General features: G+C 44.5%; 5 protein-coding genes, 1 long non-coding RNA gene, 3 other non-coding genes and 1 pseudogene across 40 annotated transcripts; 5 read left to right on the forward strand and 5 right to left on the reverse strand.

Moving 5' to 3' along the window:
- Positions 1–18,502: 18,502 nt before the first annotated feature.
- NDRG4 (NDRG family member 4) lies at positions 18,503–60,442 on the forward strand. Of its 8 annotated transcripts, XM_089903181.1 has the most exons (18): positions 18,513–18,601; positions 37,320–37,414; positions 43,245–43,289; positions 47,543–47,590; positions 50,893–50,998; positions 51,251–51,371; positions 51,459–51,521; positions 51,694–51,754; positions 52,902–52,988; positions 53,067–53,123; positions 53,538–53,641; positions 54,509–54,565; positions 54,656–54,707; positions 55,689–55,736; positions 55,920–55,955; positions 56,070–56,121; positions 57,495–57,533; positions 58,343–58,497. In XM_089903181.1, the coding sequence occupies exons 2-18, from the start codon at positions 37,343–37,345 to the stop codon at positions 58,495–58,497; spliced, it is 1,203 nt and encodes a 400-aa protein (XP_089759307.1). In that variant the 5' UTR covers positions 18,513–18,601; positions 37,320–37,342. The 8 variants fall into 8 exon arrangements, 6 of the variants coding, with proteins under 6 accessions (XP_089759307.1, XP_022411611.2, XP_089759306.1 ...); XM_022555903.3 differs by lacking the exon at positions 57,495–57,533; XM_089903180.1 differs by lacking the exons at positions 47,543–47,590; positions 57,495–57,533 and having other exon boundaries at positions 58,343–60,442.
- Positions 60,443–61,047: 605 nt separating this feature from the next.
- Positions 61,048–65,586, forward strand: SETD6 (SET domain containing 6, protein lysine methyltransferase). Of its 8 annotated transcripts, none has more exons than XM_089903170.1 (9): positions 61,048–61,441; positions 61,674–61,763; positions 62,069–62,210; positions 62,338–62,532; positions 62,663–62,783; positions 64,252–64,600; positions 64,742–64,884; positions 65,030–65,281; positions 65,357–65,586. In XM_089903170.1, the coding sequence occupies exons 1-9, from the start codon at positions 61,060–61,062 to the stop codon at positions 65,405–65,407; spliced, it is 1,725 nt and encodes a 574-aa protein (XP_089759296.1). In that variant the 5' UTR covers positions 61,048–61,059; the 3' UTR covers positions 65,408–65,586. The 8 variants fall into 8 exon arrangements, with proteins under 8 accessions (XP_089759296.1, XP_030617583.2, XP_089759295.1 ...); XM_022555896.3 differs by adding an exon at positions 61,845–61,989 and having other exon boundaries at positions 61,352–61,441; positions 64,420–64,600; positions 65,030–65,586; XM_030761723.2 differs by lacking the exon at positions 62,663–62,783 and adding an exon at positions 61,845–61,989 and having other exon boundaries at positions 64,420–64,600; positions 65,030–65,586.
- Positions 65,587–66,060: 474 nt separating this feature from the next.
- CNOT1 (CCR4-NOT transcription complex subunit 1) lies at positions 66,061–166,065 on the reverse strand. 14 transcript variants are annotated; one of them, XM_089903161.1, is made up of 50 exons: positions 165,918–166,063; positions 141,109–141,396; positions 138,848–139,120; positions 124,417–124,524; positions 123,745–123,843; positions 123,320–123,388; positions 123,177–123,231; positions 122,473–122,676; positions 121,379–121,547; positions 120,231–120,357; positions 119,972–120,082; positions 115,990–116,160; positions 115,432–115,559; positions 113,341–113,581; positions 110,351–110,470; positions 109,467–109,589; positions 109,147–109,298; positions 102,126–102,276; positions 100,698–100,899; positions 99,593–99,739; positions 98,296–98,420; positions 97,769–98,055; positions 96,773–96,851; positions 93,726–93,956; positions 93,259–93,399; positions 91,681–91,860; positions 89,818–89,934; positions 89,393–89,503; positions 88,971–89,048; positions 88,620–88,797; positions 87,661–87,791; positions 84,864–85,160; positions 84,008–84,148; positions 83,810–83,914; positions 83,093–83,212; positions 81,201–81,392; positions 80,497–80,639; positions 79,937–80,045; positions 79,668–79,837; positions 78,761–79,013; positions 76,518–76,766; positions 75,382–75,545; positions 75,059–75,176; positions 73,795–73,896; positions 72,453–72,626; positions 71,379–71,528; positions 70,520–70,700; positions 68,844–68,976; positions 67,568–67,702; positions 66,061–67,396 (listed from the first exon to the last, which is right to left on the reverse strand). In XM_089903161.1, the coding sequence occupies exons 3-50, from the start codon at positions 138,947–138,949 to the stop codon at positions 67,318–67,320; spliced, it is 7,152 nt and encodes a 2,383-aa protein (XP_089759287.1). In that variant the 5' UTR covers positions 138,950–139,120; positions 141,109–141,396; positions 165,918–166,063; the 3' UTR covers positions 66,061–67,317. The 14 variants fall into 14 exon arrangements, with proteins under 14 accessions (XP_089759287.1, XP_089759288.1, XP_089759289.1 ...); XM_089903162.1 differs by lacking the exon at positions 141,109–141,396 and adding an exon at positions 151,992–152,132; XM_089903163.1 differs by lacking the exon at positions 141,109–141,396 and adding an exon at positions 159,974–160,022.
- On the reverse strand, positions 90,716–90,854 carry LOC115802828 (small nucleolar RNA SNORA46). Its single transcript, XR_004023377.1, has one exon. It is a non-coding gene; the product is annotated as a small nucleolar RNA SNORA46 (small nucleolar RNA).
- LOC149744678 (cytochrome c oxidase subunit 6C pseudogene) lies at positions 98,465–110,076 on the forward strand (annotated as a pseudogene).
- On the reverse strand, positions 101,702–101,837 carry LOC115802829 (small nucleolar RNA SNORA50). The gene has a single exon (XR_004023378.1). It is a non-coding gene; the product is annotated as a small nucleolar RNA SNORA50 (small nucleolar RNA).
- On the forward strand, positions 165,095–187,245 carry LOC111165387 (uncharacterized). Its single transcript, XR_016391002.1, has 3 exons — positions 165,095–166,876; positions 175,803–175,840; positions 183,340–187,245. It is a non-coding gene; the product is annotated as an uncharacterized LOC111165387 (long non-coding RNA).
- LOC115802834 (U6 spliceosomal RNA) lies at positions 177,026–177,132 on the forward strand. Its single transcript, XR_004023383.1, has one exon. It is a non-coding gene; the product is annotated as a U6 spliceosomal RNA (small nuclear RNA).
- A 13,725-nt stretch (positions 187,246–200,970) lies between the features above and the next one.
- Positions 200,971–216,389, reverse strand: SLC38A7 (solute carrier family 38 member 7). 5 transcript variants are annotated; one of them, XM_022555987.3, is made up of 10 exons: positions 211,971–216,389; positions 209,707–210,128; positions 208,496–209,058; positions 207,507–207,605; positions 206,799–206,856; positions 206,503–206,617; positions 205,013–205,160; positions 204,271–204,470; positions 203,377–203,431; positions 200,971–201,177 (listed from the first exon to the last, which is right to left on the reverse strand). In XM_022555987.3, exons 2-10 carry the CDS (start codon positions 209,974–209,976, stop codon positions 201,075–201,077), a joined length of 1,611 nt encoding a protein of 536 aa, XP_022411695.1. In that variant the 5' UTR covers positions 209,977–210,128; positions 211,971–216,389; the 3' UTR covers positions 200,971–201,074. The 5 variants fall into 5 exon arrangements, with proteins under 5 accessions (XP_022411695.1, XP_022411692.1, XP_089759302.1 ...); XM_022555984.3 differs by having other exon boundaries at positions 211,230–216,389; XM_089903176.1 differs by having other exon boundaries at positions 208,496–208,640; positions 208,860–209,058; positions 209,707–216,389.
- Positions 216,390–216,499: 110 nt separating this feature from the next.
- GOT2 (glutamic-oxaloacetic transaminase 2) lies at positions 216,500–234,732 on the reverse strand. Its single transcript, XM_022555992.2, has 10 exons — positions 234,514–234,732; positions 228,678–228,834; positions 226,423–226,551; positions 224,233–224,292; positions 223,538–223,699; positions 223,061–223,165; positions 221,803–221,953; positions 221,157–221,322; positions 218,329–218,479; positions 216,500–217,740 (listed from the first exon to the last, which is right to left on the reverse strand). Exons 1-10 carry the CDS (start codon positions 234,600–234,602, stop codon positions 217,618–217,620), a joined length of 1,293 nt encoding a protein of 430 aa, XP_022411700.1. The 5' UTR covers positions 234,603–234,732; the 3' UTR covers positions 216,500–217,617.
- Positions 234,733–288,358: the final 53,626 nt, after the last annotated feature.

A 288,358-nucleotide genomic window follows, 5' to 3' on the forward strand; every position in this document is an offset into this window, starting at 1 on the left:
CCTGTATGTCCTGAGCTGCCGGGACACTCAGTACAAAACTGCAGGACACTGCCAATCAGTGGCCTGTGGTCTCAAGGCTGTGCTCTTGGCTGGTCTAGTGAACCATCCTGCCGCCCCTCTGGATTACCTGTGGGGCTGCTCACTTTCTTTAGGTTGAGGTCCTGGGTCTTTCTCCTTGATTCACAGGAGGCCAGCTGGTGCTTGGATCCTAGACTGGGTTGCCCAGGACCCTCCTGTTGAGCTCCCCATCCTGCTACAGGCTTATTAACTATCATAGTTTCAAAGTAGTGACGAACAAAAACAATGTTTCAAGTTATCTGTAACACTTATCGTGATATGAAAATATCTGTGAGGGACTTCCTGGTTGGCGCAGTGGCTAAGAATCCGCCTGCCAATGCAGAGGACACGGGTTCGAGCCTTGGTCCGAGAAGATCCTACGTGCTGCGGAGCAACTAAGCCCGTGTGCCACAATTACAGAGCCTGCACTCCAGAGCCTGCGAGCCACAACTACTGAAGCCCGTGAGCCATAACTACTGAGCCCGCGAGCCAGAACTACTGAAGCCGGCGTGCCTAGAGTCCGTGCTCCACAACAAGAGAAGCCACCACAATGAGAAGCCCGCGCACAGCAATGAAGAGTAGCCCCCGCTCACCGCAACTAGAGAAAGCCCGTGCGCAGCCAAAAATTTAAAAAATAAATAAATTCATAAAAAAATCTGTGATTTCTCGTGCAGCAAAGACACTAATACTGCTGAGATGACTATGGTTTGTTGCCTACAGCTATAATTAAGGGAAATGCTGAGTTGAGTTAGAGGTTTGCTCATTGTTTTAAAATGTAGATTTTATTATCATTCAGATATGGTAAGGCCAACAGATCAAGAGATGATTGCCATTGAAAAGATAATTTGTGACTCCCAGATCCCAAGAGGAGGGGTCACACTGTGCCATGCCACACAGGGCCACACGGGGAAGCACCAGGGAGGGAGAAGGAGCGGGAGGAAAGCGTGGGGAAGAGCCTTTACCGTGGTTTCTATGGGAAAGATGCAGTGATGCAAGGTAAGCAGGCTTAGGATTGGCTAGTTTGAATCATTTCAATGGGCTCTGGGGTGTAGAGGCTATTCTGGTTGGTACCTGCCCTGGGGAGATTGATGCACAATGGTTCAGACCCACTTAGGAAGAGGGAAAAGTGTTATCTGATAGATCTAGTTATACACCTACCCAATGACCCAGAAAGTCCTCTTAGCTCTTTAGCTAGGAGAAATTAAAACATAATGCTCACCAAAAAAAAAAAAAAAAAAATTGCAAAAAAATGTTCATCGCGGCTTTTTTTCATAATAACCAAAAACTAGAAATGGCCCCAATATCCATCAGCAGGAGAATGGATAAACAAACTGTGGTTTATAATGGAATACTACTTGCCAATAAAAAGGAACAACTACTTGGCAATAAAAGGAACAAACAACAATACACAAGATAACATGGATGGAAAAAAAGAGTGGATATATGTATAACTGATTCACTTTGCTGTACACCTGAAGCTAACACAACATTGTAAATCAACTATACTCCAATAAAAATAAAAAAAATAAAGATCATTGTAAGCCTCAAAAAAAAAACCGGTAATATGGATGAATCTCATAAACATGTTAAGCAGGAAAAGCCAAATGAAAAAGAGTATATTCCATTTATATGAAATTCTAAGACAGGCTAAGTAATGCACAGGACAGCCCCCAAGAACAAAGAATTATTTGGACCAAAATGTCAATGATGCTGAAAATGGTGGGAAAAAAATCAGAACAGTGGTTGTCTCTTGGAGGATGGAGGCAAGGATTGCCTGAGGATGGCCATGAAGGAATTTTCTAGGGTAATGGTAAGGTCTCATATTTTGATTGTAGTTTGGGTTACACAGGTGTATTCATTTGTCAAAATTCAGCAAATGTGTACTTAGGATTTTTGCATTTCATTGTATATAAATTTGATTAAAAACAAAAAAATTGAACATTAATGAATGACATGTATGCTGAAGTATTTAGGGGAGTGCAGTGATGCCTGTAATTTGCTTTGAAATACATTAAAAAATAAGGTGGATTGATGGATGGATAGAGGGATGGATAGATGGATAAATATATCTAGGTAATTATTTTTTCTTTTTTAAAATTTTATTCATTAAACTGTAGTTGATTTACAGTATTAGTTTTCAGGTGTATGGCTTTAGATTCTTTTCCATTATAGGTTATTACAAGATATTGACTATAGTTCCATGTGCTATGCAGTTGTCCTTGTTGTTTATCTATTTTATATATAGTGGTGTGTATCTATTACTCCTAATTTATCCCTCCCCCTTCCCCTTTGGTAACCATAAATATGTTTTCTATGTCTGTGACTCTGTTTCTGTTTTGTGAGTGAGTTGACTTGTATTTTTTTAGATCCACATCTAAATGATACCATATTTGTCTTTCTCTGTCTGACTTACTTCACTTTGTATGATATTCTCTAGGACCATCCATGTTGCTGCAAATGGCAATATTTCATTCTTTTTAATGGCTGAGTAGTATTCCATTGTATATATATATATATATATATATATATATATATATATATATATGTATACACACCACATCTTCTTTATCCATTCATCTGTCAGTGGACATTTAGGTTGTTTCTATGTCTTGGAGATTGTGAATAGTGCTGCTTTGAACATTGGTGTGCATGAATCTTTTTGAATTAGAGTTTTCATCTTTTCCAGATATATGCCCAGGAGTGGGATTGCTGGATCATATGGTAACTCTATTTTTAGTTTTTTTGAGGAACCTCCATACTGTTCTCCATAGTGGTGGCACTGATGTACATTTCTACCCGCAGTGTAGGAGGGTCCCCTTTTCTCCACACCCTCTCCAGCATTTATTGTGTGTGGACTTTTTGATGATGGCCATTCTGACCTAGGTAATTATTTACATTAAATTTTATCCATTCATATGGTTAACGTGGCTTCTGTTGCCCACGTGGACCTTCCTGGATACATCCATTGAGCAGCCATTCTAAAAGGCAAATGTGATCATGCCACTTCCCTGTTTAAGACTTTTTAATATCGCCCCATCGCCAGCCAGATAAACTGCTTAGCCCATCATTCAAGGCTCTTCAACATACAACAAACACATACACACTATATACTCTAAATTGTAGTCACAGCCAGCAACTTGCTATTTCATGAACACAATTCTAGCCTTTCTACAACCACTACCCCCAGGAGAGTTTGTACCTCCTCTTCTCTTTGCCTGGAATGTCTTCCTTCTCCTCCTGGAATGTCACCTGCTCCTCCTGGTAAACTTCTGTGTGTCAGTTACCTCCTCTGAGAAGCCTTCCTTGATTTTTCTCAGGGAGAGAAAAGAACTGCCTCTTCTGGGCTTCCCTAGTGTCCTCCCAGAGCACTTATCCAGCTGTGTGAGTGCTGGCACCACTGCCTTCTCCCAGAGCAGTGGCTGCTCAAGGCTGGGGATCCATCCCTGCTCCTTACTGAAGCCTGTGAACGTAGGACACTGCCTGGCACTGGGCAAAACTCAATTCGTGTCTGTTAAGTGAAAACCTATAGAAACAGATCTACCCTTCAGTCGATTTGCAAATTTAAGTCAAATCATGCCCAAGGGTAAAGAAGAGTGGTATCTAAGATTTAACAAACAATAAAGTTAACGTTTTAAAAACTCAGGTTCCATCCCATTTTTAAAAAATTAATTTATTTATTTACTTACTTTTGGCTGCGTTGAGTCTCCATTGCTGCACGTGGGCTTTCTTTAGTTGTGGCGAACGGGGGCTTCCCTTCGTTATGGTGCACAGGCCTCTCATTGTGGTGGCTTCTCTTGTTGTGGAGCATGGGCTCTAGGTGCGTGGGCTTCAACAGTTGTGGCACGTGGGCTCAGTAGTTGTGGCTGGCGGGGGCTTCCCTTCGTTGCAGTGCACAGGCCTCTCATTGTGGTGGCTTCTTTTGTGTGGAGCACGGGCTCTAGGTGTGTGGACTTCAGCAGTTGTGGCACGTGGGCTCAGTAGTTGTGGCTCTTGGGCTCCAGAGCACAGGCTCAGTAGTTGTGGCGCACAGGCCCCGTCGCTCAGTGGCATGTGGGATCCTCCCAGACCAGGGGTTGAACCCGTGTCCCCTGCATTGGCAGGCGGAAACACAAAAATTATTTTACAAACATAATTGTTAGCCTGGGTCTTGTTTTCCCTCTTTGCACAGAGTTCTACTCATTTTCAGAGAGAGGTCTGCTTCTCGGAGCGGCTTTAATAAATTCATTAAAGGTCATTTGACAAGTTTATAAAAGTTCATTTAACAAATTCATAAAAGCCAGACTTGCCTTGACACTTTGCCAGAAGGGTCAGTTTCCTCTTATTGCATGCATATTATTTTTAATTATATTTTATTATTAAAATTATACATGCTTTTGTAAATTGAAAACAATGAAAAGTAAAACAGATAAGAGATGGGTAAAGAAGAAACTAGAAACTCCCTTAAAATCCACTACCCAGAAATAACCATTTTAGCATTTGGTGAACAGAATGCGCCAGTAAGAACCCAAGCTGACTCTTTTAAAAATGATCCAGTACTTTAGATTTTTCATGATTTCAGACTGTCTTTCTGCCTGATTGCTGAGCCTGGGCACACAGACAGTCAAGGCCTTACCTGTGGGAAGCAGACACCCCAGTCACAAAACACAGGTCTCGGCTCTGAGATCCACAGGGCTGGCGTGAGCATGGGTTCAAAGAAAAAATCAACAATGGGAAGATATCTCTGGAGGGTAATGAAATGACAGTCCAGTGAACATGTTTCAAAAGCACTCTCATTTTTGAAAGACAGAACTATTAAATTAGCAAAAAGGAACACATTAGACCCCACAGAGCTGAGCTTCCAAATGTCTTTTTGAAATAATTAGCTCCAGGCATCAGGGATCAAGTATACTCACTGCAAGTGGGAAGTGGCTGTGGGACCTGAAGCTGGAAGGTGGCCCTGGAGAAGGGTGTGTGGAAGAGGGCTTGGGGAGGGGGCTGTGTCAGGAAAACAGGCATTTCTACCAACATGAGGAAGCTCTTGGGAAGAGGCGTGAAGAGCACAGGCTTGGAGATCTGGGCTAGAGTCTTTGTCCACCACTTACCAGCAGTAAGATTGCTAGTGAATTTCCCCAAGCTTTGATCTTCTCATCTATAAAATGGGGATAATCTCAGTTACTAGTTCATAGGATTATGGTGACAAATATATAGAACATTTCAGATGGATTAGCAGTCTGTGGTCAGCAGTTAATGGTTGCAGGTGATTACTGTGTTTGCTCCTAGGATGAATGAGATGGAAGAGGTTCATAGCCAGTTCTGGAGTAGGAGGGGACAAAGCACCACCAGGGTCACCAAAATGACTTGGAACCTTAGAACCAGACTTGCTGATTCACTATAGGCAAGGAATCATACAGCAAGATTAAAGCAGGCAAAGTTAGCCTCAAGAGCCTCTGAAAAAAATAGATTGATCCTGGTGAACTAGTCAGCTATGGCTGCAATAATGCTGTGTAACAAACCACCCACAAATTCAGGGGCTTACCACCACAAGTGTTTGCTTTTCTTGCTCAGGGGTCTGCATGCTGGCTGGGGCAGTTCTGCTCTAGTCCACAGGGCATTGTCAGGCCTGCTCCCTGCATCTCATTCTGTGGCCCAAGGTCTGTACGTGGCAGCTACCCAGTGTGTGTCCTTTTCAATTCAATAGGCAGGAATTCAAGGGCAGGCTCTTCAAGTTGGGCTCCCAAGTCTGGGGAAGACTTTGCTGGGATCCAGCTTTGCTCACTCCCCTGTGCTTCCAGGGAGGGGCATCCACAGAACAAACATCAGTTGTCCTGGGTCCAAGAATAGTTATGGTGATTAATTAAGCTACAGAATTAATTAATTAATTAATCAAGCTACAGATACCAACAATGCTAAACTGGAGGAAGTGGGAGGTGGTGAGGTTTGGGGAAGCCCACTCGTTCCATTCTCAGGGTCCTAGGATGGAGGACAAGGAGACAGGACTCTGAAAGGACTCCTTCCAGGGGCATCTGGAAAAATCCCCAGCCGGTGGATTGATCTCTAATTTCTCACAGTGGGCCACCTGCTTTGGAATCATTGAGGAAGATTATTAAAGACACAGATTCGTTGGTGCCTCTGGTCCCTCCTAACCAGGGTCCCGGAGTCAAGGCTTAGGGGTTGTGTGGGTCACAGGGTCTCCAGATGATTCTGAGAAACTTCAGCTAATCACTCAGGACCTGGGAGTTTTGAGTTTAAAATCGAGGAGGAGAAACAAATGCCTGCCCTCTGGTTTTATGTGCTAACATGTACCGAAAGCCTTAAATTCTGAGGAAAAGGGAAAACGTACAAGAAGTAATTTCCTGGAGTTTTCATTCTCATCTTCCAGAATTCCATGGTGCCAGCCATGATGTTAAGCAACTATTAACTTCAGCTATTGACCATTTTACAGACATGGAAACTGAGATGAAGGTGACCCAGCTGCTGCCTAGACACCAACCAGTCGGGTCTGCAAGACTTTAGCTTCTGCTTCTCCTTCCCCGTCCCCAGGTGCCCTTCCTCCCAAGAGTTTGTGATCCAAACTAGTCCTTCCTTGCCTAGAGGAAGGCAGGATAGGGTGCCTGGTCAAAAGGTGTGTATCAGCGTTCGCTGTCCCTCAGGCCCTGCGCTAGTTGCTTCACAGGAATTCTCGTCTAATCCTCCACTCCGGGAAGTAAACAAGGAGGCAAATAAGGACAGAGAGATTAAGCAACTTGCTCAATGTCTCACAGCTCTAAGGCTGTGGGCTCCAGGAGCCTTGGGGATCCTGCTCCCAGTCTTAGCTCTTTTTTTAAATTTATTAAAAATTAAAAAAAAATTTTTTTGGCTGCGTTGGGTCTTCGTTGCTGCACGTGGGCTTTCTCTAGTTACGGCGAGCAGGGGCTACTCTTCGTTGTGCGTGGCTTCTCTTCTTGCAGAGCACAGGCTTTAGGCTCGGGGGCTTCAGTAGTTGTGGCACGTGGGCTCAGTAGTTGTGGCTCGCAGGCTCAGTAGTTGTGGCACACAGGCTTAGTTGCTCCGCGGCATGTGGGATCTTCCCGGACCAGGGCTCGAACCCGTGTCCCCTGCATTGGCAGGCGGATTCTTAACCACTTCGCCACCAGGGAATCCCCCCAGCCTTAGCTCTTGACCTAAGCACCACTTCCCAGTTGCCATGGTGACTTAGCTTTTGGCTACAAGACCCAGAAGAGGCAACTCAAACGTGTTCAACTGTGAGCTCTTAAATCCATGCCCCTCTCCTGCTCCATATATAACATAAACACATGCCCTCCTCTCATGACACACATGCACACACATGCACATACACACACCATCCTCCCGTGCACACACACACTGGTGACTCGAGCCAGGGCTGTGATAAGGGGATGGTGAGTTTGGACTGTGCAGCTGCCGCTGCTTTTCTCAGGAAGCCGGGAGCTCACTGGATGTGTTGACTGGCTTGGCAAAGAGGAAAGTGCTCACAAGTCAGCAGAGGGGACTGGCTGTGCCACACCCCAGGGGCCTGCCAAGACCCAGAGAGGCTTCGAGGGGGAGGGGAGAGAGGCAGAGCAAGGATGAGGGGGAAAGAGCTGCCCTTGGTCCTCTCCATGGGATGCAGCGAGGTCACAGCTCTAGCAGGCAGCATCTGGGTGCCTACAGGAGGTAAGTAATGGGCCATAAATAATGCATCAGGGTGAGGCAGGAGCTGGTGGAAGAGAGAGACTCTGGATTTGGAGCCAGGAGACCCAGGAAGGAATCCCACCCTTACTTTGAATTGAGGAAGGCTGGGACCTCCGTCTCATGAGCTGTTTCCCAAAATGTAAGCTAGGGGTACTAATCATAATGACTGGCCGCTGTGAGGATAACAAGAGAAAAGAGGATGCAAATGAGTGTGAACAGAAAGGTCTTATCCAAATGTGAGGTGGTCTTATTGCTCTTACAATCATTATTCCATCTAGAGGCAGTAGAGCGCAGTGGGTAAGAACAGAGACCCTGGAGCCCCCCTGCCTTTGTTCAGGCCCAATTACTGGCAGTAACTTTACCTTTCTAGACCTCAGTTTCCTAATCTGTAAAATGGGAATAACGATGGCACCCATCACATGGAATCATTATGAGGGCCGAACCAGTTAAGGATGCTTGGTACAGTGCCCAGCACAGTGAAGAAAGGCACAAGAGCTGGCTATTCTCTCCTCTGGTGGATTGGTATCATCATGGTACTTACACAGTAGGGCTTGTTATGGATGGGATGTTTGTGTCCCCCAAATTCATATATTGAAATCCTAATGCCCCCCCGTCAATGTGATGGTATTTGGAGTTGGGGGCCTTTGAGAGGTGATTAGGTTATGAGGGTGGGGTGTTCATAAGTGGGATTAGTGCCCTTATAAAAGGATCCCAGAGGGCTCGCTCTGCTCCACCTCCTCCTGCCCCATGTGAGGACACAGTGAGAAAACAGCTGTCTGCAACCTGGGAGAGGGTCCTCCCCAGGACCTGACCATGCTGGCACCCTGATCTCAGACTTCCAGCCTCTAGAACTGTTTATAAGCCACCCAGTTATGGTATTTTGTTATAGCAGCCTGAGCCGACTAACAGCTGTTAGGACCTGCCAGCAGAGGTACAGACTCAGTGCATGGTGTCCCTTCTGCTTATGGAAGCAGCAGGCGTTCACCCAAAGATGGCATCCTCAGGCCTGAGGCCATGGACAGTCCAGGATGCTGACTCAACCTGCCCAGCAGCATTGCTCACTCACACCCTGGGGCTCCCTTTCCCTAGAAGGCCCCTCATGTCATTCTCTGTGACTCCACTCAGCCCAGCCTGCCAAGCCAATGGCTAGGATCAAACTCTAACCCATCCTGAGACTTGAGACCTCCCGATTAGGCCTCTGATGTAGTAAATCCAGAATATACAAAAATACTTTTTTCTCGTATGTCTTTCCTGATAGTAAGTGGGGTACATACAGTAATAATCTAATTCAGCTCAACAATCATTTAATAAGTGACCTAAGTGTGATCCTCAGCATCAGGCATTGGGCACCATACTAGTTTTTATTGCTGATGTGAAAAATTACCACATTAGTGGCTTAAAACAATGCAAATAAATTTTCTTACAGATCTGGAGGCCCAGAGTCTGGAATGGGTCTCCCTGGGCTAAAATCAGGATGTTGGCAGGGCTACATTCCTTTTGGAGGTTCTAGAGGAGAATCCATTTCCTTGCTTTTTCCAGCTTCTAGAGACCATCTGCTTTCCCTGGCATATGGCCCTTTCCTCCATCTTCAAAGCTAGCAATGCCACCAAGCCAAGTCCTCATGCTGCCGTCTCTCTGGTTCTCTCCTGCCTCCCTCTCCCACTTTTAAGGATCCATGTGATTACATTGGGCCCACCCAGATAATCCAGGATCATCTCCTTACTTTCAAGTCAGCTGATAAGCAACTTCACTTCATCTGCAACCTTCATTCCCCTCTGCCAAGTAATGTAACATATTCACAGGTTCCAGGGATGAGGACACTGACGTATTTGACCACAAATCATTCACGGTGAGCCAAGTGCTGCATTGGTACTTTGCCATCATTCACTCACTCACTCATTTATTCAACAGATATTGGTGGAGGGCTCCCACCTGCTGAGCTCATCCTAAGTACCAGGCCCAGTGCTGGATGCTGAGGCTTAACAGCCAACAAGACACAATCCCTGCTCTCAGGAAGCTCATAGTCCAGGGCGGAGATGGACCGGCACACAGACAACCACTGTACAGCTGAGCCAGTTACTTCACTTCTCTGAACCTGTTTCTTCATCTGTAAAATCAGAAAAATATAACTATAGCTCTCTCTCCAAATGTTGGGAGATTCAAATGAGATAACGTATGTAGGTAACGCTCTTAGCACTATGCCTGGCATATAGTAAGGGTTTCTTAAATGATAGACTATTTTTCTTGGTATTATTATTGAGAATGTGGTATGATGGAAGCACAGAGGAAGGCAGTCAGGGAATCAGGGAGTCAGGTGAAGTCTAAATTGACACCCCCAGGGATGAGCAGGATTAGCCCAGGGAAGTGTAGGAAGTGGAAGGAAGGGGTCCCTGGGCAGAACGAATGCACGTGCAAAGGCCCTGTGGTGAACAGGCCTCTCGATCCTCATGATACCCCAATAGCCCACCAGGTCTCTTCCTGCTGTGTACATGAGTTGTGCTCCCACTCCCAAAGTCCAGAGGCCAGAAAGACCTCCTGGCTTCTAAACACCCAGCTCCAAGGCAGTACTGCGCCCACTGTACTCATCACGAGGATCCCAACTGCCCCCACACTCTGTACCTGGAACCACAAAATTCGTTGTCCTAACAGCCACTCATCAATGGCCCCCAACTAGGTGCTGGGCCCTGAGCTGAGGGCTCTTCAGTTAGCAACTCACTAACTCCTCACAGCTATATAATTAGACCTGTTGGAGAGAGGAGGAAATTCTGCAAGTGTGTGAAACTTATCCAAGGTCACCCAGGTAGTAGATGGTGAAACCCAAGGCTGTTCTGACTCCCCATCTCAAGGCCCGCTCAGGCCAACAGCCCAGGCCTTTGATGGCTCAGCTCCATGCATGGAGGCTGGACCATGAGGAAACGGGATGAAGTGGGACCTTAGAAGAACATCTGGTCTACCCTAGAGTTTGAACTAGGGGTGCCTGGAGCCTGAGGTAAGGGCCAGGACAGGGGACAGGGCATTTGTTAAAAAGAACAGGCTCGTCTCTTTCCCAGGATAAGCTGCAACAGCAGCAAGGCGCAAGAAAACAAAGGACAAACTGGCTTGGACACTTAAGGAGGGTCCCAGACTGAGCCCTCCCACCCTCAGCAAAGCCTGGTCCTACCCAAGAGCGGGGACACCCAACCCAGAGCTAACGCAGGAGCCAGAGGGAGCTTCTCAGCCTATCTGTTCCTTGACTGGGGACAAAGCTGTGTGGACAAACAAGAAAAGCATATATATCAGAGTCCTGGTATACACTGGTGGCTCCTGGCCCCTTCCCTCATCTTCAAAGCTAACAGTGTAGGGCCACCTGTTTTCTCTTGGGGAGCGCTAACCCCTATCACATCATGATGTCCGGACTACCTTCTTGGAGTTAAACTTCCTTTCTTGTATGAAATCATGGTGATAATAGATGACGGTGTGCGTGTGCTTGTGGCAAAATAAATGATTGGTATCTGTGCAGCAAGGGGTTAGCTCAGCAGGCTTGGATTGCTCGAATCCTGGACTTTCCAAAGAAAGGACTAGTCCTTGGTGCTCCTACTGCCTGACGGGAGTGTTTGTGTGTGTTTGAGGCCTTGGGCCACACTGTATGGGTCTGACCAGATAGTTAACACTCACAGTGTGACCTCTGGGGAAAGCCTGTGTTGGAGGCCCGAGGCCCTGGGCCACACTGCGTCAATTTGACTTCTGGGGGCCTGGAGACTGAGTAGCTTAGGTCAGTTGCGCAGGTGCTGCATGCCTATGTGACCGACTCTCAGTAAAAACCCTGCACTCCAAGGCTCAGGTGAGCGTTCCGCGGTTGGTACTCTGCTCGTGTTATCACACATTAGTGCTGGAAGCATTGACTGTGCCCCTGTGCGACTCCACTGGGAGGGGCACTGGAAGCTTGCGCCTGGTGTCTCCTGGACTCCACTCGTGCACCCTTCCTCTTTACTGATTTGATCTGTGTCCTTTCGCTGCAGTAAATGGTAACCATGAAGGAAATGGCTTTTCTGAGTTTTATGAGTCCTTCTAGTAAATCATCAAGCTTGAGGGTGGTCTTGGGGACCCTCAACACAGCATCCTCTGTCAGTTCCTCAGTTTCTATTGTCTGGAAACTTGGTTGGAACCTCCCAATCCTGTCATTCAACCCAATCCTGTCATTGTGGTGCTGAGGACACTGCGGCCCCCAGAGAGGGAGGCGTGCCCGGGGCAGCCTACCATAGGGTCCACCCTAGGTCTGGGGCATGGCACCCCAACTCTGGGCATGGCTTTAGCTCAGGCCTGGGGTGGGGCTGGGACAATCATCCTGTAGAAAGGGGGCCATTCTCTCCAGAACTGCAGGACAAAGGCTTCTCCAGACACGTGTGTCTGCTTTGGAAGAAGAATGGCTTAGCTCTCCTCCAAAGAGCAAATCTTAGCTTTTCGTCTGCTTTCTGCAAATTCACGTCTACGTAAGAGCTCCCTGGGGCCCAGGGAAAGCTGTGCCTCCTCCCTGACCTCTTGGTCCTCCATTCCCACTGAAAGTGGGGTTGATCAGGTCCCTCAGGCTCACGACTGGGGCCAGCAGCAGAATTAGGATCAAGGAAAGCCTGGAGGGCCACCCAGCACCCGCCAGGAGAGCTGTCTTTCCCTGGAACATTTCCTGTCCTTCAGGGGAAACTGAGACAGGGAACTCTTAGCTCTGGACCTTGTGACAAAGTGTGGACTTAAAAACATTCCTGGGCTTCCCTGGTGGCGCAGTGGTTGAGAGTCCACTTGCCGATGCAGGGGACACGGGTTCGTGCCCCGGTCCGGAAGATTCCACATGCTGTGGAGCGGCTGGGCCCGTGAGCCATGGCCGCTGAGCCTGTGCATCTGGACCCTGTGCTCCGCAACAGGAGAGGCCACAGCAGTGAGAAGCCCGGTACTGCAAAAGAAAAAAAAAAAACAAAAACATTCCTGAATCTGGGGCCAAATAGTTCCCTCCAGGACTGCCTTGGGTGTGTTTGTTTTTTTAGCTTTTTATTTGAAATAATTATAGATTTACAGGAAGTTGCAAAATAATAGAGAGAGGTCCTGTGTACCCTTAACTAAGTTTCCTCCAGCGGTAACACCTTACACATACAAGATCAAAAAAACTCAGGCTTTAAAGTGAAATTAGCACAATTGGGAAGGTGGGGCTGGCAACCACTCCACTCCTTCCCCAAGATTCCCCCAAGAACCTGCATAGGTGCGAAGCCAATCGGGACACCACACACAGGTCTCCTTTCAAGGATGGATGGGCTGGCATTGGCGGAGGTCAGAGACCAAGCACCCAGGCAAAGGGAGGCTGCAGAGTGGCCTTAGGAGGTCATCCAAGAGATGTGGGCAAAGCAGCATCTTGGGGTAAATTGCTAGCAACACTGTTTCCAACAATGCAAAATTGGAAACATCCTAAATGCCCAACACTATGGGCTCGGCTGGGCTCGGCTAAGAGAATAATGAAGCATCCACACAGTACAGTGCAGCTATTATCATCACATTGCGGAAGGATAGTTTTTATCAGGGTAAATGTTCACGATATACTGGCAAGTGAAAAAAGATTGAGTGGCAAAAATATGTGCAGTATGATTCCTTGGGGGGAAACACACACACACACACACACACACACACACACACACACACACACACACACACAAAGTGTTGAAGGACATACCCCTCCCCTCTGTCCCAATGTTAACATGTTAACACTGGTTATCTTTAGGCAATGGAATTATGAGTGATTTTAATTTTTCCTCTGCATTGAGTTTTCTGCATTGAGCATATATGACTATTGGAATTTTAAAAATATATTATCAGACCTACCCCTTGCCTGGACTCAGCACATACTGGGGCTCCATGTGTCTGGTAGAGCTTCCAGGGGAGGTGGAAGGGCATTCTCAAAGGGACCTGGAGGAGGTTCTGCTGTCCTCTTGGATCGGGGAGGACAGATTGGGGTGTCTGGAGTCTCCTGGAGAGCAAAGGGCAGGCACTGAAGGGGGAGGGTCTTAACATGTTATGGGAGAAAGGGGGTGGCAACATAGCCACTGCGTGGTCCAGGGTGGCCCAGGAGCGGGGAGCAGATAATCTGGTGGCTGGTGAAATTCCAGAGGCAGCCTGAGACCAGACACTCACCGCTGCCTACTTGCTCATTCCAGCTTCCTCACCATCTGCTCACGCACACCCAGCCTTCTCCACCTAAATGCACGAGCTCCTGTCAGAGGGCAGGGCTGCAACATGCTCAGCTCTGTGCCTCCCTGAGCTTAGCATGGGGCCTAGCTGACCCACTGTAGGATGGATGGATGGATGGATGGATGCTCTCCCCCAAACACCCTCTCTTCTATCTCCATCTGCTGACCTTCTACCTCTCTGCAGGCTGCGATGCCCCTACCTCCACGAAGCTCTTGCTGACCGCTCCAGGCCCCCCGTGTACTGCACGGTAACCTCAATTGCACATGTTAGCAGAGTCCGCCCAGTACCCAGATTATGGCACTCTGAGGTGGTTTCCTCCATTGGTGCACAAACCTGAAAGGCAAGGTCAGTGCCTGGTCTGCTCTGGTTCTCCAGTGCACTCAGCACAGGGCTTGGCACCAAAGAGGCACTCAACCAAGCCTATAAAAGAAGAGGAAGGATCCTCTTCTCTCCCTGAGGCCATCTTACTCATCATTAGTGAGGGGAGTGTTAGTGGGGACAGGGGGACAGTTCCTGCTCAACCTCCCCCTGCTAACAGAGGGAGCTTCGATGGCCCCAGGCTCCCCTGCACCCCTGACCCCACCTGCTGCTGCTTTTCAGTTGCTCCCAGTCACGGTCACAAGGGGACTGGAGAGGAACGGTGACTCAGCCCAATTCATCACCACAGTGGAAAAACCCAGTCACCTGTCCTCCTGGCAAAGGGACCGGAGCTGCCTCTGCATCTGGAAGGGCAGCAAGCCATACTTTTCTCAAGGTCCTTTTGTCTTTCACCTGCTGAAAAATCAAAGAGTAAAGGATGTAGGAATATTATCACTTGACACTGTAGACTTGCAGTGTGATATGACTCTCAGTGACCCAGGATGGTGTGTTTCCTCCATGCCAGGCTCCGAGTTAAGTGCCCATGTGTGTCATCTCACAGCAGTTTCACAACAAGTCCATTATTATCTGAAGTGGGCACTGGCCACTCTTCTGGCCACCAGCATCTGACATGCCCTTCCTATGAGACAGAGTCCACCTCCTACTAGAGGAACTGAAAATACATTTTTCCCAGCTTCCCTTGAAGCTTTGACAGAGTACCTTTTACAGGCATCTCCAATCAGACATCACATTCCTGACTGTGAATTAGAAACTGGTGACACGAACAAGACGAGACCATACCAAGTCCATTCTGGTGACAGTGTGGCAGTGGCAGCAGCAGCCCCTCTGGCTTCAGAGGCAGCCATGGTCCTGATGCCAGCACCCCGTGTCCCTGCGCAGGGGCGGTGCTGGCTGCAGCATCTGTTCCTGGGGATGGCAGCAGTGGTTTTGACCCCAGACCAATGCTACAGGGTTGGGCCTGGCTCCTGAGGTCCTGAGGGCTGCCCGTCATCCTTTTAACAAAGCCCTGTTTTGCTTAAATCAGACAGTAGGTTTCTATTTCCTGCAGTCACCCAGACTGATTCGGTAGCCTGAGTTTCCGGATGGGGAAATGAAGGCCCAAAGAGATGTTGAGACAGGCTGGGTTTCGTCTCTAGCTGAGGTACAGGCCAGTCTCCTCCCTGGTTTACAAACGGGAAGAGGGAAGTCCAGAGAGGGCCACAACTTTAGCAGCATCTTTCAAGTAATGAGGAGCAAGGCTTGAGGGATGTGACTTGGAGCCCCCCCGTCCCAGCCAACAGCTTGGCCATCTGCCACGCTTGGCTTTCCTCTTTTAAAAACCCTGCCACCCAGCCTGCCCCCAAACACCCTGCCTCCCTCAAAGGGATGAAGAAGAGCCCCGGAGCAGAAGGAACTGAGAGCTTGTGCTTCTGCTCACTCAGCTGGGACTCTTCTGCCCAGCATGACTGACTCCTCCAGAAGGGGTCAGGGCCTCCCTCCCTGCCTATCCCATGAGCACCTTTTCTTTCTTTTTTTTTTAAAATAAATTTATTTATTTTATTTATTTATTTTTGGCTGTGTTGGGTCTTCGTTGCTGCGTGCAGGCTTTCTCTAGTTGTGGCGAGCAGGGGCTACTCTTCGTTGCGGTGCGTGGGCTTGTCATTGCGGTGGCTTCTCTTGTTGTGGGAGCATGGGCTCTAGGCGCGCGGGCTTCAGTAGTTGTGGCACGCGGGCTCTAGAGTGCAGGCTGAGTAGTTGTGGCGCACAGGCTTAGTTGCTCCACAGCATGTGGGATCTTCCCGGGCCAGGGATCAAACCCGTGTCCCTGCATTGGCAGGCGGATTCTTAACCACTGCGTCACCAGGGAAGTCCTAAGCACCTTTTTTTTTTTTTTTTACAATAAATTTATTTATTTATTTATTTATGGCCATGTCGGGTCTTGTTACTGCACGCGGGCTTTCTCTAGTTGCAGTGAGCGGGGGCTACTCTTCGTTGCGGTGCGAGGCCTTCTCATTGTGGTGGCTTCTCTTGTTGCGGAGCACGGGCTGTAGGCACAAGGGCTTCAGTAGTTGTGGCACATGGGCTTAGTTGCTCTGCGGCATGTGGGATATTCCCAGACCAGGGCTCGAACCCGTGTCCCCTGCATTGGCAGGCGGATTCTTAACCACTGCGCCACCAGGGAAGTCCCCTAAGCACCTTTTCTTGATGCAATAGCTCCCTGGTAGGGCAGTATTCTCAGAATCACATTGCTTCATCATCTATTAAAGCTCTATTTTTTAGGGGTTTAAATCCTCAACCTAACCCCACACACACAAATGCCCACGTGGGGTTCATGAATTATCTAAACCAGATGGATTTGTCTGCATTAGTTCAAGTCTATGGCAGACACCATTCCACACACAGATCTGTCTGTGTGCAGATGTGTCACAGTGTCAAAGCTCTTATTAGGCAGCCTTTTACATCCTCCTGGGGCCTGTATTCCAATTCAGAACAGGCTAGGCCTCATGAATTACGTTACTAGAACATCAACAGTTAGTTTTATTCAATAACCAGGCCTGAAATTATTGGAAAGGATAGAATTCAGAAAAGCCTGAAAGAATCTATAATGCAATAATAACAGTTTTATCCTCAGTAATCACAAGGACTATTTATTGAGCACTTCATCCATGTGTCTGGCACTATGCTAGGCATTTTATGCCATCATTTAATTCTTAGGAGCCCTCTGAGGTCAGCATTATCCCAGTTTTACAGAGTATAACATGAAGCCTCAGAGAGAATAAGTCACACAGCCGGGAAATTATAGAACCAGCCTGTACTCTTAAGGACCGGTTCCAGGCTTGTATATGTAGAACCAGTTTCCTGGACGTTTTGGATGTAGAGGTTTACTCTGTCACCACCTCCCCTCATCATCCCTTTACAAAGGAGGAAACTGAGAGGCAAGAATTTCCCCAAGGTGAGCCCCAGAGTTGTAAGGAGGACCCAAGCTTGCTACCTTCTGTGCAGTTTATATACTGCACCCCAAGCAGGAATGTGCACCCCATCTGGGGCCACCAAATCTTACCAGCTTCCTAAACGTTGCAGAGTCGGTTAATTCAAAGTCATAGTAGCTTTCACAGAAGCCTGGAGCCGAGGGAAAGCTGGGACCTCATTACAAACCAGCCCAGTTAAAGGTTCAGTGAAGGGGGAGACGCACTGAAGGACCCTTTGACGTCTCAGCCCGCACCATCCTGGACCTCCCAGATGACCTGGTCCAACACAGCCACTCTGCACCGGAAAGGCCGGAATCGGGAGGGGCAGAGCCCTGCCCAAGGTCAGTGGCAGAGCCTGAATAGAACCGCTGTCTCCAGGAGCCCTCCTCTTGAGCTGTCTTGCCCAAGTAAATTTTTTCAGGTCATCACATTTCCATTCACCCTACAGTAGGACTCCATCCAGGGACTTTGGTGTTCCCTCTTTTGGGGTAACAGGTGAGAGCAACGTCACTGGGACTGACCAGAGTGAGCCTGAGCACAAAAGGGGTGCCCAGTTCCCTTTCCTGCTCGCTCAGATAATGGAGGGTGAATGGGGGAGAGCAGGGACCTCGCCACATTCGGGGGGGGGGGCGGGGCAAGGGCCCAGAACACCTCTGGCTGGAGTCACTCCCGCATGAGTTCCCCAAGGAAACCCTAGGGCTCTGAAAACGGGGGACGACGACCCAAATCCCCCTCAGCGCCTGGCTCTTCCCAACCCCCCCAGGGCTTTTCCCCAGCAGCTCCCACCCGGCGACAGGGACGGGGGAGGGGGTGCTGTCTCCTCCAGGCTCCTGGGGAATCTAAACAAAGACTGGGGCAGAGACCGCTCCCTCCCGCGGGAGCCCGACGCCACGCGGCTACCAGGGGACTGGCGGCGCGGGCGGGGCCTCCCACCGCCCCCGGCGCACTCCGAGCAGCGGGGGACCCTTCCTCCGGGCGCCTGCAGGAGGTGAGGAGCAGGCCGATCGACCCGGGGTCTCCGCTAGGTTCGGATGTCCGGGGGTCTAGCTCGCCAGCCCACTGGGCACTCCAGCTGCAGCGGGAGGCGGAAGCCGAGCGCTTAGAACCGCCTCCCGGGTCCAGACCCCAGGCCCGGCCCAGCACCCGGGCCGAGCTCCCACGCTCCCCGCGCCCTCGTGGGCACGCCCCCCGCGGCGCACCACCCCCGGCCCGGCCCCCGCCCCCAGCAGCGGCGGCTCTGCAGAGGGGTCGGGCGCTGCCTGCACCTGCACCCGCGCGTTGGCTGCAGCAGCGCAGAGGCCCGGCTCCCCGCCTGCGCGTCTGTCTTACTCGCCTCACCCTAGGTGAGTCGGCGGCGCCCCGAGACCCATCTCCCCCCATTCCCCAGGCACTGCGGCCGCGGCCGACCCCCCGCCCCGGCGCAGCCCCCGCGAGCGGGCCGCCTTGTCGCCGGGCCACACTTCGCCTACGAGGGCGGCAACCCCCCCCCCCCCCAGCCCACTCCGCCCCGCCCGGGCTCTTCCTCCTCGCCTTCCCGGCCAGAGGCGCGGATCCCCAGGGCCACGGCCCCGCGGTCGCCCGCGCCTCCCTGATCGCGACATCGGGGGCGGCCGGGCCTCTTTGTTCGGACGGCGGCACAGGGGCCCACTCCCGCCGCCTCCCAGAGTGTCACCTGCACCCACCCCGCGCGCTCTCTCAGCCTCCCGGAGTTCACCCGGACCAGGTGGCGGCGGGCGCCTTTGAGGGGTGCGCGGCCGTGCAATTGGTGGATTTTTTTAAACCTGTTTGGAGGGGGGAGCGCGGTGTGGGGGGCGGCGAGAGCTCTCCCGGCTCCCGGCTGCTCTTCCTGCTTCACTTCTCACTCTCCTGCTGTTTCCCTCCTCGCCTCCCGCGCTCCTCTCCCCTGCTCGGCTGAGCGCGGGGCGCAGACATGAAGGTGCTGGGACACAAGATAGAGCTGCTGACAGGTACCGCCGGCCTCTCCCCGCCGCTGCCCCTCTGCGCGGCCCTCGCTGCCCGCTACTTTCCGAGTTGGAGCGGGGCTTGGTGGCTGTGGCCACGGGTTTGGGGTGACTCGGGTTCGAGCAGGAGGAGGGGGTGCAGATACCAGCCAAGTCCTAGCTTGTGCGCTGCGGGTTTCTGTGCGGAGCCTGGCCCCGGGAGAGGACTTGGGGCGGTGCCCTGCTCGGCTTTGCTCTCTGAGGGGCCCGGCGTTTGGGTGGGTAGAGCGCTTGCCGCAGGGGCGCGCGTTCGAGGACTGGCCGCCTGGAGTCTCCGACTAGTCAAGCTCTAGGCAGGTCCCCAAAAAGGGAAAGAGAGCTTAGAGCCCCTGCCCTTCAATCAGTGTCACTCAGTCACCCCAAGAAAGGAGCTTCCTGGGCTCCCAACAGGACCTCTGCCGTGGGCCTCTGAGTTCCTGCTCCCCGTGAGAATCTGAGCACCTCTCCCTGGGAGGAGAAGTTACTTGCTCGGAGTAGAGGCCAAGTGGCCAGGAAAGTGGGAAGCCAGATTGGGCCCTGGTGACTTGGGGAACTTCAGCCTTGGGGCCCCTGTGAAGAAATGGCCAGACACCCCACTGGAAACCATATCCTGGGTGCTGTGGCTGAAGATAACAGAGGACACAGGGTCTGCCCAGAAGAGTAAGCGGGACAGGGGCCAGGGGTCTGAAGGGTGGAGACGCTCTCCCAGGCATGAAGGGCAAACAGTACAGGTGGCTTCTGTTGTCTCCCCAAGGGAGAGGTGGGGAGAGACTTAGACAGGAGGATGGGGGCTAAGAAAGGGAAACAGTTGAGAAGTGCAGATCCCACCAGATCCTGGGCTGTAGAAGTGCTCGATCAATGTGTACTGGATGGACATGTGGATTCCAGAAATCGTTCCCTGGCGCCTGGGAGGTTTGATCCCTGACTTGGAGGACCTTACCATCTGTGCAAGGGAACAGCACAGGAGCCCTGTTACAAGAAAGGGAAGGGGGCAACAGTGTGAGGACACACTCAGGAAACAGGTTGGAGTCTGGGGGGGGGGCAGGAGGAGAGCAGATAGATTTGAGCACGTGGCAGCGTTTGAACTGGACCCTAAATGACAGAACTTCTGTTAACCGAGTGGGAGGTGGCATTACAGGCTGAAGGATGGACGGACCAGCGTACGCAGAGGCCCTGGGATGTGAGAGAGGCTTGAACGGGGAGTGATGTGACGTGAAGCGGAGGCCGAAGGGCCTGGAGTGTGTGGGATGGGGTGGGCTGGGGGTTGGGTGAAGTTTCGGGCTGTGAGTACGTGTTCAAGTAACAGTGGCCACTCCTTAGCTCACGCCAAGCTCAGAGGGAAGAGAAGGTGGGCGCTGTTCCTGGAGCGCTAGAAACACTGGCCAGGTGCTCAGAAGTGCGAGATCTGAGCCCAGTTAGCCGTGCGGCTGGCACCCCCCCACCCCAATCCCTTGCCAGCTTGCCTTGTAGAGCTCACCTGAGGCAGGCCAGTCCTCCTGACTTCAAAGGGAACCACAGCAGCGGCTGAACTTGTTAATCCCCCCCCCTCCCGGAGGGAAAGTTTGCACCACCCCGTGGGTTTTTAGAGCCCTGCATGCAGGACAGAACTCCTAGATCCTTCCCCTTCTCCTCTTCCAGCCCCTGAAGGGCCTGGAGGAGGAGTGTTCGTGGGAGACATGCGTGAGGGCTGCAACGGGGGTCCAGGCTTTGGGGTTCCAATACAGTGTACCCTCGTCTTCTGGGTTCATGGGTCAGGGCCCCTCCTTCCTCATCAGACAGACGTGCCTGGTTCTCACAGGCTCTCTAGACCCCTGGCCAGTCTGGAACAGGACTCCGTCGGTCACCATCATCAGTCTTGGACTCCCATTGCACCTCTCACCAGGCCCTGGGAGACAGGGCATCCCTGCCAGCCGCGCCACAGTGGTTTTTCTAGCCTTCCCTCTTTCTCCAGCTGCCTCCCATCCTCTTCCTCGTCCCACTGATCTGGGTTCAAATCCCAGCCCCGGTTCTGGCCAGCCGTGTGATTTCAGATAAGCTGCTTAACCTCCCTGACTTCAGTTTTCTTATCTTAGAGATGGAAATGTTGACCCCTCCCTCTGAGAGCTGGCGTGAGGCTCACTGAGATAGTACAGGTGGCACACCCGGATGGGGCCTGGCCCTGGTGGGCACCTCGTGGACTTCATCTCCCCTCAGGTTCCTTGGTCTTGGCTGTCCCTGTGATGGAGGGGTCCAGCTGCGCTGGCCGGTTGGCCACGAGGAAGTTTGGATCCATCTCCACCCACTTTATCCGTGTCACGTGCATCTGTGAGATTTTGACCCATCTGCTCTGTTGGATGATGGGCAGGTCACAAGGTGGTGGCCGGTTTATTGTGGTGGCATACAGCAAGTGCTCAGTAGTTGTTGAGTGAGTCCAGGCTCAGCAGCGTCTCCAGGATGATTTCTTAGAGGTCTCCAACTCCTTGCCCCACACCAGCATTAGGAAATTATTTCACTGAACCTTTTGTTAAACTCACGTTTATTTAGCTGTTTATAGTTCTCACATTCTCCCATTTTATCATCATGATCATTTACCAATGAGGTCAGCCTCTGCCTCACGTCCTGCGGCTGAGAAGAGGTGGAGCTGGGTTTCAAACCTGAGTCCTGAGCCCTGAGCCATCCCATGCATTTCTTTTTTATTTTTTTTAATCTTTCGTGTTCGCCTTCCTGCCTGCCTTCCTTCCTTCTCCACACAGCATGTGGGATTTTAGTTCCCTGACCCACACCCTGTGCACTGAAAGCACGGAGTCTTAACCACTGGACCACCAGGAAAGTCCCCCCATGCGTTTCTAATTGCCTGGCTCCGGGCCAGTCTCATAGCTGCTCTACATTTCACTTTCCTCATCTGTGAAATAGGTTCGTTGTGGTACCTCCCATACAGGTGTGAGACTGTATGCGTGTAAAACGTTGAGAGCAACATCTGGCAGGCAGGCAGCAAATGGCAGGTGTAGGGCTGTTGTCCCCGAGCTGCCTTCTCTGGGTCCTGGAGTCTCCTCCCCTTCCCCCTGTGCTCCAGTCATCAGATTCCCTTCCTCAGGGAAGTTCCAGTTCCTCCTCTGGGTTCTCCACACAATCCAGGCCTCCCTGAGATGTGCCTCTGGGGGACCCTGCTTTGGCCTCAGGTTCCCGTCACCTGGGACAAGGTGAGGCACGACATCTGGTGTTGGGCCCTGCTGGCCGGACATCCACAGCTCTGACACCAGGTGGGCAAAGCCAGGTACCCCTCACTTGGCTGGAAGGATGCCCATGAGTTGTCACACGCAGCCCGAACATGTCTTTTTGTTCCAGAGGGAAGAAGGGGCTGTTCCTTCACAGGTGAGCGATGCTTAGGCGGCCGGCACTTAGAATTCCAGACACCTTTACAGAGTTTTCCGGTGTAGGGAGGGCAGGGATTTGGGAATCAGAGGATGTGAATTTCAGGGTTTCCTCTCCACTTGTCAGCTCCCGAGCAAATTCTTAATTTCTCTCAGCCTCAGTCTCCTTATCAATAAATGGGAATAAAGGCCCTTCCTCATTAGCGTGGTGAGAAGGAGCCCGGAACTCTGTCCTGCCCACACACAAGCTCCCTGTAGAGTCCCCAGAGGGCAGACTCTCGGTGCCTTTTTTTATTTCTTCGTGAGATGGGGAAAAGTGGGACATTCGTCTGTTTGCAAGTAGAAAGGTGATGGTTTTTGTGCATTTATACTCCAATGGTCTGTCTCCAAGATGGTTCAGAGTCAGAGATCTAAAATGGCAGATTGAGGGCTCTGAAATAGTCCCTTGGGAGCCTCAGTATTAGACGTTGGAAATTTTAAAAAATATACTTGATGTGTGATTAGAAAGCAAGCCTTTTGCCAGTTCAGTCTGGAATTTTGGTATCATTTTAATGCATGGAATGTGTATTTAAATAATGTTTGATTGTTGGCAGGTGTGTTGACCATATATTTATATGTGGGGGAAACGGAGGCATTGATTTACCCCAGGAGGCTGAAAATAGGACCCTGCATCCTCATGTCCAGTTCATCCATTTTAGTAAACTTCACTGCTTCGCTGGGGCACTGCGAGAGATAGGTGTGAGGGGACGCGTGGCCTGCAGGAAGAGGGGAGAAGGGAGCAGTTCATTAAGTGGGGTGTGGGGAGACGGGCAAGCTGTTCCACTGGTGCAACTTCTATAAAGGGCAAGTTGGCAATGATGTATCAAAAGCTTAAAAATATGTATGATCTGTGACTCAGCAGTTGAATTTTTAGGAAAAAGTAAAGATGTGTTCAGAGGTGTTTGTTCAAGGATGTTATCCCATAGTTGTTTATAGAAGAGAAGAAAAAACGGGAAACAACCTAAATGCCCAACAGTAGGGGAGGTTAAATAAACAGGAGTGCATTCAAACCAGGGAACCCCAGGCAGCTGTGAATTATGCTACCAAAAGTTATTTACCCACCTGAACAGATGTCTCCTTATATACATGTAATAACGTGATGACAGCTCACAACATGGCATTGTCATGTGCCGGGCACAGTCCTGAGCACTTCCTGTATGTTAACTCATGATCATAACAACCCTGTGAGGTATGTGCCGTTATTTCCTCCTTTTAACAGATGAGGAAACTGAGGCACAGGTTAAGTAACGTGCTTAAGGTCACACAGATGGCAAGTAACTGGCTGAAATTTGCACCAGGTTATCTGACTCCAGAGTCCAAAATATGTTTCAGTTTAAAAAAACAAAAACCTTTTTTTCAGTGTATAGATTATTAGCACTGAAAATGAAAGGAGATAAGCAAAAATGTTAACAGTGTTTTCCTCTGGTTACTGGGATTGTATGTGATTTTTTATTTCTTTTTGCCCTTTTGCTTCTCTGACTTTGCTCAGTGAATGTGTATTGCGTGAAATTCAAGATCTATTTTTAAAAATGAAAAATTAACAAATGTACAGGGGAGAGTGCTAAGCGCTGGGGTTCGGATGAAACCAGAATTCCTACAGGAATTCTGAAGGAGAGCTGAATTCCGGGGTTGTTGGGAGGGTGTGTTCTTGGAAAACTCGAGAGAGGAAGAGTCATTCACCATGGGTATTGAAGTTGGCTTTCCATGTTTATAGGGAAGAGGATACAGACAAAATGAGTAACGCAGATGGGGCTGCAAGGTCGTGGGGTGTGCGTGTGCGTGTGTACAGGCGTGCTAGGCCGAATTATGGCCCCCAAACATACTGAGATCCTAATTCCTAGAACCTGTGAACATTACTTTGTATGACAAAAGAGACTTTGCAGTTGTCATTAAGTTAAGGATCTGGAGATGGGGAGATTATTGTGGATTATCCAGGTGAGCCCTAAATGCAACCACATGTATTCCTGTAATGGGAGCCAGAGGGAGATGCAGCCACAGACCACAGAAGAAGAAGGTAATGTGACGTCTGCAGCAAGACGCTTCGCTTGCTCCCACTGTTGGCCTTGTAGATGGAGGAAGGGGGCACGAGTCAAGGAATGCAAGGAACACAGCTCTAGAAGCTGGAAAAGGTGGGAGAACACATTCTCCCCCAGAACCTCCAGAGGGAGAGTGGTCCTGCCAATCCCTTGATTTCAGCTCAGGGCCACTGATTTTGGACTTCTGACCTCCAGAAGTGTAAGACAATAGACATGTCTTGTTTCAAGCCACCAAGGTTGTGGTGATTTGTTAGAGCAGCACCAGGAAACCAATGCTGGGGTGCATGCAGATCCGACCCGGTGCCTCTGTCACCGTAGAGGCTGGCCCCTTGGCCATAGGCTTGGGGTCTGGAAACCTGCTTCTGATCAGGCCCTGGCTGTTTGACCTTGGGCTGAGCCCACAGAATAGTCCCGAGGATCAGCCGGGGAGATCATCATGACACTGTTTTGTAAGCACGAGAGCAACACCCACCCAAGCATTGGTAGGATGTGAGCTTCTGCTCACCTACCACAAACCTAGTCTCTGTGTCATAACAGAAAAGCTTTCATGGCACGCCCTTCCACCTTCCTTAATCCTCAGGTACTTTAAACTCCAAACCACAGATGAAAGGTGTACTCCAACCAGAATGACCATACGTCTTAAGCCCCGTCACCAATACCTTTGAGGACTGAGATGTTTTTTTCAGTTCACGTGTTGGGGGCAGTGCATGGCAGGCACTGTGTGCCTGGAGATGCTCCAGTCCTGAGCAAGTGAGAATCCTGGCCTGTCCCACCTGAGCATACCCCTGTTCCTCGTCCATCAAGTGAGTGTTCTAGGCCCGCTGCGCCCAAAGCCCTTGCCAGCTCCAAAGTGTTTGCTGTGAACCCAGCACACTGGGACAGGGCAGAGAGAGAGGAAGAGTGGACAGGGGTGGCCTGGAGGTCCCCTGAAATCTGAAGTGGTCATCCAGGAGGACCACAGGCCGCAGGATGTTCTGGGGCTCCTTTTTACCATTGCATCTTTGGATTCACCTGATGGAGGTGCCTGGGTTGGAAAAGGCCTGAACTACCAGAGTGGACCGTGGTGTTGCCATTCAAGTGTGGTAGGGAAGCCCTGCCTCCAAGCCCACAAGCCCTCTGACCCCACGCCCAGGCCTGGCTACCCTGTGTGATTGCCAGACGGGTGGGTGGGTGCTGGGCTTTGCTTGGCCCCTCTGGACCATGCAGGTGAAAAGACCTTAGATGTTGTGTTAGGTCTCTTGGTTGCAAGTGACAGAAACTGAACTTAGACTGACACCAAGAAGGGAGACTGGGGTGTCTATGCAGCACAGTGGACCTACGGCCACTGAAGACCATCAGGCTCTGTTTCTCTCTCTCCCCCACTCCTATCAGTTCCATTCTTTGGGTTGGTTCGGCCCCAAGTCAGTCCCTTCCTCGTGGTGGCAAAATGGCTGCTGACTCACATACCATCCTCCTGATAACCCCAGCAAAGAGCTTCTCAAATATTCCAGCAAAGGCCTTGCCCTGATTGGAACCCACACCCTCCCCTGAACTGTCTCTGAAACCAAATGTAGTGTGTCCACTTGGTTTCCGCACCCTGCTCCTACCTCTCCAGCTGTTCCTGTACACTCTCTACTGCTTTCTCCTCATCTCCTTTCTCTAGGGCTCATCCTGGGACCGCTTCTCTGTCCTCACTCACTCCCTAACTGACCTCATCTAGTATCATGCGTTCAGACATCGTCTGTGTGGTGATGTCTCCAGTCCTAGACTCTCCCCTGAAGTGCAGACTCTTATAACCACCTGACATTTGCAGCCCCACCTGACTCAGGTCTAAGCCAACCGCCTGGGCTTTACCCCCACCTCTTTTTACCAAGGTCTTCCGGACTCATAAATGGCAACTGTCTCCCTCCAGTGGCCCAGGACAAAACCAAATCACCCTTGACTCTTCTCTCTCTCATACCCCACAGCTGATCCATCTGCAGCTCCCCCCTGGAGCTACCCTCAGAACATACCCAGAACCTGAGGACTTCTCACCACCTCCACAATGGCCGTCAGCATCTCTCTCCCAGATTAATACAGTGACTGGTCTCCCTGTTTCCACCCTCACCCCCTAGGTCTGTTCTACACATAGAACATGGAGGGAAATCCTGTCACATCATCCCACTGCTCAAAACCCTCCAAGGCACCTCACTCAGGAAAAGCCAGAGTTTTTCTAACGGCCTTTTAGACGAGACGTGATCTGATGCCTCTGCTCTTCCCTCTTGGTCCTCATTCCTCCTTGTCTCCCCCAACTCACTGTGCTCCAGCCACGCTGGCTTCCTGACATCCACCTGAACACGCCAGGCAAACCCCTGCCTCACAGCCTTAGCGCTTGCTATTCCCTCTGCCCTGATCGCTCTTCCAGGCATCCACAAGGGCCCCTCCCTCACCTCCTCCACGTCTTTGCTCTGGTCACCTTCTCAGTGAGACCTGCTCTCACACCCTGTTTCAGATCGCAGCCCCCAGCCCCATGCTCTTTCCCCTTCTGTGACATTGCTTCCTTGTGCACCTGGCATGTCTGACACACTGTATATTTCCTTAGATTTGTTGATTGTTTGCCTACCCCCTCCCCTGAAAGTTCCACAAAGGTAGGACTTTTTGTCTGTAATGATCAATCTTTTATCTCTGGTGCCTAGAATAGTGCTTGACACATAGTAGCTGCTCAATCAATATCTGGTGAGTGAATGAATGAATGAAGGAAGGAAGGAAGGACTTAGGCCTGGGGCACTTGGCCGCCCCTGGCCGCCCCTGGGGGTGTGGTCATCCCTGTACCGCATGGACTGAGGATGGGGCAGGGGTGCCATTTCCACAACCAGGTGCTGTTATGAGAAGAAATGGCCTGGGGTTGAGCAGGGGCCCCCTTCTGCAGACATCATATGTGAGGCAGGAAGACCCTGGGAGTTGCTTGGAGTGGGCGCTCCTCTGCCAGGTGAGTGTGCCGTTCTTCAAAACACGAGTGCGTGAGGCAATTCAGAGGGAAAGGGGGCTTTCCAGGAGAGAAATACCCAGTAAGAAAGCTGCTCCTTCGGCCTCTCTCTTTCCTGCAGACCACGTTGCAGACCTCCGAGCTGGAGGAGGCTTGTTGCCTCAGCTTACCCCTTTGAATCTGGCACAAAGATCCAGGACAAGCGTATCTTTGTTTCTGGAACATTTGCCAAATTAGCCAAAGATACAGGACTGAACTGAGGCACCTGTGTTAAAGAAACTTGAGAATTTGTGGCCGAAAGTGCCAAACTGTAGCTTTTTAACTTTTGGATGTGGGTCCTAGTTACTCGTGTTGATGCAGTTACTGTGTGCTGGAAGGGGCTGGCGCACTCCCTGAAGCAAGGATGCTGCTCAATGCGGAGAGGAGGCTGTAGGCTCTGGATCAGCCCTAGAATTTCCCTGTGTCCCCTTGGGCAAGCCCCGTCCTGTTGCTTTTCTTTGAGTTCCTTTAGCATGTTAGGCTGGGTCTCCAAGAAAATTGTCCCAAGTTTAGATTAGCTTCAATGACGTGACAGAAAACCCACGATAATAATAGATTTAAACAACAAAACAGAAACAGACTCACAGACATAGAAAACAAACTTATGGTTACCAAAGGGGGAAGTGGGGGGAGGGATAAAATAGGAGTTTGGGATACACAAAGTATAGATACATGCTACTATATATAAAATAGATAAACAAGGACCTACTGTATAGCACAGGGTATTCTACTCAATACTCTGTAGTGACCTATATGGGAAAAGAATCTGAAATATATATATATATATATATATATATATATATATATATATATATAACTGAATCACTTTGCTCAACAACTAAAACTAACACAGTATTATAAATCAACTATACCTCAATTAAAAAATAGATTAAACAAGATAAAAGTGTGTTTCCCTCTTTCATAAGCAGAGTCTAGAGGTAGGCCATCCAGAATTATGACTTCATGATTCTCAGAACCTAGACTTCTATATTGCCACTCTGCCACCTTTAGTATCCAGCCTCAGGGTCCAAAATGGCTGTCAAGCTCCCACTATCACATCTATATTCCAGCCAGCAGGAGGAAGGAAAGGTTGAAGAATGACATGTCTCCTCCCTTTTAAGAGTACTGTCCCAAAATCACATGCTTCCACTTACATCTAACTGGCTGATTGCTGTCACATGGTCATAAATAGGGTTTATTCCCATTGTCTACCTGCTCTTCTAAAATTTGGGAATCTATTATTAAAAAGAGGAGAACAGGTATTGGGGGACAATTAACAGTCTCTGCCCCAGTAGGACTTTTTACTGGCTCCGTACAGAAGCTGCTCACATGGAGTGTGTTGTTGGGATTCCAGTTCTGTCTGCCCTTGCCCTTGGTCTGGGGATTGGAGGCTTATTATGTCTGCTTTTAATACCTGGAACCACGTGTGTACAGAAACAGAGTTCACACATTGCTGCTGTACCTCAACAGAAGAAAGTTTTATAAAAGAGCTATGTTGGGCTTCCCTGGTGGCGCAGTGGTTGAGAGTCCGCCTGCCGATGCAGGGGACACGGGTTCGTGCCCCGGTCTGGGAAGATCCTACGTGCCGCGGAGCGGCTGGGCCCGTGGGCCATGGCCACTGAACCTGCGCGTCCGGAGCCTGTGCTCCGCAACGGGAGGGGCCACAAGAGTGAGAGGCCCACGTACCGCAAAAAAAAAAAAAAAAAAAAGAACTAGGTTATGGCAACTCTAAGATGTACCTTTTTTTTCATAACATCTCTAAAATGCAGTCTCTGTTGGTAAGTTGGGCACCAGGACTACTGTCCTTGCCCTCACATGTACGCCAAAGTTTGCTGCTTGGAGAGAAATCCTGGCATCAGTAGTGGAGCATCTCGGGAAGTGCTGCGCCACGGATGATCCGAATGTCGGAGGAGCTGGGGCTTCATGGAAAAGCACCGCCCGCAACAGCTTCAAGACGGAGCGATTCGGAGGCCCTGGACCCTGAACGTGAAGAAGTTTTAGGAAGGCCCGACACAGTTTATGTCACTTGTATTTTCCTTTTTAAGAATTTACAAGTGTTGTAAGCAACTATACTTCAATTAAAAAAAAAATAATTTACAAGAGTGATAGATGCTTTTAAAAATTTGGGTCTGGGACTTCCCTCGTGGTCCAGTGGCTAAGACTCCGCACTCCCAATGCAGGGGGCCCAGGTTCGATCCCTGGTCAGGAAACTAGATCCCACATGCCTCAACTAAAGACCGCACATGCTGCAACTAAAGACCCTGCATGCCACAGCTAAAAGATCCCACATGCCGCAACTAAAAGATCCTGCACAGAGAGACGAAGATCCCGCGTGCCACAACTAAGACCCAGCACAGCTAAATAAATAAATAAATATTTAAAAAAAGTTTTGGGTCTAAGTCTAAAAGAATAAAATATTAAAAAAATAAAGTCCCCAAAGTTCTGAATGGTAAGAACTCATTATGTGAGTAGCAGTTCTGAAATTACTTTGTGTGTATACTAGGAGTGAACAAATAAAAATACTGGGGATAATGAGAGCCAGGTTTCTCATTGTGGAAGAAAAACAATTACAAATAAAGAAAGGGGGGAAGTTAGAATAAACTGAGAGGTGTTGAATTGGAATTAGAGGTATCAGTATAAATTCCAGACTTTTAATAGATATAGAATGTGTGTGTGTGTGTGTGTGTGTGTGAGTGAGTGATTGAGGCAGAAAAAATGCAAGGTGAGTTTGGAACATCATATAGGGCTAGAAAATTAGAAACGACTCAAAAAAATGATGGGCGCATGGTGAAAGGACCCAAGAGCCAGCTTGAAGGAACTCCCAATGGCCAAATCTGGCACAATCAGAGCCATAAAGTAATAATAGAGATTGATTATAACCCATAGAATAAAATAAGTAATTGAATAAATAAGTAGATGGAGAAGAAAAGACAGCTCTTTTTCTTCGAGGAGAATTCCAGTTAATGTAGAAGAGATGATGGAAATAGAAAATTATCGTTAAGCAAATACCACAGTAATAACTGTAGGCAAGCATCATCCATGGTTGCTAAAATTAGTGGGCGAAAGTATGATGAGAAACAGGATGTGTGCATAGTCTCAGAGTATCTTCCCACAAGATACGTATTAATTACAAAGGGAAAAATAGTAACTTTATACTGGAGAAACGTGGCACACACCACCTGAATCGGGTGATCAAGCTTAACATCCCCAATGATAAAACAGATTGACATCTTGTACCCCATAAAGCGGTACAATGACAAGGGCACATCTCTTCTGCTGTATTCTTACTAAAAATGCATCACCTTGGTCTAGGCATCAGAAAGCAACAGACAAACCCAAACTGAGGGACATTCTACAGATTTAACTAATCAGTATTTTTCAAGTGTCAACATCATAAAAGACAGGCTGCGGCACTGTCCCTGATTGGAGGAGACTGCGTGACGACTCTGTGCAATGTGGCATCCTGGACTGGGAGACTATTGGGAAAACTGGTGAAATTCATCTCAGGTCTGCAGATTACTTCACCATATTGTATCAGTATTTTCTTTCCTGGTTTCTCTAATTGTATTAAGGTTCTGTAGCATGGTGACATTCGGGGAAGCTGAGTGAAAGGTATATGGGAAGTTTCTGTGCTTTGTTTTTTCTTTGATTTTTCTAAATTTGTAATTATTTCAAAATAAAAAGTTAAAAGGTAGGGGACAGTATTATGCCTTAATTAGCAGTGTTTTTTCTCTTCTTTTGGTACGTAAAATGTTAGCGTCAGCTATAATCGATGGCATCTTAGATTTGATAATATCTGCTGTGTAGAATAAAGTCTCCTTTTAGACCCTTCCAAACCCATATCCTTCTCCAGAGGTGAGCATTACTGTTACCCTGATTCATTTGAGGATTTAATTTGCAAATATATGTACCTGTTTGATGCATGTATTTTTTACATAAATGGGGCTTATTTATTTATACTTATTATTCTGTGGCATTCCTTTTTTCCTTAACTGCATATTTTAGAATGCTTTCCCTATCTGTTTGAGTGGAGCTGCCTTAATTTTTAAATAGCTGCATGGTGCTCTGGGGTGTAGATGTGCCATGGTTTATTTAACCATTCTCCTGACATTTGTTTGGGTTGTTTTCAGCTTTTTCCTATTCCAAAGAGTGCTGCAGTGAGCATCCCTGTGCACAGCCTCTTAGTGTTTTTCTTTAGGATAAATATCTAGAGATATAATTGCAAAGTTGATAGATGTTTGCATTTTTACAAACTACCAACTCGCCCTCCAAATGAAGGTGAACCCACTGCAGTCGAGCCAACAGTGTATGAGAGTATGTGCTGTTTCCCCACAAGCTCACCAACGCTGAATGTTATCAGTCGTTTAATACTTTGCAGTCTGGGTGAAGAAGCATTCCTTCACTCCCATCTCATTCAACAAAAACATATCAAGTGTCAGAAAATATTAACAATCGTTTTTGTCATTATTGTTGTTGTTGTAGGGATGTGATAGGGAAAGGTATTTCAGGCAGAAGGAACGGCATGCACAAAGGCACGTGCTTCCTGTGGGTAGAATGGACCTACTGTGCTGTCCCAACCCTCTGAGGTAAGGGTCGGGACAGAGAGAATGATATGAGGGGCCAGCTACCCGGAGGCTCGAAACCCTCTACATAGCACAGTTGGAAGTTGAGTTTCTGATTTCTGGGGTCCCTGAGTTCTGGGGCTTCTTTTCAAACCACAGGGCTGGCGTGGTGTGGGTGGAAGGACCTCAGGTGCTCAGGCTTGAACGTGAGTCGTCTGCCTGCCCTTAGCGACATCGTTCTTAATCTGTGGCGCAGACCCCTCCCCCAGGGCAGAGCTGGCCAAGCCAGGTTGGCTCTGCTCCCTGTTCCATTTGCTTGAGGCTTTTCTTGTAATAACGGGACCTTATAATCAGGACTTTCAGGAGTGCACCATCTACAGGGCATCTTGGACCAAGACCTTGACCATGTCCTGCCAAGAGGCCCCCTCACTCCTGCGGTTAAAAAAAAAAAAAAAAAGCCATTCCACAGCCCTTCCGCTTTTACAGTTTGGTTTCTCCCTGTCCCACAAGGTCTGGTTCGCCTGCATGTGCTAACTTTACCCTGTTGATGTCTGGCCTTCCTTCACCTTCAGCTCTTGCATTTCTTGGTGGGACAGGTCTGGGTGTTTTGGGGTGGGGAGCAATGCTTGGCTGGGCAGCACTGTCCTCACACAACCTTCCACGCCTCTGGCTCCCGGGTACTAAATGCTGTAGGAGCCCCCAGTTGCTGAGACAACCCAAAATCCCCACGTGTATTTCCAAACACCCCCTACTACTGCTGAGCCGTGCTCCCACTCAACAGTTGCTTTATTCCATAGGTTGTGTAACTGCCACTGATCAATTGAATTGAAGCACTTATTGACAAGGCTCAGGAATGATCATAGTAATTGTTTATATTTTTAACCCTAATAAGTGTGAGGGTTCACATGGCCCAGGATAGAATCACATTTAAAGAAGCACAAATCAGCAACCAAAAGTAACTGAATCACAGCATAGGATCACATTTAGTGACGCACAAATCAGCAGCCAAAAGTAATTGAAAAGAAATGCGGTTCCTCATAAAGAATCCACCCACCTTCACGCTGCTCGGGAGCTCCTTTCTGTCACCCAGCCAAAGAGCCCGGGCTTTCTCTCCCTCATCCCTTTCCCGTCCATTTATTGAAACATCAGCGGAGCCTCCCTGCCAGCAGGTATGAACCCTTCCTTAAATAGGAGACAAGAGAAAAAGAAACTGCAGAGTTGTCTTAAGTAGGCAAAGGAAGGTTAGGAGGACCCCAGTCACTTATGTTATTTTTGTCCCATCCAAATGGGTACAGAAATCTTCCATTTAAAAAGCATGTTTCTATCCGTTGTCTCTGTTGTACCTCAAAGCTCTCTGAGGTGGGCAGAGGAAGGCTACTGCTCCCATTTTGCAGGTAAGCAATCCTCTTAGTGATCTGCCCAAAATAAAGCTAGGCAGTGAGTGATACAGAAGAGATTCCAGTGACTCTAGGCCGGACCACCGAGAAGCTGAGGGCTGGAATTCACCCCAGGCCCATTTGGTTCTAACACTCTGTGTTGCCTTTAGAGAATCTGGGATCAAGAGGGAAAAAAGGCAAAGCGAAAAGGTCCCTTGCTGTTGCTTCACAGACCCCTGGGATCTCGCACCCCATTTGCCTTGTGCTCCCTGATTCCTGACAAACCTGACTCAGGCTTCCTTGTGGGCGGTTGATAGGAATCTCACACTCTCTTTTATTTATTATTTTTGATTTTCCTAAACTTTATTTTATAGCAATTGTCATGATTAGAGACATAAATAACACATTTAAAAACCTTCTCAGGGGGCTTCCCTGGTGGCGCAGTGGTTGAGAGTCCGCCTGCCGATGCAGGGGACGCGGGTTCGTGCCCTGGTCCGGGAAGATCCCACATGCCACGGAGCGGCTGGGCCTGTGAGCCATGGCCGCTGAGCCTGTGCGTCCGGAGCCTGTGCTCCGCAACGGGAGAGGGCACAACAGTGAGAGGCCCGTGTACCGCAAAAACGCAACAACAACAAAAAAACCTTCTCAGGGCCAAGGGATGCCAGAATATTTACAAACACATTCACGCTCTTTTTCTGAAAAATTTTTTCTGGCTTTATTGAGATACAGTTGACATATAACATTGTATAAGTTTCAGGCATACAATATACTGATCTGATGGGAATCTCATTTTCTTGTAACATCATCTAGCTGCTTTTTTTAAAATCATAACTTTCTTAGGAAGAAACTCGTCTGCCACCACCCTGTGGGAATGTCCCCTCCGGCCTCTGTTCCCGAGCCCCACATCACCTGCTGGGCCCTGGGCTGTCCCTGTTTTCCACAGGCTGAGACATCCCCAGCTCTCTGGATTATGAGGTTTCTCTCTGCAGCCCCCTTCCCCGCCACCCCCTCATCACAGCCCATCTGTCCCTGCACTGCCCACTCTCAGCCCTTTTAATAGAACCGTCCCTGGGGAGGATGGTCTCCACTGTGGTTTCATAACAGGCCTGGGAGAGGGCGGGGACACCCCAGTGCTGCCAAAGCTTTTAATTGAATTCAGTATTCAGGGGGGTTGGTGGCTAAAAAGGCCCTAATGGGAGAAGAGTTTTCCAAGGTGGCCCTTCTTTCAGCTCCCCACCCGGATGGATGGATGACTGTGCACACGTCAGAAAGGGTGGAAGAGAAAATGGGGGAGAGGGGAGAGGACGCCTTTCTAAAAATACAGCCCGTCTGTGTTGTGTTAGCTGGTTTCCCCAGAAGCCGCTGGGAACCGAGAGCTCCAGCATGGCACTAAGGTGCAGGGACCTGGGTATCTGGGTGGGCAGGGGCCTCCCTGCCTGGCCTCTTCATGCTGGGGACAAGGCTGTCCCAGGGGGGCTGCACAGCTCTGGATTAACCTTCCAGGAGGCCTGAGTGGCCAGCGGCTCCCAGCCCAGCCCCAGCACGTCTCAACCCAGACTAGACTCAGGAGGGGACCCCCATGCGATTACAAGGCACCGTCTATGTTAGCATTCTGGAGGGCTGGTGCTTCCTGCTTCTGACAGGATGGAAGGAAGCCCAGGCAGGGTCTGGAGCTACGACCTGGTCTCAGGACCTCCCTGCCACAGCAATGGGTTCCATCCAAGGCCATGTGCCCTTGGGTCCCAGGAAGCCACTGCGCTGACTCCCCAGTCACTAGGGCTTCCACGGGGAGAAGCCAAAGGAGCAGGGGTGGGCAGGGTGGGGGGGCATCTTCTGACCAACCAGCTAGTGGGACTGTCAGCCTTTCAGGGCAGGAGGGAAAGTCTGAGGGCTTCACTCTTGAGAAAGACTAAAAATAGAATTGGGAAGGAAGGGAAGAGGGGTGGGAGGGAGGATGGGAGAAAGGATAGGAAGTCATCCTTCCATCCTTCCAGGTCAGGCCGCCGTGGTTGGTTTACCTCATCGCACTTCCCATCGGTGAAATCTAATAGTACAGGAAAGTACCTTGGGAGATGTGAAGTGCTTTGCAAGAATAAAGAATTTTAATGATCTACAAACAGTCTTTCTTAAATATTGTTTTTTCCTGATTTCAGACTGTAGACCCTAATTTTCAGTCCTTCACCCAGGGATAATGTCTGTTAACTTTGTGAAAAGCCTCCCAGGCTTTTTTATGGAACTACTCATATTTCTCATAATTTGGATAATACTGTATGTTTTATAACTGCTTTTTAAAAAAATCTATTACAACACAAGCATTTTACCATGTTATTAAATAACCTTTTACAAGTTATTTACCCATAGTTTGTCTAGTGCCCTACTTATGGACATTTCGCTTTTTTAGCTTGTTTTGGGTTTTTTTGATTATAAATGGCACTGTGGTGAACATTCTTACAGATAAATCATTAGGTGCCGTCTCTGGTTTCCTTAGGAAATTTCTCCCAGGGAGAAGATTGCTGAGTCCAAGAGTAAGAACCTTTTAAATGATCTTAATTCATTCTGTAAAACTGCCCTCCAGAAAGATGTACCAATTTATACACTCACAAGCAGTATAAGAAAAGTGCCAGTTTTGGTGCATCTTTGCCAGCACGGCAAATGTTGCCAATTCCATTGGCAAAAAAAAAAAAAAGAAAGAATATCTTTGACTTCTAGTGAGCTTTAACATTTTCCCATGTATTTACTGGCCAGTTGTAATTCTTTTATGAATTTCCAGTTCATATCCTTGCCTAGCGTTTCTCTTGGTGCATTATGATTTGTGCCATCCTGAAATCCAAGTGAGGAATGGCAGTGCCAGGCTAGATAGACAGATTGCGGGGTCCTGGCACCCTCTGTCTGCCTTCCCCCACCACTGGATCCTCCAAGCACACACGTGCACATATGACCCCTTCCTCTCCTGAGGTTCAGAGGCCCGGGGTCTCCCACGAACACGCAGCCATTAGGGTCTGGGCCCCTCTGCCTGGAGGCTGTGGGTTGAGTGGTCACTGTGTCATCCCTCCCTGCTGGTGGTACATCATGACCAGCACCTTCAATGTCACTCTGCCTGCCACACTGCCAGGCCCTCCCTTCTGTCCTCTCAGAGCCATCCTCACCCAGGCCTGTCCTTCTAGGCACTCAGGACAGCCCTCAGCTCTCTTCCTCTGTGTCCTCCCAGAGCCCACTGTCCACTTCTGACCACAGGGCGGTTCCGACCCTGTGTTTGGCTTCCCCACACTTGTCCCTCTGTTTCTTAATAAATGCAGTTTACTTGAACTTATTCAAGGGTCATCCTGTATTGTGTCGCCTTGCTTTTCTTTTCCTCTTTATTTTCTTTCTTCCTTCCCTCCATCCTTCCTCCCTCCCTCCCTTCCTTTCTTCCTCCCCCCCCCTTCCTTCTTTCTTCCGTTTCTTTTGGGGGTGGCAGGGAACATGTTTTAACTTTTAAGACCAAATAATACAATGACCTTCCCTGAGCCAAGCAGGCGAGTCTTGCAGACGGAGCCTTGCTGCCCGGGTGAAGCGCCGCGCTGGGCCTGCGCTTGGGAACCTGGGGTCCGGGGATGGAGGGGTCGGTGTGGTCCCCGGTGCCCCTGCCCCAGCCCGGGCTTGCGCTGTCCCCTCCGCCCGCCGAGAGAGTCCGAGCAGGGCCCAGGCGTGCCTGTCGCAGCAGGGCCCAACCCTCGTCCTCGCCTTCCCTCGCTAGGGCTCCTGCTCCACGACGGGACCATGGCCGGCCTGCAGGAGCTGCGATTCCCCGAGGAGAAGCCACTGCTCCGGGGCCAGGACGCCACTGAGCTGGTGAGTCGCCCCTTCGCGGTCCTGAGGGCGGAGGGCGCCACCTCGTGACCGAGAAGGAAACCGCGCGCCTTCCCTTTAGTCTATTTTTTTTTTAATTTATTTTTTTAAACATCTTTATTGGAGTATAATTGCTTTACAGTGGTGTGTTAGTTTCTGCTTTATAACAAAGTGAATCAGTTATACATATGTTCCCATATCTCTTCCCTCTTGCGTCTCCCTCCCTCACACCCTCCCTATCCCAACCCTCTAGGTGGTCACAAAGCACCGAGCTGATCTCCCTGTGCTATGCGGCTGCTTCCCACTAGCTATCTGTTTTACTCTTGGTAGTGTATATATGTCCACACCACTCTCTCGCTTTGTCACAGCTTACCCTTCCCCCTCCCCATATCCTCAAGTCCATTCTCTACTAGGTCTGTGTCTTTATTCCCGTCTTACCCCTAGGTTTTTCATGATCTTTTTTTTTTTTCTTAGACTCCATATATATGTGTTAGCATACGGTATTTGTTTTTCTCTTTCTGACTTACTTGACTCTGTATGACAGACTCTAGGTCCATCCACCTCATTACAAATAGTCTTGCTGATGGCTAGGAGATGGCCCTCCATCCCGTGAGCCACCCTGAGAAGCCTTGTCCCCGCCTTGGGAGAGTTCCCGGTGGGCTGAACGCCCACGCAGCTAAAACCCAGCCAACCTCACTGTGGCTTTGGCTGTCTTTGAGGCTGGGAGGCTCTGTAGAAGAGTTATTCCCATTTTAGTGATGAGAAAACCAAGGCACAGAAAGGTTAACTCACTTGGCCAGGGTCACACAGCTCTCGGGGAATGAGACCTGTATTCAACCCCTGGTTGTGGGCGGCCGTTGAGCCCCAAGAGGGTCCCCGCTGGGCAGTGCTGCCTCCAGTGGGGTCACGATGCTTCCCCAACTACCTGGGCCTTTCATGTCTGCAGCCTCTCTTTTTTCCTCATAAGCCCCTGAGGTATGAGGGAAAGTATTACCAGCAGTGTTTCCAGGAGCAGTGGCATCAAGGCATCTGAGGTTGTTATTTTATCCCAAAGGGCCCTCGTCTGAACACCAGGCGTTAGATTTCAGAATTAGCTCTACCCACGTTTTCTTTTTTTTTTAAATAGCATTTTTAAAAAACGTTCTTAATTTTATTTATTTGGCTCCGCTGGGTTTTCGTTAATGTGAGCAGGCTTTCTCTAGTTGCGGTGAGCAGGGGCTGCTCTTCATTGCGGTGCTCGGGCTTCTCATTGCGGTGGCCTCTCTTGTTGCGGAGCACGGGCTCTAGGCGCGAGAGCTTCAGTAGTTGTGGCTCGCGGGCTCTAGAGCGCAGGCTCAGTAGTTGCGGCGCACAGGCTTGGTTGCTCCACAGCATGTGGGATCTTCCCGGACCAGGGCTCGAACCTGTGTCCCCTGCGTTGGCAGGCGGATTCTTACGTTTTCTTGTTGTGGTGACACCCAGCACAGCTTCCCTTTCCCTCCTGCAAGGAAAAGCTATGGGTCCATTGCTCATAGAATTCTGGGGCATCACGGCTGTAGGTCCCTGCTGGTTATGCCACTCAGCCCCCCTCACTTTACAAGTGGGGAAGCCAGGAGCCCAGTCCCTGGATCCTCGGCACACCCTTCTTTGCTCTGCCCCAGCCACCCAGATCCTCCCTCCAGAAGGAGATAAGCCCAAGAGCTGCTGAGTTCCACATGTTGGGACAGAGTGGCTGTCCAGGTGCCAGGGGCCCAACCACATGAGGCCGGCAGTCGTGTCCCCAAGAAGGGTACAGTCTTCTTTTTTTTTCTTTTGCCCTGCCACTTGCGGGATCGTAGTTCCGCCCCCCGCCCCCCGCCCCTGACCAGGGATTGAACCCGGGCCCTCAGCAGTGTGAACGCGGAGTCCTAACCACTGGACCACCAGGGAATTCCTAGGGTGCAGTTTTACTTTTAAAACAGAACCTCAAGTTAACTTATGAGACCTGATTACCTGAGGGCAACCCCCAGGAATGGTCGGGGAACAGCTGGTGAGCTGGACACTTCGTAGACTTTTGATTCTAATTCTACTTCCTCCCTGTTCCAAGCCCCCATCATCTCTTGCCCAGGTGCTCCCCGCTGGTACGGGTGTGCATCTGTGGGTGGCACAGAAAGCTGAGGGCACCTTGGCCTCGCATGTTCTCTTCCACTCTTCGCCTTGGCATGGCAGCCCCACCCCCCTTCTTTCTGCTTGAAGGAGCCTCCCCACTGGTCTCCTTGCTCTGTACAACCTTTTAAAATACATCGTGTCATTCCTGGCTTTCTGATGTGTTCCATTCACTTGTTCCAGCCCTTCCTGAGTCCTGCCCTTGGCTCGGTAAGGCACCCTTGTATCCTAATTATAGATTTCCCTTTTTTGCTTAGACTGGCCAGATTTGATTTCTATTACTGGCCACCATCCCTCCTGAGGCCTGTTTTTAACTATTGTTCTTGGCTTCGGTAAGGTACCCCCGTAATTTTATCCTTTTTGCGTAAACTAAAAATTCCACACATCATGTCACTTTTCTGCTTACAGCTGGCCAGTGGCTGCCATAGCACTCAGAGTTGCAGCCACAGTCCTTCCCGGGGCCCAGGGTGTGCTCTGCACCCCCTCCCCCTGCTGGCTCCTATCCTGTCTCGCAGGCTCACTGCTCTTCCTTGAACAGGCTGATCATATTCCTGGCTGTTCCCTCTGCCTGGGACACGCTAGCCGCAGGACTCTCCAGGGCTGGCCCTTCATTTTGTTCAGGCTCTGCTCAGATGCCCCCTCCTCAGGAAGGCCTTCTCCGACCACCGGCTCTAATACTGACACGCGCACACCCTCCGGGCCTGGCGCTTAGTGCTCTCGGGCTCTGCCCCACAGGCTCCTGGAGCAGAGACCCTATCCGTTTGGTTCCCTGATCTCCCCAGTTCCTAGTGCAGTGCCTGGTACACAGTAGGCTCTCAGTGAAGACTCGGGTCATTGTGATGCAGCTCAGAAGAAAGAAGTTTTTTAGAACTCTCTGAAAAGTCCCTCCTCCCCACAAACGGCCCATCTTTCGAGGCATGCGAGCAGAGACCAGCCTTCTTGTGAGGGCGTGGTGGGCCGGATGGTGGCTCTCAGGGACCCCTGCACTCATCACCAGGGCTCAGGGGTAGGGGGCTGCCTGCTGGTACGGGGTGTGCAGCTGTGGGTGGCACCGAGCGTGCAGGGCACCTTGGCCTCACACGTGCTATGCCTGTCTCTTCCACTCCCCACCTTGGCAGGGCCCCTCGCACCCCTTCTCTGCCCAGCCTGGCCCAGCACCTTGCTGCCCCTCCCTCCCTGAGCCCCTTTGACCAGCCCCCGGGCTCTGCCTTCTTCCTGCTGCATTTGGTGTCTCTCACCTCATCCCACCTGGACCAGAGTTGGCTCCCCTGCACGATGGTCTGTGTCTCAGTCCTCCACGGAGGCTGCGAATCCCCAGCTGAGTTTCTCTCCTTTCTCGGGTCAGCACAAGCCCTGTAGACCTGGTCACTGGTCACATCTGCTTTTCCCAAGACGTACTAATGGCCCCATCCTCAACCCCCCAAAATCCTCCTAGGTGCTCCCAGTGTGCCCTTTCCAGATTTCAGTGACAACAGGTGCAGTCCTGTCTTGAAGTTCTGCCTCCCTCTCTGCCTCTCTCTCCCAGGCGGTTACACTCACAGACAGATTCCCCTATCCAGCTGCACGGGACAGAAGTGCCAGTCCTTTTCACTATTTAAATCTTCCTCAACCTTCCAGGTGCAAATTCCCTGAATCCACTGAGGAGCAAATACTTCCACACGGTTACCCACCGTCCCTCCGCCATTTCAGATTCGCTTGCTTCTGAAGTCTTTGCCTGGTGTGTCCAGGGCTCCGTGGAAGAATTGTTGATTCTCCCCATGCCTGCATGCCCACCTGGGTCTCCTTAGGCCACTCCTGGGCCTGCTCCCCTCCTCTCTGCTGGGCCCTCTCTCCCACCGGTTTTCCTTGGAATGTTCATGTGGTTCCTCCCAGGCCTCCAGTGTCTCTGGATTCGCTTGTATTTTGCCTGCTGTTTCTTGGTTTGGGGTCCTGCCCACTTGAAGCTTCCCATCCCCTTGAAAATCTCCTGCATCTCTTTCCCTGGCCCCCCCTCGGGCAAGGTCTTCCAAGGTAAGAGGATTCATTGATAACCAGCCTCAACCCTTTCCCCCAGACCGCTGCCCCCTTCCTTGGAGGGTCCAGGAGTGGCCACCATGCTCTCCTCCCCTCCCCAGGCAGAGCCCCCAGGCCCTGGAGGAACCAGGAGGGGAGGAGAGCCATTGTTGATTTCACCTGAGAGCTGGCTTTCCTTTTTCATGCGAGAGCCTCTAGTGCTGTCTGATTTTTTTCACCACCCCTCCCACTCCAACTGCCAGAATGCAGGTGGGTGAAAACATCAGGTTCGCTGCTTTTCAATGTTTTCCTCCCTGCTCCTGTGACTTGGGTTCGTTTTCCTCCTTGTTGCACCTAGTAGCCCTGCCCTTCGCTTGCTGTCCTCCGATAATATCCTGGTTCTCGTCTGTCTCATTTATCCACATATGTATTCAGTAGCATCTGTAGCACACAGAGTCCAGTGCAGGAGTGCCAAGGGGAGAGTGACTGCTATCTGTGCCCCTTGTTTAATCCTCACAGACACTGAGGCTTGGAAGCTAAGTGATCTGCCTACAGTGAGCAGAGGAGGGCAGAGAGGGTTCTAGACAGACACAGTAGAAGGCAGGGCAGAGGCCCCAGATCTCTGCTCTTCCTGGATATGTGGGATCCCCCCATGAGGTTCCTTCCCCAGACAGAGACCCAGGGCGGGTGTAGAGTGTCTGAGGGCCGCCGGGCTGCATCGGGGAGAGCCTGGCAACGCAGACACATGGGGTTCAGGCCCCCATTCCTCCACTCTCCATTTCTGCCACCTTATAAACAGTGGGTATATGTAAACTGTGCTCCCCTCATTCATGAAGTTAGACTTGTTCATCCAGTTCTGTTTGTGTTTGAGGAGCCTGGTCCATGCCAGGCTTTATGCTGAGAGCTGAGCCAGATGTGGTCCATACCCTCTCGGTGCCTGCAGTCCAGTGGGAGGGATGGGCACCAATCAGAGACTCACACCAGTCACCATAAATGAGCCTAAAAGCAGGGGATTTTGGTGCTTTGAGAGCATGAAGCAGGCAGGTCTGGAAAGGTGGGAGCAGCTACTGCAGAGGCCCAGACAGCGCCTTTGTGCAGGTCAGAAAAGCCCCCTTCTCCCTCAGCTTCTCCATCCCTAAAGTGGGTGTGATAGGCCCGCCTCTGCGCTTGTGCCCTGATGGGCGACCTCTCAAAAGTCATCTGTGGGGACAGCGGGCAAAGTGCTGAACAGCAAGAATTTGGGGTCAGAGATTATTCCATCACTTTCTAGCCATGTGCTTCCATCTCTCTGAGCCTCACCCTTCTCACCTGCAAAGTGGAAATCTTCACGTTTTCAATTAATAGGTAAAAAAAAATTAACAGGTAAAATCAATGTGTGTAGCTGCTCGTAACCTCATCTGTCAGGTACTAAATGGCCTGATGCCCGGCACTTGGGAAGCCCTCTGTCACTTTTGTTAACATTAAGATAGACTGGGGAGGGGAATTCCCTGGCGGTCCAGTGGTTAAGACTCCATGCTTCCACTGCAGGGGGCCGGCTTTGATCCCTCTTCTGGGAACTAAGATCCCACATGTCGCATGGTGTGGCCAAAAAAAAAAAAGATAGCCTGGGGAACAGCAAGCGAGGCTGCTCGAGGCAGAGCCCCTGTGGCCGCCTGCCTTCCCTGCCTGGCCCAGCCTGGGGCCTAACGAGCCACCCCCTCTGTTTGCCTTGCTTTAGGAGAATTCCGACACTTTCCTCTTGGCTGTGGACACAGACTGGAAGGTAGGTCTCTGCTCAGCCTCCCCAGATGGGGACCAGCTGCTGGCTGGCCCCTCCCCCACCCAGCCTGTTTCAGAGGAGGGTCACAGCCCTTCCACGTGCCCCCAGCCTGAAGCCACAGGGACTGGGCACTTGGAAGCCTCCAGGACCACCCCCACTGCTCACAGTGGCTTTGCCTCCCCTCTGTCCCGTGGAGAAATGCCCCCTCTCTCCTTGAACAGGACAGGGAAAGGAGGAGAGGTCTGGGGGAGTGAGGATGCTGTCATCTGAATCAGCACTTTCCTCCTATGAAAGCCAGGTTGATGCTCCGAAATAGCTCCTGTTTCCATGGCAACAGTTGCCCCGGACAACCATGTCCTCTTTAGTTTGATGCCAGATTCCCTGTGAAACTGAAATCGTTCTTTGTTTTTATTTCTCTGCATGATGATTTCTGATTTTGCTCACTTGGCCAACCATTCCTCCCTTGTGAGTCCCATAGTGGCCGTTTATTTCCGGGTCTCAGAAAAGGCATGACAGCAGACACAATGGGAGCCTCACAGGGCTCCAGGGCCCCGCTGGCCATCATAACCTACTGAACAAAGTCAGACTTTTCTGGGACCTTCCTCCTGGCTGGCAGAAGCTAGACCCCAGGCCACCATCCAATTTGGGTCAGTCTCCCAGCCCCGTGACAGCCTCAGCCTTGTGGTCTGGACGCAGGGGTGACGTGGAAGGAGGGATGGCCTGCCGGCTCCTCTCCCAGGCGCACGGAGCTGCAGCCAGGATCTGAGGATCTGGATACGAACTGTGCTTTTGACCCTGGGTCACCCGTCCTTCAAGGACGCAAGCAGAGGCATCAGAGTGGCCCTTGTGCACATGCTCTGGTCTCCTGGGAGCACCAGCTCCAAACACAAAGGCCTCTGGAGCTCGAGAAGACAGGATGAGGCCTGGAGGAGTGGGGAACTAGAGGCCGGGGAGGTGTCCACAAGGTGGCCCAGGCCCAGCCAGAGTTCCCTTTGTCCTCCCTGCTCCAAATGAGGGCTGGAATGTGTGAACAAACAGACCCTCCTCCACAGGAGGGAGCTGCTGAAATAAAATCCAGAGCAATCAGCCCCTGCCCGACATTGAGTGGGACTCACTGGATGCCAACGGTGCTGACTGCCAGCCCCCAAAACACACGCACCCTGGGAGGCAGATTGGAGGGTGAAATAGGTGATGAGAATCCTGGGGTCCTCTGCACCCATCTGCCGGGCCCAGACTAGGGTGGTCACCCCATGTGTGTGGGACCTTGGTTCTCAAGATCCTTTGCTTGGTAAAGTGCAGCATGTGTTAAAAGGTACCTTACTGTCTACTCTGGGTACACCACACAGCGGCTGCTTTTTCTTTTAATTGTTTTTTTAGTAGAGCAGCTGCCAGGATGGCCCTTGCCTGGGCCAAGGCCTGGCAGGGATTTTATCCTGTTCAGTCCCTTGCCTCAGTGGGCCCAGCCAGTGGGGGAGGCAGAAGGACAAACTAGAACTAGGAAGACCTGGGTCCAGGTCCTGGCCCTGCCACCTGACCTCCAGTACAGGTCACTACCTCATTTGTGGAGTGAGGCAGGCAGCTCAGCCCTCCCCGGGTGTTTGTAGGGTCGGGGTTGGTGGCCTTGGGCTGGGCACTCAGACCCTGGGCTGTGACTAGTGGCCACTAGAGCCAGACTGCCTGCGTGTGGTTCCTGGCTCTGTACCCACACTGGCTGTGTGATGTTGGGCAGGTTACAGAACCTCTCTGTGCTTCATTTTCCTTGTTTGTAAAGTGGGTGTTCAGAGGATAAAATAAAGTAACATGTGCAAAGCATTTGGATGGAGTATGGCATGTGGGAGATATGGTACTAAGCATTTACTACTCTTAATGTGACCTCAGGCCCAGGGTGCTGAGCTCCACTGCTTACTAGCTGAGTGGGAGAATTTACTTTTCTGTGCTTCAGCTTCTTCATCCTTTCTCATAGGTTTGTGAGGATTATGTGTTACTCTTGCTCCTTAAGGCTACCTGTGCAAGCAGCTACACTGCTTTTCTACCATTTACAGAGGTGGAGGCTCAGAGTTGTTGACTGACTTGCCTGAGGTCACACAGCAAAGACTAGCAGGGTTTGGCTAGCAGGACCTGAGCCTGCCTTATTCAGCCACAACTGTACAACCTCCAGGGAGGAGGCTAACAGGTTGGAGAGACACACAGATTATCCCATTTCTCCCCTGGGCAGGCCTGGGAGAGGCCTTCATATAGGCCTGCATATAGGCCACTACATGTAGTGATGTATGAGGCTTTTCTTCATCCTAGCAGCTCTGTGAGGAAGGCACAATTCCTATTTGACAGTTGAGACTAAGGCACAGAGGAGTTTAAAAATCTTGTCCAAGGTCACCCAGCTAGTGGGTGGGGAAGCTGGAATTTAAACTCAGGTCTGTGGATTTGAAACCACTGAGCTGAGCAGAATTGGGAGGTCGTGGCTTGGGGTGGGCAGTGTCTGAGATCTCCCAGGTCCAAGGGTGGGAAAGGCTACTCAGAGGTTCAGGTGGGCATAAGGTTGGATGGGGACCATGAAGGGGCAGGGTTTTAGTGGCAGAAAGGGTGGGAGGCCACCCCACCCTGCCCCTCTTCCAGAAGCATATGGGAGGATTTTGTGGGCACGTCTGCAGACAGGGCTGTGCTTTTGCACACCACCTCAATTGCGAGAGCCTCTTCCTGTGCCCAAGTGGCTGCAGGGAACAGGGAACATGGACAGAACAGGAGGGGCTGGGGGATAGCCCATTCCACACCCCAGCTGCCCTGGGAGACCACAGGCCCCCAGCACTCTGCACTAGGCCCGCAGTGCGAGAGGTCAGAGAGGGGCAAGGGAAGTTATTGATGCCCCCCAGGCAGAGGACATGGTCAGGAATAGCATACGTGGCAGGTGCTGACCAGGTCACTAGGCACCCAGAGATGGGGAGGTGACCACCTTCCCCCAGGGCAGCCAGCCAGCATGCAGGGCTGTCGGCACAGGCTGGGACGAGTGGCGTGTTCCCTCACCAAAGAGACAGAATGGGGGCACAGGGGCCCACTCCCCTCCCTCTCTCTGTTGCTCTTGCTTCTCTCAGCCCTTGGGCTCCCTCCTCTGCTCCCCTCCCTGGCCTATTTCCTCTCCTCCTCTGCTCTCCTTTCCCTGCCCCTTCTAATCTCTTTACTCTGCCTGCATGTCTCTGGCCAGCTCCTCCCCCAAATCTTGAGCCACGTGACCTCCAGCACCTGTCCTGCTGCTCAGGACGGCGGGAGGCGGGAGGCGGCTCAAGCATCCTGCTCCCCAGAGACTCGAGAGCCAAGCCCCAGGCTGGGTGGCCCCAGGAAAGAGGGCTGGGTGTGTCTGCGGCAGGTGGGCATGCCCACATGGACAAGCTGCCTCCCGTCCCTCCTCCCGTCTCTAGTGGCCTCCAGCCCCTTTTGCAGGGTGGGGGTGGGGGAGGGCAGAGCTGGTGTGTGCCCACCATCTTCCTGGTCCTGCAATCTGCCCAGGCCCCCTGGCCCCAGAACCCCCATTTCCCCAGCATGAGCAGGCGCTGGGTATACATGTGGGCAAAGTGGGGGCTGCCCAAGGGGAGACCCTGGGGGTGGAGAAGGAGCAGTCCCCTGGAGTAGGGTCATGACCCAGGTTGCCCCAGGCAGCAGTGACTCCCCGTATCCCCTCAAGGTTAAGGGATCCAGGCCTTTCTGACGTGGAGGCTGGGCTTGGGGCGCTCTCGGGCCCTCCCTGCTCCCAGGGTACGGGTCAAGGGCTCTGCTGTCTAGGGCATGCCTGTGTGGTCCACCCTGCCCTGCTTCGGTGTGCTCGTCTTTGAGAGCCTCCTGTGTGCCTGTCACAGGGCACACCTGTACACGTGGCCTCTTGTCTTCCTAGGGCCCGTGTGCGGCTGCTGCTGTGAGCCTCTGTGCTGGGGGTGGGCCGGATGCCGGGGCTGGGGACCATCAAGACTGATGGCCTGCTGGGGGTGGGAGGAGCAGGAGATGGGGTGAGTGAGAACCTTGGAAGCCAATCAGAGCCAAGTTTGTCTCCTGAAAGCCAATCTGGGAGCAGGGGCTCCGGGTGAGCGAGTGGCTGCTCAGAAACCCCGCAGGGAGGAGGGGCCAGCCCAGGGCCCCACCCCCCCGCCACCCCCTGGCTCTACATATAAATGGCCCGGGAGCTGTGCCCTGTCATAGAGCCGCTGGTCTCCTACTTGCGATCCCCCTCCCTCTGGACTCTGGTGACTTAGGCCTTTGTTTGCCCTTCCTAGTCGAGGCGGGTCGCCTCCCTCAGCAAGATGCCGGAGTGCTGGGATGGGGTGAGTGCGGAGTCTGGCGGGGGCGGGGAGGGAGGGGATCCCTCTGCCTCTGTCTGGTGGTGGTTCTGCCTTCAGTCGCGTCACCTTGGGGTCACTGAGCAAGGCCAGCAGGTTCCAGGCACCCTGGTCTGCTGCAGCGGTTGTGGGTAGCTGCTGGTCAGGGTCCACAGGGGAGGGCGGGGAAGGCTGAATCTCTGCACAAACTGGAACGGGCTGTGACTTGTTTGTAAGCCTGTATGGATCGGTGTGTAGGCATGTGTATATCCCACTGACGGTGTGCCCTCCGCCTGGCATGTGCCCACCTGGCTCTGCCTGGCGCCTGTGACCACCTCAGCCTTGTGGAAGCTGTTCCCTGCGTGTCTGTGCCTACAGACACCTCCTGACCCTGCGCGGGTTGTCTTGGTTGTTTGGGGGACTGCAGGGTGCTAGTCAGGCAGAAGTAGGGAAGTCTGGGTTATGGTGTTAACTGGTCCGTCAGGCTGGGGTCCCTGCAGGGAGAAGGGGGTCGCTGCGCCTTATTTTCTGGGTGTAGGAAGGCAATGCTGGAGGGATGAACCTGCAGGGATAGGGGCCCCGGGGGGACCAGGGTGCCTCCTTCTGCCTGGGGGCAGCAGGTGCCCAGGCTCGGTGCTGTTCTAACTCCAGGAGGGAGAGGCAGGGGCACACATACCCCTCTACCCCGTAGCCTGCCCTGCCTGCCCTGCCGGGTCCGGAGGCCATGGGGCCGACCTCTACCCAGGCAACGACGTCAGCGCCTACCCGCCGCTGCAGACCCGGTCCTTGAATTATTGATGCGGTTGATGGGAAGAATCCAAGCAGCCCTGCGCGCGCTCAGAAGCCCCCCCCCCCGCCCCCCCGCAGCGCTCAAGGTCACGGATTAGGGGAGCCGGACAGGCAGAGAGAGAGGACATTAGAGCCCCCTCCCTTGCTGCCGCAGTGCCTCGCGCTGGCGCCCACCTGGAGGCGGGGACGGGCTCTGACGTCACCAAGAGCCAATGAGAGCCCTCGGCCCTGGGGATAGGGGGACTCAAAGCGCGTCTGGCTGCGGCCTTTGGGGCGCCCCTCTTGGGGACCTTTGGCCTCTATCAGGATTACCTGGATCTGAACTCCTGGGTCGAGAGGGTGCAGGGAGGTCGGTGGAGGGTTCAGCCAAGGTCAATGGGCAACCGGGCTGGTGCTCCCGATGGCCTGTCCAGGCCCAGCCCCGCCCAGCCCTGGGGGCCTGAGCCTTAGTGGTGCAAGCACTGCGACTTAGTCCCGCTGCCCCTGGTGGGGCGTGGGGACCTGGGCGGCCACACCGGGACTGGGAGGGGCGGACACTGCCCTCACACACACCCACGGGGCGGTGGAGATCTGGGAGGACCACGCCCTGGGCCCTGACTTGTGCTCTGCTGGCTAGAGCTGACCCCGCTCCGAGAACTATGCCGCAGGAAGCGCACTGCAGCTCTTGTGCTGTGGACGCCCTCTCCTGCCCCCAGCCCACCCTCCATAACACCGTGTGCCCCTCCTGCCCCATCCCACCTTCCTTAGCACTGTGCACTCTTCCTGCCCCAGGCCCTGCCCTCCAGAGCCAACAGAGCATGGGGGGTGGGGATGAGGCAGGGCCCCCCAGCAGGGACACGCACCCTGTGGAGAGGCTGCTGGCTCAGAAGTCTCTTGCATGGAGCTTGATGTCTTCCTCAGAAAAAAGCAGCCTGAGGCTGGCACCTGGCAAGGTCCCCCTCTGCCTTCTCGGAACTCGGCCTTGGGCAAGTCAGTTCTTTCCTAGCCTCAGTTTCCTCCTCCTCTGTGAGGATAAATAAGAAGATACATGAAAAACGTCTGGTCAGTGGTCAGTGAGCAGCAAGTGTTCCTTGTTTTGATAGCCCTGAGGGAGGACAGGCCTGGGCTGTGGGGAGCCTGTGGCGGGCTCGGGCCTGCCTGGAGGACTCCCAGAAGTGTGGCTCCCGGGGTGCAGCCTCGAGCCACAGGGTTGGCACTGCCTTGTCTCTCCCCACTGGAGACAGGCCTCGACAGTGGTCCTCTGAGCCCAGACCCAAGAAGGCCAGTCCCCAAGAAGATGTTCCCTGCCTGAGTCTCCACTTTCCTGTCGGAGGCAAGAACTTAGGTTGTCTCTGAATCTGAGCATCCTAGTGTCCTCCACTTAAAAGATGGGGAAAAGACCTCCTTCTCTCTTGCATAACACCTGGCACACAGTAGGTGCTCAGTCACATCTGACTGTCCTTGACCCTAGCCCCACCTCCAACTCCCTGGGGCCACCCCCCTGTAGTTCCCAGGACTCCCCCTGGTGCCAGCAGGGCTGTTTATTCAGCTTTGACAGACCCCCTTGGAGCCTCCCCATGAGTGGCCGAGAGGGAATAGTTTGCAGAAGGACCAGCCAGCAGGGCGCCTCCCCAGGGCTTAGAGATGCCCACCCACGGCAGCCCCCTTTCTGGGCCCCTTTCCAAGTGCTAAACACTCGGCAGATATCAGCTTGTTTAGTTCTCACAGAGTCCTGATGAGGTGGCTTAGGCAGCGGTGGCTGAGGCACAGAGAAGTGCATGCCCTGCTCAGAGTTACACAGTAGGGGCCGGAGCGGGTCTTGAACCTGCAGCATCCAGCTCTTGCTTCCTGGAGAACTGACGACCCTGAGCAGCGAAAGCAAAGGCGTGAACACAAGAGGACCTCAGAGTGGCCGCTGCAGAAGGCCTTTGGGGAGGGGGTGGGAGTCTAGCCTGAGGGAGGCCTTGGGGATCACGGAGAGGCAGGAGCAAGAGCCTGGAGGTGGAACCAGGGGCAGGTGTCGGGGTGGGAGGCTGGGCTGGCTAGCAAGGGGTCTTTGCCGTGGATTCTAGGTGAGCTGTTGAGGCCAGTCCCCTTCAGGAGCTGCGGCCCTTTTGAAGGCTTCTGAGTCAAGGGGGAACATGGTGGGGGCGGGACTCAGTGGGGATGGCAGAGCTGTCCTGGAGGGGCTGCAATGAGATGGGGAAAATGGGCTTCACTGGACCCTGGAGGCCTGAGTGCAGCAGGGCCTGAGCCTGGGCCTGGGCAGTGGCAGCTCGTCCCACTGGCTGGCTTGCAGAGGAGATCAGAACTTTCACATGCAGACCAGTTCACGCTGCCCCTGTGCTAAACAGCCTTGGGAAGGGGTGCTCCCTCTGGTCTGTCCTCTCTGGGGGTGGTGAGAAGGGGATGCCCCACCCTATGGGGGTGGAAGTCCCGCCAGAGGCCCAGCAGCCCCCAGGCTGCCCCACAGCATCATTTCCCGAAAGAGCCAGGTCTGGGGGCTGCCCGGAGTGTCCAGCGCTGTCTCTCCCCTCCAGGAGCACGACATCGAGACACCTTACGGCCTTCTGCACGTGGTGATCCGGGGCTCCCCCAAGGGGAACCGCCCGGCCATCCTCACCTACCATGACGTGGGTCTCAACCGTAAGTGCGCCTCAGCGTCGTTTGGCCCTCCACTGCCTCGAATCTCCCGGAACAGTGAGCCCCCCCTCCCTCCCCACAGAGCCCCGTAGATCCCCACTCACGCTTAGCTCTGTGCCCCTAGCCATTTGGGTCTCGGTTTCCCCGCTGAACCATGAGGCTGATCACCTCTGCCTCGACCTCCCTTTCAGCATCCATGGGCCTCCCTGCCCGCCTCTCCTGGCTCAGCCACAGCTGAGAGCTTTGTCTTTGCAGACAAGCTGTGCTTCAATACCTTCTTCAACTTTGAGGACATGCAGGAGATCACCAAGCACTTTGTGGTGTGTCACGTGGATGCCCCCGGTCAGCAGGTGGGGGCCTCGCAGTTTCCTCAGGGGTAGGTACCCAGAGCGACCCACCCCCCAGCTTTCCCCAGCCCTGTACCCCCGGCTGCACTGGGCCTGACCTGGTGCTCTGCCTGCAGGTACCAGTTCCCCTCCATGGAGCAGCTAGCCGCCATGCTCCCCAGTGTGGTGCAGCACTTTGGGTGAGTCCTCGCCCAGCCCTGCCCTGCCCTGCCCCTGTGCTGGGGGCCAGGGGGCGCCCACCATCTCCGCAGAGCCAGCAGGCTCCAGCTGAGCGCTGAGGGCTATGGGTGGGTCTGCTGTGGATGGCAATCATGGGAAACCCCTAGAGTGACCAGCCATGCTCTCTATCAGGTTCAAGTACGTGATTGGCATTGGCGTGGGAGCCGGAGCCTACGTGCTGGCCAAGTTTGCAGTGAGTCTTTCCACCCGCCCCTGTAACTGATCCCAGGACTGGTCTCTCCCAGGGGCAACCCCACAGGAACTTTCCTTCCTGTCTTCCTTTCCTCCTCCCCCTACTTCCTCTTCACTTAGGAAAAGTCCTTTTTTCTTTTTTTCCTCCAAGGAAATTAACTTTAAAAAAAAAACAAGGTTACTTTTTCTATACAATTCCTTAAAACACTATGAGCCATAAGTTGCTTCAACCATTATCCAAAACCAAACTTTCTCTTCGCAACAAACTATACAACTAATTACTCCAGCCACTAAATAAGGATTATCCTAATCACTCATTCACTAATTAGGGTAATACTTAAACATGAATCATTTTTTAATCTAAAATTACACTTATGATAAGTTTGCGAGGTTTAAAGAAAGTCAGGTTTCAGAAACATCATGTCGGGTAGGAGCTCACAAGCTTTCCATCTCTAAAAGCAAAAACTTAATTTTTAGGATTCAAAGTATTTCTTTCTTCAAAAAAAAAAAAAAAAAAACAAAAAAACTGACTAAGAATTTTCAACTCCAATTTCCACTGCAGTACTTAACCACTTTGTTAACTGTCAACTATTCCCAGCCGCCCCCAGACAACCTTGATATGACCTCAGTATTGTATATATATCACCATTTTCCCCTAACACAGGCAGACAGTCGAACAGAAAACTCGAATCTCTTTTACAATGTCTAACACAAAACAGGCTTTGGAAAGGTCAGTTTCTTAATATCACTAGGGTTTTTTCTATGAAAGCAAAGAAACAAAATATTTCATTGAAGATGTTTAATCCTTAGTGTTGCAATAGTAGCCTCTTCAAAGGTATATTAAAGGGGCTGAAAAACAGTGAAATAGGCATAGATAGATTCCAAATAAAAGGGTTTTGAAAGGTTCCAGTTGGGGAGGAGGATGGGCAGGGGGGGAGGAGGATGGGCAGGGGCCCCCAGGCAAGTTCCCAGCTGAAGGCACTTGGTTATCAGTGGTACCTTGAAGCCCTTACAGAGCGCGGCCTTCTCTTCAGATCCTAGCAACCGCCTGTGAGACGGGCAGGGCCAGAATTTTACAGTCCGTTTTCCAGGTGGGAAGACTGGGCTCCCTGCCCCGCCCCCCAAGCCCTGTCTCCCTGTCCCGGCAGCTCATCTTCCCCGACCTGGTGGAGGGGCTGGTGCTGATAAACATCGACCCCAACGGCAAAGGCTGGATCGACTGGGCGGCCACTAAGGTGAGCGCGGTCCGCCTGGAAGGGGTGGGGCGGGGCGGGGCGTCGCGGTGCTCACACTGGCTCCGCCTCGGCCCGCAGCTCTCCAGCCTGACCAGCACTTTACCCGACACGGTGCTCTCCCACCTCTTCAGGCAGGTAAGGGGGCGGAGCCGTCCTCACGCAGGAGCCGGAGCGGCGGGTTGGGACTCTCCCGAGGGCCTGGTTCTGCCCCCCCCCTCCTCCCGGCCGGGCAGGAGGAAGAGGGTGGCGGGGTGATGGGGCATCAGACATGCCTCACCCCTACCCCGGGATCAGCCGCGAGACTGCAGCACCCGAGACGGACTGGGGAGACGGATGGGGCGGGGTCCCCTCCCCTCCCAAGGCCGTGGGCTCCCCCCACACACCCTTCCCCTCCCCCCACACACCCTTCCCCCTTCCCCCCTCCCTCCCCACCTCTGGGGCTGGGGCAGGGGCCGCTCTGGCCAGAGATGCCCCCTCTGAGCCAATCCCGGTCTGTGACTCCACACTGCCCTGTCGCGCGTGCGCTCATCCCGCATCCCCGGGGCCCAGGAGGAGTTGGTGAGCAACACAGAGTTGGTGCAGAGCTACCGGCAGCAGATCGGGAATGTGGTGAATCAGGCCAACCTGCAGCTCTTCTGGAACATGTACAACAGGTATGGGCGGCTCGGGTCCCAGCTGGCGGCACCAGGACGGGAGCGCTCACGCAGTTGGGGGACACCCCCCCCTCCCCGGTACAGCTGCCCACGGCTGGCAACACACTCTCCCAGTTTGTAGATGAGTGGACCGATGAGCCTCCGAGAGGGGTGACCTCTTGCCCAGGATCACACCCCGCGAGGGGCAGAGGGGGAGCAGAGCTCTTCCATTCCTCCCCCTCCCTTGGGCGTTGCCAGTGGGAGCAGTGGGGGATGTGGGCGCCACCTGCTGCCCCCACTGTCCTGAGCCTCAGTGCTGACATCCATAAGTTGAGAGAAGGTTGGATTAAGTGCTCCTTGGAGCCCCTTAGGGGTTGCCCTGCAGGGGAGTGGCCGGGGCCCCCCGGTGGCCTGCCCCTCCTTCTCTTTCTCCTACAAATATTTATTGAACGCCTGCTGTGTGCTGGAGAAACACTGGAGAAGGAGGGAAGCCCTGGCCTGCTTGCCTGCCTGTAAGGCATGGGACTCCCAGCACAGGTGGTGGTGCACAGCCCGTGATGAGAGCCAAATGTGAGGGCCCACCTGGCATGACTTGGGGGGGGTCCCAGAAGAAGTCACGTGAGGGGAGCCCTCAGGCCCCTACTTGTGCAGAACAGGCCTCTGTCTCCCCATTTTACCAATGGCATGTGTGAGGCTTTGTCTCACCGTTGAGACACTAGAGCATAAGCCCCAAATCTGGGGCCAGCCCAGCACCTCCAGGGATGTTGGGCCATAATTGCTGTGTGGAGGGACGGGGTTGAAATACAGCAGTGTCAGGCTTGGGGACATTCCCCAAAGCCCCGCCCCGGGATGCAGTCCTGGGATGCCCACCTCCGCCTTTCCCTGCAGCCGCAGAGACCTGGACATTAACCGGCCTGGAACAGTGCCCAACGCCAAGACGCTCCGGTGAGTGCCCTGCCCCCTCCAGCCTGCCAGGCCTTTGTAACCCCCTCTCCGGTGCCTAGGCCAGACAGCCCTTCTCCTCTGTGTCTGCAGCTGCCCTGTGATGCTGGTAGTCGGGGATAACGCACCTGCCGAGGAGGGGGTGGTGAGTGAGGGATTGTGCCCTGGTGCCAGTGGGTGGCAGGGGCAAAGGGGTCACTGGCTCCTGGCCAATGGGGCCAATTCCTGACCCTGCCCCGGGAAGCCTCGGGGGGATGCCGGATGGTGGGCTTCTCATCCCACTTCCCCACCATCTTGCCAGGTACCAGTGCCTGAGACAGCCCCCATCCTTCAAGTGAGGGAGGCCTGGAGACAGGAGGGGCCTGGGGCCAGGACCGGCCACCTGATTGCCCCACCCTACCCCTCCCTGCAGCACGGCAGCCCCTCCACACTCTCCACCCATTTTAGGCCCAGAGACTAAGATCTCTCTTTTCTCTAAAATTGGATTTACTTGTTATGAAATAAGCAATTCATGAGCACAGCAATGGTCCCTCTTTGACCATCACATGCATCCATTATGTTTGGGGATCACGTGTCACCTCTCCTGTTAGAACTCTGAGGGCAGGCAGCCCGGGGTGTTTCATGTCCCCCCAGAGGGTCAGGGGTCCAGCAGTGCCCAGAGAAGCCCCCAGTGTGCACCCAAAGTACGACACCCTCCATGTGCCTGGGGGCTTCGGGGAGCAGGGCTGTGGGCTGCGCCTGCCATCTCGACCCAGGCAGGGTCAGGGCTTCAGAGTCTCCTGCTGACCCTCGGCCCTCCCTCACCTCTGGCGCTCGACTTCTGGGGTGCCTTGCGCTTTCCTAGCCTCCCCCGCCAAGGTGGCCCCGGCTCGCTGTGAGGCCGCTGCCCAGCCCCTGCCCCCAGCCCAGCAGCAGTTGTGAGTGCGGTAGAGGCCCTCAGGGGGCTGCTTCCTGATCCCCAGGGCCTTGGCCTTGCCAAGGTGCCTGTGTCTGCCCCCTGCACTCCCTCCCTCACCTGTAGAGCCTCGCAACTCTGGGGATAGACCCTCCCTTAGCATCTGGGGCAGGGGGACGCCTGATAGCCCTCGGGCGCCTCACTCTGTTGAAGCCTGTTCCTTGTCCCCAGGTTGAGTGCAACTCCAAACTGGATCCAACCACCACGACCTTCCTGAAGGTGAGGCCCTCCTCCCCACCCTGGGCCCAGCCACAGGGAGGGGCCTGCCTGGGGTCCCAGCCAAGGTGGGAGCAGAGCAGGACGGTGTGTCTGGTCAGGGGAGCCTGTCCGGGTGTGCCAGGGACAGGCAGGGTGTGGTGTGAGGGGGCCCCTGCTCAGCTCACCCCCCTCTCTCCCCTGCAGATGGCAGATTCCGGGGGGCTCCCCCAGGTCACACAGGTGAGACTCTTGGCCCTCTCTCCGTCCCTTACCTGGCCAGGGGTTGGGGAAGCCTCCCCTCCCCCTGAATCCCAGGCAGGCAAACAAAGCATGTACCTGTCCCTCGCCCTGCAGCCCGGGAAGCTGACTGAAGCCTTCAAGTACTTCCTGCAAGGCATGGGCTACAGTAAGTATACCTCCACCCACCCTGCCCTAGAGACTGGGGGGCAGGCAGCAAGTTGGGGCTGACGCTGTGCCTGGGGGCCTCTAGGGCATCTCCACCTAGGTTGTAATTTGATTGTCCCAGGCCAGGCCCTGCCCTTGGGGAGGCTTTGGGGCACTGTTCTCCTGACAGGGCTGGGCCTTTTGGGGTGGGGGACTCTTCTCCCAGCTCTGGGGAGCAGGGCCCGGGGCTGAGTCCTGCCGGGGAAGCCTGCCTAGGGGTGAGTCACCCACCCCACCCAGCGCCTGCTGGGCCTACAGCACCTGAGAAGGCCGGATGGTACCAGGGGCATCAGAGGAGTGGACTTGGAGTCTGGGGACTGGGGAAGGCATGTGAGGCCATCTGGGTGTTAGGAGAGCTGAAGGCAGCCAAACTGGGGGTGGCATATCTGAAGACCCCGAGGAAAGAGGGGTGGAACTGGCTCCCTGCCCACTCCCGACTTCCCCTCGTGCGGGGGTGAGACACTGCTCGTGAGCGCCACCAGCGCACATGCCGCCTTGGTGACACACGTGCATCTCCTCAGTTCCTTCCATCTCCCCCTTGCGCCTGGCTCTCCTCCTGGAAGCAAACTTCCTCTGCCCGAATTTTTCTTCGCCCCAGACCTCAGCCTCTGGAGCTTGGGCCTTCTGGGGAGGACAGGCCTGTGGGGGAAGGCTGGGGGGCCAGCCAGGAACAGACCTCCACCCCCCGCCCCCAGGGGACCGGGGCCCCCTGCCAGCCTGTCTATGGAGAAGTAGGGCAGCAAGAGGCCAAGACCCACAGTGAGACCCAGCAGGGGCTCTGAGGCTGGGCGCTGAGCCCAGGAAGTGCCTGGCGGACACTGCTGGGACGGGTGGGTGAGCGGTACTTGTCACGGGGCTGGGACCACGGGGCTGGTCCACTGGGACCCTGGTGGACAAATACCACCAGGCAGCCCAAGAGCTGGGAAGGATTTGGGAGGTCATACGGGCCTCCCGCATTCTGTCCACGGGGAGAGTGAGCCCCAGCAGAATGGAGAGGGTGCTGGCACTAGGTTATAGGCCTTAAAGGCTTTGTGGGCGTGAGCCCCCAGTGCTGCAGCCCAGGCTGGAGAATCGGGGGGTGAGACGAGCACCCCACCCTGCTCTCCCGACTCCTAGGGCCAGACTGACATCAGTCAGTGCTGTGGTTCCTTCTGTGGCCGCTGCTTCGGTGGGTGGGCGGGAGGGGGCTTCCTGAGGCTCTGGCCCTGCCCCCAGCCTGCTCTGTGCCTTCCTCTCCCCTCTGACCCATCTCGACGCCCTCATCTCGCCGGACCTCCTCTTCACCCGTGTTCTGTCTCCCCAACCCTGCCCCTCTGGCTCTGTCTTCTCTCTTAGTTGCATACTTGAAGGACCGAAGGCTGAGTGGAGGAGCAGGTAGCCCCGCACCCCCTCCCCTAATGCATGGACCGCCCCCCAGCTCCCCCCACCCCGCCACCCCAGGAGCCCCAGCTCCTTCCTCTGTGCAGTGCTGCAGCCAGGCCGCATCTTGCCATGGGAACTTCTTGTGTCCTGCTCTTCCGTGGGCTCTGTCCCATTTAGGGCTCCAGATTGGCTGGGTTTTAGATCAGCCTTGCTTCTAGGTTGCCATGGGCCCCGTGGCTTCCAGCACTCTGGCAGTTGGAACCAGAACTTCTCAGAGGTGTCGGCCCTGGGGTCAGGGGCAAGCTATGCCTGGGCTGGACAGATGGCTAGTTGAGGTCAGGAAGGTAGAATTTGCTTCCTGCAAGCCTCGCTTGTAAAGCTCTGAATAAGGGCAGAAACAGGATTTAGGGCAGTCTGGGGCCATCACACCTTGCCCTTCTTTACAGAACTGGTCTCATTCCCCCTGCCCCATCATCCTCTTGAGGGAGGCAGAGTTGGAAATAATGTCCCATCCTTGCTCCAGCTTAAGGACATCCGGTCAGCTGCCAGCCCATTTTGGCCACAGCTCTGGCCAGCTCTTGTGAGGAGGGTCCTGCCGGCCTCCGTGGCCCTCCCGCCCCTTTGGCTCACTCCCTGTCGCTGGCGTTGCATGCCTGGGGCTTGACAGAGCAAGTGTAGAGCCCTGGCTTGGGATGAGCCTCCATGCCTTCGTCGGAAGAACCGGTCTCGCTGGCCGCTTTGCTTGCGTAAATCCTTCTCCCACCTGCCTGCGCCCGGCCCCGCCTGCTGGTCCTCACCCCCGGTGCCCTCTTTGTCTGCAGTGCCCTCGGCCAGCATGACCCGTCTCGCCCGCTCTCGAACCTCGTCCCTCACCAGCGCCAGCTCGGTGGACGGCAGCCGCCCGCAGGCCTGCACCCACTCAGACAGCAGTGAGGGGCTGGGCCAGGTCAACCACACCATGGAGGTGTCCTGTTGAAGCCCTTGGTCCCACGAAGATGCTCACCTGCCCCCCAACCTGCATCGACGTCCCACTGCCATCCTTGCGCAGCTCATTTCCCCTTTATTTTTGCGAGGGCGAAGGGGAGGAAATGGGGTTACTTTTCTTTTGTTTAAAAAGACGAGGGGATCCGTCCTAGATGCTGCAGTGGAACAGTCTCCAGATGGTTTGAGGGGCTCACTCCTCCCCTACCACCCTCCCCTCTCACCTCGTTAACTTGGCTGACTTAGACCCTCTCTTCCAGTTTTCCAAGGCCCAGGCACGGTCAGGGCAGGGCTCCAGGGAAGAAGGAGATTAGCTAAGGGAAGACTGTGAGTCCTTCTCTGGCCAGGATCCAGGATAATATGCTGGATTAAAGAAAGCATGGGTTGACCCCCTCAAGCAGGCAGGTTTGAAGGTGGGATGGGATTTTGAGACGGTAGGTGCTGGGACAGCAGGAACAGTGTCCAGCTCAGGCACTGGCATGAGAACCAGGAGACAGCAGCAGGGAGCACTCAGAGGCAGGAGCCCTGGAGCTCTGCAGGCCCCTTTCCCACCCCCGAGCCCCACCATCAAACACATCTGTTTCTGATTTTAGCACCCGTGACAATCATCTGAACAGTAGCCACAAGGGGGCGCTTCAACCAGACAGCAGTTTTCCTGGTGCTCTGTGGGTGGCCTTGGTGCTGTAGGGCCAGGCAGGTAGGGGCTGAAAGGGGTTTCTCTGCCCAAGGAAGACAGAACACAGAGGACCTTGTGGGCAGGAACCCCACAGACTGTCCCAGCCCACAGTCTGCCGCCTCCTGGCCCTGTCCCGTTTCTGAGCCAAGGCCCTGAGGCAGAAAGTCACCTGGTCCTCTGCCTCTAGGGAGCTGACTAGGGCTGAGGTTAAAGGCTGGGATAGCCTTTGAGTGTTGGGTACACCTCTGAGAACTTCGTGGTGACTGCCTTTGGAAGCCAGCAGGCAGTGGTGGCTCAGAGTTCCTATAGGGTTCCCCCAGAGACCCCCTTTTCACCCCTAGGCTCCACGGAGGACAACTTAATCAGCAGCAGCATGGCCAAGGCCACTGGAAACATTTCTAGGGAGAGTTCTAGTCAAGCTATGCCAATGTTTCACGTAGGCATCACTGAGAGTTCATTTGGAGAAAACTGGCCCAGGCTGGGGCTTGCTGGGTCCTGGGGTGGGAGGTAACGTTTCCTGAAATGAGCAAGGGCCAGGCAGAGGAGAAAGGCTCCCCACACACCCCAGCCCCTTCCAGCCAGCTGAAGCCCAGGGCTGTGCCATATACTTCCTGTTCATCCACCTTACTGGGTAGAATCTCCTGACCTAGGAACCAGAAGCCATTTGTCTCTGAGCCTAAATCAGTTGTCACAAGCCCTCAAATGAGTAAAAAAGAGAAGAGGGGAGAGCAATGAAAAATGCAGGGCTGTGGAGGGTGGGTGGGTGTGTGTGGGGCTGAGGGGACACCTGCATCCACATTTCCTTGGCACACATCACCCCCTTCTGTCATCTTAAGCCATTATAGAGCCCAGTGGAGTGTCTGTTAGTTCTGTTCACTCACGTGCTTCCTTTGAATATAGAATGTGACTGACTGAAAAGCTGGTAGAATTAATCCCTTTTACTGTAGATAGCGCTGTGAATCTTGGATTTTTTTTTCCGTGTTCTTTCAGATGAGATCTATAAATATCTATACATTATATATATATATGTATATTGGGTACTCCGGCGTGTGGCTTTCCATCGGAGGTTGTGTCTTCTTTGGTCAAAGTGAACTGTTAATGGAATTTGTTATTTTCTTCTCTGTACAAAGTGAAGAGCCTACTTTTGTGTATTCTGGTGCCTGATGTCATGAGACTTTGAGATGACAAAATGTAAAACAAAAACCCTTGTCAACGTAGAAAGAGTTAACTGTGCTGAAAAACTAATAAAGAAACTAAGAAGAATTTGAGTATGGTGATGCCATGCCCATCATGAGAAGCCTTGGAAGAGACAGAATGTTTAAGCTGGTGAGGCTGGTGCTTCTCGGGTTTAGGTGGGGTTGACCGTTCAGAGTGAAGACAGGCATTTCCATCTATCTCTGTATTTCCATATCTTGTCACATCATCTTACCAATCCTTACATTAATTCCATAGGGTAGGTACTAATTATCTTAGTTTCACAGTTGAGGAAACTGAATTTGCCTTAATAAGAGGCCAAGCTGGGAGGTGGCCTTGACAGTATTTGACTTCAAAACCCAGACCTGTAACCTCTATATTCGTTGCCTCATTTTCTTAAATTTAACGGCATGCTATTTCCCCATGTTTAACCACCATTTCTGATTCATTTACTCAGCCATTTATCCAATAAATAGATATTGAGTTCCTGCTGTGTGTCGGCAACTAAAGCAGCAAGTAAATAAAAATAAGCCCCTCCATGTGCTACGCAAAAGATGAAAAACTGAGCGGGTCTATTCTATCAATAGTTCTGGGAGCCCTGACCACACAACTCCGAAACACTTGCACAAACTGCTCTAATTGCGCACCCAGCCGGCCTCCAGCCAGGCCTTCCCTTCTCATCCAGAAATGGGATTTTGCACTTCAACCGGACTTCTACCCCCAGGGGTTTCAACTGTCACAGACCAAGACTGGGAAGGGTTGTGCCTGGCTCAGACCAGGCTCAAGGCGGCAAGGGGACACATCTTCCTGCACCCGGCGGCACGTTTTCTTAACCCAAGTGGGGAGACCCGGCCTCAAGAATGTTTTCAGCAGGGCTTGTACGACCAGGTGCAAACCCCCACTCTTCTTCCGCGTGGAAGTCGAAACGAACATCACGTGGTTCCGGGGCGGGAACATAGGCCCCGCCCCTGTGAGTCCTGCCCAGGACGCCGGAAGCGCCTGCGCTGGGCTGCGGAGTCGCGGGGCTGCGCGCCCTTGGACCATGGCGACCCAGGCGAAGCGCCGGCGGGTGAGTTGTGGCGGCAGACGCAGGAGCACCCCTCTCCGCCGCGCCTTGCCGCTTCCCCGTCCGCAGCGCCGTCCCGCACGCGGCTGCGCGGCCTGCCGCGGGTCATTTGCCGCACTCCACATCCCCTCCCCCAACCCCGGCCCTTCCTCCGCGCGCGCGCCGCCGTCTTCTCCGCCCCCAGCGAGCTCTTCCGGGCGGGGCAAGGCAACGCCACTGCGCTTGCTTATCTCAGGTGGCAGGGCTTGCGGGCAGCGAGGACCCGGCCCCGGTGGCCAGCTTCCTGAGCTGGTGCCGGCGGGTAGGACTGGAGCTGAGTCCAAAGGTGAGTGGGGGGCGGGGTGGAGGCGGGCGCGGCGGGGAAGCGGGCGCGGTCTAGCTCTGACCGGCCGCTCTCCCTGCTCAGGTGGCGGTGAGCCGGCAGGGCACGGTGGCCGGCTACGGCATGGTGGCCCGGGAGAGCGTGCAGCCCGGGGAGCTGCTGTTCGCGGTGCCACGGGCCGCACTCCTGTCGCAGCACACCTGCTCAATCAGCGGCCTGCTGGAGCGAGGTGGTTACGCCGGCGGGGGTGGGACGCCGAGGCGGGCCTGCGGGGCCGGCCGGGGCCCTAACCTCTTCGTCTCCCTCAGAGCGAGGCGCGCTGCAGAGCCAGTCGGGATGGGTGCCGCTGCTGCTGGCGCTGCTGCACGAGCTGCAGGCCCCGGCCTCGCCCTGGAGCCCCTACTTTGCGCTGTGGCCCGAGCTGGGCCGCTTGGAGCACCCCATGTTCTGGTGAGAGCCGTAGGAGGGGCAGCACCGTAGGTAGTCTGGCTCGAACCGCCCTACGCTTGGGACACGGGTTCTAAGCGCTAGTCCCGGTAGGTGGTGTGAAGAACCTGGGTTGGGGGTGTCACTGCAGGCCAGAGGAGGAGCGCCGGCGATTGCTGCAGGGCACTGGCGTACCCGAGGCTGTGGAGAAGGATTTGGCCAGCATCCGCAGCGAGTATTATTCCATCGTGCTGCCCTTCATGGAAGCCCACCCCGATCTTTTCAGCCCCACGGTTCGCTCTCTGGAACTCTACCGCCAGCTCGTGGCTCTTGTGATGGCCTACAGGTCAGTGAGCGGAGCCTTAAAAAGGATCCTTTTTTTTAGAACTCTATTGAGGGACTAGAAGGGAAAAAACAGTGAACCCCACTCCTCTCTCACCCTGCACTGGGCTTTAGCAAAGTTCTCTCTGTGGCAGCTTTCAGGAACCACTGGAGGAAGAGGATGATGAAAAGGAGCCAAACTCCCCTTTGATGGTGCCTGCTGCAGACGTACTAAACCACTTAGCCAATCACAATGCCAATCTAGAATACTCTCCAGTGAGTGGATCTGTCCCAGTTCTTGTTCTTATGTGCTTGGATGATTGGGCATGTGATTCAAACCGGTGTGTTATTTATGCTGGCCTGGCAGTTGAGCTAAACACTCCATTCTCCTCATACTAAAAATGTGTAGGTGGAATTATCTCCTCCTCTGTGTACTTTGCGTATTCCACTGAAATCACCTGAACTGAAAACATCTCAAAACCTTACAAGAAAGCTGGGGTTAATCCTCTGATAAACCTTGCACCCTCACTGATTTGGTTCTATAGGTTGGTTGTTCTGTGCAGTGCTAGTGAGCCAAGATTGTTTCTGGGCCCTGTGGACAGCAATCTGGAACAGCCATAGTGTCAATACTTTTCACTAGAGGGGTGTTCATAAGACCGGTTTAAGATGATACCAAGGCTGTGTTTGTATCAATTCTATTTGCTAAGTGGAAAGTTGCAAAAAAAGATCTAAGTTTATGGGATTAAAAATTAGGAAATGGCTGTTTAAAATAAGTTTATTTTTGGCTGTGTTGGGTCTGTTGCTGCATGCAGGCTTTCTCTAGTTGCAGCATGCGGGAGGCTACTGTTCGTTGTGGTGTGTGGGCGTCTCATTGTGGAAGACGGGCTCTAGGCACACGGGCTCAGTAGTTGTGGTGCACGGGCTTAGTTGCTCCGTGGCATGTAGGATCTTCCCGGACCAGGGATCAAACCCGTCTCCCCTGCATTGGCAGGCAGATTCTTAACCACTGTGCCACCAGGGAAGTCCCTGGCTATTACTTTTAAGTGCTTGTGTCCATTTGCTGTTCCTACTTTGATCTTGGTTTTTTGGGTTTTGTTTTTGCCACACTGCACAGAGCCCAGTTCCCCCTGCCCAGGGATTGAACCTGGGCCCCAGCAGTCTTAACCACTGGACTGCAAGGGAAGTGCCTAATTCTTCATTTCTGTAAAGCTAGCAGCTTTTTTGGGGGGCTGTGTCGGGTCTTAGTTGTGTCACGCGGGCTCTTTGTTGCTGTGCACAGGCTTCTCTCTAGTTGTGGTGTGTGGGCTTTGTTGCCCTGTGGCATGTGGGATCTTAGTTCCCTCACCAGGGATTGAACCTGCGTCCCCTGCATTGGAAGGCGGATTCTTAATCACTGGACCACCAGAGAAGTCTCCAAAGCTAGCAACTTTTTTTTTTCTTCTTTTTTGTGGTACGCGGGCCTCTCACTGCTGTGGTCTCTCCCGCCACGGAGCACAGGCTCCATACACGCAGGCTCAGCGGCCATGGCTCACGGGCCCAGCCGCTCCGCGTAACGCGGGATCCTGCCGGACCAGGGCACGGAACCCGTATCCCCTGCATCGGTAGGCGGACTCTCAACCACTGCGCCACCAGGGAAGCCAGCTAGTAACTTTTTAAGTGTTTGTGAGATGACTGAACAAAGATTACGTACTAAAACCATGGGGATGACCTTTGACCTTTAAGTCTCACCACTTTTATTCTACAGTACAGAATCTTAACAAGAACTAAAGGTAGAATGTTGGTAGGTATAGTGTCAGTCCCACCATCACTGAACTATATCTGCTGGAGGGAACTGTACCCTCCTAGGAGGGAAGTAATCTTCAGGAGGCTGGCCTGGGAAGGGCCTGGCCCCAGCTTCTCCCTTCCACCCCAGAATTGTCTTCGGATGGTGGCCACTCAGCCCATTCCTAAAGGCCATGAGATTTTCAACACTTATGGGCAAATGGCTAACTGGCAGTTGATTCACATGTATGGCTTTACTGAACCGTATCCTGACAACACGGATGACACGGCTGACATTCAGATGGTGACGGTTCGTGAAGCAGCGTTACAGGGTGAGTGATTAAACCTTGGACACTGGTGTATGTCTCCATCCCTGCCCCAGGTGCTCTGTAGTAGTTGCTCCCTTTTTGTAGACTAAGGAGAAATGAGCTCTTGGGTATACTGACTTTCACAGCAGTACTTTCTGTCTACAGGAACAAAAGTTGAAGCTGAAAGGCTCCTACTGTATGAACGCTGGGATTTTTTATGCAAACTGGAGATGGTAGGGGAAGAGGGAGCCTTTGTGATTGGGCGGGAAGAAGTGCTGACAGAAGAGGAACTGGCCATGACACTCAAGGTAAATGCTCAAAATAAGTATTTAGATCTAGGTGCGAGGAAAGGTGGCATGGATGGAGAAGACGCTTAAATGCTGTCAGGACAGGTTGGCTTCTCTAAATCAATTTTGGAAATATGCAAGTAAAGGGCCCCATGGTTGCTTCTAGGTACTGTGCATGCCTGCTGAGGAGTTCAGAGAATTTAAAGACCAGGATGGATGGGGAGATGATAAAAGGGAAGAGGACAGCCTGACAATCACAAATATCCCCAAACTCAAAGCATCATGGAGACAGCTTCTTCGGGACAGTGTTTTATTGACCCTGCAAACCTATGCCACAGACTTAAAAACTGAGCAAGATTTACTCAGTAGTAAGGAGGTCTACGCCACACTCAGCTGGAGGGAACAGCAAGCCTTACAGGTTCGTTATGGTCAGAAGATGATCTTACACCAATTGTTGGAACTGACTAACTAGCAGGTTCCCTTTTTCCTGAAGGAATGTCCAAGAGAAGAACTTTCTGCTAAGCTGGTACACGTTGATGCTTGAAAAGAAGGATAATTTGGACCTTTTGTTTTGCATTTCATACTAAATACCAAAAGGAAAAGTAGCAAAACTGTTGTCTAGGATGAATTGCAAGGTAAGAGTGACATGCTGAAGGATTTGGGAACAGTAGATGTGGGAACTGCTGCTTATTGTTATGAACACTAATAAATTTTATTATAGCTGTTTGGTTCTCAGCTTGATCCAAAGTTAGCAGAAATGTGATAGTGATAACATTTTGTTGTAGCCTGGCATTTAATAACATGGACTTTGAAAGTAGACCTGGTTCAAATCCAGGTCTATTTTGAACAAGTCACTTTCCCTTAGTTAACAACTGTTTCCTGTTGGAGGATTTAATAAGCTGTGTCACTGGGACTCTGAGCAATTGTTTAAATTCCTTAAGCAGCCTAGAAGGCACAACTCACCCTTAAGACACCAATGACATTCAAGTCCCCATGTAAGATTTCTATTTAATCTTAATCTTGAACCTTTTTGTCCTCTCTGGCCATAAAACGTGACAGTCCATGAAAGGTAAGGTATATATTAGGTAAGTTTTAAATATATACCTACTCCTTTTCTTTTAAAAATTATATCTAACGTTGTAAAGCAATTATACTCCAATAAAGATGTTAATATTGAAACACCATGAGGGTAAAGGATGTTTTTAAATGGGCATTTTGAAACTGTTTAATCATAGAAACCTGCTCCAATAATTTTTCACTGTTGGAAAGGAAAAGGCAAACAACACTACACAAAAATACTTCCTTGTTTAAAGATGCCAGATTGGTAGTGGGAAAACATACCATTCAGCAAAAGTTAGTGTTCCCCAGTGGCCCCAACGGGAAGGCTGCGTGGTCCACTTTCCTCCTCACCACCAGCACTGGCCGCTACTGAGAAAGGCACAGTGGACTCGTGTGTGTGTCATGACTTTAATGTTCGACTACAGTATGCATACACATACAAGAAGTAGGGAAGCTAAAGCCCAGGAACTAGGAAGGCTACAAAATACAACACATGGACCAATACATTTACAAAACATTCAAAATCCTTACAAAAGGGGCTGTATTGGTCCTTTTGACTTTGTTGTTGTTCAGCTTAGTCTGTATGGCCATTCATTGGGATAATGGGGAAGGGCAATTCATAATATTTGGTTCCTTTCCGCACAGTTTACAAGTTATCAGGAGAGAGATGGGGGAACTTTAGGCCTGGTTTGGCTTCCCTTTATAAAAAGAAGTGTCTCACAGGGCCCAAGGGGATGTGTTCTCCAGCAGAAAAGAGAATGATGCTCTGCCAACAGCCAGCTTTAGATTTGGGGAAGAGGCAAAATAAAAATCCACGGGATCTCAATTGTGAACTCTTCCCATGTTTCCTGGCATACCAAATTCTACACATCCACATTTTTTAACAACTTCGTGATTTTCAAGGTCCCCATCCGTATTTTAAAAAAATAAGTCACATAGTATTTAAACTGGCTTTCCTGCTATTCTTTGGGACACCAGGAATGTCAGATGACATGGAGCTATGCCCACCGCCCCCCCCCCCAAGTGCATGGCATCAGCAGCCTCTTGAATTTATAAGCTGGGAAGTAGGTACCACCAGTTTATCTACTTGCCTTGGACACATTTTGCACAAACCCAAGAAGTTCCAGACAAAGGTTTTCTCTTTCATATATTTACACAAGTTCAAAATGATATTCACAGCATCTTCTAAATGTTGGCCAGGAGTCAAAAAAATGCATTTAAATTTGGAACGTGTCCAAGTAGACAGGAAGCTGACCCAAACAGTAATTGGGGCAGATACCCGAGACCAAAGGGCCGGAAAAGTCAGGAAAAGCTGAAAGGATCTTCAGCCAGTTTATGAACTTGGTACAGTGGGACCTCCAGGCTGACAAATTTACAACAGAGATGTGGTTCCATCTAACTGGCACCTGTCCCTTCCATTACTTGCTGAGCCTGCTTTTGTCCCATGCAGCACTGTGCGACAGACTGGAATAACCTGAAGAATGGAGACAGTTAACAAGTTTGTGAGAAAACTTCAGGCCTAAAACCTTGCGTCTCATTTTGGTTACTATGGCCTTCTTATTCACCCACCCAAGCTGGAGCCACCAAATGATTCTCATTCTTCTGTCTTAAGAATGTAACAATTTAAAAATTACTTTTAACTCACTTTTCAATTTCTGGGGCACAGTGTACAAACTCGTGGTTCCAGAACTTAAACGCTGGATTTTTAATCAGCTCAATGAAGGTAATAAGAAGACCCCAAGGATGTGGCCTATTTACAATCAACCGTTCCAAAAGAACCCTGGAGAAGGGAAGAAAAAGTTAGTCAATGCACAGAGAAACATACAAATTTACGACCACTTCTCCATTTGTCTTTTTTCCTAACACTTTTTCCCTGATTATTACACTACATGCAAAAATTGTTAGCTTTACAAAAGGCAGGTGGATTAAGTCTTTTCTATAGAATGGTTAAATGGATTCTAGAATTACATAACAAACGTGGGTTTGAATCCCTCCTCTTCCCATTACTGAGCCTACAAGACTAAGTTAAGGTAAAAGGATAGATAATAGATTACATGACACAGAAGATAATCGCTTAAAGAATACATACTCAATGAAAGTAAATAGGAAATAAGAATTTTACTACTAGTAGTACATATGTAAATTGGGTGGGATAATTCTTCACATCCCCTGATCTAACCGATTTTACTTCTAAATTTACCCTAAGGATGTAATAAAGCACAAGAACAAAGATTTAAGTTCGAGGAAGTTCACTAAAGCTTTATATAGTCCACAAAATAGGACTTTTACCATCTAAACATCTAATAATAAAACACTAGTTAATTTTTAGTATATAAACCTAAGGAATACTAATGCTCAGAAACTACTATTAGGTGAAGGGGCAAGTTTAACAAGTCTGGTCCAGTTTTTTATGTTTGTGTATATCTCTCTCACTAGGATGTACCCATTTCCTGATCTCCAATGCTGTACATAGTCCAAGCAATCTGCAACAGATTCCTAACTATTGTTAGTAAAACACACGTATGATCCTGTTATTTCTCCTGCTTAAAACCTTCCAACCCAGAGGTAATGACAAGTCTAAGTTCTTTAACATGGCCTTTAAAAGGCCTGGGTGTTTCAGGACTGGTTAAATATGCTGACCCCACCACCTGAGAAAAACTCCTGATCTATCAAAATGCTGTGCCTTTTGTCGAAAACTTTTTGTTTCAGCAGTGATTAATAATTCTCTACTTGTGATTTTTTTTGCATCCATCAGACTAATTATCAGGAGGGTAGAACCATGCCCATTTCGTTCACAACTATTTAACACATTTAAGATGCTCAGTGAACATGGAATACATAGGGAAAAAAACACTCAGAATTCATAATAAAGGGGAAGAGACTCCATTTAGTACCCTCTGAAAAACAGACCTCTCTCTTACCTTGTGATCTGTTCTTGGATAGCTTCAGTGTTGGCCTCTGCAAAAAGGTAGAGCATGGTGCAGCTGAAGTAGTGAGTGTGGCTATTTGGGTACCGCAGCTGATTTGCAATTGCATTCAAGAAGAGATACCGACCTAGATATTAAGAAAACCCAGCTTAGCGACAATTTGCTCTGAAAGGCCAATGTGAGAAGACAAATCACATTCTGACTGGATGGATTTGCATTTCTTGATACAGGTTCTCAAATTATCCTTTGCTTTCAACCAGCGGTGCTCAGGGCCCCAGAGTTCATTTCTGTGGGTTTTATTTCACTATTTTTCACATTAAAAAAATTGTAGTTAAAAAAATTAGTCTATTTAAAAATAAGAGACCTACTGCATATTAATATAACCTGTTAATAAAAAAATTTAAGTATTTCCCCCCAAGAAACTTAGAGAAGAGTGTCACTGTTTCACATTCTGCTGGATTCTCATTTCTGCCCTTATGTTCAATCTGTTCCAGTATGGTTATTTCATGTGGCCTCTGGAAACAGTCACTGTACACTTGTGACAACATGAGTGTGAAGCAAATGTCTTATTATTAAAATAGTTTTAACCCCACAGCCCTTCTTTTTTAAAAAATATTTATTATATATTTTTCGCTGCACTGGGCCTTAGTTGCGGCATGCCAGCTCCTTAGTTGCTGCATGCGTGCGGGATCTAGTTCCCCAGCCCAGGATCAAACCAGAGCCCCCTGCATTGGAAGCGTGGAGTCTTCCCCACTGGACCACCAGGGAAGTCCCTCACGATCCTTCTATAAGGGTCTTGGGGATAATCCACTAAGGGTTCCCAGACTATACTTGGAGAAATGCTAGTTTAAACTATTGGAATAAGTATTAATTGGATTTGGTTGTCTCCCTCTGCTTGATATTACTGAGGTTTGTAAGGCCATCATAGTGAGCTTTAACACTTAAAGGCTATCCACTTTTTTTGTTGGGTTCTGGACGTAATGGTATTCATTTGTGTTAAATCTTGATTTTAAGCTGCCTCAAACCCCCTCCTACAAATAGGCAAGTAGTATATACTCAAAATTAGCCTCTCAAAAATCCATAGTGAAGTTAAAAAAAGTAGGCATCCTCCTAAAGTGTATGCGTGTTAGGCTGAGCAGCACTATATCGTTGGTCACCACCTACTATACAGAACACCAAAATTGGTAGTTCAACCAAGCAAGATGCAAACCTACAATAGGATTATACTGTGAACTTTTTTGCAGAGCAGGTAGGGGAAGTTCTATTCATTAATCTTTACACATTTAATATTTAACATATTGCCTGGCAAAGAGGCATCAGTAAATGTTGGGATAAAAGGCAGGCTAACAAAAAAAGTAACGTGAGCCTATTTTTAAAGAGAGGCTAGTAAAAAGAACATGTTTATTTTCACACTAAAAAAGAAAAATGCTACAATCATACATACTGAAATATTAACTGATGTGGTAAGGATTCTGGATGATTTTTTTCCTTTACGCTTTGCTGTGTCTTCTGCATTGAGCAAATACTATCCAATTCAAGATAAAATAACCAGCCAGACCCATAACCATATTGACAGAACATTCTCTATTGTGGCTTAAAGTATTTTTGGGACCAGACTGTGACAAAAAGTGCACAAAACTTGACTCTGAGAACTAGCTGGCTTCACTCACCTTCAGTGTCCAAGTCCACAGCCAGGTTCTGGAAGATGTCCATGTGAGCAGAGTGGGTGATCGTGCTCATTGAAGGTGTGCTGCCCTTGTTGTGGATGTGTGCAATTGCCTGAGTCCCTACATAGAGCACCAGTGCATTAATGAGCTGGAGGTTGTAGCGATTACCAGGCTCATTGGATACCTAAATGAACAAAACAGAAAGCTCCTGACTTACTGTCACAGAGGACTTAGGCATCGGATTTAGGCACCAATATTTCTAAGAACCCTTTTTATGCCTTTCATAGAAAAGCTGAACTGTTCCCAATATCCTCTGTGACTTAAATTTAGAAATCTGCTTGAATTTGTGAGGTTATTTAACAAATACACACTTGCACAAGGGTAGTTGTGTCAACAGAAATGGGATTTCCCTTGGGAAACCAAAGCTTTGACAGTTACCAGCACAAAAATAAAGTTTATAAAGTCAAAATTTGCACTATCTCACTTATAAGAAAGATTTGGAGAGGGAAAAAACGTGGTTTCTTGGTATGGAAAGACTGGAAAGATAATACAGCCTCAATCAATTTGTATACAGCAAACTGAACCAGAATCCATTTACTTAGAAGAGTCTTGGAGTAGGGGATGATTATCAGCAATCTTTCCTTACAGAAAACCAGTCCATTCCCTGGCTGCCTCTTCCAAGGCTATATAGCTTGTCACTGGTAAAATGTACAATCCAGTTAATCTCATCCAACCATTAAAAATGACAATGTGCTTTAAAACCTTTAAAGCAGGTTGAAAAGACTAACTTACAAGAGACCATGCATAGGACTGTGCGTACAAAGTGAAAGACACAACCAAGAGTTTAAGTCAAACCACTAACCTGTAGGTTGCTCCGCAGATCAGACAGAAAAGTGACAGGTGATCGAGTTTTAAGATAGGAATCCAAATCCTTTTTGAACTGGGGTGGCATCACCCCAGTAAAATTGGTGAGAATCCGGGGTGCAATGTTAATTTCACTCAACATATCCACCTGCCACAAACAAATACAAGAATCATAATCAGAAGCATCTGTAGGCCTTAACAGCAAACTGTATCTATGCTAGAAAGTAGTTGGATTGTTTTTCTAAAGTTATACACTTTACATCTTGATTAAGAAATTTTTATTGAAGTACAGCACAATGTTGTGTTAATTTCTGCTGTACAGCAAAGTGTTATTACTCATTAGAAGAAATAGATTCTTCTAATTAAAGGTACCCATATACAAAATAATAGTAATCTCTCATTCTATACTATTTTCTCATTCTTAAAATAAGGCATGATAGGTACCTTTTGTAGAGAAGTCTAGTTGATACCACTAATTGTGTTTTTCCTGGAATTCGATTTCAAAACAAGAGTACAGAATGAGATTCCTTCCTCACCAAGAGCCCTAGTCTTTGAAAAGATGCCCCAAGCTGAACAAGACATTGTACTTGCTACTTTAAAAAAAAATGCATGTGAAAAGATTTTTAAAAAATACATAAAAATTACAATAGCCATGTCAGGGTGGTATGATTTTTAAAACAGTCCCTTCTCTCCTGATAATTTAAACAAAACACAAGTACACAAATCCAAAACACCTGTGAAATATGACATTACAAGTGTCTATTCTGCAATTCTGTGCCACTGGGGCCACCCAGCAAATGACTGGCCCAAAACCTAGGTTGAGGTTCTGTAAATATAGCTAAATTTAATATCAAAACTGAAAACAGCAACTAGACGAATACTGTGAATCAATATTCAGCAGCAGTATCATACTTTTATCAGGCTTAATAACATGACAGCTTCCCCCAAAGAGCACCCTTACCCAACAACTTGTAGGTGTGTATGCTGGGGACAGCAAATACCCCACTTACTAGAGAAAGGACTAAAATACTAAGATGTAACTTGCTTTTCCTTGAACTGTTTAGAACTTTACCTTCAGATTAGGAGTGAATGGGTCTGGGAGCCTCATGTTTCTTGGAAAGGCACTCAGGATCAGATTTCTTAGCTGGATACAATTAGGTGGGATCACATCACAGAATCCATAATGGTAATCACAAAGGAACTCAGGGAAATCATGCAAAAGAACCAGCAGCACTCTTAAAGTGCCCTATATTTTAAAAACAAGAACAACATTGGTTGTTTCTACATTAAGTAAGAAAATGGGAGTAGCATTTTTACTATTACTAATTTGAAGTAAAAAAGTTTTCTTTTTAAGTGTAAATGTAAAAGCCAGAATTAATGGCTTCTTGGACAGGAGGCAGGCACGTGCAAAACAGAATGCAATTTGAGATGGGCAAAGATTTCTTACCCAAGACACAAAAAGCAACATATAATAAAAGAAGAAAACTGGTAGTTTTGACTATATTAAATTTAAAGCTTCTATCCCTCAAAAGACACATTACTTTTAAAGGAGTGAAAAGGCAAGCCACAAGAGTAGATGTTTGAATATACATCAACAGAGGGCTTACATCCAGAATACATAAAGAATCCCTGTTAAAATAAGAAAAACCCAGATAATCCAATAGGAATATAAGCACAAGGCTGGAAGAAGAACATCACAAAAGGAGGATACCCAAATGGCCACAAAAATCTCATTAAGAACTGAAGGAAATGCAAATTAAATCCACAATGAGATCCTACTGCACAACTGACAAAATGACTAAAACGGAAAACAATTTAAAGTATGGTAAGGATGGGAAGACAATTTAAAGTATGGTAAGGATGGGAAGAAATAGTAATTCTAATGTGCTTCTGGAAGAGTTAACTGGTATACACATATATGAACGTATGAATGCCTTATGATCAAGTACTGGTTATGCAAATATGTTTGATTTTTGTACTTTTCTGAATATATGTTATACTTTAAAAGCTTAATGATAGAGACATCCCTAGTGGTGCAGTGGTTAAGAATCCGCCTGCCAATGCAGGGGACCCGGGTTTGAACCCTGGTCCGGGAAGATCCCACATGCCGCAGATCAACTAAGCCCATGCGCCACAACCATGGAGCCTGCGCTCTACAGCCCACAAGCCACAACTACTGAAGCCCGTGCACCGCAACGAAGAGTAGCCCCTGCTTGACACAACTAGGGAAAGCCCGTGCAGCAATGGAGACCCAACACAGCCAAAATTAAATATATATATATATATATATATATATATATATAGCTTAATGATAAAAACAAACGTTAGACCTCATATTCCCAGCTGAAGTGTTTTTAACTGCTTTAAGTGTTAAGTTTTAATTATTTTAATTTTAGAACTCCAAATTAATTTACCTTGTAGAGGATTTGCATAGGTTTGGTGAGTTCCACATTTCTAAGGAAAGGCGCTAAATATTTGAATAAATCAATCAGTAGCTGTGCATACATAGGCCATCCCTGAAAGAAAGAAATGTATGAGTCATAATTATCCTCAGTCAGCTGTCGTCCTGCCACCAAAAACGTTGCCCAAGCAGCTACACTGTGACTTTATTATCTTTTCATATAGCTAGAGAATATGGACATTAGTACCTCTCTTAAAGACTGACTGGCCCGAGAAAGGAATAAGCAAAATTATGGAGATAATGGGAAATGATATTTGAAACAAACTGGCTCCAGAAACTCCAGGATATATATAGGTCCTTGCGCCTGTAGCAGCATTTTAAATAGGGGGAGGAACTTTCAGACAGAACACAAAACACGTAGCCAACTGAGAAACTTGGGTCTGTTTTCTTAATTTCTTTTAAGTCCTGGATCTCAATCATTTATTTTCCCACTCCCAATTCCTCAACTCCTGGCAAATAACCTCATCCAGTTTACAACATGAATCCTCTATTTTCACCCAAACTTGGCCTCCTCACCATATCCCAATTATAACAATTATGTTCATTTTGAAGTAGTTTTTATTCAATATATTTTCCCTCCTCCTGGAATGCACTTATTTGTCAAACAAAATGAAATCCGTTTAAGGATTATTTCACTTTCTTTTTTACTAAACACACAGTATAGTTACAGTCTCCTGATCTGAAGGGTCAATCAAGGGTACTTCCTGGAGTACTCATTTGCCATTTAATTGCAAGATGGGAGAGAAACTTCTCATGCTGTTTATTCACAGTTAAGACTAAAACCTCTTTACTCAAATTTGATCTGAATTTTTCAGATACAGTAGAGACGAGTGGTCCTCAACCCTGAATGTGAGAGCCTTTAGTATTTAGAGAACCTGTAAAACTGGCAGGTTTCTGAGTTCCATTACTCGGAGTTTTACATAGCTGTCTACAGAGGTGCTCTAAGGTTTCAACTTTTTCTGAAAATCCCTTAAGAGATTGACATAAGGAGACTCACAACAACTTGGATAAGCAGTACCCTAATCATTGAGGAATGGCTTTCAGGCAGAGGCAGTCAAGTACTTGTTAGAGCCTTTCTCCACGACTTGACTCCACATTAAATATAAGAACTCCCAACTAAGCCTGAAAGAAGTACAATGACTACTGAATGACTAAGAGTGCTAATAAGTCCCAGGTAGTTACAGTCGTCATCTGTAGGAGATAAACTGCAGCCACACCTTCTGCTGTGGCGTATGTGCCAGCATTCTTGCAATAAATATCCGATGGGAGATCAGTTCAAGCCAAGCATACACAAAGCCAGGAGCTTTGGTAGGCCTCAAGATGTGGAATGTGTTGCTGAAAGAAGAAAACCTTAGTCAGAAGCACAAGCTTAAATATGGTTAAAAAAAAAAAAAGAATATAATTAAGTAGACAACATGTAAGCTGCATTATGAATCAACATGCCTCAAATCCACAAAGTTCTACTTCTCAAATTTTACTACACTACAACAGCAATCCTTAACAGGAAATCCTTAACAGTATTATATTCAACAATACTCACCAGAAAGCTGTAAGTGTCTGGAAATTAATGGTTTCCAATACATGCTCAGGTGCATTGAGTTCCAAGAGCAGCATGATAAAAATTCGATGGTAGGGAAGCTGCTGAAATTCACTTTGCCGAACATCATGATCCTGCAGGAGAACTCCCACTACTATACCAAGGACCTATAGAGCACACAGATTATAGAGCTTGTAAATCACGAAGATAATTCATTTACCACTGTCTAGCCATGCTTTTTTACTTTGCATCGTTATGCCCCACATGAAAGGAAATATAAAATTACATACTGGTAGCCAAAGGGACCATGCATTGGGGTTTGATTTGCCCTACAGAATTTTGCATGGTTTCTGTGAATCTCCATACCCCTGTATATGGAAGTATGCTAGACATGTATACTTTCCACAGGTTTTTCTAAAGCTCTAGAAATCAGCATGGTACATCATATTTTATCATGTTAACACAACCTAATTTTTCTGGTCTGACATAAAGGTGACAAGAGGCAAATGATTTATACTTCTCTTGGCATTTAGTAGATGGAAGGTCAGGTATGCTATTAGGTTGCAGAAATACTTAAGAACTATCCTGCATTCCACTTGATTTTATCACTGAACAGTGGGGGATGTATGTGAACCCATTTGTAATTATCCGAGACCAAGCTCTAAGTTCATTTTTGCACTATCTTAACATTCAAATTTCCAGCAATTCCACTGCATAAATCAAACAGAAATTCTGCTTTGTTCCTTTTCAGAAAAATCAAGACAACTGCAATGTCACTCATGGTATTTGAGTTACCAATTTTTATCAATGGACATGTCTAGCCATCTCACTCACAGTGATTCTGTACATGGGGGCAAATCTCATACTACCTAAATACTTTCTAGTGTACTCATTACTAAACATTAACATACTGAAAATACGTTATATGTTTTTGTTTTGTTTTAGGGGAGGGATGTCTTTCAGTTAAGGCACCATACTCTTCCTCTAAAATTCGGTGATTATATTTACATATTATCTATGAATTTAATATCTGGACAGAAAAGGGGATATTACAAAATGTTTTGAGGGCCCTGTAGGGTTAAAAGCCACTGATACAGACTTCATGTGTGCAAAGACTAAGGCAAGAAAGGATTTCAGACCTTATTCAGCAGATTAATCTTTGTGACAGTGTTGGTGGCCTCCCCTGAGTGCTTTACTAGCAGTGCAATGAGTCGGACAAAGGCATCCAGGTTGTGATAGCACTTGGCTCGGATCATGGTGGGATTAGCAGCAGGATTGTGCTGCTGCTCTGCCTGAGCACGGTAACTGATTTCAACACACATTTCAGTACACAGACGAAAGAACCTTGTTATGAGGTCATCAGTCTTCAGGATTCCTTGCTGGTGCATCTACCAAGGGAACAAAAACATTACAAGGCACAATGAGATAATACACATGAATAAAATTTTAATTTTCATGTAAGAAGTATTCTTTCATTCAACCCTATTGTCACATTTCTGATTCTTACTTTGTAAAAAAAAAAGGGGGGGGGTCATGAAAATGACTTTTACATTAAGGATCCATGACACATTTCCTTCAGTTTTAAGTTTGATGGGAGTTGAGAGATAATAACATGGCAATTTTTAACAACAGTCCATAGCCAATAATTTCAAAAGTTAATTATGCAAATTAAACCAACTTTTAATAAACCATTAAGTCATATTAAGACTTTCTGGTCAATGTGTATTTCCCCCAAGTAAGAGATTAAGTTACATATTTTAGTTTCTCACATAATTTCTTCTAACTGACTTAACCAATAATAACAAAGTTCGTGAAACTCCAACTAGCTGCACTAGGAAAATCAAATAATAATTTATACAGTAAGTAAGTACCAAAGCAAAATGCTCACAGATCATACCTGGCTATTTTAATGTAAATTAAGATAAAGTAGAAAGGACAAGTTTACTTAAAAGAAAGGATAAAATACAAATTTTATGACATATGATTTGGAAGTGGAGCAGAGAAGTTACTTCGCTAGTATGAAAGAAGAAAAAGAAAGACAGTGTAACAAGCATTAAGGCTGCAGAGGGAGGAGGTCAGTGCTGAAACCAAGCCCAGAATGAAAACTTGACCATTATCTTGCAAACTTTAAAACAATTTAAATGTCCCTTGATAAGCAATAAATAACACAGCTGAATTGACAATAATATACCCTAGGAAAAACAGAAGGCCAGCAAAGGGACTTTTGTACAATGAAATCTGAAAAACTAAGCAGGGGGGAGAAGAAATGAGAATGGACTGCTATGATCAAGAAGGAGCAGAAAAGGAAAAAAGGAATTCTCAAAAGGATTCAAAAGAGAATAGAAAAGTATAATACATTATCTTTTTCAAATGGAGAGAACAAGAGCAAATAAGCCAACAAGAGAGCTGAGACAGGTGCCACATCCATACCCATGAAATATCAATGACCACAAAAACCAATTGATTTGAAATTCCTCTATCCAAATCAGAAATTAAACTGTAAGTATACAGTAACAGCTTTTCAATAGGGTATGTTTTTATAATTCCCTCGATTCTTTTAAGGGAGAAACTTACTTAGTATGATTTACTAAGAAATTAGTCATCTTGAAAAGTAAATCCAATTCCTGACAACTTCTAAAATTCAAATCAGCTCTTCCACATTCAATTGTCATTTATCTGATAATAGATCTAATTTGCATCTTTCTTTGGTGGCACACCTAAGCTTTGGTCTCAGTTTGAAGAAATACAATGGTCGAACTGCAGAAATAAGCTATTTTAGGTAGATAAGGTACTTAATTTAGAAAATAAAATAAAAATCTCCACCATTTAAATACTTAAGGTTTTTTTGTTGTGTTTATTTTACTTTTAAATTTAAAAAAAAAAAATTTTTTTTTTGGGCTGTATCTCAGGGCTTGCAGGATTAGGATTCTTAGTTCCCTCAACCAGGGACTGAACCCAGGCCACTGCAGTGAAAGCACCAAATCCTAACCACTAGACCACCAGGGTACTCATTATTTTACTTTTTAAACATGGGCTATTATAAGAACTGTACAGATTAGCCCATAATCCCATCACTGCTGATTATCAAGCTGGTAAAATTACTATATACATTTGGCAGTTTCATTATTCATTACCTGACCCATTGTACTTTGTAGCTGTGACAACTGAAATCGGACAAAAAGAACTAAAGGGGATGGGAAATGTTGACTTTACTGCTTAGTGACCAATGATGGGAAAATAAATAGTATCAATTTAACAGAGTAATGATAATGATGGTGACATTTTTGGTTTACATGAGTATGGAGGTAACTGACCACAGGTACATAATACTGAGCTTTAATATTGGAGGCATCACACCCTACTTATGTTGAATAAAAAGCACCTTTCTTTCCAAAAGCTCTACCTGTCCAACAAACGCAGAGAAAGCTTTGGTACTGTCACGACCAGCTGCTGCTGAATGGTAGAGATTCACCCATTCCCTCAGAAGATACTCTGCCTTCTCCCTCAGGCCTGGAGGATCATCATACTCTGAGGCTTGAGAGATCCCAGAATGCATCATAAAGTTAGGGCCTCCATGAGCACGATCAATCATTGCTTCATAGTTGGATCGCACTACTTCCATCAGCTGGGGCAATCTAGTACAATAAATCCAGAATGAAAATCAGTCTATTCATGGCTGTGATTTCACAGACATACAGCTGGACAATTTGTTTATTTAAGAGAGACCACAAGGATGATGATAATTTTACCATTCCCATATTTAAACAAAACTATCCTCGGTTTCTTCATATCTGTTTACTCATGAGGACGTAATATGCAAATAACTGACTTAAGTCACTTCTTGACAACAAAACAATGCCCAATGAAATGGAGCTGATGTTCGTGGTCAAAAAATTATTCACTGCATGCCCACTATGTGCCATGCTTTGTGTTATTCATCTTAATTCTCAACAGTTCTTCAAGATACTATTTCCATTTTATACAAGACACAGGCTTAGGGAGGGTAAGTCGACTTGCCTAAAATCAGATTTTAAGCAGCAGAGCCAGGCCTTAAACAGAGGACTCTTGACACCAAATCTAGTGCTGTATGTACTGCTCTACAGCAAGAAGGCTTGGCAGCTAGTTAAGCTTTCATATCTCAAGGGACAATATTAGGCCTCACCAAAGCTTACCATATGTGGTAGGTAAAGCAGTTATATAACAGGTAACGTTACTAAGTCTATACAGTCATTTCTTAAGCTCTTAAAGACTGCTGAATACACAAGAATCCCAAAGCATTTCCTTCTCACCCTTCAGGAGCATTGCCTCTGGAGTGAGCATTAATCCTCATGAGGGTTTCAATGGTGTGGAACAGATCTGCCTCAGTAACATGGGCAACACTCCTTTCATCCACCAGCAGGATTTTTACCAATTGCATAGCAAATGCCACGGCCATGTAGTTTAAACCATTCTCCATTGACTGGCAACACAGAAAGCACAATGTAAGAAAGACAGCACTTACAGCAAACACACTTCCGAACTACCAGAGGTCACTTTTCCTGTTTAATTCCTTCCATACCTGAGCTAGGTGAAGATCATACTGTTGCATATTGACCAAATGATTGCGAATTAGCAACTCCACTGCCTCCACATTATATTTATATTCATCCCGACACTCAATTAGGCACCTAGAAAAGTCAGTATTTCTTTATTCATAAAGTCTTAACCATACTATATATCAGGTAAAATAAAGAGCCCATTTTATTAAATGGTAACTTGTTCCAAATTAAGGATGCCTTGAGAACCAACTAAAAATCAGTTTTCAAGATTCAAAATAACCAGTAAAGAAGTAGAACAGACGACCCAGTGTTAAAACACAAGTTTTGCTCTCGAAGTCTAGAAAACAAAGCATTCCATTTAAAACATTATTTATTTATGAACATCACTTCTATGAAATCACTGAAACCTTTTAAAAATCCATGATCTATCATTTATTCCCCAAAACAAGGTACTGGTTTTCTGTATCCATCATGGGCACCAGACAGAAAAAGAACAAACATTCAACAATTCTCAGTATTTAGGGTCATGTATGTGAGAAAGCAGTTCACTAAATATTACTCTTCTAAGATGGCTACTGACCTTGTGATCTGTTTGTTACACCATGGAGACCCATACGCCCGGCCATCTTGAAGAGCTTTTAAGACCAAGAGGTGGCACTCTCTGTAGCGAAGCAGGAGGTCAGCATCAGCACCACTGGTGGCATCTAGTAAGCCCTCTACAGCCTATGGAAGAAAAAAAGTGTTCAGATCCATGGAAAATACAGTATTCAGCCCAATTATCAAAGTCAATAACCAAACCTTAATGCAAAGTACAACATACCTTCTAAAACCACAAGTTAACAATCTCTCCATTCACTAAAATCCCTTTCACTTGCCTAACACACACACTCTGAGTTCTTTGTAGTCCATGCTTAGTGCTCTTCCCTGTCAAGAAAGGTGACACTGTCCCTACACAGTAATAACCTAATGCTGCCCCATACCCCACCCCTTACCCAAGTACTTGGATCAACTGTCCCTCAAAATCTAAAGGGCTATCTTTTAAAGTTTCTTAAATAATCATAATTCCAGAAAATCTTACCTTTATGGAAAAAAGAAGATTTCACACTTTACTGTTGTAACTATTTACAACACTCTACTCTGGAGAAAATCATCTGCTTATTACAGAACACAACTTGCTTTATATTAATTTTTAAAAATTTAAGCATAACTTAAGTAGATAATGGTGCAGGTCACTAGATATTTACAAACCTAGTTTCTTCCAAAATTAACAGTTTAAGAACTAACCTTCTGGAGCAATCCAAGAGCAGCTATGGCATCCCGAGAGTTTCGAGATAATACTACAACCTCCAAAAGACTTCTAAGAGCCTGAGCTTGGGGGTTCATGGCCAAAGTTGGTGGGATGGCGTGAAGGTGCTGCTCCAGTTCTGTAATGCACTTATCATAAATCTGAGCTACGTCATCCGTTGCCCAAGCTTGCTGTTTTGGAGGAGGAAATAACCAAAAAAGAGAGGGGAGAAAGAAAAAAAAAAGAGAGAGGAAAAAAATTAAATATTTTTCACTGGCACAGGTAGCAATTTAAATGTCTATTGGGGGGCTTCCCTGGTGGTGCAGTGGTTAAGAATCCATCTGCCAACGCAGGGGGAAAGGGTTCGATCCCTGGTCAGGGAAATAAGAACCCTCATGCCATGGGGCAACTAAGCCTGCATGCCACAACTACTGAGCCCGTGAGCCTTAACGAGAGAGCCCGTGTGCTGCAACTACAGAGCCCACGTGCCCTGAAGCATGTGCACCACAACTAGAGAGAGAAAACCCACATGCCACAACGAAGAGCCCGCGCCGCAATTAAAGATCCCGCGTGCCGCAACTAAGACCTGACGCAGCCAGAAATATATATATATATATTTTAAAAAGTCTATTGGTATATTAACTACCCTTATTTTTTTCTCTCTCTCTCTCTTTTTCATCAAAACATGGAGGGGCTCTTCCATTCCCCTTCCTGAACTGTTTGGTCTTGATGCCACTAAGTGGTGCAGTGCAAAGCAAGCACTGGTGGGGGTGTGTTTTGTTTACTTGATAGTGGAAAGCCTTGCAGACACCAGTACAATCAAGTGATGAAAGAGCATGATAAATAACGGGAAAGGCTGAAAGCAGCACCACTTGTAGCATCTAATCTGCAGCCTATGAAAGTATATAATCCAAACCATGGAAAATATAGTATTCAGGCCAACTGTCAAAACCTAATAGGACAGAATAAGAACACAGCATCATTTCTGTGGTATTACTATCAAAGATGTACTACCTGAGTCTATTCCTGAGAACATATTGTACAAACCCAAATCAGGTTATTCTATAAAATCACTGGCCTGTAATCAAAGTGGGAAGGCCATGGGAAGATGAGAAAAGGAGCTGGAGTAGACTGACCTGCGGGAAAAATTTTAAATATAACAACTAAATGAAATGTGTGGTTCTTTTTTTTTTTGCGGGGGGTGGTGGTGGTGGTGGTGGTGGTGCGCCACACAGCTTTCGGGATCTTAGTTCCCTGACCAGGGATCGAACCCAGGCCCCCGCAGATAGCACAGAGTCCTATCCACTGGACCGCCAGGGAATTCCCTGAAATGCGTGATTCTGATTTAGGTCCTTTTACTACAAAAAAAGAATACTGGGACACTTGGTAAAACTTGAATTAGGTCTAAGGATTAGATGATACTAAGGTATCAGTGTTAACTTCCTGATTTCAATCGTTATACAATGGGCACACAGAAGAACGTCTTTGTAGGAAACACAGACCAAAGAATTCAAGAGACTGGGCCATCAAGATCAGCACCTATGTTCAAATGGTTCAAAAGGAAAATGTTTCCCCTTACATTTTCAACTTTTGTGTAAATACCATTTCAAATTTTTAGGAAACGTTTTTACAAAGAACAGGGGAAGCCATGAGGTCACCACGTAAATTCCTTTAGTTAGGCCAAACATGAAAGTTAAATCAACTTCATGGATTTAAAAAAATTCCCGAATGCCATGCTGATGTGATACAAAGAATATGTATACAACTCAACAACCGTGGGTAATTTTCTTCCCTATAACTTAAGCTCCCGGGAACCAGTGATAGATTAACTGACAAAAAACATTCAAATTAAACTGTAAATTACTCAATTTAATCCAAGATGAGTATTTACCTTCATGGGCTGAGCTAAAAATCCTGTGGGCTGACTTAAATCATTTGTAGGCAAGAAGCCAGGCACATTGCGTGCAAACTCTTCATAAACAGCCAGCTGCTTTGGGTCCACACCACCAACCTTGGGAGAAGAAAACTTACTTTAACAGGATCCTCTTCACAATCAAGGGAAACCTTTTTATCAAAGTGGAAATTTTGCATGGGAGTAAGCACAGGGGTTCTGAGAAGGGACACAGGAGTCATTACAACATTTAACAGCATGACTGAATATGCATGCATGTGTGTGCACACAGTTCAGTGTTTCCTATTTCCCTGAGACCTGTTAGAGTCACCCTTATTTATAGATTAAGAGCTTTTCCACTGGGAAATGACTCAAGTAGGACCATGCTGCCAGTGCAATTCTCCAGTGCAGCTGGTAAAAATGATAAAATTTCTCAACATCGTCTTCTCACCAACAACCAACTAGCAATAAAAACTCAAGTATCAGAAGGGAAGACCAAGTTGGGAAACAAAAACTAAAAGGCACTTCAACAATAGGGGGAGGGGACACATCTAAGCTATTTCTATGTCTTCTCCACAGGTAATCTTTAAGTGAAATGAAATGCTTTCTCAGAAACAGCATTTAAACCCCCTATCCTAGTCCTGGTGAGGAGTTAAGCAACAAGAAAAGAAAGAAAACAAAGATGGGGCAGGGAGAGACAGAGCCCCCAATTCTCACTTTCAGCCTGATTTGCTCTGGCATCCGCTCAGCCTGGTATGTTAACACAACAGGATCACAGTACCTGCGCCCTTCTTGCCTAGCATGTTTTCTCAGCTCAAATTCCTGCAAACAAAAAAAGTCACTGAGGTTCTTGTTATGAGGCACTTTCTTAAATGGAAAAACAAAATACTTAAAAGGCAAATGATAAACACTTACAGTTGCTAATCTCTTGTCCATCTCAGGGCCTGCTTTTTCTACTGCAGTCTTCTGAATAAAACAGCAAGCTAATTCACAATTGTCCTGAGCTAACTGAGCAGCTGCCTGATCCATCATTTCCCTTTGTTGTGGGGATGCAGTCTATTGGGAGGGGGAGAGACAGAAAAAAATTTAAAGTTTTCTGTGGGTAGACGAAACAGACAGATGGGATAATAGAAAATGCAGCGCTTAGACAAATTAATTTTAGAAGTTTCAACTCTACGTATGACTCATTAGCTGTGACCATGAAATAGTCTAACAATCTTCATCTACAAGATGAAAATACTACTCAACTGGAACATCTTACCAGGTTTCTGTGAAGATGGTGAACACTATGAAAGCAGTAAAGCAGTAAACAAAGGCATTATTAACCATGACATATGAGACCCCAAATTAATAACTGAGTTACCTGAAGAGTGTGTGTGTGTGTGTGTGTGTGTGTGTCGTGTGTGCACATACAGAGTCACTTTAAGGTGTTTTGTACTGTTCTACTCCAAAGTACTTTAAATTTTTCATGGTAAACAGAATCAAGACTGTTAACTTAGGCAGTTTAAAAATAAAAATCCTTCATTTCTTTAAACCAGTAAATATCTGGAGTATCTACTATCTGCCAAACACTATTAAGGGTATAACAGTGAGCAAAAACAGACATGATGCTTCATCTCACAGAACTTACAGTCTAAAGGGGAGGACATCAAACACATATGGTAACTATTATAATAAGTGGAAATGCTCACTGTTACTAGCGAAGAAAAAGAAACATTTTCAGATAAGCAATAATGAGTTTTATACAACAACAAGAAAATAATCAACTTACACGAAGGGCTGAGGCAAAACTGTTTTTCAGGTTGGTGGATATGCTCATGAGTAAAGGTTCCCTGCAAGTAATCATAGCCATTCCAGCTGTCAAGTTCCTCATCATGTGATGAGCTGCTATTCGCATTCGAGATTCCTCAGAATCCAGGGCAAAATCTTTCCTGACTATTTGCTCACAAGTAGTCATGGCAATCTTAATTGATCGATCCACTACAGGATGGACCAGCTCCTGGACGGCCCGTTCAATTGCTTGGCGCACACACTGCTTCAACTGTGGATGGGCCTGAAACAAGGGAATCTAGGGAGGAAAAAACAAGTCAACAGCTTGTTTAACTAAGACAACCCAATTTCTATCAGTAATCACACCCATGTTTTTGTCATTATTTCAAGGTTAACCATGAACTACCAATTTCTACTTTAAATTAACCAATGAAAAGCTAAGGAAACAACGTGGGCTCCAAAGAAGGCGTAGTAATCAGTATATCTTGTGATAGATACATGATTATAGATAAAATTTAATGGGCAAACTGTTCATTACAAGATGCTTAAAGACACTACCTGCTTAGTCAAAATTTGTGGCTCAAGTACTCCTAAAGAAAGTAACTTCTTGGGACTTCCCTGGTGGTCCAGTGGTTAAAAATCCACCTTCCAATGCAGAGGACGCGAGTTCGATCCCTGTTTGGGGGACTAAGATACCACATGCCATGCCAAGGGGCAGCTAAGCCCATGTGATGCCAACTACTGATCCCATGCGCTCTGGAGCCCGCATGCCACAACTAGAAAGAAGCCTGTGTGTGACAACTAAGACCCGACGCAGCCATAAATAAATGTTTAAAAAAGAAAGAAAAGAAACTTCTTTAGTAGCATGGGGAAATGCGAAAAGAATCAAGTTTACAGAGAAAAGGCTTTAAAAAAAATTCACATATTCAGTTTTAATAGGTTATGCCATATTTTTTTCCCAAAAATGATTATATTATACCCCCCACCAGCAATGCATAACAGTTTCTATTGTACCAACAGCTGGTATGATCATACTTTCAATTTTTGCCTAGTTGGGGGATTTTAAATTTTATATTGTGGTTTTAATTTGCACTTTCCTGACAGCTAATGAGGTTTAGCATTTTCCATATGCTGGATGACTTTTAATATTTCTTCTTCTACAAAATATATCTTTAGTTTTTCTGTTGGGTTCTTTTCTTGGTTTGCAGGTTTATTTATATGCATTAAATACTAATCCTTTGTGGCTATATCTATTTGGACTATCATTTCTCTGTGGCTTGTCTGCTCACTTTCTGCATGGTACTTTTGTCTTTTAAATTAAAAAAACTTTATTGAAGTATAGTTGACTTACAATATTACATTAGTTTCAGGTGTACAGCGTAGTAATCAGTATTTTTACAGATTACATTCCATTAAGTTATTACAAGATAATGGCTATAAGGGAAAAGGCTTTCTACAAAAACTATTATTTTCAAGATAGCAAGCATTTTATAAAAATTTACCATACACTGAAACCTGCTTCATTGAAAGACTGCTTCCAGGTATTCACTGAATTTTTAAGAAACTTAAAAAAATATTCATGATGAACTTATAAAAATATTCAATTATTGGGAGTATTGTAAAAGAGAATCATAATTTCTAGACCTAGTTTTTCCCCAAAAAACCAAGTGCCACATCTACAGAAGCAAAAACAAACAAAAAACAGGTTAAAAATGATCTCTTTAAAACCCTTTCAAAGTCCTTTAAATACAAAACTTCAATGTATTTATGTTACGACTGTTTCAATTTCTAAAAAGCAAAGACCATGAAATCTGATTTTGAACTAAACAACTGTGTTAAGCAGAATAAGAGAGTGAGGATAAACAAGCAATCATCACCCTCAATATACAGAGTAGAATACTACCTTTAAGTATAGGAAAAAGGATTGATGGGAAGTTAAGACCAGACAATCTCACAGAATCAGGCCACAGAAACATAACTGAGCGTACTAAGTCCACTTCCAGACCTTGGCCTGGAGACTTTACACACACACACATGCACACACCAGCTCAGTTCCAGCTATCTTCCAAAAGATATGGCTTAATGCAAGACTAAGGTGACACGATAATAAAGAAGAAAAACCTGGAGATTTCCCTGGTGGCGCAGTGGTTAAGAATCCGCCTGCCAATGCAGGGGACATGGGTTCAAGCCCTGGTCCGGGAAGATCCCACATGCCGCGGAGCAACTAAGCCCGTGCGCCACAACTACTGAGCCTGCCCTCTAGAGCCCGCAAGCCATAACTCCTGAGCCCATGTGCTGCAACTACTGAAGCTTATGCACCTAGAGCCTGTGCTACACAACAAGAGAAGCCACCGCAATGAGAAGCCCGCGCACAGCAGCGAAGAGTAGCCCCCGCTCGCCACAACTAGAGAAAGCCTGTGCACAGCAATGAAGACCCAACACAGCCAAAAATAAATAAATAATGATAAAATAAAATAATAATAAAAAGAACAAAAACCTATGGTATACACTAAGCATCTTCTGACTATATAAGGAATACTTGGAGACTTTGATTATATTGGCAGCTTACTTATCATGGGTTTGGACATGAGGGACCAATATAAGTGATGTCTGGTCATGACTTACTTTCAGAGCAGAAAAAAGATCTCAGCTATACTACACAGCAACTCCTGATCCCTACTCTCTGCCACAAAAGCCTACAACCTAGGAATCCAGAAGGAAGGGGAAGAGGGATGGGAAAGTAACCAGTTTACCTTGTCACAAAGTAGGAATTTAGGAATAGGGTGGTGTTTACTTACTGTTGGGTTTAGAGTAATGTGTGGTGCCAGGCCCGCAAGGGAATAGACATTGATGTCATGGTAACTGTACTGTGGCTGTGGTGGAACCGTGGCTGTACAGGTGGTACTGGTAGCTGGTGTTGTAGAAGTTGCTAAATGTAGAGAGATAAAATAAGAGCTAATAAAAGGAGCACACTTCTTGACTTTACTATAAAATTAGCAGGGCATCATGTGGTCTTTATCTAATTAAACTATCTGAATGGTGGGGAGGGGTGGCACAGGTCACATTCTTCCACCTTGAATTATTATAAGGGAAATTGTTATTTTAATAGATATTTGAACAAAACATGTAAAACTGTATCGGTGCATGGTGGGCACAGAAAGCAATTGAGGGGTCATGCCACATTAGCAGGCCCAAGCCTTGTTCGATTATTCTATATTATAGATGTCAGTTTTCAACCTAGGCTGTTCCCTTGATTTACCTGGGGATTCTTAAACTGAGAGCTGAGAAAAAGAAGAAAAGCTGGTTCATTCTAACCACAACTCCCAATCATTCTACACTCCTACAGCCCCCGCACTTCCAGTCCTCCTGGACCCAGGTCAAATAATCCAGTCCCCTAACAGGTCGAGCTGGTCTGGCCACCCCCAGATTTGAGGAATAACACAGGTCATCATGCCAATGCAATTCTTTCTCGGAGACCTCAAACAATGTAAAAGATAACCTGGCTTAGTTGGGATATGAGAATCAACTGATTAATAATATTAGTTATGAATACCACATGAACCACCCAGATAGATTCTAATACAGTAAGACAATGCCTAAACATAACTAACTTTTCCTTAATAATTTAGAAGGCTCACCAGAAAGTACACAAAGTTTCAGCACCCCATTACACAGAATAATTATAATTTGTTATACGCATGGGAATGTACCATTAAAGAGAACATCTGATAAACAGAGGGCTATTTATCACACTTACTTGTGGTTGTGATTGGAGGGAGCTCTTCTGGCTGCTTGACATCTTTCTTTGGAGCAGAGAGCTGCTCATCTAAGTTCTTTAGGCGATCTTTATCCTTTAGGAGGTTTCCAGGTTTCAGCTCATTGATGTCTAATGCAAGGTTCTTGCAGAGGACCTCAATCTCAAACTTCAAGTTTAACTGCATAATTCCAGTATTCAATTAGAATATTAAAAATGAAAATTTAGCTTCATAATATACAGTATTCTCACCCATTTGTCATAGTGCTTCCCCCCAAATACCCTCTTTTTCCTGTAAATCTTAATAATGTAAAGCCAGAGAGTGTTCTTAGGGATAAGGAGCAACAAATTTACCTTTAAGTCATGTTCCTGATGTAGCTCAGCTAATACATTCATAATTGCCATTGTCCAGGGGTTGGGTGGCCTAAAAACCTAAAGAAAACCGTTATGTTAAATAAGCTTGCCCCCAAATTACTCTTTAATTTGTATTATCTAAAAGTTAAGCACTTACACCTATGTGGCCATAATAAAACCCCTAGCCTTCCCATTTATGATATTGTATTTCAGAAAAACACCAGAACCCAAAACCACCCATTAAAATCAGTCCTATAATACTACTTGGCCTCTCAATTTGGAAACCCGAGTTTCCCTGAGGAAAATTAACTGAACCAGCTCTATGTCCATAAGAGCTAAGGATATAGCCTCTAAACCTTGTGCTAAAACAAACTAACTCTGTTTACAAATTAGCCATCAATAAAATATTAAAATTTACTCACCACACTACGAATGCTAGATTCTAAGACTTTGGCAACAAAGGGGACTACATAAAGCAACTCTTGCTGTCCTTTAACATAAGCCTCTAGCAGCAAAGATTTTACATCCAAGTCCTAGAATAAAAAACGTATTTTTAAAAGCTAGTAATATACTAGAAAATCCCTCACAAACACCCCCAATTATACCTTGCCAAACTCACCCCTGAAATTGGAATAACCTGACCCTCGCCTTATGAAAAGGAAGGGGTAACAATCATACCTTATTGGTTTTTGTTTATCCTGCTAAACAATGTAAGGCCATGAGCATGCAATTAGGGATTCAAAACATGGGCCAAACTTTTACAGCCCCAAATAAAGTCAAGACTTTTAAACAGAATATGCTGTATGAACATTCTCAAGTTTTACATGAGCTTTTAGTTGAAACTCACAGTGTGTAAGATGGGTTTATTTTTAGCTAGTGTGATCATTCCTAGCCAATGTCCCAAATTCTTCAGCAAAGAACGATCAGAGAAATTGGCTGCAGCTTTATCAGAGGTCAGGAGCACCTGAAATAGTGCAGGATTAAGGAAGGTATGACAATGAGCTTATAAAAAAAATTCTCAACTAAATGTTTAAGAATTCCATTATGCTACGTTAAAAACAAGCTGTCAATAGAGAACATGCCCCCAAAGTAGATCTCGTCCATGTATCATTGTGATATTTTGTGTGTTCAGTGACATTTTTACCTTCAAATGCCTTTCCATTTAAAAAAAAAAAAAAAAAAGGTAATACAAATATATTGTATAAAGTAACACAAGGTTAAAAGTATCATGTATGGTCCCACAACTGAAAATTTTAGCTAGGTTTGAAGCAGAGACCCAACTGCAAATCTATCTGGAAGAGTTAAATTCAATTCAAATGAAGACTATAGCTATACTTTTTAAGTCCTTCCCAGACAGCAGGCATACTGAGGAACATAAGATTGCAGTAAATGTTGTGATCTTTAGCATTATCTCTGGAGATAATTAAGATAACTTTCTAGAATACAGTGTAATATTGCTTACACACTTATCACATTTCTAGGATACCTAATCCATTTCTTCAATTCTTTACTTCTTTCTTAAGGGGGACAGAACCAACACATGAGAGTGCCTTGGGTACACACGAAGGGTGTCTTGGGTACACACATATATCCACTTACTATATGATACCTTTTAATTTATGACTTAAAGTTTAAATTTAAACTTTTGTTTAAAAGAAAGGATCTTGAAATTCTGCTCCAGATTATGTGGAAGTTTTTATATATCTCAATCATCCTTGCTATCAAATAACAAAGGCTGAATACAGTTATGTTCCTTAACTCCATACAGCAACAGCAGAATGGCACAAAGTCAGCTGTGCAACAGAAAGGAGACAGGAATTCTTTTGCACTACAGCGTAACCAAGAATAGGGAAAATTCCTATCCATAGGTTTAAATATAGTGCTGGTTCCTAAGCCAATATTCCCAAGTTATTCAGCAAAGAATGTTTTCAGCTACATGCTGGTTCACACTGTTTTCTTGAAAAGTTATTCCTCCTAAGAAAAATACTTGGATTTTATAGAACAAGCATTAGCTCATTAGGAAGAGTCTGAACTTAAAATAAACTTCTGAGGATGCTAAACAACAGCTATTCCACAATAGGTCTAGAGTCTTGAGATATCTGGCACTTAAGACATAAGGGAAAATACTCACTGCAGCACTGTTTCTGTAATAGTGAAAGATATTATCAACCAATATAATGGATTTCTATAACACTATTAAAAACAGAGGGATTAAAGCTAAGAGTATATAATCAAATAATATGCGGAGGGAGAAAAAAGAACTGAAACATCTACTGTCACTTTAAACTTTAAAATTACACAATATGTAGTCCCTCAACCCCATCTTACTTACTCTCCACTTGACCAAAAGAGGATAAATTACTAATCTACAACCTGCTATTAACAGACCTGACACCAGAGCTATTGTTTTCCTAAAAACATGCACAAAGGGTAAAGGTTTCAAAACCATGCATAGAATGATGAAAACAAATTCACGAGTGGTTACTTTCAAAGTAAATAGCGCATAGAATATGTCTGTGAGGCTAAATTCTTCAGGAAAATTTAGTTCTATATTTGAAACAAACCCTAGAGCAACTTTCATAAATACTTTAACATATACACATACAGGGGAAAACAGCAATACCCCTCCCCCTCCCCCTCCAATTACACCTGTACAATCAAGTATTTCCAAACTCAAAACATTAATAAAAAGAAATACAAGAACACTTACTTTGATGTTTCTATAGGTCTCATTCAGAACCATCTTATTAAATTCAGGATTCTTCAGTGTGTCAAGGAAGTTTGAATATAGGCTGTGAAAGTTTGGCTCAATACTGACTCTCTTCATAACCAGGTATTGTGAAACCCAAGGCATAAATTCTTCCTTCACAGTTTCCTTTAGTTCTTCAACCTAGAAAACCATTATGACATGGGAAGTATACAATTAAAAGATGATAAAATAAGTTTTGTGTTTTCTTTCTGTGCACAATACTACAGCACGTGGCTCCTTGCAAAATTAGAACAAGCTAGGGCTTCCCTGGTGGCTCAGTGGTTAAGAATCCGCTTGCCAATGCAGGGGACATGGGTTCTGAGCCCTGGTTGGGAAAGATCCCACATGCCACGGAGCAACTAAGCCCATGCGCCACAACTACTGAGGCCACGTGCCACAACTACTGAAGCCCACGCGCCTAGAGCCCATGCTCCATAACAAGAGAGGCCACTGCATTGAGAAGCTCGCGCACCACACAAGGAAGAATAGCCCCTGCTCGCCACAATTAGAGAAAGCCTGCGCACAGCAACGAAGACCCAACACAGACAAAAATAATTAATAAAAATAAATAAAGTACCATGCTACACCTCTCCCAATTTTAGACAGATGCTATCCAAGTACAGTATGTTCAATTCCATCTAAGTATAGAGTCAATCATCTCTAACTGGGTGATTAGAACTGAAACATCTACTGTCACTTTAAACTTTAAAATTACAAAATATGTAGTCCCTCAACCCCATCTTACTTACTCTCCATTTGACCAAAAGAGGATATACTACTAATCTACAAACCTGCTATTAACAGACCTGACACCAGAACTATTGTTTTCCTAAATTTATATCTCCAGGAATTATCTGTAAAGTTTGAAACTTCTCTTCCAAAAGGGATGCTGAGTGCTTCAAAATTCTCCCCCAATCAATTATGGTGGGATTTTCAAAGGCAGCACTTGCATTATAAATTGCATCTCAAAACCCGCTTGTTCAGGCTAATCTTGTTGACTAAAACGGACTTTTCTAAGTATTGTCTTAGCACATAATCTTGTGCATCATTACTTTTCAGAAGCTCTACCTCACTTATTAGGTGCCTAATGGTTTCTGTGAGGGCATAAATTGTGATTAGAAATACAAATGAAATTTCCATCATCATGAAATCATTTTCAAGTTTACTTCAAAAAGGCTATAACTCACTGCAAAACAATGTTATTTGGGACTTCCCTGGAGGTCCAGTGGTTAAGACGCCGCACTTCCACTGCAGGGGGTGTGGGTTCAATACCTGGTAGGGGAACTAAGATCCCACACGCCACAAGGTGCGGCCAAAATAGAAAAATAAAAAAAATAAAAAATAATACCAGTGCTATTTAATGTCTACAAAATCCACAACCAGTAGTTGTATATCCATGTTACCTTCATTTTCATTCTATTATCTCTACCTTTAAAAGTATTAAAAGGGTGCAGAATGTTATATATAAATCCCCCAACCCATCAAGGAAAAGAATAGAGAGCATTTGTAGTGATATATAAACTATTATTTCAGACTCACCTTTTGTGTCATATTTGACTGGGAGAGGTTGTTGAAGATAAAAGCAATTTTCTCTTGGATATTTTCTGGGGGCTCTACGATTCTCTCTGTTTGATCTGTGGCCACAAGTAATGTATCTATATTTGTAGTATTAATAGAAGGCTAAAGAAATAAAATACATAAAATAAACAAACTGAAATCCTTCCTAGACAAATCCCGGGGCGGGAATGTATACAGATTTCTTTAGTATACAAAATATACATGGTGTGTATGACTGTGTACTGGAAGTGCTGGAAAGACTATGTATTGAACTATTATTAATAGTGACTGTGTGTGGGAAATCGGGGTGGGAAGGCGGAGAGACAAAGGGAGAAATGCTTTTTTTTTAGTAGGCATGTGTTGTTTATAATAAAATTAAAATACATGTTCACTACTGGATATATTACAATATATCAAATCCAACAAAGAAAAAAGACAGACCTACTTACTGGCACATCTTTCTTAAAGCTGACTCCAGTTGGCCTGGTGACTGTAACTGTTTTAGCAACAGTGGTGGTTGTTGAGGTGGTTACCATAGTGCTAACCTGACCAGCAAGGGGAGCTTTCGCTGGAACCTGGGCCTGGGCCTGGGCTTGAGCCAGTGCAATACTTCCAGGGGTTGTGATAGAGCCCTGCATTTTCACAGGAGGATCTCTAGATTGCTGTCCATACTCGATATACTATGGGGGTAGGGAGAGAGAAACACATTAAAAGAGTTCTTAACAGAAACTGAAATTTTTGAATTACACCTCGCTCACTACTGAGAGAATAGAAATTATTTCAGAGCATTCTTTTGGTTCATCTATCTCCCTTACGTCTCACCCCATTCTGGTCCATATTCCTATATCTATAATATATAATTAGATATAATATAATATATATATAATATATATATAATATATAGTGGATATCATGAACTCCTTAAGGAGTAAAGGTAAAATATTAATATGTTTCTAAAGTATTTATCAGAGAACTAGTCTAACAAAACAAGTTCCAAAAGAGTAGCCACAAATGCCTGCATATAAATTTCCTTAAATCCCTTAATACATGTAAAGTTTTAAAATTTATATAGTAAACTGATTTCTTTTTCTTAAATTTTATTTATTTATTTTTGGCTGTGTTGGGTCTTTGTTGCTGCGTGCGGGCTTTCTCTAGTTGCCGCAAGTAGGGGCTACTCTTCCTTGTGGTGTGTGGGCTTCTCGTTGCGGTGGCTTCTCTTGTTGCAGAGCACAGGCTCTAGGCACGTGGGCTTCAGTAGTTGTGGCACGCAGGCTCAGTAGTTGTGGCTTAGTTGCTCTGCGGCATGTGGGATCTTCCTGGACCAGGGCTCGAACCCGTGGCCCCTGCACTGGCAGGCGGATTCTTAACCACTGCACCACCAGGGAAGCCCAAACTAATTTCTTTTCTATTGGATGCTGATGAGAAAACCGTGGCCTAAAAAACACACTGCAATATGAGTCCGCTCTCAATAAAGCTATTACCACAAAACAGTGTATACCACACCACCTAGCCAACTGGAGGTAAGCATTATACTGGATGTTCCAGGACAAGTTTTTCTTTCCATTTCACAGGCCAATAAAAGTCCTTCTCACACACAAATCAGAAGACTGACACGCCCTTTGTGATACTATTTCCCACAGCTTGTACCTATAACAAAACAAACTATTATCTATATATACAATAACTTTATTCAAAAAAGGGGACAGGGCTTCCCTGCTGGCGCAGTGGTTGAGAGTCTGCCTGCCGGTGCAGGGGACACGGGTTCGTGCCCCGGTCCGGGAAGATCCCACATGCTGCGGAGCGGCTGGGCCCGTGAATCATGGCCACTGAGCCTGCGCATCCGGAGCCTGTGCTCCGCAACGGGAGAGGCCACAACAGTGAGAGGCCCGCGTACAGGAAAAAAAAAAAAAGGGGGGGGGCACATTTTCAAGGAAGGACAATCTCTGAAGAAAGTACAGCCCTTTAAATTGACTATAGAAATATAAACAATGACCTCCCTTCTCTTCTCTGGGTATCTTGTTACAGTGGGAACTAGGATCACTGCTTTGTGTGATCACTTTCATACCACCTCCCTTGTTCTCTCTAGTCTTCCAAGGCCCATATTTCCAGCTCTCAATTCCAAAAACACTTGATTGTAGTAAGCCTCTGACCTCCCATCCTAGCTTTTCAAACTCTGCTTTCCTGTCTAGTTTTCAGTGCTATAGTTTTGGCACAGTCCTCCACCCCCTCAAGAGGCATGAATACACTTCTGCCCCCCATGCTATGGTTTCCTACGCTAAACCATCATAATGACCCTACCCTCCTACAAACAAACCCAGTGGGATGAGGTAGAAAGCGCTGGACTAAATTATAATAGAATTAAAAGTAGGTTCAAATTCTGATCTTTCTGATTTCTTAAAAATATGATCTTATAAAGCAGTTTCATCTTTTAATAAAGTCAATAGAGATTAATCAACTTTCTTTGTTCTCTATAAGCTGACTTTGACCAAAGGTAAGGCAAAAGTGTGAATGTTTAGTAATCACCTAAAATCAATCATTAAAGTAATAGTTTACAAATTTCAAGAATAATCACATAATGTGGCTTAAAATATATATTCTCTAGGTCCATTTCCTCAGGGACTGTTCTCCTTTTTAACCTCAAAGGAATCTAAGCAAGTAGTTTAAGAAGGCTGTATTTTGGGCTTCCCTGGTGGCGCAGTGGTTGGGAGTCCCCCTGCCGATGCAGGGGACATGGGTTCGTGCCCCGGTCCAGGAAGATCCCACATGCCACGGAGCGGCTGGGCCGGTGAGCCATGGCCGCTGGGCCCGCGCGTCCGGAGCCTGTGCTCCGCAATGGGAGAGGCCACAACAGTGAGAGGCCCGCGTACCGCAAAAAAAAAAAAAAAAAAAAAAAGAAGGCTGTATTTTTAAGAAACAGCTGGTCTGAAAGTTTTATATGAAACAGCTCTGGGAATTCCCTGGTGGTCCAGTGGTTAGGACTCGGCGCTTTCACTGCCGTGGCCCTGGTTCAATCCATGGTTGGGGAACTAAGATTCTACAAGCCGCGTGAAGCAGCACACCCCCTGCCCAAAACCAAAGAAACAAAAAACCAAACCAAACCACCACCACCACCGAAACAACAAAAAGAAACAGGTCTGATTCATGTTAACATTTAAATCAGAGGGACAACTTTACTTATTTTAATCAGAGTCCCAATCCAAATCCTTTTTAGACTCAGGCAAGGGATTCTTGGTAACAGCGAAAGATGTCTACCTCAATAGCATTATAGGCTAAAAGAGCTAGCAAAAGCCTTTTATTAAATCAAGCAAAACCACTGCTTACAAAAGGTAACCCAAAATCTGTATTTTTTCATGATTAACCTGCAAAACAAGCAACAAATAATATGTATACTTGTATCATGCCAATCATTAAGAAATCTTAATGCCATTGCCGGTAAATTCAAATTCAAATTCAAATAGATAAACCATCCAACTACGTAGGTACTGAAGACACTTACCTCCTGTAAATGATGTGGAAATTGCATAAAGTGACTAATAGAAGCCAAGTGCTGACAATACTGGGGATAGTCCTTCAATCTGCCAGCAAAAACATTCATTCTTTACCATTTCATGTAAGAACAGAGGCAGCACAATTTAAAATTTTTCAAAAGCTAGTCTAGGCCATTTCCCCCCTTTCTCCCTGTGAAATACCTTATTTGAAGAGAATGCCAAAAGGAAAAACAAAGAAGTAAGGGGGTGGATATTTATGAACTTCACCCCTTTTACATCAAAAAACAGTTATTACTGATTGCTTTTTAAAGGTCTTATTCCACTTAATATCAGATTACAATGAGCCACTAAAACTACTGTCTGGAAACGACTCCAAATGCTCATCAACAGGTAAATAGAAAAACAATTTGCTAATGAACCCACAGAATGGAATACTACTCAGCAGTAAAAAGAGACTACTGAAACATGCAGTAACATGGATAAATCCCAAAAGCATCATGCTATGTGCAAGTCAGACTCATACACATTGTGTATGATTCCATTTAAATAATACTCTGGAAAAACTAGACAAATCAGATCAGTGATTGCCAGGGGTTAGATGTGAGGGAAAGTTAACTACAAAGGGGGAATAAGAAAACTTCTTGGGAGTGACGAAAATATTCTGTATCTTGATTGTGGTGTTGGTGGCAGTGGTTATACAACTGTTAGAATTTGTCAAACTTCAAAGAGCTGTTCACCTGAAATACTGACTTTTACGTATATAAAGTATACCTCAATAAACAAACCAAAAAAATTGCTATTTCATTTTATACTTTTCCTATCACATATTTGTCAATTGTAACGAATTTAATTGTCTTCACTTCTTCCTCTTTTACTTCATACAGTCATGAAGATTAGTTAATATACATATAATGATAAGGCATGGCAAGAATTAGTTGAAAAGTAAGCTACTGCTTCTCCTTATATTAAAAAAGAGAAGCTTCACAGGAAACCTATCCACTCACCTATTTTTAAACCTATCTAGTGCAGCAATCCCAAAATAATACATTTTGGATCCAAAAGGCTTGCGTAAGGCTTCAAGAACATATCGTAGGGCCAAACCTAATGCCATGTAAGTGACCAGTCCTTTTTCGATTATACCACCGAACAGGCAGGCTGTTATATGTAACTCTTTATCAGGGTACTGGGGGAAGAACCGATATTCTTCGAACAAGTTCCTTAGCATACAGTTAAATACTTCTCGTTCTCTCTTTATGGTAGAATCTTTAAACCTCTGTAGCATTTCTAATACCTGGAGAAAGCAAGACAAAAATAATATACACATAAAGGAAACAATTATTAAGAGCATTCCTCAAATATTCTTTATTGTTAAGCAGAATATTTAAGAATAAACTGAGCTTGAGACAAATATTAAGGTTTCCAAAGATGCACAAACATATCAAAACACTTTGTGTTGGGATTTCACTTTGAAAAGGGCATTTATTTAAGATTTACCTAAACCATAAAGAATTAGATCGTCCTAGACACTCACCTCATCAACAGACATGGTTGGATGTGGTGGGTGATTATATATTCTCTGGAAATAGCTGTTTGCTTCATCATCTATCTCTTTACTAAAGTGCTGATTTGCCTCTGGCCACACCTGAGACAAGTCCGCTGTTAGAAACAGAAAAGCAACCAGTGGGCATTTAGGCTCTTCCTTCACTCCCCCACATAAAGCAGAGCCAGAGAGGCCAATACAGTTTGAATTTTAAGGAAAAAATAAAGTGAAGTGTTTTAAGTGGTCAAGTTTCAATATTCAAGTGCTCTAGGGACACAGAAGATTCTCACAAAACTGCCTTACAACCATAGTCCTACCCTAGTACTTTCTTCATAAGGATTTATCACACCATGAAAGTTCACTAGGTTCAAATTCATAATGCACTTACCCTCAATACAACCTCACTTGAGGTTAACAAATCTTTACTACTTTATTTAAAAAAAAAAAATCACCTTTTACATTTAAGAATTCTCAATGCATGTGCATAACACTTGATATAAACACAACGCATGCTACAAAACATAACATTCAGACAAGTCTTTCACACTAACATTTTAAAGTCACTGTCACTTGGTATACTTTCAAACCTTGTATGATGAATATTTAGTCCCAATGACAAGGATATTTGTAAGCCAATGATACCTATGTATTTACAAAGAGAACGTCTCTGATTTTGAAATAACCTACTAAAGGAGATTAAAACTTAAAAAATTGGTTTTTGTAGCATCATATATATGGCAATATTTATGTGTACTATAAGGCTATATATATCATAAAGCTATTATATTAAAATAAACATTAAAGTAAATATAGTTATTTACTTTATAAACTGCCAAGCTGAAACAGAAATCTGAAATTCTCCTGGCTGCTCCTGATTTGTTAAAAAAAAAAAAAAAAAAGGAAAGAAAAGAAAAGAAAAAAAAACACTAAAAAATCTTTAGGATGAGCATAAGACTTACTACATACATAGACTTAAACTGATGAAAGTCTTTTCTCTTTACTTCTTACTTTTAGGATAATACCTCAAAGGATGCTACCTCTTATTAACAGTCAACTTGTTCTGGCAATCCAGGATCAAAGGTGGAATGATACCTCAAATTTTTGTTTTAATAATTTAAATGTATGAATTTACTCCCACTGATCTAGGAGGCGTATCAACGGCCCTACTAACAATATATTAAGATAAGTCAATGTCTTTGTCCATGTATCTCTAGGGACAACAAATTGGACATGCAAGTTTTATATGCATCAGTCACACTTCACAATCACAGACAACACTACCACTTACAAGGTTTCATCTTACTCTGCTGGAATGTAGGCTGGTTCAGTCCAGAGGTGCCCAGTTTCCTCTGCACAAAAGGATCGTTATTCACTGCAGGGAGTCCAAGAGCCCCAGTTCCTATACCAGTCAGGCTGCCTGTGCCAAGACCACCTACTAGAAAGAACGAAGGCAGCCAGAAGTTTTATCGTTACTCATATTCTTGACTTTATTCACATCAAAAAATAAGTTTTTAATTAAAAACTTATATTAATTAAAAAATTAGGGTCTTTTGTTAACTCAGTGGTAACTAGGTTACAGAGTTATTACAACATTTCACTCCTTAGGTTTTAGTACTCTAAACTTATACTCTGGCAATAAAAGGTTCAGATAGCTTAGGAGAAACATGTGGTTACTAGAGGGGGAAAAAATGTAACCTTTACTCCAACATTAAGTTAAAAGCCAAAATATGTGGGGCTTCCCTGGTGGCACAGTGGTTGAGAGTCCGCCTGCCGATGCAGGGGACACGGGTTCGTGTCCTGGTCCGGGAGGATCCCACATGCTGCGGAGCGGCTGGGCCCGTGAGCCATGGCCTCTGAGCCTGTGTGTCCGGAGCCTGTGCTCCGCAACGGGAGAGGCCACAACAGTGAGAGGCCCGTGTACCGCAAAAGAAAAAAAAAAAAAAAAAAAAAAAGCCAAAATATGTGGAAAAGTTTTAGGGATTTACTATCATTTCCAAGGTAGGTGCAAAAAGGCAGAACATACACCTGAATCTGGTGTGTGAAATATTCTACCTTTATTATACCAACCTTGAGTAATTCATAAAGCTATGAGTTTTGATCTAAGCCTAAGTTCTTCAGAATGTGGTTAACACACTTTTAATATTTATACTATCATCTGATAATACAATCCTTACTGAATAATTCAACTAACTTTACAAGTACAAATATCCTCATTGCAATTTGACTAAATTAATGTAATGTTTTTCTCTTCCCAACTTTGGATATGAGCGCAATTTTTCACGATTTAGTTCAAGCAGCTTTCCTTTATCATAGTGACTCCAAAACACCTTATATACACTAAGGCACGATGAGGCTTACAAATAATCTGCACCCCTACCCACCAACCCCCTTACCTGGAAGCTGTGATGAAAGTCCTCCAATACCACTGAATGCAGTTGTCTGATTTGGGGTTGAAAGGGGTGGAAATGCTTTTGCTGGTGATTGTGGGGTACTGAATGCAGAACCCAAATTTGGAGGAAAGCCCTGCATACTCTGGGTGTGAGGGGCAGCTGAACCACCTATACTAAGAGATGCCATTCCAGCAAGAGGGTCAATCTAAAGAAAAACATTATAAAAACGTATTAAACATACTTCAAGCAAAGGCAGACAAACGACACAGGTAAAGCAATCTTTAGCAACAGCTCTTCAAATGCTTTATATAAACTGCAAAACCACACACAATCTTGATGATGCTTAAATCCCCAAATCAAGAGTACCAGTCATTTTTCTTATTATATCATAGATGGACTAGGTTTAGAGAGTTAGCCCCTGCCAAAGAACCAGAGCCACAATATGAGGGCTATAAAACTTCAAGAATAACATTTCATACGAATTTCTCTGAAGCTGTACTACTAAACATTTAGTAGTGACATGGGGCAGTCCGTAAAATTTCCCGTAAGCCCCTTTAAAAGAAATCTCTCAATGCAAGTTATTTAACTTTCAACACAATAAAAGCATTAGAAATTAGAAATCTAGTCAAAACAAATATATCTAGTCAAAATTTGAGAATCTTGGGGTTGGAGATCAGCTCTGATTAAAAAAAAACAAAAAACAAAACCAAAAAAAACCCCAAAACAAAAACAGAAACAAAAAACAAGGTATACTATTCACCAAAAGATTTTATAAAATATCTAATAACTGCACTTCTAAGCTTCTTAGTTTGTGGCATTATTTCAGACCTTTGTGACTATAGAAAATAATACACAAAATGCCTTTTATAAAGTGGTCACTGAAGAATCACTAAATGCTCTTTCTTTTCTTAAAATAAACCCCAATCTGCCATTCAATGCAGCTGAAAATAGAAGCGGAATACGTTGCTCCCAGAGAGAAGGGGGTGGTTGGTGTCAGGGAGTAACTTAAATGTACCTTGTTTTTAAAAGAGCAGTTCAGTTGAGAGCTGAAGAGCCCCAGTTATAACAAGTCCTTATGCTCTAGCACTGTTGCTTGGCCCGTGAAGCTACAAACAAGACACATCAGGTTCAAAGGCAGTGCTTATTTCTCAAGTCTAAGTTATTCTTATCTTAAAAAGAAGCCCTAAATAAGTTGTTTTGTATCTTTCCTCTCATAGTCATGTTCTTTCTACTTAATGATTAAAATCTGTTCTCAACCACAATGCCTATTTACGGATCTCCTTTAAGTGGATACTAGACATGCAGTTATCTAAAATATAATAAATTCAGACAAAAATTTCCTTTGAGTAGATTATTAATGATGATGTACAAGTTTATTCTATTCCAAGTCTATGAACAAATGGAGATGTACCAAGTGTAGTGTTCATTTACCTGAACAGGAGAAATGGCATCTAAGCTGCTAGCACTAGGAGGGCGTCCTTTTGGCATAACTCCAGGTGGTGGCTGTCTGGCCTTGTTCATAACATTACTGCAGTTGGCTACCATGGTGAGGATGGTTTCTGATAACTCCTGAGAAACACTCCTTAAGAGAAATGAAAAGTGAAAAACATCACTTATTATTTCCTAGAACACCTAAATAAACAAATCTAGGTTTCTAATAAAGAAAACTTGCTAAAACCTATGGCCAAATTTCCACCATATCCCATGTTTTTGCACCTGTCATTAATCACCAGGATTCTCTGAGCACTGGCTTTCTTTTGAAAATATTTTTTACACCTCTGAAATTAAGCCTTGTGTATAGTGTTGCCTATGTATTTTGAAATACTACTCTTAAGAAACATTCCATATCCTCAACTACTTCATCAAAAATTATGCCCAAATCTGGACATATCAAAGTAAACAGGTAAGCAATTTTTAGACTAGGTTCTCATAGTCAAAAATAAGACTTTTATTTAAGTATAGATAAAAATGCCATACCCATAGTCACTAGCTATATTTGGCAAGCACATACAGAATTGACTGACTTCTAAAATGTCAAATAGGATGCGCGGGTTCGATCCTTCGTCAGAGAACTAAGATCCTGCATGCTGTGCAGCGTGGCCAACAAAAACAGCACTACATCAAAATCTACAATTTTTTTATTTTTGCCAACATGAAAAAAATGAATGGTTCAAATATGGACTAGAGGGAGGGAACAATGTAGGGGCAGGGGATTAAGAGGTACAAACTATTATGTATAAAATAAGCTACAAGGTTATATTGTACAATACAAGAAATACAGCCAGTATTTTATAATAACCATAAATGAAGTATAACCTTTAAAAATTATGAATTAGTACACCTGTGACATATAATATTGTAAACCAAGGATATTCAATAAAAATAAAAAATATGGGCTACAAATGAAAATGAACAATGAGTTATTTTTACATCCACTGAAGCAAGGGAGAAAAATATTACAGACCATGGAAAAGAAAAGAGAGATGTCAACTCCTAACGGTGTGGACCTACTTATTTAAGTTAGTAGTAAGTAGTAAAACCATTAATTTCCAAAAGGTATTTCAAACAGAAGAACATGAGTAGCTGTCTCTAGCCTCTATGTATCTGGGTTAAAAATACCCACCTCCCCTGCAATTAAAACTTCATGTTAAAAAAACTTCATGGAGATAGCCATATTTCAACTTTCAGATTAGCTACAAGACAATGGGGAAATAGACCAACTGCCTCTGGTTATACTAAAAGGAGAACTTGCTATAGAGAAAACTTTTGCACCTAACAAAATTACACATGCATTTCCCTTTAACGTAACAATTACTTCTGGTGGGCCCAAATATACACTGGCAAAAATGATGGATGCAAAATGCTATTCGTTGCAACATTATTTGTGACACAGAGTGGAATAAACAGAATATCTACCAATGGGTACTGATTTACTAAGGCACAAAACATCTATTCAGTGGAGTACAACAGATTAATTACAAGGAATAAGGAAACTATAATTTCATGGCGTGGACTCTGGGATATATGATCAAATGAAAGAAGCATAGTGCAGTAAGTATATAATATACTACCTTTTCTGCCGGAAAGAGGAAAATATATACTTTTCTAACACAGAGATAACCCACAAAAAAACAAAAATGGTCAACTACAGGCGAATAAAAGAACAAGGTGTTAAAGTTCAGTGGGTTTAACAGTGTTAAAGTTAGTGTTAAAGATGTGCCTAAACATGCACACAGAATCACAGGGTAAAGAATAGCTTATTGATTCCAGAGTTTAAGAAAATCTCCAATCTTAGCTGAACACAAGGCTTACCCAAACAGAGATTTCAGGGACCAAAGATGACAAAGAATACAGACATTACTGAATTTGTTCAGAAAAGAGGAATAACAAAACAAAAAACGCTTGTGTGGGGGTAAAATCTGATTTCAAGAATTGCCACATTATTTAAACTTTCCAGTTTTCGACCACAAATTATAAGACACGCGCACACACACACGCACACACACACACACACACACACACACAAAGAAGGCATGGCCCGTACATAGGGAAAAAATGCTATCCAGAGAAACTGTCCCTCAGGAAGAACGGATGTTGGACTTAACCAGACAAAGACTTTAAATCAGCTATTTTAACTATGTTTAAAGAAAAAGAAAGTCAAAAGAACTACAGGGCCATTTCTCCGCCTGTCTGGAAGGACATCGTTGTTGAGCTGTCAAGGAGAAAAACTACCATGGCTTCCAGTTCTTTGACAAAACCTCAGATGCGTGGCCTTCTGGCCAAGCGTCTGTGATTTCATATTGCTGGAGCATTCATTATCTCCTTGGGAATTGCAGCTTTCTGTAAGTTTGCTGTGGCTGAACCAAGAAAGAAGGCCTATGCAGACTTCTACAGAAATTATGATTCCATACAAGATTTTGAGGAGATGAGGAAGGCTGGTATCTTTCAGAGTGTGAAGTGATTTTGGAACATAAAGAATTTCTTTGCGTTGAGTTCCATGGAAGTTTGTCACTTACCTGTGTTCCTGAACTATGAAACTATGAACTATTAATGTCTGGGCTAAGGAATAGCTTCTCTTGATAAATAAATGATTAACAAAAACAACAAAAAAAGAACTACAGGAAGTCTGAAAAAGATGTCTCAAAAAACAGTGTATCAATACAAATTTAAAAAGAAGAAAGTAAAATAACTGAAATGAGAACTTCACTACGGGTTCCCAACAGCAGATTCAAGCACGTAAAAAGCATCCAAGAACTTGAATATAGTCCAATAAAGATTGAAAAACTGAAAGGGAAAAAAATAAACACAGACTGAGACATATGCAACACTACCAAAGGTACCAACAAAACATAATGAGAGGAGATAGAAAGGGGTAGAAAGAGTATTTGTTGATAAAATGGCTGAAAACTTTCCGAATTTGATGAAAATTAATTTACCCATCCAAGAAGCTCAACGAATTCCAAGTAATATAAGCTCAAAGAAATCCATGCCTAGAAACAACATAATCAAGCTGTTGAAAGAAATAAATCTTAGCAGCAGCAAGAGGGGCAACTTATACACAAGGAAGCCTTGAAAAAAATTAATAGCTATGGAAGCCAGAAAGTAGTGGGACGGCATATTCAAAGTGTTGAAGAAAAAGTAATGTCAAGCAGAAATCCTTTATTTGACAAAACTATTCTTCAAATATAAAGGAAAAATTAAGATATTCTCAGATAAACAAAAGCTGAGGTAATTCATCGTTAACAGACCTGCCCTAATAGGAAATAATAGAGTGACTTTCCTGGTGGCACAGTGGTTAAGACTCTGCCGCACTACCAATGCAGGGGATCTGGGTTCGATCCCTGGTCAGGGAACTAGATCCCACATGCATGCTGCAACTAAGAGTTTGCATGCCACAACTAAGGAGACCACGAGCCGCAACTAATACCCAGCACAACCAAATAAACAAATACATAAATACTTTTTAAAAAAGGGGAAAGAAATAATAGAAACCCTTTGGGCTGAAATGAAGACACTATACAGTAACTTGAATCTGTATGAAAAAACAGAGCACCCGTAAAGGGACGTAAGTAAATATAAAACACATTATAACTGTATTTCTCGCTTATATATAACCTTTTTATCTCCTACTTGGCTTAAAGGACAATGATTACATTAAACAATAACATCAAATCTTTTGATGGGCACACAACGTATAAAGATACTATTTGACAATAGCAGCACTTTGTTTTTGTTTTTTTATTCTTTGTGGTACGCGGGCCCCTCATCGCTGCGGCCTCTCCTGCCGTGGAGCACAGGGTCCGGACGGGCAGGCCCAGCGGCCACAGCTCACGGGCCCAGCCGCTCCGCAGCACGTGGGACCCTCCTGGACCGGGGCACAAACCCACGTCCCCTGCATCGGCAAGCGGACTCCCAACCACTGCGCCACCAGGGAAGCCCAATAGCAGAACTTTGAAGGAGGAAAGGAACAGAACTGTTTAGAGGAAATTTTTGTATCTTACTGAAATTCAGTTGGTGTTAATTGGAACTACATTGTTTTGAGTTAAAAATGTTAATTTTAATACCCAAAGGAAAAAAGAAACTCAAAAACATGTCAAAGTTAACAGCAAGGAAATTAAGATGATACACTAGAAAGATCTATTTAATACTAAAGGAGGAGACTTCCCTGGTGGTCCAGTGGTTAAGAATCCACCTGCCAATGCAGGGGACATGGGTTCGAGCCCTGGTCCGGGAAGATAGCACATGCTGCAGAGCAACTAAGCCCCTGTGCCACAACTACTGAGCCTGCACTCTAGAGCCCGCGAGCCACAACTACTGAGCCCACACGCCACAACTACCAAAGCCTGCGTGCCTAGAGCCCATGCTCCACAACAAGAGAAGCCACCGCAATGAGAAGCCCACGCACAACGAAGAGCAGCCCCCTGCTCGCCGCAACTAGAGAAAGCCTGCACGCAGCAACGAAGATCCAATGCAACCAAAAATAAATAAATAAATTAAAGACAAAACAAAACAAAACACTAAAGGAGGCAGTAATGGAGGAATGGAGATGCAAAACAGACATACGACATATAGAAAAACTAAGCAAAAGAGCATGGGTAAATCCTACCTTAGCAGTAATTATGTCAAATGTAAATAAATTAAATACTCCAATTAAAAGGCAGAAACGGTCAAAATGGATTTTTAAAAAATAATCCAATTATATGCTGTCTAAAGGAGGCACTTTAGATTTTTTAAAAACACATATAACTTGAAAGTAAAAAATGAAAAAAGGTATGCCTTGCAAACCTTAACCAAAAGAGAACTACAATGACTATATAAATTTCAGACAAGATCGCCTTTAAGAAAAAAATTAATAGACAAAGATACTTTATAATAATAAAAAGGCCAATCCAACAGAAAGACATACATACTTACAAACAGAGTCCCAAAACATATGAAGGGAGAATTAAAGGGAGAAATAGGTAATTCAAAAATATAGCTGGAGGCTTCTATACCCCACTTTCAGTAATGTGTACAGTCAACAATACTTTATTATAAACTTCAAAGTTGCTGAGAGCCTAGATCTTAATTGTTCTCACCACAAAACATAAATGATAATTATATAACATGACAGAGATGTTAGCATAAAAAAGCCTAACCTTCCAATTAATAAATTTTTTAAAAGCTCAAACTAAACCCAAAATAAGCAGAAGGAAGGAAATAATAAAGTTTAGAGCTGCAATAAACTAAATGGAAGACTTGAATTACTAAAACCAGAAATTGAAAGAGAGGACATTACTACCAACATTACAGAACCAAGAAAGATTATGGGGTATCATATAAAACAATCGTATGCTAACAAATTAGATAAGCTAGATGAAATAGACAAATTCCTAGAAAGACACAAACTACTGAATCTAACTCCAGAAGAAACAGAAAATCTCAACACAGCAATAACAAGTAGAGATACTGAATTAGTAAACAACATCCACCCACAAGAAAAAGCCCAAGACCAGGGGGATTCACTGAATTCTATGGAACATTTAAAGAATTAACACCAAACCTTCTCACAAAAATTAGAAGACTGGACACTTATCAACTCATTATATGAGGCCAATATTATCCTGATACCAAAACCAAAGACAATACAAGAAAACTACAGAACAATATCCCTTAGGAATACAGACACAAAAATGCTCACCAAATACTAGCAAACTGAATTCAGCAGCATATAAAAAGGAAGTGTATACAAAGACCAAGTGAGATTTATCCCAGGAAGGCAAGGTTTTTTAACATCCAAAAAATCAATTAACATAACATACCACACCAACAGAATAAAAAACAAAAACCACATGATCATCTCAATAGATGCAGACAGAAACATTGACAAAATGCTTTAATGAAAAAACACCAAACAGGGACTTCCCTGGCAGTCCAGTGGTTAAGACTCTGAACTTCCACTGCAGGGGACATAGGTTCCATCCCTGGGTCAGGGATCTAGGATCCCGTGTGCCTTGAGGCGCAACCAAAGCCAAACCAAACCAAACTCATCACTCACACACACACCCCCACAAACTAACTAGGAAACCCCCCTCAATGTGAAATATAACTATAAAAAACCCACAGCTAACATCATAGTTAATTCTGAAACACTGGATACTTTTCTCCTAAATCAGGAACAAGATAAGGCTGTCTGCTCTTACCACTTCTATCCAACTTTAGACTGGAGGTTCATGACTTGTACAAAATACCTATCAATAAGCATAACAAAAGAAGTGCAAACATACTGAAAGAAATCAGAGCCCTAAAGAAATGGGTAAATATCTCAGATTCATGAATTGGAAGGCTTAATACTGTTAAAATGGCACTATCCCCCCAAATGATCTAAAGATTCTACATAATCCTTATCAAAATCTCACTGGGCTATGTAATTTATTTGCAGAAATTGACAAGATGACCCTAAAATTCTTATGAAAATTCAAGGGACGCAGAATGACCAAAACAATCATGAAAAAGTAGAGCAAAGTTGGAGAACTCACACTTCCCAATTTTAAAAGTTACTAAAAAGCAACAGTAATCAAGACAGTGTGGTACTGGCATAAGGATAGACAAGATCAATGGAATAGAACTAAGAGCCCCAAAATAAACTCATGTATTATGTGTAACTGATCTTTTAGAAGACAATTCCACAGGGACAGACCAGTCTCTTCAACAAATGGTGTTAGGACAAATGAATATTCACATGCAAAACTATGCATTTGGGACCCTGTTTCACACCACATACAAAAAAATTAACTCAAACAGATCTCATACATATTTTATGTAATATATATAGTACTTTGGACTTAAAAACCACTGGATTACCTTAGATGTTGTCACTTTTAATCATTCAACCCCTTTTCCTCAAATCAACAATTATCCATTCAATCCAATTCCAATATTAAACAGTCATTTTCAAGCATGCTATTCTTACCCTGCACAAGCTTGTAAACAGGCCAACATTGTCGCCAGAGTTTCTGGAGGAAGTTGAGCACTTTTGGGCTGATCTTTCTCTGGTGCAAGTCCACCCAAAATAGAAGGACACCGTCTCTTTAAAAAAGTCATACAAGCCTGGATAAAAGGCTCCTGGAAAAGAGAAAGTCTCTCTGTATTTGAAATTCATCATTAATTGCTTTCAGATAAGACTAAGCACTATGACTAAAATCCAGAATACAATAACATCTTCACTGCCACTTTCTTAAGCTATCTTGACCATCAAAAATTAAAAGCAGTAATAAACAGACAAATCCTTACTCCATGCTCTCGAATTTTATCTGTGAGCCACTTGTCAAGTTTGAGGTATTCACGACGTGAAGCAAGTGCAGCAAGGTCAATAACAAAGGCAAATGGAGTACCATTTAGCAGCATTGACAAGGCCTAAAGAAAAAGGATATTAGAAACTACGAGTCAAGCAACTGAGTGACTTTTCTGTCCTATTTTCTGTTTCCAGTTTTTATTTTCACAAACAAGTCTAAATAAAACATACTGCTAATATTTTCTTAGTCATAATTTTTTAAACAGCTTAGTAGAAATCAATGGTAACACTTGTCCCTACTTAAAATAAGATCACATTTCAAAGACAAACACATGACTTTACCTTCAAAATAAACTTTACCCTGTGTTTTTTCAAATAATTTAACCTAAAGCAAAGCAAAACACAAAAGCGTGAAAAATTATTCTTACCCATTTTTAAAAATCTAAACTCAGGCTTACTCTAACCTAAGTACAACTACAACACCATTACCAGTGATCAAAGACATCAAGAATCACACTATTTATCAAAAGACCCTGTTAATGCTAATGAAATCTGCAAAAGGGTTGAAAGCCAACCAGTTTCTCCAAAAATTGTATCTCACAGATTACATCTGAGGTCAATTATCACTTGCTTTAAAACAGCCTTACAAATATCACAGAAGACCAAACAAAATTCAGTGAAATGTAAATGAAAACATTTTTACATTTCTAAAACCACTCTTCTTCCAATCTCTTTCTACAATACAAGGAAAAATTCTAAATCTCAACCATTCTAGTTAAGAGCTAGTTACATGTGAATTATTCCTAAAGCACCTATGTTACATAAAAATGTTATTTTTTATCATTAATAAATAAAAAACGTTAATCTGTCCCTCCAAGCTCACCTTCAAGTCCTGGGCCACATCAAGTATTCGAGACAATTTGGCCTGGTCATACTGTTCCCCTCGCATGTACCATTCTGCCATCGCATGCATGATAAGTTGGCGGATTGAGGGAGACTGTCCCTAAGAAAAGAAAAAGGAGGGTTAAATAGCAATACTACTGACCATTTTGATAGGCTGTTGCAAATGCTATTGCAAATGCTGATTTTACTTGTATTTATGTAAAACTGAGGTGTATCAGTGCAGACAACAAAGCTCAAGCCTTAAGCATTGATTACAGTGACGTTTATTTTGTGGGAAAGCAGTTTTGTCCATATTTCCCAAATGAGGCCTACCCCAAAACCCTGGGGTCATGTAGTTACATACAACAAATTTATTTGTACTATAAAAGTCTGCCTATACATTTTCAAAGCCGAAGTATGATGAGAATATGAGGATGCATCAAGTTTATATGATCCCTTAAATTAAATCACAAATCACTGGCCTATAAAAACAAAACAGTTTACGGTAATCATCTCTCATGCTGCACAGGGTAGTGTTTTATCAGTATTTCTGGGACTAGAGTTTGTACTTCTAAATCTAGCTATTTTCACAAATGATCATGCTCATTTTTTGTAATTATTCAATTTCTTTTTTTAGCGGAAAACAGCCTGTCTTTGAAGACTGATCTAAAGGTGTGCAGTTGAATGGTAATTTAGAAAATGCTCCTCACAGAAGCAACAGCAAGGCAATTACTATCACTGTCTAAATCACTTTCCAGTAACTGTCTTAGACTGACAGAAAGTCCTAGCAAAACAAGTATCTAACCAGGAGTGGAGATACAAGTCCTTCCACTCTGCCCTTTCCACCTCACAGATGTGGTGAGAAAAGCCTAAGAATGTCTGGGCTACAAACTTTTGGTTAAATGTCTGATAAACATTACTGTCTGTCATGTGATTTGAGTCACTAGAAATGGAGTTGGTCTGACTGAAAGGCATGCAACCAAGGCTAATGTTTTTCATTTATAAAGTCTTATCTGAATTTTTAAAAGCACTTGTTTATAACAAACTACAGCAAGAATATCTTAAAAAGGGAAGGGCACATTGATATAAAGGGGAAGATGACTGCTTTTTCTTAAAGCTTCTACATATATCTTTATTTAAAATGTAGGCTATGGGGGGGGAGGAATCAATGGACAAGAGAGTATTTGTCAAATATATTCTACAAAATTGGCAAGGGGTGGGGGGTGCAGGAGCACAAGGGCTTGAAATCTCAGCAGGAACCAAAATAAAATTTAAATGCTGGATCTGGATAAAACAAAATTATGTCAATTAAACCGTTTTTGTTTTTGTTTTTTGCGGTACGCGGGCCTCTCACCGCTGCGGCCTCTCCCGCTGCGGAGCACAGGCTCCTGACGCGCAGGCTCAGAGGCCATGGCTCACGGGCCCAGCCGCTCCACAGCATGTGGGATCTTCCCGGACCGGGTCACGAACCCGTGTCCCCTGCATCGGCAGGCGGACTCTCAACCACTGAGCCACCAGGGAAGCCCTCAATTAAAACTGTTTTATGATCTTCTTCCATTTACTGTTAAAAAGTGAAATGAGAACCTTCTGGTTCTATGATAAATGATTAAGCTCTTTACTGCTATCGAAAGGATACTGGTACACTAGCAATACAGACCTTTCATAATACTGATTTTTTTTTAATTGTCTTGCCTCCTTGCTCTTTCAAGTTTTATACTTTAATGCCCAGATGATGCTAAAAGATAAAATAAGTTTTATAGAAGTGTGACTATTTCAGTGTCAAAATTCCATGATTAACAATTTCTCTAGGTGAACATCATCAAAAGAATGTCAATTATGCAGAAATAGAATCACAGATGTAGAAAACAAACTTGCAGTTACCAAGGGGGTAAGGGGAGGGTGCACTGGGATGAACTGGGAGATTGGGATTCACATATACACACTACTAGTATAAAACAGATTAACTAATGAGAACCTACTGTACAAAAACTCTACTCAATGCTCTGTGGTGACCTAAATGGGAAGGAAATCTAAAAAAGAGTGGATAGGGCTTCCCTTGTGGCGCAGTGGTTGAGAATCCGCCTGCCAATGCAGGGGACACGGGTTCGAGCCTTGGTCCAGGAAGATCCCACATGCCACGGAGCAACTAAGCCTGTGTGCCACAACTACTGAGCCTGTGCTCTGGAGCCCGTGAGCCACAGCTACTGAGCCCGCGTGCTGCAACTAATGGAGCCCGCACACTCGAGCCCGTGCTCCGCAGGAAGAGAAGCCACAGCAATGAGAAACCAACGCACCGCAACGAAGAGTAGCCGCCTCTCACCACAACTAGAGAAAGCCCACGCGCAGCAACGAAGACCCAATGCAGCCAAAAATTAAAATAAATTAAAAAAAATTAAGAAGTGGATATATGTATACATATAACTGATTGACTCTGCTGCACAACAGAAACTAACACAACATTGTAAAGCAGCTATACTCCAATAAAAATTAATAAAAAAAAGAAATGTCAGGACTTCCCTGGTGGTCCAGTGGTTAGGACTCCATGCTCCCAATGTAGGGGGCCTGGGTTTGATCCCTGGTCAGGGAACTAGACCCCCCAATGCCACAACCAAGACCCTGCATGTCACAACTAAAGATCCCACGTGCCGCAACTTAAACCTGGCACAGCCAAATTAAAAAAAAGAAAGAATGTCCATTATGGGGTGGGGGGAGATAAACTGGAAGATTGGGATTCACATATACACACTACTATATATAAAACAGATAACTAATAAGGACCTAATGTATAGCACAGGAAACTCTACTCAATACTCTGTAATGGCCTATATGGAAAATGAATCTGAAAAAGAGTGGATACATGTATATGTAATAACAGATTCACTTTGCTACACACCTGAAACTAACACAACACTGTAAATCAACTATATCCCACTAAAAATTAAAAAAAAAAGAATGTCAGTTTATTAAGACAAAGAAATGGTCATATCTTACCTGCCCATGCCATGCATAGTGCAAAATTATAGCTGAGTTAGGGTGGTTTCCAAGGAAAATTGGCATCAGAGTGGAGATGAGTTCATGGCGCAAGGTGTGCCAGGAGGTGTTGATTTGTAGTAAGGCCAATACCAGCATGTCTGGACAGTGTTTGATAGGGAAGCTGAAGAGTTGTTTGACTTGCTCATATTGCCCTACCTCTGCGAGCCTCAGCAGAGATTCAATCAAATCCAAGCTCTTCCTAACAAGAATGGAAGTAAGATAGTCTATCAATGAAAATCTAAGCACACAAAATTCATTTTCCAAATAAGTGATACCAGCTATCAAGACAAAACCAAGTTGTCATCTTTTAATATTTGAAAAATATTTAAATTGGTGCTGTTCATCTCAAATATATAATGCTCGTATGCTTTCAAACTAATTTCAAATGCAGTCCAAATTAGAGAATACATGATGAAGGACAGCAGACACGACTGACCATGTACACAACCATGGACCGCCTTACCAAAGAGTTACCATCAAAAACTTTTGTGATTAGAGTGCAAAATAAAAACAAACAGTAGCTTAGAAACAGTCAAAAATCCAACACAAATATAGATATAATTATACACAAGAAAAATTCTACATAAAAATGCAGCCTGACACAACACTGTAAATCAACTATACTTCCATTAAAAAAAAAAAAAAAGCCCAAACACTTACTTCAGTAACACCAAGTTTTTTACTTAGGTGCACAATGCCCCCTATGAATTATTCTTGCCCCAAGAAGCTAAATGTGGTTGACTTCAATCAAGCCTCAAGGTTTTGCTACCCTTAGTCCATGAAAACTATGGGGATAGGGATCAAATTAAACACCATGAGGAAACAGATACCCCATACCACAGGGCAGACTATAGGATAACTGATCCTACTTCTCCATTAAATCGATGGCCAAGAATTATATTTAAGAAAAAAAAAAAAAAACAGGGAGAAGAAAGACTTACAGCATAAAAGAAACTATGTGGACCTTGTTTGGACTCTCAATCATACAAACTGTTAAAAAGCACTCTTGAGACAATTAGGGAAACCTGAATATATAGCTACATTAAGGAATTATTAAATGTATATGACATTTCAATTTCATAAAATGGAAAGAGGCCTTTATCTGTTAAAATGAAGACATACTGCCGTACACATTAGACTTAACAGGAGAAAAAAAAACAACTATCCTGTACATCCAATGTTGGCTAGCACCTGGGGAAAGGACACACTTCAGAAAAAACCACTGCTTCGGTCCATCTTTCAGAACAGGGATCAGCAAACTACATCCACAAGCCAAATCTCACCCACTGCCTATTTCTGTAAATACTGTTTTGTTGGAACAGAGCCACACCCATATTTACATTGTGCTACAATTAAAGAGTTATGTAGTTTCTACAGAGACCATCTGGCCTGTAAAGCCCTTTACACGAAGTTTACCATCCTTTGTTTATAAGATGTGTCCCAGGGGAGTATGGTTGGAAAAAATGGAAGAAACATTATAAAGTAGATGTCTTTGGGGACCAATCCAGTCCATGCCCACTCTGCACAGCTGTGGGTGTATTATAACAGTGATGGAAGTACTTTTACCATCCTTATCTCACATCCCCAGAGAGGGGTTAGTTCCAGAAGAAACCAACTGAACCAGTCAGATTCTCCAGCAGAAATTCTGAATTGAAACTCAGAGAAATAGATAATTCAGCGTAAAGTTTTAGATTTCATCCACTGGTCATTTTGAGCCACTTACAAAAGAAAGCAAGCAAGCAAATCTACAGAGAGAAGAAAGGGATTTAACATTAAGGGAGAAGTAAAAACCTCCTTCTAACATTTGATTGTTACAGAAAATATACAATGGCAGGCATTACAAGAGGAAAGATGTATCTAGTGATAAGGAGACTAAATATAGATTTTCATCCACCAACACCCTACTATATAAAAATTTAGGGTAAGTAGGCTTACTAAAAATACTGTTTCGTTTAAACCTTTTAACTACGTAGTTGGCTCACTATTAATCTTGTAATTCAAAAAAGTATAAGTGACCCTTTCAAGAAAAGCTAGATGAAGAGTGTTTACCATGTGGCAATTTCTCGATTGTCATCCTCTGGTGGTGCTTTCAGAATATCAGTGGCAACAGTATGACATGGGTAGTCGGCAAAACAGAAGATCTCTGGATTTATAAGGGAATGCTGAATGAAGGAGAGCTGGAACAAGAGAAAAAAGTCCTTACTACCATAAATGACTGTGAATGTTATAAAAATGTGCAACATTTTCACTAGGCTAATCTCAATCTTAATCTTAATTCTCATTCATCAGAATGAAATTTCCCTTTAGAATCTTAATTATGCGATCTTTCAAAACCACAGACAAGTCAGACAAATGAAAGGTGAATGGTGAGGTGACCCTGGAGACAAACCTCATTAAGCTATTGGGAAAACAGTTTGATTGCTACACTTCAGCTGAGTCTGACTGGTACTAAACTATAATAATGTTCCTTCAAAATTTATCAGTCTCTGCTTTTCTGAGCAATGCCAAACAAATTCTACATTAAAAGAATATTTTAATCAATGGATAGACGGCACTATCTAAGCCATGATTCTTTGCCTCTTCTATAGCTAAACATCATTCACTTACCTGGCCTTCTGCATGTTTCCAAGGTCTGTATATGAGGTCTACAGGGAACACTTCCATACCCAGACCCCTCTGAATGCCATACACTACATTATGAAGTCCTTTACTGTCACGAATTTGAAATCCAGGATGGTCCAGTTCGTAAGTTACTTCCTTGAAATTCAAACTTGGGTTCTAAAAAAGAAAAGCATTTCAAAGTTTAATGGAAAGGGACTTCCCTGGTGATGCAGTGGTTAAGAACCCGCCTGCCAATGCAGGTGACACAGGTTCGATCTCTGGTCCAGGAAGATCCCACATGCTGTGGAGCAACTAAGCACATACACCACAATTACTGAGCCCACGTGCAGCAACTACTGAAGCCTGCGGCTAGAGCCTGTGCTCCGCAACAAGAGAAGCCACCGCGAACGAGAAGCCCGCGCACCGCAACAAAGAGTAGCCCCCACTCTCTGAAACTAGAGAAAGCCCACGTACAGCAACGAAGAACCAACGCAGCCAAAAAAAAGTTTAATGAACAAAAGTGTTTGATTGCTTTATCCAAAGAGCCATATTAAATCTGAAGTTCAATCAAGATGGTCTAATTATAGACTCAAAATCATCTAAATCTTTCTGGCATTTCAAAGAGACTTGGAAAGGTAAATTCTTAATATTCAAAATAAACTGGCTCTACCAGCAAGCTACAAGTTACCTTTCAGTTCACAACATACTTGTGAATACGTGAGTACATAAAGGGGAAATCTCTTCCCCTACTTTAGTCCAACGAACACTCCCATCCCAATATGGCAAACAGATAACACTTCACTTAGTGCCTCGTCTTTATAGTAAGATTCCACTACCTTGGAACAAAGCTGCAAAGATAAATCAATTATCCCAAATATCAATCTTAATTAACAAGGACTTCCCAGGTGGTGCAGTGGTTAAGAATCCTCCGGCCAATGCAGGGGACATGGGGGTTTGATCCCTGGTCTGGGGATCCCACATGCCGCGGAGCAACTAAGCCCGTGCGCCACAACTACTGAGCCTGTGCTCTAGAGCCCACGAGCCACAACTACTGAGCCCACGTGCCACAACTACTGAAGCCCGCGCCTAGAGCCTGTGCTCCACAAGAGAAGACACCGCAATGAGAAGCCCGTGCACCGCAACGAAGAGTAGCCCCTGCTTGCCGCAACTAGAGAAAGCCCGTGCGCAGCAATGAAGACAATGCAGCCAAAAATAAATAAATAAATTTATTTTTTTAAAAAAATCTTAATTAACTAAAGATCTCCCCTAAAAGCATCCCAACGTATGCATCAGGAAAAGTGGTCTAGATTCTTTATGTCAAAATGACTAAAAATTCCATTCAAAAATGTTTTATGAAAAGGTATTCATAAAAGCAGTATGAGATTCCTTAAAGAAACACAAAGCAAAGGAAACACATTTAGAGAAGATAATTTACCAAACACTCTGCACCAAGCAATAAGAATATTTTGTGCTTGGGACTTCCTGGGCGGTCCAGTGGTTAAGACCCTGTGCTCCCGATGCCGGGGGCACAAGTTCGATCCCTGGTCGGGGAACTAAAACCCCGCATGCTGCACAGCGTGGCCAAAAAGAAAAAGGGGAAAGAAAAAACAGAAGAATATTTTGTGCTTGAAAGAAGAAAAGGCTGTGCACACTTCATAATTAAATCTCCAACCAAAGTGTTATGTCCAGTTTAGTTTTGCTCTAAGGTGACGCCTTTCAATCCATAAAGACTTTAATGCTTGCTTTGTATGGTAAAAAGAATAAACGTCAGTTAGGGTATTCACTCTAAGACAACAATGGCATTCAGAGGTAAAATTTTTTTCTTTCTAAAATTTGTTTCAAGGACTGGCTGTGACAGAATAAAACCATAAATACACTATTAAACGGCATTATCCTAGAGAGAGTTAAGTTTGGTAAATCCACAGGCGTGCCCCTATGGTTTCCTCCTCCCATCCTTGGAAGTAAATCAGAAAAATTATTAACCCAATGTGTATCTGAAATTGTCCTCTGTTCCCTTTCTACAAAAAATTGTACAGAAACTCAAATATACGAGAAAAAGGAAGAAGAAAAGAGATTACTAATTCAACTATTCAAATCCACAGTGAAGGCGTTCAATTTATAGCCTTTGCACTCTCTGAAATCAAAACATAGGTTCAGATAACATGGAAAACTGTCCTTGTCTGCAATTTTTTTAAAAAAGAGTTTTTCAATAGTACAATAAAGTACAAAGATGAAACTGAGGGAAAAGCATGTTTTCATAGTTGCAAGACAACCACAGGTTAAAAACAAATCAGTAGGGCTTCCCTGGTGGCGCAGTGGTTGAGAGTCCACCTGCCGATGCAGGGGACATGGGTTCGTGCCCCGGTCCAGGAAGATCCCACATGCCGCAGAGTGGCTGGGCCCGTGAGCCATGGCCACTGAGCCTGCGCGTCCGGAGCCTGTGTTCCGCCACGGGAGAGGCCACAACAGTGAGAGGCCCACGTACCGCAAAAAAAAAAAAAAAAAAAAAAAAAGAAAAAGAGTCCGCCTGCCAATGCAGGGTACACAGGTTTGAGCCCTGGTCCAGGAAGATCCCACATGCCACAGAGCAACTAAGCCCGTGCGCCACAACTACTGAAGCCCGCACGCCTAGAGTGCGTGCTCCGCAACAAGAGAAGCCACAGCAGCAAGAAGCCTGTGCACCGCAACGAAGAGTAGCCCCTGCTTGCCGCGACTAGAGAAAGCCCGTGCGAAGCAACGAAGACAAAAATACTTTTTTAAAAATTAAAAAAGAAAAAACCCAAACCCATTAGTAACTGGTTATCCTTAAGTGCTAAAACTGTGGTTTTATTTTGCTTTTCTTCCTTTTCACTAAGTTTTCTGCCATAATCACGTGTTATTTTTCCCCTCCTCTATTACTAAAGAGTACGTCTGAACACCATAAACCCATCTACTATTAAGAAAAATAAAAAGAAAACCCACTGATGCTGTTAGTAATAAGGTCACACAGAGAACAGTATGATTCCCTGTTACTCAATTTTACTTATAAGTTACAAATGTAGGAAACTAAAAATGAGAAATAGGATAGACAAATGACCTGACACCTTATCAAGAATGTTATGGAAGTATTTATTTGTAGTCTTTAGTGTTACATTTTGTTCCTTGACATTTTATGAACAAGACTGAACACATTACATCTTGATCTTGACTCCACTGTTCTCTCACTGACTAAATTTCACCACTCCCTTTTAATAACTAGAAGTTTCACTTTTTTATATTTTATTTTAACAGTTCAATATTTTAGGAGAGGTACGTTGTTTATTTGGGGACCAATTATTTAGTTTGTGGATATTTCAGAAGTGGAAGTAGTAAGATAAGTATGGCTTTTTTTATCCCTATAATAATATCCCATAAACAAGGTTGGCAGGGTTTTTGTTGCACTTTCCAGAAAAATGTCAGAGGACTTTCTTTCTCCTCAGTAATTCCTCATACAATCATTACTTTGTAACAAATTCATCCTCCCCAAAAAACCACACACTAACAACCTACCAAGCCACCTCAGCAGTGCTACTCAGAATTGCATAGCAACAATTCATTATGAACAAAGCTACAGTTTGACTGCATACTATTTCCAGTACATAATTATCTCGGACCCTTCATTACTTTTTTTTTTTTTTTTTGCGGTACGCAGGCCTGTCACTGTTGCAGCCTCTCCCGCTGCGGAGCACAGGCTCCGGATGCGCAGGCTCAGTGGCCATGGCTCACGGGCCCAGCCGCTCCGCGGCATGTGGGATCTTCCTGGACCGGGGCACGAACCCGTGTCCCCTGCATCGGCAGGCGGACTCTCAACCACTGCGCCACCAGGGAAGCCCGCTTCATTACTTTTGAAGTCAGAAATTATAAAACACTGCAGTTCTCATTCATCTAGGCACTTTATTCATTAAAATTTTCTTTCTTTGGGCTATATCATACTAACATCATAAATATATAACATTACATGTGTACTCACCAGTTCTTTGAGAACATCAATCAAGACTTCTACATTCCATGTGTGTGCCTGTGCTCCATCACTTTTATCTTTTCCATCACTCCAGATCCCACTGCCAGGAGCAGAGATACTCTGTAGAATTAAAATCTGAATTAAACAAAGCCAACTACTCAATGTGTTCAGCTCTGGTTGGTAGAACAATCATACTGTAATTTAATAAATAAAATAAAGAGGGCAGGACATTAATTCACTTTGTAAAATAGTTTATTTCCACACCTACCTGTAATGGAATTCCGTCTGTTAATCCTGAATGAGTTCGAGCCATCATTCCCAAAACCCTTGCAACCTGGGCAGCTGTGACCTCCCGAACACCAAACTGCATGATTATATTGCGACATTCTTCAATACTGAAACAGAAATTTAACTTCAAAAAATGGTACCCTCGATACCAAGGTTAAGAAACACTCATATAAAATGCACGAGTGAAGTCGCTAGAGTTTTACTAACATAGAGAGTAATAAGCTTCATTTCTTGTTACTTTCACATAGCTAGGAGTGTAAAATCCACCTACTTAAGGAAATAGAAAACGTTTAAAATACCGATGGAAGAAGGAAATATGAGTTAACAGTAGTATCTACAAAGAGACATAAAATTATGTCAATCTTCGGTATAAATCAAGTTATTCTTTAAAATACTGATAACTCAAGGGTTATTCTGATATGTACAAAGCCCTGAAAATGTATTTTAACTTTTTCACTTTGCATCAACAAAAGTTTTATGCCAGGCACATTTATACACACACAAGAAATACACTTTCAAACATAAGTGGAAATGTGGTTTGTATGAGTTTTAAAAACATTAAATGTTACACTTAAAGTCAAAGCAAAGCACATTAATGCCCTTAATAACATATTCTCAGAAAAATACTAACAATCCACTATATCACAGTCCTATGTGCTACCATTAGGGTGAAACAATTTCCTTTTATGCCCCTGGCAGGTGAGGAAAATAAGTGAGAGGCAGAAAAGGGCAGAAAAGGAAGACTGTAGAAATCAAGGTACAGCAAGGAAATTGAGGGTGGGGGCAGGGAAGAGCATATTAGACATGATGGATGCGAAATGATGCAAGTTCCATGAACACTTGCCTCAATGCCCTCCCTCTCAAAAGCTAAAACTGCCTACCATGGCGACTAGGCTAGGAACCTCTGATCCTTAAATTTGAGAAACTAGGGGGGATGGAGAGATGGAAATTTAGCCATGAGAACATTTATAGCTGCCACCAAAACTAATATGTGGAAGATTAAATTTAGAAGCAAAATTCTTGAGAGGCAAAGACAATACATTAAGGAATCTTTAGGAACTTGCTTTAAAGAATTACATTGTGCTTTTCACAAGAGTAATCAGAAGTTTAAAATGTCTGACTACCAACCTTGCACAAAAGCCATAGCCCACTTCTTGCATGAAGTCAGCCAAAGAGCTCTCCATCATGGTTTTAGCTACCCCTCCAGAATCAGGCAGGATTCTGTCCATTAGAATGTCCCGTTTTTCAGGGTATAAAAGTGGTGCAAGCACCACGGGACAGCGTTCCTGGGGAAAATCTGAAGAAGGAAAAAGATAATTATAACTGCTATATTGATTAATAACAAACTATCCTCTTTTACTCTTTAAAAGCCCCTCAAACCTGAGTTTTCACAAGTCCATATTCAAACCAAAGTTATTCAGTTTTTCCAATCCAGCTAGCCTAGCCCAAGTTATGACTTCAACCCCAATTCTAAAATTTGAATGTTCTTATGTCACAAAAAATGGTCATAAGTATATTTTTAATTTTTTTATTAGGATCCCATTATCTATTGCACCCTAAATATTACTTTAAAATTTCACAAAAGGGCTATCAATTCCCATGCAAGGAAGACATCAGAAATAATTGGTACATCAGTCTCTATTTCACTGACAAGTGGAAAACGTCCTATTACTGAGAAAGTTAATGAAGTTTAAATTAAACTATATCAATGTTAAGAAGTAAACAATAATAAGAGTGAAACTGGATAGTGGTTAGTCCACTATGAAAGATTTGTTTTAAACACTATCTCTAAAAAAAGGATCAGAGGAAGGAGGATGGCAACAACAGAACCAGGAGTTATCTCAGCATAACAATGCCAACAGCCAAGAGGTGAAGTGGATATATGATAGTGATCGACATTTTAAACTAAAGAGAGCATGTCACAAATACTGTAGTCTCTGTCTCCCTAAAAGGGAAAAATCTGACCACGTGGAAATATACCAAGTCTGAAATGAGATTGTACTTAGATAACAATATTGCTGGTACGTGCTCTTCATTTTATACCTTGTCTATGAGGCTTTTATCATTTTCATATTTTAAATTATAAAATACTCTCTTCCTTGAAAGATTACGAAGTTAACAGAAAAGTAAATCACTGCCTTCATTTGTATTCTACAATCCTTTTGTAATGTGTGTTCATCCAAAGAAATCATCTTTTGTAGGCTACAGACACTCCTTTTTACCTCTGCGCAGCGTCTTAAGAAAAGCGTCTATCTGTTCCTGTCCAACTCCAAAGGCTCCCTTCTGCCCAAAGAGGAGATGGGAGAGGAGGAGGTGTAGGACTTCTATTGCTATATCCTGGAAGCCACCTTCTTGATTTCCACTGACGTCTGCGTCAATGTAAGAACGCAGAAGATCTGGAAGCTTCTGTTTGATAAACTGGGCAGCTAGAAATGAGATAAATAAAAAACCACAAGTTATTTTTGCACCACAATGGGTAAGAAGTCACATATCATCAAAATACAGATGATCATCATTCTCATTCACCAACTCACCCTTCACCCTCTAATGTTTTTACAGCTCTAGCTGGTAGGCATAAAAATAAAAGACCAATTACCAGGGGCTTGGCGGTGTGGGGCAGGGGCAGGAGGAGGAGAGGGAATGGAGAATTTTTGGATGGGTACAGTTTCAGTTTTGCAAGACAAAGAAGTTCCAGACATCCATTATACAACAATGTGAATATAGTTAACACTACTGAATTATACACTTAAAAATGGTTACGAAGGTAAATTTTATGTTTTTACCATACGTACATATACATACATACATAAAAGAGACCAAAAGAAAATAATCTTACTCTCTAACTATGGAGGCTCAAGACTCAGAAGCCCACGGGTTTTAAAGACTCTAACTTCACTATAGGATCTTTAGGGAAAGGGAAGCTTACCAAAACCTCTGAGATCTGAGCTGGAAGAATTCAAGAGGGCAAGGCCAAAAATTACCTGAAACAAGAAGGGTTAGATTGACCAAAGAGTCAAATAGTTGTTTTATTTCTAATTTTGCCTACATCTCTTTTCTTAAATCACTTACCTCTTGTACTTTGCTTAACTTGAGAACTTTACTCAGCTGGGCAAATAAGTGGGGTGCAGGCTTTAAACTCTGAAACAAACCAAACTTTATTTTAAAATAAGAACATACAATTTTCAAAAAGTTTATAAAAGCATCCGTTTACCCAATTATGGTGCTACATAGGAGTGACAATTCTGTAGTGCTGCTACCAACAGCTGTGGAACTGTGTTCTGACAAGCTTAAGCCTTCACATGATCTGGTTTTATTAAGATTCTAATTATTATCAAACCACCTTGACTTTGTTAGAAAGCTACAAAAACTCCAAAGAAAGTATCTGAAATTTTTATTTACAATATGATATTATGAGGCCAAGGATTAAGGCCTTTTTAGAAAACCTAATAAAAGATCACATTCTTAGGACCACTAAAGATAAAAGGAATACCAACCTTCTGATAGTGCAATGGATTATCAATGGCATAGGACAGCGTGGAGATAAAATTTGGCTTCGTAATCAGTGACGCACACTCCTGAATCAGAAACTGAGTCTTTAAAAATAACAAATGAATTTTCATTAGCACTAACAGTCATCTTCTTGCACAAATAGAAGCAGCATTGCTCAGAACATTAAAGGGTAATCTGATACTGTACACTGTTTCTACATCAGCTCTTTAAAAATCCTATTGAAACTACCAAAGTCTATTAGCAACAGGTGTTAAACCAAAACCTCTGCAGAAGAAAGTCCACTGACAAGATAACTATAAGGAGTAATATCATGACAAACTGTTCCCAGATTGAGAATCAAACCATAGAAACTCAAACTAGGTGAAGAGATCCTCTCTCTGCCTTACTTACTTGTCAAGCTGGACTTCCCCACAGTCCTGCTTCCTTCAGGCAGGTCTGATTCCCAGCTCTCTAAACCTGAACTAAGTAGCTGTAATGGTCTGCAGTCAGGCAGGAGAAGAGAAGGACAAGAAAAGGAAAAGTCCCACTGCCTTTTAGCCATTCAGCTAAGATTATTTTTGGATCCTTTATGTGTTTGCTACACAGCTATGCCCAAAATGCAATTCATGGAACAATTAGAGCTAAGTGAATATATATACTATGTAAGCCCCAAATACCTGATGAAAATCTTTGCCACTGCTTTTACCATCGCCACTGAAATCCACATGCGAAAATAGGCAGCGTAATAAATGCCTGTCTGCCTCAGGACCGTGCCGATTCACAATCTAAAAAGACCAAAAATATGAGTTTGCTAAGAGTGACTTTTCTTTTTTTAAAAAATTTCATCTCTAGGACAACATCCCAAATTACATTAATTGTTCATTTTGGAACAAGAGTTCTAGGAATTATTGAGATGGAGGTGCCAACATTTTATAATTAAATATTTTTTAAGTGTTTCCTACAGGCACTAGCAGGAAAGAGAGAAGAAAAACTACCAGTAATTAGCCCCATGTAACAGTGTGCTCTGACCAACCTCTACACCAAAAACACCAAACAACAGCACAAATGACATGTTTAAGTTGTAAGGCGACAATTTTATAACTGGACTCATGAGAGCATCACTTTCTCTATCCATTGTTGTTTTTAACCCCTAAAAAGTATAACCTGAAATCTAACATAACTGTGACTCTTTGTAATAGCCTATAGGGCAAGGCCCTAAAGGAACTGGTCTGATATCAGTACTGGCCCTGAGCTTCTTGCTGTTCCTCAAATTTACCAATGTTTGTACTTGCTATTCCCTCTAACTAGAAAACTCTAGATATCTACATGCGGTTTGTTCTCTCACTTCCTTTAGGTTTCTGCTCTAAAGCCACCTCATCAGTCAGAGGTTTCCTAACTACCATCCCTAAAATAGCAACACGAACTGCCCCACCATCACCGCTCATCCTGCTTTACTTTTCTCCACAGTACTTACCACCACCCGATAATTTCTGTTTATTGTCTATGTCTCACTCGACTGTAAGTTGCACGAGAAAAGGGAATTTACGTAGTTGTGTTCACTTCACATTTAGGTCAGGAAAAGAGCTTATTTAGCACAATGTATGTGCAGAGTAATCATTTGCTTATTAAATGCCACATTAAAATTTTATAATAGTAAATATTTAACTACCTACTTTGGCCTAAAAATGTGACTGGGCTTCCTTGGTTTAATCTTTAACAACTCTGCCAAAAATTACTCCCATTTTATAGATGAGAAAGTGGACACTTCAAACAGACTCCATGAGCCTAAAATCCAATAGTCTATGAGTTAGGAGTCTGGTATTCATAGTCCAACTCCAAAGTCTATACTCTTTCTATTGTATCATAATTATGTCACAGCCAGCTAAGTTAACTTATTTCAGTTTGTTTTCCCCATCCAGAACATGTGAGAGTTAAGCAAGACCAAGCTTTACACTGCCTCAGACATCTTAAAGTTAACATCTATATAATCATAGATTATTTTTTCCTATCCCCTGGAACACTGAAGACATTATCTTAAAGAGCCAATTCAAATTAATTAAGAAGAATTACCTATGCTCCAACCAACCAGACCTCTCCCTTGAAAGAACAAGAATAACTGGCTTAACAAACATTTGTTGAGTACATGCTAGATACCATTCAAGGTATAGCAAATATAACAGCAGAGGAGACCAATGTGTTCCACAGCTCTCATGAAATACATTTTCACGGAAGAAGAAAAGTACAGGCAAACAATTTCTGATAATATTAACTCATGAAGAAAACAGGGTTATATGATATTGACAGGACGGTGGGGGGGGGGTATACCTCAGAGAGGCCATCCCTAAAGATGTAACATGTAAACTGAGACTTAAAATATTTAGGTGACAACCAAAGATACAATGAAGGAAGAGCATTTGAGACAGAAGGTAAACAATACATAAAGGATTTTAGTAACAGAAAAAAGGCCAGCAGGAGTCAGGGAACCAGATCATGGTTAATTAGCATACTGACTTAACTGGCACTTTTTTTTTTTTTTAAAGAAGATGTTGGGGGTAGGAGTTTATTAATTAATTAACTTATTTTTGCTGTGTGGGGTCTTCATTTCTGTGTGAGGGCTTTCTCTAGTTGTGGCAAGTGGGGGCCACTCTTCATCACGGTGCGCGGGCCTCTCACTATCGCAGCCTCTCTTTTTGCGGAGCACAGGCTCCAGACGCGCAGGCTCAGTAGTTGTGGCTCACGGGCCTAGTTGCTCCGCAGCATGTGGGATCCTCCCAGACCAGGGCTCGAACCCGTGTCCCCTGCATTAGCAGGCAGATTCTCAACCACTGCGCCACCAGGGTAGCCCTTAACTGGTACTCTTACACCAACCTAAAAGATGGAAAGACAGGGCTTCCCTGGTGGCGCAGTGTTTGAGAGTCTGCCTGCCGATACAGGGGACACGGGTCTGTACCCCGGTCCAGGAAGATCCCACACGCCGCAGAGCGGCTGGGCCCCTGAGACTGCGCTCCACGACGGGAGAGGCCACAGCAGTGAGAGGCCCGTGTACCGCAAAAAAAAAAAAAAAAAAAAAAAAAAAAAGACATTCCAAGAGACTGTCAATGGCCACTGAAACCCCAGAAATTTTTGTTTTAATTAGGATCACCGAATTTAATGAATATCCCTTATCCTTAATTTCTGTAACATTTTATAATTTTAAAATTGCTTTTACAACAACTCAATCTTCACAACAACCCTAAGAAGTATATACATATAATACACCATGTTATTACAGACAAGGTTTGTTTTGTTTTCTTTTTTTAATCAAGATTGCAAAGACTAAAGACAAATGTCATATAATTTGCTGGATAAGTAGTAGAATCAGAAAGTGTGTTTTATGGCTGCTAAGTGAATGAAATATTCCTCCTGTGATACCATGCTACCCTTCTCTAGGAGCAACTGTTTTCTTTTAAAACTAAAGTGGTATTTTAAAAACATGATCTTGGGTTGCAAAGATGCTGAAATAAGATTTCATTGATCCCATAAGATTAAGCCTTATACATTTTCCCTTAGGTTCAAACCACTACACCCACTGGGCAGGGGAGACTAGCAAAATCAACAACCTTTTAGTGAAGTTAACTACACCTTACAATTTGATAGCAAAATCTTTGGGTATTAAAAATAAAGTAACTTTATCAAAGGCATTCATTCTACAATACTTTTGTAATAATCTGATTTGTGGCTAGAGTAACATATTCTCATCTAAGAGTCACATATTAAGAGGAACACTAAAAAATAGTGCATCCACGATGGATGGTAGAGATTCAGAAAATCATGCAGAATGGTTGGGGAAATGGGGCACTATTTGGCCTAGAGAGCACACATAAGGGAAGAATAAAGACTTAATTATGTGAAGGGTACTTGAATATTAAATCCTCACAAAAAGAGTCCCAAACAGTTTATTTTAGCTTGTTATAAAGATACTCCTAATAAGGTTGTCCACAAATGGTAATAAGTAAATGAAGTAGTCAACTAACTTCCACAGTAAGAAACATCAAAAATCCCTACCTCTATTAATACTTTAAAAGTCATTCTTTGGGTAGAATACTGATAAAGCAGCAATTATCTGAGGAATTGTAATATCAACCCCAGCTCCTAAAAACAGCTTAGAAAAAAACCCACATTGGGACTTCCCTGGTGGTGCAGTAGTTAACACTCAGCTTCCAGTTCAGGCGGCATGGGTTCAATCCCTGGTTGGGGAACTAAGATCCTGGTGCAGCCAAAAAAACCCCGAATAAACAGAAGAAAACAAACCACATCTATAGAGATTTTCACATAAAAACTAGATTTATATAAAGAAAACTACTAAATCTAACCTAACAGATGACCTCAGAGACCCAAGATTCTATATAATTACAAAGTACCAGATTTTTAAAATTTAAATTGAAGACAGTAACTCACTACATTACAATGATTATAGTAATTGGAATAATTGGATTGTACGTAAACATACATATACTGCACCACACAAATAATGTAGGATCTTCATATTTCTTAAACTTCTTATACATATTCTAACCATTAAAAATAGTCATTCCAGGGCTTCCCTGTTGGCGCAGTGGTTGAGAGGCCGCCTGCCAATGCAGGGGACACGGGTTCGTGCCCCGGTCTGGGAAGATCCCACATGCCGCGGAGCGGCTGGGCCCATGAGCCATGGCTGCTGAGCCTGTGCGTCCGGAGCTCCGCAACGGGAGAGGCCACAACAGTGAGAGGCCCGCGTACAGCAAAAAAAAAAAAAAAAAAAAGGCATTCCAGGTTTTTACTGTATTATCTGTATGAATGCTTTGGGTTACGTTATAAAAAATAGTATACCTATTCAAAACAGTTTAACATACTGAAAAGACCATGAAAAATTTTTGCAGTAAACATAAAGGGTTACTTTTAACAGAAAAGGTACAGAACTGTAAAACTCCTAAGTAAAAGATGGTAGAACTAAGAGCCCTTTTTTCCTATTCTAGCCTCTCATATATTATTTTTCTTCTAGCCCCTCATATGAAAAAAAAAATCCATTTTCAACAAAACATTCACATAAGAAGTGGTCCAGAGAGATATGTCAGATAGCTTATTCTCAGTACCTCAAATGACAGGCTAAATGCAGGTTTCTATTTGGGACTGATAAATCCAGAAATAAAAATGTTTAGGACTGATGAATGTCCCAAAACACACACAGTTATCCTTTGTTCAAGTGATGAATCTGGAGCACAGATGAGCCATGAAAGAAGACTGTCCATTTAGAGACCCAGATCTATATATGGAAATTAGAAAATGGCAAAGGAGACAGAGCTGAGGGAACCAAGCTCAAGATGCTACTTTTAATGTCTGTAAGCAAACCATTGAGTTAAAGGAGAATCCTGGAGAAGCAGAATAACAAAGAAGAGGTAACCATTACCAAACCTGGATACAGAACATGGCAGACTACCCCAACACACTTCCCCACCCTCAAGCATCCCCAAGATGGTTTATATGTGAGTAAATAATGTGTTGATTCAAAGACAAGCAAAAATTCAAAGACTCAGCCTGGAACCTCTTTGAAGAAACTGTAAAACAGATCAAAGAAACAAACAAGACAGGTGAAGAACATACTTTCAAAAGACTTACCCCCCACCCAGAAAAAAAAAATTTTTTTTTAATTTAAAGGAAACAAAAGACTTACACAAACAAACAGAAGAGTTCAGACAAATAGTATTCCATATCCTTGAAGAGATTATAGGAGCTGTTTTTGTTTTTTAAGAGGAAAGTCCTCAAAAAGGTAAAACAAAACACTAGGTTCAAGTACAACATAACAGAAGGAAATGAAAGCAAATTTTTGGCACTTAAGAAACAAAGCAAAACTCTTACAGAAAAGATAACTTAATAATCAATATATAATACCTCAATCCACAAGAAATGAAAAGAAAAACATTCAAAGAAAACAACAAAAATATCCCTGAAATAAACATTTGAGTTGGAAGAATGAAAGGTATACCATAGCACAAGAAAGGCTGATGCAGAATAATCAATACTACAGCATACACTCGAAGTTAATAAACTCTAATGAAAAGGAAATTCAGGGACTTCCCTGGTGGCGCAGTGGTTAAGAATCCGCCTGCCAATGCAGGGGACACAGGTTCGAGCCCTGGTCCAGGAAGATCGCACATGCCACGGAGCAACTAAACCCATGCGCCACAACTACTGAAGCTCGCGCGCCTAGAGCCCGTGCTCCACAACAAGAGAAGCCACCGCAATGAAAAGCCTGTACACCGTAATGAAGAGTAGCCCCCGCTCGCCACAACTAGAGAAAGCCCGTGCGCAGCAACAAAGACCCAACACAGCCAAATAAATAAATTAATTTTTTTTTTAAAAAAGGAAATTCATAGGGATATTGAGGTTAGGAATAGATGCTGGCAGGAAAAGTTAGTCACCTAAAATGCATGAGGGAGGAGAGAGACAAAGGAAGATAGGCAGCTTTTGGCAACTGACGCTGTTGAAAGAATAATGGGGAACAATATTTGCAAAACTAGGGGGAATATATATATCTAGTGATAACTGGACTTCCAATAAAAACAAGAAAGATATTCTCAAGCATGAAAGAACTCAGGTAACGGCACCTCAGTTCCAAATGAAACAAATCTTCTGACAATGATCTATGGTCAAAAAAATGTATGAAAATAAAAGATATTTTCAGGAATATAAAAACTGCAGTAAAAGAACAGGCTGCAAGTACTCAATCCATTTCAATATATAATACATTTTTAATAAGACTAAGCAACTCTTTAAAAAATTTTTTTAAACTGAAGTATAGTTAATTTACAATGTTGTGTTAGTTTCAAGTGTACAGCAAAGTGATTCAGTTACATATATTTATCTTTTTCAGATGCTTTTCTATTATAGGTTATTATAAGATATTGAGTATAGTTCCCTGTGCTATACAGGTCCTTGTTATTTACCTATTTTATATAATAGTAGGGTGTATTTATTAATCCCGAACTCCTAATTTATCTCCCCCTTCCCTCCACTATCCCCTTTGGTAACTGTGAGTTTGTTTTCGATGTCTGTGAGTCTCTTTCTGTTTCGTAAATTAGTTCATTTGTATCATTTTTGTAGATTCCACAAATAAGTGATTTCATATATTTGTCTTTCTCTTACTTAATATATCTCTAAGTCCATCCATGTTCCTGCAAATGTCATTTTTTCATTCTTTCATTCTTTTTTATGGCTAATATTCCACTGTATGTGTGTGTACACACACACACACACACACATCTTCTTTATCCATTCATCTCTCAATGGACATTTAGGTTGCTTCCATGTCTTGGGTATTGTAATAGTGCTGCTATGAACACTGGGCGTGCATGTATCTTTTCTAATTAAGAGTTTTCTGCCAATATATGCCCTGGAGTGGGATTGCAGGATCATATGGTAACTTTATTTTTAGCTTTTTAAGTAACCTCCATAGTGTTCTCCATAGTGGCTGCACCAATTTACATTCCCACCAGCAGTGTAGGAAGGTTCCTTTTTCTCCACACCCTCTCCAGCATTTAGTATTTGTAGACTTATTTTTAATAATGGACATTCTGACTGGTGTGAGGTGATACCTCATTGCATAAACTACTCTTTTAATAAAAGTCATTTTATAGATTTGACTTGGGAAATAAACGTTTTACATGGTATCAAGCAAAATTAGATTACTATTAAAAGTACTTTGTAAATATTGAAAATAATATGAAAACAATGAACCCAAACTCCAGTTGGTGGTATGGCATAACTATTCCAAGAAGAACCATTTTAAATGACTTTAAAACAGTAACTTGATTTTACATCTCTAGTGAGATATACCTTAAAAGCTCCCCCACCAACCCCACCAAAAAATGGTAAACTATTTTCCATAATCACAGTGCTGTTAAGTAGAGTCACAGATAATGTGAGACTCTTGACTGTGGAGTGTGGAATAAAACAAATGACTCTTCATTACTGAAAACGGGAATTTTCTGCACTGGAAGTAAGGAGAGACAGATTTTAGGTAATGAATTGAAATAAAAATCCCTTGGTCCTGAAATTAAACTGGAAGTATTAGTATGAAATCATGGTGTATTTTCTCCTTAGCTTTGTCCACTGAAAGGACTAATAATGGCCAACTGAGTATCAGTAAACAATACAAGTGTTGAAATAACTTTCTAGGCCCAAAATGGAGTGTTCCTGCCCTTGGTGTAACATCAGCAAACCAAAACTTAGGTAACTCTGGAGCCCCCGTAAATGTTTCGCTTGACCAGAAACACAGTATATTCAGTCAGCCAATTCCCAAACACCAAGCCGATTCTGGGTGTTCTAACCGCTATCTAACCCCTAACAAGGTTGACTATGTGGTCCCAGCCAATCATATATTTTCTATTTGTTTTTTCTTTATTCTTTTTTTTTTGGCCGTGCCAGGCAGCATGTGGAATCTTAGTTTCTTGACCAGGGCTCGAACCCGTGCCCCTTGCGTTGGGAGCATGGAGTTTTAACTACTGGACCACCAGCAAAGTCTCTGTTCTTTATTCTTTACCCAATAAAAGGTTCTTGTCTTCTGCCCATTTTGCAGTTCTCTGAAGTAAGACTGTCCATTTCATGAAATGTTAAAGTTTGTTTGTATCACATAAATGGTCTTAATCATTTATTTACACAAGAGACGGTAATCTCTAAATACCATTTCCCAGTAAAATAAAACCAAGACCTCTTAGAGAAATTGCTAATTTTCCAGGTCTGAAGCAAGAAACATACGAGTCTGGAATATTTCAGTTTCCAAGTTTCTGGAATCACAACAAAGACAACGAATAAGAATACGGTCAAAAGGACTCAGAAGCCAACATGAATAAGTTTACACTGGCCAAAGAGGATAATGGATGAATATCAATAATACTTTCAATGAATTCAAACACATCAAATATGTTAAAAATACATGAGTTCCTAATATTAAAAACCTCATTTATTGGTCATATTTGGAGGATGCTAGGAAACAAGTCATTCTGAAAACCGGCAAATAGAGAGAGAGAATCAAGCCCTTCCTATATAAACTGTACTTCGGGCAACCAGATAGTTACAGTTGGTAAGGGCAAGTTTCCCTTTACAGAACTATTTCAACTAATAAAAAACGTCTAACAACTAGAATGTCACCACTTTGCAATCCCTAACAAATCAATGAATCCAGGCAATGAACAAAGCCTGCTAAAAATAACAAAAATAGAGATGACTAGACATTATGAACCTCCTAATAAAAGTATACACCACCACCTGTAAAACTGTCCTAAGGGAGCCGTAATCTGATTAAGCTCCCAAATTTAATTACCAATTTACAGGAAATACAACAGTCAGAAGAACATGTAAAATACCATGCTGGGAATGTAATCAGCAATATTCAGACTGTGGGTAACTACAGGACAACCTGATTTCTTTAACAAAATAACTGCAAGAAAAATAGAGGGAGAGAAAACCCAGATTTTAAAAGAGATTTAGTAAGGGCCAATGCAACAAACAGACTGGGGAGAGGGGTGGGGGGTGGTTGTAACTCAAGTTAACTTTAAAATTTTTTTTATGAAGCAAACTGAGGAAATGTGAATGTTAACTAGATATTTAATGTTTAAGAATTATTTTGCTGGGGGATGGGGTGTGGGGGAGGATTGGGAGTTTGGGATTAGCAGGTGCAAACTATTATACAGAATGGATAAACAGCAACATCCTCCTATATAGTACAGGGAACTATATTCAGTGTCCTGTAATAAACCATAATGGAAAAGAATATGAAAAATATACATATGTATAACTGAATCACTCTGCTGTACACCAGAAACACATTGTAAATCAAATATACTTCAATACAATTCTTTTTTAAAGAATTACTGTGCTTTTCTTAAAAAAAGATGTGATAGGGCTTCCCTGGCGGCGCAGTGGTTGAGAGTCTGCCTGCTAATGCAGGGGACACGGGTTCAAGCCCTGGTCTGGGAGGATCCCACATGCCGCGGAGCGGCTGGGCCTGTGAGCCACGACTGCTGAGCCTGCGCGTCTGGAGCCTGTGCTCCGCAGCAGGAGAGGCCGCGATAGTGAGAGGCCCGCGCACCGTGATGAAGAGTGGACCCCCGCTTGCTGCAACTAGGGAAAGCCCTCGCACAGAAATGAAGACCCAACACAGCCCAAAGTAAATAAATAAATTAAAAAAAAAAAAAGATGTGATAACAGTATTGAGGTTAGGTTTATATAAATAGATGAAATCATAACTGGAATCTGCTTTAAAACAACTGAGGACAGTGGGTTAGATGAAACAAGATTGGTCATGACTTCAAATGAAGGTAGATGATAGATTCATGGGGGCTATGTTATACTACTCGTGTGTGAGTAGCATAAATAAATTTTACTTACTTAATTTTAATATAAATTTTACTTATTTAATAAATTTTAATTTTTAACTTTTATATTTTTATAAATGAAATAAATCTGAAATTTTAATAAAATGTTTTAACATTATATTTAGAGACTATCATTTAAAGAACAGTATAAAATATTTTTATAAGCTACTTTTTAAAATGCAAAGACAAAAAATACTCAGAAGTGTTAAAAAGCTGAGTAGAAAAGCCAGAGTTGATTTTATTTTTTCTATATTTTACTTACATAATTTCTGTAATAATGACAACAAATATTTTTAAAGAAAGGAACAACTATAGGAGTTACTCTCTAAAGCAGGGGTCCCCAAGCCCTGGGCCTCAAACAAGCAGCCGCACAGCGGGAGGTGAGCGGTGGTGAGCAGTGGGCAAGGAGCAAAGCTTCATCTGCACTCCCCATCGCTCGCATTACAAGCCTGAACCATCACCATCTCCCTCCCGCATCCCCGCCCATTTTTTCCAGGAAACCGATCACTGGTGCTAAAAAGGTTGGGGACGCTGCTCTAAAGAACATCATAAAATCCTGACTGAGGGGGCAAATTAAATTTTAAACTTGTTTTTTCATCTATAAAATGGTAATACTAACTAGCTGGTTGTTCATGTTTAGTGAACTCATACATCTAATAAATACAATAAACATTCCTTCTTCCTACTAGTCACTAGGAGAAATAACAAAGGGAACATAATCCTAGCCAACCTATTAGTCTAAGCCCCAAAAAGTATGGCACTAAAATATATTAGGCATCTAAGAAGTGCAATAAGCCTTTACATATCACCAAAGGAAATCAAGACAGAGTCAAGAACTAGAACCCTGCTCCCATCCCAGTTCTAAATTCCTAATCATTCTAAAAGTAAAAGAGAGGGGACTATCTGCAAGGGTAGCACTGAGGACACACTTGTCTAAAGAATATCTGTAACACTGAAAACCTCAGCCATAGGCTGAAACCAAGCATTCTAACATTTACCTTCAAAATTAATTACTTATTCATTTATTCCTTCTTTCATTCCAATTGCATTTGAACACTTACTAAATGTTAGGTTTAAGAGACATAAACTAAAGGATAGTTCCACACCATGAGGTCTTGGGAGTAGGGAAGATGATCAAACCAATTAAAATATAGTATTAAATTGACCAGATCACACAGAGCCTTGCTGGGGTAAATTCAGACAGTGCCACCATATTTCCCACTTCAAGTTAAAGTTGCAGGTGCCCCAGCAATCAGCTCCTTCAGTGTCTGTCTAAGCTGCAATCATACTACCCAAGGGAACAAGCCCTCCCGAGGGAGCCCTCACACAATAACAACAGGGATATGAAGGCCTAGCCATTTGGGCCCCCTATGGGACAACTCTGATACCCATCCCAGAATTCTCCATGGAGTTGATGAAGATTTCCACTGTAGTTCTCCTCCTGTCCAATTCTGTTTCCAACCAGTCCTCCTTCTCCTACAGGTGTTGAAACCTTATAAATAACCTGCATTCCAAAATGTTTCATATCTGCTTCCAAAAGAACAGCAATAGAGGCCCAGCTTAGGAGTATGAGCTTTAAATTGAGTGGGACAGAGACACACAAAAGATTTTAAAGTGGCAAAGAGACTATTAGATATACATTTTATAAAGGCCACTCTGACAAAAAGTGGAAGACGTTTTAGAGTAGGGGCTGTCAGGGCATCAAACTTGGGACTAGATGACCTTCCAATCCAGAGTCTCTAATTTCCTTTTACTTCTTTGTCTTCTGTGAACAATTACAAAGAGATTCAACATAGGAATGTTGTGGGTTCCAATCTCACATCTGCCACTTTCAGGCAGAGTACCAGTGGGCAAAAATATTTAATGTCTTTGAACCTTAGTGTAAAATGGAACAATACTACCCACTACCCATCCTTCATGACTGCGACAACAATGTGAGAACTGACATAAAATCACATTAACAATAATGCCTGGAACACTGTAAATGCTTGAATGGTTGCTATGACGAGAATTGACCGTACACAGAATTACTGAACTGACAGAATGTTTAGCATTCTTCACTCAGCACTGTAAGATCAATCCATGTTGTTCCACAAAATAGTCTCACTGCTTCTTAGTATACCTTGTTGATGGACATTCAGTTGTTTCCAACTTTGGGCTATCACAATATATGTTTTTTTGATCAATGTATATATGCATTTCTGTTCGTTACACACAGAGAAACAGAACTGCTGGGTCATAAGTGATATGTTCAACAACTAAAACAGCTTCTGATATGCTGGTATCAATTTTCTTAATCTGCATGGTTATTAATAGCTATGTTCACTTTATGAAAATTCATCTGCACACTTATGATTTATGAATTGTTCGGTATATACATTTTAATTCAATAAAAAGTTGATTAGGAGTTACTCAGTTTTCCTCAGTCTTTCCCATGTATACATGTTATTTAATCTTTGAAAAAAAAGCTCACACACACACAAAAAGAGTATGTGACACACAGCAGATGTTTAAATAGTAGCTGCATGAAACTGTTAGGTCACATTCAGACCAACAGAGCTTTCAGAATGAGCCTAAGGAATTAATCCAAATAAAGGAAAAGGAGGGTAAGTCTTCACTGGCAAGGTGGTATTGGATTTGGTTCTTGAAAGAACAGAATTCCAAGTAAGGCATTTAGAACTGGACTTACAGTAGGGCCCTGAAACTTTTTACTGAGGAGCTTTGACTTTGTTCGGTAGTAAGAGAACCACTGAAGGTATTAGAACAATGAACTTAAGCACTATAATTTGTCAAAGCAGCATCAAATGTAATAAACTCCATAAGCATACACACCTGCTTTTTCAATGTACCAGAGAAACAGTGCTACATGTAAAGAAAAAAATCAGAAATATATAATTCTAAGAATTGAGCTTTTCCATTAGAGAGCAGAGCAGAAGAGTTGCCCAAGCTTGAGTTTCTAGGAATCTATCCTACAAACATACTGACAGATATATGCATGCAAGAAATAACCTTGTAACAACACTGTCAATAGAAAAAAAAAAAAAAAATTTTTACATAACCTAAATGTGCATCAATAGTGAAGTAAATTCTATATGATTCACCCGTATCATGGTTTACTATGCACCCTTAAAAGAATAAAGCTTTTTGTGTACGGATAAGGAATCATTTCCAGGATAAACTAGTTAACTAAACAAATTAAATAAATCAAGATGCGGAACAGTTTATACTGTATGTCACCATATGAAAAGGGATGGGAAATATTTCCCTATTTTCTATATGCAAATATCTTTGTAAGGACAGTTAAGAAATAGCTAGTATCAGTTGCCTATGGGTAGGAGAAATGGGTAGCTAGAGTAATCAGGTTAATATATTATCTAGTTTTTAAAATTAATTTATTTATTTTTGGCTGCACTGGGTCTTTGTTGCTGCACGCAGGCTTTCTCTAGTTGCGGCGAGCGGGGGCTACTCTTCATTGTAGTGTGCAGGCTTCTCATTGTGGTGGCTTCTCTTGTTGTGGACCATGGGCTCTAGGCTCACAGGCTTCAGCAGCTGTGGCTCGCGGGCTTAGTTGTTCTGCGGCATGTGGGATCTTCCTGGACCAGGGCTCAAACCCATGTCCCCTGCACTGGTCAGGGAAGTCCCACAATATTATCTATTTTAAAAATAAAATTAGGGCTTCTCTGGTGACAGGGGTGTACTTCCCTGGTGGTCCAGTAGGTAAGAATCCACCTTCCAATGCAGGGGACGCGGGTTCAATCCCTGGTCGGGGAACTAAGATCCCACATGCCCTGGGGCAATTAAGCCCACGTGCCACAACTAGAGAGCCCAAGTGCCGCAACTACTGAGCCCATGTGCTCTGGAGCCGCAACTAAGACCTGACGCAGCCAAATAAACAATAAAAAATTTAAAAAAGATTGTGGGGGTACAAACTGAAATTTCTCCAAAGATATACAAATAAACACATGAAAAGATGCTCAGCATCATTAACTCTAAATCAAAACTACAATGAGATACCAGTTTACACCCACTAGAATGGCTAAAAGCAAAGACACACAGTAACAAGTATTAGTGAGGATGAAGAAAAACTAGAGCCTTCATACACTGCTCCTAGAAGTGAAAAGTGATAAAGTGTTCTGGAAAACAGTCTAGCTGTTCTTTAGAAAGTCAGAGTTACCATATGACCCAGCAATTCCATTTTTTGGTATATATCCTCAAACTTTAAAATAAACATCCACCCAAAACTTGTAAATGAATGTTGACAGCCACAATATTCACAACAGCCAAAAAGTGGAACCAAACCTAAATATCTAAATGCATGCTCCAACATGGATCAACCTTGAAAACTTATGCTAGTGAAAGAAGGCAGAAACAAAAGGCCTCATATGGTATGATTCCATTTATATGAAATGTCCAAAAAGGCAAATCCATGGAAGCACAAAGTAGGTTAGTGGTTACCAGGGGCTGGAGGGAAGAAGAAATGGAAAGCAACTGCTAATGGATTCAGGTGTTTCTTTTAGGGGTGATGAAAACATTCTGGAGTTAGATGGTGACAGCTGAACAACCTTGTGAAAGCTCTCTTTTATATATTAAACTGAAATCACTTGAAATAAGGGGCAAATGTTACTTTTCATGCAACATACCCACAAAAATTTCCAATTTTCTTTTCACTGCATACTCATTCCTTTAATGGTGCTTGTTTTCTCACTAGTTTACTTACATGCTGTATTTCCTGCTGGCTGGCTCGGTAGTTTTTCTTGGTTAAATTGTCCACCAGGTAGCTGATTTGAGACAAGGCCAGCGAGAGCGAGTCAAGATTCATTGCTGGTTGGGGCGGAAGCAGGCGGCCGAGCCCGGCGCAAAATCACCATTATTCCCCTTTAGTCACCTCAGAGGCAGGTTAATGCTTTCTTTGTAATTAGCCTATATCGGATGTCTGTACAGTGTCTTCAGTTCTTTACCAGGGGTCTTACTCTGTTCTGAAACATGGCACCTGTTAAAAAAAAAAGATATTTTAATTAATGTTTTATTAGGGTTAAAAAGGGTTAAATAACCATCTTTCCATCTTAATACCTGAAATATCACTAAGGATCTTTTTAAAAAAGTAAGATGTCTCAACCACTATTGATAAAAGATGCCAAGTTTTAAAAATTAGGTAGGGCTGGTATAAAAAAGAAAAATCACACCCACCCACCCACAAAAAAGTTGTCATTTTAGCAAGACGTCCTATAATATTTGAGGCTTCTACTCTATCAATTTCAATGGTAATTTATACTATTCCCTTTAGAAGCCACAGAAAACTGATTAAGTAAAATTAGGGTCTGTGGAAAGAAACACTCATCTGACATTTTCAATCCCTCTTCTCACACTACCTACAACTTACTTATAAGATCCCATTTATTCACCTTACAACTTATGTACTGCTTCAGAATCAGACAATAGTTTGGTCTTTAAGTTTTATCTTAGGATATATGTTTTAGGTATTTGAACGGCTAGCTTAAAAGTAAGTTAGGGGCCTCAGAACCCAAATTCCTTCCTGCACTAGGAAAATTTAGAAAGGGAAGCTCGAAGCAGCAATATAGCTAAAATGACAGGATGCTTATCATTTTAATTCCAACAACCTGGTGAGTCAGAGGAACATTCTGTATCACAACACAAAAAAACAAACAAAAAACACCACAAGTGTTTTTAAGAATTCACCAAGTACCACTGCTGAAACAAAAATCTTTGAATCCAAGGAGCTAAGCTTGTCCACAGCCTCATGATCTGAAATCTGCTCATACTTTCATTACCATCAGAACTCACTATGTAAGGTAAAGAAAATTCATGAAGATTAAAAGCCCCTTGGTAAGGGCATTTAAGCCTTTATCTTTAATAACTTATTAACAATGTATAAAGACTACACGGTCCCTACATTTTTGTTCTGTTTTGTTCATACAAAGCAAAGATTCTACCTATGCTATCCTTTTCCACATCCTCCCTAAAAAAAAAAAAGAGTAAGAGAATCTTGGGAATGTGGCAAGGTATTTTTGTTTATTCTAAAGTAATAACATATGAGAAGTTAAAGATAAATTGTGTTTATATCTATCCATTATATGTAACTAAACTTGCTTGCTATAAATTCTTAGAGCAAGCTGTTCCTTCATATTACGATGACAGCATATTTTCTGTATCAGACAATCAAAAATCCAAGTCTGAGAACACACCATAAAACAGAGGACTTATCAGATTGTTAACAACATTATTAACTGGTACCATCTTTTCTGAAACTCAAAGTGGCAATATTGTAAATAAAGAGTTTCTTACACTAGCCCTGAACCTAAATTCCACAATTAAGACTGTATCCCTCCATGTATATTGCCTCAAGAACTCAAAGGAAACAGGTTTTGACGGAAATACTGTGTATCATAGCAAAAAGAAAGTGCAGCAAAAAGTAACTGCTTAAATAAATTATGGTATATCCAAACAAGGCAGTTGTTAAAAAGAATGAAGCAAAACTGTGCAGGAAAGATACTCATTAAGACAAAAAAAAAGGACACAGATAAGAATTCCCTGGTGGTCCAGTGGTTAGGACTTGGCATTCTCACTGAGTGGCCCCAGGTTCAATCCCTGGCCAGGAAACTAAAGATCCTGCAAGCTGCATGGTGCAGCCAAAAAACTAAACTAAAACAATAAAATAAAATGTTCATTCTTAGTGCCAAATATAATTCAAAGTATTTTTAATTTTTACAAGTTGCGTTCAGCTAAAACTGTATTATTCAAAGTATATTATTCACATGAACAGTAGTTACCTTACACTATATTACACACATAATTATTATTCACAATTACATACAAAAAGGCAATAGATGATAAGAGTTTGCAAGACATAAAGTTTCTCCTTGCTCAGAATCTGTATCACAAATGCTGACACAGAGGGACAACAGAATCACTTTATCATGAAATAGATGTGATCATAGCCTATTTTAATTATTTTTTTACCTATGGTACCGCACAAATCCAGCAAAACAAGTGTTGAACGACCTTCCAAGAAAATGAATTCCTGATACTTTGGCACTTCAACTTTATCTTCTCTTCTGATATGAGCCCCATGACAAGGGTTACAACTTCTCCATGTTAACATCTAAAGGTTGTGAAGGAGGGAATTCCCTGGTGGTCCAGTGGTTAGGACGTGGCGCTTTCGCTGCCAGGACCTGGGTCCAATCCCTGGTTGGGCAGCTAAGATCCCACAAGCCTCGAGGCATGGCCAAAACAAACAAACAAACAAGACTGCAAAGGATAAAAATACTAGTGTAACACAAATTTCAACAAGCCAATCGTCATTACACGAGCAAGTTAATGCATTAAACTAATGACCAATTTTGAACCATCACCTTATGAGATCTATTAGTAGGATGACAACGTAATTTATTAACCAAACTAGGACGCTTCTGAAAATAAAGAGGGTACCATTAACAATTTACACCAAGACAACAGGTATAAACTAGGACACGTGATCACCTTAACCATCCAGAAGCCTTAGACAAGCTGATCCCTCCCTCCAAGATACACTTTTGTTACTTTGTTTCTAAAATGCCATTTCACTGGTCTCTTGTTCTCAGTCTCCTTTACTGGCCCTTCCTTTTTTGACCTCACAGTATTGGAGTCCTTGGACTTCTCTATATTCACTTTCTTGATATACTTCAGTCTTATGGCTTTCAAAACCACCTATAGCAATAACTCCTATTATAAGTTCTATCTCCAACCCAAATTTCTCATGATGTCTAGAAATATATTATTTAATTTCCTAATGACATCTCAAATATTGTACAACATGTTCAAAACTGAACTCCTGGGACTTCCCTGGTGGTCCAGTGGTTAAGGCTCTGCACTTCCAATGCAGGGGGCTCGGGTTCGATCCCTGGTCAGGGAACCAAGATCCCACATGCCGCATGGCACAGCCCCCCCCCAAAAAAAAGAGCTCCTGATCTTCACACCCTGCCCCCCATAATGTTCCACCCCATATGTGTTTACCCCATCTCAGTTGATACCAACTCTGTCCTTCAAGTTACTCAGGCCAAATTCTTAGACTTCCCACTCCCCATAATCAATCTGTCAAAAAATTCTTTTGGCTCTACCTATAAAATATACACAGAATCCAGTCATTTCTCACCATAGCTTTGATAACAAAGCACCATTTCTCACTTGGATTACTATGTTAACTTCCTAACTAGTCTTCCTGCTTCCACCCTTGCTCCCTACAAGTCTATTCTCAACACAACAGCCAAAGAAAAAGACTTTTCAAATATTAAAAACTCAGGGCTTCCCTGGTGATGAAGTGGTTGAGAAACCGCCTGTCAGTGCAGGGGACACAGGTTCGATCCCTGGTCCGGGAAGATCCCGTATGCCGCAGAGCAACTAAGCTTCTGTGCCACAACTACTGAGCCTGCGTGCCACAACTACTGAGCCCACATGCCACAACTACTGAAGCCCGAGCGCCTAGAGCCCATGCTCCGCAACAAGAGAAGCCACCAGAATGAGAAGCCCGCGAACCGCAACGAAGAGTAGGCCCTGCTCGCTGCAACCAGAGAAAAACCCGCGCGCAGCAATGAAGACCCAACGCAGCCAGAAACGATAAATAAATAAAATAAATAAATTTATATATATAAAAAAAAACCTCAGATAGGTCATCCTGTGCTCAAAACCCTCCACTGACTCAGAATGGAAGCCTGAGCCCTTATAATGGCCTATGAACGAACACAACTTGATGGAACCTAGCCACTGGTACTCTTCTGGCCTTCCTCTTCTTCACTCCCCCTTGCTCAATTCCCTTTAGCTACAATGGCCTCCTTGCTGCTTCTCCAGCACACTCTCACCTTAGATGCCTCTGCCTGGAATCCTCTTCTTCCAGATACCCAGATGGCTAACTATCTCACTTCTTCAAGTCTACACAAATGTCACCTTCTCAGTGAGGATCACCCTGACCACAAAATTGCAACCCCCACCCTTTTTTCCACATTACATCACCAAACATGGGTAACATTTATATTTGCCCATCTCCTCATATGTAAATTCCATGAAGGCAGTGATCATAATTGTCTATTGTTCACCAACTTATTACAAGCACTACATAGTAGGAGCTCACTACATATTTGAAGAGCTGTAAACTGAAGCTTAGGATTTTGCAACCTATATTTTGACTCTACCAAAAGGCATGGAAACCCACTGAAATTTTCCTAGTCAGAAATAACACTCACATGAGAGTAAATAACAGATGATTTTTAATTTAATTGCCTCAGTAGCATACACTATCAAGTTAAGACCCTTCTAAGTAACCTTTAGCATCATAATGTGTATATATAAATGGAGTCACAATGTTTTATAGAACATGTTTCTTGAAATATGTTAAATGCAAAGCTATAAAGTGACTATTCAACAGCTTTCCACTAAAATGTTTAGATGTTAAATTCTTTCAAGATCACTAAATTTGAGATTCCAAGATATTCCTTAACTGTAAGGAATTTGTGGCCCAGGAGCATTCTATTTGTATATGCAGTGCCTAGTATTGGTCTCCATAATACACCAGGGACTTAGAGACTTTAAATAATTATTAATTTCCTATCAAGGCAAAGTCTTAAAGAACAGTTCAAAAACAGCTACCACTTCAATAGGCCTCCTTATCTTCATCATTAAAAATGTACACAGGCATAGTCTTCCAAAACCCCAAAGGACTTGTTATCACAGAGCTGGGATTTCAACAGTGGAAACAATAATAGCAACAATCTTGCAACAAAAACACTAAATCCTTCCAAGCAGTAATTCTACTACTGTTATTCCCCCCAGTATTTCTCAATTTAACACTATGAATGAAAGGGCACTGACATTTGACAGCAATATACTATAAGACAGCTGTTACCTGCACAGTGATAACAAAAAATCTCCCAAAGATATGGTTGTATAAAAAGTAAAACAGCAATTCTGGAAGACTGTTTAAATGTGTTCTCAGTATTTTTCCTAATATTTAAAATTTTAGAAACAATCTATATATCCATCAGTGAAGGATTATCTACCTACATGCAATGGAATCCCACCCAACATGTGAAAGACATTTAAAACGCAGTTTTGCTGTAAACATTCACTACACACTGGAAAATGAAAGAAAGCTTATAAAATGGTATGTAGACATCCAACTTACGTAAAATTACTTCACATTTTAACTGAAGAACACTACACAGTATTACAAATTGTTTCCTAAACATTCCATCTAAGGAATACCGAAGCAGTTGTGGTTTATAGCTAATCCTCTAAGTGTTATGTAAAAGAATACCCATGACACTGAGTGAAAAGCTGCAGTACTCTGAACAGCATGATCCCATCCCATAAACACATCCATGTTAACATGTGCAGAAAAAATAAGCTCTAGATTAACAGATTACAGAGAGGATTTCACTTAAAATTCCATTTTTACAGAAGTCCAAGAAATCTATACACTTCATACATGTAACATATGCACAATGTTATTCACTGCAGCAATATTTATCACAGCAAAGGAATGGCCATGAGTTGGTGACTGGTAAATAAACATCTTGGACTATGTACAAAGTAGTCTACTCTTTGTTTAAGCTTTAATTTCTATATATATGCTATTTTGTTTTGTATCTATGCATACATATATGTAGTTGCTTTTTTGCAAAAAATACACAGGAAAGATCAGACATAAACTAATAAAAAGTTACCTATACTGGAGTGGGTGAGAACTGGGTAGATGACATAGAAATCAGAACAAAAATTCAGACTGTATCTTTTATATGGTTTTGACTTTTGAACCATATTTACGTTTGAAATTTAATTAAATAAGATAAAAACTAATATCAAGCACAAAGAATGAACTGGAATATCAAGCTGATAACAAAGAACACAGTGAAAACGAATATTTCAAGTAACTACTGAACACAGTATCTGAACACCCTTGATGTACAGTGGGATATATTTTTAAGGACAGAGAAAATTCAAAGAAATTTGACTCAATAAGCTTACTGTTAGCAACAATATTTCATTGCAATTTTAAGCTACTTTTATATATTACTGGATACAGCAAATAAATTAATAGGAATCCAGATTCAGTGCAGATCAATGTAGTAAAGATGAAACTTTAAAAAACCTGAAATATTTTATTCAAAATAGAAGTATCAACAGGAACTCATTTTTAAAATTTCCTAACTGAGTCTAATAAAACATACTAGATTGTACAATAAAAACTACAAAACTGTTTAAAGAAATCAATAGAAAGATGACAGGAACAGGGGACATTCCCTGGTGGTGCAGTGGTTAAGAATCCGCCTGCCAGTGCAGGGGACACGGGTTCAAGCCCTGGTCCAGGAAGATCCCACATTCCGTGGAGCAACTAAGCCCTTGTGCCACAACTACTGAGCCCATGTGCCACAATTACTGAAGCCCGCACACCTAGAGCCTGTGCTCTGCAACGGGAGAAGCCACCGCAATGAGAAGCCTGCGCACCACAACGAAGAGTAGCCCCCGCTCGCCACAACTAGAGAAAGCCCGTGCGCAGCAACCAAGATCCAATGCAGCCAAAAATAAATAAATAAATAAACTTTTAAAAAAGACAGGAACAAATGGAAGGACATTCCATGTTCATGCATTGAAAGAGTTAATATTGTTAAAATGTCCCGGCTACCCAAAGCCATCTACAGATTCAACACAATCCTTATCAAAATTCCAATGGCATTTTCCATAGGGAAAAAAAAAATTCCTAATTTTTTTTTTTTTTTTGCGGTACGCGGGCCTCTCACTGTTGTGGCCTCTCCGTTGCAGAGCACGCTCAGCGGCCATGGCTCATGGGCCTAGACGCTCCGTGGCATGTGGGATCTTCCCGGACCAGGGCATGAACCCGTGTCCCTTGCATCAGCAGGCAGACTCTCAACCACTGCGCCACCAGGGAAGCCCAAAAAATCCTAAAATTTTTATGAAACCACAAAAGATCCTGAATAGCCAAAGCAATCATAAAAAAGAAAAAAACCAGGGACTTCCCTGGTGGCACAGTGGTTAAGAATCTGCCTGCCAATGCAGGGGACACGGCTTCAAGCCCTGGTCTGGGAAGATTCCACGTGCCGCGGAGCAACTAAGCCCATGCGCCACAACTACTGAGCCTGAGCCTGCGCTCTAGAGCCCGCAAGCCACAACTACTAAGCCCACATGCCTAGAGCCTGTGCTCTGCAACAAGAGAAGCCACAATGAGAAGCCCGCGCGAACCACAACGAAGAGTAGCCCCTGCTCGGTGCAATTAGAGAAAGCACGCATGCAGCAACGAAGATCCAACGTGGCCAAAAATAAATAAAATAAATAAATTTATTTATTAAAAAAAAGAGAACCTACAGAAAGGGAGAGAATATTTGCAAACCATGTATCAGATAAGGGGTTAATATTCAAAGTTCATAAAGAACTCATTCAACTCAATAACACAAAAACAAAACAAATGTGATTTAAAAATGGGCAGAGGAACTAAGTAGACAAAGATGACATCACAATAGCCAACAGGTACATTAAAACTCTAATCCTCAGGGAAATGCAAATCAAAACCACGATATCACCTCACACCTGTAAGAATGGCTATCAATATGAAGACAAGAGGTAAGTGTTGGCGAGGATGTGGAGGAAAGGGAACCCCTACGCACTGTTGGTGGGATTATAAACTGGTTCAGTCACTATGAAGAACAATGTGGAGGTTCCTCAAAAAATTAAAAACTACCATACAATCCAACAATCCCACTTCTGCATATACATCCAAAGATGAAAATAGGTTATCAAAGAGATATCTGTACTCCCATGTTTATTGCAGTATTATTCACAATAGCCAACATATGGAAACAACCTAAGTGTCCATCAATGGATGAACGTATAAAGATGCAGGATATACAGCGGACCCTTGAATGACACAGGTTTGAACTACGTGGGTCCACCTATATGCAGGTTTTGTCAGTAAATATGTACTATGGCACTACACAATCTGTGGTTAGATGTGGAACTGCACATAATGACACCAACTGTAAAGTTATATGTGGGAACTGATGCCCCTAATTCCACATTGTTCAAGAGTCAACTCTGTATACAATGGAATTCTATTCAGCCATGAGGGGGAAAAAACATCCTGCTATATGCTGTAACATGGTTGGGTCCTGAGGACATTATGCTAAGTGAGATGAGTCAGACAAAGACCATGACTTCCCTTCTATTCCACAAAGAAAACCCCCCCACCTAACTTATAGATACAGAGAGGTGATAACTGATTGATGGTTTCCAGAGGTATGCATGTATTAAATTTTTATGTGAAGGTGGTCAAAAGGTACAAGATTCCAGTTATAAAGTAAATAAGTCCTGGGGATGTAATGTACAACATTTGGAATGTACAACTTTTAGAATAAATCTTGAAAGTCAGGAAAAAAGGAAAAAACAGATTTTTTCATAACTCTGTGTGGTGATGTTTAGATTTATTGTGATCGTTTTGAAATATATGCAAATTTCAAATCATTATGTTGTACACCTGAAACTAATATAATATGTTGAGTATCTTAATAGAAAATAAATTAAGGGACTTCCCTGGTGGCGCAGTGGTTAAGAATCCACCTGCCAGCCAATGCAGGGGACACGGGTTCGAGTCCTGGTCCGGGAAGATCCCACATGCCGTGGAGCAACTAAGCCCACACGCCAAAACTACTGAGCCTGTGCTCTAGAGCCTACAAGCCACAACTACTGAGCCCATGCACCGCAACTACTGAAGCCTGCGTGCCTAGAGCCCGTGCTCCACAGCAAGAGAAGCCACCGCAATGAAAAGCCTGCGCGCTGCAATGAAGACCCAGAGCAGCCAAAAATAAATAAATAAAATAAATTTATTTAAAAACTAATTAATTAAAATGTAAAAAAACTGAACTTGGAAAAACCAAGTGGAATGGTGGTTACCGGGGGTGGGGGACTGGGTGTTTAAAGGTACACACTTGCAACTAGTAGATAAATAAGTCCTGGAGATCTAATACATAGTACAGTGATTACACACAACAAAACTGTATTATAAACATTAAATCTGCTAAGATCTTAACTGTCCCCACCACTAGACGAAATGATAATTATACACTGATAGAGGTGTTAGCTAACAGTACAATGGCAATCATATTGCAATATAAATGTATCAAATCAATGTGTTATACACCTTAAATGATACCCCAAAAGCAATGAGCCCATCTAACTTCTGGATCATGGTTTCTAAATACTAAAAAGAACCAAGGTTCCTTGGAGATATGACTAACAAGGAAGATGCAAGGTGAGTTTGGCTCATCCTATGACAAAAATAGGAAACACTTAAAAATTTCGTCAGAGAGAAATGAGCCGATTAAAAGGATTCTTCTAATTTTGGGTCTGAGCACCAAAAGGAACTTATAACCAATGTTTCTATAATCTTCCCTAAATGCAGCATCATTTAGAAATGCTTGAGGGAACAAAACATAGAAATAATCTGGTGATTTTACTATTGCCAATCTGTATACTCTAAATTGTTAATTTATCTCAAACATATATATTTTTGAATCCACACACACTGGTGATCAAGTTTACTTTTTGCAGCCACAAATTTCTTTCTATGAATTCTAAGTTGTTCATATGTGTGCAGATGAAGAAAATTCCAAACAGTTAAGCATCCTGACATAAACAGAAGATTAAATGAAAATGTGTTACCTAAATGTGAAATTTCAGTAAGCCACTATGGATAAAACTTCCTTCCAATAAATCATAGGGTAAAAAAATTGACTACAACTATAATACAGTGAATAAGAATCCCTAAATCCATGATTATACTGAAAAAGGAAGGACAAGATGCACCAGAAAGGTGCTGGCTAACAAATTTAGAAAGTATAAAAGAAAAATAAAGTTACCATTGTGTAATACCCCTGACCAGTATAAAAACTGATTCAGGCAAGAATCACCAACGCCTAAAAATCCTCAGGTGGGACATTTGTGCAGTATTACCCACTAATTACAAAGGGAAAGAAATGTTCCTCTACCATAGAGATATGGCTGTCACTACCTTAAGTAAATGATCAAGTTACTAATGGTGAGACTACCCAACAAATGTGCCTACTGATGTGTTGCAATATGAAGTGTCACTTTGGAGTATTCTTGCCAAAGATGGCTAACATAAACCTAACCACACCTCTACACCTATCAATTCACAGGAAATAAAGGGTTTAAGAAACAAGTTTAACTATACATGAGAACCTAATCAGACAAATCCAAGTGCTGGATTATTCTACCAGACCACTGGCCTACACTCGCGAGCCAGAGAGAACAGAGAGAAAGTCAGGAAGAGAGGAAAAAGTGGGGTCTGTTCTAGATTACAAAACCAAAATGAAAAGGTTTAACGTGAACAGTAATCTGAGCTTGATTCAAAAAAGCTATAAAAGGGTGGTCCAGTGATTAAGACTCCACGCTCCCAATGCAAGGGGCCCAGCCAGGTTCGATCCCTGGTCAGGGAACTAGATCCCACATGCCGCAACTAAGAGACCACGTGCCTCAACTAAGACCTGCCGCAGCCAAATAAATAAATAAATATTTTTTTAAAAAGCTACAAAAGATATTCTTGAGGCATCTGGGGAAGTTTTTAAACTGACTGGATATTATAAAAGTATTTAATATTCTGGGAGGGATAAATTGGGAGATTGGGATTGACAATATACACACTACTATATACAAAAAAGGTCACTAATAAGGACTTACTGTATAGCACAGGGAACTCTACTCAACACTCTGTAATGGCCTATATGGGAAAGGAATAAGTGGATATATGTACATGTATAACTGATTCACTTTGATGTATACCTGAAACTAACACAACATTGTAAATCAACTATACTCTAATAAAATTTTTTTAAGTATTTAATATTCTTAGATGTAGTATGACTATGCCAGAAAGTCTTAACTTGTAGGAGATACATGCTGAAACATCTGGGATCAAATACTTCAGTAAAAATATAGAAATATAGAGAAAATAAACATGGCAAAACGTTAACTGTTTAATCTAGGAAGAAGTTATGGGATTGTTCACTGTATTATTCTTTGCACTTTTCTGTACGTGTGAAATTTTTCTTAACAAAACTGAGGATGGGGGCATGTATTACCTTTATAATTTAAAGCAGGAATTACAAGCACGTGATAGGATTTCCAAAAATTCACTTTGTACTCAAGTGTATTTTAATTTTTACAAGTATATGGTAATTTTTACAAAATGAAAATTTAAGCTAAGTTTAAGCAATTTTTAAAATAATTTAAAGCCATAAGACCAGTAACTACACATAACACAAGGGTAAATGACCTTGAATAAATGATGAACCTCTATGCTTCCCCCTCCCCATTTGTAAAATTAGGCCTCAACTATATCATAGCTTTCCCAAAGGGTTTATCTTTAAGAGGCAGGAGGTGTAGCAGGGATAAGGATCTCCTAAGCCCTCAAGGCAACAACAGGAGGTATCCATTACAAGCACAGTGGATGATGCTCTATCACCTCAACATCAGCTTTAACAGCTAGCTAAAAAGTAAGCAACTGTCAAATCTTTTCAGTGGAGCTGATGGAGAAGTTTACAAACCACATGCTAAAGGAGTATAGCCAGGCAGACGAAATTGGTACTGACTGGTCCAGAGTGATGATATGGTAAAGCTGAGTGGTTGGCTTCTGACAGGAGCAATTAATACCCTTAAATCTCTCGTCTTCTCTGTTTAAGTGGCATCCAAGACAGCTGCAATGCTGCTATGCACACAAACTCTCAAATTAAAGCTTCATCTTTACTTTCACATCATTTTTAATGTTGGGCTCAAAATCATTCACATTTTTCTAAAGGTATTACATTTTGTCAATAAAAAAGGATGAGCCTTGGGCTTCCCTGGTGGCGCAGTAGTTGACAGTCTGCCTGCCGATGCAGGGGACACGGGTTCATGCCCCGGTCCGGGAAGATCCCACATGCCGCAGAGCGGCTGGGCCTGTGAGCCATGACCGCTGAGCGTGCCAGTGCTCTGCAACAGGAGAGGCCCAACAGTGAGAGGCCCGCGTACCGCAAAAAGGCTCGGAAAAAAAAAGCTCGAAAAAATGTTTTAAATGTATCACATATTTATTTATGCAAATGAGGCTTCTCTTTGATGATGACTGTCAACAATTTGGAGATTGTTAAAATGCATGTAGCCTTTTCAAGCATAAAACCGACATAAACCTGATTACAGAAACAAGCTCAAATTCATTAAACTTTGAAAATATTTTTAAATGAAAAAGTTTACTATTATCATCCCTTATTTTATCAGGATTATGCAAAATGTCAAATGCTCCTTTTCCATTTCACTCCAGTGTACCATAAAAATCATCTGCTAGAGGTGGCCCTCCTATTAATTCAAACACTTGAGCCTAACCATATACCACGTACATAACTTTAGATGCTATAGAAAACACAAAAGTAAACACTGATCTCAAGGCGCTTAACAGAATACAGAATTTACTGTAATGCTTGCAACTAAGGCAACTGTATATAAGAACTGGGAGAAGAGAGGTATTTAAAATGCTGATTCCTGGGAATTCCTTGGCTATCCAGTGTTTAGGACTCTGAGCTTTCACTGCCGTGGGCAGGGGTTCAATCCTTGGTCAGGGAACTAAGATCCTGCAAGCTGCGCAGCATGGCCAAAAAAAATAATTAAAAAATTAAAAGTAAATAAAATGCTGATTCCTAAGCATCATCCTACACCAAGAGAGTCAAAATATTTAGGGAAAGACAACAGGACACTGCATTTTAAACTCTGGAGGTGGGCTTCCCTGGTGGCACAGTGGTTGAGAGTCCGCCTACCGATGCAGGTGACACGGGTTCGTGCCTGGGTCCGGGAAGATCCCACATGCCGTGGAGTGGCTGGGCCCGTGAGCCATGGCCGGCCGCTGAGCCTACGCGTGCTGAGCCTCCGCAACGCGAGAGGCCACAACAGTGAGAGGCCTGCCGCAAACAAAACAAAACAAAACAAAAAACTCTGGAGGTGATTCTTATGCATTTTAAAGTTAGAAAACCACTGACTTTACAAATAGCTCTGGGATTAGTTTAAGAAAAGTATAGCTTGAGGCAATCTCTTGCTACTAAGATAAGGAAAGCCCCTCCCACTGATTCCTTTTTCTCCCCTTTATTTCTTTCAGCTGGACCAAAGACAAAGACATGTCTGTAAAGACACTTTGGTTTCCCATAGCAACCTTAATAGTTACCACCTAACTTGCTCTAGGTTTAAGTACCAATAAGTACTTTAAGAAGCCAAATAGACCAGACCAAAGGCTATCAGTTTATTGAACCCCCAACTTCCAGTATTAAAAATACATAGAATTCTGAGGTCTACTAATACCAAAGTCTGACTTTGAAAATTCCCAAGTCTTAAAAGTAGCAGCCTGATTAGAAGAAGCTGAATTGAGCCTTCTTCTCTCATTCATTTTCTCCAATTATGGAAATGTTCCACAACTGCACTGTTCAATGTGGCAGCTACTAACCACATGTGGCTACTTGAAATGTGGCTAGGGTGACTAAATTTTTAATATTTTACTTAATCTTAACTAATCTTAGTATAAAATTAGGGACTTCCCTGGCGGTCCAGTGGTTAAGACTCCACGCTTCCAATGCAGGGGGCTCAGGTTCGATCCTGGTTGGGGAATTAAGATACCACATGCATTGTGGTGTGGCCAAAAAAAAAAAAGGCCACATGTGGGTACTGTTACCATAACGGACAAAGTTGCAAAGTACTAATGGCCCATATAAATCAGGGAAATGTATGTACTCTAGCATCCAGAAGCAACCATTACTAATTTTCCCAGATGTCCCACTTCTTCCTTTGGTTTTAAGAGAGCTCACTATTTTCTACAGAACTTCATGACCAAGTAAGCACTAACTTAAAACAAAATACATACCCTGATATTTAATATTCCTCCAGGAGGCAGGGACTCTAGATTTACACTGCACAGTTCCAAGCCATTCAACCAAAATGTTGGCTCACTTATTAAAATTTCAGTTATAATTACTGTGTACATAATAGGATAACTTATAGGAGCATAATCACAACAAACACTTAAATACTAGAACTGTTCTAAGCATTTTACATACAGTTGACCCTTAAACAGGGGTTTGAAATGAGAGGATCCACTTATTTGTGGATTTTTTTCAATACAGTACTATATCCAAAGTTGTTTGAATCTATGGATAAAAAGAGCCAACTGTAAAGTTACCCATGAATTTTTGACTTCAAAGCTGTTGGTGCTCCACCTCTCATGCTATTCAAGGGTCAACTATATTAGTTTATTTAAACCTGATAACTCGTTGAGGAAGATATCTCAACTTTAAAGTTTAACTTGCAGCTACTAATACAGTTGTGAAGACATGATAATAATAGAGCAATAGATGTATGATTTTTAAAACTTCTATTATAACTTCAAAATCAATATTTTAAAGAGTCTAATTGTTTTGGGGTTCTTTTTTGTGGTTTTTTTGGGCTGTGTTAAGTCTTCGTTGCTGCACGCGGGCTTTCTCTAGTTGCTTCGTTGCGGTGCGCAGGCTTCTCATTGCAGTGGCTTCTCTTGTTGCGGAGCATGGGCTCTAGGCACGTGGGCTTAGTAGTTGTGGCACACTGGCTTAGGCCGGCTTAGCTGCTCCACAGCATGTGGGATCTTCCCAGACCAGAGATCGAACCTGTGTCCTCCTGCATTGGCAGGCAGATTCTTAACCACTGTGCCACCAGGGACGTCCCTAACAGTTTTAATGCCATTTCCTGATATAAGTATCTCCAACCTTACAGAAAGTGATGAATAGTAAGAGCTTTAGGCCCCTAAACCCCCATCTCTGCACTTTGTCTTTTAACTCATTTCTTTTTCATCCAGGAAATGACCAACTCTTTATTTTTTTAAGATTTACTTTATTATTTATTTATTTTTTGGCTGCTTAGGGTCTTAGTTGCGGCACGCGGGATCTTCCGTTGAGGCATGCAGGATCTTTTGTTGCGGCGCGTGGGCTTCTCTTCCGTGGTGTGTGGGTTTTCTCTCTAGTTGTGGCGGGCAGGATCCAAGGTGCATGGGCTCTGTAGTTGTGGTGCGCAGGTTCCAGAGCATGTGGTCCCTGTAGTTTGCAGCACACAGGCTCCCTAGTTGAGGCCTGCGAGCTCAGTGGCCCCGAGGCATGTGGGATCTTAGTTCCCTGACCAGGGATCCAACCCACGTCCCCTGCTTTGCAAGGTGGGTTCTTTACCACTGGACCACCAGGGAAGTCCCAGACCAACTGTTTAAAACGTATCAACTGAGAACTGCCTAGGTATCCATCAAAAGGGCACTGGTTAAGTAAATCATAAAATGGAATATCATTTAACACTAAAAAAAAAAAAAGAAGCTAGAAAGGTTGGAAATATCTATTAGGGTTTTTAAAAACAAGTGACATGTGTATGTATGTCCTTATATGCAGAGTATCTAGAAGGATACAAATGGTAACCATAAATGAAAAGTTAGATGAAAGAAGCTGAAAAGGAAATTGAACTTTTTTCCCCCACTGATAGAAAAGTAATTTTAGGGCTTCCCTGGTGGTGCAGTGGTTAAGAATCTGCCTGCCACTGCAGGGAACATGGGTTCGAGCCCTGGTCCGGGAAGATCTCACATGTCACGGAGCACCTAAGCTCGTGTGCCACAACTACTGAACCTGCGCTCTAGAGCCCGCAATCCGCAACTACTGAGCCCACTCACAACTACTGAAGCCCATGCACCTAGAGCCCGTGCTCCACAACAAGAGAAGCCACCGCAATGAGAAGCCCGCACACCGCAACGAAGAGTAGCCCCCGCTTGCTGCAACTAGAGAAAGCCCGCGCGCAGCAACCAAGACCCAACGCAGCCAAAGAAAAAAAAAGAACAGAGAAAAGAAAACTTAGGTCAATAAAGTTTGTTTGTTTATTTGCATATTCTAAGGTTCTCTATACAGAATCCCAATCTATAGAGGTCTGAACCTCAGTCACTGTGCAGAAGAGTTAATTTAACATAGAAGGCCTGAGGCTGCTATACTTAGGGAGGCTTGCCAGGTTGGCTCTTGGCTGGTGTCAGAATTTGGATTTTGAGAGAACGAATTCCCACTCCCAGAACTAATAAAGAGTGGCTCACTGTGCCTAAACTGTACCCAAAAATGTGGTTTATGTTGAACACCTGCTTTCCCTCTGGGAACCTGGAATTTTGCTATGTGGTAGGCAGAAGGTGCCTACATGACCAACCTAGGCACTGAGTTTCTAATAGGCTTCCCTGCCAGGAGACATTTCATACACATATGCTGTCACAATTGCTGGAGGAATTAAGTAGGTCCTGTGTGACTCCACTGGGAGAGGCACTAGGAGAGGCTCATGCTTGGGAGAATGAGCCTAGTTTTCTCTGGACTCCACCCCATATGCATTTTCCCTTTCCTGATTTTGCTTTGTATCCTTTTGCTGTAATAAATCATAACCCTGAGTACAACCATATGCCAAGTCCTGTGAGTCCTAGTGACTGAACCTGAACCTGGGGATGGTAGTCCTGGGGGACCCCCCCCGCAACACACTCATCCTGTTACTAGCCAAGAGGAAAAGCCTTCTGAAGGTAACTGGGACTCATTTTGTGGGTTTCTTCTCTAGTATGTGCAGAATCCATTTCAGAATTTTGCATTTTATCATAAAGACAATCCTGGAAGCTATCTGGATTGCCTTAGATATGTTTTACGGAATAGGGAAGTGGCAGAGTCTGATTAGGTAATCATCAAATCTGTTTCCTCTTCCTGGATAAACAGCTAGACTATATTTCTCAGCCTCTTGCACAGGTGTGGCCAACAAACTAAGTTATACCCAATGAAATGTAGGCCAAATATGATACCAGCCACTGGTCCATAAAACCTCCTACTCACGACCCTCTGGTTCTTTCACCAAGCACCAGCTATGAACAGAACTCCTAACACCTAGAGGAGGGTGGCACCAAAAGATGGAAGGAGCCTGGGTTCTTGAATTACTGCATAGAAGGTAACCTAAATGAACACTCTCAATGAAAGTTATCTGAGTATAAACATCTACTTTGCTAAGCCACTGATACCTTGGGGTTGTTTGTTACAACCCTAGCCTGCTTTTGCCTACCAAAAGAGGACATGATTGGGTGAAAACTTTTAGAAGTTACCCTTGACAATGTGGAACACTGAGAAAGAAGAGTAGGTCACAGAGAAATTAAGACTATCAGTGGGAAAAAGAAGTGAATGCACTCAAGAGGGAACTGCAAGGATTCTAAAACTGTGAAGAATAAGGAAAGAAGTGAATAAAGAGAAGGAATCAAACACACCTTTCCAGACTAAGCAGCTGGGTTCCACTCACTCCTGACATGAAACAACTGAGGAAGACAAAGTGTGAAGGGCAAGAAAGATAATGAGGCATGCCTGGAGTAAAGCATACAGATGAAATCCACTGGGCAGTTAGATTTACAGTCTGGAGCATGGAAAGTGTGGGTTGCTAATAACACATCTCAGTGTCATCAACATATAGATGATAGCATGGGAGAACTATAGAAATGAGAATAAGAGAGGGCCTATAAAGTAGCAGTTCCCCAACCTTTTTTGGCACCAGGGACCAGTTTTGTGGAAGACAATTTTTCTACTGGGGGGTGGGAGGGATGGTTCAGGCAGTAATTTTGAGCAAAGGTTCAGGTGGTAATGTGAGCTATGATGGGGAGAAGCAGATGAAGCTTCTCTCACTTGCCCACCACTCAGCTCCTGCTGTGTGGTGGGGAGGGGTTGGGGACCCCTGCTATAGAGAGTCCTAAGGAAGCTTAGCACTTAAGGGAAGGTGAAAAAAAAACCCCAAAACAGAGGAACTCAAAAACTAAAAACAGGGACTTCCCTGGTATGCACTGGTTAAGACTCTGAGCTCCCAAATGCCGGGGACCCGGTTCGACCCCTGGTCAGGGAACTAGATCCCACATGCATGCTGCAACTAAGGAGCCCACGTGCCTGCCTGCATGCCACAACTAAGGAGCCCAGGAGCTGTAACTAAGACCTGGCACAACCAAATAAATAAATATTAAAAAAAAAAAAACCCTAAATACAGAACTACTATATGATCCAGCAATTCCACTCCCAGGTATATGTCAGAAGAAAATTAAAACACTAGTTCGAAAAGATACATGCACCTCAATGCACATAGCAGCATTATTTATAACAGCCAAAATATGGAAGCAACGTAAGTGTCCATCAACAGAGGAACAGATAAAGTATATGTGCCCATTTATATACACACATATATAAAATGGACTATTACTCAGGCATAAAAAAAATGAGGGACTTCCCTGGTGGTCCAGTGGTTAAGACTCCGTGCTCCCACTGCTGGGGGTGTGGGTTCAATCCCTGGTCGGGGAGCTAAGATCCCACATGCCATGTGGCTCAACCAAAAAAAAAAAAAAGAAATTCTGCCATTTGCAACAACGTGGATGGACCTACAGGGTATTATGCTTAGTGGAATCAAAGACAAATACTGTATGCTATCTTATATGTGAAATCTTAAAAAAAACACAAACGAATATAACAAAACAGAAACAGATTCACAGACAGAACAAACTAGTGGTTAAAGGGTGGAGACGGATGGGAGAAGGGGCAAGACAGGGGCAAGAGATTAAAAGGTACAAGCTACTATGTATAAAATAAATAAGCTCTAAGGATATATTGTACAGCACAGGGAATATAGCCCATATTTTATAGTAATTTTAAATAGAGTATAACCTCTAAAAACATTGAATCACTACGTTGTACACCTGAAACTCATAACATTGTAAATCAACTATACTTCAGTAAGAAAAAAACAAAGGAAGTCAAAAAGGGAAATAAAGAGTGGACAGAGAGGTGGAAGAAACAGTGATTAATATCAGAAACCAAGGAGAGTCCTCTTCTTAATGGTAATAAGTAAAACCTAGAAACAGATAGCATCCCTAAGAGAGCTCCGAGCAAGAATCTTTGTCCACTGTGGTAGGCAGCCTCTAATAACCCCAATGATCCCTGCCTGATATTTACTTACACCTTTAAGTAATCTGCTCCCCTTAAGTGTGGGCTGGACCTTAAATGTGGCTTCAAAATAAGAGAACAGAAAGCCATTTCCAAGATAAAGTTACAAGAAGACTGACTTCTGTCTGGTTTACCTCTCTCCGAGCCTGTGCTCTGACAGAAAGAAGCAAGCAGTCATGTTGTGAGTAACCCTGTGGAGAGGGCAATGTGGCACGGAACTGATATGTCCCAAACAATAGCCGGCAAGGATCTGAGACCTGCCAACTGCTACATGAGTAAGCTTGTACCCTTCAGACCCTTCTCACTACCCTTCAGACATGAGATGAGTGTGGCCTGTGAATACTTGCACTGCAACTCTGTGAGAGACACTGAGTCAGAAGCATCTAGCCAGGTTGTGCCTGTGAAATAATAAAAAGCAAAGAAGCTTTAAACAGCTAAATTTGGAGGTAATTTGTTGTACAGCAACTGATAACTAATACATCCATAATAGTCTATGAAAACCATGGGGGAGAGATCTTATGACATACATTTGGCAGTATAAAAAAAAAAAGAAACTATTATAAATTATCAGAATTACCAACTAGGAGATCCCTAATACCTTCAAGACAGGGACGTTAGTGGTCACCAGAAGGCAAGCAAATAAAGAGGACAAAACCATCAGGTAATAAGACCAGGGCCTAGCTCAAGCCCCAGCCCCTCTGAAACCTTCCAAACACATCAGATTGTCTACAGGTTGATGTGCTGATCTACCTTCCCTTCCCTTCAGTATGCATGACACATACTGTTAAAATTTAATCACACTGTTCTCTATTGTTTCATGTGTATTATCCTTTTCATCAGTGCCTGGGGACATACTTTGGGTTTATTCCCTATCTCTTCTTTGCCACCACTCCCAAGCAAACAACCAGCTTTGCGGGCATCAAAAATCTTCCATAACCCTGCTAAATAAGTCCAATACCATATTCAATTTCTAGGTCCCTAAAATACAATTTGACTAGACTTAACAGAAAACAAAATGTAGCTGAAGTTTGGTAAATTTCTTCTACCTTCATCACCCATCAAAGGCGGAGATAATTTTCCATAATCTCATTTCAGGTTGGTTTGTCTTTAATTGTGATAGCATCACTATTTTATGTATCACTTACAAACTTTATTTGGCAGGTTTTTTTCTGACATGATACATCCCAATTTCAGAGTTGTTAAAATGTTAAAAATTTCTTTTAGAATCAGTGAAATATGGTATTCCTTTTCCATATGAGGTGTTTTCACATATGCTGTTGTAAAATTAAAATAATTTTAAGTAAACTTAAAGTGACTTACCCCAACAATAGTTGGATAAGTTAAGTAAAATAACCCTGACAACAAATATGAACCCCAAAAGGGTATTTACTGGTATTTATAAACTAGAGGGCAATATCATCTCCAAAAGCATTTTGAAAGGGAGAGCCACTGGTATTCAATGAGAATTAGAGATGCAATAAACATCTTGCAAGGAAGGAGGACAGCACCACCAATAAACTATTCTGCCCAAACATCAATAGTGTCCTTATTGAGAAAACAGCTTTTGCATCCACTTTCTGCAAGGTGGGCCCTACATGCGAACACCTCAAGTTTGGCTTTCCACAAAGTTAATAAAAAGCCAAGCACAACTTAAATCCACCAAATGGTAGGAAATAGTATGTGGCTAATGTGAAGTGGCTACCAAAACTTATCAGAGAAACAGTTTACACACTATTATCTATATTAACCTAGTCAAATACTTGTTGAATACTTACTATGTGTCAGGTATTTGAGATACATCAGTGAACAGCCATGCATACATCCCTGCATTCCCAATGGGGGAAAGAAACAGTAATCATAAAAAATTATCAAGCATTTCAAGAGACACTAAGTACTATGGAAAAATAGCAAGGGTAAAGGTGAACCACACTGGGGGTGGGGAGGGCGGGAGGAGATTGCAAAGTAGGGTGGTCAGAGTAAGCCTTATGGAGAAAGTAGTATTTGAAATTTTAAGGAGCTGAGGGGTTTAGCCATGCACATATCTGAGAGAAGAATGTTCCAGACAGAGGGACTGTCAGTTAATGCAAAGGCTTCCTCAGAGAGTACATGGCATATGTGAGAAAAAGCATGGAGGCCAAGTGTAGGTGAAGTACTTAGTGAGGGGGAGAGTGAAGAGAGTAAGTTGGGGAGAAGGGGGAACATATGAAGAGGTATAGAGCAGGGCTAAATCCTGTAGGTGATAAAAGGACTTTCTTTGGCTTTTACTAAAGACAAATGGAGAATCAATGGGTGGTTTTGAGCAGAAGACACAATATAATTTTTAAAAATATAAGAATCACTCCAGATGATGAACTGAGAATAAACTACAGGGGAACAAGGGTAGAAAGCAAGGTAGATAATAGCACATTAAGAAGAAATTAGTGACTAAAACCCAAACACAGAAGAACCCTACAAAGCTATACACAAATATCCCAAAACAAGGTTACTATATTAAAGTAAGTTACCATACCAACATTTTGCGGTTGCCAGAATCCTTTGAGGGCTTACTGATTGAAGAAGACAAAAATCAAAATGAAATACTTTCAAGTAATTTTTACATTTTACCTTTGGACAGACAACCTCAACTTCTGTAATCTTTGGTGTAACTGTCTGTTCGAAAAGGGAACAGGAATATTCCTAAAACATCCATGCCGTAACAGTGGATATATATACATGGTACACTTACCTCTTCATTACCTAAAGAACAAAAAGCACTAATATGAGTAATCCAAATCAAGGACATCCCCAAATTATGTATTACTGGGCTTAGAAAGGTCTAGTGCAAAGCTTTTTTTTAGAACCCAGCTGGCAAGGGATAAGGAAATATTCAAGAACATTATGGTCGACAGGTAATAAATCGGTTTGAAATGAAAGCTTTGCCAAGGATAAAAACAAATGGATCAAGAGTTGACTGGGACTTCCCTGGTGGTCCAGTGGTTAAGACTCTGCACTTCCAATGCAGGGGGCACAGGTTCGATCCCTGGGGTCAGGGAACTAAGACCCACATGCTGGGCGGTGTGGCCAAAAAAAAGGCAACAGAACCTTAATAGTAACTTTTAAAACACATTTAATAGCCTTGTGTGGATAGCTTCACAATTTTATTTCACCTTATTTTACTTATTTACTTATTTTTTGGCCACTGAGCATGTGGGATCTTAGTTCCCCAACCAGGGATTGAACCCGCAACCCCTGAAGTGGAAGCACAGAGTCTTAACCACTGGATCGCCAGGGAAGGCACTTCACAATTCTAGAAGAATTACTACATCTGTACATCAGCATAGTTTAAACAATTGTTAGTATTAGCAAATAACCAATCATTTTTAAAAACTGAAAAGAGCCCAAAAAGCATGTTTACTCCAAAATCAGAAAAGAACCAAGTTCTTGATCTGAAATCAACTGAATATTCAGAAGCATCTTCCCAGTAGCATGTGTAAAATTATAAAGCTATACACTCTGTATTTAAAATAACTAAAAAATAATAACAGAGTACCCTTCTTAGAGCTACTTTATCTTAAAACTGTTAACTACACCAGAAGAAAACTTACTCAAATTATCTGTCACAATTCAATTTACAGTGCTGAAGAACATTTTAAAACTTAAGTCGCTCCATCCTTTGAAGGCCTCAATGGAAATGCAAGTATATTACACTGAGGTTAAGTAACGACCATTCCCAACAATTGCAAAAGACTATCTTTTTGTCAGACTAGAGTTTTATATTTTCACACTGAAGAGATGAAAAACTCAAATCTTGTGTCTTGTCCTCCAAAAATAAGTGGTTGATCATAGATTATTCTCACCTTTATGATGAATGATCAGATTCACAGAACTTTTCCTTGTACTGAATAGCAGTACGGAAAAACAGAATCACCATTAGGCTAGAGTAGGAAAACCTGGCCTAACATTAAACTTAAGGAAGTCACCTCACTTTCCTGGGCTTCAATTTCCTACAGATGACACCATAATTCTGTATGACTAGATTTCAAAGTTTAACCTTCTAAAAGATGTCAACAGAATTATAAGTATATAGCTCCAAGAAAAAGTCTGTGTCCTCAAAAGAAAACCAGAGTGTACTGTTTTCCAAGAACACCATGTTCTATAAATCTACCCAACTGTAACAAATGAAGTATTATTCAATTACCATTCAGGGCAACTGTATGTATATGTTTGGAGGATGGGAGACTTCTTACCTACTATAAAATGAGACAACTTATAAGGCAATACATGGTAAAGATAAGTGAAACTAGCCAAGAGGAATGTAAGAAATCAATTTTGCTTAGGGAAGTCAGGGAAAAGATTATAGACAGTACATCTGAGTATGAACTGGAATGATGGATAATGTTTTTGTAGATACAGACGATGACATTCCAGATAAAAGGGGCAAAAATGTATTTGGGAACCACTGTGCAACAGTCTTTTAACTAAGTGTAAGTTGTAATATGCTGCTATAAGTAGGGAGGGATCAATACTTACACAATAAGCTCTAGGCCAAGGTACTTGAAAAACTTTGGCGTACAGGATGCCTAGTTTCAAACCAATGATTTAGTAGACAATTTGGCATTAATGTAAAGAATTAACTGTATTCCCAGAATCATTTACAATTAGAACATATTCACATGTTACTTATGTAATAAAGAAATCCAATAAACAAATGATGGGGAAAAGATACTGGAGATTAGTTAGAAAGCTACTGCAGAAAAGACAGGGTCTGAAACAAAGGGGTACCTATTCTTATGAGTCTACCAAAAATTTTAAAAGTAACACTGCATTTCAAAACTAAGAGCTCTAAATCCAAGGTGACAAAATTTCAAACTAATTATCTGAAAGGGAAAACGCTGAGCTCTTAATATGAAGTTTAAGAGCAATAAAATGGTGTCTTTCACAATATGCTTTCATTCCATGTTACATTTCATATAATTAGTCCAAAAAACAAAAAAAAACCAAAAAGCACAACAATAAAACCAACACCTCTCCTGCAGACAGTTTAACATCTCATTCAACATTTTAATTTAGCCTAGAGGTATATCCTGAGCCTTCTAGCATTAAAGACAGAAATGCATTTTTTCCCCCAGAAATGCATTTCTTAAACCTATGCTCCACACTCCCAAAGGCTGCATTTCCTTCAAATCTCAACACAGGATTTCAGATTAAGTCTACACCTCTAATTAGTGACTTCTCAAACAATGCTTTCCAACGAATAATTTGTTTTATTTGCTTTGCTACATTCTTGCAAATGTATGAATGAAAAGTACGTTAAAATTAACTACTGTGTACATATAGGGTGCAAAAGGTTTTGAGCCCATTTTAGCTTTGAAACATGCTTCTTAAAAATTGTGAGCAAACAGAAAAGGAATTGCTGGATCTTTCTTTATATAAGGTCTTAAAATAAGACTCAGTAGGATGCCATTTTGAAACTTCCCAGCAGGAAGTTCAGTTTGATCAGAGGGCTGGTTAAGAAATGCTTCAACTAATATGTACTGACTTGAAACTCAGCTTTGTTCTTTTACAAAAGAACATACCAAATTCATAGCAGGTACTACTTTTTTAATTCAAGAATCATAAACTTCTCATGAAAAATAAATGTCTTGAAATATCTGAGCATTCAATTAAAATTATTGTGATAAATTCTCTTCCAAGGTATTGAGTACCAAAGATCTGTTATGTGGTAGAATGAAATAAAGGCTCAAGTTCATAAATTTAAATTGGCTAAAAAGAAAGCTTTTCATAACTAGATCAGAATCTAACCAAAAACATACTTGGAAAAAGCAAGGATAATTTGAGATTAGTCTTAAAACATGCTGTCAAGAAATAGGAAGCATTTCTTCTTCTGTCCTCACAATTGTTTTTGCTTTTTTTTTTTAATGACTTAACCCAAAGTTAGGAGAACATCACAGTACTTAGCCTGAAAAGATCCATATTAAAGAGACTGGGATTTAAAACCCCAGTAGAAATTTAAGAGACCATAAAGAAAGAAGCTAAGCCAGAGATCCATTCGAGTGAGTTAGGAACCAAAAGCATTTCAGTTCTGTTCCACCATAATGCCACAAAAGGCTGCCTTAAAACTTCTATGATTACAATCTTAGGCAAGAAAGGGTTAATACTTTCAGTTATTGATGGTCAAATCTTGGTGCCTTGATTCTAGACTTAAGTTTCCACGGAAGGATTTGGGCCCCCACTTGTTGAAAAGAAACCAACTCTCTAAACAAGTTTTATCATCATGGGACCTTTTCAGTCAAAGCACAACTGTATGTCTAAAACTTTATGTATCATCAGTTCATTTTCTCCTCAGACAAGGTAACAATCTGCAGTGTCCTACAACAGGATTATTTAAACTGATACCATATATCTTATTAATAGCTAAAATACTACACTGCCAATCTTTGGATGGGTAGGAATGTCAACCTGAGCACATTAAACCCAAATACTTCTACACAAACAAGTTTGTTCTTATTCTGTTTGACCTATTTCCTGATTTTGTACGTGTCCAACCATTTTTTCATCTGTGTATCCCTAACTCCCATCAAACGGATTGTCATGAGGCAAATGTTCAGAATTTTTTTCGCAAACGGTAATAAACTACACTCACTCAATTATTAACTGGTCAAATAAACTCCCCAAGGCAATCGAATTTTAGAGAAAGAGGAAGACTAAGTGCTATTACTCACTTTCAGGAAAAAAATACTTTTTATTAGAGTCCTAAAAACTGTGACATTTGAATGACTTCAAGGGGCAAAGTTTCTGCTCGAAGTTTACTTTAAACACAACATTTCCAAACCACAGACATTAAACATTAAAGCTTCATCCTAGTGAGGGTACTACTCTGTGGGAGCCCGGTGGGGTGAAATCTACAGAGGGGGTGGTACTGAAAAAGAACACCTGTGCGTTTGGCCTCACGGAACTCTCTAGTAAGACCTGTAGTAAGTCTCTCTGCCACCAGCGCTGAGGCCTACAAGTGCTCGGCTAGGAAGCGGGCACTTCCTACGGATGAGCGGAACCGCCACTCCAGCAGACAACTGGGCCCGGTGGATGGGGGCCGACTTTGGAGACAGAGTGAGCGCCCGGGCGCGCGAGTGGAACAAAACCTGCGGCAAGAAGTAATGAGGAAGTGCTCTCTCCCGCCCGCCCCTCCCACCTGCGGACACCCGAAACACCCGGGGTTTGACAACGTGCTGGGGGCGGGGGAGGGGACTGGCAGTTCCAGGTCCGCCCAGAGGAACTGGGAGCCTGTACTGCAAACACGGGCCCCTCGCCCCCGGAGCTAGGCCTCCGGGGCCGATGGCCGCTGCACCCATCCGGCAGTTGAGGAGCTCGTGGGGGTCTGAGAAGGGTGCAGTCCGCGCGAACCGAGGCCCAGCCACCCCAGCTGCCGCCACCGCCGCCCTCAGAGCCTCCAGGCCCGGGCCGGGGGCCATCCCGGGTCTCATCCCGCGCTCTACCCTCCGCTTTGTGGAGCCTTCGCCTCGGCCTCTTCTCTTCAGAGCCGAAAGACTCTACAGCCGAGGGGAGAGAGTCTGCCCTCTCTCGCCTCTCCACTTCCCCGTCCCGACTGCCCCTCACACAGCGGAGCGCCGGGAAACGCTCCCAGTGGCCCCGGGACCACCCCCGGTCCTTCCCGCACCGGCACCCGCTTTCCGTAGCTGACACCGCCCGCCGGCCCCAGCACCCGACCCCAGCCCACCTCACCTCAGGCGGCTCCGGCGGCGCTGGACACAGGAAACTCCTGGGTCCCCGACTCCGGCTCTCCTCGACCCCTCTTCGGTTAACTCCGCTTGTTTCTCTACAAAATGGCGCCGGAGGTCGCGCGCTCACGTCGCGGCCTTTCCCCTCCCCGTTCCCATTTCATCATTCGCTGCCCGCCCGAGGAGGGAGGGCCCCAGCACCAGCCAATGATCGTACCCCGCCCGTGGTTCCTGCCCAATCACCGACGGGTGCCCGCGGATTTAAACCAATCACACACTATCACTTGCAGAAGTCAAGGAAGAAACCAGGCTCTTGCTAGCAACTACCAATCCAGACTCCTACTTCGCGGGCTTTGGCCAATTGCCGCTCACCAGTCCCCAGGGACGGGAGTAGGAGCCCTTGCGCTTGCGCTCGAGGCGAGGGCCAATGGAGAGACGCAGATAACTTCGATTTGGGGTTTTACGGACTTCCCACCTGCCCTCGAGGTCGTCGACCAATGGGGGCCTGGCATTGCCTCTGAGAAACAATAAATAAAGGAGAGGGCCCTTAAATCCTCGCCACCTTGCGCGGGCACTACTCTGAGAGGGAAAAACAGCCTTCCAATACTCTCCTTCCTCTTTCGAAGTGTCAAGTCTGGTAGAGCACCGGGCTTCCCAATCTTAAACATTTCCCCACCCCCACCCTTCTTGTCCATTTGGCGGGGAACGCCAGCTACCAGAAAGCAAGCCAGCCTGTAACTAGAGTGGTTGCGCTTTGCATCCTGGGATATGTAGTTCCTCCTCCCAGTTCCTGTCGCAAACGTAGTGCGAGTTCTTCCGTCACTGACTGCGCCCTAGGAGGAGTAATGCGTGCTGGAGAACGTAGTCCCCCAGGTTCCCGTTTGGTCCTAGCCTGCCTCACTTTCGTCAAGAGAACTTTCCCATCTAGTTCTGCCTGTTGAAGAAGGGACTCTTTACAGAGAGGTAGGAAGCTCAGTCTCTCTTTGGCTTAGTCCCTGGAAGTGGTATCAGAAAGAATACTTACGCCCTTTGCTCTCGGGAGAAAGAATAGAGAAACATTTTTTTAAAGATTTTGTGGTCACGTGTTCCTAGCTGAGTGTGGGAGGAGTGGAAGGAAGTGTTGACTGGTGGCTCTTTTAAGTTTTGAAAAAAATGTATCCTCATCACCCCGTCCTGAGGCTATGCTGGGTTGCTTGTTTCCTAGCCATCTCTCTCATACTACCTTTTGTGCCTAAAAATGCTTTTTAAAAAATTATGGTAAAAACACATAGCATAAAAATTACCATCTTAGCTGTTTTTAAGTGTACCGCATAGTAGTGTTAAAACTATACGCATATTATTGTGCAACTGATCTCTAGAACTTTTTCATCTTGCAAAACTGAAACTGTATGCCCATCAAACAACTCCCCATCTCTTCCTCCCAATCCTTGACAACCACCCTTCTATTTTCTAAGAGTTTGACTACTTCACATACCTCATATAGGTGGAATCATGAAGAATTTGTCTTTTTGTGACTGGCTTATTTCACTAACATCCTAGAAATACTTACTGACACGTGCCCATTCCTTGGTTGGAGGCAAACTCTTTCAGCAGACATTTACTGAGTGGTGATTTCAAACAACTGTAGGATACCCAGGGACCCCACATACAGCAAGGGCAAGGGTTGCTTCAGTCCTGTTCATGGCTGTATCCCAGCACCTAGCACAGTGCCTGGCACATGGTAGACATGTGAGCAAATAAATGTTGAAAAATCAGGAAATGGAGAAATGGACTTAAAACATTATGATATTAGTGATAGAAGGCCCCCTAAACAGACCAAGGATGAGGAATAAGTCCGTTCTATACCTTGTTGCTGTATAAAATTGCTAAAACCTCTATGGATAGCAGAATTTTGGCCAAATTTATCAAAACTGAAAATGCACAGACCCATTGACCCAGTGTCTAGGAATTTATTCCACAGGTGAATATTGCAGATTTGTACAGAGATGAATATATAAAGATATTCACTGATGCATTGTTAATGGAGTCCCAAAAGATTGGACACAATAGGGAAGAGGATAAATAAGTGTATGGTACTGTTATACAATGGAATACTACAGAGTTTTTAAAACCCGTGAGGTAGTCTATAGGTACTGATATGGAATAATTCAAAGATTTATTGTTAAATTTAAAAGTTAAGTGCAGAAAAAGAAAAAATGAAACAAACTGATGGTATAATCAGTATGTTACCATTTGTGTAGGAGAAAATAACTATATTTGCATTTACATATAAATAAATGCATAAAAAGATTTGAAAAGATACATCCTTTCCCCAAACTGACACCAGTTGTTATCCCCAGGGAGGGGAGTGGAATGAGGAAGGGTAAAGGGAGCTTTTGCTTTTTGTTTTGTATATTACTATATTATTTGAACTTTTTGCAAAGAGGATGTATTCATGTTTTATTTGTATAATTTAAAATAAAATTTTTTTAAAAGGAGACAGATAATGACACCCATAGAGGTCAACTATCTAAGATCAATTCTGTAATTCTACAACTAAATCAGGTCTCAGACATAAATCTCCTAAAGTCAGTTGAATGAAATAAAGCTGAGTTGCCTTTCCACACTTCTGCCTGTCTTTATACTGAGGCTGCTCTGGGAGACCCTTCTGCCCACTGCCAGTGCCGCCCTCCCACGCCCCATCCTCACCCCCAGCTACACCAACACCACTGCTAGGATTTGACGTGCCTTGGGGACTTAGTCTAGTACTTGCAGGATTCACACAATAAATAGCTTGGAGATCAAAGTCCTTCAACTGTGTGTTGTCAAGAATTCTGGGTGGCTTCTATCCCTGCTAGAAAAGAGAGAGACTCATAGAATGTTTACAAATTGGAAGGGTTAATGGAGATAACTTAGTGTACTTTTTTTCACTTTACTGAAAGACATAGTTGGAAATCATGCCCAGACAAACTAGTTTACTAGAGACCATCACAAAGGGTTCACTGCATCACCTTGTAACTTAGCAATTATGTGTTCTGGGGTTCAAACATATTTAGAAATAGGATATTTTTACCAGCTGTTAATTACTCACCTGGCCTCTTTCCTCAGCCTTCTTCCAATCCTTCACCCCCAATTAACTGTGCTTCCCATGCTCTGGAAGAACTATACAAACTCTTTTGTTTCCCAAAATAGCCTGGAGAGGGAAATCTAAGTGTTAGGAAACAAAAGCCTTATTGAATTGGCTTGGGGTGGAGGCAAAAATACCTAGAACACAAAGGACTTTGAGAGGTTGAGATCTGTGCAAACTGTGTTATAAAATGTTTGGTGCTTGAATGAAGAAGAGATACAAGGCCTTTTTATTCAGTGTTCTTGTTTTTCAGTCCCATTTATCAGAGAGTCAGTAACTTCAATTTACAGTAGTTTTGTTTTGTTTTGTTGTGTTTTGGCTGCGTTGGACAGCATGCGGGATCTTAGTTCCCTGACAAGGGACCGAACCCATTCCCCCTGCAGTGGAAGCATGGAGTCCTAACCACTGGACCACCAGGGAGTTCCCAATTTATAGTAGTTTCGACTGTCTTATCCAAAGCAACTCACTGACAGCCTAAAGCTAAATTCTGATCTCCTTCCAGACCATCAGTAATGCCTAAGCTCCAAACCTTCTGGCTCCCTGGGCACCCAGGCTTTGGTATGACTTTGGTGGCTCTACCCTGATGGGAGGATGACCAGGGAGGCACATTGCAAAAAGCCCATTGAGGAATTCAGAAACCCCGGCCCTGAACCAGGCTGTGCCCCTAACTTTCTGTGTAACCTTGGGAAAGTCATTTCCCCTCCCTGCACTTCTTTTTCCCTCTTTACTATTCTGAGGATATTGGATTTGGCTCCCAAAGTGTGTTCTGTGGACTCCTAGGAAGCCAAAGATTTACTGTGTGGTGCTGGAATTCTTATGTGCACATAGGTTTATTAATCAACTAATATACTCTAAAAGTAAAACTTTACATGCTTTATCTCATCCACACCTCAAGACCCTGTAGGGTAGGGACCCCATTTTACAGATCATAAAACTGAAGCTTAGAGAGGTGAGTCACTTGCCCAAGGTCACATACCTAGTCAATGGCAAAGCAAGCCTTGAAACCCAAGCTCTCTGACTTCAGGGCTTACATCCCCAGCCACTGTCCTCCAAGCCTTTGTTTGGAAACCCCCGTGCCCAGGTGATCTCCCAACTGTCATGTTCAGTGGTCGGTAGTGATCAGATATTTTCCAAGCCAAAAAATGTGATGCATCGTCTGATAGGGTGTTATAAATGAGTGAGACAGATTCTGAAAATACTGCTGTGAGTTTGGTGTTTCCCAGTTGAGTTTACATTTGAATTTTTAGATTCTTTCTCTCTCTTTTTTTAAATTTTATTTATTTTTGGATGTGTTGGGTCTTCGTTGCTGCGTGCGGGCTCGCTCTAGTTGCGGCGAGGGGGGCTACTCTTCGTAGTCGTGCGCAGGCTTCTCATTGTGGTGGCTTCTCTTGTTGCTGAACACAGGCTCTAGGCGCGTGGGCTTCAGTAGTTGTGGCACGTAGGCTCAGTAATTGTGGCTCACGGGCTCTAGAGCTCAGGCTTAGTAGTTGTGGTGCACGGGCTTAGTTGCTCCACGGCATGTGGTATCTTCCCGGACTGGGGATCGAACCTGTGTCCCCTGCATTGGCAGGTGGGTTCTTACCTACTGTGCCACCAGGGAAGTCCCTAGATTCTCTCTTTAATATGGGATTTTGTCCCAAGACTGTGTAGGAAACTCCTGACTTTTTTTTAAGGTTATTTATCCCTCTCTCTCTTTTCATGAGAGAACAGGGAAGAAGCTAAGAGGAAAAAGGAAAAGCCACAAAGCATCTCCTCTGGTTCATGGTTAGTTTAGCACTGAGTGGATGCTTGCAAACAAGTTAGAGCAGGTCTGAGAATCCTACCTGGGCTTTAGACAGATTCGTGGACTTTAGGATTATTGATGGAATTCTTCTGAGCTGGACAGAGTCTGTATGACTCTGCCATAACTTTCTGTGTCCTCCCTGATTACTCTTCATTCTCCGCCCATCTGGGCCCCTGCCTTGGCAGATAGTTCTCGTTTAGTACCACAGACTTCTCTGGGCACTGTCTCAGCTCCTCAGCCCCCAACTTACACTTAACATCGTTTACCTAAAACCCGTCTCTACTGTCATCTTAGAGGGGTAAACTTACAAGATATCCTCAACTGAAGGTGGGAGGGGGCAATAAGTTGAGCATTGTCTTCCAAATTCCCCTTTTTTTAGGGTGGAGGGCCACACCTCCCGGCTTGCAGGATCTTAGTTCCCCAACCAGGGATTGAACCAGGGCCTCAGCAGTGAAAACCCAGAATTCTAACCACTGGACCAACCAGGGAACTCCCCTTCCAAATTCCTCTTGACCATTCCATACTTCCTTCTCTAGGTTATTAAGTCCATCAGACATTAAATCTCTTCTAAATACAGTATAGAGTCTTGGAAGTCTGAGAAAAAGAGGCCTCTGTCTTTAATATGTTTACAGTCACTCTTTGGAGGAGCAAAAGACAGACCAGGTAATCATTAGTGAACAATTCAAGCCTGTATGTTACCTATAGAATGAATAGGTCAATAATCTAAATGCTGGAAGCTGATCCAGGAGAAATACTTTTGCTGGAATTCTTTCAGGATATGTAGCTTAAAACAGTACTCCCTCCCTGAACCCCAAAAGGTAAGCTTACCAGCCACCCACACTGGCCTGAAAAGGACTTTTCATGACCAAGAATCCCTGAATTCAAATATATTGGGGGCCTCTTGGGCTTCCCTGATGGCGCAGTGGTTGAGAGTCCGCCTGCTGATGCAGGGGTTCGTGCCCCGGTCCGGGAAGATCCCACGTGCCGCGGAGCGGCTGGGCCCGTGAGCCATGGCCGCTGAGCCTGCGTGTCCGGAGCCTGTGCTCCGCAACGGGAGAGGCCACAACAGTGAGAGGCCCGCGTACCGAGAAAAAAAAATAAAATCAAATCAAATATTTGTCCTTCCCCACACTACCCCCCCAGAAGCTACAGCAGCTATCATTAATTAGCTCATCATATTTGGTAGGCAAAAATCTTCCAAAATTCAGAACTCGTAGGGAAAATAATAAGCAAACATCTTTGGAATAAAATATTGGGGAATCTCTACGGAGGCCCATTCCAACCCCAAAAATCTGAGGCTAATTAGCCTCATTCACTGACCTGAGGATGAGGCTAGGCCCATATTTGTCATTGTAGCCCTGTGGTTTTAGAGTAGTCACAGATGGTGAAAGAAAGGACAGACTCCAGGTTCAAGTAAAAAAGAAAGCGTTTGGAATAATGTCATTCAAGCTGCTATAACAAAATACTATAGACCCAGTAGCTTATAAAAACAGAAATTTATTCCTCACAGTTCTGGAGGCTGGGAAGCCCAAGATAAAGGCACCAGCAGATTCAGTGTCTGGGGAGAGCCCACTTCCTCGTTCATAGATGTACATCTTGCTGTAACCTCACATGGTAGAAGAAGCAAGGGAGTTCTCTGGCATCCCTTTTATAAAAGCATTAATCTCATTCATGAGGGTTCCACCCTTATGACCTAATCACCGCCCAAAGGCCTTACCTCCCAATACATCACACACACCCCTCCACCACCAGGGCAGAACCCTCATTTCTTCAACAGATCATCATTGATTAAACAACAGCTGTGTCCCGGAACATAGCTCAGAGCAGAGTAGGCACTTCAGGTGTCTGTGCAGGTAGACATTGCTCATGATCATCTGCTCAGACTAGCAGAGCAGCCAACTGTCAAAGAATCGCAGATGTGAGAAATGTTAACAAACGGGGAACATAGGGAGTTTTGGGGAGCCTGCAACCCAGTCCGGGGATTCAAGGACTCTCTAAGGATGTGAAAGGGAGTAGGAGTTCTCTAAACAGAGTGGCAGAAAGGGAGTACATTCCAGCAAAGAGCTAAGCCTCGCAGAGATGATACTGGCATCTTTGAAGAATTAAAAGACCAGGAAGGTTGGAGCCTAGAGAGGCAGCCAGAGGACCATTTAAGCCTCTGTGCTCAGCCCTTTATCCTAAGGGCTCTGGGAGCCTTGGAAGGGTTGGATGGAACAGCTGTCGTGCTCATATTTGCACTGTTTGAAGGTCACACTGGCTGTTGCGTGAAGAAAGTACTGGTGTCCAGCCAGAGAAGTTGCTGGGAGACTAGCCAGGAGGCTACCGCAGGAGTCCAGGGGAGGTGGTGGCCGTGGGAATGGAGCAAAGTGGGCTTTGGCAACTGATGGAGTGTGAAAGGTGAGGGAGAAAAAGTGAAGGATTATCTGCCCTTGGGCACCTCCTTCCCCCCACCTCAACTCCGCCTCTTGTTGCAGGGAGACTGGAGGAGCAGGTGTGGAGGCAGAGACAGTGAGTTCAATTTGAAGGTGAATGTGTTTCACACATTCAGGCCGTGGGCTAAAGCTATGGGCGGCTGAGAGCCAGAACTGCTGATGGAGGCACTGACAAGCCGGCTTGGTTGCCCTGGGGGAGCCTTCAGAGAGCAGAGGCCTCTGAGCCCTGAGAAGAGCTGTGCTCAGGCTCCTGGTTGAGGAGGGAAGAGTCTCCAGCATGCTGGGAAACAGCCCAACCCAGGAGGCCTGAGGACTGCTGGAGGCTGAGTGAAGTCACAGAAGCCAGAGGACTGAGGGACTCAACGTGTTTGAGCAGTCAAGCAGGGAGGAGGTTGACAAGGCCCTGGGCTGTGGGACCTTTTCTGTGGCTGAGAGGGGGTTTGAGCCAGATGGGATCAGGCTGCACAGGAGCTGTAGCTGGAGGGCAAAGGAGGGTTTGTACTTTTTAAGATAGAGGGATTGGGGCACATTTAAATGCTAATAAATTTCTTTCGGAAAGAAGTTATCTCTCCTCCTTGTGATGTCTCCTCCCAGGAGTTCAGGTTTAGACAGCTGGAGGGCCAAGGTCTTCTTTGTTTTTGAAATACTTGGGCTTTGATCTTCTTCCGTCCTCCTCCTTCTCCTGAGGGTTCTTCTCCCAGGCAGAAGGTATTCAGCAACAGCACCCACTTAGAGCTGCCTGGGAAGTGACTCTTCCTCTGGCTGTTGACTTCTGGGAGAAGAAAGGGCTGCAGCCATCCCACCCCCACCCTGGCCGCCCGGAGTCCACCCTTCCCCTGGGGCATCACGTCCTCACTGGCTGCTTCAGGGCCTCCACAGACCTCTCCCCACCCACGAAGTTGTAAGCCAGGTCACTGCCCCCTTTATAGACAAGGGTTCAGAGGTCATTCTGCAGCAGCTCCCAGGGGAAAGGGACCATGTCTATACACTGCCTCTGGTACTGAGGGCAAACCTGGGCGCTGCAGGCAGAAGCAGCCGAGGATGTCCAGACAGTCGGCGTCTACTCCAGGAAACTGGGAACTGGGATTCCTGGAGCCCCTTTTCAGCCTTGCCTCTTAATCAGCAAAAAGTTGCCCGTAGATATGGGCCTGTCCACTCTCCCAGGATAACGATTGTTTCCCACACCCTGTGCCTGGGCTCTAGGACCCCCACCTCCATCCCATCTTCTTCCAATTGCAACAGGTGCCTCTCCCTCATCCATTTCTTCTTTCAACAAATATTTGAGTGTTTACTGTATTCTGTCGTGGTCCGAACGCGGGTTGGAAAAGAATTTCCAGACACAAAGCAGAATGTAAAGAGGTTAGAATTTATTAGAGGGAATGGTCGCTGCCAGGACAGCAGACCGACTGCCTAGTAGTCTGGGAGAGCCAACCCCGAATACGTGCTATTAGTCAGTTTTTATAGCCCTAGAACAAGGAAACGGTCCGAGGTGAAATTTTTGTTTTCTGATTGGTCGAGGCACATATACCATCCTTCTTTAGAGTGGGAGTGGGTTGGGGCAGATGCCTTTCCTTATTTGGAACGAGAGAGGAACAGGTCTCGTAGCCCAGGTGGGCTCAGGAATTTCGTACCCATCGCAACATGGTGATTAGAGTCCAGTAGGATGTGTAACGCTGAAACTTTTTCAGGCAGGGTTGTCCTTTGTCCTTGAAACACCATTGTCCTTGGAGCACCACACGTTCCAGGCACTGTTACAGGTGCTGGGATCATAGTAGTGAACCAACAGCCTGCCCTACCCTACATCTTAGTGTCAGCTATCTCTGCCCTACCTCTCCCCAAGAAGGCCCCCCAATCTTGGGAGGTCATATCCACGCTCTCGTGCCTCTGCCAGTGGCTGCTAGATATCCTCGGGCTTACCTGCACAGTTCCTAGGCAGGGAGGGAGTTGAGGGTGTGGCTCAGCTACAGGTATGTGGTACGGCCTGGATACATTCAGGCACCCCAGAAATGGGGCCGTCAGGAGGCTGGAAGCAGAGAGTATGGAAGGGGTTATGGGGTTGAAAGCCTCAGATATTCCCTCCCACCATCCCATTTTCCATGCCAGTCCCCCAATACTTGGTGAACCTCATAGAGATGCTATTTTGGGATCCCACAAGCTCATCCCATGCTCTACAGCCCTGAGCCCCTTCTGTAATTCTGCTCATCCCCTTCCCATGCAGACTAAGTCCTTCTCTCTCTCTAGAATCCTCCTCTGTAAAACAGAAGAGTTGGCCTAGATGATCTCAAAGTCCTTTCTGTCTGGAAATGTTCTGACTTCCACAGCAGCCCCTGGTCCACCCTGTACTCCAAATGGGAGTTGTCAGGGAGAGTTACCTGGAGAAGGCAGGACAGAGAGAGGAGGGGCAGCCAGGCCACTTTGCACGTCTTCCTCTCTTACCATCACCACGTGATAGTCCCAAGAAGTAAGGATCCCAAGGACACACCTGTCCTGGTCAGGGGACCCTGGGGAAGTGCTGCCTGTCCCCCGATTCCCACCATCCTGAGCACCTCACATTCTGATCTCTTTCAGGCTCAGACCATGCTGTCCACAGTCCAAGGCTGCCCTAGGTAAGCTTTTTTTTTTTTTTAATATTTATCTATTTATTTGGTTGCACCAGGTCTTACTTGCAGCAGGCAGGCTCCTTAGTTGTGGCTCCAGGGCTCCTTAGTTGTGGCATGTGAACTCTTAGTTGCAGCGTGCATGTGGGATCTAGTTCCCTGACCAGGGATTGAACCCAAGCCCCCTGCATTGAGAGCGTGGAGTTTTATCCACTGCGCCACCAGGGAAGTCCCCAACAAATTGTTTTGTTTTGTTTTTTAAAAGAATCAATTTTATTTATTTATTATTTTTAGTTGTGTTCGTCTTCGTTTGTACACACGGGCTTTCTGTAGTTGTGGTGAGCGGGGGCTACTCTTTGTTGCAGTGCACAGGCTTATTGTGGTGGCTTCTCTTGTTGCAGAGCATGGGCTCTAGGTGCGCAGGCTTCAGTAGTTGTGGCTCATGGGCTCTAGAGTGCAGGCTCAGTAGTTGTGGCACACGGGCTTAGTTGCAGGGATTGAACTCGTGTCCCCTGAATTGGCAGGCAGATTCTTAACCACTGTGCCACCAGGGAAGTCCCCCCAACAAATAGTTTTTAAGTGCCTCCTATGTGCCAGGTGTTGGGAATATAGCAGCAAAAAAGCAAAGTTCCTGCAGTCATTGATCTTGCATTTGAACAGGGGGTTGTGATAAACAATAATACTAAGGAAATAATGTTGAGCAGTCTAAGTGCTATGAAAAGAAATGGAGCAGAATAAGGTGCTGGAGTGACAGAGGTGGGAAGGTTGGGGAGGTGGTAGCAGCTCTTTTTGTTTGGGGAGACCTCTCTGATAAAGGGTCTGAGCAGAGACCTGAAAGAAGTGAGGGAGGAAACCACACAGACATCTGGTGGCTGAGGGTTCCAGGCAGGAGTCCAGAAAGTACAAAGTCCCTGAGTCTGTAGCTGAGGCTGAGCAGTGGGAGAGGAGGAGTAACAGAAAAAGAGGTCAGAGAGAAGCCAGAATTGTGGGGCCCTGTCAGCCATGGTAGATGAGGACTTTGGCTTTCATCCTAGAAAGAAGAGAAGCCGTAGAAGATTTTGAGCTGAGGATGTGAGCTGACCTTAGTTTTAAAAGGTTACTGCAAGAAGAAGACTACAGGAGAGCAAAGGGGTGGGGGGCAGCAGGAATCTTCAAATTAGAAGGATGTAATAGTCCAGGCAAGAGATGATGGTGGCGCTCGCTTCAGCAGCACGTATACTAAAATTGGAACGATACAGAGAAGATTAGCATGGTCCCTGCACAAGGATGACACGCAAATTCCTGAAGCGTCCCATAACTTTATGTGTATAACTGATTCACCTTGTTATAAAACAGAAAGTAACACACCATTGTAAAGCAATTATACTCCAATAAAGATGTTAAAAAAATAATAATAATAATCAGCCCAAGTTCTTCATTCTGTTCTTGGATTTTGTTAAAAAAGATCCAAGGGGGAAAAACATTCTTCTGGAGCAAGATTCTTTTCAAAACTCTGTCAGAAAGAATAAAATAAGAAAGAACATGAAAAAAAAAAAAAAAGAGATGATGGTGTATTGGACTAGTTGCAAAGGTGGAGAAAAGCATTACCTCTAATAATTATCTCCAGACTACAGGGCACAGCACTCACTGTCTCCCATCCCACCTCACCAACCAGTTCCTGGGGTGGCCACGTTGGCCTGGTATCTTCAGAAGAGGTTGCTCATGCCAGCAGCGTTAAGGCCCCTGGTAGCCATGTGCCCCTCAGCAGAGTGAGTAGAGGTTGCAGTTGTTGAGGGCAATGCCCTGAATCATACCATAAGCTTCCAGGACCTGCAGAGAGGAATCAGTCCAAGGACTTTCCAGGGTTGAGGGTAAAAACACAATTTGCTACTCTTTCAGGCACAGGGTCTGTTGACTGGGACACCTAACATGGTGAAAACGGCCAGCAAAGCATGAGGGACTGAGCCTGTGCCCTCTGGCCTCTTGGGTCAGGAGGCAGTCTTGGAGCTGACCCCCGGGGACACATCCATGCCATACCACGGGGAGCTGAGGGCACTGCTGCTCCCCTCCTCGTGGGAGAGAGCTACCAATTGTAAGCCAGCTCCACAAAGCCAGGGGGCTGGATTATGCTCTAGAGGCCAGGATTCACAATTTTTTTTTTTTTTTTAAGTTTTGACCCCATTTAGATAGGCCCAAAGGCTCTGTGGTCCTCTTATCTCACCCCTTCCTACTCCTAGTGGTATTCCACTAACTCCACGTGGGCATGCACAGCAGGAACTTTGCAAGGCTGCATGGCAGGCAAACCCTTGGCAGAAATCTGGAGTTAGATTGCGCATTAATCTAATGTGAAAATCAGAATTTGGTGAGCCGTGATTGCTCCCTTTGCACAATAACCCAAGGGTCAAAGGAAAATGCGAGGCATTTGTCATTTTGGGTTCTGGCAATGGCTAATCAGAACCTTGAGGGCCCAGCACCAGCCCCGGGAGCAGAGGCAGAAAACACTGCTCTGGGAAGGTCATCCCCTCAGAGTTGTCATCATTCCCTGTGAGACCTCCTGCTGTTTATTTGGTTTAAAAAAATCATAGAGTGCTGAAGTTTGCATTCAGATTTGCATCACTTGCATTCAGATATGCACACCCTCTTGGGAGGAAGAGACAGGAGTGATGTGACAGCAAATACTGTGGGAGGAATTGGGGACAGTCCTATCTCCTGTGTCAGAGAAAATGTTATCTCTGATGTGGATTAGGGCCTATCTGCTAGGTGTTTTGCCAAGGCCTTTGTAGGTTTCTTCTGGATTAGGGCAGGGTAGGGGGCAGAGTTGGAGGCCCTATGGGGAGACCACACAGCCCAGGGGAGAAACCCTGTCCTTGGACACAAAAAAACCTGAATTCTAGTCCACAGTCTGCCCCTTACTGCCTGGAAGGCGTTGGGGTAGTTTGTTTTCCTGTAAAATAGGGAGGAAATATTACCTGAATTTTTAAATGAGGACAGTATATTGTATTTGCAATTTAAAAGCAATGAGAAACAAGAAAAAATGTTTTAAATTGTATTTTTTATGTATTTACATTTTTTTCTAGTTTTATTGAGATATAATCGACACATAACATTGTATTAGTTTAAGGTATACACCATAATGATTTGACATATGTATATGTTACAAAATGATTACCACAATAAGTTTAGTTAATATCCATCACCTCACATAGTTACAGTTTTTCTTCTTGTGATGAGAACTTTTTTTTTTTTTAATTATTTATTTTTGGCTGCATTGGGTCTTCGCTGCTGCTTGCGGTCTTTCTCTAGTTGCAGAGAGCGGGGGCTACTCTTCGTTGTGGTACGCAGGCTTCTCATTGCAGTGGCTTCTCTTGTTGCGGAGCGTGACCTCTAGTTGCGTGGGCTCTAGTAGTTGTGGCCCACGGGCTTAGTTGCTCCACGGCATGTGGGATCTTCCCGGACCAGGGCTCGAACCCGTGTCCCCTGCATTGGCAGGCAGATTCTTAACCACTGCACCACCAGGGAAGCCCGTGATGAGAACTTTTTTTTTTTTTGCGGTACGCGGGCCTCTCACTGCTGTGGCCTCTTGTTGCGGAGCACAGGCTCCAGATGCGCAGGCTCAGCGGCCATGGCTCACGGGCCCAGCTGCTCCGTGGCACGTGGGACCTTCCTGGACCGGGGCACGAACCTGTATCCCCTGCATCAGCAGGCGGACTCTCAACTACTGCGCCACCAGGGAAGCCTGTGAAGAGAACTTTTAAGATTACTCTCCTAGCAACTTTCAAATATACAGAACACTATTATTAATTATAGTCACCATGCTGTACATTACATCCCCAGGACTTATTTATCTTTTTTTTAATATATATAAATTTATTTATTTTATTTTTGGCTGCCTTGGATCTTCGTTGCTGCGCACAGGCTTTCTCTAGTTGCTGTGAGCGGGGCTACTCTTCCTTGTGGTGCATGTGCTCCTCATTGCATTAGCTTCTCTTGTTGCGGAGCACAGGCTCTAGGCGTGCAGGCTTCAGTAGTTGTGGCACGAGGGCTCAGTAGTTGTGGCTCGCGGGCTCTAGAGTGCAGGCTCAGTAGTTGCGTTGTACGAGCTTAGTTGCTCCATGGCATGTGGGATCTTCCCGGACCAGGGCTCGAACCCGTGTCCCCTGCATTGGCATGCGGATTCTTAACCACTGCGCCACCAGGGACATGCCCTTATTTATCTTATAACTGGAAGTTTGTACCTTTTGACCATCTTCAGAAATTTCCCCAGCCTCTAGAAATAAGAATTTTTAAATCCCCATGTGAGTCCCACCAATCTGCTTTCCTCACAGGGTTGCTATAAACTGATTGGGGGGTGTGCTCTGTGTGTGTATGTGTGTGTAAGAACAGCTCTGTGCACTGGGGTTCTGAGCTCTTTTCCTTTGCTCTCCCACCAGCTGAGGAGGAGAGAGGTGCCCTCTTTCCAACCCTCACCGAGGAGAGAGAGGGGTGACTCACCCCATTAAAGCAGTTGTCCTCTGTGGTATAAAAGCAGAGCAGTAGGAGGTGTTGAGGGAAGTCCAGAGGCTGTGGACTGAGACCTGGAATCAGGCAGTGAGGGTGTGGCCACCTGGGCTCACCTCCACTCCCAGGGCAGTTACTCCATCTCCTGCCATATTAATTACCTCTGATCAATCTAAACTGGCCTGCCTGGTGGCATCATCCACCTCTGGCCTAAGGATGACAGAGAGCCAGCTGCCTCAGAAGCAGACACGCCAGGCTTCCCTGGTGGCGCAGTGGTTGAGAGTCCGCCTGCCGATGCAGGGGACACAGGTTCGTGCCCCGGTCCGGGAGGATCCCACATGCCGCGGAGCGGCTGGGCCCGTGAGCCATGGCCGCTGAGCCTGCGCGTCCGGAGCCTGTGCTCCGCAACGGGAGAGGCCACAACAGTGAGAGGCCCGCATACCGCAAAAAAAAAAAAAAAAAAAAAAGTTGACATGCCAAGGACTAGAAGGATACAGGACTTACTCATTGCCAATGAGGCCATGGTAGTAACCATACTCTATCAGAGGATCATCACCCAGCTGGTAGTTGCTTATTTCCTTTCCCATTCCAAAGCCCTGATACCAGAAGATACAAATAAGTGCTGAGAAGCCCCTCCTTTTGGTAACAGTGATAATGGCTAAGCTTGAGTGCTAGGCCCTGCTCTGAGCCCTGCATATTCATTGTCTCCTTTATTCACCCTAATCCTGTGAAGCAGGTACTATTGTGTGCATCCCCTTTTTTGGGGGGAGGGGGGTTCACACCGCATGGCTTGCGAGGATTTTAGTTCCCCGACCAGGGACTGAAGCCACGCCCTTGGCAGTGAAAGTGCAGAGTCCTAACCACTGGACCACCAGGGAATTCATTTCCTTTTCTTTCTTTCTTGTTCTTTGTGCATTCCCATTTTCCAGATGAGCAAACTGAGACACAGAGAGGCTAAAGAGCTTGCTCAAGGCCACACAGCCAATCAGTGGCAGAGCCAGGTTTCAAACCCTGGTTAGTGCCATTTCCAGGTCTACACTTAGTGTCTTGGCTATACTGCCTCGTGCAGCATTAACAGAGAACCATACTCAGCATCTCAGAGCAGCTGATGTCTCAGATTAGCCTTATGTACAGATGGGGAAACAGGCCAGAGGGGATAGAGATCAAGGTCAGAGGTTGATCCCTGGTTCCAGATGTATCTTGAATCTTTCCATTGATCTCCACCTCCAGTGCTTTCATTCTAGTCCATGTGTCACCATCATCTCTGCCTGGACCACTAGAACAGGCCCTACTGGTTTCCTTCCTTCTACTCTCCCCCGACCCCCGCAATCCATCCTCCTGTTAAAACCCCTCCAATGGCTTCCTAGAGAATCCTTACCATGGCTTACAAGGCCCCCAGGATCCCGTTCATCTGTCCAGTGGCACTCCACCACGTGCCCCTGCTCACTCTGCTCCAGCCACAGAGGCCTTCTTTCCACCTGGGTTATTCTGCCTCAGGTTTGCACTTATTTTTGTCTCTTCCTGGACCGCTTTTCTTGAGGCTCTTCTCGTGCCTTCTTCTTGTCATTCAGCTCACTTGTTTCCTACTCAGGAAGGTTTCCCAACTATGATGTCTAAAGCAGTCCGTCATAGCTCGTAGCATTCTCTGAAACGACCTTGTTTATATGTGTGTGTACACTTATTGCCTATTTTTCCCCCACCTAGAAGGCAGAGACTGTCTTGGTCACCACCGTATTCCAGTCTGTGCCAGGCTGGGTGCTCAAAGAATATTTGAAGTGTGAAGGACAGGATAAAGATTACTGGGCAGTGCTGGCCTTTTGCACCTGTTCAGCAGCCAAGGACCTGAGACTTACTTGAAGTTGATAGAAAATGGACCCTTGACAATTTGTGCACTCGGGGTGGCGGGGCACATATATACTCTCATAACTTTCTCCAAAGACGCAGAAGTCATGGCTGGCAAAAGTGGGGAGCTTTCCAAAGAAATTCAGCAGTGCTTGGCAGTTGTCAGAAGCCCCCTGAACGGAGAGGAAGTGGGGCCCAAGGTGGGGGTCAAAGTGGGAAAGAATCACAGACAGGCTCCCCTGCCCCAGCCAAAGGGTGAGAAGAGATCATATACTCATTTGCACATTTTGCTGAGCTCCCCTCTTACCCGCTCTGGTCCATTCTCCCTTTCTCTTTAACATGGCAGAGCTGGTCTGACCCAGGCAGTCCAGGGCTTCACACTCTTCAGAGCTTCCTATCACCCTTAACCCTAATGGGGCTTATGAGACTTTTGGTAGTCAGGCCCTGCACAGCTCACCAGCCCGATTCTCCCGCTTTTTTTATTTTTTTATTTTTTTTATTTTGGCCACACCATTGCAACATGCTTAGTTCCCTGACCAGGGATCGAACCTGCGCCCCCTGCATTGGAAGCATGGAGTCTTAACCACTGGACCACCAGGGAAGTTCCTGTCACCCTCCCTCTTAAACGTAATGCTCCAGCCTCTCAAGCATCAGCTTTCCCTGTCTCCAAGCCTTTGGTCCCTGCTTACACTCTGTGAGTAGACTCTTTTCCTCCACAATCACTGGGCTTTGTTCCCTGAGGCCAAGGGTGATGTACATCTCCCTGCTCTGTGCTTCCCAATCCCCTCTAGCTCCTCTTTTGCCATATTCCTCACACTTGTAATGACTAGTTTGATGTCTGCTTCTGCCCTAGACTGTAAGCTCCATGAGGAGGAACTGGACCACTTCCTTCACTGCTGTTTCCCCCATGTGTAGCACTGTACCTGGCACACAGTAAATTACTAAGAAGAAGATTGTTGCATTCAATTTCAGATTAGAAAATGAAGGTCCAGGGAATTCCCTGGAGATCCAGTGGTTAGGACTCCGCACTTTCACTGCCAGAGCCCAGGTTCAATCCCCGGTCGGGGAACTAAGATCCCACAAGCTGTGTGTACGGCCGAAAAAAAAAAAAAAGAAAGAAAAAAAAAGAAAATGAGGGTCCAGGGACTTCCCTCTTGGCTCACTGCTTAAGAATCCACCTGTCAATGCAGGGGACACAGGTTCAAGCCCTGGTACGGGAAGATCCTACATGCCGCGGAGCAACTAAGCCTGTGCGCCACAACTACTGAGCCTGCACTCTAGAGCCCGCAAGCCACAACTACTGAGCCCACGTGCCACAACTACTGAAGCCCGTACGCTTAGAGCCTGTGCTCTGCAACAAGAGAAGCCACCACAATGAGAAGCCTGCGCACCACAATGAAGAGTAGCCCCTGCTCGCCGCAACCAGAGAAAGCCCGCGCGCAGCGACAAAGACCCAACACAGCCAAAAATAAATTAATTAATTAAAAAAAAAAAAAAAGAAAATGAGGGTCCAGAGATCATTTTGTCTGGCTCCTTAAACTCATAGGTGGGGAAACTCAGGTTCAGGAAGGGTGAGTGACTTGCCCAGTCACACAAAGAGTAGCTTGCAGAGTCAGCTGCGTGGTCACCACCTGCTTCAAAGCTGGCTCAGGCTTCCTCTGGCCCAGCTGATAAATCCCTCATCTTCGTTCAGTTCCCAGAGGCTCACAAAGTATCTCTTCGTATACAGTCTGATCTCTGCGACAGCCTTGGGGATGATAATGATAGCTGACACTGAGTGTTTTCAATATTCTAGTCATTTGTGTGTATTCACTTCCTTAATCTTTTGCATGACCCTGTGGGATAGGTACTGTTATTAGCATCCCATGTCACAGATGAGGAAACTGAGGCACCGGATATTTAAAGGAACTTGCCCAAGGTCAGATAGCTGGGAAATGGCAGAACTGGGATTTGAACCTGGCAGTTTGACTCTTAACCATGACACTGTCCAGCTTGCCCTGTATATAGGAGGGAGGCATTATTATCCTTTCTCTATCAGCCCCCAGGGTGAGGTTTGGCATTCTTTGATTCAAAAGCAGGGACCACAAACCTACTGCCTAAAGGAACTAGGCAGAAAACATGAATGGGTGAAGCAGACAGGTGTCAGGCAACAGGGCCTGGTGGGGACAGTGGTAAACTGGAGAGCACAGGGTCTTCTACAGCCACTCACCCTTGCTGCACCTCCGCTCCAAAAGGGTGTTACTAAGAGCAAATGCAGGCTCAGAGTTGACTTTTTAACAGAAGTCACAAGTCTGAATTTTTAAGTGAAATCTCTCAATTGTGTAAACGGTGGCAACCAAAATTCAAGTTTTCTTTGATCTAATAGGCAGGGCAAGGAAAAGATATCCACGGGCTGAATGGCTGCAGCTCACAGGCCACAGTTTGCAGCCTCTTGTCTGAGACAGAAGGCATTTCCTTTCTTCCTCCAGCTCCCGTCCTCTTGTCCTCCCTCTACCTCCATCTAGCCTTCTTGCCCTTCTCCCTTTCCTTCCCCTTCCTTCCGTCTTCCCTGTCCCCACCTTGAGTGGTGCAGCCACCCACCTGTTGGTCATTGGTCTGGTAGTTCTGGCTGAGAGAGTAGGAGGAACCCACACCAGCGGGGACTCCAGGTCCAGAACACTGGCCACCAGGTTCCAGCTGTGTGGGTTCGTGTAGAGGGATCTGTCGGCGTTCCCTCTGTAGGGAGGAGGGAGATGTGTGGGTGTCCTTTGGGCTACAGGGGCCAAGGGCACCCGTAGGGCTGAACGCAGTGGTCGTGGGGCTCTTGCCCATGCCTCCTAACAGATGGCAGCCAGAGAGGGGCATAGGTGGATGCTCCAGTCCAGGAATAGGTGACTCCAGGGCATCCCCTAGGTTGGCATTACATAGGGGAGGCTAGGGAAGCCCTCTTTCTTCTAACCTCTCCAAACCCTCCCTAGAGAGAATCCTTTCACCACCTGAGTAACAGAGGGTATTCCCATTTAAGGCCAAACTTTGCCATGGAGCTTCTTCCTGAGCCCCAAATCTGCTCCTTGCTGGCCCTGTTCTCTGTTCCCTTTTGTTGAGAGACAACTTGTCTGCCAGCTACTGTGCTAAGTACTCTATGGGAATTGCTCCTATTCCTCACAGCAACCTTTGAAGTAGGTTCTTTTTTTTTTTAGGCCACACTGCGCAGTTTGCAGGATTCTAGTTCCCTGACCAGGGACTGATCCCAGGCCTTCGGCAGTGAAAGCATGGAGTCCTAACCACAGGACCGCCAGGGGATTCCCATGAAGTAGGTTCTATTATTATTCCCATTTCTCAGATGAGAAAACCGAGGCCCAACCAGGTTTATTTACCTAAAGCCATATAGCTAGTATATGGCAGAGCCCACATTTGAACTAGTCAGTCTGTTTCCAAGGCACATATTATGCTAAACTTCTCCTAAATCTTCACAATACTAATATTATTGTCATCCCCTTCACTGAGGCCTGCAGAGAGAGGTTAAGTAACTCGTCCAAGTTCACACAGCTGGGAGGTGTTGGAGATGGGGCTTGAACCACCTCTGTCTTATCGCAGCATGTGAACTGACCCTGCGCCTGAGTCATGATCAGGATGGTTTGCTTTCCATGGAATTTTACTCACCTGATGCTAAAACGTCCGTATGGCAATTGATCGGTGAAAATACTGGGACTCAGAGAGGGGGAGTGACCGGCCCAAGGTGACACCAACTACAGTTCACGCCTCCTGAATCTAAGTCCAGTGTTCTTTCCACCACATTGAGCTGCTGGCTGTTCTGCTGCTCTCCCAGAGTTTCTGGCTCTGAAGACCTGAGTCTAATTCTCCAACCCTCACCACCTGGCACTAGATCGAGCAGGGCTCCTTAGGGAACTTCACGATAGCTCCATATGTGATGGCTTGGGGTTTGGGAGGGGTTTGCAGGACAGTTAGTGGCAAACTCCAGCTGGAACCACAGGGTTCCCGAGTCAGAAGGACCTCAGCAGTCATGTGCTGCAACCCTCCCACTATAAAGGAAGGAAACCTGAGGCCCTGAGAGGGAAAGAAACCTGCGTGGGGATGCACAGCAAGTCGTTGTTTGGACTAACAGTGACTTTCCTTACAGCCTGTGCCCTGTTGAGGGCAGGCAAGCAGTGAAGAGATGGAGCAGTCATTTAGCACTGGCTTCGGCCTTGGAAGATTTCTTTTTTTCTTTTTGATTTAATTTAATTTTATTATTATTATTTTTTGGCCACGCCGAGTGGTTTTTGGGATCTTATTTACCAGACCAGGGATGGAACCTGTGCCCTCTGCAGTGGAAACGTGGAGCCCTAACCCCTGGACCACCAGGGAATTTCCAGTCGTCTATCATCTTAATTAAACTGTGTGAAGTTATCTTTTAGCTCCTGGCAGGCAAGATCCTCGTAGGCTGGGAGCAGCTGTGTCTGGGATTCAATAAAAGCAGTGAAGCCCAGCCAAACTGGAGCGTAAAGTCCCTTTAAAATGACAAAAAAAAAGAAGAAGGGGGACAAGATTTTAATAAAGAAAGAAAGAATCAAAACCCAAACCTGACTACCCAGCAGAGCACCTTGGCAGGATGCATTTGGAGTGGCCTGTCCTGGCTGCCACACCTGCTGTGCACACACCCTGGCCCAGGCCCAGTGCTGAGGACTTTCCAACACTGAGTTCACTTAATCCACCCAACAAACCTGTCAGGTGCTATATTTGTTTCCATTTTGCAGATGTAGAAATTCAGGCTCAGGGAGGTAAAGTGCCTCTCCTGTGATTTCTTAGGCAGTGACTTTAGAGTTCACTTATCAAGTAAGATAATGCATGGGATGTGTTGAACACAGTGCCAAGTGCATAGTAAATGCTCAATAAAGTTTGGGACTATAAGATCCTACCAACTGAATATGGTAAAACCAGGACTCAAATTCAGACCTCTCCAATTCCAGCCCTGTGCTCTATTTTGATTATCTGGGGTCTCCCCGTGCCCCAGCCCTGATCAGTTAAACCTTGATTGATTTGAACTTGGCTACCCAGAGCTCACAATTAGGTTGATTTTTTTTTTTTTCCTGAGCTTTCTACTCAGAATAGTAAAAAAAAAAAAAATCCACAGGAAACAGACTAGGATTCAGAATTTAGTCTATGAAGACAATTTCTCAGGAATATTCTTTTTTTTTTTAATATTTATTTATTTGGTTGCACCGGGTCTTAGTTGTGGCACGTGGGACCTTCTTTGCAGTGTGCAGGATCTTTAGTTGCCGCATGTGGGATCTAGTTCCCTGACCAGGGATTGAACCCGAGCCCCCTTTGGGAGCATGGAGTCTTAACCACTGGGCCACCAGTGGTGGCCTCTCAGGAATATTCTTTAGTTAATACCCACTCCAGCCAGCTATCTGCACCTCTCTGTCCTCAAGCCTAAACAGGGAGTGACACATCATAGATGCTTAAAAACAACTTGTGGAGGAAAGAAAGGAAGAAGAGAAGGAAGTAAAGAAGCTCTCTGGCAGGACCTTAAGTCCCCAAAGAAAGATTCAGATACATTGTATTTATGAGGTGTTCTTTGCTAAAGAAGAAAGGATTCCTAACACATTTTGGAATTTTTAATTTTAAACATCAAGGATATACAGGTTAGGGATATACATGTTAATCAGGAATTCAGTTAAGCAGAATGGTTGGTTGCTGGTTCTGGTTACTTGAGGTCCAGCATAATAGCATAGCACGCAGAAGTGCATGGTGCCCCAGGGGCTTGGCTCAAAAGAAGGCAGAGTCAGCATCTCCGTGGCCTTCTGTTAACCATAAGCAGCCAGACAAGCAGGGAGGATGTTGGGGTCCGAGAACAGCCAACGTTTATGGTATAGCTGGGAGGCTACATCTTTCTCACTTCATTCCCTACACAGCCCTGGCTAGTGTTCCTGGCCAGTCCCATTCCCTTTGTCAGCCTGAGCTTCTGGGCAGAGGCTGGTAGGACAGCTGGTTCTGGTGCTGACAGGACAGCTGGCTCTGAGGCTGGCACCTGCTCAGTCGCTGGCATTTCAGAACCTCAGGGCAGATGCTGGCTTGCAGGGTAGCACCTGGGTGGGCTGGGATTGGCTGATTTGGTTCAAGGTTAATTGCAGGGCTCCAAAACCCAGATATCCCCAGGTGCCAGGCAGGGAACATACATGAAAGAAGCTGCCAGGTTGGAACTATACTGAAATCCAGCTCTAGCTGGTGGTTTCCAAACAGGATTGAGGACAGTGTTGCTAGACATGCCAGTTTCTCAGAGAAGCAGGACATCCAGATTTCTGTCATTGCTCTTAATTTAAAAATCCTTTTTTTTTTTTCTTTTTTGCCTGTGTTGGTCTTCGTTGCTGCATGCGCACTTTCTGTAGTTGTGGCGAGCAGGGGCTACTCTCAGTTGCGGTGCGTGGGCTTTTCATTGCAGTGGCTTCTCTTGTTGCAGAGCACTGGCTCTAGGCGCACGGGCTTCAGTAGTTGTGGCTCGCAGGCTCTAGAGCGCAGGCTCAGTGGTTGTGGTGCACGGGCTTAGTTGCTCCGCAGCATGTGGGATCTTCCTGGACCAGGGCTCGAACCCGTGTCCCCTGCATTGGTAGGCAGAGTCTTAACCACTGTGCCATCTGGGAAGTCCCTCTTTCTTTCTTTCTTTTTTTTTTTTTTAACTAGATGACTAGTTTATTGTAAAAGGATGTAACACAAGAACAGCCAGATGGAAGAGATGCACAGGGCAAGGTATGGGGGAGGGGCATGGAGTGTCCATGCTCTCCAACCACAGCACTCTCCCAGCACCTCCACCTTTTCACCGACCTGGAATCTCTGAACTGCATCCTCTGGGTCTTTATAGAGGCTTTTTTTCATTGGCATGGTTGAGTAAGGCATTGGCCATTAGGCTGCAGATTTAACCTCCAGTCCCTCTCCCCTCCCTGGAGGTCGGGGGTGGGACTGAAACTTCCAACCCTCTAATAACACAGTTGGTTTCCTGGCAACCAGCCCCCAACCTTCGGGCGGTGGGAACATCATCTCATTAACATAACAAAAGACTTTAAATCACTTAGGAAATTCCAAGGGTTTTAGGAGCTCCAAAGTAATTTAAAATTCTTCTTCCTTTTTTTCTTTCCTTTTTTCTCCTCTCTCTCTCACTCTCCTTCCTTTCTTTTCTTTCTTCCTCTTCTTTCTTCTCCTTCTCCTCCTCCTTCTTTTTAAAATATAAGCACACAATGGGTTCTATTTACATCCCCTGGATAAGGAATTGAGGAGAAAAAGGCTGAGGACAATATAATCTGCCAGGGCTGGGAGGGACCACAGAATCTATCTCACTGAAAATAAACTAACAAGTGGCCCGTGGACACACCTTCTCATTCCCCCAATCTCATTTTTGGACATTCAGAGCCAAGCCCAGGGGAGGTCATCTCGTCTTAGTTGGCCCCTGCTCCAACCACTGCCGCTCCAGGAGATGGAGCTGGTAACGTTCCCAGCAAGAGCCTCTTTCTCCACGTTGGGCCTTCAAAAGACACCTCAGTGAGTATGAATGGTGCAGTTCTAGCTAGTAGGATGTCAGTGAAATGACACATGACCCAAGTCCTCTTTTCCAGGAAGAGTTTGCTATTTAGAGAGACTTGAGGTGAACTCTTCTAAGTGAAGAATTCTATCTTTATTAATTTAAAGTACCCTCTGGGAGTTCCCTGGTGGCCTAGTGGTTAGGATTCCAGGCTTTCACTGCCATTGCCTGGGTTCAATCCCTGGTCAGGGAACTGAGATCCTGTAAGCTATGGGGCCAAAAAAAAAAAAAGGCACCCTCTAATGCTAAATATGACCTTTTTAAAAGAATTACGATAATAAAACATTTATTTGTTTATTCCTCAGTATAGACAAGGCATTTTTTATAAATCCAATATAATTTTTGTAACAACCCTTTGAGCTAAGTATTTATGTATATTTTCCAGATTATGTGGTAGATAAAGGTGGCCACAAATTCTTTGTCATTTCTCTCTTGGAGGGGTGGGTCTAGCTCCCCCCACTTGAATCTGGTGACCAGCTATAAATTGGGGTTCCCACGACTCCCACCTCAGAGGTCAGTAGTTTGCTAGAATGACTTACAGAACTCAGGGAAACATTTACTTACGTTTACTGGTTTATTGTAAAAGATATTATAAAAGGTACAGATGAATGGCCAGGATGAAGAGGTACATAGGATGAGGTCCAGAAGGGTCCCACGTGCAGGAGCGTCTGTCCCTGTGGAGTCAGGATGTACCACCCTACTGGCATGTGGGTGTGTCCACCAACTCAGAACCTCTTCCAACCATGTAGTGCTAGGATTTCTATGGGGGCTTCATCACATAGGCATGATTAATTATTAACTCAATCTCCAGCTCCTCTCCCCTTCCCAGAGGTTGGGGGGCTGGGGCTGAAAGTTCCGAGCTTCTGATCATGGCGTGTGGTCTTCCTGGTGACCTGCACCAATCCTGAAGTTATCCAGGAGCCCCCCAATCATTGCCTCATTAGAACAAAAGACACTCCTATTGCCCAGGAAATTCCAAGGGATTTAGGAGCTCTGTGTCAGGAAACAGGGTCCAAGACCAAATATTAGAATAAAAAATGCTCCTAAGTACCCTTGTCATTTAGGAAATTACAGAAGTTTTAGGAGCTCTATGCCAGAAATGGGGCAGAGACCAATATATTTATTTTTTATTATTTCACGAGTTGTATTGTTTATTGAAGAATGGAGAAGGCTGCCAAGGGTGTTCACTGCAACAAGTATTGTAATGTATGGATAAGGAAATCAAGGCCCATAAAGTTTAACTAACTGCCTAAGGCCTCATGAGAAGCAGCAAAGCTAGAATTCAAACATGGCCTATAGGAGACATTCAATTTTTACTTCTCCTATTTAAAAAAAATTGGGGACTTCCCTGGTGGCCCTGTGGTTAGGACTCCACACTCCCACTGCAGGGGGCATGGGTTCAACCCCTGGTTGGGGAACTAGGATCCTGCATGCTGCGTGGTGTGGCAAAAAAAAAAATTGTTTTATGATCACTTTTTTAAACTTTTTTTTTGGACCACACCCTGTGGCATATGGGATCTTAGTCCCCAGACCAGGGATTGAACCCTCACCCACTGCAGTGGAAGTACAGAGTCTTAACCACTGGACAGCCAGGGAAGTCCCTCTAACAACTTTCATAGATAGACATGCAACAGTGTTAATTATATTTATCATATTATACATTATATCCCTGGTACTGATTTATCTTATAACTAGAAGTTTGTACCTTTTGACTACTTTCATCCAACTCCCTCTCCCCTGATCCCCTGCCTCTGGTAACGATCTCTTTTTCTATGATTTAGTTTGTTTTTTGAAGTATAATTGACCTAAAACACTGTGTTACTTCCTGATGCACAATATAGTGGTTTGATATTTCTACACATTTCAAAATGATCACCGTGATAAATCTAGTTACCATCTTTCACCATATAAAGATATTACATCATTATTGACAGTATTCCTCACACTGTACATTTCATACCTCTGATTCATTTATTTTGTAACTGGAAGTTTGTACCTTTTAATCTCCCCCACCTGCTTTTCTTATCTCCCCACCCTACTCCTCTGGCAACCACCTGTTTGTTCTCTGTATCTATGATGCTGTTTCTGTTTTGTTGTGTTTGTTTGTTTTTAAGATTCCACAAATAATTGAAATCATATATTGTCTTTCTCTGTCTGACTTATTTCACTTAGCATAATACCCTCTAGGTCCATCCATGTTGTCGCAAGTGGCAAGATTTCATTCTTTTTTATGGACCACATCTTCTTTATCCATTCATCTATCACTGGGCCCTTAGGTTGCCTCCATATCTTGGCTATTGTAAGTATAAACATAATGTTAAGTTAAAAAACCCCAACTAGTCATGCATTTTGTTTTATAAATCCAGTGGTAATAAAAAGCTCATATCTGGGACTTCCCTGATGGTCCAGTGGTTAAGAATCTGCCTTCCAATGCAGGGGACATGGGTTCGATCCCTGATCGGGGAGCTAAGATCCCACATGCCACGGAGCAACTAAGCCCACGCGCCACAACTAGAGAGAAGACCGCGTGCCACAACTAAGACCCAACACAGCCAAAAATAAATAAATAAATATATATTTTTTAAAAGCCCATATCAAATGCCAGCAGTCCTTTGTCCCAGTTTTGCCCACCTCTAGCTCGTTGTGTTGCCTACATGCATCTCTTTTAACCTGTTTCTTTTGGCATTATCTCACTATTTTAAGATAATGTGCTTATACTGCTATTTTGTGATTTAAAAATTAAAAGCAGTAATTATTGATTAAAGATTTAGCTTTCTTACACCTGCACCCTAAAGTCCCTTCCTCCCCTTTTAAAATGAGGTTCTGTCACAATACAGCCCTTAGGGTTAAATAATCAGTATGTACATTATTATGAGTATGTAAATATTGTTCACTGCTGTGCTGCGTATTGATAGTTTAGGTACTTCCCTGGTGGTCCATTGGGTAAGACTCTGCTCTCAATGCAGGGGGCCCAGGTTAGATCCCTGGTTGAGGAACCAGATCCCTCATGCATGCTGCAACTAAGAGTTCACATGCCACAGCTAAAGATCCCTCATGCCACAACTAAGACCCAGCGCAGCCTAAATAAATAAATAATAAAATAAATTTTAAAAAAAGTATTGATAGTTTACTATGATTACCTTTCCTTCTTTGTAAAACTTGTTTTTCCTGTGGTTAATAATGGCCATATTTTCCCGTTTGCTTTGATATATACATACTTATCCAAATGGTCCAACAGATCTGTCAGTAATTATTCCAAATGCTTAGACAAGTCAGATAAGCTCTTAGTTTTATTTTTTCCCTGGAGACCTTCCTTTGATTGCTTTCCGTATTCCTGCTTCAACTGAACTGGCCACGTTTTGGTCAGCTGCCCAGCTGCCATTTGGAAACCATCATTTGGTTCTTCTGAGGTAGATTCTTGGTTTCCTGGATGCTTTGCCTTACACTTTCTTGCTTTACAACTCTGTTTTGCTGAAGCATATTCTCCAGTGACTTTCTGAGAAAGGCTACACAGGATGTAAATTTATGTACCCTTTACTTACCTGGAAATGTTTTTGTTTCAGTCTCACACTTGATTGAAGGTTTGGTTGTGCACTGAAATCTAGGTTGAAAAGTTTCACTCAAAAATTATGAAGGCATTGATGTGTCATCTTCTAGCTTGCAGTGATGCCAAGAAGCATGCCCTCCCTGCCCACCACTATCTCAGAAAATCTTTAAGATTTTCTCTTTATTTCCAGTGTGCAGCTCTTAAAATTCAATTTACTGGCTCAAATATGGAGACTCATATCTTTCAGTTCTGCAAAATTTTGTTGAGTTATTTCTTTGGTAATATCTGTCTTTCTCTGCTCTCCCACTTCCTGCCCCTGTCCATTTTCTTTCTTCTCTATTTCTGGAACTCCTGTTAGTCAGATGTTGGATCTGAGTTGAAACTCTAATTTTCTTATCTCTTCTTTCCCATCTCTTTGTCAGTGAAAGCGCTGAGTCCTAACCACGGGACAGCCAGGGAATTCCCTCCATCTCTGTCTTTTTGTTCTGCTTTCCAGGGGATTTTCTTAACTATCTTTAACTCTTCTTTGATTTATTTTTAAATTTGGCCATCATACTTTTAATTTTTAGGTGCTGGTTTTCATTTTGTTCATTTTTCAAAGCATTCTCTTCTTGCTTTATAATTGTGATATCTGCTTCATTTAATTTCCCTTCCCTTAGGAATTCCCTGGTGGTCCAGTGGTTAGGATTCTGTGCTCCACTGCAGGGGGCCCTGGTTGGGGAACTAAGATCCCGAGAGCAGGGTGGCGTGGCCAAAAAAAATTCCCTTCTCTCTAAAGAACTCCTTTTAACACTTCTTTCAAGGCAAGTCTACTGGCAACAAATTCCCTCAATTTTTGTTTGTCTGAGAGAGTATTTCTCCTTCACTGTTGAAGGATGATTTTACAGGATATAGAATTCTAGGTTTCTGTTAACATTTAAAATATTTCACTCAACTCTCTTCACGCTTGCATAGTTTCTGAGAAGTCAGATGTCCAGTTGACCCTGGAACAACATGGGTTTGAACTGCAAGGGTCTATATATAGTGGATTTTTTTCAATAGTAAATACTGCAATACTACACGATCCGCAGTTGGTTGAATCTTTAGATGCAGAACCGCAGATATGGAGGAACCTCGGATACAGAGGGCTGACTGTAAATTATATGGAGATTTTCAAGTATGTAGAGGGTTGGAGCCCCTAACCCTCATATTGTTCAAGGGTCAACAGTAATTCCTTTTTTTTTTTTTTTTTTTTTGGCCACACTGTGAGGCTTGTGAGATCTTAGTTCCCCGACCAGGGATTGAACCTGGCCCCTGGCTTCTTTCAGGACTTTATCTTTGATTTTCTGTATTTTTTGAAAATGATATGACTTGGTGTCATATATTTTGGCATTTATCCTGCTGGGTGTTCTCTGAGCTTCCTGGTCTGTCATTAATTAATCAGGTGCCTGAAATTAATTTGGGGGAAATTCTCAGTCATTATTGTCTCAAATATTTTTCTGTTCCTTTCTCTCTTTTCCTTCTGATATTCCCATTCTGTGTACATTATTCCTTTTGTTTTTCCACAGACTTTTTTTTTTTTTTCTATTTGCTTTTCAGTTTTGGAGGTTTCTATTGAGATATCCTGAAGCTCAGAGATTCTTTCCTAAGTTGTATCCAGCCTGTACAGTATAGGCATTCTTCATCTCTCCTACAGTGTTTTTTATCTCTAGCATTTCTTTTTGGTTCTTTCTTAGAATTTCCATCTCTCTGCTTACATTGCCCATCTACTGTTCTTGCAGGCTGTCTGCTTCATCCACGAGAGCCCTTAGCATCTTAACCATAGTTGTTAAAATTCCTGGTCTGATAATTCTAACACTCCTGCCATATCTGAGTCTAGCTCTGATGCTTGCTCTGTCTCTTAAAACTATGTCTTTAGGGGCTTCCCTGGTGGCGCAGTGGTTGAGAGTCCGCCTGCCGATGCAGGGGACACGGGTTCGTGCCCTGGTCCGGGAAGATCCCACATGCCGCGGAGCAGCTAGGCCCGTGAGCCATGGCCGCTGAGCCTGCGCGTCTGGAGCCTGTGCTCCGCAATGGGAGAGGCCACAACAGTGAGAGGCCCACGTACCGCAAAAAAAACCCCAAAAAACTATGTTTTTTGCCTTTTAGTATATCTTGTAATTTTTTATTGATAGCCAGACATAATGTACTAGGTAAAAGGAACTGCTGTAGATTGGCCTTTAGTAATAAGGTTGCAAGGTGTAAGGGAAGGGGAAGTGTTCTGTGGTCCTATGACTGGATCACAGTCTCTTAGTGAGCCTGTGATGGACTGGTTCACTAAGAGAAGGACTATGGACTTCACTTATCTTCTCCCTCCAGTCCCCTCAGGGTGGCTAGAGTGGGATGGAGTTGTGTGTTTCCCTTCCCTTAGGTCTGTTAGGCTCTGATAAAATCCCAGTAGGTTAGGCTCTGGTTAAATTTTAAGTGTCTCCTGAGGGTATATCTTATTAACAACAACAGAATGCTCTAGCACATTTCAAAATAGTTCCTTTTACCCTCCTCCGCTGGAAACATGAGGGATTTTTTTCTGATGTTTACTATGAGAACCTGGTAGAACTTCAGGTTAAACCCACAAAGTCACAAAGTATGCTCCCTTCCCCCAGTAGGACTGGATTCCTTGGTGGTTTTTTTTGGCTGCACTGGGTCTTCATTGCTGCACGCGGGCTTTCTCTAGTTGTGGCTACTCTTCATTGCGGTGCGCGGGCCTCTCACTGTGGTGGCTTCTCTTGTTGCGGAGCACTGGCTCTAGGTGCACGGGTTTCAGTAGTTGTGGCACACAGGCTCAGTAGTTGTGGCTCACGGGCTTAGTTACTTCGTGGCATGTGGGATCTTCCCAGACCAGGACTCGAACCCATGTCCCCTGCACTGGCAGGTGGAATTTCAACCAGGGAAGCCCTTCCTTGGTATTTTTATTTCTCAGATTTGTCCACACTGAGCCTCCAGCAATTCATCAATTACAGTTCAGGTTTCCTTACCCTGGCACTGACTCCCACAGAGGTTTCTGCTTGTGGGTTTCTGCTCTGTATTTGTCTGTCTTTCTCTCCAATTCTGGGGGCAGTGGTGTGCCTTATAATCTGACTTATTGTACATATCTAAGAAGAGTTGACTTTCCAGTTTGTTCAACTTTTTACTTGTGTTAGGATGGAGTGGCCACTTCCAAGCTTCTTACATGTTGGACTGGAAACACATCAATTTCATTTTTAATGGAAGAATATCCAAATAGGCATCTTGTGCCTATTCCTTCCCCCCTCCCCACCCCACTGCCCCCTCAGGAAACACAAAGTATTTGGAGGACAGGGTGTCTGCCGTCTTCCTTCTTCCTGACGACAATGTCTCTGGCCTTCCTCCACACCTATGGAAAAATTTTTCATTGTATCATAGCGATGAATTACCAAATCTGGATTTGCAATACTGAATCTACATCTAGCACATGTACCTACGTAATTAGTTTCTGTGATTATTTGATTGGTCTGATTCCCCCACCAGATTGGAGGCCATGATCTAGAAGTGGCCCTGCCCCAGTATAGGGACATCATTCAGAAGTGCTAGGCAGCAGTTCACCAGGAACCCTAATGACTCAGGACTGGACTGTCCTCTGAGGCCATAGGCTCCTCACTTTCATAAGCCGAAATTACTCAGAGGCGACCTCTATTGACTAAAGGAAGAAATTGCAGTTACCCTCCCACCCCACCCTCCTTTCCAGTACAGGGAAATGACCAACATAATCCCTGCTATCTGCCAGGCATTTCACGTATATTATGCCATTTGTCCTTGGATTTATAATATTTGCATCTATAAGATGGGCACCATCACTCCTACTTCATAGTCGAGGAGAGTGGGGTTCAGAGAAGTGAACTAATTTCTGAGTTCCCACTGTAAAGAGGCACTGCTGAGATCCACCCCAGGTCTGTCTGAAGCCAAAGCCTTTGGTCTGTCCACCAGTCCCCTGCTATTCAAAGTGCAGTCCAAGGACCAAAGCATGGGCGAAGCTGGGAGCGTTAACAATGCAGACTGCAGGCCCCACTCCAGATCTACTGAATCAGAATTTGTATCCTAAGGAGATAAAAATTTTGTATGCACATTAAAGATTGAGAAGTACCCTGACTCCCAGGAAGTGCTAGGGGAACCTCTGCCTGTGCCCTCCTGAGGAGAAACTGAGTTTTCGCATTTCTTCTGTAAACGCGGATTTCTGGTTATAAAGCACTTCTGTCATTTTTCTCATGTACTTTCTTGACATTGGCTCTCCTTTATCCTGGGAGGTAAGTAAGGTCAGTGATGATCAGTCCCATGTTAGAGATTCTGGAAACAGAAGCCCAGAGAGGGGAAGCGACTTGCCCAGAGCCACCAGCCAACAGGCATCCCACAACCTGACACAGTTTGGATGGGACAGTAAGTCAAAGGTTTTAGGGTCTGATGTTGGTGCCAGCATGAGGGCTGGAGGTTCCTGAGCTTGCCTTCCAGGGTCAGAAATCACCAGACTGAGAGAGCCCTCTGCTCACTTGTTCATTCATGCACGGCAAGAGGGCTCCAATTTTACTCCCTGGGCACACTGTGTAACATCTCTCAGCTTTCACTTTTGCATAGAGTTGTCATGAAGACCAAATGTGAATGTTGCAAGTTAAGTGCTGGCACAAAGTAAGAAATCAACAAGTGTTAGTTGATATTCATTCAATCATTTGTTCACCAACTACTGAACACTTGCTATGTGCCAGGCACTGGCTAAGATACCTGATGGACAAGGGAGATGTGACCCTGCTCCCGTGGAACTTACAGTCTAACAGGGAGACAGACACTGATTAAGTGCTTACAAGTCTTGACTTGAATGAATTTGGCTGGGCATTTGCCTGTGGCCTAGATGTAACCTTTCCTTCCCTCTGTTCACTCAGAGAAAGTGAAACCAAACCTCAAGCTCTTGGCCCACTAGGCAGGTGTGAACCATGGCCCAAAGCTGTCCCACCTGTCTAGTCTTGCAACATGTTTCCTCCTTGGAGAGGGTCCCCACCTCCACCAGGAGGGAGGGGTCTTTGCAAAATACCCGAACAGGGATGCGGAGTGTGGTAGAAGGTGGGCGGGTTCGACTTTATTCTGAGGACCAGGGGGAGCCGTTGCAGACCATGTCAGAATGCTCTGCTCTCACCTCTGCTGCTCTCCCACACCCAGGTAATGCTCCACCGACAATGGCCACTTTCCAGTTCCTCAAATCACAGGGCATTTGCACATGCATTTCCCACAGCCTGGAAAGGTCTCCCCACCTCTCTTCACTTAGTTCATTCTACTCATCACTCAGGGGCCAGTTCATATGTCAATTCCTCCAAGAAACCTTCCTTGACTCCCCAGGGAAGCTTCAGACCCCCAAATATAACATTCTGTATTTTCCCTTCTTGGCATTTATCACAACTTGCATGTTTATATTTGTGATGACTTGCTAAGCATCAGTCATCCCCAGTAGACTGACAGCAGAGCTGGTGTGTTTTGCTGAATATCTTCTCCCCAGCGCTGAGCAGTGAGAGGCTCCATAACCAGGACAATAGCGCCTGCTCTCAACACCTGCCTCTGAAAGGACAAAGTGGGAGGGATACTCAGGGGTTTGAAGCTCACCCCAAAACTTGAGGTCAGGGAGGGTCATACAACACAGAAGCTAATCTGAGGCTGCAATGGTGCAGGGAAGACACAGGAAGGACTTGAACCAAGGTAGAGGCAGCAGGACAGACCAAGGCGGAGTCCCAAGTCAGTGGGGAAAGTCTGATGGGATGTGGAAGGAGAGAGAAGTGTTAAGAACCACTTGCAGGTTTCCGGCTTGGGAAAGGGAGCGTGATGGGCCCATTCTTGAGTAAGGGGTCACAGATGGTGAGGCCAAACGGCCTATCGCACCCCAACCCCTACTCCCACTCCAGCCCGTCTTCCTCCTGTCAGTGGCCTGGACTGTCCCTGGCACCAGACACAGGCCACGCAGCTCAGCAGCACAAGTCCCTTTTTATTAACCATCCTCCCTGGTCTGAATGTGCAGAAGTAGAAAAGAAACAGTAAAATGCCCTGGCAGAGAGGGCAGGGGAAGGTGCTCCTGAGGTTAGGCCAGATTCCAGCTCATTTTCCCCATACATGCCCCCAGCCCTCACTGAAATCCAACATTAGGAGGCAGTGCAGCCCTGCTGCTGATGGGCCATCCTCCTGACTGTATCTGGGGTGGGCACTGGCAGGGCCTGGTGCTGTGCAGCAGGCAGAGGGAAAACGGCCACGTGGGCCTGGCCCCCAGGGAACGTGAGGAAAGGCAGGTCACCCAGTCCGGGGGTCTGAGCAGAAGCCTGTTTGGCCCCAGCAAGGCCCTGCTTCTTCAGTCTCACTGTCCTGAGGGCAGGGATCCCTCTCACCCCACCACTGCGTTCAGAGGTTTTAGGCAGGAGGGAGAACGCTAGGTGTTCCAGGCAGAGGAAGCCTGATTCGGTGCCTAGGCTTGGCCTAAGTGAGTGGCCAAGGTGTTCAAAATATGAAAGGGGAAAATATCCTTCCTCACCCCGCCTGGGGCACAACGTAGGTGCGACCTCAGTGTGATCGACAGGCCGCCGAGGCCAGGCCTGGTAGACCTGTGGAGCTGAGGAAGTGGACGAGAGAGGGTTTGGTCCACCCCCACACCCATACTTATGTGAACAGGAGAGACTGAGCTACATAGAAAAATGGGGTGGTGGCGAAGAGGTGATGGGGAACAGAAGCAGACAAGATCCAGACTGGAAGGGAAACTTGTAGGCTGGCGTGACTACACTCAGATGTTGCCTAGTCAGTGGCCACTCAGCTGCCTTTCTTGTCTCCAGGGTACCAGGCTGGGTTGGCAGGGAAGGGGGGACGTGCAGGGCAGGGAGAAGAGAAGCAGCCATTCAAAGTGAAGATGCCAGACAGGTTCACCTTGATCCTCACCAGCCCAGCCTGCATGGGGTTCCCAGCTTGCTCCCTCACCCACCCTTGTGCCTCTGAAAAGAGGGACCCATCAGGAATCTGAGAGAGAAAAGCACACTCCCCGCCTTGGGGAAAGTTAAGGGAGGAGTACTCACAGCACCGTGGCACGGGACGGCCCCTGGCCCCTGGCTCAGAGCTGGGCTGGCACCGTTTGTAAACATTAGACTTGGTGATGTCTGGGGATGGAGGAGCAGAGGGATGCCTGGACCATCAGGTCTGGGTAAGAAGACAGGGCGAGGCCCCAAAAGGCTTGGGAAATGTCAACCAGCCATGGGCAAGAGGGCTCTCAGGCTCACCGCAGGCCCAGGAGGCAGTGGACAAGGCATCCATCTGCCTGCCTCGGCGCACCTGTATGATTTCAGTGCTACCTTTGGAACTTGCTGGAGGAAGCCACTGCTGGCTGGGCTGCCGACAGACTGGAGCAGGCACTGAGCCCCGGGGTAATGAGCACAGCCCCTACTCAGGGCAGGCTTCTCTGTGGAGGATGGCAGCCCTTGGTCCACACTCTTTCTCCAGAGGGAAGTCAGGCTGAGTTGTTCCTTCGGAGACCTACCGACTCTCTTCACCCGTGGCTTCCAGGCATGGAGAAATTGAGAGGTGGAAGAGGGGGGAAGGTTCTTCTGTGACACGAGACCTCCTCCTACCATTCATGGCACTGCCAGGATGCGGGGGCAGGAAGGGAGCTGTCCAGGGTTGTGGGGCCTGATTTCACCCCAGAACTGTCCCTGGAAAAGGATGTCCAGATGTCATCCCACCAGTAGAGGGGAATGATGCCGGACTCAGGGTGGTCCTGAAGCTCTACGAGATGGGTTCCAGGGTCCAATGGCAAAGGCCAAGAATTCCCTGGGAGGCACTGGTTATGCCAAGAGATCCACAAAAATGGCGTTGGCTGTGGTCTGGCCGAAGATGAAGGCTCCCAGGGTGACCAAGAGGACTCCGTAACTGACCATCGCCCACCAGCTGTAGAGCAGAGGGTGAGAGAGGGCCTGGTCAGTCGATCCACTTGTGAATTTGCCAACTTCCATATATATATATATCAGTTAATTACTCTAATTACTTATACCACTTTTCCTGTGGGAAGAGCACTTCCTACTTCTCAACGACTTTCATACAACAGTTTATGGGGCTGGGTGTATGATCCCTAGACCATGGGTAAAGAGGCCAAGACCTAATGGGATTAATTGACTGGTCACAGCACACCAAGGGCAGGACCAGAATTAGAATCATGTCTCCTGGGACTTCCCTGGTGGTCCAGTGGCTAAGACTCTGAGCTCCCAATGCAGGGGGCCCGGATTCCATCCCTGATCAGGGAACTAGATCCCACATGCCGCAACTAAGAGTTTTCATGCTGCAACTAAAGACCCCCGCGTGCCATAACTAAAGATCCTTCATGCCACAACTAAAAGATCCCACATGCCATAATGGAAGATCCCACGTGCTGCAACTAAGACCTGGGACAGCCAAATAAATAAATATTAAAAAAAAAAAAAGAATGCATATCTCCTGATGGAAAGATGGTCAGGAAAAAGCAGGTCACATGGAGTGATCCATTTCATTAAAAAAATAAATAAATAAAAAAGGAGACATCTGCAAAGATATGTATCAAAAATAGCTACAGGGTTACAACTGGAATTTTTTCTTTCTTTTTTTTTTTTTTTTTTCCTTTTTTTGCCCGCCTGGCTTGTGGGATCTTAATTCCCTGACCAGGGATTGAACCCATGCCCTCAGCAGTGAAAGCACAGAGTCCTAACCACTGGACCGCCAAGAAATTTCCTGGTTATATCTGGATATTAAAGGTGATTATTATTTTCCTTCTTAGACTTGTTTGTATTTTTAAAGTTTTCTATAATCAATGAGTATTACTTGCACAATATATTTTTTTAAAAGCATGCAACCTGGTCATAACTTCTCTACCATTCAGGGACATGCACATATTAAAAGAATGCAGTGTTTTGCAAAATGTGGCCTATACACACAATGGATTATTCAGCCTTAAAAAGGCTGCTACAACATAGATGGACCTTGAGGACATTATGCTAAGTGAAAGAAGCCAGGTACAAAAAGATAAATACTGTATAATTCCAGTTACATGAGGTACCTAGAAGAGTCAAATTCACACAGACAAAAAGTAGAATGGTGGCGGCGAGGGGAGAGGGAATGGGGAATTATTGTTTAATGCGTACAGAATTTCAGTTTAGGATGATGAAAAGGTTCTGGAGGTAGAGGGTGGGGATGGTTACACAAAAATATGAGTGAACTTAATATCACTGAACAACACTTTAAAATGGTAAAAATGGTTAATTTTTTAAACATGTAGTGTTTTGTATCCATTAGACTAACAAATATTGAAAAGGCTGCTATATACAGTCCTGGCAGGGGTGTGGGGAACAGGGCACTTTCATTCACTGCTTCTGGGACTCTGACTGGTACTGCCTTTTTGGAGGGTAATTTGAACCCGTGTGCCAGAGTAAAAATGAGCGTGCCTTATGATGGAGCAATTTCCTTCTAAGAATCGATGCTACTGAGATCCTCGAACAGCTGTGCCAAGGTGTACATGCAGAAGTGTGTTCACATTCAGGACACATTCAAACAGCAAAATATTCTACGGCCATGGAAAAAGGAAGCAGTAGATCTTCTTGTGTGGACATAGAATGATCTCCAAAATACGTGGTTAAGCAAAAAAAGCAAGTAGCAGAAAAGTGTGTCTGGCATGAAACCATTTTTGAAAAAACCTAACCAGACACAAAACCCCATGTGTCTGTGTATACGCGTGCATAGCTTTATGTACACAGACACATGTGCACACACAGAAACAGTCTACAAGGGCACAGGCTGTGCTGATCTCATGGAGCTCTCTCAGGAGAAGGGAGCAGTGGGGAGCGGGCTGTGGGGTAAGAGGGACTTCCATTTTTTTCTCTAAAATCCTTAGTAGTTGATGACTACTAAGAACCTGCTGTATAAAAAAATAAAATTAAATTAAAAAATTAAAAACAAATCCTCAGTAGTATTTGAACTGTTACAACTAACATGTTACACATTTTAAAAGAAGTATTTTAAAAAGTTTTTCAAAGTACACAAGTCTCCTGACTCCTATCCATTTAAAGGCCACCCCCCATCCAGTACCTCCCTGAGAGGACCACGGGCTGGGCCCTGCTTTACCTGGCTGGCTTGACTTCCTCCATCTCAGAGAGTTTGGCTTGAATGAGGCACAGCCCTAGAAGAGAAAAGGTGGCCCTGGGAGCTTGGGTGGGCACCCCCCCCCCCACCCAGCAGTCCAGCCTCCCCCTTTGCCAGGAGGCAGTGATGGTGGGTGGAGAAAGGCCTGTGTTTACTCCTCCACACATTCCGCCTCTGTCTCCGCTCTCCACCCAGCTGGAGACCTGGCATCTGGTCTCCCAGGAGGAGCCAGCACCTGCCAGGCACCCCTTGGGCTGCATGCAAGCCCCAGAACTAAAGGGGCAGCACAGGGAGGTGACTCAGTGGTGTCTACATTGCAGGGCCCTTCCCAGTGCACTTCTGAGCAGATGTGTCCCCCTTGCTCCAAGCAAAGTGGCAAGGGATTTCCAGGTGGCCTCCTAGAGAGAAGTAAGCTGGGTACAGGCAGAACTCATGACTGGGCAGATAGGACAGTTGCCCAGGGATCTGGTGGCAGACTGTGTCTGAAACTCAGGTCTCCCGACCCATGTCAGGGTGCCACCACCAGACCCTAATTACCCCGTCATGGGCTGACCCACCCAGATCCCTGATAGTCGGGGAGTAACAGGTACCTGAATGAAGAGTTAAGAGTATAGGCTGTGGACCTAGACAGACTTGGGTTTGAAAAGCTTCTATTAGTCTTTAGCTGAGTTTGTTAACCTCTAGGCAAGCTTGTTACCCTCTCTGATCCTCACACCTCCTCACCAGTGAAATGGAGATGACAACTACACCTTCTTTGCAGGAGATAACGTTTAAACACACCAGAGCCTGAAGTGGGTGATCAATAACCCGGGAGGTGACGCGCTCAGGCCAGGAGGCCCTGGGAGAGAGTGCTGCGGGGATGCCAGGGGTCCACACCTGGGAAGACGAAGATGAAGCAGGCGGCCAGTCCTCCAATGACCGAGATGACCTTGCCGATGTCAGGGATGAAGAGCGCCAGCAGCAGGGTAAGCAGGAACCAGACCAGCGTCTGCAGTACTCGCCGCCGCCGCTCCCGCCCCACGTCCTCCTCCACCGGCATCCCCTGGTAGCGCAGCCACAGGCCTTCGACCACCGCCCTGCCCACACAGAGAGCGGCTCAGAGGCGCCGCTGCTAACAGCTCCCCACCTCCAGCCAGGGAGCCAGACCCCCGACTGGGTGGATTGTAGGTAAGACTCTAACCCCTGGGCCTCAGTTTCCTCTTCTTTGAAATGGGCCTAGCGGCACTCTTCTCAGGGTTGCCGTGGGGACTGGACGGGATGGTGAATGGGAACGGCTTAGTGCCTTGCCTGGCCCAGGACTAGCACACCCCATGGAAACATATACTACTAGTCTCCTGAAAAGGAAGGGTCTGGGGTACCCAGAAAGCAGGGTGTTCAGGAAAGGATCTGGACTAGAGGTTCTCAGAGGACTCACAGAATGTTCTGGTGACTCTGGGACAAAGGGGACCCCCAAAGACCTGGCTGGGAGTACTTGCAGGGCCATGCGAGGCACTGACTCTTTCCTCTGGGCTTCCAGTTCTCCTTCTATAAAATGGATTCTACACAAGGCCCATGTTCAAAGGGCTTTCAGAGGCCCTGGTGAAAGGGAGCACCCCGGTGGGGTGGAGAGGGGACTCACCGCCCACAGAAGTGCAGGATGGGGTAGGAGGTTAGCACGCTCAGGATGATGAAGGCGCGGGCGACGGCCACAGCCATGTCCTCCGATGGGTAGGACAGGAGCACATCGGGGTCCACAGCAGCTCCAAAGGTCAGGAAGCCACAGATGCCTGAGGGCAGGGACAAGAGGGCTGGGTCCAGGAGACCCTCGGAGGGTTAGGGCCATGGACTGTTCACTGCTGGGTCCAGCAGCAGGTGGGGAGATGACGGAGCAGCTCTGCAGGCTAAGACTGAGGCTCAGAGGGGTGTCGAGGCTGGGATCAGAAGCCTCCCTCCCTGACTTCTCACATCTCCCACCCCCACACCGTCACCTTTCTGATCTTGAACTCACCCAGCAGTTCCTGTCTCAGAGCTTCCGCATTAACGTTCTGTCTGCCCATCTCCTCATCATTTAGGTCTCAGCTCCGTTGTCCCCTCCTCAGAGAATGCTTCCCCGCCCAGCCCGTCCACAATAATCCCTGCCCCCAGGCACTCCCTCACACCACCCTGTTCTGTGTTCCTCAGAGCACTCCTCTCTCTTGGAACTTCTTTTTTTTTACTTGTTTATTGTCTGTCGCCCCAGGAGAACGGGACTCTGCCTATTTGCCACCCTTGTTCCTGGCTGTGTCTTCAGAAACCAGAACAGTGCTGGTCCTGAGAACCATCTGTGGAAGGAATCACAGGGCCATTCTTTGTGGTCTCCCAGCGCTGCTCCCTCACCCAAACCATTTTCTACACAACACCCAGAGCCGGGTGTCCCCGAGCCACGCCCCTGCTGAAACGTTTCCTCTCTGCCTCCCAACAGTCCTCAGGGATCATGCTGTGTTCCCTGTCTGGCCGTGCTGCCCGCCACCCACCCTCAATTCGCTCCACTCCAGCTATGCAGACCTTCTTCTGTCCCGGCCTCAGGGACTTGATGTTTTCTGGTTCGTCTGTCTGGAATGCTTTTCCCCCAGCTCTTCAGATTCTAGCTCCTTCTCATGATTTGGCCTTCCCCAGTTGCCACCTCCCCAGAGAGGAGCCACCTGTGACCTACCCACCAAAGCCAACCCCACTCAGTCGCACTCAACCCCACTCACAGCTTCCTGCTTCCCTGTTACCATGGCACTCACCACTGTCTGGATTTCCTTACTGATTCCTGACTTGCTCCTGTAAGACTCTCTCTCCGACTAGATTGTCAATTCCATGAGGGCAGGACCGGGTCTATCTACCTCCATGGCATCCCCCACGCTGAGAAAGTTCCTGGGACTTACTAGGCACCCACTGAGAGCTGCTGAATGAATGCATGCATACATCTTTCTCATTTGGGCAGGAGGAGGCCCAGGGTGGCCCAAGTTCAAGCCAGTGCCTACAGAAGTGTTTGACGTGTTGGGAGCGCAGGGCTGTCCCCAGGAAATCCTGGGCCAGACGACTTGGGGACAAAGGGGTAAAGTGGGAGCCCTCTAAGCCCTGCCCTCGGAGGGGAGCACTCACCTGTGCCCATGTAGACAGCGAGGGCTATGACCATGGCGGCCGTCACCACCCCACCCCAGGTCTTCACCTCAGGCCGCCGCATGCTGTTGAAGACGGGAACACTGCTCACGTGGCACTGTCAGGGTGAAGGGCGGGGTCATGGTGGGCAAGTGACCTCACCCCCAAGGATAAGGGGCAAGTCCTGGGGCCCCCACTCCGTCCTTCCTTCCAGGACTCCCCCATCCTGCCTGTAACGTGGATTCCATCCCAGGATGGGGAGTGAGCTAAGGGGACAAAAGGGACCTTGCAACTAGCACCTGAAATCCGAAGCAGATGGTGGGCATGGCATTGAACACAGCTATCCAGGAAGCTGGCCTGCGGACAAACACACAAGATGCTGCTGCCCGGGAGCCCCTCAGAGTCACCAACCGCCGCCATGCTCTTACTCTTCATTCAGCCCCCCACGGCCTCCACCAGCCAGCATGCACACATTCAACCCACAGAAGTCTGGGGACTGGGAGAGGACACATCTCCATTTACAGGTCAGTAAACCGAGGCTCTGGAAGGCCCTCCTGGGACCAAAATCCAGAACTTTTGGCTCTTGCACTTGGGCTTTTGCTTCTCTGATTTGTTCCTTTCAAGAAAAAGGAAACTTTTTTTTTTTTTAATTAAGAAAATGGATTCATCCTCACGTGGAAGATACAGATATTACAGATAAGCACATGTTGAAACAGATGTGCAATTCCACCTTGGCAGTTTCCATAACCTGAGGCCTAGTCTCACATTGGCTCATCTGTTGGACATTAGTGGCAAAGTCTCCCTCATCTCCGGCTGTCACTCTTCTCTCCAGCAAAAAGAGATCAGGACCTCTTGCCTCCTTCCTAAAATGACCAATGAGTCAATCCCCAGTGAGCTAATGAGCCTTGGGAAGAGCACCTGTGTGGCTTTTTGATGCCTGACCCAGCACCTCCTGGGGCCCGAGTGGCAGCTTCTACCCCATGTGTCTCCCGGGGGCCCTCACCCACCTGTTCAGGATGTCCGCTGGGGTCATCTCTTTATCAGGCCAGATGTATTTGATGATAACGATGGCAGTGACATACCAGGTGCCCACGACGCTCAGGAAGCTGCCAGGAAGGATAGATTAAGCTTCTTCCCCCCATCCCCAGCTGCCTTTTCTCTCATTCCATCCCCAGGGACATCCACCCTTAACTTTAGTGACCACAAGTGTCTAATGAACCAACTGGGAGACTATCCCAAACAAAGACTCAAGAAATGCATGAGACATAAGTTTCAGAGAAACAAGCCACATTTAGGAAGCCAGGAGGGGACCAGACTGACACTTGTGGCCACTGGGAAATGAGGTGGTTCAGCTCCATGGCTCAGAGACCACAGCAGGGGGCTGGGCTTCAAAGCACATCTGCTACTTCAATCAGAGCAGCCCAGACTTGGCGAGAGGTGCAAGCAGGGCCTTTGAGAAGTAGGAGATGCTGGAGGGTTGAAGGCACAAATACTGGGAAGTCAACATTAAAGGAAATCTTGGAGACACTGAGTGTGACCCCTTCGATAAAGGATCACAGGAAACAGCTTAGAATCCCACAGCTTTTCAGACTCTGAGCCAGGAAGCTAGTCCCTTCCCTTCATACCAAGCTGCATGGAAAATGCTGCCAGGCTGACAATCCCAAATGATCAAGAGTCCCATCCTCCGTGGGAAAGACAAGGCCCAGGCTAGGAGACGGCCTTCACACATGATTATCATGCATCCCTTCTTTGACAAGGACATTTGGAACTGAATCTCTCACTGATACAAAGAGCCACTGTCTCCCTTGCTACTGACACAAAAGGAAGGTCTTATGCCGGAACCCCTGCAAGCCCCGGTCTACCCTGCCTTGCCCACTCTTGCTGCCCCAGGAGATGAGGTGGCATGGAGCAGAGGGGTTCCCCTGCAGCCCTTGGGTCTCCAGCTGCCTGTGATCAGAGCTGCTGTCCAGCGCAGGCTGGGGTGGGGCCTCCGAACCTGGCATATTTCTGGAAGCCGATCTCCCTGGGGATGGAAAGGGGCAGGATGAAGAGGAAGGCAGTGAGGCTGATGGTGAACTTGCGGTCTGTGTACCAGGGGCTGCCGCCGGCCCCCTCAGGCTCCTTTGCCATCACAGCTATAACTGCACAGGGAGGAAGGAGGGAACGTGATGCCAGGCTACTGCAGGGTGTGGTCCTCCACCTCTGCTGGGACCTCCATCTGTCTAATGGGCCCAGCAGCCAGGAGGGAGGACTCCCAGATGAATGCCGGGCCCAGGCCAGGCCTTGGGCAGGTGTTCCATGCTCTTTCCCACCCACCGCATGACCCCCAGGGCTGGGGGGGTACTGAGGGGGGACCTCACTCTTGTCCTGCTGGTCCCCGATGATGATGAGGAAGGCGATGCAGGTCCCGAAGGTGTAGGTGGCAATGGCCACCTCACACAGCACGCCTGTCAGCTTGCCACACACAGCCCACACCACCTCCTGGTAGGTCCTCTCATTGCTGGCCTGGGAGCAGTAGGCCAGGATGACGAGGCCACTGATGATGAAAACCAGCATGGCCTGCGGGTAGGGGCATAGCAAGAGCGTGTGGGAAAGGCCTGGCAGCAAAGAGCAGCCTGGTCTTGCTCAGCATTTACTGGCCCGGTGCCCAATGCCCATCTGGCAAATTAGCCTTATCTTGCAGGGCAATTTTAATGGATTACTGGAGTTGAGATTTTCTTTAAAAACGAGAAGTTTTGAGGAAAATTTCAAACATATACAAAGGTAGACAGAATGGTATAATGGACCCCTATGTACCCATCACTCAAATTCAAAAATCATCAATTTACAGCCAGTCTTGTTTCATCTATTCCCTCTCCCACTCTGGATTATTTTGAAGAAAATACGAGCTATCATATCATTTCATCAGTAAATATTTCAGCATGGCTCTAAGGTATGGGCCTGCTTTTTAAATGTAACCATGAAATTATTAAATATGCAGTCGATGTCCAAACTTCCCTGAGAGCTGGGAAGGCTTTTGAAGCCTCATCTGAGCTCAAAGGAAAGAATGCTGGAAGAGATTAGTAATGTCTGCTATGTGTGATGGAGGGGAGAGTGGTAGCATGTGTCTCCAACTGACCACTCCTGATCCAGAGCCTCCCTTTTGAGGTGAAGAGCCCAGACCCACCACTAGAACTGCACCTTTGCCCGCCAGGCCCGCTCACTCACCATCTGCAGCGTGATGCCAGCTGCCACTCCCCCGGCAGTGCTGAAGGCTGCTGGGAAGTTGAGCAGCCCTGCGCCCAGGCAGGCATTGACAACGATGAAGATGGCTCCAAGTGTGGAAGTGGTGCCTCTGCCCAGACCCCCAGGAGGGGCCTCCCCCTCACTCTTGGGGGCTATGTCCACAGAGGGACTCTGCAGCAGACGGGCACGCTCCCCGGAGTCTGTGCTTAAGCCCCACTCGCCAAGGTCACTGTTGATGCTGACCTGGGCCATGGCCCTGGGAGTCCTGTTCCTGCAGGGTCTGTGGGTTCTGTCTCACGACCACATGCCCTGGGGAGCTGAGGGAACACCTTCAGCTGGAGGGTGCCACCAGCCTGTTTGGGGCTGTTATCCTAGGAGGCCTGTGGGCTCTGGCTCTCCTCAACCTAGATGGGAAAGGCAGATACTACTGTTATCTCAAGAGACACAGAAAGGTGAAACAACTTTCCCCAGATCAGATGGCTGAGATCCAAACCCGGGTGTGCCGCTGTGCAGAACACTGCACTGGGTGCCACAGTGTGATGGCAGAGACAGAAATGTGTCAGATGTAATTCCTGCCTGCTTCAGGCCTACAGACCTATCAGGTAAATAAGACATAAACACAGAAGAGAGGGGTACTGATATGTCAGCACTAGAGGCCATGCATCGGGCAGGAGTGTCATGGACATATCTCATTCATTCCTTATGACAGTGGTCATAAGGTTCAGAGAGATCAGATCACTCATCCAGGGTCACAAAGTAGCAAGTTGCAAAGCAGGATTTAGATCCAGATCTGTCTGGCTTCCTCATTTGTTTCTATACCACAGGGTCGCAAGAACAATCCTCACCCAGAACTGTGGGTATTTCAATTTCTTACAGGCCAGCATACCTCCCTCCAGAGTCTAAATTCTGTGGAGCTTTCAAAGCCCTTCAAAATTTAGGCCAATTCTTACTTTTCTCCCCACATGCCTGACCTAACCACTGCCCATCACAGGGACATCCCCTCCAATGCCCCTAGCACACTGCGGGGTTTAGAATGGCTAGCTAGGCCTCTTGGGTAGTCAGATGCTTGCCATTGCTCCTCCTGTGATGGTTGAACAAAGTTGGGAGCCTTAAACTCATTAGAGAGAAAAGGGGGAGTTTGGATGCTCTTAGACATCTGTCACCAAGCCTGCAACCAAGGGACACAGCTCCAGGGGAAATGTCTCCCTGCTGGCTCCAAGTCCAGAAAGATCAGTCAGCTGCCACAGGGCTTCCTCTTGTGCAACCTGCCACCCACCTAGCCAGCAACTCGGCAAAAAATCAAAGCGGTGAGCAGTGGAGGCAGTTTTGGTCTCCCAAGTTTCCAGCGTAGCTCCAGAGAGAGCCCTGCAAAGTTAGCGCTGCTTGAGCGGTGAGACCTTGTCCTCCACCCTGCTCACATCTCAGACACAGAGGTCTCTGCACTGGTCTGAAATCTCTCAGCCCCCCTCCCCTCAAGCTGCTCTGCTCCATGGTCCCCAGCTTACCTGCTCTTTCCACCCCTCTGGCTTTGGTGGAGGGACAGCTGCTCTACAGCTCCTTCTCCCCGAAGATCTGGGATCTGATTCTCCTCACTTCCCTCTCTGCCCTCAGTTTCTTCTTTCTCAAACTCTACCTAAAATTTGTCAGCAGAGAAAGAGTCAGCTGTTTCTGTGCGGGCCAGCAGAGTGAAGGGAACTGAGGCGCTCTAACTCACGGAGTGGAGCAGCAGCTCAGTTAGGGAAACAGGCCCACGGAGGGAAAGAGACTAGACTAATGTCACAGCGGCTCGTCGGCAGAGCCAGAACTAGAACCCTGATGCCCACACGCTCAGGCCAGAGCTATAACCACTGCAGTAGGCCCCTCGGATCCCAACCGGAGCAGGTTCCCAGGCCAGCCTGGGGCCGGATCCCAGAAATACGAGGGGTGAGCTGCATTGGAGGGTGGGCCAGGGCGCACCCAGGGCGGGGGGTGGGGGCGATCCTCAGGCCTGAAGCGAGGAGAGTGGGCTACTGTGAGGTAAACTGCGGACGGGCTCCGGCGCTCGATCCGGGCCTAGGACTGATTAGGTGGGGACAGGCCGGGCTAAGGCGCGGCAAGGGCCGGCCGACCGAAGGCGGGTGTGGGGCGGAGGACGCCGGGCTACAGAGCCCTGCAGGGAGTGGGTAGGGCTCTGCCGCGGTGACGGCCCTGGGGACCCAGGGACCTAACGTTTCCACCTCCACCAACCTGTACCTCCTTTCACTTACCTGCGGTGCTTTGAGCCCGGGCCGGCTGCGGAGACACGTTAGCAGCGGTCACATGACCGCTGGGGCGGACCGCGGGGCACACTGGGAGCTGTAGTTTTCGGCCGGCGTTACTCTTGGACACCAGCTCTCTAATCCTCAACCCAACCGCATTGCGCCAAACCAGCCTCGGCCCCCAGCCCGCCCGTGTTTATCCTGTTACTTTAGTCCTGGCCTCTTGGCCAAGCCGCACCTCCTGCCTCCTAGCAAGAGCATTAGGAGGTTTGGTGTCTTTGCCAGTACGGATGCTGTGGGCCAGAGCTATTTGGCCTCATTATCCTCCTTTGTCTCCCTTCTTACGTTCACACCCAGAGCCAGTGACCCTGGACTTTTTCACTAGGGACAGCGAGGGGTCATTTGTACCTCCTTGAGCTGTGGCTGGCCTGAGGGTTGTTCATGGCTATAACCCTAGGGCCTAGATTCTACAACTGGGGATCTGAGGCATTGGTGTCACTCACATAAATATTTGTTGAATGAAGGAATGGGTGTCCAGAGCCCTGGCTTCTGTTTGTGACTGTGTGCCACTTGCAGGCTGTCACATAATCTTTGGCATTCCAATGTCTTCATCTATGTTATATCCTCTCCGTGCATCAAAGGTCCTTGCTGGTGAGGTCCTGTGTACTGTTTACCCAGTTTCCTTCAATGGTGACATTTTGCAAAACTATCGTACAATATCAGAACCAGGATACTGACATTGACATAATCCACAGATCATGTTCAGATTTCCTCAGTTATATTTATAGTCATTTTTTGGTTTGTATTTAGTTCTGTACAACTTAATTATGTGTAGGGTTTACACCACATTCAAGATTCTGAACATTTCCATCACCACAAGGTCCCTCCTGTTACCCTTTTATAACCACACTCACCTCCCTCCAGCAAGGCCCCCCTTCTGTAACTCCTTGCAATCACTAATCTGTTCTCCATTTCTAAAAGTTTGTCATTTAAAAGCATGTTATATAAAAGGAATCATACACTCTGCAACTTTTTAGGATTGGCTATTTTTACTCAGCAGAAGCATAATTTCCCAGAGACTCATGCCGTGTGTGTGTTTTATTTATTACTGAGTAATAATATTCCATGGTATCTGCAGTTTGTGCAACTAATCACTTTTGAAGGACATCTGAGCTGTTGCAGGTTTTTTAAAACATAAACAACAGCTTTATTGAGATTTATGAATTTTACCAAAAAATTTATACTTTCAGTGCCCAATACAGTGGTTTTTAGTATATTCAGAGTTTTGCAATCATTGCCACTATCTAATATCAGAACATTGTTATCACTCCCCCCAAAACCGTGTAACCATTAGCAGGCACTCTCCATTCATCCCTCCCCCAGGCCCCTGGCAACCACTAATCTACTTTGTGCTCTGGATGAGCTGTTTTCAAGGTTCATCCATGTTGAAGCATATATTAGTACTTTATTCCTTTTTATTGCCGAGTAATATTACAAGTATGTATGTGTATGGCTATATCACATCTTGTTTATTCATTCATCAGTTGTTTGGACATTTGTGGTTTCCATTTTTTGGCTATTATGAATAATGCCACAATGAATGTTCAGGTACACTTTTTGTGCACACGTTTTCATTTATTTTAGGTATATATGTATAAGTAGAATTGCTGGGTCAAATATTAACTCTATGTTTAACCTTTTGAGAAATTGCCAGACTGTTTTATTTTTTTTAATAAATTTATTTATTTTTGGCTGCGTTGGGTCTTGTTGCTATGTGCGGGCTTTCTCCAGTTGCGGTGAACGGGGGCTAGTCTTTGTTGCGGTGCATGGACTTCTCATTGCGGTGGCTTCTCTTGCTGCGGAGCACAGGCTCTAGGTGCGGGCTTCAGTAGTTGTGGCGCATGGGCTTAGTTGTTCCGCGGCATGTGGGATCTTCGCGGACCAGGGCTGGAACCCGTGTCTCCTGCATTGGCAGGTGGATTCTTAACCACTGCGCCACCAGGGAAGCCCTGCCAGACTGTTTTCTAAAGCAACTGCACCATTTTACATTCTGACCAACTGTGTAAGGGTTCTAGTTTCCCCATATCCCTGATAACCCTCGTTACTGTCTGATTATAGCCATCCTAGTGGGTATGAAGTGATTCTCATTGTCGTTTTGAGTTGCATTTCCCTGATGACTCATGTTAGCATCTTTTCATGTGCTTATTGGCCATTAGTATGTTTTCTATGAAGAAGTGTCTATTCAGACCCCCTTTTTATTATCGAGTTGTAAGAGTTCTTTATATATTCTGGATACAAATCCCTTATCAGTTATGTGATTTGCAATACTATTCTCAACATTTTTATAAGATTATCATTTAAAAAAAAAGAAAAAGTTGGTCTTTCAGTTATTAGATATAAATAAACCAATAATTTCTATTAAAATTGTTTTCCAATCAACTATACTCCAATAAAATTAATTTAAAAAATTTCCACAGGGCTTCCCTGGTGGCGCAGTGGTTGAGAGTCTGCCTGCCAATGCAGGGGATGCGGGTTCGTGCCCCAGTCTGGGAGGATCCTGTGTGCCGCGGAGCGGCTGGGCCCATGAGCCATGGCTGCTGAGCCTGCGCATCTGGAGCCTGTGCTCCGCAACGGGAGAGGCCACAGTGGTGAGAGGCCCGCGTACCGCAAAAAAAAAAAAAAAAAAAAAAAAAATTCCACAGCCTACAAGTAAGGAAAAAAGTTTCAAACAAAATTCTCAAGTTGGTTGAGTGAGCTGGACTTTGGCTGTTTAGATGTAAGCCTAAGGCAGTTGTTCTAATAGCACCCAATGGCTGGCCCATGCATCAGCTGTATCTGCACCACCTAGAAAGTTTTGTTTTTCTCATTTAAAAAAATAGATTTGCAAGCCTTACCTGAGACATATTGAATCAGAGTGCCTAGAGGTAAGGCCAGGGAACTAATAATAATAATAAAAAAAAAATCCAGATTTGGGAACTATCCTAACTCAACTGATGGTAAACAAGGCATGACTACTCTTTCTGGGCAGGCAAGCTACCTCCTCGATCAAGTGGAAGAACATCTTAGACCCTAGTAGGAAATGAGGAAAAGGTTGATGGCCAACAGACTGAACTGTGAGAAAAACATCAGGTTCACACCCTACACGACTTTTCAGTGAGGAATAGGACTTGGTCCAGGGTGAGCTGGAAATACATGTGTTTAAAAATAACAAGGTCAGTCGGGTGGTCAAGTTCCTTTTCCAGCTGAGGTCTTGGCATCCAACTTTGAATCATTTTGGCTCCAGACAGGGAGACTTAAAGCAGTTTCTTCTAAGCTAGGCAGTCATGTCCTTTACAGAGCAGCTGACTAATATGTTTACTGTTTCCCCATTTAAGATAGTTTCCCAAAGACATTCGGTGAATCAGTCCATTCACTTGACCTTTTACCACCTTGGTGTATCCATTAGCAATAGGAACACAGAAAGCCAAGAAGGAGTGAGCCCATCATATACTGTGTCTCTCAGAGAGCGAGGAGAAGCAAGGGGGAACGAACAAGTTGAGCCTGCTCTCCCCTCCCAACAATAATCAGAACGCTGTGGTTGGGCTCTGGGCCTGACTCCTGCTCCACTGCCTGTCTGCCCAGTAGCTGTCCTATCCTGAGTGGCTCCTGGCATTAAGCAGAAGGTGACAGAATTACCTTGGGATGTCTGCTGACAGAGCATATAACTTTATAGTAGAGGCTGCACACTGGCGATCTACTGTTTGCATCTTGCTTGCAAATCATTTAAAAAAAAAAAAAAGAGTTACCAGCTTTTAAGCATCAATAGACCTCCCATAAAAATCAGGATTTCAGGGCTTCCCTGGTGGCACAGTGGTTGAGAGTCCGCCTGCCGATGCAGGGGACGCGGGTTCGGGCCCTGGTTTGGGAAGATCCCACATGCCGTGGAGCGGCTGGGCCCTTGAGCCATGGCCGCTGAGCCTGTGCGTCCGGAGCCTGTGCTCTGCAACAGGAGAGGCCACAACAGTGAGAGGCCCACATACCGCAAAAAAAAAAAAAAAATCAGGATTTCCATTTTACTTAAAAAACTTAAGACCTGCAACCCTGGGCTTTCATTTTCACAGTGCCTGTCACTTACTTCCCTACTATGCCTCATCTCTGAGGATGTGGGCTGGTCACTGACAATCATCTCACACCCAGTTCACATCACTTTTTTTACTTTACATGCACTGTTTGTTTATATTACCTACTTGACTCCTCTAGACACCCAAAGTTGCCACCTCCCCTCCCCATCTCCTCATCACTGCCTCTATCCACAGGATCTTTTGAGGCACTCCATTTACTTGTCTACCAAGGTCCAAAGGATTGTACCAACATTTTCAGCGTTGTTGGACTGGACATGAGGAATGACACGACAAAGATGTGGCTTTGGTTTACATTCGAAACAGCTAAAACGTCTCTTGGCTTATGGTCATCTGGACACAATTCCAGATTCCAGGGATATATACCCACTCCTAACCTTTCATCCCATTAAAGAAAAAAGATAACATGGTAAGTGGCGGTTGGGTCTACAGTAACTTTATTGTAACAGAGAGACCAGGCTGCAACAAGTCTACATGATTAGAGCAAATGGTGGTTATCCTTCCAAAGGGTGAAGTCTGAGCCCAGCTGGCAGCACACAAAAGTTAAAATCAAAGCCCAGAACATCCTCTTTCCCGATTCTACCCTGCATTGCCTGACTCATGATATGAAATGAGTGACTGCACAACCATACTGAACAAAGCTACGAGGTCCAACTGGGCAGAGGCAACATCCCTACAGGAGATAACAGTCATTGAAGGGGATGCTGAAATAAAGTGCAGTTACCTACTCTTCGCTATTCTTTGCCAAGAAAAGCGAGGGTATGGGATGAGCAGTAAATAATGTTCTTCATTCTTCAAATAAGTAAATCCTATGGGATGGGACTGATGGTCAATCAAGGAGTAGAACAGGATGAAAATCTAGGCTAGTTATAGATCTTTGTGCCTAAGGAAAAGAACAGCAGTGAGTAAGGAGAAGAGGAACATTAAAATGCCTGCAAGTACTAAAAAGGAGAGCCTTCTTTCTTTTTTTCTTAAATAAGACGGGAAATTGCATCTTTTCTTTGCTGCAGCAGTAGCAGACTCGCTGTAAAACATGATTTCTGTCATACGGTTTGTTGATAAGTTTGCTCAATCATGGGAGGACAAACATGAGGCTGACTGTTAATGTTAGAACTAGGTCTTTTCACAAAGCCTCTAACAGGTGCTATTTTCACGCTGGTTTTACAGAGGAACCCGCAACACCAAAAGGTGCTTCTGTTAAAGCTTCTGAAATATTGCAATGGTGTGATTGACAGGTATTTTTTGGGCTTATATCTTTCTTGTACATGTAAACTCTGTTGGAAAAACTGGAGATAAAAGGATGAGTGAGAGTTTGGTTTACAGCCACAAAGTTCCCAACACCAGCCACAGGTGCCTCTGCCCTATTTCACTGCACATTCTTTTCTGAGAAACACATTCAATCGCTGAGTTTTAAAGTACTGTGGTTGAAAAAAATGATCCGCTCACCACCATCCACTCTCCCTCTTCCTCCATGTGAATCTCACAATAGCAGAGGCTGAAGACAGGAAGGTTGTCTCTGTTCCCTCTGACCAGGGGAATTACTTGGTGACCTGGTGAATGGCATGAGCAAGGTAGCCCACGTTGCCCGAGGTGACCCCTGCCACAGAGATACGGCCATCCTTTGTCATGTAGATGGAGAACTCCTTGGTCAGCCGCTCCACCTGCAGAGAGAAGAGTGTGTGGGCGCTTCCTGGTCAGGGGGGTCTCCCCAGCCCTGGCATGGCACAATTAGCCAACAGTTAGGACAGGAAAATAACAGAAGGTCTGTTTTCTCACTTAAACCCTATTCCCAGAATTTGGTATGCTAGCTTAGAATGAAAGAAGAATAAAAAGCTATTTTAAAGTAGGATGTTGAATTCTGAAGTGTGACCAGGTGAAAAAAATCTTATATATATATATTCAGCCTTTGTAGAAAAATTGATCCAGAATCCAGCTATGGAACAGCTACTCTTCCTATCAATATTCAGGCTCCTGCTTGTTCTGGAATCTTTCTGAGAAACAGCAGTGTTTATAAAAATGATCAAAACAAGCTCTGTTTTTCAGAAGTTTGCAACCTCATAGAGGATACAGACAGGTAAACGACCAACAAAGAATAAAACGAAATGAAAGCTTCATATTTCTTTTACCTATGAATGAAGCTTCAAAATGACTGTTTTTAGAGTAATCCTAAATGGGTAGGTGACCTGAGGAATTTTGGTTTGCAAGGACTGACCAACTGGTCTGCTGCGGAGAAATCGGAGTCCACTCACCTGTTCAGGCTTTAGGCCTGTGAAACAAAACATGCCAATCTGGTCAACGATGTGCTGCCAGTTGTGGGAGGAGCCCTCCTTCTTGAGGTTGGAGACCAGCTGAGTCCGCATGCTAATGATGCGGTCGGCCATGCCCTTTACTTCTTGTAACCTGGAAAAAACCCCCAAGATGGAGCTCAATTCTGGCCAAGCGCTAACAGATAAGCCAGTTCCCGGCATTTTTACCTCCCTTGAGTACTGCTCTAGCGTGCCTCAATTCTCTGTTTTTGACCGAGTCCTGTGCTGTCACTGGTCTCGGAAGAAAGCTATTTTACAGCATCCTGCTTTCTATCAGAACACCATTTTGATCAGGCAACTAAAATAGCTGACATAATTGAGTTATTAAGAAAAATGAATGCGGAGTGCCTTTCTATTTACTAGATGGATACTGCCCAATTCATGAATTATTTAATAAAGCCAATTAGATGTTCAATTTAAAAAAAAAGAAAAATGAATGACTAAATCACTCTAAAACATAGGAGGACTAAGGCTCTCCATCCCTTACTCAAGGGGCAAAAGCTGCAAATTAAACAGTAAAATATAACCTTATTCTTTAACATGGATGGAAGAAACATTGCTGCCTTCACAATTAAAGACAGTGTGCTGTGAACCTACCATGTGCCCAGCCATGTGCTAGGTGCTGAGGAGAAAGGGAGGACTGAGACCCGGCCCCTCCCTTTAAAAGCTTACCATTGTGGCTGGGAGCAAACCTGCAAACAACTGACCATGGAACAAGGTGGGATAAGAATAGACAGAACTGTGCTGTGTTAAGAGAGGCCCTGAGAAGAGAGGGTGAATTCTATCTGGGGGAGCACAGAAGGCAGTCCTCTGACTGTGCATGCTTGCTGGATTCAGGACACAGTCTTCCCCTTCCTCAGAATCTACCCTTTCATTCATTCTGTTCCTATGGAGCTATGGGAAATTCTTGTTGGCTCTCACTAACTAGATGACTGTAAATAATTTATCTCATTGTTCTTACGTGTTCACTTTTCAAACCATCTCTCCACCATGATGTCATGCAGAGGTAGAACAGAGGTTACATACTGCCAATGAAAGGCCAAATAAGAGTCTTCATCATGTCTTATTTGACCCAGTTAAACATTCTTAGATTTGGTACATGCACATAAAGACGTGGATTTGTAGCCTCTCTTGAAAAACAAGAAGCTGGCAACACTGCAGCAGCCTTGTGATTACCGGCTGGAGCCCCCAGCCCCACTAAGGATGGCATATGATTTTAAATTTCCTGTAGTCCTATCCATCCAGCTTCATTCACTTTGAGGCCTGGGCCCTAAAGGCACTGAGTACATGACCATGGCTAGATACAGGGCCACCTTAGCAACCACTGCCCCCCCCGCCCCCTCCTGACCCCATGCTCCTTGTTGTCCACAGAATGAAGTTCTGACTTCTCACAATATCAAGGTGCTACACGACCTGCTCCCACCTTCCCAGCTTTGCTGCCTTCTCCACCCTCCTTACACTCAGTGTTTCTGCTACAAAACCCACTTGGTTTGAAGCACACCCTGCACGATGCACATCACGTGCCTGTGCTGATCCTCACGCACATCTTTCCCCTTCCTTCCTTTCCTTTCCTTTCCTCTGCCTTTTCTCTTCAAGGCAGAGCTCAAATGCTGCTGTCTGATCACTTCCTCCCGCATTCCCCACTAATCAATAGTTCTTCCTTTACTCAGCATTTATTCCATCTGTCTTGTAGCGATGCTATACGTGTATCTCTCTCACTAGATTATAAACTCCCCAAGGGAAGAGATATCTTAGTCACCTAGCACAGTATCTCTGTCATCTCTGTACACTACAGACTTCAAATAAGTATTGAAATGAACACATTAAAAAAATAAACATCTTGATAACCATTAAGGACCATGGAAATATTTTTAAAAACCACTTAAAAATATTAAGAAAAAAAGCTTAGAATAATTCTTAGTGACAAAAACAAAACCAACCCTACACACACATATATAACACATTTACACATACATATGATACATGGACATACTATTCATGTTACAACTATGAATAATGACAGGCAAAGAAAAAAAATCTGGCTTATAGTGACTTGCCCAAACTTTCTGAAATGTACTCACACATTAATTTTATAACAGATCTAATTTAAAAAGTAGTTGATTTTTTGGTAAGCCTTGCATAGATCTGTTGTACTGAAAAGAAATATCCTGAACCAGACTCTATTTACTTCAATGTTCAGAGGATTAATCTAAGGTAGAAAAAACAGTTGTTCCATGATGACCAGGTGAGCTGTGGAAGAAGTTTCTCACAGACTTAGCTTTTCTATCCAATTAGCTGCTTAGGGGTCTACACCCTCGGTTAATCAGCTACACAGGATAAACTCTTATGTAACAAATCACACCTTCCATGACTCCGAATTATACATAGCAGGGGTTGGCAAGCTTTCTCTAAAAGGCTAAATCGTACATATGTTAGGTTTTGTGAGCTGCAGACTCTGTCACAACTGCTGAACTCTGCTGTTGTGACATGAAAGCATCCATACACAATTCATCAAGAAATGGGGGCAGCCTAGATTTGACCTGCAGAACATAGTGTGCCAACCCCTAATCTAGACCAATGTTTTCTCTTACAGGGAACAACCAACTTATTTGTTTGAAAGTGCTGACAAAATGTACACTCCTCTCTCCTTCCTCCCCTTCCACATATGGAAGCTGAGTGACACTGCATGTCCCTATAAGCCAAGTATAAAGGAGCTCTGAAGGATCAGTGGTGGGAAGGGAGACGGCTGGGGAATGGCAAAGCGCCTTTACCATTGTTTCCGCAAATCCGGGCTGGTCAGAATGGTGGAGGCAATCCGGGCACCATTGAGAGGAGGGTTGGAATACATGGGACGGATCAGGATCTTCAACTGTGATTCTACCCTCCTGGCTTCATCAGCATCTTTGCAGACCACAGTGAAGGCTCCAACACGCTCACCTGAAAAGAATAAATGGATCTTGTCTTATGGTTCTCCTATATAAAATACTAAAGGCAGTCATGATTCCATTCGCTATGTGTTATCTGTTTCCATGAGAAGCACAAAATAACGCTTTGTTATAAATAAGAAGTTTTCAGCAACCAGCATGGTGAATCTACAACAGAAAGTTGGAGTACTACAGAGTGGTCACAGGTCTCTCTTCATTGTATCTATCTTCCTGGCTCACAGAGCAGTCGCTTTTTGTTTAGAGAAGCCGTGATAGGTTTCCTTGCTGGAGGAATTCAGGGACACTGAATAAGATATGGCTTAGAGCAGTAAAACCCACTTTACCCGTCTTTCCTCTCTGGGTAAGAGGGACACGGACAACACACGCACACGCACACCCCACCCCTTCCAAGACTCTACACCTTTGTGGCACCCTCTCCCACCACTTCTTCAGTCTCAACAGAACACATATCACCCTAGGTCCTTTAGCTTACCGTATAAGCCCATGTTCTTGGCATAGGACTGGCAGAGACAGACATTAATGCCCTGTTCGATGAAATGGCGCACAGCCCAAGCATCCTTGTTACCATCGCCACTGGCAAACCCTTGGTAGGCCATGTCAAAGAATGCAAAAAGATTGTTTTTCTGGAAAGGAAAGAAAAGATGACCAAAGCTTTAGGCAGTTCTTCTCAAGATGCCCCAGATGGTTACCTGTGCTTATTGGGACCATGCCTGCTTCACTCAGACAAAGTCAACAGTTTTCTCCCCAGGTGGCAGTTTGGAGATGTTTAATTTTCCTTGAGTTAATATATCAACATATATAGTTTTTTGTTCAATACTTTGGTGGATATGGGCCTTCAAGAAGACATTAAGAAAAGATAATCTTAATCCAACCTGGACAGAATGCTGTCTGGTCAAACAGGAAGCATGGCATGTGTGATCTTAGTTCCCTGACCAGGGATCGAACCCACGCCCCCTGTATTGGAAGCATGGAGTCTTAACCAGTGCACCACCAGGGAAGTCCAAACAGGAAGCTCTTCTAAGGCCCACAGTGGACTGGGTAGTTATTTTGGTCCAGCCAACACAGGACGAGCCTCAGCCTTTCCTGGGGCTAATGAGACTCTGGCAGGCCATCTTATTCCCAGGGTTCAGGGGACAGCCTCACTATAACCATCTCATTTTGAAAGTGCTCTCTGAATGCTGTTTCTCTGTCCCACTCTGTTCGCAGCTTAGGTTTGACAGAACATAAAGAAAGGGAAACCGAAAGGAATGAGAATGGGGACACGAGCCAACAGGAATATCTTCCTCCTTGGGAATTTTGACTAGTGCCTTCTCTCACAGAAGAATAAGAATCACTGTGAATAATTAACAGCAATGCCAAGGAGAGTGGAAAAGACAGGAGGGGATGTGAAAAAGAGGATAAAAGGATGAACAAGGAGCCACTGACCAGGGCAAGTGTAGGCACCAACAGCAGATATCCTGGGGCCAGGGGATACCGACTGTGCAGACTAGCCAGCGACAAGTTTTATCAGAATTCTATACATCTTGGCTGAGGAGCAAAAATTATTGTCAAACTGCTCATGTATCATCAATTACAGAACTGCTAATTATGCAAACAAGGAGTTCTTTCCTGGCAACTACACAATGCGTGGAGCCTCGAGGTTAATTCTCACTGTTAAGACTTCGCCAGGTGAAGCATCCAAGGCTAGTTACTAAACACAGAACAGTCACCGGTCAGTTCACCTGCCTCACCTTCATCACTGCAGCCATTTCCTTCCACTGTTCAGGACGAGGGTCCACTCCCGTGGGGTTGTGGGCACAGGCGTGCAGGAGAATAACACTCTGTGCTGGTATTTTCTAAAGAGAACAACAACCAAGAGATTACTTTGCAGCTTTAAAGGAGATCATTTACCTGAAATGCCATAGGGTCACCATTATTTGATAAGTAACAAAAATAACATGAGGTCTGGGAATTAGCTCATCCTGGTATTTTTGGGTTTTTTTTTGGCCGCTCCGTGCAGCATGCAGGATCATAGTTCCCCGACCAGGGATTGAACCCGTGTCCCCTGCAGTGGAAGCATGGAGTCTTAACCACTGGACCACCACCAGGGAAGTCCCTCATCCCAGTGTTTTAAGTTGGATATTGAGACCTAAGTGGGAGACATCAAATCTCCACAGGGAGGTTTATTCCTTGTTCCTTCCCCATCCTGCCCTGAAAGCCACACTTACTGAAATGTCCTCAATAGCGCCTGTGAAGTCAAAGCCACACGTCTTGGGGTCGTAGTATCGATAACTATGTAGCTGCATGCCAGCGTCCCTGAAGATGGGCGTATGATTTCCCCAGGATGGTTTGGGCAGAAAGACATCTCGGCTGAACTTAAAAAATCTTTGCTAAAAGATGGAATGAAAGGGAATGGAAAAATGAAGAAAGGAGAGGCAAAAACAACAACAAAAAAGTTGATATATTTAACTGAGAAGACATTTTTCTCTACTGAAAGTTGGCTTCTCTCTAAGGTTGAGAGGCAGTGATGACTCAGCAGCGAGACTGCCTGGGTTGGAATCAGGCTGCAACAATTACACTGGCTATGTAGCCAAGGACCTGTCTGGGCCTCACTTTCTTCCTCTGTAAAATGGCATTAACTAAATCTCCCTCAGAAAGATTAAACAAGATATAAAAGCTCCTAGTTACAGTAGGTGCTCAATAAATTGTACTTATTATTATAATTATCTCTTCCTTATAATTTCTTCTAAGTACTTCCATTCCCCCCTCTCCTCCCAACTCCATTTATTAGAGAACCGGAAATCTTCCAGCTTTGTGGAAAGAGGAAATCTACTTCTGCGTCAGAAGTCAAACACATATGCAAAAGGGAACCCCATCATCCTCAGCTTACAGACTGTCTTACAGAAGGAGTTTCCAGACTCACCAGAAAATTGGCTCCAATCCTTAAGGCCCCGGTTCCAGAAATGGTCTGCACGGTGATATACTGAAGGAGAGACACCCCTGGTCAGTGAGGTGCAGCACTCTCTCTACGGGCCCACGACTTAACAAACCTAAGCTCAAGCCCACAGGGAGGCACCGTATGGTCAGTACCCTTCTTTCTTCAGAAGATGAAGACACCCTTCCAAATGAATATTTAGAAACAAGAGAACAGTACTACTGTTTCATTCCATTTTCTAAGAGAGAGCAACTCTCCTTACAGGTTCTCAAAAGAGTTGGCTATTCAGTTTCTAACACCTGTGCTGATGTGGAAGCTAATTCCTTATGGCCTGCCCTGAAAGTTGTTAGTATCATACTGTGTTATATGAGAAACTTTCAGGACACAGCCCCCCACGAGATATGAAAATGAGTGATTTATACAGAGAAAAAAAGACACGATGAACAGTCACTACATTAAAATATTATTCTAGACTTGTATGAAATTGAATGACTCTCTGAACATCAAAAAGCAAGTCATCTTAAAAAGTCAACAAGTGGGCTTCCCTGGTGGCGCAGTGGTTGGGAGTCTGCCTGCCGGGGACATGGGTTCGTGCCCCGGTCCGGGAAGATCCCACATGCCGCGGAGCGGCTGGGCCTGTGAGCCATGGCCGCTGAGGTGCGCGTCCGGAGCCTGTGCTCCGCAACGGGAGAGGCCACAACAGTGAGAGGCCCGCGTACCACAAAAAAAAAAAAAAAAAAAAAAGTCAACAAGTATATTAGAATAACATTATTACATGAGTAATATTCTATGAGTTTTCATAATCTGAAAATACTTTTTGGGTAACAGGGAGATGGCATGAGGCAAATCTTCAAATTGGTCAACTTTAGGAGATGAGTAAGAAACTACAGTAGGGTTTTTTTGTTTTTGTTTTTGTTTTTAGGCACCATAGAAGTACAAGGCTCTACAAAACATAAATCTACTTTCTAGACTGGGAGGCAATGGATTAAATGGCAGGGGGGAACCCTACTAACAAACTCTTTAGTAAACAAAGTTTGCCTGTGCAAACTTTGGCATGTTAGAAATAAAAACCTAACTGTAAATCTGATAATAAGAATCAGAAAGGCATAGCAATTTATAAAAGAGAAGCTGATGTGATTTTAAGATAGGCCAGTCTTACACTTAGGTTACAATTCGCTAGATGATACACAGACTAAGCAAAAATTACAGAAAAATACAGACGTTTTAATGAGAGGTTAACAGGTGGTTGATTATATGGATAGCAATCAAACTATATTTTGTCCATGACTTAGGATCATTACTACATTACCCTGGGGTCGAGGTTTACCCAGAAAAATAAATATTTAAACACACAAATCTATTAAAAAAACACATTTGTTTCAAAAGCAAGGAAACTATAATGCACATGAGACCACATGTCAGGCTGGCTGGCTGCATCCCACCTGCATGATGTGAGTCTTCTACTACAAGTGCTGGGCCTGTGTTTACTCTGTGGGTGCATACAAGAATCTGTTTGTAAAAAGCTTATGTTCAGTGACCTTTAGGGACCTCTTTCTTCCACAGTAAGAGGGCCCCCAGGGAGCTGGAGGGAGGAGACACCTAGAAACCACTTGTGCTTCACCTCTTGGCTGCAGTGATGCTCTCTGCCCTCTGAGAGGAGGGAGACAGCACGGAGGGAGCATGGTCTGCTCTCTCAACATCCAAGCTGGCTGTGAAGTGGGTGGCAGAGGACTGCCAGGCTTGTCCTGGCCCTGACAGTCACCCCGTGGCTTGTTTTCTGCCTGTTTCCTCTACCTAAGCTGGCAGCTTGGGACATGAGGGTGGGGCCTAATTATAGGCCTTAAAACTTGACATAGTTTGGCATTCCTCAAAGCCATTCAGTGTAAAATGAACATAAGCACACACAGAGACTAACAGCAAAAACTGTCAAATCTTAAGTCAAATCACTACATTTTTAGGATTACTACTACATTTTTGGAATTGGTATTATATGAAATCTTTTATTGAATTAGTGGCAATTTACTACCTAAAGAAGAGATATTAGTCATCGTGCGGCTACCTCAAAACAATCATCACACACAAAGTGGTGTATCTTTTCTTATTTAAATTATTTCATATTTGTTTAAACTGCTAAATTTAAAAAGAGACCCGTATGATGCCAGAGTCTGTTCTCCTTACCCGGCCACTTTTCAACACTTCGTTGCTCTCACCCAGGGCTAGTTCTGCAGATGCCTTACAAAATTCAGCCAGTCCCCCAATGGGCAGGTACTCTTTGTCCAAACTTCTTGCAGCAATCTGGGCCTCTGCCTATACAAAAGAAAATGCATCCATTTAGTTTCTTCTCCTTACCTGGAATTACCATGAATAATATCTAATGTTTTATAAGTTAAATTTTGGAAGTAAAGCCTTTTAAAAAAATTTGGAGATATTGTTCAAGAAGAAGGGTAAGTAGAATATAATATTACGGAACAGGAATATTAAATTTTTATCATATTTTACTTTATTTTTAGAAGTTAGGCTTTTTAAAAATTTTTATTTATTTATTTTTGGCTGCACTGGGTCTTCATTGCTATGCGCGGGCTTTCTCTAGTTGCGGAGAGCAGGGAGCGCAGGCTCAGTAGTTGTGGTGCACGGGCTTAGTCGCTCTGTGGCATGTGGGATCTTCCCGGACCAGGGCTTGAACCTGTGTCCCCTGTACTGGCAGGCAGATTCTCAACCACTGTGCCACGAGGGAAGCCCATTAAGTTAGGTTTTATGTGAATGGGTAGGTATATGGTGTCTCTTGGTTTTAAAAAAATGGCATTCTTGGGATGCACAAGAACAAGGTTTAAGAGCAACACTTAAAATAGATATAAGATGATAAAACCAAAACAAATACATAAAGAAGTATTTCAAGGTATATACCAGTCTAAGAACTTCAAAAGGTTAATAGTAATAGTCACATATCTTCATGCTTTGGAGTCAGAGGCCTGGCTGTCCCTTACTAGCTGTGTGACCCTGGGTGATTTATTAACCTCCCTGAACCTCAGTTTGCTCACCTGTTGAATGGGGGAACAGCTGTTTCTACACCTCATACGACTGAGGTGAAGAGTTAAGAGGTAATGTACAAAAGTGTGTGGTGGTGTTTCAGCTTGTATCAATAGCTAACACATGCTGAATACTTTAAACTGATTTACTGAGAAAAGCAATCCCTGCATGACCTGAGACCCAGTAGCCAGCAGTTTTTTGTGAGTCTTCTCATCACAACCATTTCTTGAGTCCTTTTTTCTACTCAGAGAATTGGAGAGAGGACACCTAATCCACACTCCCATACACTCAGAAATTTCTTCTTTCAGTGGTTCATTCAGCCCATGCTCTGTTACTACAGTGGCTCAAGAGGGCCTGAGCCAGCCTACTGCAGCTCAGATGATCACAGGGTTCTTTATTCCCACCCCAAAGTATGCTTCTGTAACTTCCATTCAGGATGCCTAGTTCTGCTATATGTAGGAACAACACGTCACTACCCCATGTTTGGAAGTGACAAAGCAGCACATATTTCATCAGAGGAGGTGCAGATGGAAAGGAAACACATACTTTCTTTTAAAAAATTGTTCTGGGACTTCCCTGGTGGCGCAGTGGTTAAGAGTCCGCCTGCCAGTGCAGGAGACACAGATTCGAGCCCTGGTCCTGGAAGATCCCACATGCTGCAGGATGTGCAACTAAGCCCGTGCGCCACAACTACTGAGCCTGTGCTCTAGAGCCCGCGAGCCACAGCTGCTGAGCCCATGCACCCTAGAGCCTGAGCTCCGCAACAAGAGAAGCCACTGCAATGAGAAGCTCATGCACTGCAACAAAGAGTAGCCCCCGCTTGCTGCAACTAAAGAAAAGCCCACACGCAAAGAAATTAAGACCCAACGCAGCCAAAACAAAACAAAACAAAACAAAAAACTGTTCTAAGGAAATTAGTTACGTTATTTAGAGTTGTGATAACCAATAGAAAGACTACTAATAAAAATACGACAAAATAAAGAAAATTATTCTATAGTTCAATAGGAAGAAAGGACAGAACACGCCTGGGTAGGAGGGTTTTATTAAGGCAATCAAAATGAGAGAAATGGAAAATAACAATGGTAACCCTCATCCACAAAGGGCTATTCCTATCACCAAGAGACAATGTTTAAATGCTTGGTCCTTTTGTGCATCCTCAGGATAAAACATGACACTCTGCCTGTTTTACAGATAATCATAGAAGTTCAATCTTGGAAAAGACCATATAGTTCCAACCTCTCACTTTTATAGCCAAGGAGACTACAGCCCAGACAACCTATGTGATTCAAGCAGTATCAGAACTAGAACCCAGGTCTCCTGACTCCCAGTCCAGGAGTCTTTCTGTCTCTCTTCAGGAGTGCCCTTCAGTTATTCATCCCCATCAAACAGATGTCTGGCAAGCTTACCTTCCGGACACTGGGGAGCACGTAAGGCTTTCCGTTATCATCCCGGTAGGCACCAACTCCCAGATTCATCTTTTTGCTGTTGGTGTCTCTCTTAAAGGCTTCTGTGACTCCCAGGATGGGATCTGGGGGCCCCATCTCCACATGAGCCCACCAGGAGCTGAAATGGGAAATATAAGGCATCAGTCACAGCAACTAGATTTCCATGGCCAAAGACGTCTTGGATCGGCCAAAAATCCATTTCAACAAATGTTTGCCTGTCTACCATGCACATGATATAGCAATAGACACCAATAATCCAACAATGCATAAGACTTCAAAGCACCTTGCAGAAGAGTGGAGGCCAATAATATTAACACAAATGCTGTGAGAAGCAAAAGGTAGGGGCACCCGAATCATCCTGGGGAGGACAGGGTGCATGTGTACACTTTCAAAGCAGTCCAAACCTGACCTGGATTCCCAGGCAAAGGATATTTCAAGTAATTTGGCAGTGAGAAGCTGTGAGTGGTAAAAGATGAGACTAGAGAAGTAAGCAAGGACCAATGTAAGGGTGTTCTGTGACATCCAACCAAAGGGATTGCATTTTATCCTGTTCCCAAACTTGTTAAGGGCATCATTTGGAAAGCTTATTAAAATACAGGTTCCTGGGCTCTACTTTGGTAGTGAAAATAAACAGAATCATTTAAGGTTTTTTTTGGAGGGGGGATGGTGATCAGGTAAGAACAGTGACACGAGGAGACTTGCATTTTTAGAGCTCATCTGGTCACAAAGTGGGGTACTGAATGCAGAGAAGGAGGGGAAACGCAGAAGGATCACTGAAAAATCTGGTTCAGCACCCAGCGAGAGAGAGAAAGATGAGGGCTTGAACCAGGATGGGGGGAGTAGAGGTGGAGAGGATGACAGAGAATTGCCAGGTATTTAGAACTGGTTGTAACATCTTACTGATTTCCTCATTACTTATTGAGTTAAAATGCTTAACAATATTCATTATTTTATATTTGTATGAGTCATGATTTTACATTAAAAAAATATCCTTTAAACGAAATCTTGCCATTTGCAGCAATACGGATAGACTTGGAGGGCATTATGCTAAGTGAAATTAAGTCAGAGAGAAAGACAAATATTGTATGATATTACTTATATGTGGAATCTAAAATATACAACAAGCTAATGAATAAAGAAGCAGACCCACAGATACGGGGAACAAACCAGTGGTTACCAGTGGGGATGGGGGAGGGGTGATATAGGGGTGGGGAGTGGCGGGTATAAACTATTGGGTGTGAGATAGGCTCAAGCATGTATCGAACAACACAGGGAATACAGCCAATATTTTGTAATAACTGTAAATGGAAAGTAACCTTTAAAAAATGTATAAAAAATAGGGACTTCCCTCGTGGTCCAGTGGCTACGACTCCACACCCGCAACGCAGGGGGCCCGGGTCTGATCCCTGGTCAGGGAACTAGATCCCACATACTGCAACTAAGAGTTCGCATGCCACAGCTAAAGATCCCGCGCGCAGCAATGAGCATGCAGCAACGAAGATCCCGTGTGCCGCAACTAAGACCCGGCACAGACAAATTAAATAAATAAATAAATATTTTAAAAATGTATAAAAAATGAGAATTAAAAAATAACTTTAAGCTCTCCTGACAAGTTGAAAATTGTCTGTCTCAGTAGCTGTAATTGGTATGTACAGCTAATTCTCTCTTAACAAAGGGTGGATTATTCCATTTTCAGATGTCCCAGGCTTTTACTTCTTTTAATAGCTTGCCCTGTGCAATGTCAGTAGGGCAAACTGCATGGATTCAAATGCTCAGCCACCTACCAGCTGTGTGAGCACAGGCGAATCAATTAACTTCTCTAAGTCTCAATTTTTCTTACCTGTAAAATGGGGGCACAACAGTACCTATCTCTCAGGGTTGTTACAAGGATGAAAGGAGCTATTAAATATAAAACAGTCAAAAACAGAGCCTGATACACAGTGCTTGATGTTAGCTGGTATCACTGTTACTAAATTATTACTACTACACTTTTATTTATAACCACCTTGCCCCTAGTATGAAGACTGGTGAGGCCAAGTATGTAAAAAATTCAAGGAGCATAAGTCATAACTTTATGACCAAATGCAGGTCTTTCCTGCTTTTCAATTATTACTATTTAGTTTTCTCTGGAGTCTCGGAGATGTTATCATTCTTCCTCTTCACTAGCACTACTGCCAGGACTCAAAATCCTTCTCATTCTTTTTTCAGTGTTCTAGGCTGCTTGGTTGTCCCAGTACCTAAGCAATAGTAAGAAACAGATACTACCTCGAAGCAACTTCTGAACTGGGCCTGACAAAAGCTTTCATTATGTCCTACCCATGATTCAGACCCTGAAAACATGTAGCCACCTGCCCACCTATATCACTGTCATTAACTGATGAGTGCAAGGAACACCTTGAATGCCCAATGACATACAGAGAACTTTTAATAAACAATTTTCAATTTTAAAAATATGGTTGTTTCCAGGGCCTTCCATCAACAATGACAGAGCCGCTGCTCCTAAACTACATGGAGAAGGCACCATTCTTATTAAAGGGTGTGAAAAGCACTTATTTGTCAAGTTCTTTAAAAAGTTTATCTAGTAGAGAAATTCTCTCAGAAATCATAGCCTTAAGTCTTCTAGCAGAGAACTGATTGAGAGTGGTATCTTTTAAGAAGAATTCTAAAAAAATTTCAAAACATTAAATCTGAAACAATCTAAATAAAGGAGCAGGAATACTTAATTTGATTAGTCAGTCCTGTATCAGTAATGATGTTTCAGTCCTCTATGCCCTTTATTATTCCATTCCTTCTAAGGGTAAAGATTACGCCCACACTGTAAGAACTCTAATGATTTTAAGGGATAGTACTAGAGGAAACCAAGAGTGTTCCAGGGACAAAATTGATACTGATAACTTGCGGCCTACAAAGCATTCCTATCTATGTACTTTGGACAAAAGCACAAAGCTTCAGCCATTGAGCAATATTGACCAGCCAACCAAAAGATGTTAGGTACAAAGTATTCAGATAAGCATTTCCAACTCAAATACCTTGCAATTTTTCTGGGAGTCTACCTAGTGCTTTATAGTTTTTAGAATGTTTTCCCTCACATTCTTATTTTAAAATAAGAAGAGAAGTTAATTAACTTGCTCATGATCATAGAGCTAAAAAACGGCAAAGACAATACTACAATTACGATCTTCTTACTGGTTATTGTACCACTACTGAGCACTGCCTTTCTAAAGGGTCTCATGATACTCCTTCAGTTATTTAACTACAAATTAAATAAAGAGAATTAAATAATTAAGAATAGGTATTTATAATAAAAATACATTAGCATATTTTCCTTTCTTCACTGACCTGTGACTATGTCTGATTTCATGTTACTATGCTTTTACAGAACAGGTCAGGAAGAAAAGGTTAAAGGTTAGTTCCTTCTGTATAAAAAATGCAGCTATAGGAACACTTGAACTTAGAGAGTTCCATTTAAATGACCCAAGTATGAAAATTAAGTACGTCATAGGATAAATCCTCAGTCCTTCAGAATACCAACTGCCAAGGTTTCATTGTATTAGATGAGCTGTTTTTTTTAAAAAAATAAAAACAAAAAAAACTTCAATTAGTTGTTTAAATGTTTTCCAATTTTACCATTTGGCTTTAGGTAAAGATCATATCCACCGTGGCAGGAGTGGAGATTCTTAACTTCCTTGTTGTCTGAACAGTTAACAGTCATAGTTAGATATGGCATCTGGTTCTATCACTGAATCATGCATCATTGTTAAACCCGAACAGCACCTCCTCAACTGCAGGGGCTCAAATATTTTAAGACTTTTTTGGTACACATTTTGAACCACTCTGGTTCCCCTACGTTTAGACTTTGAACTAAGGTACAATGCTAAAATGTCATATGTTTCCATTGCATTAATTTAAAAATCAAGGTTTAAAATTAAAATACTCAATTTGTTCTACGTCCTGAAATACTATATTATAACAGTGAACAAAGTAGATACAGTCTCTGCTCTCATGGAATTCACATTCTAATGTGGAAAAGACACAAAAGAAAAACAAGTTAGGCTGTCAAAGTGAAAGAGAGACTAAAAGGTAACACCCATAGGGATTTCACCAAGCACTTTGTAAGCAGAGATGTAGGCCACTCAACCAAATCCATAAAATAGATTATTTTAAGATTACTATTTAAGATTTTAAGATTACTACAATGGTGAAACAGACTTTCACTTGCCCATAATTTTAGGCACTATTTTCTGTTCTCCAAATCTGCTGCATAAACGATAACCCCTCCCTAATTCTAGTCCAGGTAGGCTGCCTTAAAGAGCACACCTTGGGGCTTCCCTGGTGGCGCAGTGGTTGAGAGTCCGCCTGCCGATGCAGGGGACACGGGTCCGTGCCCCGGTCCGGGAGGATCCCACATGCTGTGAAGCGGCTGGGCCCGTGAGCCATGGCCGCTGAGCCTGCGCTCCACAAGAGGCCCGTGTACGGAGAAAAAAAAAAAAAAGAGCACACCTTGACAGTGGGCCAAGAAGGAACCAAATTAGGTAAAGAAGAAAGTGTGAAAGCCTGGGCAAAACTGTACTGCCAAGAGTGTGGGGCTTTGGTAAGGACAAACTGTTCTGCCGCCTTAAAGACACCGTGCATACATTCAAACGAAAGGCCAAGGCAGGTATGAGAGGTCAAGGCTTTGCTCTTTGGACTTAAGGTCTGATTGGGGTGGTTTGGAGACTCGGTTCCTGATTAGGCAGTCATTAAGGGCACTCTCCCAAATCGGCTTGTGTGAATTATATAGCCTGGCTTGGCTCTCTCCACTAGGAAGGGATTACTAACTCGTTTAATGCTCTGTAACCTTTTCTCTGCAACACATCACACAGTTTGAAATTACATATTTGGAATTTTTTGAGTGACACCGGTCCCTCCGTCAGGCTTGTTCACCGCTGCATCTAGCATGAGCATCTGGTCCAGTGCCTGGCTGCGATTAGGAAATACTAAACGAAGAGCAGAGCAAGAGGGAGGGGAAGAAAGGCAACTTCCCTACAGCCAGACCTCCTAAGGGATAAAACGGGGGGAAAAGTCACTACACCCCGACTCTTACAACCAAGGGCCAAAGGGCCAGGGGGAGGGGATCACCGGTGACTCAGGAGGCGACACAGGCGGGAGAATGCCGCGCGCCAAGGTCACAGGATGCAGGGAGGAACGCCAAGCCCGAAAGCCAGGGCCCTGAGAACCTTCCTCCCTTGAGCTTTCTTCCCCCGGCACACAAACGGGAGCCAGCCGCCGCCCCTCCAGCCCTGCCACGGCCCAGGGAAACCCCAACAGGTGAGCCCCGCCACCCCCCAGAGCAGCGGGTCAAGGGCTCACGCCCCCCATCCCCCATCCCCGCCCGGCGCCGCAGCCAACTAGCGCGAGGTATTCCCGGCGCCGCAGCCAATCCGCGCGAGGCCGGCTCGGCGCCACAGCCCGGGGGCTCTCCCCTTGCCCCCACCCGCACTGCGCCGAATCTGCGTGTCGTGACCTCTCCACCTTGAATGGGAGTCCGGATGCCGTAGAGGGCCACACTTCCTAAGCCAGGGGAACGCCGTTGGCAGGCTCTCCGACAGTCCTAGGGGCATGGGAGGGGTGGGAGGTAGGACCCGAAGGGTCATTGTGAGGCGTGGACGCTGAATCCTCAGCCCCCTGTGAAGCCGAGGGAGTAGCAGAGAAAGTTGGTGTGTGAGGGTGCACGCGTGTGCTTTGAAGGCGGGTTAGATGTTCTGAGGCGTCGGCAGCTCGCAGGCCCGTCGCCCTGGCTCCTTTTCCCCCCGCTTACCTGGCTCTGGCAGAAGCCGCGGCAGCGACGCCTGGGTGGAAGGCGGCGGCGATTCCGGACAGGACGCGGCCGGAGTGCAGCAGGGCCATGGTGGGCGGCGACAGGGCAGTGGGTAGGTGGAGGACGGAGCGGAGATGCCAGCGGGCACGGACACGGAGGCGCAGGGTCTTGCTGAAGGTAAGGACAGCGACTTCCTCGGGCGAGGCTAGAGCGGCCTCCCGCCAGGCCCCGAGCCACGTCACAGCGCACTCTGGCGGCCGGAGCGGAGCGGCTTGGCTTCCGTGAGGCCTTGGGTCCCGCTGCAGGAGTGTCTGCACCGCCGGCGCCACGTGGTCCCGGAAAACAGTGACAACACAGTTTATTGCCGTTCACAGCGCTCGACACGCTTCCCTCATTTAATGACGACGGACCTGACCGAAGAGGTAGCTGTTACTACTGACATGAATGAGCTCAGTTTATAGGTATCAACACGTATAGACCTCAAAAACGTAAAAAAGCAAGTCGCAGAACTATAGGTATAATATGGCGCCGTTTAGACAAAATTTTAAAATACACAAAAGCATACGGTACATTCATTCACAAATGTATGTAAAAATTTGAAAGAATACACCAAGGAGACTTCAATTCAGGATCAGGAGGGCACAAGAAGATATTTGCCCTTATGGAGGGAGTAAGACAACTTCGTCATATTTGCTTCATAAAAAATTACAGATAATATTAACGATTATCACCATTCTGGGTGTGGGTCTCTGTAACATATACATTAACTTTCTCATTAGAAAGCTAATTTGAGTCGCTGGTATGAAAGGTGGATTGGAAAGGACACTCCTAAGAGGTAGGGAGACAAGGTCAAAAGAAGGCTGACACAATAATCCAGGCAAGAAATTCTTGGTTGTCTGAATTCAGGTAGAAGTAGCAATGATGGAGAAAAGGTTACAGATCTGGGACATATCATGGAGTAAGAATCAAAAGTGTTTGGTGATTAAATGCAGGGAGAAGTAGAAAAGGAGTCTGAAATAATTCCCAGTGTATCAGTTAAAATTGGGGTTGTCTGCAGATAACAGAGACCCAAAATAATCGGCTTAATCAAGAAAAAATGTATTTCTCTAGCATAAAAATATGGAGATGGGTAGTCAAGGGCTGGCGTGGCATTTCTGCCCCACAAAGTCCATTTCCTGGTCACCCTCAGTCAGATCCAGAGGACGTGTTTCCGGGATGAGCTCAGAAAAGTCAGCTCCCAGGGCTCCAGGTAGATCCAGATGTTCATTGGATTCTCCTGGGTGAAAGGGGGCAGGAATGTCTAATAGTGAGGAGGTCCTGAGTCACAGAGAAGTCCGTTCTTCACCGTCCTCAACCCTCATCATCATTTGTATTATTATTTTTAAAATTACTCTTACCACAGCTGGGAATTCTGCTGGAGTCATGAAAGCTGACTGGAATTGAGCTGTCTGGTCACCAGGGATCAATAAAGACAAAACTTCGCTGGCAAATCAGTAACCCCTCTCAACCCAAAGGCCCACACCCTCCATCCCAATCCTGGTGAAGTAGGGTATCATAGAACTCTAGAAACAGAAAGGGCTTTCCGAGCTTATTCAGGATGGTGCTTCTCACGCTGTAATGTGCCTCGGAACCACCCAGGGGTCTTGTGAAGATGCAGATTATGATTCAGCAGGTCTTGAGTCGGGCTTACGATTCTGCTTTTCTAATAAGTTCCCAGATGAGGCCAGTGCTGCTGACCAGTGGACCACATCGGAGCAGCGTAGATCTAAACCATGCCTTGCAGCCCTTTATAGATGTCACAGGAAGCCTGTGTCCCAAACTCCAGACTTCCCACTATATATATGGAGAATCTGAGGCCAAAGGAGGGAAGTATTCCCTAAGGTCACATAGCCAACTATGGTTTGAGATTAGGAACAAAAGCACAGATGGAGGCTAGATTCCTTTTGCCAATTTCAGTACCAGATGCAGATAGCTAGGAGGATTCCCTGATCTGTTCCCAGCCTGGAGTCAGCTCTTTGGTGGCCTGTCCAGGAATCATCTTGGGGCTTTTGCCCAGGCCCAGGCTGTGGGTTTGGTGCTGCGGGTCAACTTCAGGCAGCAGGTAGAAAAGATGTAGTCTCTTCCAGGCCAGGGGACTGAAGACCCTTAAGGAAAGAGAGCTCAGCACAGACGCATACTTTTTTGGGGAGCACTCTGGCCATCACCACCTGGGGGAATGACTGAAGCAGGACTGGATAGAGGGAGGAGCTGTGTTGCAGCAAGAACAAAGGCTCTGACGCTATAACGGCCCTGAAGAGTGGTCCTGAACCAGGGCGAGGGGGCCTGGCTTTTGTACCTGTGCATTGACTTTCTGTCCTGCTGCGTGACCTTGCCTGGCAAGTGAATGGGTTCAGTGGAAAGAGGGCAGGGGATCTGAGTAGCAGCCCCCAGCAGCTACTATGTAGATATTTATATAAATTATATAAGGAGAGAGTACTTATGAGGGGCCTGCGTGTACATGGGGTGTGTGTGTGTGTGTGCACATGTGTGTATGAGTAGCTGTATGCCTATCTTTGGAGTCTATGGAGAATGTTCATGTGCACTTGGGGTGACTCTTTGAGTGTGACCTTGTCGTGTCTTGCATTTGTGTGCACATGTGGAAGTCAGTGAGTGGGGTGTGACTCTGTGCAAGTGTCTAGGTGTGCCCTGTTTGCATGCATCCTGAAGAGGACAGAAGAGGCCACCTGAGCCCAGGGTAGGGGATGCTGGGCTGCCTTAGTGGCCTTGGGTGGGGAGGGGATGGTGCTGGCTGAGGGCCACCTCATCTGAAGAAGCAGCCCTTTCTTTGGACTGACTGGGGCCTTTTATATCCCCTCAACCCTAGTCCTCCATGCCCAGCCTGCCCTTGGGAAATGCACAGCCTTGGAAAAAGAGCTTGGGGGAGGCCTGAGTGCAGGCAGTCCTGCTAGCAGGAGACGGGGTGTGTGTGGGGGTAGTTTCTGGTGTCTCTGCCCCTCCTCATGGTCAGAGAGCACCTTCAGAGCCGCCACAGAATGTACTGGTCTTTGGCTGGTGGACCCTCTGGAAACCTCTCCCACTGGCTCACAGAATGTCTCCAAACACTTATCTGTGTGTGTAAAATTACTCTGGAAAAGCCACCCACCTCCACCTGATAACTGAGGATTTTAATAAATGATTTTTTAAAATCCTTTGTTAATGTTGTCCATCTGTGGCTCCCCGTGTGCAACCCCTGGGTGTGTCTTGATTTCCCTGTGTTCCCTGTGGTGTGCTTCACATTCAGACGCCTCACCTGAAGGACGCTATTTCCCCTGTCAGCTGGGATCATGACTAGCTCTGGGTTCTGGACCAGCCCTGGGCTTATGCTGGCCACTTGCAGGGAGGATGTGCAGCAGACATGGCAGCGCGCGGCCTGTGTATGCCATGTTGTGCGGGAGCTGTGAGGTGGGTATAAGGAAGTAAGTGCCCATAGTGTGGAGGTTCTAGGAGCCCAGAGGGGAGAGGGGTTGCTTCTGGCTGGGGAACCAGGAGAGGTGACAAGGAGGAGGTGACACGTGAGTGGATCTTGAAGGAAGAGGAGGTGTTTCAACATCACTGTCGTCTGTACTTCACGGCTCGGTGTCTGGGAGGCCAGGGCTGGGCCCAGTTGTCTCCCTCATTCACATATGTGTGAGCTCAGGCCCCAGCCAGTAAGGTGAATTACCCAGGGCCACACAGAGCACCTTTGATAGGGTCTAGCCTTTCAGATAGTTGGCCCGTTGTTTTTTCTAATCAGTTCTGTCCCTCTGGCTGCCTATGCTGGATCCACCCTGCCCTGCCCATGGGGGTGAAGACCAGGATTCAGAGCAAGCCAGGGCTGAGATGTGAAGGCCTGAATTTATTCCACCCACAGATCCCAAATATGCCCTCCCATCATGACCTGACATGATCAGCATTGAGTCATGTCTGACTTGCCTACCCATTTCCAGAAATCCAAGAGTCATCCTTGATCCAGCTCTCTATCACCTCCCACATTCCCCAGTTGACCTCCAGAATATGTCTGGAGTACTACTACTACTACTACTAAACATTTATTCCCTCATTTATTCCTCACAATGATGCCAAGAAGTTGGTGCCCAAAGTCTATAGCCAGGGAGAGGCTGAGCTGGGATTCAGGCCCAGCTCTCGTTACCACAGGAAGTAGAAGCCACCTGCCTCTCATCCACATGATCACATCATCACAGTCCTCTCTTGGGTCACACCAGAAACCCCTCCTCTCATTGGACTGTTGGACTCCATCTTGCCCCTCAAGAAATTCCCCTTACAGCACCTAGCAGGATCCTTCTAAAACATATCACCACCCTAGGAGGACATTGCAAAAAAGGGCAATTATAAAAGAATATGCAGCATCTGCCATAAGACTGTGAGCATCTTGAAGGGCAGAACTGTGAATTGGGGTTCTCTAAGTATAAATGTAAATGCAGATGCCACTGCCAGAGGAGTGCAAAACAGAGACACCCAACCTGGGATGTCAAGAAAAACCGCCTGGGTTTTCCAAAGAAGATATGCAGATGGCCAATAGGCACATGAGAAAATAATCAACGTCACTAATCATTAGATAAATGGAAACCAAAACCACAATGAGGTATCATCTCATACCTGTCAGAATGGCTATCATCAAAAAGTCTACAAATAACAAATGGAGAGGATGTGGAGAAAAGGGAGCCCTAGTGCACTGTTGGTAGGATTGTAAATTGGTGCAGCCATTATGGAAAACAGTATGGAGGTTCCTTAAAAAACTAAAAATAGAACTACCATATGATCCAGCAATTCCACTGCTGGAATTGAAAGAAAACGAAGAAACGAAAATAAATGCGAAAACTTACATGCACCTCAATGTTCATAGAAACATCATTCATAATAGCCAAAATATGGAAGCAACCTAAGCGTCCATCAAGCGATGAATGGATAAACAAGATGCAGTATTTATATACTAGAATATTATTCAGCCATAAAAAGAATGAAATTCTGCCATTTGCAACAATGTGGATGGACCTAGGGGGTATTAAGGTTAGTGAAATAAGTCAGAATGACAAATACTCTATATTATCACTTATATGTGGAATCTAAGAAAATAAAACAAATGAATGTATATAACAAAACAGAAACAGACTCACAGATATAGAGAACAAACTAATGGTTACAAGTGGGAAGAGTGAAGGGAGAGGGGAAAGATAGCAATGGGGATTAAGAAGTATAAACTATTATGTATAAAATAAATAAGCAATAAGGATATGTTGTACAGCACAGGGAAATCTATCCATTGTTTTGTAATTTAAATGGAGTATAAAAATATTGTTTCACAGTGTTGTACACCTGAATCTAATATTAATATTGTAAATCAACTATACTTAAATTTTAAAAATGTATGTAAAAAAAACACCTGGAGGAGGAAACACTTGACTTGATCCTAGAAGAATGAGTACAAGTTTATTAAGCAAAAAAGGAAGGATGTTACCAGGATGAAAGAGCAGCACTTGTCAAGACCGGAAGACATCAGAGAACGAGGTGCAGATAGACACAGTCAAGGTGGTCTCAGATATTACAGCACAAATTGGGGAGGGGCAAGGGATGTCCCACCAGCAGCCTGATGTTTTCATGGCAGGGTTATCAGACCTTTTGTACAGAATAAGAAAGTATCTGAGACCCATAGAGTCACATGCCTGGCTCAAGGTCACAGATTGGTAAAGTCAGAGCCAACGAAGTCTTCAGTGTTCCTCTTTCTGCAGCCATGTGGTTCTGACCAGGTGAGGAGATTCAGACAAGCCCCAGACCTCACTCAGCTGACAACAGGAAGGGCAGGGAGAGGGGTGCAGTCAGCAACCTCAAAGCCAAGGCTAGCGGCTGCACTGGGGAGATGTTCCCTGTGCTCAGTAGTTAACAGGATTTGAGCTTCTGCTAAGCACAGTTTGGAAAAATAGAAGACAGTGTGTGCATTCACAGCACTTAGTTCTCCCAGCTAAGTTATGCTTGAATCATGACAGACAGATACACACACACACACACACACACACAGAGAGAACAAACTTTAACTTCACACTTGAAGCTGTTCTCCTGCCTTAATCTAAGCTATTGTGTCTGGCTCCACTTCCAGGCCCAGGTATAGCTCACATAGATTTTGTGGGTTGAAGTAAACCCCTTAGCATAATTTAAATGAGGGTTCTTGTTGATTTTTTAATTATTAAAAAAGAAAGAAAATATGAGGATCGCAATAGTCCAAGCCACTGATTCAGTGGACACAGATTGTCCCCAAAGCTGGAAAGAGCATGTCCCAAAGAGTGAGGGTAACCTCAGTGTGGGCACTGACCATGAGGCGTGTGGTGTCGCCTCCTTGAAAAGACCCAGATGGGCTTGAGATGTTCCCATCTCCAGCTATTGCTTGTTGTAGGGTAGAGAGGTTGCTGCTACACACTCCATTGCACCAGATGGACGCTACCGAAGGCTATACGGCCAAACCATGGAGTTGCTGGATCAAAACTGCCTTTAGACGCCATTTACTCAGAATGAAACAACATTCTCAAATTGGGTGAGAACACAGGGACCACCTCACTTAACTCCCTCACTTCCAGATGGAAGATGCAGGATTCGATATGGAAGATGACTTGCTTCAAATCAAAAGTGAGTTCATGGGTTGGCAGAATTAGAATCCAAATCTTCCAGGTTCTAGACCATTACTCTTATTGAGTTTAGCTGTTTAGAAGGCAGAAAAAAAAAAAAAGCCTTCTGGTTCCAAGCTTTTCTTTCCATCTGATTATTAAAGAAAAGGCTTCCTGGGAACAGTGGAAAACAAGGTGTTGGTGGCAATAAGTATGTTGGGAAGCTCGTTTACAAACTTCCAATATCATTGTTTTTGTGCACTTGCTGATGGGTGTATATTTTACTGGTGTAGCTCTGTGTAAATACCTGTCAGTTGCTTATGCCCTGTGACTTAGAAGTGGCAGATGCGGCCCCTGTCAACAAGAAGACCATCCCCACTCACACCTGAGTCTGAAATTACAGAAAGAAACATTAGATGTAGGGTAATGATGGCAGAGAGACAGAAGATTGTTAGCATTGGAGAAACTTAGATCACCTAGTTCAGTATTTCCTACGATATGATCCATGGGATGCAGATTTGCTGTCATGAGGAAAAAGGGTCCTGTGGTAAAATGACTTTTGGAAACTGTGGCTTCATTCAAATTAAACAGGTTTCCTTTCTGAGGGCTTCTCAGAGTTTTTACTATATGCATTATAGATTTCTAGGGGAGATATATAAGATGCAAAGTTTCCCTGACTTTTGTGTCCATGGAACACTTTTTTTCCCCCCAAGAATAATCTCATGAGTCTAATGTTCCTTGGAATAAATCTTTTACATGTTGACCTCTTCCAATATTCTAATTTTACAAATGAGAATACAAAGGCTCTGGTGACTTTCCTAGGTCACAAAACTGGTTAATGCATAACCAGGACTCGAACTCAGGTTTTCAGACAGAAATCTAAGAAGCAAATCCCTTTATTACTTCCTACTGTGTCCCTAGTACTTAATTTTGTGTCTCCAGTAGAGTAATTAATAAATATAGTAAGGCACAGTGACTGACTAATAATAGCTAAGTGTTTACATGCATTATTTCATATGGTCTTGATGAAAACTCTAAAGTGTTGGTTCTGGTATTATCCATTTTACAAAATTTTAAGTCAGAAATTGAGAAAAGTCTGGGATTTTACCTTGCTTGTAAGCTTATGAGTTAGCCTGTTACAGTTTTCATATACTTACAGCAGACATGAGATCCCTGAGTCAGAGACACAGATGATTTAGTACTCACAGCCAAAACAGCTGCCAGGGCAGCGTTTCCCCTTGCCCCACGCTCCATGGGGAAAGGTGATGAAGGCTGGAGGTTACCTGCTCATGCAGAGGGGTGCCCCATAGGAGAGGAACCCTGAAATTAGGAAACTGGTGATCTGTCCATCTTCCCCTGTGGAGAGAGAGATTACTTATGAAATGTAAGCAAGTTTCCACTGGGGGAGAGGGAAGGAAAAGCCTTATCTTTATTACCTTGTGATATCTCCAGAGAGATAATCTCCAAATGTCTCATGAGATACATGTCTCTAGCTTCCAAAGCTGTTTGCCATTCAAACATATCTTGCTTAGAAGGCCCAGACCTTGCAGAAAGTGAGAAATCTGAGGAGACTTGTCTCCTAACAAGGATAAGGAAATTGAAGCTTAATATGCAAATTATTTGACCTTGGGCTATTGAAAGCACTAGGAAAATAAATAAATGAATGGATGAATGAATGACCTAGGTGAAGGTTAAGATATAAATGACCACCTTTATATACTTTCCTGAAAATAGATAATGATAGGGAAAAAGGGAGGGATCAAGGTATATGAGTGCCTTGTGATCATGGCAGAAAACCCTCTATCAAAACTGAGTTGAAAATGATTCCTGCCATACACAACCAGCTGCAATAGCTCTGTGACTCAGTCACGTGACCAACACAGCTTTTGCACAACTATCATGCACGAAATAGACTGCATTGGTCTTGTAACATAGCTCCATTGTAAACCTGGTCAAAGCCTGAGAGCTCCCATTCTAGCTATAAGGAAGCCCTCCCACGCCGGCCTTATGTTTTCTTTTAAGAGTTTTATGATCTTGGCTCTTCCATTTAGGCCTTTGATCCATTTTGAGTTAATTTTTGTATATGGTATGTGGTAGGGGTCCAGCTTTATTCTTCAGCATGTGGCTATCCAGATGTTCCAGCATCGTTTGCTGAAAAGACTATTCTTTCCCCAGTGAATGGTCTTGGTATCCTTGTTGAAAGAACAGTTGACCATAGATGTATGGATTTATTTCTGGACTCTTAATTCTATTCCGTTAATCTATATGTCTATCTTTATGTCAGTACCTCACTGAAACCATGCAACTCAGATTGGGACTTGAATCCACAGTCTTGTTTTTTTTAATTTTATTTATTTTTGGCTGCATTGGGTCTTTGTTGCTATGCGCAGTCTTTCTCTAGTTGCAGCGAGCTGGGGCTACTCTTCATTGCAGTGCACGGGTTTCTCATTGCGGTGGCTTCTCTTGTTGCAGAGCACAGGCTTCAGTAGTTGCAGCACATGGGCTCAGTAGTTGTGGCTCGTGGGCTCTAGAGCGCAGGCTCAGTAGTTGTGGCACACAGGCTTAGTTGCTCCGTGACATGTGGGATCTTCCTGGACCAGGGCTCGAACCCGTGTCCCCTGCATTGGCAGGCAGATTCGTTTTTTTAAAAAATTTAATTTATTTTTTTATACAGCAGGTTCTTATTAGTCATCCATTTTATACACATTTATACATGTCAATCCCAATCTCCCAATTCATCACACCACGCCCGCCACACCTCTTTCCCCCCTTGGTGTCCATATGTCTTTTCTCTACTTCTGTGTCTCAATTTCTGCCCTGCAAACCGGTTCATCTGTACCATTTTTCTAGGTTCCACATATATGCGTTAATATGTGATATTTGTTTTTCTCTTTCTGACTTACTTCACTCTGTATGACAGTCTCTAGATTCATCCACGTCTCTACAAATGACCCAATTTCATTCCTTTTTATGGCTGAGTAATATTCCATTGTATATATGTACCACATCTTCTTTATGCATTCATCTGTCGATGAGCATTTAGGTTGCTTCCATGACCTGGCTATTGTAAATAGTGCTGCAGTGAACGTTGGGGTGCATGTGTCTTTTTGAATTATGGTTTTCTCTGGTTATATGCCCAGTAGTGGGATTGCTGGGTCATATGGTAATTCTATTTTTAGTTTTTTAAGGAACCTCCATACTATTCTCCATAGTGGCTGGCAGGCAGATTCTTAACCACTGAGCCACCAGGGAAGTCCCTGAACCCACAGTCTTTTCACTGAGATCACACACCTGGTCTCAGGACTTAATGAAGCTCAGGTTCTTGATGTCTCATCACAGAAAGAATTCAGTAAGAGACAAAGTGATAGGTAAGAAGTGGATTTATTTAGAGAGAAACATGCTCCACAGACAGAGTGTGGGCCATCACAGAAGGCCAGTGCGGCCCCAGGGTATGGGGTTGTCAGTTTTTTAAATTAATTAATTAATTAATTATTTTTTGGCTGCGTTGGGTCTTCGTTGCTGCACGCGGGCTTTCTCTAGTTGCAGCGAGCAGGGGCTACTCTTCGTTGCAGTGCGTGGGTTTCTCACTGCGGTGACTTCTCTTGTTGCGGAGCATGGGCTCTAGGTGCGCGGGCTCAGTAGTTGTGGCTTGTGGGCTCTAGAGTGCAGGCTCAGTAGTTGTGGCGCACCGGCTTAGTTGCTCCGCGACATGTGGGATCTTCCCAGACCAGGGCTCGAACCTGTGTCCCCTGCATTGAAAGGCGGATTCTTAAGCACTGCGCCACCAGGGAAGTCCGGGTTGTCAGTTTTTATAGGGGTGGGTAATTTCATAGGCTAATGAGTGGGAAGAGTATTCCAGCTATTTTGGGGAAGAGGTGGAAATTTCCAGAAATTGGGCCACAACCCACTTTTTGACCTTTATGGTAGGTCTTGGAACTGTCATGGCACCTGTGTATGTGTCATTTAGCTTGCTGATGTGTTACAATGAGCTATCCTGAGACTCAAGGTCTAGTGGAAGTCGACTGGTCCACCATTTTGGACCTGTTCGGTCTAATCAGTTTATGTCATGTCCTTGGGCTATGTCATTCTTTTAAAGGTTGTGCCCTGCCCTCTTCCCTCCTGTTTCATTACTATCTCTATTACTGTGGTTTAGAAGTAAGTTTTGAAATTAAGTGTGAGTCCTTAAAAAGTCCAACTTTGTTCTCTTTCAAGATTGTTTTGGGGATTCTGGGTGCCTTAAATTTCCATATGAATTTTAGGATCAGCTTGTCAATTGCTGCAAAGAAGCTAGCTGAATTTTGGTAGGGCTTGTGTTGAACAACAGGTAGATCAGTTTGGGGAATATTGCTCTCTGAACAATATTGAGTCTCCTAATCCAGGAACATGTGATTTCTTTCTGTTTATTTAGATCTTAAATTTCAACAATGTTTTGTAGTTTTCAGTGTATAGGTGTTGCACTTATTCAGTTAAATTTATTTCTAAGTATTTTATTCTTTTGGATGCTATTACAAGTAGAATTTTTTTCTTAATTTTATTTTTGGATTGTTTACTGCTAGTGTATAGAAATACAACTACTTTTTATATCTTTATCTTGTTTCCTTCAACTTGCTGAACTTGTTTATTAGCTCATAGTTTTTAAGCAGATTCTTTGGGGTTTTTATATGTAAGATCATGTCATCTGCAAACAGAGATAATTTTACTTCTTCCTTTCTGATCTGGATGTCTTTATTCCTTTTCCTTGCCTAATTGCCCTGGTACGATGTTGTACCTCCAGTACAATGTTGGATATAAGTGGACGTTCTTGTCTTGTTCTTGACCTTAGGGGGAAAGCATTCAGTCTTTCAACATTAAGTATGATATTGGCTATGGGTTTTTCACAGATGTCCTTTATCACGTTGAAGAAGTATGTTCCCTTCTATTCCTGGTTTGTTGAATGTTTTTATCATGAAAGGGTGTTGGATTTTTCAGATGCTTTTTATGTATCTATTGAGATGTTCATGTGGTTTTTGTTTTTATTCTATATATGGTATATAATTTTGACTGGTTTTTGTATCCTAAACTGATCTTATATTCCTGGGATAAATCTCACTTGGTTATAGCATATACAATTATTTTTATATGCTGTTGGATTCACTTTGCTAGTATTTTGTTGAGGATTTTGTGTCCATATTCATAAAAGAGATTGGTCTGTAGTTTTCTTTTTCTGTCATGTCTTTATCTAGCTTTCAAATCACTGCAGCAATATTGGTCTTATCCAATGAGTTAGGAAGTGTTCCCTTCTATTCTATTTTTTAAGAAGAGTTTATTGTTTCTTGAATGTTGCTGATGTCCTTTCTGCCACCGAAGACCCTTTGGGATCTGAAAATATTTCACACCCTTTCTCTTGACTTTGTGGCCTTCTCTAGTAATGGAAAAATATCAGTATTTAAAGTCAGAAGACCTAGAATTAGAGCCCACTTTCACCTTACCTGTTATGTGACCCTGAACAAACTGTTTCAGAGTTAAGATAATCATTACTTTTAATCATTATCCTCTTTGTCTCCATCATTTATTGACTATTTATTATGGACTTCATATGCTTTTTATCATCTTAAAATTTTACAACAAACTTGTGGGTCAGCTGCTATTAGTGTCCCCATTTTATAGATAAGAAAATGTGGCACAGAGAAGCCAAGCTTCTTGCATTTGTTAGCTTTGGCAAATAGCAGGCCTGGCATCTTAACCCAGGTGGTTAGACTCCAGAGGTCACAGTTTAATAACCACTTGCTAAACTCTTTAGAAGCACCAGACATTCTGTGTGTATGTATGTGTGTGCATGTGCATGTATGTGTATATGTGCATATGTATGTATGTGCTTGTGTGAATAAATTCTCCTCTAGTTCTTAAAAGCCTACGAGAGAGGCATTATCATTATCACTATAAAGATGAGGCGACTGAAACTCAGGTGTAAAAGCTTGCCAAAAGTCATTGGGCTAATACGTTGTATTTAAGGCATTTGAACAAAGAGCTCTATGTCTACAACAGCTAAGCCCTGTCCACTATATGATTCTGATTCTGAACATCAGTTTCCTCATATGCAGATAAATGTAATTAAAATCATTCCTGGCAATGACTGAGAAGAGTATCACATAAGACCATGGTGTGTGAAAGCCCTCCCGAGGGGTACATGTGATCACGGTTGCCGATGCTCACCTTTGTCTGTGTAGACCACTCAAGAGGCTCCTCTGGCAGGTGCCATCCTGCTGACTCTCAGCTCAAGTCTTGGCTGGACATTAGATTCATTCGTCTAATGTCTTCGGGGTCTTGTACAACATAGGAGGTAATTTGCCTTTGTTAGAAAGATAATTTAGTGATGAATCCACCCTGCAGCACAAGTAGCCCCAGACCTGTGTGTCCCTGAGGGATCCCTTCCTATTTTAGCAAAATATAGTCAACCTGAGGCCCAGGAACGTGTCATCACTGTCTTGCAAACCTAACACAAAATGCATTGAATCAACAGGTCTTAATTCTTCCCACCTCCAAGAGATTTTACTTCTCCCCACAAAACAAAACAAGACAGTAGTTTTTGCCAGCATTGAGATTAATTGGATGATGTAAATTCCAGCTGATAGCTATCAAGTTCTTGGATTCTTGACCTGCATTTATATAGATGCTCCCTTTGGGCTAAACAAACAAAGGGCACCATTAGGAAGCAGAAGATATTTATTATACTCATTTTTGCCTTGAGAATATATCTCCCCTTGTTTTTTGCTTTTTTTTTGGCTACACCATGCAGCATGTGGGATCCTAGTTCCCCGACCAGGGATCGAACCTGTGCCCCCTGCAGTGGAAGTGCAGAGTCTTAACCACTTTACCGCCAGGAAAGTCCCATATCTCCCCCTTGATTTTGAAAAGACTTTCTGAGCATAAAAGTTAGATTAGAGGATGGTTGCCAGCCAGCCTCCAAATGACAGGATTTGCGTGAAAAGAGAGTTTATTCTTTTTTTTTTTTTTTTAGAGAGTTTATTCTTTAACTTAGTTTTTTGGAACAGCTTTATTGATATATCATTCACATACTATATATTCACCCACTTAAAGTGTACAATTCAATGATTTTTAATGTATTCACAGAGTTTTATAACCATCACCACAATTGTTACCAAACCAAACTTGGGTCTGCTCAGCTGCACACAGTAAAACCCATCTACTGACACCGAGTTGTGGTGAAGGAAAGTGCAGCGTTTATTACAGGGCCAACCAAGCAAGGGGTCCAGGCACCTAATGCTCAGAAGGCCCAAACTCCCTAAAGGCTTTCAGGGAAAGATTTTTAAAGATAGAGTGTGGGAGAGGGTTGCAGGGTATGTGATCGTTCATGGACATTCTTCTGATTGGTTGATGGTGAGGTAACGGGGAGTCAACATCATCAACCTTCTGGTTCCAGCTGGTCTGGGGTCTACGTGCTTGTGGGCAGCACGCAGTTAACTTCTCCCACCTGGTGGGGGTTTCAGTAGCTGCAAAACAGCTCAAAGGATTTGGCTCAGAAGATTATCTATAGCCCTTGAAGAGGAACGGAATGGCCTTGACTTTGTTTAATGGCTAAACTATTATTATTTTGTCTTGCTTGACTGCTTTCCTTTGTTCCTGCATTTTCTCACTTCTCTGATTAAATTCATTCTTTGGAACTTGGGGAAGCCCTAGGAGGCTAAAGTTTTTCTACAAACAAGAGGCAGGCAGGGGACTTCCCTGGTGGTCCAGTGGCTAAGACTCCACGGTCCCAATGCAGGGGCCCTGGGTTCGATCCCTGGTCAGGGAACTAGATCCCACATGCCGCAGCTAAAGATCAACTAAAGATCCTGCGTGCCGCAACTAAGATCGAGAGCAGCCAAATAAATAAATATTAAAAAAAAAAAAAAAAAAGAGGCAGGCAGAGCACATGCTGGGGAGTGGGGGGGAGGGTCTGTCCCAGGAAGGCCCCATAGGGTCCTGCTCTGTTACACAATCAAATTTTGAACATTTTATCATCCCCCAAAGAAACCCTGTGTCCTTTAGCAGCTACCCTCCATTTTTCCTAACAGTAATAGGCAACCATTAATCTACTTCCTGTTTTTATAGATTTGCCTTCTCTGGGCCTTTCATGTAAAAGGAATCATACAATAATAATATGTGGTCTTTTATGACTACACTTTCATCGTGCGTCATGTAAGGTCCTGCTCACAGAGCAACCACAGATATGAGAAAATGTTTATTCTGTGTTCTTAGTGGCTTAAATCATTTGATCCACGTGACCCTGGGCAATCTACCACTGTAGTCGCAAGTTACCACTATTATGGCTTTGCCAAAGTTGATTAGTTCCAGAATTTCAGTCTCACTTCTCTCTCCCTCCAGCCTCTTAGCAATAAAATATCTCCTTTCTACTGATTGAGGCAAATAAAAAAAAAAATCTTGTGTGAATTCAACTGGAGGGAGATAATGTGTGTTGGATTAGATGTTAGCCATATGCCTTCATACCTGCTCTCATCATGGTCCTCTTGTTCCAGTGTCCATTTTCATGTCAGATGGGGTCTCTGCAGCTTGCTGAGGACATTACATCTCTCCTCTACTCTGAGTGAATTGATATGATCAAAAGAAAGATCCAGAATTCACACAGATAATCAAGTCAGGGGCCACAGAAAGTACAGATGATGAAAGGTCTTGACCAGATCCACAGGAACAAAATAGTTTGGATGCTAACTTATGCAGTGTCTATGAAACGACATCTCAGATATGCAAGGGAAATTCTCATTGCCTAACTCCCGTGATTAAAAATTTTCTCTTGGGGGCTTCCCTGGCGGCGCAGTGGTTGAGAGTCCACCTGCCGATGCAGGGGACGCGGGTTTGTGCCCCGGTCTGGGAAGATCCCACATGCCACGGAGCGGCTGGGCCCGTGAGCCATGGCCGCTGAGCCTGCACGTCCGGAGCCTGTGCTCCGCAACGGGAGAGGCCGCAACAGTGAGAGGCCCGCGTACTGCAAAAAAAAAAAAAAAAAAAAAAAATTTTCTCTTGGCAAACTCCTGTATCTACCATAGAGGCTTTCATGATCTTGTCCTTGACTGGACACAGTCAGTATTTATTAACTGTATCATGAGCAGCCACATGCATGTGGGACGGTGCTAGGTGTGATGATGCTCTTCTCCTGATGGGTCTTTCCCCACAGTTTTGTCCCCTGAGCCAATCCCTGTGTTCTTTTTCAAACAGGTCACCTGCGTTCTCTGACGCCTCCACGTTATTGTAATGCTATGCACTCCTTCTGCTCTCCTCGACAAAATCTTACTCATCCTTTAAGACCGAGCTCAAGCTCCATCTCTTCTCTGGAATCTTCCCTAGTTCCTTCCACTTTGAATTTTCTCACCATACTTATGGTAGATTGACAAACAGAGCCACAGTATTTTGTAGCTCCTCCTGTCAAAAGGAAGAGTCTGTTTCCCTATTGCTTGAATCCAAATTGGCCTTATGACATTCTCTGACCAATAGAATGTGGCAGAAATGATGCTATGTGAGTTCCAGAGCCTGGGCCCCTAGATGCCTTAAGATGTCCTCCTTTGCCCTCTTGGAATGCAGCCCTGAGACCACCGAGTAAGGAAGTTCTTTCTAGCCTTCCAGAGGGTGAGAGGCTGTGGAGGAGAACCAAGGTGCCCCGGCCGAGGCCATCTGGCCAGTCCATCCCAGTGGAGCTAGCATTATAGCCACAGGAGTGAGCCCAGGCAAGCCAGGAGACATTCCTGTGTGAATTCAGCCAAGATGCAGTATCATGAGCATACAAATGTTTGTTGTTTTCAGCCACAAAACATTGAGGTGGCTTGTTATGCAGCAATAGATAACATAACAACAGGCTATTTTCCTTGGTGTTTATAAAGGTCACATATGTGAAGGAGGTCACAGAGAACCGTATTTGGGAAGGAGCATTGTTCTCAGGGGAGAATCTTCTCTTTCTCCTATTTTCTTTATTCAGTTAATTTTCATTCACTATTTAAGTCTCATATTCTCATTCTCTGGGAATCCTTCTCTGTACTCAGAGACAGGGGCAGGGGCCCCTTGGATGGGCTCCTTTGTACTCTCGTTCTTATTATAGTACATTTCATACTTTATAGTTAAAACTAGATACGTTTTTTTTTTGTTGTTGTTTCTTTTCTGGTCTGTCTTGTCTGTGAAGCCCCTGTGAGGGCAGAGACAAAGCCTACCTGAAACACCACTGTGTGTCTAGAGTTTGTCACAGTACGTCACGTATATGGAATGATTTTCTGCTTATGGGTATCACTGGTTCATCAGATATTGATGCTCTTCCCAAGCCACCTATTCCACTGTGGGACAGCACTTGGTGAGAGAGTACTCTTCCTTATCATGAGATAAACTCTATCTGTGTGCCTTCTGTTCAGAGGCCTGCATTGATCACCAGAGCCAGAAAACAAATGCCCTGCATATTTGAGTACAGGTGCTATGTCCCCCTTATTAAATCATTTCTTCCTCAGTTCATGGCAGGAGAAACAGCTGAGGACCCCCGGGGATGTCTGGCCTGGAGCCCCTGACCATCCTGCTCTCTCTTCTCTTATTAACAAAATCAATCCTAAAATGTCATAATAACTTTTGGCATCAAAACCCATTTTTTTTTTTTTTTTTTTTTTTTTGTGGTACACGGGCCTCTCACTGTTGTGGCCTCTCCCATTGCGGAGCACAGGCTCCGGACGCGCAGGCTCAGTGGCCACGGCTCACAGGCCCAGCCGTTCCGCGGCATGTGGGATCTTCCCGGACCGGGGCATGAACCCGTGTTCCCTGCATTGGCAGGCGGACTCTCAACCACTGTGCCACCAGGGAAGCCCCAAAGCCCATTCTTTAGGTTGACAAAACCTATCGTAAAATGTGATAACAAGAACTTGGCACCATTGGGAGAGGTCTGACCAAGGCAGAGGAGAGCGTGATAATTACTTTATTCTTTTATTAATATGACTTACGCTCATATAGATTTGCTGATTATAATGGCCCTGTGGCCAGCAGTAGCATAGAAAAGTCTTCTGGGTCAGAGTTACATAACATCTAACCTCAAACTAAGAATGCACAGTTTATGAACATTTTGAGAACAAGTGTGGCATTCTTCATAGAGCTTAAATTTTATGTGGTGATAAGGCATTTCAGGTGCTATCGTGGTCACAGAAAACTTTTTCTGCAATACCTGTGAGAACTCTTATTGACTAGAATTCCACATTCCATTCCATTTAACTACCATTTAACTTCCATTCAGCATTTGGCAAAATTCTTTGTTTAATTCTATTGGATTCTATTTGTAAAAAGAAAAAAAAACCCAAGTGACACTAAATCTTTTCAGAGAGCCAGATATTCTTGTTTTCTTTTCCCCCCACCCAGTATTGTAGGAAAAGCTCCAATAAAGTAGATAAACACTACAGTAAAGTGATAGTAGAAAAAAAGGGGGTTTGAAATCAGACAAATTTGTGTTTGAATCTCTCTTCTACCACTAGGTGGTACACGAACATAGAGACGTGACTAAACCACACTGAAAATCAGTTACCTGAAGTGAAAAAAGGGAGTGAAGTTACTCCACAGTACCAGGGAGTGCTCATCAGACGTCAGAGATTCCCTAGTTTGTGGTTTCCTGCAGTCCTGGCTCTGCAGAGTGCAACCCACACCGAGGGTAACCTGGTTGACATTGGGGGCTGGTGCATCCTGACACTGAAATTGTTATTTAATGTGCTGCATCTCCAGTGACATCTATGTTTAAAATAGAAAGGAAGGAACAGATGCAAGAGCCCTCTGAACGTTGAGATTTGGTGGATCGGGGCCTTTTCTGGGCTTGGACATCTTGGGTAGTGTGTGTATGTGTGTTTAAAATGGCCACAACTGTATAGAATTGTGACAGGACCTTCTGAGTGAATGAGGGCAGGAGTGTGTGTGTACCCGTGGAGGCGTGGAGAGGACTGCCCCCTACCAGATGTTTTCTGAGCCAGCATCCACTGCCTCCCCCTAAACAGATGGTGAGGCCTCAGGCCCTCTAGGGTTCCTCAAACACGTGTAGTTCCTTGTTGCAGAGATGGTCCAGGCTGGTTGCAACATCTGTGGGCGGATGCTGCCATCTCGTGGTAGCTTCCTAGAATACACCCTGCAGGACGCTGCAAAGTCTGAGCAGTCCCCATTTTACTTTTGGAAGAGAATTAAGCAATTTTACCAGGAAATAATTTTAAAAAATTATAAATTGGAATAAAAATGGCTGTATTCTGGTGTAAAATATATGTCATATTTATTTATTTAAGACCATTTTAGAGTAGTTTTAGGTTCACAGCAACATTGAGTAGCAGGTACATTTTCCCATATCACCCCTGCACCCCCACACACATAGCCTCCCCCATTATCAACATCTCCTACCAGAGTGGTACATTTGTTATAATTGATGAACCTACACTGACTCATTAGAATCATCCAGGGTCCATAGTTTACATCAGGGCTCACTCTTAGAGTTGTACATTTTACAGGTTTGGACAAAGGTATAAATGACATGTATCCATCATTATGGTATCATACAGAATACCTTCACTGCCTAAAAATCCTCTGTGCTCTGCCCATTCATCCCAAAACTTTACAAAATGCCAAGCCACTTAAGGACATCTACCCAAACCCCTATTAACCCTTGTGCTTGGCTTCAAACTGTGTTTACTTAAGGAAAAAATAGATTTTAATAATACAGGCATACCTCAGAGAGATTGCAGATCAGGTTCCAGACCATTGCAGTAAAGCGAATATCGGGAGGACCAGAGTGCTGATGTCTGAGGGTAGCAGAAGATGAAGTTCAAGCAAAAAGCTAATTTGCCCTTCCTTTACATTTTTGTTCAGTTCAGGCCCTTAATGGATTGGATGATGCCCACCCACATTGGGGAGGGCAATATTTTTTAATTAATTAATTAATTAGGCTGCTTCCGGTCTTAGTTGCGGCATGCGGGGATCTTCCTTGAGGCATGCGGGACCTTTCGTTGCAGCACACGGCCTCTTCATTGTGGTGCGCAGGCTTCTCTCTAGTTGTGGCATGAGGGTTTTCTCTTCTCTAGTTGTTGAGCGTGGCCTCTTTAGTTTGCGGCTCGCAGGCTCTCTAGTTGAGGCGGGAGAGCTCAGTAGCTGTTGCCGGCCCGGCGGGCTTAGTTGCCCCACACAGCATGTGAGATCTTTAGTTCCCTGACCAGTGATGGAACCCGCATCCCCTGCATTGGAAGGCGGACTCTTTACCACTGGACCACCAGGGAAGTCCCTCCTCCTAACTTTAGGTTTAGTTTGTTCTTCTTTTTCTCTTTCCTTGAGGTGTGGTTAGGTTGTTTGTGAGATCCTCCCTCCCTCCTTCCTTCCTTTTCTTCTTTCTTTCTTTCTTTTAAATAAGATGACTTTATTTTATTTTTCAAACAAAATAATTTCAAAGGAGATTTGTGCATGGGTTAGTTATCGAGTTTGATTTGCAAAATAACTTTGAGTCTCAGGCCTCCCCAGACCCTTCCTCCCCTCTGCGCTCAGCCCCACGTCTCCGCTCGATGCACCAGACGTTGAGTCGTGTTGGGTCACCCGTCCTTGCAGTTGGACAGTGGTTTATCCCTGGGGTCTCGCGGGTCTCCGGCCTGGCACCAGTCAGGTAAGTCCTGACTAAAGCGGGGTGAGCCCTCAGCTGGGGAGGCGGGTATCACGACGCTGGGAGGGTACTGGTCCTGAGTACCTGCTTCTCCAGGATGCCATTTCCAGGGCGTTGGACACTAGCAGAACCCCTGGACCCGCCTCCTTCCCTGAACGCCCACCGTGGAGCACATGGCCTGTGGCGGCCGGTCCTTCCCTGCAGCTTTCTGGGAGCCCGTGGGCCAGAAGGACGGGACACGATTGTTTCCTGCGGAGAAGGGCAGGGGACATGGAGCCACGCCTGCACTCTGGGCCTGCGGCCTCTGCAGAGGGGTGCGCACCCCCGAGCGTGCTCTGGGTGCGCCTGGGGTCAGAGGACATTTCTCCACGAGGCCGGTGACTCGCTCTGCGTGCGCGTAGGAGGCAGGCGGGGCGGGGCGGGGCGGGGCGGGGCGCGGCGGGGGTGGGTGGGTGGGGCGAGGCGGCCGCGTGTGCCCCGTGTGTCGGGCTCAGGCCTGCGCCCAGGTTCCGGTGGCCGATCCAGGTCGAGGTCGGTCTTCTGGGCTCCCGCCGGTTGGAGCAGGTGACACAGGGACAGGAGTAGATGCAAAGCAGGCCGAGGTCCGAGCCCTATGAGAAACGCAGGCGCTGGGATGGCCTCAGGAGCAGGGCGTGTATCCTGGTCTGCCACCTCCTGCCGGGCCGTCCAAGTGGATCGTTGAGAACAGGAGAGTCAGGCACACGAGGTGACGAACGCGGTGCTGGCCACGGTCACGATCCCATAAGTGGAACCGATGAGGTTGGGCGGAGAGGAGGCAGAGGAGGGAAGTGTGTCAGGAAAGTCACAAAGACATAAGAGAAGAAAAGGCGGGTGTGGCGGGAACCGAGGTGGAAGGAGACCTTCCAGCCGCCAGATAGGAAAGAGGTTCTCTGAGACGTGTGGGGGACGGCCCACCAGACTGATGGGGACGTAAGCTGCTCCTCGGGCCTGCGGTGCCCAGGGTCCCCACCCACCTCTCAGCTCTGCCACCCAGGCCACAGCCCGGGCCCCTCCGTGAGCTCTGGCGCCACCAGCCACGCGCCCCTTTACCGCCCCCCACCCCGCCCTACACAGTCAGTATCTGACGCCGCTGGCCTGCGTTGGCTTCGCGGCCCTGACCCCCGTGTGAGTCCTCGTCGCCAAGCAGAACCTGCCCGTCGTGAAGATCCTGAAGTTCGGGTGGGAAAGTTCTGAGGATGGTCGTCAGCAGGTGCGCGCGGGCGCAAGGGTGTGGCGACACCTCTGGGTCCGGGTGGGGTGAGCAGTGGACGCGGCGCCTTCGCCATGCTCGCGGCGCCTTCGCCATGCTCGCGGCGCCTTCGCCATGCTCTTTGCTCTTACTCCGAGAACCCCGGACCTCGTATATTCCGAGGGGCAGCCCTGTTTATGGCGGCCACAGCACCGGGGGCCTGAGGAGCAGAGCCTGGTGACAGTGGACGAGCACTGGCCGCGGCCTCAGCCCTGGCGCCCGGGGCCCTGCTCTCTTGCTGCTGACGCCCTTGCCGGCCTGGCCTCGCTTATCTGGCCTCGAGGCGACGGCTGTGTGGACGCCGTGTTTCCGCAGCACGGCCGCTGGTGGGACCTACAGTGCTGAGGGATTAGTGCCCCAGGGCCCTGGGGCCTCCAGCCGAGCCCAGGCTTTCTGCCCTCCAGACCCATCCTCGGGGCTCCTTTCTGCTCGTGGACGCTGACCGGGGCCACCCCAGTCCCTTATGATGTGCTTTCCCGACTGACTCTTGGGGAGGGGAGGTTGTGGTCGAGGTGTCTTTGCTTCTAGAAGCTCCTGGGCTCCAGGCCTTTGCTAAACCACAGGGGCTGGTGGGGCCAGGTTCTGGGGTGGCGGCTTCTGGGAACGGGGTAGAGGGGCGGGAGACGTGCAGGTTCGGCTTTCTGCTGAAGAGCAGCTCGCAGGCTATCACTTGGCAGAGCCCAGCCAGCTAAGTGGCCTCAGAAAGGGTTCGTTGGGTTTTCAGTGGGCTGACATCATCAGGTGGGATTTTTGGAACAGGTGAGACTCAGAACAGAGGTGAAAACGCATGTGTGGGGTGCAGAGGGCACTGGGGAGACCAGCTGGGCCGGGGAGCCGGGAAAGTGCTCGGCTGATTGGCGGTCTGCGTGGAGAAGATTGGCAAGCGTCCACTCTAATCGTTTGCTGTCTCTCCCCAGTTTCGGAGGGCTCATCTTCAACAAGACCATATCCAAGCAGCAGTTCAAAGGCATGGACATATTTGCCCCCATCGTATGTGGTAGGTACTGGCAGTCCCGTCACCGGGGCTTCCGGGTGGTGGGGCTGGACAGCAGCGACTTCGGAGGTCCGGCGCCGCCACCTGGAGGCAGCTGGGAAGCCGAGCTGTGGTCGGGCTGCTGCAGACAACCTGGGAGAAAGCCCTGCCCGCTGCTCCTCCAGCTCACAGCTGCCTCCACAGGCACCCAGGACCAGAGCTGATCCCACGCCTTGAAGGGTTTAACCTGGGATCTGCTGGCATCTGAGGCTGAATGTGGCTTCAGAACCAGGGTGTTGGCCTCTTGTGGCTTTTCTTGTATTTTAATTTAGATTCATTGATGACACTTAAAACTCAGACATTTACATCTAAAAATCTGGATTCCTGTCTTAAAAAGCAAGGCTGTGACAATACTGGTTCATGTCAGGGTGGGCAGGAATCAGCTGCCACCAGGATGGGCCTTTCTGTCTAGTTTGCCTCAATCCCTTCCATCCTGTGTTGTCTCCTCCCCAACTCTCCACTGGTTCACCTTCTAAGCTTAAACCCTGTGGGCATTTGTGGTAAGGACCCCTCCTTTAACCAAAGCTTGGCTTGTGTCCAGTTTCTGGTAAGGCTCTGTAAGTGGGACTGGCCGGTCGGAGAGGAACCAATGTGACAACCCACTGCCCATGCCCTGGCCTTCTGGCCCTGTGTGTCAATGGGCCACCCAGCAGGTCTGCACCCAGGCAGAGTCCAGAGGGCCTTTCCCATCACAAGGGCTGGCCACTGCAGGGAGGACGGCAGCAGCTAGGGCAGGCCCAGGGGGCCACAGGTCTGGAGAGAGTCCCCTGGGGGTCCCCTGCTCAGCTGTCTGTAGAGGCTGAGTGAGCAACGTGAATGAGTTACACAGGGGAGATGAGCTGAGTGGTGGGGAGCGGTGGGGAACTGGGCAAAGTGCATGGGTGAACAGCATGGTGCCCAGCCAGTTGCTGGGAACAGAGGTCCAGAGTTGCCAGAGAATATAGATATCTAGTTGTTACAGCACTGTTTGTTGATAAGGCTATACCATCTGCATTGTCTATGTGCCTTTGTAAAAAAATCAGCTGTTCATATATGTGTAGTTTTTTTTTTCTGGACTTGCTATTTATATTTGCCTGTTTTTATGGCAATGCCATGCTGATTTGATTACTCTAGTTTTAAAAAAAGCCTTAAAATCAGGTATGTTAGTCCTTCAACTTTGTTCTTTTTCTAAGTTATGTTGGTTATTCTAGGTTCTTTACATTTTCATATGAATTCTAGAGTTACCTTCTCAATTTCTACAAAAATACCTGCTAGGATTTTGATTGAGATTGCTTTGTATCTACAGATCAGTTTGGAGGAGAATTGACGTCTTAACAACATTGAATCTTCTGACCCGTGACCAAGGTATAGCTGTCCATTTATTTAATTCTTCCTTAATTTCTCTCAGCAGTATTTCATTGTTTTCACTGTATGGGTCTTTCCTATCTTTTTTTTGATTTATCCCTAAGTATTTAATATTTTTAAATACTGTTTTAAATAATAGTTTAAAAAATTTAATTTCCAATTGTAGATAGCATATACAAATATAATTGATTTTTTAATATTGATCTTGAATCTTTACAACTTTCCTATACTCATCTATTCGTTCTGTAATTTTTTGGTTGAGTTCATCTCTTTTTCCACATAGGTTATCATGTCATCTGTGAATAAAGGTTCACATTTTCCTTCTTCCTTTACAATCTGGATACTGTTTATTTCTTTTCTTGCTTGAATGTACTGTCTAGAACTTCCAGTACAATGTTCAATAGAAGTAATGAAAGTGGAAATTCTTGACTTGTTCTTGATCTTAGGGGGAAAATATATATATTTTTAAATTAATTAATTAATTAATTTTTGGCTGCATTGGGTCTTCGTTGCTGTGCTCGGGCTTTCTCTAGTTGTGGCGAGCTGGGGCTACTCTTTGTTGCGGTGTGTGGGCTTCTCATTGCGGTGGCTTCTCTTGTTGCAGGGCACGGGCTCTAGGTGCACGGGCTTCAGTAGTTGTGGCACGTGGGCTCAGTAGTTGTGGCTTGAGGGCTCTAGAGTGCAGGCTCAGTAGTTGTGGCACACGGGCTTAGTTGCTCCGCGGCATGTGGGATCTTCCTGGATGAGGGCTCAAACCTGTGTCCCCTGCATTGGCAGGCGTATTCTTTTTTCTTTTTTTTCTTTTTTGCGGTATGTGGGCTTCTCACTATTGTGGCCTCTCCCGTTATGGAGCACAGGCTCCAGACGCTCAGGCTCAGCGGCCATGGCTCACGGGCCCAGCCGCTCTGCGGCATGTGGGATCTTCCCGGACCGGGGCACGAACCCGTGTCGCCTGCATCGGCAGGCGGACTCTCAACCACTGCGCCACCAGGGAAGCCCTGGCAGGCGGATTCGTAACCACTGCCCCACCAGGGAAGTCCCAGAGGGAGAATATTCACGTCTTTCACCATTAAGTATGATGTTAACTGTGGGTGTTTTTTGGATGACTTTTCTCAGATTGGAGAAGTTCTTGTCTACTTCTTGTTTCCTGAGGGTTTTTATCAGGAATGGATGTTGGATTTTGGGAAATGCTTTTACTGTATCTATTAAGATTATCATGTTTTTTTGTCTTTAGTTAGTTAACATAGTAAATTACCTTGATTGAATTTTGAATGTTAAACTAACCCTGCATTTCTTGGAAAAATCCCACTTGGTCCTGATATATTATCCATTTAATATATTGTTGGTTTTGATTTGCTAAAATTTTCTTTAGAATTTTTCCATCAATGTTCAAGAGAAATATTGGTCTATTTTTTTTCTTGTAATGTCTTTTTCTGATTTTAGTGTCAGGGTACTGCTGGCCTCAGAATAAGCTGGGAAGTATTCCCTTCTCCTTAATTTTTGGAGGAGTTTGTATTGAATTGGCATTACTTCTTCTTTAAACATTTGGTAGAATGCACTGTGAAGCCATCTGGCCCTGGAGTTTTCTTAATAGGGTGTTTTAAATTATAATTTCAATTCCTTTCCTTGATAGGTATTTTCAGGTTACCTAATTTTTCTTTAATGAGCTTTGGTCATTTGTGTCTTCTAAGGAATTTGTCCATTTCATCTAAGTTTCTGTATTTATTGTTATGAAGTTGTTCATTATATTTGCTTTTTATCCTTTAATATCTGTAGAAATTTAAATGCTGTAATTCTTGGGACTTCCCTGGTTGTGTAGTGGTTAAGAATCAGCCTGCCAATGCAGGGGACATGGGTTCGAGCCCTGGTCTGGGAAGATCCCACATGCTGTGGAGCACCTAAGCCCGTGCGCCACAACTACTGAGCCTGTGCTCTAGAGCCCGCGAGCCACAACTACGGAAGCCCGTGAGCCACAGCTACAAAAGCCTGCGTGCCTAGAGCCCGTGCTCCGCAACAAGAGAAGCCACTGCAATGAGTAGACCCGGCTCACCGCAACTAGAGAAAGCCCGCGCAGAGCAACGAAGACCCAATGCAGCCAAAAGTAAATTAAAAAAAAAAAATGCTGAAACTCTTTCATTCCTGATGTTGGTAATTTGTGTCTTTTCTCTTCTTCTCTTAATCATTATGGCTAGAGTTTTATTAATTTTAATGATCTCAGCAAAACAGCTTTGGCTTCGTTGTTTTTTTCTATTGCCTTTTTGTTTTCTATTTCATTTGTTTCCCCTTTGATTTTTATTATATCCTTTCTTCTGCTTAATTTGGGCTTAATTTTATCTTCTTATTCTAGTTTTTAAGGTGGAAGCTGAAGTTATTGATTTGAGACCTTTTTTCTCTTTTCTTTTCTAATATAGACATATAGTCATAAATTTCTCTGTTAATACTGCTTTGGTGGCATTCCATAAATTCTGATATTTTAGTTTTCATCCTGTTCAAAATGTTTGTTTTTGGTTTTCATTGCTGCACATGGGCTTTTTCTAGTTATGGCGAGTGGGGGCTACTCTTTGTTGTGGTGTGCGGGCTTCTCATTGTGGTGGCTTCTCTTGTTGCGGAGCACGGGCTCTAGATGTGCGGGCTTCAGTAGTTGTGGCATGCGGGCTCAGTAGTTGTGGCTCGTGGGCTCTAGAACGCAGGCTCAGTAGCTGTGGCACCCGGGCTTAGTTGCTCTGTGGCATGTGGGATCTTCCCGGAGGAGGGCTCGAACCTGTGTCCCCTGCGTTGGCAGGCAGATTCTTAACCACGGCGCCACCAGAGAAGCCCAACCTATGGGTTATTTAGATGTATATTTAGTTTCCAAAATTTTGGGGATTTTTTTCAGAGACCTATCTGTTATTGATTTCTAATTTAATTTCTTTGTGGTTAGAGAAAATGCTTTGTATGAGTTGAGTCCTTTTGAAATAATTGAGGTTTGATGTATGGCCCAGAATAGGGTTTTTCTTAGTAATTGTTCTGTATGCATTTGAGCAGAATGTGTATTCTTACATTGTTAGGTTGAGTGTTTTATAAATGTCACTCAGGTCAAGTTGGTTGGTAGTTGTTCAAATCTGCTACCTCCTTGCTGATTCCCTATCCATTTGTCCTGTCAATTATGGAGAGAGAGATGCTGAAATCTCTAACTATGATTGGGGATTTGTCTGTTTTAATGGACCACACTTTGAGTAGCAACTGTTTAAGTATCTCCTGCTTTTTATTTCCCTGGGAAGCTTGTTCTGCTCTCCCAGCTTACACCCATAATGAGGTGCTTTAAAGAACACATTCGACTTTTCCTGTAGGAGCATTCACCGCAGTGTTTAATTGTCTATTAATTTTTCGGTCCCCCCAGTAGATCATTATGTCCTAGGCCACAGTAACTGGGTTTTGTTGCATTCACATATGAAAGACTCAAGAAGCATTTGATGATGTAAAGAAAGATATTTGAGGCTCACTAAATGCACATGTGGCAGGATTAAAACCAGGAACAAGAATTCAGTGGATTCAGGAAATTGCAAAGGAGTGGCAGTGAGAATATAAAGACCCTGGGAATTAACAAAAATTATTGAGGAGGGCATGACTTTTCACTTGATGAAAAGTAAAGAGTGAAAGCTGCTGAGCACATCTGGCGCTGGGTTTCATTCGCATCTACTCAAACTAGCATGGTCATATCCTTGATCCTTTTGTTTCCCTTCCTAACCCATTTCCAAAGGATCTATGTAAAATGTTGACCAGCAGATGGGATGTGGGCTTCATTTGAGAGCTCATGTGTAATGCCCAGGAATTACAGAGATTACAAGGGTTTACACTGGATGCTGGGGCCAGGTGGTATGTTTGAGGGTTTCACTTCGTCCACACAACCTGAAGTTGGAGAGTTCATGGGAAAATAAACCATTATGGTTGGTGAAGAGAGCTTGGGATCAGAACCTCTGGTGCACGGTAAGCTTGGGGTCAGAACCTCTGGTGCACAGTAACCTCTGTGTCTGAGGACACAGGCAAGATTCTTAACAGAAAAGAGATGCAAAAACAAGAGGGTTATGGTTCAGGACAAAACTTGAGAAAGAGAAAAAGCTGGAAGAGATAACTTCTTTTCAGGTCTTTTGATCTGAGGATGGGCCATCAGGCTTAAAGGGACAGAGCTAGACTCTGCTAGACAAGGTATAATCTTAAGAGGTGGTACATTTGATATAATTCTGCAGTAGTGACAGAAGGAGGCTCTTTCAGTGCTTAAAGACACAACTTTCTGGGGCCAACACAGATGGTGAGCAGCAATCACTACATGAATGGGTAGAAAAATGGACAACATCACGGAACATTTTATCTCCCATCTGTTTCCCTCTGCAATTTCAACTTGGTGCAATAAATCCAAGTTTCCCACTTCCTTTCCCCAGGCTACCCAGGTTGCCACTGTCTTCGAAGTTGACAGGCAGCCAGGTTGTTTTGGAAGAGACCTATTTAACCAAGATGTTGAACATAAAGCTTTCAAAAATGGGGTCCTCCTGCTTATGTTGTCAGATTGTATTAATGATTTTGTGCCCTGGGCTTTGATTCTATATGTCCAGTATCCTCATAAAGAGCTAGGACATAATTCATTCAATAGCTTTCTGTTCAAACATTCTGCCTTAGCCACTCACATACTTACTTCACTGGTATATTAATCTATGAATTAAAAATTTCTGTCTGTTTAGGAGCTGGCAATACAGATAGAAATCTCATATAGTCCTTACCCTTAAGGAGCTCATGGTCTAGTAGAAGGGAAAGTAGATAGAAGTTGTTTTAGTTAACTCTATAATCATTTATGATTTCCCATAAATCCACAGCTGGCTGTGAGGTTTCTAAGGCTCCGCTGGGCAGTTATTCTGCTTGTCTTGCTTGGGGAGTCTCTCATGCCTATGCATTCAGTTGCCTGTTGGGCTTGGCTGGAAGATCCAATATGGCTTCACTCACATGCCTGGTATTTCAGTGCTCTTCCATATGGCCTATCTCTTTCCTCGTGGTATCTCACCATCCAGTAGTCTAGTCCAAGTTTCTTTACAGCACGGTGGGTGGCTTTACCAGGGGGAAGGCAGAAGCTGCCTGGCTTTTTAAAGGAGACCAGAAGGGTTATCACTTCTGTTGCATTTTACCGATCAAGGAAAGTCATAATGCCAGCCCTGGTTCAAGAGGAGGGGTAATGGTATTAGTAGTGGGTGAAGTAGCACACACTTATAGAGAGGGGACCCTTTTTGGAGAGTTATCTTCCACAGATACAAATAAATAAGAACCATAGCTAACATTTAGTGAGCTCTTCTATGTCAGACAGCCAGCTAAGTAAGTACTGGACATGTATTATCTCACAACATCCTCATACTAACCCAGTGAAGTAGGAATCATTCTTACCACCATTCTGTAAGCAAGTGAATGGAGGCTGGTAGAGGTTAAATAAATAACCCCAGGTCTGATAAATGGCCAGGATTCAAACTCCGCGGAGATTGATTTGCTGTGCTAGGAGGAGGCTGAGTGAAATGGTGAAGAACTCAGTCTGTGGAGTCATCACATTGTAATAAATGCTCGAGAGAGGGCAGTGAGGTTCAGAGAAGAGAAAGATCCCTTCTGTCTGCGAGTTCAGGGAAGTCTTCAGGAAAGGTGACATTTGATGCTGAAGGATGATTTAGATATGAACAGATTGGTGGATTAAGGTCTTCTTGCAGGTGGGAAAGATCATGAACACGTGTTGAGGCGAGAAACCAGGAGTGTACTCTGGGACTAGCAGTCAGCTTAGCTTGAGTGGACTCTAGAATTCAAGGAGGGAGACAGAAAGGGGTGATGGATGCAGGACATTTGGGGTCAGATTATGAAAATAATTGAATGCCAGGCTGAGATATTTGGGCCTTTATTTCTTGGGGAGACATTTAGTGTTTGGGAATAAGAACTTTATTTTAGAAAGGTTAAAGTCACAGAGGTAGATATGGTACGCTTCAATGCAGATACTTAAGACAGGATGAACAAAGGAAGGCTTTCTCTGTTGGCTAGTTGAGAAGGAATATAGGTCTGGAGCTCTTTACTGACCACCGGGATGGATTAGGGGTATAGAAGAATAGAAATATTGAAGGACTTGGTAGTTGAAGGAGTCAAAGATGAGTGCCAAATATTCAGCCAAAGTAACTAAAATAATAGGATGGGGCAGACTTGGGAAATACAGAGTTGTTTAAATTTTGGGCTACTGAATGGACTTCATCAATGCTATTGACCTGATGAGGGGCCAAGGTGGGCTTGCAGGAGCTGATCCAAAGGGAGAGTCATTGTTTGTAATGAGGAAATGTGACACGTTTCCTTTAAATTAATTTGGCAAGCTATAGTAGAATATTAACATGATTTTCTCCTTTTCTCTTTGTTACTCTCAGTCAAACCTAAATGGAGCCCAGTTACTTTTATGGCCTGCTCCATTAGTTGTATACATCTCCTATCTGTATGCCTCTCCCTGACATCTTCGCATTAACTTCATAAGAGGTATTGCTCTGTATCAGGGCATTAAGGGCTTGATGGGGCACTATGCCTTGACCAACTGCTTTACATGTAAGAAAATGAGGTAGAGAAAGTTAAATGACCAGTACAACATTGAGTTAGAATCTGTGTGCTGACCTAAGTCTAGGCAGATGGGAGGATATTTATGACCTTTATTCACAGGGCATGGGGAGGTGGAAGGCCAAGTCATAGTCAGATAAACTAAACACACCAGGAAGAGATAGGTACTGCTTTGTGGCCTGTCAGCATCAGGAATAAGCCTGGGATAGACAGAGCTATGAGCTGATGACTCAGTTCCCTTTGCAAGGTATTTACTTATAAGAGTCCTAATAGGTTCAGGATAGAAGATTCTGTAGTTTGCTATGACTAAGGACTTTCATTCTGATTAGAATTACACACTGGCAACAAACACATGAAAGGATGCTCAACATCACTAATCATTAGAGAAATGCAAATCAAAACTACAATGAGGTATCACTTCACACCGGTCAGAAGGGCCATCATCAAAAAATCTACAAACAATAAATGCTGGAGAGGGTGTGGAGAAAAGAGAACCCTCTTGCACTGTTGGTGGGAATGTAAACTGATACAGCCCCTATGGAGAACAATATGGAGGTTCCTTAAAAAACTAAAAATAGAACTACCATACGACCCAGCAGTCCCACTACTGGGCATATACCCTGAGAAAACCATAATTCAAAAAGAGTTATGGGGCTTCCCTGGTGGCACAGTGGTTGAGAGTCCGCCTGCCGATGCAGGGGACACGGGTTCGTGCCCCGGTCTGGGAAGATCCCACATGCTGCAGAGCGGCTGGGCCCGTGAGCCATGGCCGCTGAGCCTGCACGTCCAGAGCCTGTGCTCTGCAACGGGAGAGGCCACAACAGTGAGAGGCCCGTGTACTGCAAAAAAAAAAAAAAAAAAAAAGAGTCATGTACCACAATGTTCATTGCAGCACTATTTACAATAGCCAGGACATGGAAGCACCCTAAGTGTCCATTGACAGATGAATGGATAAAGAAGCTGTGACACACATATACAATGGAATATTACACAGCCATAAAAAGAAACGAAATTGAGTTATTTGTAGTGAGGGGGATAGACCTAGAGACTCATATAGACAGAGTGAAGTAAGTCAGAAAGAGAAAAACAAATACTGTATGCTAACACATATATGTGGAATCTAAAAGAAAATGGTTCTGAAGAACCTAGGGGCAGGACAGGAATAAAGACGCAGACATAGAGAATGGACTTGAGGACACGGGGAGGGGGAAGGGTAAGCTGGGGCGAAGTGAGAGAGCGGCATGGACATATATACACTACCAAATGTAAGATAGATAGCTAGTGGGAAGCAGCCGCGTAGCACAGGGAGATCAGCTCTGTGATTTGTGACCACCTAGAGGGGTGGGATAGGGAGGGCGGGAGAGAGACGCAAGAGGGAGGAGATATGGGGATATATGTATAGGTATAGCTGATTCACTTTGTTATACAGCAGAAACTAACACACTATTGTAAAGCAATTATACTCCAATAAAGATGTTTAAAAAAAAAGAAAAATAAAAAGAAATATAGAATCACTATGTTGTTTGTGTACCAGGAACTAACATAGTGTTGTAGGTCAAATATACTTCAAAAACAAACAAAGAAAAAACTAACCAACAAATAAACTCATCAAAAACAGATCAGATTTTTGGTTACCAGAGGTGGGGGTTGTGGGGAGGAGGAGTTGGAGGAAGGTGGTCAAAAGGTACAAACCTCCAGTTATACATAGGTACTAGGGATGTGATGTACAACATGATAAGCAATTAACACTGCTGAAAGTTACATAGGAAAGTTGTCAAGAGAGTAAGTCCTAAGAGTTCTCATCACAAGGAAAAAATATTTATTTTGTGCTTCTTTAATTTTGTGTCTATATGAGATGATGGATGATCACTAAACGTATTGTGATTATCATTTCATGATGTATGTAAGCCAGATCATTATGCCGTACACCTTAAACTTATACAGTGCTGTATGTCAATTATATCTCAATAAAACTGGAAGGAAAAGAAAAAAAAAAAGAAAAAGAATTACACACTGGCAAATGAGTGGGAACCATCAGAACTTAAGTAGCTGCTCAACAGAACGAATGCAGTCATTTCTGAAGTGGGTTGTTAACTTATTACTTGCTTTCTTGTTTTTCATTTGCTTCAGATCTGAGTATGTGAATTCTGGGGCCTTGGGAATGGCAGCTGGGATTTAAATATTTAATGGGGAATGCTCCCTGCTGCTCTGCCTCATGACTGACACTCACCCTCATCATTCATCAAAAACCTGGTAGCCCCTCAAGGAGGGGAGAGATTGCACTGTGTCTCTTCACATGTGTTTTGCCAAGCCACTGACTATTTGTCTAAGTTGTCTGTACACGGTCCCACGCTGAAGGGAAAGGACTAATGTAGGAGCTGGTTTCCAAGAGCCCACACAATTCATTAAGGACTTCCCAGGTCCATGTATTATTATCTGTGTTCATATGTTAAAACAACACTACTACTTCTACTACTAATATTTACAATAGCAACAATTTTCAACTTATCTTACAGTGGGCTGGGCAAGTTAAACTTATTATTTTGAATCCTCCTAACAACCCCTTTTACAGGTAAGAAAACTGCTTTCTCAAGTTCCACAACTTTAAATCCCAGGTCAGATATCAAAGTTTATGATTTTTGTCTTCTGTGATGCGAACACTGTTTTCTCTCTTATGTGGTAGGGAATAGAAATGTTAGGATAGACCGTTGAATGTAATCTCCCATTATTTCCATATCCTCTTTTGGTTATTTCAGCAAATGTGGGCAACATGTATACACAGTTGCCAATGTTATATTTCTTCCCTACTGTCCTGGGGTAGCCAGGACACAATAATAGTTCAGTCTTGGGCATCAGGAAACTGGGTCAGACACAAAACAGACCAAAAACATGGAATATATGGATTTTCGGATCATCTTTTCCCTTGACGCTAAGCTGGCCTCTGCCAGTGGGAGGTGAACATTTTGAAGCTACACATGAATCAATACTTACCAGGTATAGCTTAAGGTAATAGGTAGTATTGATCAGAAAAGGCATGAATCTGTTGCATGTGTAGGGGATACAGCAGGCTAAGAGGGCAACCCACTGTAATGAAAATGACATAGACTCTCCAGTCTAACGGACACTGGTTTGAATTTTAGGAATTCTGTTAGGAATCTGTGCCACAGCAAATCTTGTGGCTTTGAGCCATCCTCTTAACATTCTGAGCCTCTACCTACTGGCTTGTTCTGAGGAAGTTATAACTGCTAGTTGCCAAGGCTTCTTACTCCTCAGGCACTGTGATTACTGCTTTAAGTACACTCTGTGTATTTATGCTTTTATTGTTGTTTGGATGTTCACAAATGTTTGTCCATTAATTTCTGCTATTATGTTTTCCTTTACTTTTATTTTCACCTTTTGGTGGTTATTGATGTTGTTTTTTGAACATACAGGCTCTATTCAAGACAAAGAGGGCATGCTTAGTGGCCACTGTGGAATTCTAAGAAGTGAGCAGGAGGGACTTCCCTGGCGGCCCAGTGGTTAAGACTCCACGCTCGCAATGCGGGGGGCACAGTTTCGATCCCTGGTTGGGGAGCTAAGTTCCTGCATGCCACACAGTGCGGCCAAAAAAAAAAAAAAAGAGTGATCCGGATACTCCTGGATGCTACTGTGGAATGAAAGGAAAGAATACAAGGAGAAGGCAAAACACAGAGCACTGTTCATGCAGCCGCCCCTCATAGGTCTTGATGTACTGAATTTAACAAAGGATCATATCCCTTTGCTAATTCCCTTAACCTTTTATTTATATCTTGTCTTTGGACTCTATCAAATGTTACCTCATACTATAATTTTCTAAGAATTTTATCACTTTTTTTTTTTAGCATTTAAAAAAAGATTTATTTATTTTTGGCTGCATTGGGTCTTCGTTGCTGCCCGTGGGCTTTCTTTTTAGTTGCAACGAGCAGGGGCTACTCTTTGTTGCGGTGCGCAGGCCTCTCATTAAGGTGGCTTCTCTTGTTGTGGAGCACGGGCTCTAGGAGCGCGGGCTTCAGTAGTTGTGGCAGGCGGGCTCAGTAGTGTGGCTCATGGGCTCTAGAGCGCAGGCTCAGTAGTTGTGGTGTACGGGCTTAGTTGCTCCGTGGCATGTGGGATCTTCCCAGACCAGGGCTTGAACCCCTGTCCCCTGCATTGGCAGGCGGATTCTTAACCACTGCGCCACCAGGGAAGTCCTAATACTCCTTTTTATTATTATTATTTTTTTATTTTATTTTTTGCGATACGTGGTTCTCTCACTGTCGTGGCCTCTCCCGCCGCGGAGCACAGGCTCCGGACGCACGGGCTCAGTGGCCATGGCTCACGGGCCCAGCCGCTCCGCGGCATGTGGGATCCTCCCGGACCGGGGCACGAACCTGCGTCCCCTGCATCGGCAGGTGGACTCTCAACCACTGCTCCACCAGGGAAGCCCGTAATACTCCTTTTTAAATGGGAGGACTTTGGTGAATGGATCCATGTGGGTGGGTAAGGAAGAAGTGATGTATTTAGTATGACTAGATTTATGGCTCTGCGTGTGGTGATGCAACGAGGAACAGAGAACTCTGGAAGGTTGTATAGGTTCACAGAGGTTTAAACATGCTGAGTTTGAGGGACTTAGGTATCATTTAAGTAAGGATGCTTTCAATTAGCTCAGTGTATGAATCTGAAGATCAGGAGAAATTTATTATTGTTCCCATTTTACACTTGATGAACTTGAGACTCAGGTAAGTCACTTTCCCAAGGTTCAAAGACCTTGTCTGTCTGCTCAAAGATCATATGTTCTTCACACATGATTTTTTTTTACACACGTTACCCATTGCATGGGTAAATAAATTAATGAAGAAATGCATAAAAATAGTCTTTTTTGAGCATACTCAGTGTTCAGCCCACTTCTTATTCTGTTCATTCTCACCTCTCACTTTACTCCTTAAAGAAGTTACAAGGATGGTCTTACCCTAAGGAAGTTTAGAAGCTGTATTTGTTTACTGTTACTTCAAAGATCCAATACCCTTTGGCTGTTTAAGGTCGTTTAACTGCTTTGCTGCTATTTGAACAGACAGGATGCTTTGAAATGAGGGCAAAACAAACAAGAAAACAGACAAAAGTAAAACCACTAAAAACCCAGTGAGACAGATAGGGTAATGAAATGGAAAGATTGGGACGTACCAAATAGGCTACCTAACCTTCCGAACTTGGTCTAGCTCTGTTTGGGGGCTCTGCTCCTTGGCTGTTTGTGGAGCCCAGTGGCCACTCTGTCCAGTAATCGTCACTGCTGATTTAAAGCTTTAATCCTGTGAAGCCGAGTGTAATTCATTTATTTCATGCAGAGAATGGTCGGGGATGAGTCAGTGTCTTCCACATGAAACGAGGCAAGGGAGAGAATGATCTAGTAAGGTGGCCTGCATTTAAGGCGTGACCATAGTGTATACAAGTTTCCCCTGGGCCCCAGGGGAAAAGACCTCGAAGTGCATCTAGGTTATCTTTCTTCTCACATCTGTCTCTTTCTCCAACATAGCTGGCACATTATTGCCCAACGCACTGCACACACACACACACACACACACACGACACTCCATTGTGGGTAGTTGGACCACAAGCATTTGCCCTCTTGGACTATCTCCCATGGGACCTAGTTCTTCTTTCTAGAGCCACACAGAACATGTTCCCCGCCTTGTCCCCATGATGTTGTTTTAAAGAAATTCAGGCATTACAATAAAACTTCCACATGATTCATTAGTCTCCTTAAATCTCCTCAATTACTTCTCATCTGATAGTTTTCCACTTTGGTACCTTTTGTTTCAAGGTGTGGCATCCAGAATATTGCTGTACTTAGAGTTTTAAAAAGCTTACTGTGGAATCTTAATATGTAAGTATAGAATGGAAATTTGGTAAAAAGCATTGAAAGTTAAGAGGCCTTAGTCTGGGGTGGGATAGGGAGGGTGGGAGGGAGACGCAAGAAGGAGGGGATATGGGGATATATGTATACATATAGCTGATTCACTTTGTTATACAGCAGAAACTAACACAACATTGTAAAGCAATTATACTGCAATAAAGATGTTAAAAAAAAAAAAAAGAAGAGGACTTAGTCCCTGAATTGGCCATACCAGTTACTGTGTGGAGACTTGGGCAGACAGCTTCTCTAGTCTGAGCATCACTTTTTCCATCTGTAAAATGAAAGTCTTGGATTAAAAGATCTCTATTCCTCCTGGTTCTGAATGGACCCAGTAACAATGGAGGATGAACATTATTAAAAATTACCTTTATTAAAAGTTTGAACACAGAGGATTATAGAAATGAATACAGAAGGATCTTAAATCTAACACCAAGATACCCTCTGCTGACTTAAAAGAGTTATACGTGTCAAGAGTAGAAACTTCAAAAAAATATTGTAAGATGTAAAGTAAAAAGTAAAAGTCCCTCTTCTGGTTCCTGGTTCCTTTCCCCAAAGGATTTCAATATAGCTAGTTACTTGTTTTTCCTCCCCACTCTCCCCAAAGAGAGAATATCAACTTTTAAAACAAGAATATAGAATTTCAAAATGTCTGTTTCTTCCCTATAGTCTTGAGGAGGGGTTGCATGCCCACTCTCTTGTGCAGTTTCTCTTGTGGCACATGCAATTAAATAAGACTGTCCTCAACTTATAATGGTTTAACTGATGATTTTTAGACTTAACGATGATGCAAAAGTGATATGCGTTCAGTAGAAATCGTACTTATAATTCTGTATTTTACTCTTTTCCTGGGCTAGCAATACACAGTATAATGCTCACTTGTGCTGCTGGGCAGTGGCAGCGAGCCACAGCTCCCAGTCAGGCACGTGATCACCAGGGTAAACAACTGATACACTTATAACCATTCTGTTCTTCACTTTCAGTACAGTATTCAGTACCTTACAGGAGATATTCAACACTTCATTGTAAAATAGGCTTTGTGTTAGATGATTTTGTCCAACTGTAGGCTAAGTGTTCTGAGCATGTTAAAGGTAGGCTAGGCTAAGTGATGATGTTTGGTAAGTTAGGTATATTAAATGTATTTTCTGTTTATTATATTTTCAACTTACGTTTATCAGGAGGTAATCTTTGTAAGTCGAGGAAGATCAGTAGTTGAACAGAGAGGCGCTTCAGTCGTAGAATCTTTGGTAATCATTGTGGTTTGGCTTACAAGCCTGAGTGCTAAAAGGACAATCTTGAAGTGCTCAAAGATGAGTGAAATTGATTACAGGAGGTTTCACTGGCTGGCAGCTTTTAAGTAGACCCCAACACCTAGTGAAATGATTTGTGGGAGTCCTTACGATTGTGATGCACCTTCACTTGGTGATTCAAAAGAAACATTAGCATGAAGCATTATCTATTGAAATAAGTTTTTTTTTTTCATCCTGGATTTATGAGTCAGTGTTGAAGGAGCCCTGTTTAACGGTCTCAAGAGGAGAAGAGTCCTTGTATGAATGGTTGAAATAAATCTCTTGAAATTCGGTAGATTTTCATTTTAGATTTTACTCCTATTTGTACTTACAAGACAAATAGGCAATTATCACCAGCTTGGTCTGGTCCATGAGGTATTTTAGCCATGCTGGATTTTCAGATTGATATCTTATAGGAACTGAAGATTCCACTTCCCCTAAAATATCTCCCCTTATTATAGCAACTGAAATTCCCACTAGTTTAGCTATCTCTTTGGATTTATTAAGATATGTTTTTAATGCTTTATGATTATAAAATTGCAATGCCCGTTTTTGTTGAGGCATAATTGATGTGCAATAAGTGGCACATATTATAGTTTGTAAGTTAAAAATTTTTGACTTTTGTATACACCTGTGAACCTAACAATCAAGGTAGTAAACATATCATTCATGACCTGTATTTTTCTTGTTTCCCTTTAAAATTCTTCCTTCTTGTCCCTCATCATCCTGGCTGCTCCCCCTTCCCCCCAACCAATGATGTGCTTTCTATCACTATATCATTTTGCATTTCTAGAATTTATATAAATAGAATGACACAATATGTTTTTTTAATTAAAAAATTTTTTTTAGTCTGGCTTCCTTAATTTAGCATGATTATTTTGAGATTCATTCATGTTGTGTATATCAATAGTTCATTCCTTTTTATTGCCAAGTAGTATTCTGTTGTATGGATATACCACAGTTGTCGTATCCATTTACCTGTTGATGGACATTTGGATTATTCCCAGTTTTGGCTATCACAAGAAAAATTGCTGTGAGCATTGTTGAATAAGTCTTTGTAGGTATATAGCTCTTCTTTTCTCTTGAATAAATATCTAGGGGTGGAATAGCTGGATCATATGGTAGATGTCGTTTAATATTTTAAGAAGGTGCCAAACTGTTTTCCAAAGCAATTGTACCATTTTACATTACCACCGGCAGTGTATGAGAGGTCCAGTTCCTCTACAACCTCACCAAATACTTGGTATGGTCAGTCTTTTAAATTTAAGCCATCAAATTAAAGTGTGTAGTGCTATATCATTGTGGTTTTAATTTTGCATTTTCTTAATGAATAATGATATTGAGCATCATTTTATACTTCTTTGCCATTCATATATATATATATATATATATTTTTTTTTTTTTTGCTGAAGTGTCTAACTCTTTTGCCCACTTAAAAAATCGAGTTGTTTGTTTTCTTATTTTTTGAGGTTTCAGAGTTAAAAAAAATGTTCTGGAAACAGTCCTTTATCAGATATATACTTTGCAAAATTTTTCCCCTAGTTTGTGGCTTCTCTTTTAATTTTTTTAACAGTGACTTTTGAAGAACAAAAGTTTTCAATTATCATGAAGTTGAATTTATCAATTTATTCTTTTATGGATTGTGCTTTCGGTATTGTAGCTAAGAAATCTTTGTCTAATCCAGTGTATTTTCTCCTATATATTATTCTAGAAGTTTCAGTTTTATATTTGTGTTCAAATGAGTTAATTTTTGTATATGGTATAAGATATGGATCAAAATTATTTTTGTTATGTTTGTATATCGATATACAATAGTTCCATCTCCATTTGTTGAAAGATTATTTTCTTCAATGAATTGTCTTAGTATCATTGTAAAAAAATCAACTGATTTTTCCATACATCTATAGATCTATTTCTGGACTGTATTCTATTCCATTGATCTATTTGTTTATCTTTAGTTGTGTCTTGCTTTTTAAAAATCTGACAATTTCTGCCTTTAATTGGAATATTTGAATCATTTTCATTTAATGTAAATTACTCATTTGGTTAGGTTTAAGCCTATCATCTTTCAAATTGTTCTCTATTTGTCTCATCTGTTCTTTGTTTTATTTTTCTTTTTCTGCCTTTTTTTCAGATTATTTTTTATGATTCTATTTTTATCTCCTTTGTTGGCTTTATTAGCTGTGACTCTTTGTTTTGTTATTCTAGTTTAGTAATCACCTGCTTTTACCTCCTCCACCCCCCAGCTCTAAGCAACCACTCATCTACTTTCTGTCTGTATAGCTTTGCCTATTTTGGACATTTTGTATAAATAAAATAGTATCTATAGACGTTTGTCACTAACTTCTTTCACTTAGCATAATGTTTTCAAGGTTCATCCATGTTGATTTGCTTTTATTTAGAAAGACAGTTTTGTTTTTTTTTTTAACATCTTCATTGGGGTGTAATTGCTTTACAATGGTGTGTTAATTTCTGCTTTACAACAAAGTGAATCAGTTATACATATACATATGTTCCCATATGAGAAAGACAGTTTTGCTAGGTATAGAATTCTTTTTTTTTAAAATTTTATTTATTTATTTTTGGCTGTGTTGGGTCCTCGTTTCCGTGCGTGGGCTTTCTCTAGTTGTGGCGAGCAGGAGCCACTCCTCATCGTGGTACGCGGGCCTCTCACCGCCGCGGCCTCTCCCGTTGCGGAGCACAAGCTCCAGACGCACAGGCTCAGCAGTTGTGGTCCACGAGCCCAGCCGCTCTGCGGCATGTGGGATCCTCCCAGACCAGGGCTCGAACCCGTGTCCCCTGCACTGGCAGGCAGACTCTCAACCACTGCGCCACCAGGGAAGCCCCTTAGAATTCTTCTTTTTTTTTTTGCGGTACACGGGCCTGTCACTGTTGTGGCCTGTCACTGTTGTGGCCTCTCCCGTTGCAGAGCACAGGCTCCGGATGCGCAGGCTCAGCGGCCATGGCCCATGCGCCCAGCCGCTCCGCGGCATGTGGGATCTTCCTGGACTAGGGCACGAACCCGCGTCCCCTGCATTGGCAGGCGGACTCTCAACCACTGTGCCACCCGGGGAGCCCCTAGAATTCTTTTATGACAGTTTTTTCTTTCAGTACTTTAAAGGTGTTGCTCTACTGTTTTCTCCCTTGTGTTGTTTCTGATGAGAAACCTGCTGTCATCCTTATCTTTGTTCCTCTCTACATAACATGTCTTTTTTCTCTAGCTGAATTTAAGATTTACTTTTTACCAACGGTGTGAGTAATTTGATTAAAAAAAATAAATTTATTTTATTTATTTATTTTTGGCTGTGTTGGATCCTCATTGCTGCGCACAGGCTTTCTCCAGTTGTGGCAAGTGGGGGCTACTCTTCGTTGCAGTGCATGGACTTCTCATTGCGGTGGCTTCTCTTGTTGCGGAGCATGGGCTCTAGGCGCAGGATTCAGTAGTTGTGGCATGCAGGCTCAGTAGTTGTGGCTCACGGGCTCTAGAGTGCAGGCTCAGTAGTTGTGGCACGCGGGCTTAGTTGCTCTGTGGCATGTGGCATCTCCCTGGACCAGGGATTGAACCCATGTCCCCTGCATTAGCAGGCAGATTCTTAACCACTGCACCACGAGGGAAGTCCAGTAATTTGATTATTATGTGCCTTGGTATAGTTTTTTTTTTTAATTTTTCTTGTGCTTGGGGTTCATTTGGGTTTGGATGTGTGGGTTTATAGTTTTTGTCATATTTGAAAGTTTTTGACGTAATTTGTTCAAATATTTTTTCTCTCTCACCCCCCTTTTGTAGGACTACAACTACCCATATATTAGGACGCTTGAAGTTGTCCCACATTTCACTGATGCAGTTTTAATTTTATTGTGTTCTTTTTCCTCTCAGTGTTACATTTTTTTTCCAATGGTACATTTTGAATAGTTTCTATTGCTGTTTTTTTCTTTTTTTGGCTGCGTCGGGTCTTAGTTATGGCACGTGGGATCTTCGTTGAGGCATGCAGGATCTTTTGTTGCTGCATGGGCTCTTTGTTGTGGTACATGGGCTTCTCTCTAGTTGTGGCATGTGGGTTTTCTCTCTCTAGTTGTGGCACGCAGGCTCCAGGGTGCGTGGGCTCTGTAGGTGTGGCACGCAGGGTCCAGAGCTCTTGGGTTCTGTAGTTTGCGGCATGTGGGCTCTCTCGTTGAGGCACGTGAGCTCAGTAGTTGTGGCACATGGGCTTAGTTGCCCTGCAGCATGTGGGATCTTAGTTCCCTGACCAGGGATCAAACCTGCGTCCCCTGCATTGAAAGGTGGAATCTTTACCACTGGACCACCAGGGAGGTCCCCTGTGTTTTTAAGTTCACTAATATTTTCTTTGCAGTGTCTAATCTGCCATTACTCCCATCAAGTCTATTCTTCATCTCATAATTGTATTTTTCATCTCTTGAAGTTTGATTTGGGTCTTCTTATATTTTTCACACCTGTACTTCAAATTCTGAACATATGGAATACATATATACCAATTGTTTTAATCACCCTCCTCATTATGGTTGTATCTTTTTACTTCTTTGCATGTCTGTTAATTTTTGATTAGGCGCCAGACATTGTGAATTTTACCTTACTGAGTGCTGGATATTTTTGTATCCCTGTAAATCTTTTTGAGGTTTGTTCTGGGACATGTTTAAGTTACTTGGAAGAAATTTGATCCTTTTGGTTATAGCTTTGAAGAAATATTAGGTGGGACTTGAACAGAGCTCTCTAGGGATGATTATTTTCCACGACTGAAGCAAGACCCTACTGTGTACTCTGCTCAGTGACCTGTGAGTCATGTGGTATTCTAGTCTGGCTTGTGGGGTTAGGCACTATACCTAGCTCTGTTTGAACACTGGATACTTAATCTTTTTGGAAGGTTATTTTCCTGATGGGTAGTTTTCTCACACATATGCACTGATCAGTACTCGTTAAATACTTAAAGGGCACCTTCTGCAGTGTCTGGAGTTCTCTGTGCACCTCCCTCCTTGCTGGTGCTGTGAACTCTAGCGACTTTGGTCTCACTAGACTCTTAGATTTGTCTCTTCAACTCAGGGAGTCTGCTAGGTTCTGCCTGGTTTCCCCTCCCTGTGCAGAGGTCTGGACACTCTCTCTCTCTCTCTTTTTCTAAATTAATCAATTTATTTGTTTTTTAAATTTTCGGCTGTGTTGGGTCTTCGTTGTTGCACCGGGTTTTCTCCACTTGTGGCAAACGGGCTACTCTTCATTGCAGTGTACGGGCTTCTTATTGCAGTGGTTTCTCTTGTTGTGGAACATGGGCTCTAGGTGCGGGGCTTCAGTAGTTGTGGCACGTGGGCTCGGTAGTTGTGGCATGTGGGCTTACTTGCTCTGCGGTATGTGGGGTCTTCCCAGACCAGGGATTGAACCCATGTCCCCTTCATTGCCAGGTGGATTCTTAACCACTGCACCACCAGGGAAGTCCCTGGACACTCTCTTGCTAGACTACACTGAGGCAATCATAGGGCTCCCCTTATTTGTTTCCCATCTCTCAGGGATCACTGCCTTTGTTGCCTGATGTCCAGGGTCTTGAAAACTTTTGTTTCATATATTTCATCTGTTTTAGGTTATTTTTGATGTAAGGGTAAATCCCTTCTCTGTTACTCTATCTTGTATACCCAATTTTATATATTGAAAAATATAGAGAATATTTAAGAAAGACAAAATTAGCCCTCATCTTATTTTTGGTAATATTTACTGATAATGAATTTAGAGTTTTCATCCACAAATCTTGCATGCTATGTAGTAAAAATGATTTTTGAGGTCAGATATACTTAGGACTAAATATGCCACTTACTTTTTATGTTATCTTTTATAAGTTACGAAAACTCACTAACCTTAGCTTTCTCATCTGTAGTATAGAGGTGATGATACTTATCTCATGGGTTGGTGCAAGGACTAAGTAAAACTGTACTTTTAATTTTATTTTTATTATTATTATTATTTTTAATTTTTATTTTATTTTTTTATATTAAGAGCTTTATTCAATATTTAGTTCAGCAAACAAATGTTGAGCATATATAACTTGTAAAGGACTTGGCTTGTTCCTGTGGATACAGAGATTTGAGACAAAAAGCAGAAAATCAGAAGTATCAGGTAGTCCATAAATGCAGTTTGGGCGTCACATTGTGATCTTCTACAAGTCCATGTGATTTTAACATGGAGGCTCAAGTCTCTCTAAGTCGGCAGGATTCCAGTATTATTTTGGGTGTGTATACCTCAAAATGTTTCCATCTGAGATAGCAGGATTCCAGCATCTTTATACAAAGCCAAAATTATGGGTTAGAGATGAAAGAGAGGTTTTTCATCTTTCTGTTTAAAAAGATTATTAGGTCTCTGGAATAGCACTCTTTGTTCATGTCCACTTCGCAGTTCTACAACTCTTTGCCTTTCCCGGTAGATTTTGTCAAATATATTGAGATGAACATATGGTTTTCCCTGTTTAGTCTGTGTAAATGGTGAATTACAGTGATATATTTTATAATGTTAAAGTAGCCTTCCACTAGGATAAGCCTACTTGTTTTGGATATAGTAACCTTTTTTAAAAAAGCATATTGTTGTATTTGATCTGCTAAAATCTTAGTGAGAAGTTTTGCATATGTTAACGAGAGCTATTGGTCTCTAGAATACTTTTCTTTTACCTTCATCTGTATTTGGTATCAGAATACTGCTACCTACATAGAATGTTAGGAAGCATTCTTTCCCCGTCTATTCCTGAATGAGTTTGTGTAAAATGGGAATTATATCTTCCTTACATATTTGGTGAAAGTTTCCAGTGAAGATACCTGTAGTATTCTCTGTGGGATAAAACTGTATTTTTAAAACACCTAGTACAGTGCCAGGTATATAATGAGAATGAGCAGTTAATACTGATAGTTAGGAGTTAGGGAGAAAATAAGGCAGAAAGAAGCAGATTTGAGTATGATGACAGCAGTTTGTGAGTCCTGGGGAAATGCCACAAAGTGCTGTGGTGCATCCTTGCTATGTCAGTTTTGGGCGTTAGATCCTTGATGCTTGGATTTGGTGGCAATTCTGAAAGTTTCATAGTTGGCTCGCATGGGAAATACAGTTGGGGTGAAGGAACACAGGAATTCATAATGAAGATGTGGATGAATAGGTATCGGTGTGGCATAATAATAACCATCATAGAAAAGGGAAATGGGAGCAGTAGAGCTGGGGGAGTGATGTAGGGGTTCACTCATGGAGCTCTAGGCAGATAAATAATAAATGTATTAGGACAGTCCAAGCTCCAGTGGACCAGTTCTTTGGCTATGGAATTGCTTGTTCTCTGGACAGGAGGGGAAAGTGGAATGGTTGATTTTTTGCATGAAAGAACTTAGCTGAAGGCAAATCAAGGCTCTTTTTTAAATTCAGAGAGCTCTGTGAATAATATGATCTAGTCATTTATTCTCCCTTGATGGATTTCTTTATATCATCAAATTACATCATTTGCTGTTGGTCTAGTTAAACCTTTCAACTCCCTATCTTGGTTGGGCCAGACGTGGTGTGGAAGGTGACTCAAGGTCAGTAATTTGGTCTTTGACTCCCGAGTTTTCACTCTGTTGTCTTTCTTCAGTAGATAAAAGGGGCCCATGAGCACTATAGTCTGCTGAGTGACTTTCATTTATAACTTTAAAAGGGGTTGTCTGAAGGCTTAAAAAATTTCCCGAGGTGGGAGTTTTAATATTCAGAGATACAGCCTGCTTTTGGAAGCTGTCTTCTTTTGTTGCTGACAAAAATCAGAAAAGCTCTAGAGTTTGGGGGAAGATTTTTGTTGTTAAAATTGCTTCTGAAATCACTGTGTTATTGTTAAGAAAACGTTCACTTTGTGGATAATGGGGACATAGTTCCCATCTCTGTGCCTGCCCCCGGGGCTCAGTGCTTCATGTTGCCTGATAGAACAGTTAGGGGCTCTGTGTATTGCCATCGTTAATGGGGTCACACATTCCAAAATCTGTCTTTCAATTCAACACAGTCATCCCGTGGTGTATTTTTAAAAGTTGCCTCTGTAACACCCACCCCAGCTTCCTCTTTTTCCAAAGGGCAGAAATCAGACACATGGTGACCCTAGGCTTATGTCGTTAATATTGGGAAAGGCATGCCACCAGGACCAAGACTGTGGACCATGGAAAGAGGCCCCACTGAAGCAAAATAGTGCCTCAACCTGAAACTTTTCTTCCATACCTGCCATGGCAGGTATTCTCTGCTGTGGGAGGCTGTCCTGCCCCCTGTGGGATGTTTGGCAGCACCTGTGGCCTCCACCCACCGGATGCCAGTAGCATCCCCTCTGCCCCTAGTTGTGACAACCAAAAATATCTTCAGACATTGCTAAATGTCACCTGGGTGCAGGGTGTGTGGGCAAAATCACCCTCAGTTGAGAACTACCAGCATACTAGTTAAAGGCCTGGTCTTTGGAGTCAGGCAGACCTGATAAAATGTGACTGTCATTTATCAGCTGTGTGACTTTGGGATAGTTAATTGAGCTTTTAGATCTCAGCAGCTCCATCTGTAAAATAGGGATATGATTACCGTATAAAGTAGGTACTTTATATGCTTGTTCTAAGGTTTAAGAGAAACAGTACTGTTTTGGAACTCAAGTTCGTGTGTCCAGCGGACACTGAGGTCAAACAAACTGAAACATCGGGTTTGGAGCAGAGAAACGTTTATTTTTATTTTTATTAAAAAAATTTTTTTTTGCGGTACGCGGGCCTCTCACTGTTGTGGCCTCTCCCGTTGCGGAGCACAGGCTCCGGACGTGCAGGCTCAGCGGCCATGGCTCATGGGCCCAGCCGCTCCGCGGCATGTGGGATCCTCCCGGACCGGGGCACAAACCCATGTCCCCTGCATCGGCAGGCGGACTCTCAACCACTGTGCCACCAGGGAAGCCCCAAATATATGTTTCTTCTAAATCACAATATGACAGGAAGAATGAGGAGGACTAAAATTACTCTTCTAATATTACTAAGTGAAAATATGTCTAGCGTGGATTCTAAAATTTTTTTCCAGGGTGCAACATATTATTTTAGATTTTAAACCAAGAAAACTTGGATTTGAGCTTTTGCTCCATAACTTATTAGAAGGTCCTTCTACTTTTTTGAAGATCACTTTCTTAATCTAATAGTAGAGGTAATGGTACATATTTGAAGGGTTCCTGCAAGGCTTAGAGAGAATTTTGTAAAACATTTGTCACCTAGCCAATACTCTATATGTGGTGAATATTTTATTTATAATTTCAAGAGTTTAAACATTTCTGTGGTTAGTTTTAATCATTTACTCTGTTCTGATAACATATTCCATTAAAATATGTTAACATTTACATACAGCTAAATTCACCCTTTATAGTATACAGTTCTGTGAGTATTGACAGATATATACAGTTGTGTAACCACTACGGCAATCAAGTGTAAAACAGTTTCATCACCCTCCAAAATTCACCTGTTCCCCTTTTTTAGTCAGTCCCTCCCATGAACTCTTAGAAACCACTCATCTGTTTCCTGTCCCTATAATTTATAAGAATATTAAATAAATAGAATCATATCGTGTTTAACATTCTGATTCTGGCTTCTTCATTTAGCCTAATGCATTTGAGATTCATCCATGTTATTGCACATATTATCTGTTCTTTTTTTTTTTTTTTTAATTGCTGAGCAGTATATCATCATGTGGAATACTAGAGCTTGTTTATCCATTCCCTAGTTGAGGGACATTTGGGTTGTTTCCAGTTTTTGACAAAGATGATGAAAACTGCTGTAAATATTTATGTACAGATTTTTGTGTGAAAATATGTTTTCATTTCACTTTGGTAAATACCTATAAGTGGAATTGCTGTATCATTTGAAAGCATATATTTTAACTTTATAAGAAATTGCTGAGCTGGTTTTTCCAAAGTGATAGTATTATTTTGCATTTCCACCAGCAAGGTATGAGAGAGTTCTAGTTCCTATGCATCCTCACCAAGTCTTGGTATTGTTAGTTGTTTTTTTTTCTTTTTTAGCCATTCCAGTAGGTGTATAATAGTATCTCATTACGGTTCGGATCTGCATCTACTTAATGATCAATACTATTAAGAATCTTTTTACATGATTTTTATTTGGTCTGTATGTTTTCTTTGGTGAAGTCTCTGCTTAAATCTTCTGCCTATTTTTTTTATGGTGTTTGTTTTCTTAATAAATTTTGAGAGTTCTTTGTTTATTCTCAGTACAAGTTCTCTACCAGATATGTGATTTGAAAATATTTTCTTACAGTCTGTGGCTTGTTTTTTCATTCTCTTAAGATTGCTGAGGAGCAGTTCTTAACTTTGATGAAGTACAATGGATACTTTTATTTTCTTTTATGGATAGTGCATTTGGTATCATATCTAAGAAGGCTTTGCCTAACCCTAGGTCACAAAGATTTTCTCCTATGTGTTCTATACATTTTATAGTTTTACATTTTATATTTAGGTCTATGATACAATTTGAATTAATTTTTGTAAATGGAGTGATGTATGGATTTAGGTTTTTTTTTTTTTTTTTTGTATTGATACCCACTTTTTCCAGCACCAGTTTTTGGACAAGCTATGATTTCTTCATTGACTTGCCTTTGCACCTTTGTCTAAAATCAGTTGACTGTGTAAGCAAAGTCTATCTCTGGATTCCCTATTCGTTTTTTTTTTATATTTTAAAAAATTTTTTTATGGTACGCGGGCCTCTCACTGTTGTGGCCTCTCCCGTTGCGGAGCACAGGCTCCGGATGCGCAGTCTCAGCGGCCATGGCTCACGGGCCCAGCCGCTCCGCGGCATGTGGGATCTTCCCGGACCGGGGCACGAACCCATGTCACCTGCATCGGCAGGCGGACTCTCAACCACTGCGCCACCAGAGAAGCCCTGGATTCCCTGTTCTTTTCCATTGATCTAAATATCTATTCTTTGTCTTCAATATCATATTGCATAGACTATCTTTATAGTAGATCTTGAATTCAAGTAGTATGAGTCCTACTTTGTTCTTATTTTTCAAAATTATTTTGGCTATTCTGATGCCTTTATAATTGCATGTGATTTAAAAAATCAGCTTATCTGCCTCTACAAAACTTTCTGATGAGATTTTTCTTGGAATTGTGTTGAATCTATATATCAGTTTGGGGAGGATGACATCTTAACAATATTAAATCTCCTAATCTATTTACCTGGTATATGTATCTATTTATTCAGGTATTTAAAAATTTCTTTCATCAGTGTTATATATTTTTCAGCATATAACTTGTATCCTTAATAAGATTTATCTTTGAATAATGCATGTTTTTTCTGCTATTGTGAGTGTCTTTTTACAAAATTAAAATTTTAATAGTTCACTGCTAATATATAGAAATACAATGGATATCAATATTTGTACATTGACTTTGTATCATGCAACCTTGCTAAATTCACTTATTAGTTCTATTAGGGTTTTTTTGGTGTGTGTGTGATAAATTCTTGGGATTATCTATGTATACAACTTTGTCATCAGTAAAAAAGAGTTTCATTTCTTCCTTTCTAATCTGTATTCCTATTATTTACTTTTCTTTTTATATCTCTTATGGTCCTCTGTACAGTGTCTAATAGGAGTGGTAAGAGTGGAATTCTTTCCTTGTTCCCTATCTGAAAGGCAGTCTGCCTTTCACCACTAGAACATTAACTATCATCTTAAGGAAGTTCCCTTGTATTCCCAGCTTGCTGAGTTTGTATCATGAGAGGTTTTGAATTTTTTAAAGGCTTTTTCTGCATCTATTGAGTTGGTCATATAGTTCTTCTTGAGTCTGTTGATGTGGTAAATTATATTGATTTTCAAATGTTTAATCAGCTCTGCATCAAGAGATAATTCCAATTGGTCATGATGTATTTTCCTTTTGATTTATTGTTGATTTGGTTCACTAATATCTTAGTGAATGAGGATTTATTTAGTGATGAGGATTTTTTGGTCAGTGCTTAAGAGGGATATTGTTCTATAGCTTTCTTTTCTCTTAATGTCTTTTAAAAAATATTTATTTTCATTTTGGCTGCGCCCTGGTCTTAGTCACGGCACGTGGATCTTCGTTGTGGCACGCGGGATCTTCATTGTGGCATGCATGTGAGGTCTAGTTCTCTGACCAGGGATTGAACCCGGGCCCCCTGCATTGGGATTGTGGAGTCTTACCCACTGGACCACCAGAGAAGTCCCTCTTAATGTCTTTGGCAGGGTATCAAAGTAGTGTTGTACTCATAGAATGAGTTGAGAAGTGTTCCTTCCTCTTTAGTTTTCTGGAAAGCTTTATATAGAGTGATATTATTTTTCCCTTAAATGTTTTATAGAATTCACCGTGGAAGCTGTCTAAGCCTGAGTTTTCTTTGTGGGAAAGTTTTAAGTTGCCAATTGATTTCTTTAACAGGTACAGGGCTATTCAGGATACCTCCTGGCTTGCATAGTTTCTGACAGGAAGTTTGCTGTAATTCTCATTTATTCCTCTTTGTAATATGTCTTTTCCCTCTAGCTGCTTCTTTTTTTTTTTTTTAACTTTGCTGCTATGATATTTTTAAAAACAGAAGTATAGTTGATTTATAGTATTGTGTGTTTCGGGTGTATAGCATAGTGATTCTGGTGTTTTTGCAGATTATATTCCATTATAGGAATATTAGGTACCCCTAATACCTGTACCCAATAGGATATTGGGTATAGTTCCCTGTGCTATACAGTAAATCCTTGTTGCTTATCTATTTTGTGTATAGTAGTTTGTATCTGTTAATCACACACTGCTCATCTGTTCCCACCCCCACGCCCCCTTTGGTAACCGTAAGTTTGTTTTCCCTGTCTGAGTCTGTTGCTGTTTTGTATACAGGTCCATTTGTATTATTTTTTAGATTCCACATGTAAGTGATATCATATAGTATTTTTTTTTCTCTGACTTATTTCACTAAGCATAGTATTCTCTAGGTCCATCCATGTTGCTGCAAATGGCAATATTTCATTCCTTTTTTATGTCTGAGTAATATTCCATTGTACATATTAACTGCCTTTTAATATTTTCTCTGTGTCTTTCCTTTTCAGAAGTTTGGACGTGGTATACATAGGTATGCTTTGTTTGGTATGTATCCTGCAAACCCAGGTGTCTGTCATTAATTTGGAATATTCTTCACTATTATTTCTTTGAATATTTTCCTGCCTCATTTCTCTCTCTTCTCCTGAAAAAGAAATGGAGTCTTCTTCTGGGATTCCAATTACATGTATATTCGACCACTTGATATTGTCCCACAGCTCTTGGATGCTCTGGTCCTATTTTTCTCTTTGTGTTTCAGTTTGACTAATTTCTTTTGACCTGCATTCAAATTCACTGACTTTTCCCTTCAGTTATGTGAAGCTTAGTGATTAGCCTGTTGAAGGCATTCTTTATCTCTGTTACAGTGATCTTCATTTCTAGAATTTTCTTTTTCTTTTTCTGAAATCACTCATCTGATCTTACATGCTATCCACCTTTTCCACTATAGCCTTTAGCATGTTAATCATAATTATTTAGAATTCCCTGTTAGTTTCAACATCTGTATCATATATGAGTCTGATTCTGTTGCTTACTTTGTCTCTTGACAGTTTTTTTTTCTGTCCTTTTTTGTATGCCTAGTAGTTTTTGATTGAAAGCCAGACTTTTTTTTTTTTTAGGACTGTAGAAACTTAATAGTTTTTTTTTTTTATTTGGAAATTGGCATGCCTTTCCTCCTGCTGGACCTTTAGTAAGTGTTTGATTCAATCTACTCAAGAGTTAAGTTGAGTTTGGGATTTATTTTTTCTGTGGTTACCCTCTGTCTTAGTTTGCTAGGGCTGCTGTAACAAAGTACCACAAACTGAATGGCTTAAACAACAAATTTCTGTCTCATAGTTCTGGAGGCTAGAAGTCCTAAATCAAAGTGTCATCAGGTTTGGTTTCTTCTGAGGGCTGTGAGGGAAGCTTCTGTTTCAGGCATCTCTCCTTGGCTTGTAGATGGCTATCTTCTTTGTGTATCTCTTCACATCATCTTCTCTCCATGCGTGTCTGTCTCTGTATCCAAATTTCTCCTTTTATAAGGAAATTAGTCATATTGAATTAGGACTCACCCTAAGGACCTCATTTTAACTTGACTACTTCTGTAAAGACCTGATCTCCAAATAAGGTCATATTCTGAGGTACTGAGGCTTAGGATTCTAACTTATCTTTTTTTTTTTCCCAGGAAACAATGCAACCTATAACTTACCTTTTTTTTTTTTCAGGAAACCAATGCACCCTCATTGTACCACAGGCTTCAAATTCTTCTAGCTTTTCTTTGTATTTAAAGTGGGTACTAATTTGCCAGAGGATTTTTCTTAATATGTGTTCCACCATCAGCGTTAGGTCTTCACTGTTGCCCCTCTCCAATAATAGACTGCTATTATTAGTTACTGGAGACTTGTTAGCCTGGTGGTGAGAGCAGAGGAGGGGTCATATTTTCTGTTGTTCTGATTAAGCCTTGGTATTAGATAACTGCTGTGTCCTGGGTCCTGAGGGTGGAGTCTTCTAGGGATCTACTGTCTTCCTGCTCAGCTAGAGGAGATGTCTAATAGCCTATGTCTGGCATGTATTCCTGCCCCTTCCCTCAGGGATAGATGTTTTTTTTTCTGTTCCCTTACTTCAGCTGCAGTGGATTTGCACCTGTGCCCTAGACATGATAAGGCCTAATTCTTCCTCTATGAAATAGAGGTATGATAATAACAACAGCAACTCTATAGGGATTTTTATGATAAAATCGTGTGATTTAAGTATAAAGCACCTTAATAGTAGTTAATAGATAGTGGCTTATTGTACTTCACTCAATAGTTTTTTTCTCCGCATCTTCGTGTTATTTGCAAGGCTGAGTTCGTACCTTTTACATCTTCATCTAAGTCATTACAAGTGCTGATTGTTGTAAGTCCTGAACCCAAAGATATTATAAACAATTTTCAGAAAAACAATAATTATCCTATCCTTTTTGGTTTAAATTCTTTTTAGCGTTACATAATTTGAAGTGAACTTTCCAGAGAGCCCTTCAAGTTGGCAATTGGAATATGGATGAGTGCCCCAAGGGAAATGTTTTATGTGGTGGGATATTTGCACAGTGCAATGAAAATAGGGACAATCCAATTACAGTTTAGAGTAGAGGTCATAACTGGGAAGGTGAATTGCAAGACTGGAGGCTATTACAGTTAAGGCCCCAACCATAGGCAAAGTAGATAGGTTATGCTTAGTGTTAATTTAAAAAAAAAGTTGTGAACATCTTGAGGATTTCATGGCAAATTTAGGTGAAATGTATGTTCAGGGAGTGATATGGGAGCATGTGGGGAGAAGGGGACATTCTGATGGTGAAGTAAAGGGTATGATTACCCACACATGTGCCCTAGCTTAGAAAGTTTGTGCCTCACCATTTCTACCTCTGGGATGTGAGCAAAAACAAAATGAATATGAATTTCATCTCTTCTCAGTGTGCTATATGTGTGTATAGAATGGGAGCAGAAGGAAAGTTGGGGAAGAGTATGGTGAGTGTATAAGGAAGGATACTCATTTCTGATATCTGCGATACAGAGGTTTAAACAATCCACCTCTTGAGTCCCTAATTCCATAGTGGAAGAGGAGATTAATCATTTTTTAGGTAATTAATAGGAGCATTGAACCTTTTGTTCACATGTATACAAATCATTAACAGAGCAAAGTACCAGCTGGAGGCAGGTGATTTTTCAGCTCCCCCAGAGGGTTCTTTGGTGATGAATATTTTTCAAATTTTCAAGCTTCATTTATACTAAAAAGAAGTTTAAGGGACGTGAGTTTCAACACCCCTGTTTAGATACCTCTGATGTTATACCAGTGTCTTAGTAGAGTGTCCCAAGCCATCTATTCCCACTGATTGAGAAAAAATTATTTAACACTGTTAAATGAATTGTTTTGGTTATTTCCTGACTCGGTGCCTTTGCCTTTGCTGTTCATTCTTCCTTTCACAGTTTTGTCTATTGAAATCGTACCCACCTTTCAATTCAACTTCACCTATAAAATTCTCCTAAGATCTTTTTGTAGAGGCATTTAATATTAACTTCTCTGTTAGACCATAGTGATCTTGAGATCATAAATCATACTTTTAATTACCTTTGTGTTCTTTTTCAGCTCTTAATA

This window comes from Delphinapterus leucas, chromosome 20 (assembly GCF_059928025.1).
Source record: "Delphinapterus leucas isolate spDelLeu-1000000601 "Yukka" chromosome 20, BTC_Dleu_Yukka2, whole genome shotgun sequence".
NCBI lineage: Eukaryota > Metazoa > Chordata > Mammalia > Artiodactyla > Monodontidae > Delphinapterus > Delphinapterus leucas.

Bases quoted from the DNA above. Each gene is read 5' to 3' on its own strand.
- SLC38A7 (XM_022555987.3), bottom strand. From the start codon at position 209,976: ATGGCCCAGGTCAGCATCAACAGTGACCTTGGCGAGTGGGGCTTAAGC. The intron at 207,606-208,495 runs GTTCGGAGGCCC...CCTTCCTGGCAG, and splicing joins GGCTTCCAGAAATATGCCAG to CTTCCTGAGCGTCGTGGGCA. The intron at 204,471-205,012 runs GTGAGTCCCCTC...CTGTGTGGGCAG, and splicing joins ATCCTGCACTTCTGTGGGCG to GGCGGTGGTCGAAGGCCTGT.
- CNOT1 (XM_022555883.2), bottom strand. From the start codon at position 138,949: ATGAATCTTGACTCGCTCTCGCTGGCCTTGTCTCAAATCAGCTACCTG. The intron at 115,560-115,989 runs GTAAGTGAATGA...CTCTTGTTCCAG, and splicing joins GGAAACATGCAGAAGGCCAG to CTCTCCTTCATTCAGCATTC. The intron at 68,977-70,519 runs GTGAGTGAAGCC...CTTAATATCTAG, and splicing joins TGTGGACTTGGACACTGAAG to GTCGGTATCTCTTCTTGAAT.
- SETD6 (XM_089903169.1), top strand. From the start codon at position 61,060: ATGGGATTTTGCACTTCAACCGGACTTCTACCCCCAGGGGTTTCAACT. The intron at 64,601-64,741 runs GTGAGTGATTAA...TTCTGTCTACAG, and splicing joins TCGTGAAGCAGCGTTACAGG to GAACAAAAGTTGAAGCTGAA. The intron at 64,885-65,029 runs GTAAATGCTCAA...GGTTGCTTCTAG, and splicing joins AACTGGCCATGACACTCAAG to GTACTGTGCATGCCTGCTGA.
- NDRG4 (XM_089903177.1), top strand. From the start codon at position 37,343: ATGGCCGGCCTGCAGGAGCTGCGATTCCCCGAGGAGAAGCCACTGCTC. The intron at 51,522-51,693 runs GTGAGTCCTCGC...GCTCTCTATCAG, and splicing joins AGTGTGGTGCAGCACTTTGG to GTTCAAGTACGTGATTGGCA. The intron at 56,122-58,342 runs GTAAGTATACCT...CTTTGTCTGCAG, and splicing joins CCTGCAAGGCATGGGCTACA to TGCCCTCGGCCAGCATGACC.
- GOT2 (XM_022555992.2), bottom strand. From the start codon at position 234,602: ATGGCCCTGCTGCACTCCGGCCGCGTCCTGTCCGGAATCGCCGCCGCC. The intron at 228,835-234,513 runs GTAAGCGGGGGG...TTCCCATTTCAG, and splicing joins GCGGCTTCTGCCAGAGCCAG to CTCCTGGTGGGCTCATGTGG. The intron at 221,954-223,060 runs GTGAGGCAGGTG...TTTCCTTTCCAG, and splicing joins AAATGGCTGCAGTGATGAAG to AAAAACAATCTTTTTGCATT.